The 279,959-nt window shown below is 39.1% G+C and overlaps 30 protein-coding genes and 2 long non-coding RNA genes across 62 annotated transcripts; 10 read left to right on the top strand and 22 right to left on the bottom strand.

The window, feature by feature from the left end:
- Nucleotides 1–44: 44 nt before the first annotated feature.
- On the bottom strand, nucleotides 45–6,177 carry LOC112561371 (receptor-binding cancer antigen expressed on SiSo cells-like). Of its 4 annotated transcripts, none has more exons than XM_025233825.1 (5): nucleotides 6,098–6,177; nucleotides 4,760–4,944; nucleotides 3,444–3,653; nucleotides 2,296–2,379; nucleotides 45–1,123 (listed from the first exon to the last, which is right to left on the bottom strand). In XM_025233825.1, the coding sequence occupies exons 2-5, from the start codon at nucleotides 4,940–4,942 to the stop codon at nucleotides 914–916; spliced, it is 687 nt and encodes a 228-aa protein (XP_025089610.1). In that variant the 5' UTR covers nucleotides 4,943–4,944; nucleotides 6,098–6,177; the 3' UTR covers nucleotides 45–913. The 4 variants fall into 4 exon arrangements, with proteins under 4 accessions (XP_025089610.1, XP_025089609.1, XP_025089607.1 ...); XM_025233824.1 differs by lacking the exon at nucleotides 6,098–6,177 and adding an exon at nucleotides 5,881–5,948; XM_025233822.1 differs by lacking the exon at nucleotides 6,098–6,177 and adding an exon at nucleotides 5,445–5,873.
- Nucleotides 5,894–25,832, top strand: LOC112561369 (trafficking protein particle complex subunit 9-like). Its single transcript, XM_025233820.1, has 26 exons — nucleotides 5,894–5,976; nucleotides 7,020–7,525; nucleotides 8,096–8,707; nucleotides 9,453–9,586; nucleotides 9,891–10,036; nucleotides 10,322–10,453; nucleotides 10,761–10,897; nucleotides 11,187–11,255; nucleotides 11,615–11,686; nucleotides 13,228–13,426; nucleotides 14,061–14,154; nucleotides 14,314–14,490; nucleotides 14,882–15,021; nucleotides 15,218–15,303; nucleotides 15,679–15,805; nucleotides 16,338–16,557; nucleotides 16,885–16,973; nucleotides 17,748–17,885; nucleotides 18,451–18,506; nucleotides 18,916–19,067; nucleotides 19,360–19,485; nucleotides 19,937–20,087; nucleotides 20,357–20,450; nucleotides 20,916–21,020; nucleotides 21,445–21,575; nucleotides 21,763–25,832. The coding sequence occupies exons 2-26, from the start codon at nucleotides 7,220–7,222 to the stop codon at nucleotides 21,937–21,939; spliced, it is 3,870 nt and encodes a 1,289-aa protein (XP_025089605.1). The 5' UTR covers nucleotides 5,894–5,976; nucleotides 7,020–7,219; the 3' UTR covers nucleotides 21,940–25,832.
- Nucleotides 25,833–27,295: 1,463 nt separating this feature from the next.
- On the bottom strand, nucleotides 27,296–35,116 carry LOC112561370 (dolichyl-diphosphooligosaccharide--protein glycosyltransferase subunit STT3A). The gene is made up of 15 exons (XM_025233821.1): nucleotides 34,987–35,116; nucleotides 34,197–34,336; nucleotides 33,628–33,810; nucleotides 33,086–33,231; nucleotides 32,502–32,699; nucleotides 32,138–32,248; nucleotides 31,733–31,813; nucleotides 31,361–31,517; nucleotides 30,728–30,963; nucleotides 30,367–30,528; nucleotides 29,885–30,073; nucleotides 29,550–29,666; nucleotides 28,742–28,844; nucleotides 28,405–28,593; nucleotides 27,296–28,101 (listed from the first exon to the last, which is right to left on the bottom strand). The coding sequence occupies exons 2-15, from the start codon at nucleotides 34,303–34,305 to the stop codon at nucleotides 27,956–27,958; spliced, it is 2,127 nt and encodes a 708-aa protein (XP_025089606.1). The 5' UTR covers nucleotides 34,306–34,336; nucleotides 34,987–35,116; the 3' UTR covers nucleotides 27,296–27,955.
- A 1,121-nt stretch (nucleotides 35,117–36,237) lies between these two features.
- Nucleotides 36,238–39,961, bottom strand: LOC112562315 (kelch domain-containing protein 9-like). 5 transcript variants are annotated; one of them, XM_025235498.1, is made up of 6 exons: nucleotides 39,886–39,961; nucleotides 39,004–39,085; nucleotides 38,286–38,495; nucleotides 37,695–37,913; nucleotides 37,190–37,390; nucleotides 36,238–36,721 (listed from the first exon to the last, which is right to left on the bottom strand). In XM_025235498.1, exons 2-6 carry the CDS (start codon nucleotides 39,016–39,018, stop codon nucleotides 36,344–36,346), a joined length of 1,023 nt encoding a protein of 340 aa, XP_025091283.1. In that variant the 5' UTR covers nucleotides 39,019–39,085; nucleotides 39,886–39,961; the 3' UTR covers nucleotides 36,238–36,343. The 5 variants fall into 5 exon arrangements, with proteins under 5 accessions (XP_025091283.1, XP_025091287.1, XP_025091286.1 ...); XM_025235502.1 differs by having other exon boundaries at nucleotides 38,286–38,500; nucleotides 39,009–39,085; XM_025235501.1 differs by having other exon boundaries at nucleotides 38,286–38,500; nucleotides 39,009–39,085; nucleotides 39,638–39,930.
- Nucleotides 39,962–39,976: 15 nt separating this feature from the next.
- Nucleotides 39,977–53,267, top strand: LOC112562314. The gene is made up of 8 exons (XM_025235497.1): nucleotides 39,977–40,092; nucleotides 42,580–42,737; nucleotides 42,924–44,345; nucleotides 44,512–47,188; nucleotides 47,635–47,915; nucleotides 48,488–48,636; nucleotides 49,875–50,137; nucleotides 50,704–53,267. Exons 2-8 carry the CDS (start codon nucleotides 42,588–42,590, stop codon nucleotides 51,396–51,398), a joined length of 5,637 nt encoding a protein of 1,878 aa, XP_025091282.1. The 5' UTR covers nucleotides 39,977–40,092; nucleotides 42,580–42,587; the 3' UTR covers nucleotides 51,399–53,267.
- Nucleotides 53,268–54,077: 810 nt separating this feature from the next.
- On the bottom strand, nucleotides 54,078–67,978 carry LOC112561988 (myotubularin-related protein 9-like). The gene is made up of 15 exons (XM_025234880.1): nucleotides 67,810–67,978; nucleotides 63,471–63,772; nucleotides 62,823–62,982; nucleotides 62,363–62,514; nucleotides 61,679–61,807; nucleotides 60,961–61,117; nucleotides 60,436–60,540; nucleotides 59,942–60,067; nucleotides 59,473–59,575; nucleotides 58,950–59,088; nucleotides 58,510–58,594; nucleotides 58,169–58,238; nucleotides 57,749–57,848; nucleotides 57,105–57,232; nucleotides 54,078–56,010 (listed from the first exon to the last, which is right to left on the bottom strand). The coding sequence occupies exons 2-15, from the start codon at nucleotides 63,612–63,614 to the stop codon at nucleotides 55,917–55,919; spliced, it is 1,692 nt and encodes a 563-aa protein (XP_025090665.1). The 5' UTR covers nucleotides 63,615–63,772; nucleotides 67,810–67,978; the 3' UTR covers nucleotides 54,078–55,916.
- Nucleotides 67,979–68,014: 36 nt separating this feature from the next.
- Nucleotides 68,015–80,309, top strand: LOC112561989 (zinc finger C2HC domain-containing protein 1A-like). Of its 2 annotated transcripts, none has more exons than XM_025234882.1 (9): nucleotides 68,015–68,175; nucleotides 68,639–68,694; nucleotides 69,310–69,432; nucleotides 70,890–71,028; nucleotides 72,028–72,176; nucleotides 72,777–72,918; nucleotides 73,240–73,286; nucleotides 74,684–74,907; nucleotides 76,894–80,309. In XM_025234882.1, the coding sequence occupies exons 1-9, from the start codon at nucleotides 68,163–68,165 to the stop codon at nucleotides 77,339–77,341; spliced, it is 1,341 nt and encodes a 446-aa protein (XP_025090667.1). In that variant the 5' UTR covers nucleotides 68,015–68,162; the 3' UTR covers nucleotides 77,342–80,309. The 2 variants fall into 2 exon arrangements, with proteins under 2 accessions (XP_025090667.1, XP_025090666.1); XM_025234881.1 differs by having other exon boundaries at nucleotides 73,237–73,286.
- Nucleotides 80,310–80,962: 653 nt separating this feature from the next.
- Nucleotides 80,963–83,968, top strand: LOC112563278. 2 transcript variants are annotated; one of them, XM_025237122.1, is made up of 5 exons: nucleotides 80,963–81,103; nucleotides 81,485–81,563; nucleotides 82,640–82,741; nucleotides 83,199–83,396; nucleotides 83,695–83,968. In XM_025237122.1, exons 2-5 carry the CDS (start codon nucleotides 81,503–81,505, stop codon nucleotides 83,829–83,831), a joined length of 498 nt encoding a protein of 165 aa, XP_025092907.1. In that variant the 5' UTR covers nucleotides 80,963–81,103; nucleotides 81,485–81,502; the 3' UTR covers nucleotides 83,832–83,968. The 2 variants fall into 2 exon arrangements, with proteins under 2 accessions (XP_025092907.1, XP_025092906.1); XM_025237121.1 differs by lacking the exon at nucleotides 80,963–81,103 and adding an exon at nucleotides 81,224–81,346.
- Nucleotides 83,969–85,469: 1,501 nt separating this feature from the next.
- LOC112562286 lies at nucleotides 85,470–88,835 on the top strand. The gene is made up of 6 exons (XM_025235436.1): nucleotides 85,470–85,698; nucleotides 85,917–86,057; nucleotides 86,497–86,670; nucleotides 87,464–87,655; nucleotides 88,170–88,290; nucleotides 88,738–88,835. Coding segments are annotated over exons 1-6 (693 nt in total). The 5' UTR covers nucleotides 85,470–85,634; the 3' UTR covers nucleotides 88,739–88,835.
- Nucleotides 88,836–90,321: 1,486 nt separating this feature from the next.
- Nucleotides 90,322–93,623, top strand: LOC112563201. Of its 4 annotated transcripts, none has more exons than XM_025237000.1 (4): nucleotides 90,322–90,655; nucleotides 91,383–91,643; nucleotides 92,223–92,564; nucleotides 92,983–93,623. In XM_025237000.1, the coding sequence occupies exons 1-4, from the start codon at nucleotides 90,634–90,636 to the stop codon at nucleotides 93,225–93,227; spliced, it is 870 nt and encodes a 289-aa protein (XP_025092785.1). In that variant the 5' UTR covers nucleotides 90,322–90,633; the 3' UTR covers nucleotides 93,228–93,623. The 4 variants fall into 4 exon arrangements, with proteins under 4 accessions (XP_025092785.1, XP_025092782.1, XP_025092784.1 ...); XM_025236997.1 differs by having other exon boundaries at nucleotides 90,324–90,655; nucleotides 91,355–91,643; XM_025236999.1 differs by having other exon boundaries at nucleotides 90,324–90,655; nucleotides 91,274–91,643.
- A 703-nt stretch (nucleotides 93,624–94,326) lies between these two features.
- LOC112561706 (nmrA-like family domain-containing protein 1) lies at nucleotides 94,327–99,382 on the top strand. Of its 2 annotated transcripts, XM_025234329.1 has the most exons (7): nucleotides 94,327–94,685; nucleotides 95,494–95,738; nucleotides 96,313–96,440; nucleotides 96,829–96,973; nucleotides 97,243–97,338; nucleotides 98,245–98,438; nucleotides 98,640–99,382. In XM_025234329.1, exons 2-7 carry the CDS (start codon nucleotides 95,558–95,560, stop codon nucleotides 98,829–98,831), a joined length of 936 nt encoding a protein of 311 aa, XP_025090114.1. In that variant the 5' UTR covers nucleotides 94,327–94,685; nucleotides 95,494–95,557; the 3' UTR covers nucleotides 98,832–99,382. The 2 variants fall into 2 exon arrangements, with proteins under 2 accessions (XP_025090114.1, XP_025090113.1); XM_025234328.1 differs by lacking the exon at nucleotides 94,327–94,685 and having other exon boundaries at nucleotides 94,700–95,738.
- A 407-nt stretch (nucleotides 99,383–99,789) lies between these two features.
- On the bottom strand, nucleotides 99,790–103,342 carry LOC112561704 (lipoyltransferase 1, mitochondrial-like). The gene is made up of 6 exons (XM_025234321.1): nucleotides 103,223–103,342; nucleotides 102,317–102,705; nucleotides 101,977–102,125; nucleotides 101,162–101,269; nucleotides 100,636–100,770; nucleotides 99,790–100,399 (listed from the first exon to the last, which is right to left on the bottom strand). The coding sequence occupies exons 2-6, from the start codon at nucleotides 102,651–102,653 to the stop codon at nucleotides 99,884–99,886; spliced, it is 1,245 nt and encodes a 414-aa protein (XP_025090106.1). The 5' UTR covers nucleotides 102,654–102,705; nucleotides 103,223–103,342; the 3' UTR covers nucleotides 99,790–99,883.
- Nucleotides 103,343–103,500: 158 nt separating this feature from the next.
- LOC112561707 (coiled-coil domain-containing protein 43-like) lies at nucleotides 103,501–108,986 on the top strand. Its single transcript, XM_025234330.1, has 6 exons — nucleotides 103,501–103,695; nucleotides 103,929–104,022; nucleotides 105,772–105,907; nucleotides 107,046–107,131; nucleotides 107,501–107,541; nucleotides 108,168–108,986. The coding sequence occupies exons 1-6, from the start codon at nucleotides 103,525–103,527 to the stop codon at nucleotides 108,315–108,317; spliced, it is 678 nt and encodes a 225-aa protein (XP_025090115.1). The 5' UTR covers nucleotides 103,501–103,524; the 3' UTR covers nucleotides 108,318–108,986.
- Nucleotides 108,987–115,735: 6,749 nt separating this feature from the next.
- On the top strand, nucleotides 115,736–129,508 carry LOC112561705. 5 transcript variants are annotated; one of them, XM_025234322.1, is made up of 2 exons: nucleotides 115,736–115,872; nucleotides 125,832–129,508. In XM_025234322.1, the coding sequence occupies exons 1-2, from the start codon at nucleotides 115,859–115,861 to the stop codon at nucleotides 127,018–127,020; spliced, it is 1,203 nt and encodes a 400-aa protein (XP_025090107.1). In that variant the 5' UTR covers nucleotides 115,736–115,858; the 3' UTR covers nucleotides 127,021–129,508. The 5 variants fall into 5 exon arrangements, with proteins under 5 accessions (XP_025090107.1, XP_025090108.1, XP_025090112.1 ...); XM_025234323.1 differs by lacking the exon at nucleotides 115,736–115,872 and adding an exon at nucleotides 116,638–118,256; XM_025234327.1 differs by lacking the exon at nucleotides 115,736–115,872 and adding an exon at nucleotides 121,419–121,916.
- On the bottom strand, nucleotides 128,825–132,769 carry LOC112561708. Of its 2 annotated transcripts, none has more exons than XR_003098703.1 (2): nucleotides 131,007–132,769; nucleotides 128,825–129,938 (listed from the first exon to the last, which is right to left on the bottom strand). It is a non-coding gene; the product is annotated as an uncharacterized LOC112561708 (long non-coding RNA). The 2 variants fall into 2 exon arrangements; XR_003098704.1 differs by having other exon boundaries at nucleotides 131,612–132,763.
- A 16,003-nt stretch (nucleotides 132,770–148,772) lies between these two features.
- On the bottom strand, nucleotides 148,773–151,277 carry LOC112563176. Its single transcript, XM_025236948.1, has 2 exons — nucleotides 151,234–151,277; nucleotides 148,773–150,808 (listed from the first exon to the last, which is right to left on the bottom strand). The coding sequence occupies exon 2, from the start codon at nucleotides 150,796–150,798 to the stop codon at nucleotides 149,626–149,628; it is 1,173 nt and encodes a 390-aa protein (XP_025092733.1). The 5' UTR covers nucleotides 150,799–150,808; nucleotides 151,234–151,277; the 3' UTR covers nucleotides 148,773–149,625.
- A 4,294-nt stretch (nucleotides 151,278–155,571) lies between these two features.
- Nucleotides 155,572–157,118, bottom strand: LOC112562322. Its single transcript, XM_025235514.1, has 2 exons — nucleotides 157,041–157,118; nucleotides 155,572–156,619 (listed from the first exon to the last, which is right to left on the bottom strand). Exon 2 carries the CDS (start codon nucleotides 156,607–156,609, stop codon nucleotides 155,587–155,589), a length of 1,023 nt encoding a protein of 340 aa, XP_025091299.1. The 5' UTR covers nucleotides 156,610–156,619; nucleotides 157,041–157,118; the 3' UTR covers nucleotides 155,572–155,586.
- Nucleotides 157,119–160,814: 3,696 nt separating this feature from the next.
- On the bottom strand, nucleotides 160,815–163,290 carry LOC112562977. Its single transcript, XM_025236628.1, has 2 exons — nucleotides 163,238–163,290; nucleotides 160,815–162,816 (listed from the first exon to the last, which is right to left on the bottom strand). The coding sequence occupies exon 2, from the start codon at nucleotides 162,804–162,806 to the stop codon at nucleotides 161,634–161,636; it is 1,173 nt and encodes a 390-aa protein (XP_025092413.1). The 5' UTR covers nucleotides 162,807–162,816; nucleotides 163,238–163,290; the 3' UTR covers nucleotides 160,815–161,633.
- A 3,421-nt stretch (nucleotides 163,291–166,711) lies between these two features.
- LOC112562976 lies at nucleotides 166,712–169,283 on the bottom strand. 2 transcript variants are annotated; one of them, XM_025236626.1, is made up of 3 exons: nucleotides 169,211–169,283; nucleotides 167,732–168,789; nucleotides 166,712–167,507 (listed from the first exon to the last, which is right to left on the bottom strand). In XM_025236626.1, the coding sequence occupies exons 2-3, from the start codon at nucleotides 168,777–168,779 to the stop codon at nucleotides 167,368–167,370; spliced, it is 1,188 nt and encodes a 395-aa protein (XP_025092411.1). In that variant the 5' UTR covers nucleotides 168,780–168,789; nucleotides 169,211–169,283; the 3' UTR covers nucleotides 166,712–167,367. The 2 variants fall into 2 exon arrangements, with proteins under 2 accessions (XP_025092411.1, XP_025092412.1); XM_025236627.1 differs by lacking the exon at nucleotides 169,211–169,283 and adding an exon at nucleotides 169,104–169,194.
- Nucleotides 169,284–169,968: 685 nt separating this feature from the next.
- Nucleotides 169,969–171,906, bottom strand: LOC112562978. Its single transcript, XM_025236630.1, has 2 exons — nucleotides 171,840–171,906; nucleotides 169,969–171,303 (listed from the first exon to the last, which is right to left on the bottom strand). Exon 2 carries the CDS (start codon nucleotides 171,291–171,293, stop codon nucleotides 170,121–170,123), a length of 1,173 nt encoding a protein of 390 aa, XP_025092415.1. The 5' UTR covers nucleotides 171,294–171,303; nucleotides 171,840–171,906; the 3' UTR covers nucleotides 169,969–170,120.
- Nucleotides 171,907–177,905: 5,999 nt separating this feature from the next.
- Nucleotides 177,906–203,791, bottom strand: LOC112562545 (probable glycosyltransferase STELLO2). 4 transcript variants are annotated; one of them, XM_025235838.1, is made up of 3 exons: nucleotides 192,450–193,707; nucleotides 190,982–191,355; nucleotides 177,906–179,724 (listed from the first exon to the last, which is right to left on the bottom strand). In XM_025235838.1, the coding sequence occupies exon 3, from the start codon at nucleotides 179,708–179,710 to the stop codon at nucleotides 178,562–178,564; it is 1,149 nt and encodes a 382-aa protein (XP_025091623.1). In that variant the 5' UTR covers nucleotides 179,711–179,724; nucleotides 190,982–191,355; nucleotides 192,450–193,707; the 3' UTR covers nucleotides 177,906–178,561. The 4 variants fall into 4 exon arrangements, with proteins under 4 accessions (XP_025091623.1, XP_025091624.1, XP_025091622.1 ...); XM_025235839.1 differs by lacking the exons at nucleotides 190,982–191,355; nucleotides 192,450–193,707 and adding an exon at nucleotides 202,987–203,697; XM_025235837.1 differs by lacking the exons at nucleotides 190,982–191,355; nucleotides 192,450–193,707 and adding an exon at nucleotides 179,990–180,040.
- LOC112562547 lies at nucleotides 180,317–186,982 on the top strand. Of its 3 annotated transcripts, none has more exons than XR_003098878.1 (3): nucleotides 180,317–183,025; nucleotides 183,400–183,673; nucleotides 184,147–186,982. It is a non-coding gene; the product is annotated as an uncharacterized LOC112562547 (long non-coding RNA). The 3 variants fall into 3 exon arrangements; XR_003098876.1 differs by having other exon boundaries at nucleotides 180,317–183,673; nucleotides 184,147–184,879; nucleotides 186,622–186,982; XR_003098877.1 differs by having other exon boundaries at nucleotides 180,369–180,488; nucleotides 182,951–183,673.
- Nucleotides 187,102–190,917, bottom strand: LOC112562546. Its single transcript, XM_025235840.1, has 2 exons — nucleotides 190,384–190,917; nucleotides 187,102–189,732 (listed from the first exon to the last, which is right to left on the bottom strand). Exon 2 carries the CDS (start codon nucleotides 189,720–189,722, stop codon nucleotides 188,550–188,552), a length of 1,173 nt encoding a protein of 390 aa, XP_025091625.1. The 5' UTR covers nucleotides 189,723–189,732; nucleotides 190,384–190,917; the 3' UTR covers nucleotides 187,102–188,549.
- Nucleotides 203,792–209,688: 5,897 nt separating the features above from the next.
- Nucleotides 209,689–212,027, bottom strand: LOC112563255. The gene is made up of 2 exons (XM_025237090.1): nucleotides 211,955–212,027; nucleotides 209,689–211,363 (listed from the first exon to the last, which is right to left on the bottom strand). Exon 2 carries the CDS (start codon nucleotides 211,351–211,353, stop codon nucleotides 210,181–210,183), a length of 1,173 nt encoding a protein of 390 aa, XP_025092875.1. The 5' UTR covers nucleotides 211,354–211,363; nucleotides 211,955–212,027; the 3' UTR covers nucleotides 209,689–210,180.
- Nucleotides 212,028–215,342: 3,315 nt separating this feature from the next.
- LOC112563109 lies at nucleotides 215,343–217,563 on the bottom strand. Its single transcript, XM_025236854.1, has 2 exons — nucleotides 217,524–217,563; nucleotides 215,343–216,997 (listed from the first exon to the last, which is right to left on the bottom strand). The coding sequence occupies exon 2, from the start codon at nucleotides 216,985–216,987 to the stop codon at nucleotides 215,839–215,841; it is 1,149 nt and encodes a 382-aa protein (XP_025092639.1). The 5' UTR covers nucleotides 216,988–216,997; nucleotides 217,524–217,563; the 3' UTR covers nucleotides 215,343–215,838.
- Nucleotides 217,564–220,424: 2,861 nt separating this feature from the next.
- Nucleotides 220,425–222,402, bottom strand: LOC112563108. The gene is made up of 2 exons (XM_025236853.1): nucleotides 222,343–222,402; nucleotides 220,425–221,773 (listed from the first exon to the last, which is right to left on the bottom strand). Exon 2 carries the CDS (start codon nucleotides 221,761–221,763, stop codon nucleotides 220,591–220,593), a length of 1,173 nt encoding a protein of 390 aa, XP_025092638.1. The 5' UTR covers nucleotides 221,764–221,773; nucleotides 222,343–222,402; the 3' UTR covers nucleotides 220,425–220,590.
- A 9,068-nt stretch (nucleotides 222,403–231,470) lies between these two features.
- On the bottom strand, nucleotides 231,471–248,830 carry LOC112562303 (4-coumarate--CoA ligase 1-like). Of its 6 annotated transcripts, none has more exons than XM_025235474.1 (11): nucleotides 248,579–248,830; nucleotides 246,939–247,146; nucleotides 236,681–236,781; nucleotides 235,873–236,081; nucleotides 235,425–235,593; nucleotides 234,748–234,919; nucleotides 233,390–233,487; nucleotides 233,086–233,230; nucleotides 232,677–232,759; nucleotides 232,132–232,297; nucleotides 231,471–231,898 (listed from the first exon to the last, which is right to left on the bottom strand). In XM_025235474.1, exons 1-11 carry the CDS (start codon nucleotides 248,699–248,701, stop codon nucleotides 231,765–231,767), a joined length of 1,608 nt encoding a protein of 535 aa, XP_025091259.1. In that variant the 5' UTR covers nucleotides 248,702–248,830; the 3' UTR covers nucleotides 231,471–231,764. The 6 variants fall into 6 exon arrangements, with proteins under 6 accessions (XP_025091259.1, XP_025091257.1, XP_025091256.1 ...); XM_025235472.1 differs by lacking the exons at nucleotides 233,390–233,487; nucleotides 234,748–234,919; nucleotides 235,425–235,593; nucleotides 235,873–236,081; nucleotides 236,681–236,781 and adding exons at nucleotides 243,821–243,918; nucleotides 244,631–244,802; nucleotides 245,344–245,512; nucleotides 245,803–246,011; nucleotides 246,462–246,562 and having other exon boundaries at nucleotides 248,579–248,815; XM_025235471.1 differs by lacking the exons at nucleotides 232,677–232,759; nucleotides 233,086–233,230; nucleotides 233,390–233,487; ... (2 more) ...; nucleotides 235,873–236,081; nucleotides 236,681–236,781 and adding exons at nucleotides 242,906–242,988; nucleotides 243,361–243,505; nucleotides 243,821–243,918; ... (2 more) ...; nucleotides 245,803–246,011; nucleotides 246,462–246,562 and having other exon boundaries at nucleotides 248,579–248,811.
- A 1,114-nt stretch (nucleotides 248,831–249,944) lies between these two features.
- On the bottom strand, nucleotides 249,945–252,799 carry LOC112562305 (lectin-like). Of its 2 annotated transcripts, none has more exons than XM_025235475.1 (5): nucleotides 252,654–252,799; nucleotides 252,008–252,150; nucleotides 251,569–251,676; nucleotides 251,088–251,198; nucleotides 249,945–250,500 (listed from the first exon to the last, which is right to left on the bottom strand). In XM_025235475.1, exons 2-5 carry the CDS (start codon nucleotides 252,137–252,139, stop codon nucleotides 250,357–250,359), a joined length of 495 nt encoding a protein of 164 aa, XP_025091260.1. In that variant the 5' UTR covers nucleotides 252,140–252,150; nucleotides 252,654–252,799; the 3' UTR covers nucleotides 249,945–250,356. The 2 variants fall into 2 exon arrangements, with proteins under 2 accessions (XP_025091260.1, XP_025091261.1); XM_025235476.1 differs by lacking the exon at nucleotides 252,654–252,799 and adding an exon at nucleotides 252,468–252,622.
- Nucleotides 252,800–254,496: 1,697 nt separating this feature from the next.
- Nucleotides 254,497–255,698, bottom strand: LOC112562935. Its single transcript, XM_025236557.1, has 2 exons — nucleotides 255,193–255,698; nucleotides 254,497–254,804 (listed from the first exon to the last, which is right to left on the bottom strand). The coding sequence occupies exons 1-2, from the start codon at nucleotides 255,464–255,466 to the stop codon at nucleotides 254,581–254,583; spliced, it is 498 nt and encodes a 165-aa protein (XP_025092342.1). The 5' UTR covers nucleotides 255,467–255,698; the 3' UTR covers nucleotides 254,497–254,580.
- Nucleotides 255,699–258,856: 3,158 nt separating this feature from the next.
- Nucleotides 258,857–260,601, bottom strand: LOC112561554 (natural killer cells antigen CD94-like). Its single transcript, XM_025234112.1, has 3 exons — nucleotides 260,356–260,601; nucleotides 259,862–260,079; nucleotides 258,857–259,086 (listed from the first exon to the last, which is right to left on the bottom strand). The coding sequence occupies exons 1-3, from the start codon at nucleotides 260,538–260,540 to the stop codon at nucleotides 258,857–258,859; spliced, it is 633 nt and encodes a 210-aa protein (XP_025089897.1). The 5' UTR covers nucleotides 260,541–260,601.
- Nucleotides 260,602–268,797: 8,196 nt separating this feature from the next.
- On the bottom strand, nucleotides 268,798–271,717 carry LOC112562787. The gene is made up of 4 exons (XM_025236271.1): nucleotides 271,541–271,717; nucleotides 270,932–271,121; nucleotides 270,080–270,318; nucleotides 268,798–269,393 (listed from the first exon to the last, which is right to left on the bottom strand). Exons 1-4 carry the CDS (start codon nucleotides 271,608–271,610, stop codon nucleotides 269,161–269,163), a joined length of 732 nt encoding a protein of 243 aa, XP_025092056.1. The 5' UTR covers nucleotides 271,611–271,717; the 3' UTR covers nucleotides 268,798–269,160.
- Nucleotides 271,718–273,800: 2,083 nt separating this feature from the next.
- On the bottom strand, nucleotides 273,801–278,362 carry LOC112562967. Its single transcript, XM_025236611.1, has 4 exons — nucleotides 278,256–278,362; nucleotides 277,274–277,448; nucleotides 275,828–276,057; nucleotides 273,801–274,905 (listed from the first exon to the last, which is right to left on the bottom strand). Exons 1-4 carry the CDS (start codon nucleotides 278,323–278,325, stop codon nucleotides 274,673–274,675), a joined length of 708 nt encoding a protein of 235 aa, XP_025092396.1. The 5' UTR covers nucleotides 278,326–278,362; the 3' UTR covers nucleotides 273,801–274,672.
- Between the last annotated feature and the right edge of the window lie 1,597 nt (nucleotides 278,363–279,959).

Here is a 279,959-nt window from a genome sequence, read left to right as displayed (position 1 = left end):
TTCAAAACCACACAACATGAAAAAAATCAACAGTACATAACCGCTCCTGATTCCAAGTTTATAATTTTTCAAATGATGATAGTGACTTCTTTCTTTAAATGCAGCACAAACAAAACATGCACCTGACACCAAAATATTTAACTACTATTTAAAAGCGTCCATTTTCCATGCTTCAAAGACAAGAAGGGAGGTAATTAAATAACAATGTACTTCTTTATTTAGATTATGCAAATATGTACATACAAAGTACACTCACACAGACACACCTCTCCCTTTATAGTTATATCCATAAAAGAGATAATTATTACTTCCTAAACAAAATTCTGCACATATATACATATTTCACAAGATGAAAAGCAGCCCTCTATAAGATAACCCTCTGCATTTATTACCTCTCATGTCAAAGATAAAATTTCTTTGACCTAAATAGAGCATTGATAGAAAAATCTGCTGCAGCACTGACTAGCTAAATTGCAAGTATATTTTAACAATGCTGGCTAAATACCGTACTACCCATGCTGAAGCCTAAGGGGGAGGTGGGGAATCAGCTACACAAATTAAATTTAAAGAATTCATTGAAGAAACAAATAGGCTTTTTAAGTGTACAAATTCAAACAAGTTATCGACATCTTCATTCTCTAAGGCCTCTACCATCTAAGGTAAACACATTTTTATTTAAAAAAGCAAAGTTATTTGCACCAACTGCAATAAACATTACATAATACACGAAGTATAACTATTATTGACTTAAATGTGTCCTTTTTTCCTCCACTGTGGTAAGGATGTGTCAGTATTTTCATTGTAAGAGGAGCTGCCCAAGACTGATAATATGGCTGGTCTAGCATCAACACAACAATCTCTTGTTAAAGAATGCAAAATATGTACCCAGATGCTCTATCACCTTTGTTTTTGATCAGGAAATTTTCACAGCTATGTGTGAATCTTTCTTTGTGGTTCGAATGGCATTACGTTGCTGTTTTTTCATTTGCTGTTCTATTGTCCGTTCCTGCCGGTCAACTCTACGCTTCTCCCTGATTGCTGCCTCTGCCTCCCAGGATAAGTCCTCGCCAATTTCCTCATTCCATGCCTGCTCATTGTCATCCCATGTTTCAAGTTCAGAACCCTGATAAAAGAGGGGAAAAAATTTTTTTTTTCATTTAACAGAATTTCCCTCTGATATTTGTGTTAATTTCCCCACCTTCCTGGCAACCTGGGTTAGCTATACCAGGCTGGGTGAATATGCTAAAAGAGGTAGCAGCTAAAATCTCATAGTCCTGGCTCATATCTAGGCCTAAGCATTCTTCCAAATGTGTCATTAATTGGATGATTAAGAAAAGGTCTCATGACCAAATGGTCACTGGGGAGAGAAGTGTTTGAGCCCCCTTACTTGCTAACCTCAGGGCCAGTTTTTTTATGTGGGTAGTGCCTGTCTCATCTTTCATGCTGCCTTACTTTTCCCTTCTCTTTATTGAGTCAGGTACCACATTCCACAACTGAGTAAACTAGGAGGTAGTACACCTTCAGGTTTGGCTGCTCTAATCATTAAGTTTTCTGCTTCCAGGTAAATATTCCAGATCACTTGTTATATTAATGCAAGATTTTTGGGAGAAAAGTTTAAGGGCAGGAATCTCATTTGGATTAAATTAAATTTTTCTCCCAAAAATCTTGCATTAATATGACAATTGATCTAATTTATATTCAGGAAGAAAACAGACTATTTCAATACTTTATAAACAGCGTGACAATTAGTTGATTTTGTAATCTGAGGACTAACCAGCGACAGTAAAAGATTAAGCTTAACAACTTAATGCCATTTCTTTTTCCTACTGTTGAGTTATTGGAAAAGAACAGTAAAAAGCAAGGCAAAGGACGTTGGAACCACATGGGCCCATCTGAGGGGGCTGCTCAAAACCAGGTCTGCTGGGGAGGTGTTGTTGTGAGAAGCAAGGAATAAAGTAATTAAACTAAAAAACTGTTGAGTTAGATTCATGCCCTTTGGTTGTCTTCCCATTGATTTGCAAATGAAAACAGATTGATATTTTATTGAGAAATAGTTTATCTGACAGTCTCATTTTACCCATTGATTCCCCAATTTACCCATATGAAAATAAATGTCATGAAGATAGGCCCTGGCTCTTACCTCTCACAGTTAAATTACAGTAAAAGATTTCAACTAGCCATGAAAAATTGTGACTATAAGTACATCAATTAGGCAAATTATAATTAGAGACCTTGGATCTTGAAAGCACATATGTGCACACAGATGCACACACCATTCATTGTAAGAACACCTACCACTGGAGGGGAATCAGCTATTGCTGCAAGCCGACTTGAGATAATGTCCATGTTGACTTTGTTTTCCTTCTTCTTGATCAAAATCTGCATAAGAACACTTATTATTTGACAAAGGTTTTTTTCTTAAGTGCCTACCAAACTACACTAGTATATCATAAAATGTGCCTTATTTCAAGTCTATGTTCTTGAACAAACTTTTAAGCAGCTGACGTCTGTTCTTAAATAAAAGATGTTTAAAAAAAAAAAAAAAAGAAGCCACAGGTGCCTTATATGGCTAGGCAATGGCATGCAGAATTTCTGAGAGCAGTCCTTTCGCTTTATTTATTTTAACTTACTGTATCCTAACTTCTACTGCCTAGTAGATGCTGTGATGGCCATAGCATGCCATGTTCACTTCATGCAACATGCTGTCATGTTTACTGAAAGATTACATTAACCTGGAAGATCAGGTACCCATTCACTTGCTGAGGCGGATAAAGGGGGTTTATACAGTTATTGGCTCAAAACAGCCTAAGTCTCTGTTCCAAAATCAAGCAACACAAGGTATGTGACACTGCAAGGCTCTCTTATTTTGAGCTTACAGAACATTTATGAATAATGTCTATATTACCCATGCACATTCTATACAAATAACTATGATGTTTAGTTTCCATCTGCTCCACAGGAAATCCTTTTTCTTCTCTAACATGCAGTCACTTTTTACAGTCTATAAACAATTGTTTACAGTCCATTACAGTCTATTACAGTCTATAAACAATTGTTTATAGACAATGCTTTTAATAATAGTAGTAGTAATAATATTAATACAGTGCCTTTCCCCAGCACCAAAGCCAGGCTCAAAGTGCTTTACATACAGACACACGAGCTTACGCCTTTTCATTGCAGCCATTAAATGTGCATTCAAGACATGCACAAAACAAGCACACATCTGCCCACCCACCCACATAAAAGAGTTGAGGAAACTGGATTACCCAGGGAAAGCCACCAACAGCCAGCCCTGTAAACAGCTATCACATCAAGAGAGAGGTATGTCAGAACCAAGATCTGAACCCACAACACTTGATTCTTATAGTTGTGGTGACAAGCACTTTCGCCACTGCATCATTAAACAACCTAACCGATATCCCTTCCAAAATCTGTTACTTAACCTTTGCAGGTCTTCTAAAATCAGGCTCCATATCTTGAAAGTAATCTGGTTCTGGCTCAGGTTCTGTGTCTGAATCTAGCCGCCTGCCACGAACACTGTGATTGGTTGTCTGTAATCCCATCAATCCAGTTCTGGTGTTTGACTGGCTATTCTGAACCACTTGGGGCTGAGTAGAGTCCCAGATGTCCCATGACTCCATTACAATATCAGGCTGTTGAAATTTCATTTAACACAATAATCATTCAATTTTGATATTCCCCTCCAAAAAAAAATATGGGATAGGTGCAGGAATCAATGAAAAGCATTATTTTTGCAATGCAACAGGCTTGTATTTAGGGCATATTAACTGTCATTTTAAGTTTAAATAGTTTCTTCATGATGGAACAATCAGATTATGTCTAGCAGTTAAATGTGTCTAGAGAATGCATGGTTGCTTTAGGTAAAAAACAATTGTGTTGAATAATGTCTAGAATACAACAGGATACACAAAACACTTAAGCACAGAACTCTGCTAAAAATGTGCTTAAACAAGGATAAAATATTACAGAGTACCATAAATAGGCAGTTTTCTGAGCAACATGTAAAACAAATAATAGCTTATCTCTATTTATAAAACTACACTAATACATTTATATATGGATTTAAATATTCATGATGACACTTAAGCAGTCATTCACAATTCTGGTAATGAAAGATTTTGGTATTGTTTATGGAAAATGGCTTACAGGACGCAGGTATGTAGGAACAAGGTAAGAATTATTCCCATAATAATTATGGAAATATGGCTTCTGTTATCAGAATGTTTGTTATCAAAATGATTATATGGAAGAAGTAAATTGTGATGCTAAGGTTCTCCTGCATTTAATTTTCACTTCTACTTTAGAGATTTGCATGCAACAAAAATAAAATCTAGCTGAAAATTTAGCAAGCATAATCAGAACATCAATACCTGTTTCTTGTACTTTCACTTAGCACAAATGAATTCTCCATTTTTATCTAGCTGAGACACAGAAGTATAAAAGTGGGTTGACTTTGTTCACATATGCTAATTTCAGACCAAGGCAAATCATCACTGATGACAATATATCTAAGTGGTGATTCAAAGTCAATTTCCATCCCACTACTATTGTTTTCCTCTTCAATATTTAATCCTGTTTAGTTCTCCTGTTTAACCCTATTCAACGAGGCTTCTTAATTTAAAGTTGGAAAAACCCATATTGGTATATACATCATTATCAAGAAGGACTATTTGTTTTGATTACTTTTTATGTATACATGCTAGTAAAATACCACAAAAATAAAACAACAAATACACACCTCTTCCCCACTTGGGAAAGACTGCGGTATGTCAATGGTCATAGATTGACTTGTTGCCATTGGGATACCCTTGTCCATTTCTGAGGATCGAATTCTCCGACACCATAATCGATGCAAAGGTCGAAAAATACTCAATATAAGACTGAAGATGGACCTCACAATATTGAAAAATATCTGAATCATGGCTGACAGAGAAACAAGTATTTATATATTAGCAAAAATGGATAAATATGTTCAAGTCTTTTAAATTTAATTAATATAATAATCATAAGTTTCAAATGAATATACAACAATATAAACTTAGTGTGAATTAACATTTTCATTATATAAAGATCCGACTGCAAGTTATATATATATATCAATTTTATCAGATGTCATTGCTTAGTATTATGGGCTATATTGCTTAGTATTATGGGCTATACAGAATTAACCCTAACTAGAAGCATGTTAATGGTAGTGTTAGAATTTCTGTCGAGATTCTGTATCAACCTTCAGCTTTGCAACCTATTCTACAGCGTTTGGAACGGCATCTGTTACCAGCGGTGATTGCTATCTTGAAGTGTGAAAAAAAGAAATAAGCTTTTGTTGTATTAATTTTAACAACTTGTTTGTTAAAGTATATTTTTTATGAAATACTACAGTTTTCATTACATTAAAAAATCAGAGTTATTATCATTGCACCAACCTAGCGTGGCTTCAACTTAAAGACTATAATAATCTCATGCTGCAGTCAGACTATACATGTCTATCCGACATTTGAGTACTCTCCCCTAAAAAATGGTTATGTACAAACTCACCTTTTGATGATCTGATCTATCGAGTACTTTTAAATCAATCTTTCTATACTTATAAACTAATAAACTACAAACAATAACCTTTACATTGTTAAAACTTGAAAACGAATGTATTTGACAGCCGATGCAACGATGCAAAGCTAGATATAACTGTAACTTGCAGTCGTGCAGTCGGCTAGCTTACGCCTATGAATAACGTTTCACAAACTCTTAGGCTTTAAAAACTAGGTGAACATAATAAATTTCCCGCTTTAAAAAATCAGACTAAAGTATAAGGCCTGAAATGTCATTTGAATTCACTGAATACGGTTGTCAATAAACAAATGCCTTTTGGGTGATGGACTGAAGCTCTCGCGTGAAGGAGCGTACTTTTTTACATCTTAAGATGGCTGCCTTGGTAATCATAGTCTGGTTTCTTGATAGGTACATCCATTTATTTTAAGCGACTTGCTCATTACCAGTTATAATTTTCTTTTTCGCGTATGTTTTCACAGAAATTTTTCTGAAGACGTTACTTAGATTAATGCATAAGAGGTAGGCTTACTGTATGTAGCTCTTCTTTTGCAACCATAATCGTTCAGCGATGTGGGGCGGGTGCGTATAGTCGTAAAACCGATTAAATTCGTTTTATGCAGGTATTATCGTCAGATAACAGATTTGTATGAATTCGTTTCGTAGATTTTGTATTCATAAACTTTCTGTGGTTGAGATGTTTCAAGAAAGTTGGTTGTTGTTTTGTTCTCATTGGTTAACATAAATCATTTTGAGTATCGACTTCGTCTGCTTCGATGTTCAATCTGTGATGCTGACGCATCTGACGACGACAGCTTATATCATCACCCGCCCCCAGAGAGATTTATTCTTAATGTTATTGCATAATCTAAACAGAAGCTTGTAAACTCGTGGTGATTGGTTCTTAGTCGGACAAATAAAGTTTAACAACTTGATTTGATATTCTCTTGTGTGAAGTCAATCATCAGCTTCTAATATTTTTTTCATTATTCATAAAATCTTTAAGCATATGATATGTTATTAAAGTAATGCCATAGAGTAATTTCAAAATACATTAAACCATAATATTAAAAAAATTTAAATAATATCATAGCCATGGTATGTGTTAGTTGTCAACAGCAACAGCTTTTGGTCTAAAAGAATGTGCAGTCAAGTTACAAGAATAGACTATAACACTAGAACAAGATTTTGGTGGGAGCATGATACATTATAATATCTAACAAAAAAGACATAATACAGCTACAAGACATTATTTTTTTCCTAAATATTCTGATGTCATATTCTCTGCTGAGACCTCATAAAATTTATTTATGTGATGGGGTTTGATTTTATAGTCTTTGGTGCTAAAGAAGTAATATATTTAATGTTAAATACTCTTTGGTGCCAGAGCAGTAATATACTTATTGTTAAATATTTATTGCAGATTCTAACATTGTTTTGTTTTGTTTTTTCAGATACTACATTGCAGAAAGAACAGATTTGGTGAAACTTTGTTGGTTATCTTTGGGATAAGACAAAAAAAGAAGATAAACTGGCAAGAAAAGTTGGCAAGCATTATGGTCAGATACTTTACTTTTCTGTTGAGGGTGGAATGACATTATTGATTCAGGTAGGGGAAAAAATCCAATATGTTAAAAAATAGACAGCTGCCAAGATGAGTTTTGTAGACTACGGTCAGACTGTGGAGGACCATCAGTCTTTACTTGTACTGGTTCGCCACACAGGCTCCAGTCTTCCTGCACACTTATTCCGACGTGTTTGGGAGCGAATCAGAAGTCTGAATTCAGTGCATGTTCAAGGCCAGAACCGAAATGTTATCGTCAGGTACAAGCGCACCTATCCTACAGAGAACAATGAATGGGGAGATTTCCAGGCACACAGAAAAGTATTGGGACTCATTTCAGTTGGAAAATGTGTCGACCATAAGGAATTTGAAGATCTATTTGAAAACTACAAAAAGGTAGGTTTTAAGATTATTGTTTACTTCCTGTTCCTTTTTTTGTGGAAGAGAAAGTGGGTTCTCAGTTTTCTTTAATATTAAGATGATTCTATCAATCGCTGTACTGTTGTATTTATAGTGTATATGTATGGAGATAGCAATTAATTTAGCAGAAATCCCATTGTCATTTAAATTTTACAATTATTTAATCTTGATTGTTACAAGGTGCTTGTTGCAAAGTTCCTTATTTAAAAGCAGATCAAGATTTCTTTTTACAAAATTTTTTAAACAAAATAATGCTGGAAAGGTAATTAATGGTGATTATTTAACCAGATGGCAGGACTTAATTTCAGCTGAGGTTGGATTGGATTATTTTGCAGGACAGCTTAGCTGAATCTATATTTTATTATAAAATAATAAATCAAAACTAGCATCAGCAGATTTGTGTATTTTATTTAAAAATGTCATAATGTGAAGACTAAAATAGAAATTTGCTTCTCTTCCATCTTGCAATTACCTCTGCTCAAATTACTTATTTCCTGATAGTAATACAGATGTCCTCAAAAAGCATGAAATTTATTGCTGTTGCAGGTAAAGGAGGAATATGCCAGTACCATCATTAACTCCCGTCTTATCATCTATGGGATGAACACAGATGGATCACCTCTTGATGAAGAGCAGGGACAGTCACCATCATCAGAGACTTCCGGTTCTGAGATTGGAGATTTAGGGGTTAAAAGTCAGACTGGGCTCTCATATGAACCTTGCCTATCTTCGTCCGAGTTCTGTGATACAGATTCCTGTGGTAACCCTACAGACATTACAGCGGAAGTTAAAGCACTGTCTGAAAAAGCTAAAGCTAGTCAAGTTGGAAGGGATATCCCACTAAGTGACCATGATTCTGGACTGGGAATAATAATGGAAGGTAGTGAGACCAGCAGTATGAAAAGCTCTAGTTTATCTGGAAATGACAGTGACAGCATTAGCATAGGCTTACAGAACTTAGAGAAAGACAGTGCTACAGGAAAAGAAGGAACAGTTAAAGCCATAAAAGAGACAAATGGGACAGTTTCCGATTCCAATGGAAAGGTGGTGGAAGTCAGACGACCACACAGCAAAAGCTTGACTAAAGAAAGCACAGGGTCAGAAGTCGTCTTCTACCCAAACATCGACCAGTGTGCAGATCTGGAGGAGAGACTCAGGGTTTGTAAAACTCTTGCAGATGTTAAAACATGTAGTTTTCATATCATTCTCTTTAATAAATCTAACTTAATTGTCATAGTGAACTACTAACAGCCAAAAAGAAAAAAAATGATAATGTTTTTAAAATATAATTACTTCTGCATGAAAAAATTTACTTTAACTACAACTTACAGAAAGATACGAAGATAAAGAGCGTTTAATAAAAGATTCTTTTTTCTCTACCTGTATCAGGGCTGAATTGTATAACACATGGATAAACCTTAAAACTGTTTTGTATAAGTGTTTTATAAAATTGTTTTTAACCTGCTTAGAAGCATTTTAAAATAACTGTTAGAAAAAAAAATACCTCAGTGTGTTTAAAATTCAAAATGTATTAAACATCTGATCCCAGATCTTTTTCAAATGCTTGTTAATATTAATATATTTATTTATGATAGATTTTTTTCTAGACTCTTACTCTTTCCTTTGCAACTCTTAGTCCATTTGTTTGTGAAATTGTTGTCCTGTGTTTTAGGTCTGAAGTTTCAATATGATTCTCTTATAACATTAGAAATATAATTTTTATAAGTTTTATAAAAGATTTAGTAATAGCACTTTTTGGAAATGAGTTAAGCATTTCTCTTACATTTTCAAGATTCCTGTATTTTCATATCTTGCACTTGATTTTATTAAGTTTAAAGACTTTATAGAGCCATTACATACATTTTTTTGAAAGACTTTAATAATTTGCTGTGTTTCATCCCAGGAATTTGTGACATCGCTTTTCTTTGTACTGGAAGGAAAGAGGTTGGAGCGATCATTTGAGCGCAATGACCGCCTTGTGCTGCTTTGTGCTCCATTCGAAAAGAAAGACTATGTTGGAGTGGACACGGATACAAAGTAATGTATTTCAATGTAATTTGTAATGCAGGGGACATTACGATGGTGAATATAATATGTTGTTTGCTGCAGATGTAGATGCTTGTCCCGGATGGACATTGGTCAGTTTGATGTTTGCATTTGTCTTCTATGAGATATGCCCTTATGTTCAGCAATCAGTATTTTTTAACACAAATTTTACTTAAGCGCTTTGATTACTTAAACATGCATCAAACATGGTATGTTTTATCCCAAGGAACATAGTCTTAACATGCACAATTGCTTAAATGATGTAGATGATAATATAGATGCCTTTCTTAAATAGGACTTTCAGAAAGAGGTGTTTGGGTCGTCTACGGAAGCACTTAGGTGACCTGTGCCTACAGGCCAGCTTGCCAGGGGAGGCGATTCTTCACTATCAGACTTCGCTTGATTGGCTACGATCTGTTAATGATTTTTTGTGGATGGGAGGTGATTAACTTTGACTTCTGAATACATAAATCTTTCTTTCACATTGGCAATGTATAGGGTAAACTTGTAATCATCTGCATTTCTTATTTGTATCCAAACCCATAAATACACAGTCATTCTAACCTAAGAGGACCAGATAGATCTGCTAGCCCTACCTAAAGCATTCTATAACATTGCTTTAGGTATCTGTGCTTTGATAGTATGTATATGTGTGTGTGTGTGTGTGTGTGTGTGCACGTGCTTTCCTCATTTTTTATGTGAAGTTTTTCGTCATTGTTTTCTTAGGTTGCTATGAGGGTCTCTGTGCTTCCTCTGTCATTATGACATGTCCAAAGAGCAACTCTGCACCTCTCAAAAGAAATTTATCTTTCTCAGTCAAACGTGGTGCCTCAACACCAGATCTCAAACAGAGGCCAGGTGAGTCATTTTGCACCTTTGTGTCTCTGTTTCCATTGTCACATTTTCATTGATATATCACAACAGGTAAAAGAAGTGAAAGTTCAGTGAGATAAAAGAGTAAGAGCATGGAGAGAGCATTGATTAAATATATACTTATAAAGCAGCAGTCATGAATCTGGATGCTTTCATGCTTACCATGTGTGCGGAGGTGGATGCACACATGCAATTACATTTAGACTCATATCAGAAGATATGATGTGGGCAGAATAGTTTGTGTTACTGTTGTGTTAATGAGAAAAAAATGCATACATTTTTTTTTCTAAAGCCTCATTAAAAACTCAGACCTCACATGGAAGCACCATAGCCAATGGACTTGATCACTTAGAAGGACCTTCTCTTCACTGCCTTAACCCAGACGATATTATTGAAAAATACAAGGAAGCCATAATAAATTACAGCAAGGTAAAGCTTTCTATTTATTTATTTGTTTATTTCCTTCCAGAAAGGTCCCATAGATGTGCTTCCAAAGCATGTAGGCCACTTTTTAAACTCCCTTGCCTTTATTTTATCTCTTTAAAGACAGCTGTGTGTACAAGCCTAAATGTCAACAAGCAAATAATTGCACAGTGCAAAATTAACATAGGTTAAAGAAATGAAGAATTACAAAATTTCTAAATCTTTTATCTACGGATTCATTTCTATGATATTTCATGTGCAAAACATTATGTGGTTTTTGTGTACATCTTTGCAGTACAAGAATGCAGGTATGATAGAGATGGAGGCATCCCTGAAGGCTTGTCGAGTTCTCATTTCCCAGGGGGTAAACTTACCTTTGTAAAGCTTTTAGCAGTGAAATTGACAGTTTTAGCCATTCATTTGCACATGGCTTTATATATAATGCAGAAAATATTAGTACTATATTTTCATAAGATTCTAGCTATGCTGTTATGCATCATGCATGTTCAGCAAGCTCAATTGTCTCTTAGCAACAGTTAAGCTGTAGAATCATCTGTGGATTTTGTAATTAGTATTAGCAGCTACTGAGACACTAATAGTAAATGTGTGGGCTAGTGAATGAAGAAAATGTGTGTGCTTCCACCAAAAAAGTATTCATTTTAGTGCATGCATCTAGCTTGCATGCCAGCTGGTTTGAACATGGCTGTACATTTGTCTTTGTAGAAATATCTGCAGGCTTCAGATTTCCTGCAGAATGTGGTCTACATCAATTTTCCGACGTCAGAGGAAGAGAAGGTCAGTAGCTTTTGCCAGAAAAGGAAAAAGAGCAGCTTCTGTTTTTTTCAATTTCTTCGTGTAGCTTTTTGAGGACTTGGGTGTGATTTGGATGATGATCGTCACTGATATTTCAAGGCCACCATAGTGTATTTCTTCAGACTAGTAAGACACCCTTATCTACATGGAGGTCATCTTCTTTGGCATCTTTCTAGCTGTCCACCAGTGAGATGAGTGCTAGCAAAACAACCAATTCTCTCCACCCATCCATTCCCAGCAGACCTGACTACTGAGCTTTTTTCACCAGTCTTTACCCACATTTTGCAGTAGACAGATGCATTGGCTGTTACACCTTGCTAAGAAAAGAAAAGGCAGTAAAGCATAGATGGCAATGACAATCTAATAGCAACACATCCCCCTTGATGCATTCTTATTCACACAGTAAACATCTGGAATGCAAGCCCTGAGCTGGTGTCATCTTTGTTACTTAGGTATCTCTGTGTCTTATTTTTTTTCTTGACATCTTGACATCTTAACATTTTCACTCCCTCCACTTGTTCACTATTCTCTGTGTTGTTCAGGTTGTCTTGTTTGAAGGTCATTCTTATGATAAAATTCCTTTCTTCAAGATACTTACCAGATGACCTGATCACTTAGTCCCTAACTAATGGGATTTCTACCAGTGGGGAGTAGGCTCTTTATGCTTTGCTAAATTACAATATTGTGGGTATCCAGCAGTACAGTATGCTTAATGAGGGTATTTCATGTGTGCTTAATGTGTACAGTATGCTTAATGAGGGTATTTCATATAAATGTGTGACTCATGGATGAGTTACTGTGCATGCTTGGTTAAAATGAATGAAAACGATCTTCCACCTCTTCTGTATTGTACTCCTCACTTGGAAAGAAAAGTGTTGATAGTAGCAGCTGACTAATGTTCTCTACATAGCTAACGATGGAAGAGTCAGACACAGGCAGACCATGCAGGAATCTTTCATGCATTAAGCAGACTAAATCACACTTCGTTTTCATCAGTTTGCTTTGTTTCCTCTACTCCATAGCTAAAAGAGCAAGAGCAGGAAATCATGAAAGTGGCTAAGAACTTCTCTTTGATTTAAATGGCTCTTTCTCCATGTTAAGGATGCTGAAATCGTGAAGCTTGTAGAAGATGCCCACTCTGAAAGAACACTACAAACCAAGCCATTTATATAGGCTGATCTTTCAACTTCCGGCTAGCACTTTGCTGTAAGAATCCTGCTAAATGCTGATTGGATGTCGTCATAGGTCTCCGAGCTTGATGAAATACCCTCTCTAAAGAAATTTTCTATTTCATGTTTCAGATCATCTCTCGTGAAGCACTTCTTTTTTCAGATTTTATTAAATTTGATGTCTGTTTATGTGTTTCTGGGTTGACTATTCCTAGTGTGATTGTTACATTGGTAATTATTGTCAGTAATAATTATTATTTTGATTATATGCAGTCACTTTGTCTATATACGCACAGATCTTTGCTTGGGAAATGTATGTTTGATGCTCTTTTTTTTAACCTTGGTAAATCGCAGGTTCAGAAGTTTATCACTTTGTCATCATTATATGGTCAAATTGGTTTCATGCGAAAAGAAGCATTCTTTAAGAGGGTGGCAGCCATGCAGTGTGTTTCTCAGTCGGCATCATCACCGGCATGGCACCAGTGTTACCAACTGCTTCTCCAGGCACTCACTGGCTACAACATTGCCCTGGACCCTCGAGAAATGCCCCAAGGTAAGTTGAAAAGGACTTTTGCGTCAGAAGCAGAAGAGAATTTTTAAAGCTAAGTAGATTTTTACATAGTGAGGAGAGCTAACCTTTGCTTAACACAGGAGAGGGAAACATCTAGACTGTGGGTCTTGGGCCTGCAATGTCATTTGGTCTGGCCCTGAAAAGGCAGCAAGACTACAGCTTGACCAACATAGCAGGCTAATGTTTCAGTTAATAATTTTGTATGGCCCAGGATTGATCTTAAAAATATCCTAATGGCCCTCAGAGAAGAAAAAAAAAGAAAGGTTTCTACCCTGGCTTAACACACGAACATAATATTAATTTTCATCTTTGCAGGTCTCGGTTGAGTTACATATACATTCTGTGCAGGAACATTCTTGAACTTGTGGGGTATAAGATATAATCTCACTAGAATTCCTCCATGAAAATGCTGAAAATTAGTGCACGTCTGGTTTCGACTGGAAAGTCAAGGTCATGTTAAAAGTGAATTCCATGCCGAAGTACACAGTTACTTCACAACACTAACTTGTTGGGAGCTAAATTGCAGGATCTGCTGACAAGCGAACACTGTCTTAGTTTAATGTAAAGTACCTGTACACACAGAACAAACTCTGACAAAGATTTTGGTTTTGTTCAGGTAGTCTGTCTGGCTGGCCGGTTATTCAGTATCAAGTGCTACACGAGCTTGTCTGTTCAGCCCGCAGAATTGGAAATCCTCAACTAGCTGTTAGGTAAGGCTGACTGTCTTCTCTGTTGATGGCGGTGGTGATAAATTGTTTTAGTTTTATTAGGTTATAAAGCTCATTTCTGCCCAGATTGCTTTTTGATTAAGAAAGAAATTGTATAATAAAAGCTTCCTTTTAAATAATGATGTTTTTTTAAACATTCAGACATATGACCCTGTTGGTGCACACTATGCTTCCGCATATGACGCCAAAAGAGCAACAAGAAGTGGTGGAAGCACTGAAGACACTGTCAGACCGCTGTCAGGGTACTCCTCAACCCTTGTCCACCAATACCGGCTTGATTCTGCCACCAGTCAACCTCACAACATTGCCAACTGTCAAGTAAAGCACCTTGAAAACAAATTCTATAAAGTTTTTAAAAACTCTTCTTTAACTAGGAATCAGATATTTAAAATGGTTTTTTTTTCATCTTCCTTTTCATTGGTCTTTCATCTGACTTTGTCTCTGTCTGTGTCTTAAGAGTAAAACCTCTGTTCATGAATACAAAGTTGCACATTGTGATGTTTGATACAGAATTTGTTACTGAAATTTATGGAGAAACGAATTCAAGTATGTAAATTTCATGAAAGTTTTGGGTGGCACATTCAACTACTTGAGTACGAAAAGTAAAAAAGTAAATGAAAATTTCATGCACCATGCCATTAGAAGTGTAGATAAACTTTGAACAAGGCTTGCCTAAGAAGAATAAGGTTGTTGTACACGTTTGTCCCAGATTATTTCAGCCTTTAAGTGCAACACCACATCTTCGTCCTGTCAAGATTGCAGTAAATGATGACAGCACCGGGAGTATCTTCATATACACACCTCTCTCATTAGGACAGGCTGATAAGAAAGTCGACTCATGTTCCGTCGGTCAGTTCCTGACCATTGTACTTTTGACTTTTTTAATTTCTTCCTACTAATTATTTTAAATCCCTTCATGACCCCTTTTATGAATTTTTTTGTGAGTTTTTCTTTTCTTTTGAACATTAACATTTAGTACAACTTAATTTTGCTATTTCCAAGAGCAAAGATTATTATTGCATACAAAGGCAACCTTTCTCTCCAGATTTTCAATGGGTGGCTGAAGATATGTGTGAGGTGCAGCTGCAGGTCATTAACCCTTTCTCAGTGGAGCTGCAGTTGCTGTATCTGGTGAATATATGTTCCCTTTTGTTTTTTTTTTAAGTCACTGCATTATTTTAACAGAGAGAGTCAGTGATAATTATCATAACCAGGGCTTGAGAATTACAATGAATTGAATGAGTGAAATTCACTTAACATTGTTTTAAAGAAGTATACACAGATGCTTAACACTTTTTTCATGTCATGAAACTTTTTTATCCTTATCACATTTTCATACTTTATTATTTTATTTTCTCATTCTTGCTCAGTCTTTTTCTTACCTTCTGACCAACTCTCCATTCTCTCAGTTCCTTCCAAAGCTCTCACCCTCTCTCAGTTTCATTCACAGATTTAAAGAAAATAAATAAGGTGAAATTCTAAATGCCACCAAAATAATTTTTTCAGGCTTTACTGACAGAAGCTTTAGATGTGGAGTTGTTTCCTGTTAGCCCTACCATTCCACCAGACTCGGACCCTATAACCATCAAGCTCACTGCCAAACCTAAGAAGCCTGGACAACTGAAGATACTTGGTAGGTGATCACAAAAGGGATATTCTATGGCATTTTAGTTGCTTGGTTTAAAGTCTAAACAAAAGCAAATTCCTTCATCCCCCTCCCCTTTTATACTTTTGAGGTAGGGATTACAAAGTTATTAGTGCAGTAATGCAGGATGACTTCAATTGGTCATGCTATTTGGTAAATAATGGTGACTTAACCATCTGTAGTTGGTTTGATATTTTCTTTTGGATTTACATTCAGGTAAGTACAGTCTATCAATAAAACCCTTACAAAGCAGGGAAACTTTCAACCATCTTTGTTTCTTCTCTTTTCCTCTCTTACTTTCTTCCTTTCATGTTGGTCTTTCTCAGACTTTTCCCAAACTAGTCCACTATGGGAATGTGTAAGCCACTCATACATTTGTCAGCTGCTGAAGCTGTAGATAAAACAAGAGAAAAATATGTTAGCTTCCAGTACATTCTACGCATAAACGTAAGCACACCAGGAAGATTATAATTTCAAATGTGTGAGTGACGCACTACATAATTTTTGTATTTTATTTCAGGCTATGCCACACAGGTGTTTGGTGTAAAAAGCCATTGCAAACTCCGAGACCTGACATCTATTGCTGTGCCACCATATTATGTTGTTGAGGTGATCCCTGCCCTCTCCCAGGTGACATTGTCGTGCTCACTCCCCAAGGCAGTCACATTTGCATCCTCCTCCTCATCAGAAGGTGCTACTGTTGTAGCCAACACTTCAACTATTTTATATGCTGGTCAGAGGTAGGTGATGGCTACAAGGAGGCAAGCAGAACAAGAATTGTGTAGTTGACACTGATTCAGATAGATCCCAAGTACAGTCCTACACATGTGTACATGTATACGCACAGGTGAAGGTGCACACAGATTACAGAGAAAAGCTGTGAGAGACATGTTTAAATAGTCATTTAGATGTGGCTTTTTTTCTTGATGATAATACAGTTATAAACTGACTTGAAGTAGTGGACAAGAAACCCATCATTTGTATTCTTGCTTGCATGATTAGTAGCAGTAGTGGTTAGTTAAGACTGGTCGATGGAAAGCCTAATGGTTGTTGACTTCTCTTTGCAGTCAAGACTGTGTTGTGACGCTGGACAATGTCAGTTTATATTCCGTCACTTCCCTGGGTGTAAAGCTGGGCATGCGCACTGATGCTAGAGGTTTGACCATTGTTTTTCTCATGTAGCAGGTGGAAGTAAGGAACAACTAAAAAACTTGTGCCATTATCTCTGCATGCATCACCTTACCATTCTGTTGCTTTAAAAAAAAAAATTCTATTTCTTTCTCTGCCTCTTCACACATATACTCTATCTATATTATATGTGTCTGCACCAGCTTTGTATGAACACCAAGAATCTGTATCTGCATTATTTCCAACAGACAAAACCATGATTCATGATAATTTAGAAAGAGCTTTTTCTGAAATGTGAGGCAGCTCCAAGTGCATAAAGTGTTTTAATTATTTTCTCAAGGTAATCAACATTCAGCAACTAAAGTAAAAAAAAACAAAAAACGTAAGAAGTCTAAAAACAGCAGCACTAATTTTTAAAAAGTTCTTCTAACATCAACAGTCCATAAATGTACAATGATCAAATAGTTTATAAGGTATAAGATATATTTTATATTTTCCACATTGCCAAAATGTTCTATAGATTTATTAAGAAACACAACACTGCATTTAATCTATGCAACCAGAATTCATTAAAAGGACATTGTGAAATTCACCAATTCAGTTTGACATGCTGAAGCTCTTCTAAATTTTTAACTCATAAAAGCTTATACTTGCACAGGAAGCAAATTATATTCTGTACATTACAGTTGTTTGAATGAAGTCCTCAGTTTTTCAGAATGAATTCTTCTGTGCAAAACAAACTCACATATCATTAGACAAAAAATAAATTTTGTCATGGAAATATTACCGCATTCTCTTACAGAGTGTGTCAACAAAATGTTTGCATGGAGTGATGAAAACATTCAGTCCCAGCTGCCCCTGCAACCAGGAAATCAGCTGTGCATGACCCTTGCACTTTATGGCTACAGTGATTTTCTCCTGCCACCAGTTACGTCCCCTGGTGAGGTTCCTGTACATTTTTTTTTTGTCCGTGGTATTAAAGAAGTAATGTAACTGAAGATGAGATTTTACTTATTTATTTATTTTGTTGATTGGAATGGTGATGGAGATTGAGACAATATCGTTTAATTCCTCAGCAATTGTTTTTATCTTATAGTGTTTTTTTACAGATTTTTCATTCCCTTATCATACAATTGCTGATGCCAAAATTACAATACTGAGGAAAAATCCCCTATTCAATTAGACATAGTATACTATAGCATTCACTGGCCATAAACAATTACTCCTACTTGAACTGCATGTGAGTAAACATGCAAGCGTAAGAATGCAACATCTGCTTTCTCCCATAGTTGTTTCCATTCTTCAGGGTCCATATCATTGTCTATCTCCAGAAGATTTAATCATAAGTTTACTGATGTAGTTTTCTTCCCAGTTAAATATTGTGCTTTTGACAGTTAAATGCATGTATCTAATCTGGTTAAACCTATTTGACCTTGTGGCAAGGTGAGTTATTGAGAAATGTTTGATAAAGAGCACCGAAACATGAAATATTTCTGACATTTCAGAGCTGTCTTCCTCTTCAGTGTCAAGTCACTCGCGAACAGAAAACCTAGATATAAAGGTAAGAAACATTCCAGTTTGATCCCTTAATTAGATTGTATAAAATATTTGTGAAGGGTTGTGATAAGGGAGGGAAAGGATTAATGTATTATCACTGGTTAATCTTTGTGTGTTCCTGTAATCTGCAACACCAGGGTACAATGCCTGTAATCTGTAGCACCATAGTATAGTTCCTGTAATAAGAGATTATGTGTCCAAGGTATTCCAACAGTAGATGCACTGTTTGCTTCAATAGAAAAATATGTATTTGTCTAGGGTACTTAGACACTAAAAGCACTGTTGGCTATGATTGGAAAGTATATCTGTCCATGGTACCAAGACAGAAGAGCCACTGCTAGTGATGAGAGGAAAGTGTCCAGTGTACCCAGACAGTAGTTTGGCAATGATAGGAGGGTTATATATGTGCCCAGGGTACCCAGACAGTAGAAGCATTGCTGGCTGTGCAGTACAGTGGAGGGCCAGGGCATGAAGCAGGTTACTGCCGCCGATGTTCTCTGGCAGTGACTGTGGATATTCTGCCGTCCATCTACATCACAAACTGGGATGCTGTACCCCTTAGCAGGTTAATTTACCTAGGATGTAGTTTTTTATTTATTTTGTGGATAGTCTATACAGGAAAGAATAAACTAACACTGAATCATCAAGTCATGAAGTTATTTGGCTACACACACATTTGAGAAGTTGTTAAGTGTTTGATCAAGTCATTTTTCTTTTAAATCACACATGCTATCAATTTATCTATTTGTCATTTTTCTTAATAATAGTTTTTTTTAAATTTTAACTTTCATTCTGTTTTTAATGCAAAGCCAAAGCATATTATCCCTCATGAATTACATTAAAATTGTTACAATTAGTGGTCAGGAGGTGGCACTAGTCCTGGATCTGCTGAATGCCTCTAGTCATCAAATCGATGTCCAGTGTGGGAGTGGTACAGGAGATGGTGCTGTGCCAGTTATTATTGAGTCACAGCAGTGTCGCAGGTAAGTTTTACAAAAGACCTTTAACTCACTACCTCTTACCAAGGGCTTTTTATGGATTCCTTTTCTGTATCTTAAATGGATGGTAAAGCTATTTTCAGAAATATTTCAAATGCCTCCTGAGGCACTTTTTTAATACTTGTTCATTCCTGGAGCCAAAAATTGTTGTGATAAAAATTATTATGCCTTATGATGTACACCATATATATGTATACATCACCTGCTGAGTCTATATCAGAAATTTGATATATAAAAAATCAATTCAAAATGGATAACAACAAAAGATTTTTGTATTTATCTAGTTGTTTTGGTGCTAGTGGTTGCTAGAATCCTCTTTCATTCTTTCTGATAGTAAATCTGTCTTCTGCATTCATGGTAAATGTGTTGGGGTTGTCTGCTTTTTTTCTTCATCTCATGAGAAGAGTGCAAAATACCCTAATTGCTATGTTCTTAGAATCGTAGTAACAGTTCCCAGGGTGTTGTTCCCTGAACAAGAGAAATCGCAGACTTTTGAGTCCCAAGTGCCATCGAAGTATCGGACATGGCGTGTGCCTGACTTCTACAGCCAGTATCTTTCACAGTTTGTGGATGTTCGCTGGAGCATGGTAACTTAATTCTTTCATCGCCTTTTTTTTCAAATTTAAAAGCTACTCTTATTTTATGCCTTATCCAGAAAAAAATGTGCTGTTTGGTGATAGCATTCTGGACAAAAGGAGCTAAAGATCAACTTTTAAAGCTAAAATCACTGGGCATTCAGGAATAAAAGCCCTTCTTGAAGAGAATATTTCATGGTCTATAAAAGAATTTAAATATTAAAAAAAAATTGCTATCATGCATAAAGACTTAGTATGACACAGTAACGTCCCTTTTACAGTCAGCTGCCAAGGTGAGTGGCAAGGTGAGCATTGATCACCTGAAATGGAGTTCCCCTCAACTGGAAGTCATTCGAGTTCCTGCTGTTTCTTGGGGTTAGTTTCTTCAAACTTTTTTGTTAGACTGCTGAAGTCTTCAAGTAGCGAAAAGAGGAGGTGGTGGGGTGGACAGGTAGAACAAGTGTGCATGTGTGCAGTTTGTATAAATATCTGTCTGCATCTGTTGTCATGTTCGTGAATGCATGAATAGGATATTATATTGCAATGTTCCTTGGTAGAAGGAACATAAAATCTTTACACTCAAAGAAGAAGTAGCACTCACTAGAGTTTTTGACATGTATCCACATAGCTTCTTCAGCAAGTAAATGTTGCATGACTAGTGTGTTGAGTGCACACCATCACAAGTGTTAAAACTACCTTTCCATCAATGCTTCTTATTAAGAATAAAAAGCTTGGAACACTTTTTTTTTCACTCAGTACATCATCTAACACTGTTACCTTTGTTATCTTAATTTTCATGTCTATGATATTTTATGCTTGCTGTGCTATTGTCATATCTAGAAGTGAGTCTAAATGGACGTCACTATGTAAACATGGCACCAGATCTAATGCATTTTGCTGTGGAGCAGCCCATCACTGTCAACATAACCGTGAGTGCCTCACAAGGTGAGTTTAGGGTTATTGCCATGGTAAGCATCTGAGAGGTTTGTGTATCAGAAAAACAAGTGCAAGTAGCTGGGAATAGTTTGCATACAGACTTCTGTCATTATCTCTGGTGTCTTTGAAGCCTTTTGCTCACAACATAGATAAAATGGTTGCAGAGCAACCCATGTTCAGAAAAAGACTTCTTGTATTGTTGACTGTGCAGGTACTTTATTTTTATTTTTTAGCACCAGTTATCCTATTCTCTGCTTATTACTAAGACATAGCAATATTTGGTAGGATTAGGTACAAATGTACACACTTCATAAAGAGAAAACTCAAATATCACTCTCTTTGTTTGAGGGGTTCTCCCACACACATCCCCTTGGTTTTGGGGTTTTTTTCTTTGTCATGTGATGAACAGTCAGAGTTGGACTTAATGTGACAGGGGCGGAGACTGTGCAGGATGTTCGGCTCGGCATCCAGCCCATGCAGGAGGGGGGTCAAGGTGAACTTCAGCACCCAGTGGAGCCAAGTGCCTTCATTTGTCTGGGATGTCAAACACGACTGTCGCCAAAGGTACTGGCCCTGCTTTTTTTTTTTTTTTTAAGGCTCTTCCCCTTTCTCTTAGAATTATTATTATTCATACCTGCTGACGCATTAAATTAAACCTTCTAACTAAATGATCTAGTTTAGTGCTGCACATATACACATATGAAACAACATATTTACATTATCATGAATATTTTTTTCTGTCTGGCGCCAGCTTGGACCAGGATCCAGCTTAAGTCATAACTGCACTCTTGTGTTCCTGTGTGCTGGCCACTACCGTCTTCATATATCCTGCTGTGGCATGGACAGTTCCTCCGGCACAGAGTTGTCGTGGCGCTGTCTCCCAGTTCCAGAACTGACTGTCGTAGAAAATGCTGCTGCTGTTGTCTAGTCACTAGGAAATATTGCTCAGCAGATGTTTTTGATTTTGTCAAGTATACATGTTCCGTGCTAAAAGACGCGGAACATTTATCTGAACCTCAACTGTAATCAGTACATGTTTTAAAACCATACAATAGAGAATTTTGTCCAAGAACTGCCTTGGGTTTTCTTTAAAATATAAAGTCTTTTTAGGTGTTCTGCCAATGTTCTGCCTTGCTGCCAGAGCAGAAGTGTTTTCAGGAGCCTGATTGGTAATAAAGGACGAGCCATTCCATGGCTGTTGTTACTTAGGTGGCAAATACCAAGAGTGTTTTTGGTTTTTTTTAATGACACAAATTAATATTCTTACACAAAAGTTTTGGGATGGACATAACTTACAAGCATGTGTGGTCATTGTTTCCATAAAGAATTGCACACTCAGGGTCCTGGAAACAAATTATTTCCACCTTTCATCCCTGCCTCTTACCCTTGCCCTGAGAAGAAAGGGGTGGAATACTTGCATCAAGTCATCATATTCATTTACCCTTCACCTGGTTATAACATGACATGTCTTACAGACATTGGGGGGAAGGGATGCATATGTGGTACAAGAATCTTTGAAGTTTCAGGTTAGAGGTTAGCAGTACAAGCTGTTATACAGGTCAGATCTGATTTTAAAAAAAAATTACACTGGTGAGAGGTGTATATGTAGGTAGTGGTTGGTACACAGCTTTGGAGCAGGTTGGCAGTTCAAGGTTTTCCTGAATCTGTGATCAAAAACTACCCATTCCACCCATTGTATTGCTGCCTGATTTATTATGGGTGGGGGGGTTATGGAGGGAGGTAGCAGAAAGAGGAGGTTGCATTCTGCTCTAGGCACAGTCAGCAACTTACACTTTACTTCTTTTGTGACCACTGTGGACTCACTTTCTTAGCACAGGTTATGCATCTTCTGATGTGAAATTTCCTCCGATTTGTAATGTTTCAAATCTACCATTAGAAGTGTCAAAGTAGGCAGCTGAAGATGTTGGTAAGTACAATGCAGGATGCCTTGCTGCTTGTTAGGCAGTTTGTGACTGCACATATTGCTCAGGTGTAAGTGTCCAAGGTGAAAATGATGCCATCAAACCAGTTTGCTAGACCACATTTCCAAATGTTGCTAAACATTGACCTTACATCATCTGTGGCATTCTACTACATACTTGTGCAAATCATACGCTAAGGTTTTTTTACTTTATCTTAGGTCCTGGGAGAGTTGTGGCAACTTTTGTGAACTTGTCTGTGACTTATGCCACTTTTTACACACAGTTGTTCTTGATCACAATAAATTCCTTTTGATCTAGGATGATTTTACTTCTGCACAACATATAGCCATGTTTGTTCTGTTGTCTTTGTTTCATTTTCTGCCTCAACTTCCAACTCAGCTTCTGCAGTTTATCATGAGGACTAAATGATAATTTGAGCATGATGCCCAGGTCCAATCACCAAGCATTCTGGTTTTAATGTTTCAAAAACAAAAAAAAAAGTGTTGTCATGTGACATTCCTCTATCAGATTGCCATATGCTTATGCATCAGGGAGGGATTAACAGATAGGTGAAATCTGACAAGAGGATTTTAAAACCCATAAAGTAGTTATCACTTATGTATTTTAATTGTTTATAAAATACAAGGAACATGAAAATAATTCTGCTGAGAAATGCTGTTACATTGTTAAACCCTTTTTTCTTCACTGACTGGAGGTCTGGGTGTAACTGTATAGCTGTTGGTTTTTTTGTTGTTTTTTTTTTTTTTTTTGGATCAGTACAGAAGTTTGGATTTGGCTAAGAAAGAGGTAGATATGCATTTTGCAGTTGCTTTGAGACCTCTGTGTTCTGTTCATTAACTTGTGCATGCTCCATGCCCTCATCATTGGATTCCAGTGATTCTTCCCCCCCACCCACCTCTTTTTACTCCCTTCAGCATATTTTTATCCTCCATGAGTTTCTGTTCTCTGAATGTGTTTATCGGCTTATATGTGATTATATATATACTGAACCTTATATCCAACCAAAAAAAAATCTCTGCCTTTCATCCCCTAAAGTAACATTGAAAAAGAATTTTTGGCATTGTTTTTAAGAGGTAGATTCATGATATAAAGTGCATCACATTAGGTGTTACTAAGAAGTGTTAATGAAGTAAATCTTCAGGTTCACCTAAAAAGTCAAGGTTCACCTAAAAACAAAAACAAACTGGAAATCAAACTATTTTTTTAAAATTCTCAGGTGTGAGAATGTTCCGGTTCTTGTGCAGCTGCAGTAGTTATTTTTAATTTTTTTTTTTACTGCACATTGTCAACAAATATGTGCTAGATTGCCGGTCAGCTGGCTTGTTCATTAATTTATAAATCTGATGGTTCTTCGAAGAAAGAAAAATATGCATTACTGCTGCCAAGAATTTAGCTTGCAGCAGTGCTTGTCTCAATCTGTTGATCTCGCATGAATACTCTCACTTCCTTCAAATATTCTCTTGATGAATCAATAGAACTTTACTGATATTTTAATTCTGTTTGAAACCGGAAAAAAGTACCCGTACTTGAGAAATACTGTTGTTTTCAGGTTTTACCCACTCCACACCTGACTTTCACTTGTCCCAAATCTAATGCAACTTTTCCATGAGTTGTCAAGCATTGAGCCCCTATCTCCTCAATCAGGCTTCTTTAAACATGACCAGACTTCCTCCATCAGATACTTTTTCTTTTCTTTTTGTTAGTGTTATATTCTCTGCAACATTCATCACTCGCATCAAAATCTGATCACAATTATCGGAAGATGTCTTCCATGTCACAAGCCTACATGGTTCGTCTTGATGTCATAATGTTAACAGGTCTGTGCTCTGCTTCTCTAGCCTGCCTTAGCAGTGCCTCTTGGGAGAAGCAGTTTGCAACTGAAAATCCTAAGTGGTTACTGATTTTGTTTTTCTTCACAGTTTCAGTTTGTGTATCAGACAGAATTTATTACTCTCTATAGCAGATGAATAGCTGTTGTTATCATGTCAAGGTTTTGTGTGCAAAGAATTGGAGAATGTAGCAATATTTTATCTAAGCATGTATAAAGGGTTTTTTTTCCAATAATTCTTTGGTGTGTGGTATTTTTTGTAAGACATAGTGGGAATGGGATATTTGTATGCTGTTACTGACAGTACTAGAAACAAACTTGTGCACAGAATGTATTTGCTGGGAAACTATGTATTATATGCTCACCAGGACGTAATAGTATTCTTTACACGAACGGAAGCAAATTATGTAAAGACTGTTTGCTGAATAACAGGTCTATGTGTCATATGCTCAACAGGTTGTCATATTTAAATGGAGAAACGCCTTCTAATGATTTTTTTTTTTTTTAGGTATATGCATTTGCAGCAAACTTGCAAATTACCAGGCATGAACAAGTACCTTTCCTTTAATTAGAAATTTGAACATAAATTTTGGGATGTAAATATTAAATGTATCATACATTCCACATTGCTTTGTAGCCATGCTTTCTTATAAGAATATAGTAGTTTTTACCTTTCTGTGCAAATGCATGAACGACAGTGTGCCAATGACTGTGATAAGGGGTATTTAGGAATAATTCCATGAACTTTAAAAAACTAAATTTGAGGTGCCTTTTGTTGGGAGACCATCTTCTTGTGATAGTGCCATCGATTTTGGCAAATGTACAGTGTGTATTTTAGCATGACCTTTAACAACCCAGGAGACTGCAGGGGCCAATAAAAATTGCAAATGTTGCCATATTAGAATCCTGCTATTGCATGCATATTTGATCAAGACAATTGGCTAAGATGCTTAGTGTTAGCAAATGCCGCTGGTTGTGTGAAAAATAAATTTGTTCACCAATTAAGTCATTTCAGCTATTTAACTCACATTAAAAAGTTATCCAAGGAAAGAGATGTGCAAGTTTTGCTGATGGAGTGTTTGCACAATGTTATTGGTAATGCATGGTGACAACCCTGTGCTCAGAGGGATTTTTTGTTGTTGTAGGAGTTTGATTGTGATGTAAATGCCCAAGATCTTGTCTTGGATAGCATTGTAGGGTGAACTCACTAGTGTGAGAATTTCACTTTGTGAAATATTTTTTGGTTTTTTCATTCCTGTGATGGAAAGATATACACTGTAAAATATGGAAGCATTTTCCGACTTAACTCTGCAAGAGGCCAATTAGATGACCTTATTTGTCATTGAAGATGTAACATTAGTTTCAAGCTAATTTGTCTGGAGAATGTTGACACAATGGCTCTGGCTATCAACTGTCATTAGTTTGACTTTCAGTCACTGCCCATTTACGTCAGTATTATGCAGTAAATACTTGGAGTGTGATGAGGCTTCATCTTGGCAACAAATGGTTACCATTTTTTTTTTTGGCTGATTCCCCTCCCCCCACCTTGAGAAGGGGTAAAAGCAAGAATTGTGGTGTGTGTACATTCTTCACTTCTAACAGAAAACCTGTACATTGTTAGCAACTTACAATAATCATACAATTAAGACTGTACTTCACTTTCTACATGCTACACTGCACACTTGGGGCCTGACATGACACTGCACCATGGCTGCTGGATCACAGCAAACTACCCGAAGGTTCCAAAAAATGTTTTAAAGCCATGTTTAGCTAATGATGTGTGTAAAGGACCAGTCTTATCAACATTACAAAAACGTGTTTTTCAAGACAAATTCCTTCTAGAGGACTTGGGAGTTAAGCACGCTGATTCTTGGTGGTTTTCAGTCTTGGCTCCAGAGCTCAGTCACATAAAACAGCAGTTATAAGCAGAAAAAAGGAGCAGTAGATGATCTTGCAGTTACTGAATATTTCACATGCACAATTCTTGTGCACTGTCTCCCGATTTTTAATCTAGGATGAAATGTTAAGCGGTCAAGTTTCTGTTGGTGTGAGGGCAAAAATCATAGAATTGTTAGCAATGGAGGAAGTTGTAAAGAACTAAGTGACAACTGCTGAACAAATGTTGCCAACATCCAAGTTTGGGTAGGTCTTGTTTTGGTCATAAATTGTTTACAAATCGAGGACAAAATAGAACTTGCATGTAAACATGACCTTTGTAAAAGGACACCGGGAAGGTATTTTACAAAGTACTTTATCCATTGCATATATTGATACGTTTTAAGAGGGTTTTTTTTTTTTATCTATTGCTTTTGTCTTATTTTTGTGTTTTATTTGATGGTGCCCCGTGCGCTGTTTTTCCTCTTGTGAGTATTAAGTTATGAATGGAGTAGAAGAATAAAATGCCAAGATATGCCAGTTTTTGTCAGAGCAAATGAAAGTTTCTGCAGGTGTGCATTCCAAGCAACTCTGATACCGTCAAAACAAAAATGCACAAAACAATATATTAACAATTGTAAAATATATAACTTATTTAATCATGAACGCCAGTGTATAAGGATGATGTTGAACTGTTAGCCATAAACACTGTTCTTCATACCATAATTATGATTAGCCTTGGAAAGTTGGATGTGTCAAAAACCTAAGGGCATAATATGTTTAAAGGGCACTGAAAATATTGCAAGCATACAGCCACTGAATGTATTCTAGCTACTTAGGCAACAAGCATACAGGCAAAAGTAAAGCTGTATTTTGCATACAGTCTACAACATCTGGCTGTTGTGCACACAGTCTATACATATTCACCCTTTTAACATAGATGATACTGATGATTATCAAAAGGAGAAACAAGTTCAGATGATGGAATAATCCTTCGTCCTTTTAAGTGTGTGTGTATATATACATATAAGGTGCATATTTGCATCTATCATTTGAGAATAATAAAGCATTTATTTCAGCCAAGAAAATATTGTCTATATCCATCTTTAGCACTTCTTTTTGACAGGGAGTTGTGCAAATTTATCAGGAAGACAGGCGTTTCATTCATGGATTCTAGAAAAAGCCATGTCATCAAAGGATCAACAACAGAGTTTGAGATAAGAATCCTAACACCCTGACAGCCCAAGACCCATGTGTAGGTGTATTACTAAAAGATTCTAGGAAATATGTACAGCTGTTTAAACACCCCTGTTTTCCAAGTCCTTTACTTTATAGATGCGCACCAGCCAGTGTTCAGTGGTGTATGCTTCCTCTAACACATCCAGTTCAAAGTCCTTGTTGCCTATTTCTGCATTGCGGACACGATCGTAACCAGTGGGCTTACCTGCATGAGAGAAAAATAAGCCTGGTGAGATGCTACTTGCAAGATTTGTCAAAAGAGTATCGTTTTATATTTAAGTTTAATATTTTACTGAACACATTTCAATAAGCAAAAGGATCAATGAGCTCTAAAGGTTATCAGAGATTTTTCTCCTCCGTTTTCATTTAACACCACCTCCCACTCCCAGGAGCAAGTGTATGCACCTACCATTAAATTTCATCACATGCACACAGCTATAACAACACTCCCTCCAAAAAAAAAAGGCATGTAGGGTAGAAAAGTCTTTCTTTCTCCGACAGCACTTACCACTCTCAGTGTACACAGCACCAAAGCGGTAATAACACATTTTGTACATCAAGCAGTTCAAAAGAACTGGCGAGCCTTCACGGTCCACACGGAACTCCCCTTGTGGCGTGTAATAATCCATCTCATTTATGTGACGGCCCTTCTCTGTGCTTCCACCAATGCGGACCATCCACAGAAACTTGTTAATGTCTAACACAAACAAAATCACCATTAAATTTGACATTGGTACAAAATATTTATTCCTGTTATAATAAACAAATCTTCAAAACTGTAGACCCAAGTTTTCATCAGTTCTATTTTACCAATTAAACAGAAAACAAGATCTAATTCTTCTCACCATCAGAAGAATATCCAGTAAGGCCTCCAAATATGACCAACACATAGTTTACATCCAGCTCTCGCATTATTTCATAGGCCTTCTCTTCTGTCGATGCCATAGCCTATCACAAGAAAAATTAACGAAAACACTGTTACTAAATTATTTTAACAACAATAGCAACCACAGAAATGAACAGAATATAAAAACCTTATGAGCAAGACCAGTAAGCCTGACATTTAAGTCACTTCAGCATTAACAAAATGAGTAGTGTACAGCACTGTCATAATCGGTCATTACTGGCTCTTTGACGTTCACTTTGCCAAGTCTGATGTGACATATTTGACAAGTCTAGAGGCATGATGAACATGACCAGCACAGCTGGTGTGACAGGTTTAACTGTAGAAAAATGCTAAATTTGCCAAGCCCACACGAATACCTGATTTATGAGGCAAGGTTCCTGGGTTTCTAGCTTGAGTAGCTGTGTGGGAGCACCTCAATCCTTAAATTAGGCACATAATAAGTACTTCTTAATATGAAAGACAACAAAAAGGGGCAGCTGAGCTCTCCTTTACAGAGAGAGTCCCTGATGGGGTGGTCCACTGCTCCTGTGGCTATGGGACTCTTACTTTTACCCTATGGCTCAGCTGATACAACTGCTACCAAGGCACGCTTGCCACAGTGCATAAGTAACCACAAGACTTCAGGGTTTACACCATCCATAAGAGTATGCTAACATTATTTCACAGGAAACCCATTTCAGCAGGATGAAATCAACAGACTGTTTACATTTAAATCACCTACAGAAAAAACACAAAGACCATCTCACCTGTCCAACTCTGGATATATGAGTGTTGTTCCATGTATTGTTGTCAACTAAAATGGTTCTGTTGGCCATTGCTGTGATCTGATAGCCATAATCCCACCACGACATAACTTTTGCATCCTGAAGCAAGCAAGCAATGACCTTATGACCAACAAAGTGAACAGAAAAGGCAAACTGCACCCCATACATACATGACAGGCTGAATACAGATAAGAATCAGTGTACAGACAACTGAAAAAAAAATACCAAGTTTTGCTGTACTACTATAGATGGTATTTTACTTTCCCACATATATAAATATAAACACGCACACATAGGGAGAAAAAAGTCAAACTTGCCTCTGGAGTATTATGTCGCAGCCAGTAATATGCTTCACGAAAATCATCAAAGATAATGCGGCTACCATCACCTCCCCTGGCAGAGAGGACGATAGAAGGACTGGAGTAAGCTTCGGACGTCACCCATGTACAATGGAAAGTGTACATGATAAGGAATGCAGTGACAATGAGCACCAGGCCACTTGCAATCTGAGCAAGAAAGATGTTTGCCACATTAAGCCATAATCTCTTAACCCTGATTTTTTTTTAAATCCTTTTTTAATTCACATTACCTGAGATTTTTATCAGATTTTATACAAATGTGCATTAAAGTTCCTATGCACACCTATTTTTCTGCACCTTTCTTTAATTCATTTAACTATTCTCTTAGTCCCAATCAAACCGCTAAAGGATAAACAAAATACTTGGCAGTAATAAGGGTTGGAATGTCCTACGGTGTGGAGGTTTGGGGGTAGGGTTAGAGGGAAAGCATGATAGCATACCTCATTTTTAAGTGGATAAGTAGAGTCTATTTTCTTAGCTTTCTTGTCACGGCGCCCTGAGTCAAGGTTGCGCATGTAGGCAGACAGGATAGCAGAGACACCAATGCCAGAGAGAATGCACATAACTGGTGCCAGTACCAGCATAAGACGCACCATCACACCCTGTCCAGGTATATACACCAAAACATGTTACACATATTTTGGCTAACAATTTGAACTCAATTCCATACTACTTGCATGTGCATGTATTTTTGCACTCTCCAAACACTTCTCCCTTTCCTCCAAACACATTTACTTTTCCCCTTAACACAAAATGGTAAGACTAATATTAATATTGATATTAATGCTTTCAAGAACTCACTGCAAAGTAGATGCTGGTGACCCCATACATGATGATAAAGATGTTGGCATCAGTCAGCTTAGTGAAACAGAAGTACAGACCCACTGGGAACATGAAGACAAGAAGCTGAAGGTCGAAGTAGAAGGAGGACCAGGTTGTTGGCTGATGCTCTGAAACTGAGGCGATGATGGGAATGTTGTTTTTGGCATATGAAGGATCCAGAAGGGAATAGAAACGCCCCGTCCATGGTGAGATTTCTGGAGTAGAGGGTTGAGGAAACCAACTACTAAGCAAGTTTCCATAACTGCCACTTACACTTGTTCAATAACACCATGTCCATCTGCTGAGCTTTACTCTCAAACTTCTCTCTCCAACATTCAAATCTTGAAAAATCAAAAACACTAGTAAAAATGTCACAAGCAAACTTTAAGAGGCCAGACTCACACATAAGCAAAAGCAAATGATTTCATAACATTTACTTAGACTGTAAACACGCATAGGCACTCGTGCACACAGATGGGTAATAGTCCATAAAAGAAACTATGCAGTCTGCTAGTTTTTGAAATGCAAAATCTTGTGCATCTTTATATGATGATTTTGTCAGTGTTTTTAACAGATCTCCCATCTCTCTATAACCAACCGAACAAAGGATACTGCCCAGAGCAGTGGCCACGGCTGCTGCCCCAAAAGCCAGCACGCTAGTGATGAGAACAAGGCTGCGGAACAGGATGCCAAACTGCTCTCGAGAGAGACGAGAACGTAGGTATTCAACAAAGGCATAGATCTGACACAGTCCAAAGACTCCTAGAGCCTGAAAAACATGACACATACAAGCCATCATTTAAGGACTTGCCCTGAGATGAACTACTGAGACACTTGTTATCTCTTTATGCAAAGTCTACATTCAACATTAAACAATTCCAGAAAATTAACCCTCAAATAAATGCTGCTTACACAGTAAATATTTCCATGCATAAATGCTTTCATAATATATACAACACGCATCTCATCTGCCATTTGACTTACAGCCATATGTTCTGATGACTGAACAGGCTGGAAGCCCACAAAGGAGATTTGCATAGAGAGGAGGGTACCAAGGCAATACACCTGCAAAAAACAGGGATGGATAAAGTCAGTAAACAAACTTGTATTAACATTAAATCCCGAATACACTTCCTTCAGAACAGTCAAGCTTTACAGCTTTACATAGCACATGCATATCTACATGCATGCACATGCTTACAGAATCAGTCTTTAGAATTGTCCACATGCTCATGATCATGAGAACTTATACACACAAGCACACTCCAGCAACCATTTTCAACTCATTTTGTTTTCCCCATTTTCTGCCATCTTCTCTAACCCAAACATGCACTGTACGATGCTCCTGTAAACTGGGTCATGCAAGTCCCCATAAAGAATATATCTTACAGTAGAATATGCCACATAAATTTTGTGAGAGAAGCGACCAGTGATCATCAAGGCAAGCACGTGTAGAGGTATCAAGTTGATGAGAAAGACGTAGCCTCCCCATGAGGATACCTGCAAAGGAAAAGCAGGCATCACACAATCTGCATCCACAGATTCTTCAAGCTTATAGTGAACATTTTAGCCATTGGATACAGAGACTCATCATTTTGCCCTTAGAATCTATTGCTATCATCAAAGTGATGGGCCCTTTCTACTTTAGCCCTGTATTACTTGATTAGCGTAAAGTTATAAAAACTATACTGAAACAAAGTCCTATACTCTTTCTCTCTCACTCACATATGTACATGAACACACGTCTTCTTACCATGTAAAAATAGGCCAAAGCACACAGGGCACTCCAGTAGAGTGACCCAGTTTTGACAGACTTGATCCACATGTAGTAAGTCAATAACATGCAGAAGATGGCAATGCCTTCATTATCATATGAGCCTGCCACTGAGCGGGAGATGTAACCTGGCACAATGGCTAGCATGGATGCTGCCACAAGTCCTGCTCCTGCATCCTAAAAGAGGGGGTGGGTCGAGAAAGTGGAGGGTTCTTTAGAGGGGCAATCAATATCCGAAAATCTCAAAATACCTTTATAGCTGCTGAAATGACTTTATTATCTTCCTGTCAGACTGGTGTTAAGCCTCTTTCACTTTAAAGTAAATAATTTTATATACATATAATGATGATACTGCCATTATTACTTGCCATTGCCAAATGACAAGTCGGCAGTTTATGAGTCAAAAGAAACAGAATGATCAAGATAATTTACAATGTATGGTGTGAATGTGCAGGTGTTCTATCCAGTGAACTTAAAAGTACCACTCATATGTCAATAACAATATATCACTGCACTACCACTCAATGCATATTCAGCACAAACAATATAGACAGCCTACTCACCTTCAACTCTTTCGTGAGAAAGAATGTGACAAGAGTGGTAAAACTGGAGAAAAGAGGAGCTAGGAAGACACAAACATTGCGCACATCAATTGTGACATGGAAGAAGTTGAGGAAGTGGTAGATTGCCGCTGAAGTCACCATCAAACCTACACCAGCATAAATAAGTAAAATAATGACTTATATGCTGCATTTTTTTTCTTGAAGATGATGAAAGATATTTGAAATGATTGAGATTAAATGAATAAACTGAAGATTTCCATGATAAAAGACTGCGAGAGAAAGAAGGAAAGAGCAAAATTTTAAAAGCACTATCAATAAAAACAAATGGTCTTTTCATATTCTTCAGAAATGCTCGCTTTCCCTTCAGGTTGAAGTAACCAAAACATTTTCTAATAACTGGTATCAAATCAATTTGCCACAGTTATATAAACAAACAATTACTTCCATTTAACCCTACTTATTAATTATTAAATTCATTTTCATTTAAAATCAGAATGACAGTCCCATTTTTAATTTATGACCAAGTTTAAGACTGCATTTACCTGGGTATATTGTGCCACCAATAATACGTCCCAGTGGGTACCAAGCTCTATCATCAAACCAGTTGTGAAAGTTGTAAAAACCCTCTTCAGCCAGAAAACGTGTGGTTCGGTAGTTGAAGTAAGGATCAAATTCGTGAATGACACTCTCAAAACGCAGCACAGAAAAAAGACGTGTGGAAAATGCTGCAAATGAATGATAAAAGTAAGTGATGTTCACAATGGCCTCACTCCATTTCTCTTATCTCCAACCACTTATGCATGTGTACTTATGCATGTGTACAAATAGTTTCATTTATAAATTATACATGTGATATATAAAACTGACTGAAGCAAGTTTCCTGAAGCAAACAAAGAGAAAAGCAAGGTAGTATGTCAACAAATTCATGTAGCATAATATGAATGACATGAAAAGGCAGTATTAATCCCTGTCCTTTGATATAACCAGTCTATGTTACATTCTTTACCAAATACATATTGTGTATCTTGACTCTTTAAAGCCAAAGTGGATGCCTGTTTCAGTGAGTTAGTACACATTTACAAATATAACTGCTACATCAATAATAACTTACATAAGATGGCAGCAATTGCCAACACCATCATTTTCAATAAAGTATCCTGCTTGTCTGGAGACATTCGCAGCAGCCATTGTGGCCCCCAAGATCCAGTAGCTGATTTCATCCTTCAAAATAAATCTGTCTTTCTACTCTTCCTGAAAAACCCGAAAAAAATGTTTTAAAAGCAAATCTAAAATGTTATGTCACAAAAATACTACAGAAACGCATGGCAACAATGCACAAGCAATAATAGTAATTTATGTCTCTTTTGATGCTTTTTCATTGCAACATCATTGAAACACTGACATATATGCCCTATCAAAATTTATTTTCTTCGGTTATAATGCCAGAATACAAAATATTGAATCGCTGATATAATAACAGTAGTTGGTCCAACAACGGGGTGTGTCAAGTATGTGGTTGGACTAGGAATTGGATTAAGAACTATAAATTTAAAGTACACAATTCTTCGACCTGGTAGATACTTAAATTAACATTCTAATTTATGGATAGGTTTTAAATAACGTGGACACCTGTCACTAAAACAGCGTTAATGTGCTACCCTAATACTAATGAATAATCGGTACCCGAGTATCGCTCTACACAGACCACTGCCACGTCTTCCGAAGTCAAGTAACGGAATCGTGGACTCTTGCAACATAGCGAGAACAGTCTTTGCTTAAATTGTATTGTCCCTACGAATATAACTACCGAAGCTAAACAAAAAACACAATTTATTTTGTATAAACATATTTGCATGTGTACGTAATTGTACGTCGTTTGCATCTAACAGCATGCCTCTTACCCGGTGAGTATGGCGACGATCCAGACAACTTTAGTGCCTTTGCAAGCTTTCATTTGATTGGTTCACTAATCGGCGTCCTAACCTTTCGGTACATTTACTATGGATCAGACCCGTGTACCTTGATAAATATGAAAACAAAATATTCAGCAGTGGATTACGGAAACAAAACAGCAAAACAAAAGCAAAATGATGTGCATATATAAAGTATTACAAATACTTAACTATCTGTTGAGACTTCGCTAGAGGAACACACGAGGAAAATAATCTTTCTTTGTCATAGACAAATCCATTTTCCATTACGCAGGAATTTTTTTTATTATCTTTCTGTTATTGTCCAAAAACCCGTTTAGGATACTAAAGTACAAAATGGTTAATGATTTATAAATTCTTCCCTTTTTCCCCAAATTTCACCAGCCTAATCCATGGCTGCATGCTATTCTTGGCATCAGTAGAAACACTAAGATCGCAGCCAAGTACTTGAGTATTTGGAGCTTTTTAATGCTATGTAGCGTATGACATGGATTAGTGCTGCTCAATACGTTAATTTGTTTTATATAGTGGTTTGTATTTAACAAGTACACGCCCTGATGTCTGGGACTGAATAACCGTTTGACGACAAGACTTCAGTTTGACATGCTTACGTTTTAAGCGCAAAAAAAGTTTACATGCAAGATGCGTTTTGAAAAGCACCAATTAAGAATGCATACGGGTTGTGTTGCAGATAAGTTTTAAATAATCAAAGCAAGATCGGGTGTTTAGATGTATATGCTAGATGCTGCAAGTCAATTCCAGGAGTTTGTTGTAGTAATGTTGTGAATCGGTGATGCTTGGCATTTTTATGCTTTTTGATTTTAATCTTGGCTTTGACTTTCAGTTCACACAGCTTAAAAATATCCCACTAGGTTATACTTCATTTTTCAAAGCCCATGTTTTAACATGAGACTTGTTCAAATTTCATTATAGATTGTGTTGTGCATTGATTGGTTGTTAGGGTGGTCAGATTATGGTGTTGATCGAAGTGTGATAAATTTTTATGTCAGTCCTACTAATTTGGAATATCTACAACTTCCAATTTCTCCCCCTAGCCACTACCCCTACAAATCTTTTCTTTCATTATGATGATCTTGATCACCATTGAGAGGGAAGGTATACACATCCTACCTGCTGTTTATAATTATTAATACATAAATTGGCAATCACCAAGCACTCAAAGTGTAGCTAGACCATTCCATTACAAACATCAGTCACAGATTATTGTTTTTTGAATAATTTTATTGCTTATCCTTCAGAAAATTTATCCTTTTTCAAAACCACAGAAAATGGCAGCATATAAAAAGTCCCATCAAAGCTTTGAGTATCATGTGTGCACAAAAAGTTGGTAAGCATCTCCATGTACACTCGATTTTCCGCTCAGACCTCCATGCATGACAATGGCATCTTCTGTGTGACAGCAGACATGTCCAGCACGGCCCAACCTGGATATGCCCAGATCATAAAACTGGGTAAGAGGAGTAAATGCTAATAACATCATCTGCCCCACTGGCTCCCGGATTCGTCCATCAAATGTTTCACCTCCATGGATAAACAAAACACCTGATCCTGATACTGCACTGTGATTTTTACGTCCACATGGCATTTTGGTTAAACTCCGGAAGCATTTGGCTTTAACTGCCTCTGCTAAAGCAGACATAACCTTACAAGTGGATTCTGGAGGACTTTTGAAGCCTTGCATCACCTGTAGCATGTTCAAACAGAGGAGACAGACACATTTTACAATCTTGCTAAACATTCAGGTTTTCTTGCTGTGAAAAATTGATATTTCATATAACAATAGTAACTATAGTTGTCTTGCACTGAGACTTGAATGCAGAAATGTCATATTAAGGACAAAAAGTAGACCTATCCACATACAAAGTACACTGTTTATAGAAAAATAGACCAATAAATCTAGGCCCATGCGTGTTTTTATTGTCAGCAAAAGCCTACCCACTCCCTCTCTCTCAATATATATACACCAGCAACAAAGTGAACTGAGGACAATTATTTAGCTGAATTTTTACATTTCAGTCAAAAGCCATGGTAATGAACAATTCAATAGGCGTGTCTATTAACATACAATTTTTTGGGAGCTCCCCGACCATTTAAACCTTAAAAAAAAACAGACAAAATACATTGATGTTAACGAAGGGGAAAAAACAATCACCTCTAATAGATTGTCACTGCGTCCACCAATAATGCACAGCTTGGATCCAACAAATGATGCAGAATGCCCTGAGCGAGATGAAACTGCAGAGCTGTATTCAGTGTAGCAAAACTTTCCTGATGATATTTTGCCAGAAAGGAGATATACATTGCCGTGGCGACGCTGGGTTCGCAAGCTTCCTTCACGACCAATCACTAATATCTGTCACAAGAACAATAAGCGAAAGTATAGGTTCATTCCTTGTTACTCCTTGAGAAGCATAGGACTGCAACAACACCTCGCCAGCAGACCTGGATTTGGGCAGCCCCCCTCAGTTGGGCCCATGCATAGCAAAGTATAAGATAGGTCTAACTCTGGCTCTTACTTTTATTTATGACAGCAGCACACTAGTCATAATCCCTGATAATTACTTAAAAATCAAAACAATTATGGGTGTATGACACTTAAATTTAAATAGTAATTAAACCTACTTCAGGTGTTTGGTCATGTTGATAGCAATACTTACATCTCCTGAACTGAGGCAAGAAGCAGTGTGTGAACTTAGGCCTGCACCGTCTGGAAATCCTACTGTTGTTACATGCACCCACTGATTTTCTTTAACATCATAGACATGGACCTCTGGTGTGCGCACTCGGCCATTCCAGCCACCAATCAGAATAATATATCTCTCTTCCAATGGAACAGCTGTATGGTGGCTTAATGTTGGGCTACCTGGAGCTCGAAGCTAACCAAAAGAAATTTGCTGCTACATTTGATCTACAAATCTGTGAATTTGTATGTCCTGAAATCATACACTTTATCATTCAGTTAAATTTATGTATTCATGCAAACAGGAAGCTTTTGCCTCAAATCAGATATATTCTGATTTTATAATGCCGTAAATTTTATTTTGTTATCCTGTTTACAGATAAGCCTCCATTATAACAAATCATTGACATTTATCCTGCCAACTTTTTAAAATCATGATCTTTTAGGAGTATCCAACTTGAAACTGAGTTCTAATAAAATTTCAAACAAACAAAATTGCAAGAGGAACTACTGCAAGCCAAACAAAATGTTTGTAATCTGGTCAATGAAATAAAACAATGAAAAAGACCTCGGTCCATTGGCACGTCTTTAAGTCAAGTTTGTGCAGCCCACTGCTTGGTAGCTTGGAGTCTTTTTCTGTCACTCCACCATGGATGAACAGTGACCCCCTGATTATGCAGGCTGCATGAAATGCTACACATGGTCCAGCAGGAGCCAGTGGTTCCCATTCAACAGTAACAGACTTGCCTTCCTGAACTTTTTCCTTGATGAACTGAGTCTGTGCTTCACGCATAACAACAATATTATAGCACATGAAAATGTGAAGCCAAGGCAAACAAAAATAACAAAGAATTTAAATATCACATATTTTGTAGTTGTGAATTAAGCTAGTGCTCTAAATAATTAACTGTTTGTTTAAGATATTTGGCAAAAGCTGTCACCCTGTATGGAGATCATCTTGTAAGTGATGACTGTATTTCAATGAACTCACAAAAGGAACATAAATACTGACTAGTGCATATCACTGAAGCACAAACACAAATAATGCTTATAAAATAATAATATAAGATTGAGAGACAAAAAAAAAAAAGGTCTCTGTTACCATTTATCAGTGATAGGTTTCAAAGCAATAAACTACAGTTCTCTATCCATTCTACAATTTGCTTAATTAATAATCCTGATATGGCAACTAATCTATAATATTTTTGCCTATTTATATAAAATTAGTTTCATAAAAATGTAAAGTCTATGCTCAATTTTAAGAGTGTTTTAAAAGGAGGCTTTACCTTACTTTGTTGCATTTTAGGTGTACTACAGATGTTTATAAATAGCCATGCCACCTGCTTTCTTCTCAAATCTCAAGTTTTCCTGTAAATCCATGGAAAAAAGTTACTACTGTAAATAATGCCACTCTTAACTACTTAAGTACTTATTATCTACAGTTTAAAATTTCGAGAAAAGAGATTTTTAAGAAAATTCTGTAACTTCACGATTACTTAACAACACAAACAACAAAAGACTGATCTAAGGTATATATATTCTTTATATAGCTTACACTGTGTCAGTGATCGATAGGCACACACATGTGCACGTCCAGACTGGTAAAGATAAGAAAACTCACTGTGACAAGCCACAAGATAATTAAGTTTATCACAAGGAACAGGACAAACGGTATTATTCAAAATTGAAAACTACCATTACTGCAATGCACCAACTATCAAAATATTGCTTGATAAATATCACACTTTATTTATCCCAGTGGGCAATTCAGGGCAGCTAGATAAGGAAGCACAAAAAATACCACAACATTTACATCCCCCTAAAAAACATCCATGGTTCAGACAGCTCCATTATAATTCAGCCTCAGTCTGTTGTCCTGCATGCAGATACACAGAATCGGGAGTGGAAAAATTAACTCACGAAGGATTTCAGACACTTTCAGAAGTATCTGCCTGTTACATGTATATATAGTGTCTGAAGAGCACTCAATAGAGTTGTCCATTGACTTTGGAGAAGTGGATAAAACATGATGTATAAGCAGCTCTTGTCTTTCACCGATAAACTGTTGTAAAAATAAATAAACGAGAAGGACAGCACGCTCTCTCTGTGTGATCTATAAAAGAGCTGAAGAAAATGTACAGTGAGTTCACATGGTCGCCGTTGCCTACCAAGCTGTCGTCGTTTCTACACAGCCAGACATTTTCTCCAGCTTCCCCGGATGTAGAGAGTCAGGGAAGGGGGAGGAAAAAAAATACTCCCGTCAAGGCTACCCACAATGCCTCGCGACGGGTTTCACGGTTAGCCCTTTTGGCTCATGAGCTCATCGTTGTCAAAATTTATTTGAAAGAGCATAAGAAATCATACTTCATGAATCGGTAAGCATAGAAGTCAAAACTTTATACACCTTTTTCACTCATTTGTGCCGGATAGAGCTGAAACTAGTTTCAAGCACTATAAAATAGTCGTTGAAAGGTCGGTTAGATTGTGCAAGCTCACCCATTTTCATAAGCAAGGTGTAGCGCGGGGCTGTGGAAAGGAGTTTCTTTGTGATGCCTTGTTAGAGAAAAAAGCTGTACGGATTTTACATGATAATAAAGTAACCATACTATAGGAAACTGTGGTGGTATTCCATTAATCGTTGTGCAGTAAGTAAATTATGAAAAGCACGTGTGACTCAATGAATTTTTTTCAGATCTGCATGTACATAGATCCATCAAATCTATCTACAGAAAACTAACCTTCCTATCAGTGCTAGCAGAAAATGACTATTACAGCATTTTACACTTTATGGTTGGATTCTGATACCAGGATGTGATAAATTTTTAAGGCATGATTCAGATGATGAATAAAAGCAAAATGAATTTAATCTTATAAAGAAATGTAAGCTAGTGTACCTCTAAAAAATAAGTTTTGGGTGACGCATGAAAGTATATTAACATGTGAATATACAGATATTTACATGGTGAGTAGTTAGTACCACAAGTTCTATGTGGCATATTGTATGTTTACTTCCCAATGAAGAAATGTTGACTGGTGTTCTAAAAGAGAGTGAAGCCCACCATGAAGATTGCCCTATAATATGTTTTTTGCTGTTACTTCTTCATGATGTGTTATTTCACTTGTTTTTCCACACAATAACTCAGTAGCTAACCAGATATTTTAAAACACGTGTTAGTTTACTTTGTACTACTGAATACTCTATTTAGAGTTCATTACATAATAAGAAATGCAAAATTTGTAACACGCATTTTCACACTGCTAAGGAGCATGCTCTTAGCACTTAAGAACAAGAACAAAACATGGACAGCATACGAGGGACATGAAAACAGATAATAGCATGTGAACTATAAAAGAATCAACAACAATACTAAACGGCGAATAATATCAAATACAGAAAAAAAAGAGGTGCGTTTTAAGTGCACGCTTAAAGGATTCAATAGTGGATAGGTGGCAGATATGGAAAGGGAGAGAGTTCTATTGCTTGCTGCACAATAACCAAAAATTCTGTGGCCATATGTTGTTGCTTTGGTGACAAGAAGAGTAAGGAGACGATCATCAGACGAGGAGTGGAGTTATCGAGCTAGGATGGAAGGGAAGAGCAGTTCAGAGAAATAATCAGGGCAGGTGCCATCAAAGAAAATAAGACACAGCACAGACATTTTGTACTGGATTGCAGAACGGATGGGAAGCCAGTGTAGAAAACGGAGAGGTGTGGCGTGGTCCCGTTTCCTAGCTCTAAGCACCATACCTGCAGCAGAGTTCTTTACTTTCTGGAGTTTGTGAAGAAGGTTTTCAGGGCAGCCAGCAAGCAAGGAGTTGCAGTCATTAATTCTGGATAAAACAAACACAGACAAGAGTGTTGGTATCGCAAGTAGACAGAATGTGATGGATGGCGCTGATCTTGCTTAGTTCATATTAGGCAGACAGACAGCTGTAACTTGTTTAGCAAAAGTCATGTCTGCAGTGACAATGAATCCCAGATTATTGATGAAGGACACAAAGGTGATGTTGGTTTCGCCCATCTTGATGTGACTTGGTGGACAGACGAGTGAAGGTGGATGTCTTCTTGAACATAGGAGGGCTTCCGTTTTATCATCATTGAGTTTAAGTTTGTTTGAGACCATCCAGTCTTTGACTTAATTAATGCAGACTTCTATGGTGGTAGTAGCAGAATGAGACTCAGCTGGTGGAGTGGAGCAGTACAGCTGCATATCATCAGTATATGATTGATGAGAAATGTGAGACTGGATGCAAGATGAAAGTAACTTCATATACAGAATAAACAGAACTGGGCCGATTACTGATCCTTGAGGAATGCAACAAGAAAGTGGAGCAGGGCAAGATGTTTGACCATCAACAAACACAGTCTGCGTCCTATCTGTGAGATAGGAGTTGAACCACACTAGTGCAGTTCCAGAAATCCCATAGAGGGTGTGTAGTCTATAAAGGAGCAGAGAGTGGTCGATTACATAAGTTTTTTTTACTAAGGTCATATAGACTTATGTTAATGCGTTTAAAAACTAAAGCAAAATTAAAGAAATGCTAAACAATTCTTAAACTTTCTAAATTTTAATGTATAAAGTTGCATTCCATTTTAAGTACACAAAAATTTGAACACCCACGTCAGGTTTTATACTTGATATATAATCATATGAAAAAGACTCTTTTCCATAATCACTCAATGCTATCAGTTGCAGACTATCCTTTGTGAGTTTCTAATATAACAAGTGCACAATGCACAAGTGTTAACTTACATTTTGTTTCCTTCATCACTTTGCTTCATTTCCTTCGTGTCTTTGATCACCTTCACATCTTTGATCACCTTCACATATTTCATGCCTTTTATTACTACTGTTATTTAGGAACCAACATGGCCAACCGGGACAAAAACAAATCAAAGATGTCCACCAGAAATGATGATGTGACCGATATAGATTTCTCTGTCATTCGCACAGCAATTCAGACTGGTGGCAAGATGGTTGACCAGATTATCAATGGAATACACTATGGCAGTCCTGAGGTACAACATTACTTTCCCAAAATTAATTAATATATTTTGTTAGAATGTTACATCTTATTTTGTGTGCATGTGTTTGTAATGTATAGGACAGTAAGCCATGAACCTATTAATTCTTTTGCAAATTAAAACCACCTTAGATATTATTTCCTTACAATCAACTTAAAAACTGTTCGTTTCTTTCTCCAGGTGAGACTTTTGCTTCAGGATGAGTGTGATATCATTCTTGAGTGTCGTGTGTGCCGCGCCCTTTTTCGGGGCCTGCCAAATTTTATTGCCCACAAGCGAGTCTACTGCTGCCAGGCCTATGCCTCCCACAGTTCACAATCTATTGTGCCTCTTCCTAGCAGTAGCACAGTGGAGGAAGTAGTTATTGTTGAACCAAGTGAACCAGGAGAGCTGCACACATCTAAAGTAGACAAGCAAACAGGAAACAAAGGCAAGAGCAGCAAAGAAATAAAGAAAGCAGGAAAACAAAGTGCAGATCGGACCAAGCCGGTGACAGCAGCTACAAGAGCTTATCGCAAGAACTGTGAGAAAATTCCCAGCGAGAGGTCTTCACAGCTGTCAGATGTGCCAGAGAAAGACTTGAGCTCCTCTCTTTCTTCCAATTGTCAAGTCATCAGTAAAAGCTCAGAAGGAGCAGTCAGTGAAGGTGATGCTGCAAGTTCTGTAGAGCAAAGGTCAGATACCAGTGTTTCTGGAAAATCACAAGCTTCAATCCTTTATAATGCAGCAATTGCTAAGGTTGAAAGAGAAAAAGCCCAGCAAGAAGTCACAGCCTTGCAGCTGACTCAAATTCCCTCCAACCCTAATGCCGTGTTTGTTTCACATGCAGAAAATTCTGAAACTGTAACTCCTACACTTGCAGTTGATGGGAAGGAAACTTTAACTTCAGAATCTTCATCAACTTGTGCAAGTGATTTGGTGTTAGAAGGATTACTTCCTCATGCTAGAGAGAGTTTAGCAAAGGTTGATTCTGCACAGCCTTCAGATAGTGCACAAGGAGAGCCTAGAAAACAAACTTCAGAAACTAATCACAGTTCTGGACCATCTGACAATGTCACCACTGGAAGATATTTTGTGGAAAAGACCACATTAAAGAATGTGACACAGGTTGTCAGGGAACTGCGACAAAAGAAAGTGGAGAGATTAAGAGATGACCATATTACACTTACCCAGGATGCAAAATCATCCACTAAAATCCCACCATCTTTCAGGCAGCCCACATTGCCTGTTTCAAGAAGCAGTGCCTCGGAGTCAGTGTATGGATCATTAGAAGAGAAGGCAAATGGAGAGCAGTTTGTTTCTGGTTCTCGGTCGTGTTTTTCTACCAGCAAAGAGACAAACTCCATAACCATATTGTCACAAGGAGGTTCTGATGGACTTTATGCCAAAGCTGTGGTGAAACGCTGCTTGACAGGACAGCTTGGGGCAGTTCGAACATCACCCCTCAAACTGGATATGGACGGTAGCAATGATGACTACACTAGCAGCAGCTGTAGTGAAGATGTAGATGTCCACCCTTTGTGTCGCTTGCGAAAACGGGAAGGAAAATCCCGATACGAGTCAGCAATGGACTTGGACAACTTGCGATGCCGTTTGTGTGAAGTAAGTGGACAACTGAACTACTGATCTGTGAGTGAGAAAGTTGTGTGTGCATGTATGTAAAATGGGGGTGGGTGGGAAACGCTTGAGAGCTGTATGTCTTTGTTATGTGTTTGATAATATTAGTAATAGGCATGATGTTCACATCTCTTTGTATATTTCCTAACAGATAGATTTCTCAAGGCGTCGATCCCTAATTTATCATTGCCAGGCTCGCCATTCTGGGCATCGAACCATATTTCCTTGCCCCTACTGTCCAGGGGTCTTCTACTACTTTTGGGGCCTGACAAGACATCTTAACACAAATCACAAAAAGTCACATTCTGAAATAGATCGCATGAGAAAAAGCTTGCGGGAGAAAGCTTATAAACAAGACGTGACTTCATCTAAATCAGCAACCTCACCAAAAAAACATGCTTCAAAGAAATTACCTATCAGTTCTTCTGAAGATAAAATGACTAGTGGAAATGAAAAGGCTATCCAAAGAGCTCGACCTAGTCTTCCAGCTAAAAAACTTGTGTCAGCTGTAAAGACTGTCCCTGACTCAACAACGCAAAGCAGTGTGGATGATGATGTTGGCACATTAGAGAGTAAATCATCATCTCTTCCAAATACTACTACAGCACGAGTTTGTAGAATTAGTCAGGCTGCTGACAGATCCAGCAAAGAAGAGTCAGAAAACATCTATCGAAAGGTATACAATAGTGTTCCTAGACGGAGATCACCAACATTTGGAAACAAAATAACCAGACATTACAATAAGTATACATCATCCCCTGCCGGTAAGGCATATTTTGTAACCACTGTTAAAGAGCAGGAAAGCACACACATGACAGCAAAGGTTCTGGAAGGAAGTGGAAAAAAAGAGAGGCTCGAGACCTGTAAGTCTGTAACATCAGAAGTCACAGTGATTGCTGTCCCTTCAGCATCTGTACAATCAGAGTCTGCAGCAGGCAAAGAGAAAAATGACCAGTCACCTGACAAAGAAGAACATGACAAATCAGCTGACAAAGAAGAACATGACAAATCAACCGACAAAGAAGGACATGACATGCTAGATAAAAATGCTACTTCAGTGAGCATCACTCTGCAGTCTCAACCAGAACAGTGCTTGTCAGAGATGAGAACTGAGGAAAAAGGTTTAGTTACAAACAAAAAGGCACAGACATCTTTGGCCCAGCCTGAACTTGTTCCATCGCAGAAAAAAAAACAAGGTCTAGAGGTTGATGTGATGGATTTGGGAACAGAGCCATGTTCAAGGGGCAGTTTGCCAGAGATGGTTGATCGTTCTGTGCCCACAAAGCCTGAAGAGCACAACCCTGTTCCTAACCTTCTGCATATTTGCCCACACTGCCAGCGAGCGTTTGGTCGTAAAATAAGTTTAATGTCTCATGCCAAAATCTGCAAAAAAGTCTCTTCTGTTGCATCTACAGGTTCCAGGGCCACAGCTCAAAATGAAACCCAAGTACAGACACGAAATTCAAAAGGTGTGAATCTGCGTAGTACTCGAAACATGCATGTACAAGGTCATCTTACTGCTCAGCACAACACTGTGCTGATCGGTGGGAGTAAAAAGAAAGCTGGAATACCAAGCAACACAAAAGAAAGAAAAGAATCTCAAAGCAGACAAGCTCTTGAAGAAAACAGCACTATAGACAAGACAGCTGTGGTATCACAATCTCTGGCAACTCCTAGGGTCAAAGCTTCTCGAAATAACAGCTTTGTAGGAGCAAGGCCAAGTCAAGAATCTGAAAGTAAGCGAACTTTAAGAGGAACAACACAGAGCACCATCCATCAAATAGTAATGCAGCCATGTGCACATGGAATGCCCAGCACTGAAAGTGTTTCCAGTAACATAGAGCTCACTCTTAATTCTGGGTCTTCTCAACCTTACACCCCAGTTGGAAGAAAAACATCCAGACCAGCAAGCACAAGCCTCAGCAATCCTAGATCTAGCAGGGAAAGTTCTGTTGATAGCAGAAACAGTGATGTGAGGCCAGACTCTGCTCGAAGAATGTCCAGAAGGACCCAGGAGGATGGCAGTTCAAGGACAGGATCCAGCAGAGAGAGTTCTGTTGAGAGCACAAGCAGGTACCCAAGTGTGGGCGTCAGAGACGAAGCACCCAGAGGACGGGGCCGACAAGTGTCGTACACAGACAGCAGCTCCAAGGCCAGCTCAAGTCGAGAGAGCTCAGTGGAAAGCAGAGCTGGTAACATGAGCCGCGAATATTTTAAGAAAGATAAGAATGAGAAAGTTTTAGCACCCACTGATTTGTGCAACTCTTCCTGGACAAAGACCAATAATGTTGAAAACAAGCAGGTGCTTGGTGAAACAAAATTTGCTATCACTCCGTCAGAAAACAAAACAAAGCAGATAAGCTCTCTAGAAGCTAGTTCATCACCAGACTTTTCACTGCAGTCCTCAACAGCCTTAAACACAGGCATGGAGGAAATGTCATCTAGCAGTGTGGTTGAGGAAATACGCCAGAACTCTGCATCAGCTGACTCATCGAGCAGAAATTCCCTTAAACCACTGCCACAAACCAGCCTATCACTGCCACAGAACAAGCCACCACGACCACAGGGCTCTGCCATCAAAAGACCAACAGGGCTTGATCAACATGTGGAATCTTTGTCAAAACATCTGTGGGGAGAGAAAGATCCATCAGTAAATACCTTGCCTGTCTCCATTTCCAAAGTGATGAGAGCAGCACATGGCAAGAATATAGAAGGACATTTAAGTCTAAATCAGCAGGCATGCTTGACAGGTGGATGCACCCTTCAGCGACCTCAGAGAAAACGAAGAGCACCTTCCAGAATAGCTGACAGCTTGGAATATAGTTCAGGTGAGCATGCTTTGGTAAAATGTCTTAGCAGAAGGAGGTAATTAGCAAACAATCTTAGGCTTTTACAATAGCTTATTTTTGTGGATAAAAGAGCTTAAGTGGTTAGAGCACTGGCATCCAAACCAAGAGGTGCACCAGTTCAATACTCATAACAACAGACACCTGACTCTACAGAGGGTTGGAGAAAGTAAAGCAAAAAGGAGATGAGCACCACCCATAAAGCTGACCTTAATGAAAGCAAGGTCTATCACCTTTCCCCATCGATCTAAAAAGTGATTAGGGAATGACCTTTACCTTATTCCAGTAAAATACTGTACCCTGTAATGTATGTTTATTTAAAATACAATTTTATGGTGTCATTGGCAGATGGTAGAGACTTTAGCTTACAAAATGCTTCTCTGTGTGTGTATATATAGTTGTATTTTTGGTGGTGTTTTTTTTTAAAGGAAAAGATTCTGCTAAAAAAGGCAACCTGATTGTCAATCAAGACCTTGAAGAAGGCAGCTCTATGTCAGGGCTAAGCACAAGGACACTAGAGAAGAGCAAGGGAGAGGCTGATGGCCAGAGTTTTGAGGAAATGGAGAGTGATGAGAAGACAGTGCGGCTGGTGGAAGAAATCTGGGTAGACAAAAAGCCAGGCCGCCCCTCAGAGCGCATCCGTTCAAATCGTATTTATGTGGTGGAGCCTGCGAGAGCAGGCCGCTTAACCTGTCAAGACACGCGCAAGGTGAGACTCACTCCTCAAACATCTAAATCTTTATTTAATGTCCAATTAGAATGATGCGGAATTATTTATTTATTTATTTTTATTTTTTTTTTTGTGTAATTTAATGAGCTCAGAATGCACTTTCACTCAACAGTCCAGCTTATGAAAACTGTTCAGATATTAAAGTTTTTGAAAAAGAAAATGCCTGCTGGCTCTGTTTACCTGTTCAGAATTTCTTTTTTTTAATTTCAGGTTTAATTCATGAATGTTTATAAGTATTTCTCGATCTCGGCTATACTGAAAAGGTCTATGTATTGTGTGTGTGGGGGTGGGTGGGTTGTTGTTTGGTTGGCTATTTAAAATTACCTTAAAAGGTACTGGCCTGTTATTGTCACATTTCATAGAGAGATGGGTTGGGTTTTTTTTTTAGCACAGCTGTACAGTTAAGTTCCTACCATCTGGGTTTGACATAATATTAATCCTATAAGGAAAGGTCTTAATACACCTTGGAGTTCAATGAGTTAATATTTGATATCTCAGTCTGGTAAAACTGGAAGTAATCTAAGTTTATTGTGTATGTTTATAACCCACAGGTGGGTCAGATTGTGGATGAAGCTGGTCTGTACTGCATGCAGTGTCTGCAGAAATTCACCAGCATCTCCAACTTGCGCAGGCATGCCATCAGACACCTTGGCTGGCGCCGCTTCAAGTGCCGCCTTTGCCGATTTTGTTCATACAACCGGTGAGTTGGAATTTTCCTACAACTAGTAAGTCTGAGTCAGCATTCGTGTCATTTCTTGTCAAGCAGGTGGAAGAAGAAAAAAAAATATTTAAGGGCAATCTGTGAGTTTCCTGCAACAAAGAATTTAGTTTGTTTTTCTTCTATGGCAAAGAAGATTTGTGAATGTATGCTGTATGCTCACAAATGCCTCAAAACAAAGCAGCTAGTTCCGTCAGGTTCTGAAATAATTTCTTTCTGCAATGCTGCATATGGTGGAAAATAACAATAAAAGCACATTTATAGTGCATTTACCCTACTTTGAAAGAAGCCTCAATGCTTACAAAAGTATATGTACAGATATTGCAAAGATTAAAATTAAAAATGAACAGAGCATATATATCCATAGATCAAACCATAACACAATTAAATACACAAAGACACAACAACATTAGAGAGTAGGAGCAAGATCTCATATTTAAGGCAAGGTGGAGAAAAGCTAGTTTGAAGACTTCGTTTGATGTTGCATTTTGAAGTACCAATTCCTGGCACTGTGGATGCATTAGTGGACATAATAGAAGTATGTGGAGCAGTATAGCAAACAAAACACTTCATGCAACACCATTGATATGCACAGTTCCAAAATCTAATCAGCAAAAATGTAGAGAGCAAGTGTATTGCCTGTAGATTTAAACAAAGTAAAAACTACATGGTCCATAGATCAGACAATAAATTTACAGTGAAATGTAGACAATCCCACAAAGTGAGAAACGTCAGACAAGATGGCCAGGTTGAAGAATAGACTGCAGAGACCATTAGTGGATGTCTTTAGATGGTCATGACTTGACACAGAGGAACAATTCAGAACAGAGGTGCATAATAAAATCACACATATCAGCAGGAAATACCAAACATCAGTGTAGATTACACCCTGTTAAGACTGCTTTATATGTATCCGTAAGCTGAATACAGTATTCTTGTACATGTATCTGTTAATAAATGTGGTCTTCTGATTTCTGTATCACGTGTCCTCTGTTAAGTCTGTGAGAATCTTATGTTAGGCAATTTTTGTGGTGATTCAGTATGCATTTCCATTTCACAAGAAACTAAGTTTCACATCACTTAGCACTAAACAAGAAAGTAAAGAATCAAGCGATAATGTACCCATGATGTTAAAGTATTGCTAATAACTGAAAAAGAAGCATTAGAAAAGGTGTGGAACTAAATATATATATAAAATCAAAATTTTATTCCTTTTTTAGGTCAGAGTGCAACACTCACATTCTGCGATCTCACCCTGAACGGTTACGATCATGCAACAGCAATGCCAGGGTTGAGTCTTTTATCACAGATCTTAACCGCCAGGCTGCCAGCGTCCGAAGCAACAAGAAACGGCGTACCCTTATTGTTCGCCAAGGGGAGGAAGTCTTCCAGAATGCATATGCACGACCAAAGTCTAGGAAAAAGATGACACCAATACCAGTAGACAAAGAGAGGGAAAAGGAAACTAACCCCATCTCAAAAAGTAAGAACATTCAAACACATACTAGCCATCAAGATTCCTGCCAGAAGACTGAAGCAAAATACTTTACATGATTCCTAAGCACATTTTGTAAGCATAAAATTCCCAAGCTTTGCTTGTCATGTACATGTTAAAATGCATGTCATTTAAGTCAGAAATCAGTGATATGCATTCACACACACACAAAAAAAATGTCAGCTTTAATATGGTTATTAATCCTTTGAACTCTGGTTACTCCTCCACCTCCACTCCCCACCTCCCAGTCCTCAGAAGCATAAGCTGGTGCTTGGTGGCAATGTTTGACTAGCCTGGGAAACTGATTATTTTTTAATTTGAAAGCTAAAACAAAAATGTAATCTCTAGCACAGAACCATATTTTACAGGGTCACAATGTTGCTTGCTTTATCATGAGCACTGCTACTTGTCACACTAAAAAGATATGCTTTTGACCTCTATTCTCTCACTGTTTACAGGTCAACTAGTTTTATGTTTCATTTTTCATTTGCCAATTCAGTTGTGTTAAATTTTGTGGATTGCCATTGTTTAATATTTCTTTTGTCTTTTAAAAGGTATATCAAAGTCAACAGAAGCATCCCTATGTACACCAGCTGGATATTCAGAAAATCTGCAGAAATCATCCTCATCTCGGGATGAACAAAAGCGTTTGAGAGCATCTTCAACTTATTTCAACATATCCACTCGTAGTTCACCTCGAAAATTTGACACTCGTCCCTATAAGGAGACTGACGCTATGTCCCATCTGTACACTCGTAACAAATTTTATCCAAAGCCTACTGTTGCCACTTCTACAGCAACTCATCCTGGACACTCCTCCGGGAAAGAAACTGCTAGTGGAAGCCAAGAGAATGATGTGAACCTGGCAACTTTAGATCACGTTAGTCTGTGCAAGAAACCAAAAGACCAATGCCTTGATAAAAAGGATCCAAAGACAGCTAGCTCAGGAAAGAATAAGTCCAGCAGCTCCAATGTTAAACTAATTCAAGAATCAGATGAAGAGGATTATCTGTGTGGAGACAAATGTGAACCATTGATAACTCTTGCCAACATTGAGACCTCTGAGCAAGCTATGCCTCACATAGCACTGACAGAAGGTATAATTATAGTTGATGAGGATGCAGGTGTGCTCACTGAAATTGTAACCACAACAGATTTTCCAGTGGTAACCGGTCTAGCTCTTGCAGAAAGAGTTCCTTCTCCTGTGCAGACTTTTGATATTATTTCAGAAACATCCTGTGATGTGTGATTCAGTTAGCATTTGACATTGCAAAACTGATTATTTTGCTCCAGATGGTTGAAAATCTCCACTTGATTTTCAGTAAGGTAGATGTGAAAACATTTCTGTGGGTTGTTCATTTGGAAATAACTTTTTTGTGTTTATTTCAATAGTAAGACGTTTCCTTTGTTGTACATAAACAGGTTACTGTAACTATTAAGAGATAGTTACTTTGGAGATAAGAATGGAAATCAACATTCTTTTGTTAGCTTTAAAATGCTGCTGGGGAAGTGCTTAATATCCACTGGATAAGCATCAATGTTTTTTTTTTTCATTTGCTTCTTGGCTCTCTGCATGCATTCAGTGGTTGTACTTCTCCAAGGCTACTTTGGCTGTAATAAGAAAAAAATCTGTAAAGCCACCCACCGTTGAATGTTTTGTGGTCTGTACTTAAGACAGATTCAGTGTTATTCTGATCTTGCTTGAGTAATCTTTAAATGGCAATGGCGCCATTGTGCTGGTGTATTGTTACTGAGAAGCTCAAGGTTTGAGTACAGCCTTGTTTTTCCAAGCGTGAAAGTTTTCCCCACATAAAGTGTGCTTTCAAAATCTTAGTGGAATTACAGTTAAATGTTGCAAATCTGTATTCCTGCACAATATAAGTTATCTCTCCACACACACATGTATGCAAGAGGAGAGAATGTGCAGAGACAATGCATGCTTATGTGCTTCCACCAGAAGGCTTACTAGGTCGTGATAATAGCACAAATTGAAGGAGTAAGTAGCTGTTTATTTTGAAGTTTGAAATGTTATTCTGCCTGTGCTGTGTGGTCTGATGGTGCAGTTGTTAGCATCTGTTACCAATATAGTGAGGACTGGCTCTCCATCATTCATGTCTCGTCTTCGGCATGCTTTCTTTTTTTTTTTACTTGTGGCACCTATTTACAGGACTGACTGCCTTGCTGCGGTGTAGCCTTAGTCCTGACTCAGTATCAACCACAATTCTTTTTGCTGTGCTGTACAACTGAGAAAAAAAAAAAGCTTAATCTATCTTGCCATAAAAATTGAAAAAGCGTTTTACAAATGTTATTGATTCTATATGTGCTGTACATCTAAGAAAAAACAATCCCAATTTATCCATCTTTAGATTACAGAGGTCATTTAAGTGGTTTTGTAATTATTAGATTTCAAGACATCTTCAATAAAATACTAGCTTGAACTAATGTTTAATTATCACTCAATTTACTAAAGACATCCATATTTGAGAGAAAAAGAGAAATTACAATTTGCTATTTCTAAAGTACTAAGCTTCAGATAACCTTTGGAGAAAGAAAACATATTTTACAATATTTAATTTCTGCGTCCCAATGGTTAGGTAAGCAAAAATATACAGCCTTTGAACTTGTTCCAAATCTTGCTATTTAGATGAACTTGTGGTTATCATAGTAGATAACAAGTTGATGTAGAGAGGAAAGTAACTTAATGCTGCTTTATTTTAGATGTAGACAGGGGAGTGACATAAAATAGAGGCATATTTTACATGTCATTTAGGCAACCTTTTTTGTGAAATAGGTTTAATCAGAGGAATAATGTTACAAATGTGTCTAAAAATGCTGACTCTTAAAGTCCCAAGTCTCTAACCTTATGTTTCCCTTTTTTATCTTTACTTTGTGGGGGGTGGGGGACAGCATTTGTGTTGCTGCTCTTCATTGTTTATGATCTTCAGAATTTTGCAATAAATGCCTCTTCAATTATTACTTTGCATTGTTTAGGTTCATTTTATTTGCAGTGATGCTGGAACTTCCATAATTAGATCTCACATTATGTCCTCAGGAAATCTGAGTTTTGTATGAGTAGCTTTAAGGCTACATGGATTAAACTGTTGGGTCTTTCTTTGCATCCATAGTGTGGCCTTGTGCATGTGTGGATTTGTGTGTACGTGCATACATGCTCAAGCACATATAACATGTTACATTTAACTTGCTCTGTGGTTTACAAAGCAATAGGTGGTTTGATCATTGAGCCTGTATCCAATGTAGCTTTCGCCCATCTCCCCTCCCTTCATTACATTATTGGTTCACCATTCTCAAATTTTTTTTTCTTTAAATATTAAGTGCAAGCTACCTACAATTTTAGTGCTTTTTTGTAGGGGAAAGCTTCAGGTTTTGCTATATAAGTAGTTAGTGTGCTACTTGTGAAGATGCTAATTTTACATCCCAGCCAGACCACTCTATGCTCTTCATCAATGTGTCCTATTTTTGTTACAAGTGCAAAAATGTGTATGGTCACAGGATTTTTAGTTACTATGCAGCAAAACAATGGACCCCCTTCCATATCTGCCACTTACCTACCCACAATTGTTGAATCTCTTAAACGTGCACTCAAGACACACCCCTTGAGCAAATCATGATACAATCAGTTCTCATTATCTGATTCCTCTTTGCATTTTCTTTGTCATTTATAGGTTATCTTTTCTCAAGTCATTAGTACTGTAGTTAGAGCACAAGTAAACACTGTATAAATCATGCGTTTATTATTATTTTAAAAGCTCTCAGTTTTATAAAGCTTTTCGTGTTAGGTAGGTTTAACATCTGTGTAATCAATAAGCAGTTCATGCCCAAGACCCATTCCAATCCTCAGCACAGTACATTTACAAAGTAAAACAGAAATTTTTGTTCGCCTTCATAAAAGGAATCTATTGCACACTGCATAAAACGACAATTTATGACAACTGTTAAGACTGGAACAGAGCCTTTTATTACAGTACAAGTCACAAATACGTTACGTGCAACAAGTCTGGTGCTAGGGCAAACAGGTACTTTCAGTGCATATGTATCCCTTTTTCCTTTTATTAACCCACATTAGTTTGATACTGGTGGGAAGATTTTTTTTGTATCACAGAAAGGATATAAATGTTGGAAAAAAGAAAAAAACTTCTCAAAACCAAAATAATTGAACATTAAGTTTCACACTTCATTATCTATGAGCAATTTTAGTTTTAAAAATTGAGCTATCTGTCTAGATCTTTAATGCTTTACATACCTTCATCAATACACTGTATACTAAAAATTTATGGACTCCTTACTTCTGCATGAAAAATGACAGAATGACAAAAAATCCATTTCTTTTGTAGATTTCTGTGCCCTAGTTAGCTGAATATGGCGATGAGATTCGTTGTTCCTCTAATGAAATCTTTTCATTTAATTGCTACATTAATCAGTATTTTTTTTCTAGGATGCTAAGGGTGACCACTAGAGATCTAAAATTATTTTATTATATTGTCTCATAGTTGTCTCACCTCTCCACCACACACTGGATTTGCCTCTAAAAGTTATCCCAGGTCATACTACTTTATATCACTGACCTCACCCAACAATGCATTTTGGTCACAGAGTTAAGATTGTACATAAATGCAATAAACATTATAAGCCAATTTCAAAAAGGAAAATTTGAAGTGCTTGTCACAAATTGAAAACAACTCCCCACCACATACATTTCCAGTCGTGCATGCAAGGAAAGATCCAGCATATTCACAATTGTGGCTTTTTTTTCCCCAAGAGAAGACATCTTTTAAGTGACAGCAGTAAGCAAACTGCCCATCTCTGACATCGGAAGTTTGTGCACTGCTTATCTGCTCTTTCCCTGCTTGCCTCATTGTTTTCTGAATAAAAAGTAGTAGCCTTCAAATTGGAATAGAAGAACCGCATTTTTGTAAGCTGTTTTTTTTTTGTTTTCAAAGTTTTTATATCTTATGACAGTTCCCTCTAATATTAGCGATATCAACAATCTGTACACCTTCTGCAAGTACTGCAGACAAATAACAGTGAATATTACAGCCTCTGCATCACCTTTGCAAAGTCTCAGTAAAGCTTTCATTCTTTTTTTTATGTAATGTACACACGCACACATCCCATATACATGAAAAAAAAAAAGACATGACCCTGAAGCAGTTTATAGTCACAAAGCAACATCTGCCAAATAAATACTGAGCTCGCTTTCAGTGTGCACCTGCCAACATAATATCATGCAGTAAACTCTGTGGCACAACTTGGAATGACATTTTTGAGCTCACATTGAAAAGGAGGAATTTTCAAAACTGCACCATACGCAGTGCAAAGTAAAAATTACTTTTAATTACATCTTAGGTGGACTATGAAGCAGAATGGTTTAGCTTAATACTTGTATTCATTTTGTTTTATTGGGATCCCCCACTAATCCTTTGAAAATGTGCATGATACACTGTTAAAAAGAGGATATCTCCACATTTTACAACACAAAGAACACATGCACAGGCTGAAACAGCTAATAGTTTTGAGAGGTCTGACTAGTGCATATGCATTTCAGAATACACAAACCAGCTTCTCCCATATTCTTGACCGTTCCCAGAACCCTCCCAAGACAACATAAGAGCTCGTTAAAAAAAAAAAAAAGAAAGTCATTTGGTGCTTATCTTTTAGTGAGCCATAATACACAACAGTATAAGGAATAGTCTGCGTAAGACTCCTTGTTGAACTTGTTGAATCTTTGACTTTTACAGACACAGTAAGATCACTTCAGCTGAAGACTCTCAACACCATCAGTGAGAGCAGATGGCAAAATCACTCCAGCAGCAAGTGCTTCTCGCTTGAGTGCTTCAAGCTGTCTGGAAAAATACAAACAGATTATCGACATTATTTCTTTTGATTACCTAACCTTTAGCTCACAAGCATCAGCCAACTAAGGTACATCAGCATAAAAAAATTGAAAATCATAAAAATAAATTATACATAACGATGAATACTAGAAAATTCTAAATTTAATCTGAATCTTCACAAAAAAAAAGGAAGGACGTCAAGTTAAGTCCAGATGAGGCAGATAACTGTAGGCATTTTGTCTGATTAATGCTAGCACTTCTGATGTCACCGCTGGCACATGGCCAATAAGGCTTCTCTTCCTGTACAATTCGCACCCTCAGATGCTAATGTCTTTATAGCTATAGTTAAACTGCATTGATTCATCTGAATTGAATGAGTTAAAGAATGGGGTACAGGATAGCATAGACAAAACCTTTTGCTTTTTGGTAGCTTCATCGACATCTTATGATGACCCCTTTTGGAAGATTGGAGGTAGAGGGGATGTAAGAAGATGAGTGTAATACCTTAAACTGGCTTCCTTTAGCTAAATTTCCAACTGATCATGAAATATATAATTTTAAAAGTTTAAATCATTTTAATTTCTCTGCTGGCAATACAAAGGCTTCAAAGACATTAAAACGAGTTTATTGCTCCAATCCTGGATCAAAGCTATGGCTTTAAACTATGTGAACCATATTCCAAAAGACTCAATGAAATTTAAACGGTGCTAAATTTATTCATTGTGTTAAAACAATAATGAAGAAAACAAAGATGATATGCACAACCACCATCATAAAGTGCTGATGACATAAAGCACAACGATCACTACATTCCCACCATGTCAACAGCAAATATCAAAGACTGTTTATGTCATTTATGACCACATTAAAATCATGTTAAACAAAATAATAAATAAAATTTATCTGTGCACACAATGTTCTTCACCTTTAACCAAAAATATTATGTTAAAAGTAACAAAGCAAAAGAGACTATAGGAAGATAAAAGCATTTTGGAAACTTGAACTTCGAACAAAACCAATTCCAATCCTGATCCATATTTCATGAGAGTGAGCAACAGAAGATCAACTTCATCCCATCTTTATTTTATTAACCCTTATCTTACCTTCGCAGTCTGATGGCTTTGGATGTAACCTCCTTGTCATGTTCACGTATCCGTTTCATCTCTTCCCAGGCTTCCTGCACTGGTGTTTGATCAATGTAAGTTCTCAGGTACAGGCCATTCCATAGAGACTGCACCCCAAGACAGAAGAGATTGAAGTGTTACAGCAGTATTTCAAACCAAAGAGTTTCAAGTTATTCTATCACACTCAGTACAGGCCTTCCCAAAGACACTATTATGCCAGGAGATGTATTACAGAAGTATGTCCATGGAACAGCACATGGCTGTAAGACAGCTTATCACATGAGATGAGATGGTGGGATGCAATAGCATATAGAGGCCATAGAGCAGAAAACATGTCTAGGGATAACGCATACCTAAAAGGAACCAGTGCTGGCGAAATCTCCAGATGTTAGTATGACTTGTGCAGTCCTCCTTCCATTATAACTTAAAATCATAATTCCCAAAATTGTACTGATCTTACAGATTTTCCATTCCTCACTTTTCACATCTCCATCAATACATAGCATCACTTTGTTATGTTGTCTATTAATTTACTAACATCAAACAAAACAATCACTGCAGATCCACATCACACCTCAAAGGTATAAACAAGAAAACAAAACCTTTAAAAAAAATCTCCTTACTAGACTTTGAGGGGCCACAGAAGGCCATATAACGGCAGGGTTTGGTTCATACATTGGGTTCAAATAGTCTTTGATTATCTCTGGCCGATTTAGGTATGACCTGCAAATGAACAAGTTAACAGATAAACACCATATTTTCTGCAGACTACATTTATCTGCAAAAAGAACAGTCAAAATCAAAAACACGCATGTAAATACAATTGTTCCAGAAATCAAGAATCCACACAGCCACTAGGTCTGACTATTTTTCAACAAACTTTTTACATTTGTTCAAAGTCATGTGTTAGCATTGTCCTAAAAACTGATTTCTACTTTCCCCTATATACATTTCCCAAACCAAGGTCGTACAGTTTGTTGCCATGTATTACGCATGTATTAAGCCTTGACTAATGTACATATGCATACAGAGACATGCCATACCAGAGGGAGACAGTCCTCTGCTTGAGTTTGTGCTGGTGCCTTTCAGCTTCATTGTTGCAAAGGAATGTGCCTAAAAACATAAACAGCATGGAAAAAAACTATATCCCTCTTGCCATACTTCCTACACTTTCTGTAATATTGGTCATACTTCCTTCATAATTTAGATGATGTAGTTAGGTTATAGAAAAACACTTGTTGCATAAACTAAGTACTTAAAATCAGCACATTTTACACAAGGACTTGCACAAAGATGCACTCATTCATGCATGAATGCCCCCAGGTATGAAACTTTGTGGTTTCACAGCAGAGTTTCTTCTGAGCTGCAAACATGAGATACATACCAAACTGTGAGTAATAGGCATGTTGAACCAGCATGATCAGAAAATCCTCATTGAATTCAAATGAACATGGAAACTGGCTCCAGATCTAAAAGAAGACGAAAATGTATCAGGTGATTTCAAACAGCAAGTGTAGATAATTCCACAAGTTAACTGTGAAGGAGATGGAACGAATATGTCTAAATATTGGACTAATGAGTAAAAACATACTTTTTGATCTTGAAAGATTATTGACCCAGTTCTCTATTATTTATCACTATCACCATCTTCTTTGTTATCTTTATATATGGCAATATTAATTACCAACAGCAAAAACAAGACAAATCCTTGATATAAACTTGAACTGGTAAGAGGGCATCAGTACTTGAAAAATCTTACGAGGTGTTTCTCCATTTCCCTCAGGTTATCTCTTAATATTATGTATTCATTTTTAAACAGCCCACCTGCCACACGCAGTCAACAAAGAGAAGGAAAACAGGTGACTCATGCCGCTGTTTGCTAATGGCATATGCAGACTTTGCACAGCGATGTCGAAAGGGATGCCCTGCCTGAATCCACTCACGTTCTATGAGGGCTTCAAATCTGAAACATGAGACACCATGGGGCACAGCACCAGACATGAGATACCATGAGGCATAGAACAAGTCATGAGACATGAGGAATAGCACAAGACATAGGACACCATGAAGAACAGCACAAACCATGAGACACAAAGCACAACACAAGACATGAGACACAAGGCATTTGCAAAGATATAATATACCTTGAAACATAGCAAAAGACATGAGACAGCATAGGGAATGACAAAAGCAGAATAAGAATAGAAAATAATGTAGACACAAGGTGTTGATGAGCTGAATACATCCTTATAAAAGATTACAGGAACATAAAGCAAGACTTTAAGTCACAATGACAACACAAGACAGGAGAAACAATAAAGCCAACAGGCCATCAGGGACCACTCACCCATTGACAGTACGGCAGTCCTTATCCAGAATAAGTTGAGCCAAAGAAGTCACCAGCAAAGTTGTGTCCATTCCCTCAGCACCATGAACCAAGACATGAGTACCTATGTAACAGTTTTACACGTTATCAACATCTTGAATCACAAATTCAACTTTATTTCCATACCAATCTGCCGCAAACTGCCATCAGCAGCAAGCATTACATATAAGACTCTCATGACTGTCTGAGCAAACAGCTATGTCATGTCATTAGTTTAGCTCTTGTTACTTCTCGAGGACCATAGGGTCATAACTGTAGTGTCATTAACAGGCTACAAATACCTGGCCTGAACAGGCTGTGAACTATTGTCAAACTTATCATTATAATGGATTTCCATGTGGTACAGACCTCCTTCACTGATCACAGGTTGATGTTTCAATAAATAAATAGAGTACAGAAGGAAGGAATGATTAAAGAGAAATATGCTCACCTTGTTTGTCCATTGTCTGTGCAACAACACATGCTGTAGTCAAAATGTCTTTGATATGAGTCATCCAGGCACTAGAATCCAGCTTGGAAAGCCACTTGTCCATGTTTGAATTGCTATCACTGCTAGCTGTACAAATACACCATCCCTACTTGATTATACACATTTTTTCACTCCAAAATTTTCTCGGATCATCAACCACAAATCTGTCAACGTACTAATCATTACATCTACACTGACATTCACACTCACACCTGACGAGATTACTTGCAAGTTAAATCAGCAAAATTGTACGATTTTCCTCATCTGACAAAACCCAAACAAGTCTGTCATCACCAGTGATCAAGGAACTACCAAGAACCTTAAAAAGCCTGGTACATAGCCTGTCTGATGATGACCATACATTATTACAATTATTATCCTAGAATTATTTTAATGTGGCCTACAATTTGCTGTAAAACACATCCATAAAAAAAACCTTGCATTTGTCTACACACCCTCAATCATCTTTATCAGTGAATCATGGAAAGCCTGACGTCTTTCGATGGGTTGGTGTATGCGCCACCACTGGGGGTAGTTAGACTCCAGTTCATATCCTCCTCCTGCACATACATCACAAAAACATGTTTAATTTATATTCTAATGCAGAAAAGCCAATACAAGTACAAACAACAAGCTGTTGCACCTGCCACCAAGGATTATTTTACTTTTCTTCCTATGTTTCTCACATACAAATGCCTGTACACAAACATCAACTTTTACAAGTAGATATAAGGCCTATTATTTTTTTAAAGTTATTCTGACATGGTAGACTGACCGAATAATTAGAAATGCTGGCTGAAGGAAATCAAGCCATATACCCTCTTGTATGTTACATCACAACTGTTGATGTATCAATTCTGTAGCTACTAAATAATATTTCTACTACCATTTTAGTATTTATTCCAGTAGCTTATCGCAAAAAACTTTACTTTGTACATAAAAAAATTCAAAGCTCAATCACCCAACAACTTAGTCTGTACCTTTGCTCTGAGCTACCTTTGCCACATTCTGAGCACGTGTGTCCAAGATGTATCCCCGCCGACCATTGCCCAGAATGGAATTTACAAGTTTTTCATCTTCTTTGCATCGGCGTCCTGAGGTGCCTGCTAATGGCTGACTGCTTCGCATAAGCACTGCCTGTAAGTAAACGAGATTATGGTTGCAATCGGCAGCATGCTGGTCTTTATAAACAAGTTATCTGTCACACTTGATCTTGAGCTTTAATGGCCAAGTATATTACAAGTTTTTTGTCTGCTTGTGATCCTCTTCATTCAGCAAAGGTTCTTAAAAATTATGTTATTATTTATTATGCTTGTTTATGATCGCACCATGCAAATTATCTTTGCTTAAAACTGGAAGTAGATAAAGCTTGGTAATGGTTGTTTAGTACAATTGATAGTGCTTATTTTGAGAACTTTTGTCACTTGACATTCAGAATAGTAACTGGTTGTAGTAAGCCATTATATCAACAGTTTTCATCGGACATATCATTCTGCCACATGTAATTCTAAACAATGCTGCTCCTAGAACTGAGTCGCTAGGTATCCACAAGTTTCACACTCCATATGATATGTGCAGAAAAACAGAAGCAAATGTGTACATGCTCACAGCCATTATTTTCAGCCATTCTCAAGTTGAGGTTTGTGTATATAATGACAGTATTTATTCTGGCTCCTCTATGCTCGTGCATGCACTCACCTTGCTGTCCTTGTGAAAGTAGCTGAAGACAGGAAATCGCCCACCCATGCGAAAGGCCGCTGCCTTAATAAGAGTCTCATCATCAATGCTCTTAGGTACAATTACTGCATGAGGGTAAGTTGAGCACACCTGACAAAAATGGTTAGATTGAAACCTCATAGCACTGGCAACAGGAGCTAGGATGCGCAATGAAACATCACTGAGGTTTCTTATAACGGTCAATTCAAAATTTGCACATAAATTCTAATCTGGTCAAATAACTCTGCAGTTTTTTTAACTTTTGTCTTTTACAGAATGAGCCACTAGGTTTGTAAGTTTGTGTGGTATTCTGCTTATTATTTTGTATATATCATCTAAACGAGGAAGATAAATGGGATTTTTAAAGATAATTTTTTATCCTCATTTTTATTATTCTTCTTGTTATGTTAGGGTCCTTCTGGGTGCTACATGCATCTCTAATTTTACGTCTATTACTTCACTGTGATTTTGTGAAATGCCTACCACTGTAATATAGGAAATGTGCTAAATAAATACACTTTGTTATTATATTTAAAACATAATGCATGAAGATATGCCTGAAATTTACAAGAAATTACAAACACATATTAAATAAAATAGCTTCACTTAATGTAATCTGAATGTTCACATTTGAAAAACTAATGGGTGCAAAGAGGTATGTCTCACAGAAAAATCTTTGTTAACATAGCTAAGGCGCCAGTCTTCCGATATTTCTTTAAACCGATTGAACTCCATTTCTGGCTGGAAAGCACCCCATCCATTCTCCAGAACCTCAAATGTTGGCCGGAAGAAAAATGGAAATTTTAGAGTTATGTCATCTGCAGAAAAAAAAAATCACATTCAATTATGAAAACAAAAAGAACTGAAGCGCAATAGTTGTGCAAAATCTCTCTGAAATAAATAGTTTGCCAAGGATTTGTACTTCATGTTTAGGAAGAAGCAATATGTTGACAGGGAGATTAACAGGCTGGGTGGTTGTTTGGTTAAGCACTTTGATGAGCATGTGCTGACACTGAGTAGTGCTGAGATTTTAATTTTATTGACGTGGTCATGCATGAAAATACATTTTCAAATAAGGTGGCCTATCCACTCCTGCAGAATACAAAGTCACTAAAAAAGCGAATACCTATATTAGACAGCTGTTCGATGGAGCTCGCAACATTAATGCAATCCTCAGCAGATGGAATATCCAGTTGCAGCAATACAAAGTCTTTGCACTTGAGGGTTAGCACATTGCCAGTTGCGTTCAGCCGCTTTTCCACACTGTCCACTCGGCTATGCAAAAGCTGGTTCCACCAACCAGAAAAAAAATAGTTTAAATGACAGATCCATAAGCACCTTTCAACCTCTTAACCAAACAGTCCAACATGAACGGAAATGGTGCACATATCGAAAAATAAATTTCTTCAAAATCCAATTTTTAAGCTTACTGTAGATGGTTGGGACACAAATGATGATAATAAAGCCTGAAAAATGAAACTCAGCTGCATTACTCCTCACCTCAGAATACTGTGACTAAGAAATGACCCTATTATTGGATATAAAGAAATAATTGGTACACTACATATCCCAACTATAAGAAGCGTTGGGTTCATGATCTGTGATCATTATGACTACATTTCATATATACTAGTCTCTAGAACCCCCACCACTTATAATGATACTTTGTGCTAAAAGGGGAAAACTTTCAAACACACACTGCACAACTGCATTACCAAGTAAATAACAAACAAAAAATGAACAATGGCATGCACAGAAAGCAATGTTAACTCACCCAGATCTCATTGTCATCTTTCCGTGAGGACAGAAGAAGATGGTGCCCTGTGACACACAGGGTCCCCTCAAGTGGGCTGCAAAAGGGTCGTCGTAAGGTCACACCATCCACCTTTGGTGTCTTTATGAACTCGGAAAACTCCATTTTGTTATCTGATGAGTCAGATATTCTTCCCACTGCAGTATGCTCCTCTCTCCTGAACTTGGTACTTTCACGTATAGTAGAAAGATTAATGAGTCCACTGTCACAACTCTTACAGCTGGCATAGGCTGGTGAGCTTGGAATTTTCAGATATCCCTGCTCTGAAAAGGAAATACTACCTGAATTAACTTATGTTGTACAACACCACCTTAGTGTTCACCTATTCATATTCATCAGATGGACTGACAAATGCCTCAGATACACCACAGTATGCAAGAAACTTTAACAGCATATTTAAAACTGAACACATAAAACTGTACCAGTTCGAATAATAAACTTTGTACAGAAATTTCCAGAATACACAAAAACCCCCACAAGATAAATTTATCATCTCCAGAACTGGACTAAAGATAACATGATCTGCCGTGGCATTAGGAAAAACCAAAGTAAACAAGTGAAGACATGAAAGCCCTTTCATCTATGTTCAGAGATCATGTATGAGCCCTGATTTTTTTATACATATAAACTCCATTTTAATTTCTTTCTGGGGTGGTGGTGCGAGAAGAGATGGCACTGCTCCTACTTAAAAAGGATTTTACCTTTTTAAGAATATAAATATTTGTTGCATGTCTGAAGATGACCCCATCCTAGGCTCATACATCATCGACGGCTAAAAACTTTACCAAAGTTACCTTTTCTTCTTTGAGACAAACAAAAGATTCCATATTTGAAACACATGACTGAGCAATAAAGTGCGAACTGACGCGCGCGCCGATGCTGACGACTAAACAAGTGGCTGCCCTAGTATTAACTGTGCGAAGCCGTGGCCAACACTGCTCAGCGCTGAAGCGAGCTCAAGTAGTGCCTGACGTCGAAGGGAGATAAGCTAAACGCAGTTATCGTTATCGTCAGCGAGGGGCTGCCTGGAACCCAGTCATATGGACGCAAAACTTTTGACCGAGCCAGGCTCAGTATTGCAAAACTCGAATAAAATCGGTCTTTGCTGTGATATGCACGTGCGTCACTGAACAGTTACGAGGTCCTAGTTAACGAGTAGAAAAGTTGCTCGCAGAAATGCATACTGAAGATGAGCATGTCGGGATGATTACCTCCCCTTAATGCCCCACCCCACCTCGGCGTGACGTCCGTGCCGTACACACCTAAATGTCTCCATCCTTCCCAGATTTCACCCTGACTCGTCAGTTGGTTGTCTGGAATTTCTTTAGATTGACCTTTACGAAAGCAGGCGAACTTTGCTCAAACTGCGTCGCTAAAGTTAGTGTCTGGGCAACAGCGGATTTGAGCACTATTCTGTTAAGCTTAACTGTACAATTGGCCATTACGCTCACCAGAGGCTCAGACCTCAAGAGTCGCCAATTCAGTCCTACGGTACCCTCGTTTGTGTAATCTTCCGCCCATCGTTTGCAACCCATTGTTTGCCCCTCGTGGGCAGGTATGGTAAAAGCCGATAGCTCATGCAACTGCCTGCCAGCATCCATTACTTGTAAAGCGTCATCATCAGCAACAGGGTGAAAGGACAACTCAAAGCAACACAGTAGCATTTCTTGCAAACGCTTAGCAGTTGAATTTTATCAAAAGCCCGCAGTCCTTAAGTGGGGGAGTAAAAAAAAAGGTAAGTTGCTGATTTGCTGCATCCTCCTCAGACAAATCCAGCTGCGGCACCTTCACATTACAGGTGTGACAAATATCACTCTGGGTACACAATGAAACAGACTCAGTTGTATTGACTGGTCTATGTTAACCGCTTTGATATGAACCAGGAGAGAGAAAGAACCCAAGCATTTCTATTAAGAGATTTTCACAATTGAGACACGCTGGATACAACTTAACGATGCTATTAAAACTGCGTATACTGTATGTAATTTACTGTACGTCATCACTAGAGCAAGTTGTCGCCTGCACAGATGATGATAGTAAAATATGCACACAGGTGCATGGTAATGAGAAACTAAACAGTCTACCCAACATAATGTGCATGACTAGACAACGGAAGTAGATTGAAATCAAGATTTATGTTTCTCCAGGTTTTTAGCTCAGCAATAGTTGAAGAGTTGGAACTGGAATAAAAACCTGATATTATCCATTTTCTTAACATGCTTACTTTTTTGGTTTAGTTTACAAATTTTTTCTGACATTTTTGTCTAAAGAAATAATGAGCTAGGACTGCATAATGAAATATGCCTAGTTAAAGTGTCATTACCTACAAATATGCTTGAGTTTAAGATTTTACATCACTATTACTTTGCTGAATCTAGTTATTTAGCCCAAATATGCTCAACAATATTTTGTTGGTAGAAGTTCTTTTAAATAATAAGTTTGCTAGAATGCTAGTTACTGTTATTAAAAGGACTGCTATTAATAATAGTAAAGAACGGAAATAAGTTACCCAAGTCACAGAAATTGAAACTGAAGTAGGCAGTAGTAAGTATGTAGTAATAACTACAAGTATCTAAAAAAAATTCAAAAGCTGATACTACTGCAAAAGTATAAGATATAAATAATCACACATTATTATTTCTTTGCTTCTTAAATTGGCTCAACAAATATAGCAAAGTGATGGCTTGTCTAGTGCTAAAAGATGTTACATAGCTATATTTAAAGGGATCCATGTGTTCCAAAAATAATGAATTCAGATCATCAAGATTCATTCTGCATGAGAACAAAACAATCCATAATCCTTTTTAATGCAACATTTGAACCATATAGATAACTACATCCAACCTTAGATGTTCGAAGAAATGGGTCCTATTCTTTGGCTCAGCAGTTTGAAATGAGGAGAGTAATAATATAAATGGCTGCAGGAAGGATTAACTCATTACTGTATTAGGGTCCAGCTCAGTCCTTTTCCAGCTTGACCCAGCTGACTTTATCACCACCAAGAGCTTATGAAATTAGGACAAAAACTCAATGTCTGTGCTATTAGTGTGTGCGGTAGTGTGTGATTTATATGAATCCACACTATTTGTCTGACCTTGACCAAAGTTTGCAGTACTCATCTGGTCTAAATAGGTGTTTTATGAGTGAATGTTAATGGAAAGTTCTTAGATTATCCCATGAATAGTATATATGCACTGAGGGTAGCTGAGTAGACAAGAAAGAGGATCGGTTGGTTGGTTGATTGTGTTTTGCCCTGTGCCAGCAACTAAGAAAGAGTGTTCGATGAGATGCACAAAAAAAGGTTAGTGTCTTTCCTTCTATAGTTAGGACAGGGAGAGACATGTTTCCATATTATCAACATCCTTGTCATTTCATAGGGTTCTCTATGAAGAAAGAACAGAAACCAGCAGCAGCATTTATCCATGTCATATAATGTGTGTCTGTAATTTATTTTGTGCATGAGTGTATGTTGTAGAAGTTAGCGTGTCTGTTATATGCAAATATGGGTGCATGGTTGTCAATGATTTAGTCTATCATTTATGTAAAGCGCAATGAGCAAATCTTTGGAAAGGTGCTATATAAATCATCATTATTATTATGTCATTTTTCTTGGAACAAATGTTCCATTATTTCATAATACTGATCTAAATGTTAATAAAATAAGAATGAAAGATGCAAAGCTGACAATAAAATCACAGCTGCAAGAGTTTATGGGAGAAATCAATCCAAAGACCATTTGTGCAGAAACCTCCCAAGGTTATCCTTGGTTGGTGGGTACCTCTGTTAAATAATTTAAAAAAATAGATATGCTTAAGGCTTAGTACCCTACTCGACTAGTACCAACACTAAGTCTGCTAAGCAGAAAATTGTGAAGGAGAACAAGCGATCTTGGGTTTGGGCTTTAAATTTTACTAATGCTCCGCCCCCTCTCATCAAACTTTTGTTCCGTTAAAAGCGAAAGAGGGTGGAGAAAAAATACTTTTTAGACTGTTCTATTTATCACATTTTCTTATAATTGTCAGTGGTCGAATCGTTTCTTTCACAGCAGTGTTTGGTGGCTGTCAACTTGACTAGTGATCAAAGTGTACACAGAAAGTGTTCATTAATTTTATAACCCTCTCATGGCCACTTCTCTGTTCTTTATAATATCTCAGTCAAATATCTATTTATATTTAATTTTCTGCAACCGCTATAACTGTATGAGCACCGTGCAACAATACCAGTACTAATGCTAGCGGACTGCTAAATAAATGGTGTTAAACTAAAATTAATTATCGTCAACAGTGAAATAAAGAGGTACCTGTATTTTATGTAGATTTCTTCTGCTCCTTTTAACTTAAATTAGTAAATACAACATGGACGCTATAATGCAGCTCGGCATTATCATGTGGCATTACTTTAAAATGGGTTTTAAAAAAAATAAAACCCACAATTACCAATCACATCAACATAACGTGATGGGGAGGGCCGTCACTAGTAAACTTCCGTTAATCCGCAGAGGGAAATTCTCAAAATCATTGAAAGATAGGTGACAGTGGTATTTGTGTAAATGAATTATATTATGCTCATATTGGATTTTAAATTTATTGTTTATTTACAATAAATTTTCTGTATTAACTCCGTATTACAGTTCCATTACGACAGGTATGCAAGATGTCGGACTCAGGTAAACAAGAATGATAGTCGTTAGATACGATTGTAAGACCGTCGATATTTTGCATTTGATGGGCGTTCGTAAAGCCATGATTTTAAGTGCTCTTCTAGGGAATAGTTCTTTATATATGTGGGATGAAAAATAGCATCTCAGTTTTACTTGTCGACTTAGCAGCACTTCGATTAGCATAGGCGAGTGATATTTATAGAGCGGAGCAAAGCAGTCACTTAGAAACAAACAAACAAGGTGATATAGCTGAAATCAAAGCACAGATAATGGAAATGATTGATAAAGAATGCGTGTTAGGTATGAAGCGCTTAGTTGAGGTGTCACTTTGCTTACGGGTTGGGTCATAAATTTGTGTGTTTGTGTGGTGGGTGGGAAAGGTAGAAGGTGGTCGACAGGCTCTTCTGCACATTCTTTTGAAGAAAGATCACAAAATCTTCCAATAATTTGTCTAATTTCTTATCTCCAGGGGAACCACGATTTCCATGTAAAATTTGTGGTCGACAATTTGTGAAACAGTCTTTGGTGAGTTTTTAAGTATACTGTGGATCTGTGTAAATAAACCTTTGCAAACTGATTCGATCCTTAAAGTTCTTAAACTATATTGAACGGTTTGCTTTTGAAGGCAGCACTTGATTCTGCTAAGTTAGTTTACTTTATTGCATCAAAAAACATGGTGGGGTACACTTTTATATACATTTGTCCTGAGACCATATGCCCCACAGATTGTCTCAGCTATGTCCATATCATCCTAAGTAAGACCACCTTGTAGAGCACATATTGTCCATCTTTTGAGTGTAGATAAAACTTAGGGACTTGAGATTGCTGATAGTTATTAAACAAGTACATGGTAACTAAATAAGCGCTGCTTTCTTTGTGTATTTTGGTCAAATAATAAGCCAGATCTTCTGGTAAGCACAATTTTATTTCCAGGTTTCTGTGCTCTTTAGTGTGCATGACTAGGTTATCTTCACAAGCTGTTTTCCATTACAAATTCTTTAAGTAGGTTCCTTATTCATGTATTTCATATAAAATTCTTAACACTTTATGATTTCTGTTATTTTATGTCCTACTTAAAATTAAGTTTATTTTGCTTTGTATCGTTTTTGTTTAAATTGAGCATATCTGTTATGTGTGCAGTCAGTGCATGAACGTGTGTGCACCAAAAGTGTATCAAAAAAGCGCAAGGTTTTTGACTCTGCCAAGCAGCGGGCAGATGGAACAGATGTCACCTATCGTCAGATTAAGCAGGCACAGAAAAAGGTTTGGACTGCTGAAAAAAAGTTCCCTCATGTAACTTTTTTTTTTCAAAGAGAAATCAGAAAAGGGGAGAAAGTGAATGACATTATGTAGGGTGAGAGGTAGTAAAAGTTTATATGGTTAGACAACACGTAGCAGCCTATATTATGTTCTAGACTGTGAAAACCAAGTTATCTTCCTAAGCTGTTTTCTGTGACAAATTGTTCAAACAAGCTGCATATATTCATGCACAGCACTGAAACTATATGGGGTTTCATAGGTTTTTACTATCACCGCTTTTCTGTAGTTGTCATACCATTTACTGTAAAAGCCATAATAATGTTGCTTGTTTACAATGATGCTTTTCTATTACTCTTGTCACAAGTCTGTTTTGATCATATATATTTAATCATATATATTTAATCATATTTACTGTTGGGTTGGAAAATTCATGACACATTTTTGCAATAGATGGCACTAGTTCATTTTTGAAAGTGCTAGAGTCATCCGCATCTATGTTATTCTATATCATCTGACAGCTGTCAGTAATTCTAGCTTCATTAAAAAAAAGTGAGTGATTTGGTAGAGTTTTGGAGATTTTACAAGCTGAAGATGGAAGACCAAGCTGTGCATTTTCACCATATTTCACCAAGCTTGATATTTAGGTTCCTCATAAAATCAGATATTCATGTGTATATACATCTGTGATATGCTCGTTGAACGCAAGGAAAATGATCCTTGAAAAAACCAATTATCAGTCACTTCAAAAGATAACAGGTGATGAGAAGTGGATTGTTTACAACAATGTGGTTCACAAGTGATCTTGGTCCCGACGTGATAATTTGCTTCAAACAATATTAAAAGAAGAGATTCCTCAGAAAAAGGTTATTTTCTCAGTGTGGTTAGATTTTAAAGATGCTATGGGGTTTTTTTTGTTTTTTGGGGGGGTTTTGTGTGTGTGTTTTGGGGTTTTTTTTTAAGATCTTACCAAGGAGGCATGCGATCAATTTGAATTCATACTGTCAGCAATTTGACAGTTTGAATGAATCTATCATTCAGAAACGTCCAGTGCTCATTAATCGTAAAGGAATCATGTTCTTTCACGACACTGTGAGACCACGAACAAGTTTGATCACCTGTCAAGAGTTATTTGAGCTTGGATGGGATGTGTTGCCACACCCACCATACTCACCTGACATTTTGCCATCAGACTTGTTTCACTCTCTTCAAAACTCATTGCAGGGTATTACGTTCAATTTAGATGAGGCTGTGAATCAACAGTTTTTTTAGCTGATAAAGATGTCCTATTATCGAGAAATTATGAAGCTCTGCCAAAAAATGGCAGAATGTAGTTGAACAAAACAGTCAATATATCATTGATTGATCTTTGTTCTTCATTTAAATAAATGCCCTTGGAGAAATATAGAAAAATATGTCATGACTTTTCTGACAAACCAATGTTATGTGTTGTCGATGAATAGGAAATAGCACCACCAAAGTCTAACTGGCGTGCGAAGCATGAAGACTTCATCAATTCAGTCCGTGCTGCTCGTGGGACCACCAAAGCCTTGCAAGAAGGAGGGCCTTTGCCTCCTCCTCCCCCACCCAGCATAAACCCAGGTGAGTGGTTTTAATTTTCTTTCTAGCATGTCCGTCAACAAATTGAAAATGAGGACAAAACTAAGGTCCTTCCAATAGCCTCTGAAAATAAAGAAAAGTATGTGCCTTTCTCCACTAACTTTACTCGGGGGCTAACATTTTTTTCTTGTAGACTGCTAGAAATACTGTTGATACCTTTGAGACATCATTATCTTTTGAATCTTACATCACATCATTGACTTGGTGTAAAACACTAATTCCCCCACCACCACCACCACCTGCTTCCTCCTTAGTTTTTCTTCCATGCATTTAATACATGTTTTTGTTGTGGTGTCATCTTTTTCCTGATGATTATGTTTCTTGTACATGCTGTTGACTTGTTTGTGAGCCTTTATATGTAGCACGCAACATTCACATCCACACAGGGGATTGTGTTTTATCAATTCAATTATCATTATTGTCTATTTATTTTCGTGTGTTTGTCTTGCCACATACACATGAAAGATCACCAATAAATGAAATGTATGTTTATGCATGCTCATCGATGAAAGGGAGACAAGCAGATGGAAGTGGTGTCCTAATTATTGTACACAATTATGGGTATTCTTAACACCAGTTTCTGTAGCCTTGGATGCTGGAAATTGATGACAAATATTCACAATCAAGGTGGACATTCCTCTTGAGTGACTCATTTTCTTTGCATTTGCATTAGCCTGAAGACTTTACTGGTTAGACTTGAAAAAATGATTAACAAAAGTTTATAATATGCACTGTCACAAAAACAGTTACAGAATATGTGTCATCACAGGTGTAAAATGATGAATACTGAGTCAATGGCTACAGTATTGCTTCATTGTAGACAAAGGAGAATGCAGATTTCTTTTTAAGGTGCATACATTCCCAGTAGTAGTAAGCAGTTAATTATTTGGAGAGTGGAGGGTACCATTCAGCATTTCTTTTTTTCTAAATGTTAAAGAGATATCATTTAAAAGCAATTTTTGAACTTCTATCTGTCAACAGATTATATCCAGTGTCCATACTGTTCCCGTCGCTTTAGCAAGACGGCAGCAGATCGTCATATTAACTTCTGCAAGGAGCAGTCACAGCGTCTTGGTGCTCGGCAACCCCCAAACCCTTCGTCAAAAGCTAAACAAGCAACTCGTACCCAGGTACTGATGCCTCTAGGTTTAGGGTAGTCCATCCCATGTTCATCTCCTTTTTCATAGTCTTGTAGGACTTATACATATAGTGATCATTTTTATTGTAAACTTTAGTACCAGAACTGCTAGGGAAGGATTTTCAGAAATTTTTGTGGCATTGATATTCTGTTGGCTGGCTTGTGTGATAAGTTTGGCTTGTAGCAGTGATTGCTAGCACTATCATGGCCTTTTATAAAAAGTAAATTTCAAGGTATGCAACTCTGTAAAGAACTAATTCTGCTTTTGGATGCAGTGATTCCTTGCCTAGGATAGGAGACAGTTGCAGAGTAGAAAATTTTAAAAATAACTGTTGCAAGTTCAGCTGTTGGTCGACAGCAAACATTCATGCCTTTTAAAATCAACTTTTAAGTACATCAGGATTGAGTAATATGCTAACACTAGCAACCCACCGAAGTCAGCGTAAGGTCTCTGATACTGCACTTACTTTATGCTTAAACTTTGTATTTGATTGAAAGAGAAAAATCATGTGTGTGTGTGTGTTTGGAGAGGAGTACTTATGATCAAGAAGTAATTGAAGGTCTTTTTCTTTGTTTTCATTTTGTTTTAAAGTACCAGCCCCCAAAGCCCAAAGTGAAAAACTCTCCTGGTGCTACTGCAAGCCCTAGCGGCCTCTCTAATGTTGGTGCAGGCAGTCGCATCCCAGCTGCTGGAGGCAGTCGCATACCAGCCCCAGGTTCAGCTGGTAGAACTGGTGAGTTGCAGTTACAACATCTTCCTTCCATCATTGGTATGGGAGTTTATTAAAATCAGCAAATTATTGTGCAATCATTTTTTAAGTCTTACACCACCTGCTAGTGTTGTTTTAATCAGTCACTATTTTTAGATAAATTATGAGTGCATTCATCAATCTTTTGAGGTCTGTCTGTCCTCCGCTTCCTGTCTTCTCCTCAGATGTGAGCTTTGCTTTATTTTTTCCCCTCTCTAGCTTGTTCTCATTCTACCCAGATAGCTTCTATCATTATCTAGGCATTTTCTAGTTGTTCACCTGTGCAAGCATTTTTCTTTTTAGCAGGTGGAGGTCCACCTGCTGGAAGGGGCCGAAGTTCTGGATCCGGTCAGGTATGCCAAGCAAGAACAGTTTTGTTTCGGCACTTAAGCTCTTTATTTTTTTTTTTTAATTCTTCTTCTGGGCATAGGTTTAGTTTGTAATTTTTGTTCTGTCATTTATTAACTGAATACATTTACACAGGAGCTACACATTTTACATAGCATTTTTACAGGAGATAAACATTTTACATAGCATTGATATAGGTTAGTTTAGTATAGTTTAGTCATTGTTACTCCTCGAGGAGCATAAGGCCACAACAACACCTCGCCAGTGGACCCGGTTTTGGGAATCCCCCTTCAGTTGGGCCCATGTATTGATATAGGAGCTACTCACTTTACATAACATTCAAAGAACCTTCCACTCTGGACACATGCCTTCAGTGAACATGGAGAAGCAAGAGAGGCTGAAGGAAAGGAAGTAAAAGGAAGAGGAGAGGGTGAAACTGAGGGAGGATTAGAGGAGTTTCCATCTTCTGCTCTGTGTTCATATCAATATCTCAGTGTATGGCTTCCACAGTCACATAAATAGGTATAATTTTAGTTTTTGAAGACACATGTATGGGGATGTACGTTCTGCTGGTGTACTTATGCCTTTAACACATGCACATGCATTAATATAGAGTTGCATGCATGTGTGCATGTTTGCACTCCCACAGAAGCACAGAGATATACACACAGGCACACAATGACCAACTTTATTTGTCTCAGTGGGCAATTTGAACAAGGGAAGGTGCTCTAGTCACAAAAGTAAAAGTTAAAAATAGAAATAGAAACAAATATATGTGAATATTTTCCAAATTGCAAATGAGGGTACACTTTCCTACTTATACTTTACCTTGGCTCATCCTCAAGACATAATGGCTCAAGGAATGTGGAGAAATTCACTCCCTAAAGGTTTTTTAAAAGTGAGGAAATATGTAACATGACTCTTGCGGGCATATGGTATCTTTGAGCTTTAACATGTCACCCAGCTATTCCTTGAACAAAATCAGGGTTAATTATTCAGCTTTATTGGTTGATGCCAGCATTCTCATCAGCTTAATTGATGTTTTGGTGCTCAGTTAATCTGGCTTCTGACCTGTCCTCTGAAAGCTCACAACAATTTTTAACATTTTATTTTGGTTTGGGTGATTGAGATTTGAGGATGAATCTGATTCTCTTATCTGTGCTCTCTTCTTGTCTGGAGATTTTGTTGTGCTGATTCACTTGACAATGTATCAACAACTCTTTCTAGCTTATCTTCGTAAGCTGTATTCCTTTTAACTGTTGTTTGATTACTGGTTGTGAGATTTTGATTTTGCATACCTTCCTACATATACATGAGCCAAATTGCAGTTTAATGTATTTCCATTTAACCCAGTCATGACTACAAAATGCAGTCTACCCTCATTTGCATTTAACCCGCCCAGGAAGAAGATGAGCAACAGGTGCAGAATGTGTATCCTGGGCGTGGGATGCTCACTGGCAGAGACCTTACAAACTACCAGCAGGCTAAGAAAGAGGCATTGCAGATGCAGCTAGGTAGCAAAGTCAGTTCTTCTGCCATTCCCAAGTCTGGCAGGGATGTAAGCTGTCAGCACCAAAGCAGGGGTAGAAAGGGGCAGGCATCAGCACTTGGTACCCCACTTGGCAGGTATACTCAAACTGGCATGCTTATATATGGTTGAATGCATTCCAGTTCTCCCCTTAATGCATGCAGAGCAGGAGGAACTCATTTTTCCTCATTTCCAGGAGGAAAATGCATGCAGAGGATAGTGATTTTATGCATGCATTTAAATAGCCACGTACAAAGATGTTCTGGAACAGTTCTGTGCACGATGGTACTCAAAGGGATGTTACTTTAAGATCCTCTCTTTGGGTATACTTTGTGTCCTCTAGTCAAATGTTCCTGGTTCAGCTGGTAGTGAGATGCGGCTGCAATGTCTGATAAAATAGTGTTTTTACAAGAATAATGTGACTGATAATCCACATTAACAAGTTTGAATATTAAGCTGCAGACTGACTTGGTGTAAAACTTTGTTTATATGAATCAGGAATATGATTCCAGCTGACCGCTTTCTTGTTTTCAGTTCAGTTTGTTCAGCTTAAATCGTCATTCTCAGATTGTGAACTATCTTTTTCATTTAGAACAATTCTTCTGTTTATATTGCTTTCATTTGTGGTTTATTTTTTTTTTTTGGTTGTTGTTTATTGTTTTTCACTTGATGAAAGCCAGGATAATTACAACTGCACTTCATGTTTAGTTTACTGGCAGGGTTTGTCTGTATGCATACACATTGTGAGTTAATTTCCTTTACTGCATGTTTGGAACTTCTATGCAACTTTATTTATAAATCTCACATCATAAAATGCTGTTCAGACTTAGCACCCTCATAATATTTATATCCATGCTAACAGAAATACTTTCATTTTATATATTTTTTTATGTTGATGATGTGTATATGGCCACATTGGTTGAGTTATTCTTTTATATTCTTTTCTGTACCCAGCCTATTTGAGAGTTACATCATTAGCTGTTCCTTAATCTTTAAAAGCTTTAGTCATTTTGAGGATTGCCTAAATTATGGTAACATCTCTTTGGATATCTCTGGTTATTTATGGTGTCTTATGTGAGGACAGGTTTTTTTTAAATAGTTATTTTAATATTTTCATGTGTAAAATGGATGAATAGTCTCAGTTCATCTTTCCATCACCTTTAAGTGACTTTTTAAAAAATCACATAGTTTTGTAGTTTTTGTAAGTTTTTGAATAATGATCTCCCTGTGATTATGTTTGATAGTTATATATTCATTTCTGTGTTCATTATTTCATGTATTTTATGGTTTTCCTTTTTAGTGAAACCTGCTATAGACTTTGTTAGGGGTTTCTTTATTAGGCAACAATATGTGGGTGACAACTTCAATAGTTTAAAATGTATTCTTTAGACTTATCTCATAAGAGTATTGGAGAGATTTAAGGCTTGGTTTATTGAATGTTTGAAGTTAATGATAGTGATGCTATGTGGCTTTTTTGCACGTGTTTATGGTCACATGCTTGTGTGCATGAGAGTGTGTCTACCAAAGAGTCTGCCTTTATAAGGCAGGCTGAAGGCAATTTTGTGATGGCTAGCAGCTGTATTGCATGACATCGGAAAAATTAAAGCATCACTCATATTTTTAGGCACAGATTTTGTTTTGAATATTTGTTAAGATAGTGTCGAACAATATATGATTTATGTTTGAGTAATGTTGATAGCTGGGTGGAAGTTAGAAAACAGTATACACTTAAATTTCTAGTCTTTGAGAAAGGGGAATCAATTCTTCATTCATCATTGGTTGTTGTTACCATTCACAGCATTAAAAGCAACGTGTAATTAGAGAGATGATGATGGGGTGGATGGTTTTTGTTTGTCAATAATATATAATTGCAGGAATTGAAAAGCAGCTCTGGAACAATTACTTAATAAAATATTTTAAAAGTTGTGGAAATACATCATCATTTTCTATAAGTGCAGAAACAGAAAAGAAACAGATTTTTTAAAAATCTTTATAACATGATGGTGTTCGATGTAGAAGAGATAAATAACAAAGAATATTTCTTCTTATTCTTCTTTATCTGCTTTGTTATTTTCTTTTTGCAGATTCGGCGTTAAAGCAGGTATGTCCAGCCCCTCATTGCTTCTCACATCACACTCACATCAAGCAGTTGAAACCAACACTGATTTTTCACCTGGCAGCAAAAACAGATCACAGCAAGAAATTCCAGAAGACAAAGCTTTGTCCAGAAGACATCAACATGCCACTGGCAACAATTGGCAACAAGGTCACCTTGAGGGTCAGACTTCTAACGGCGAACCCTTTGTCATGAGGAGTCCAAACAAACTGTACTCAGATGGCGCTAGACGCAGCAGTAGTAGCAGTAACACCAACAAAGTTGTTTCTACCACTGGAGCAAAGAAATTGATGTCCACCACTCTCAATGAACCAACATTATTGCCCAAGTTTTGCCATGAGTGCGGCTCTCGCTACCCCATTTCATCTGCTAAATTCTGCTGCGAATGTGGTGTTCGGAGGATGGAGTCAACATGACATCTAGCTGAAATGCCAGCTGGAACTTAATATCTTCTTGCCTTGGTTTTCTTAGAGTTTATTACATGACAGAAGAATGGTTTCCCTATGTTCTGTATGAAATGATAGTTAAAAGAAACTAAACAAAGATATATGTTCATTATTCTAATGAATAGAGTTGATTTATGCTGCTTTGTTATCCTTTTTAATATGACACTGTTTTAAGAAGTAATAGGGATAAAACTGTCTTTTGACAATTTGCTTGTTAATGGATGGTCATTTTTTTTTTATTTGTTTTGTTTCCAAGAGGAAGAAACAATCTGGGAAACTAAATTCTTGCTGAAATGCTTCTTGTCTTTTTATATTTATTTCTGCACAAACACATTAAACAATTACCAGACAGTTATACGTTTATTTTACTTTGTTCTTACATTTTCCACAACAGCTCTAACTGGCAAGGAGATATTATGTTTTGTTTTTATTTTTGTGGAGAAAGCTTTTGTTTATAGTAAATGGGTTAAAGAATGTAGGCATCATGGCTGCAAGCAAGTTTGCTTAGTCTTAGAAAAACTGAAGCATTTCTCAGCAAAAATCCTTGAGTAACAGTTTGTTTTCTTAGGAAATAATAGATGCAGCAAGGAATTATTTATATCATCATAAAGTGTTATCAGAAATTAGGTTACCGTTTTGCAATAAAAGGTGTCAAAAACAATCTAAGGAGTTGTACTAAACTGTCAACTGTTTTTTTCCTAGCCTGAAGATATAACTTTAGCATTAAAAAAAAAAGTTGCATGATGCATGGAAAATCTGTTTGGTATTTTGTGGGAAAGCTTTTTTTTCTTGTTTACAGACATGTAGTTAAAGCTTGTAATCAGTCTTTTTTTTCTGTACATTTTTGTCCTTGCTTCAAACCTTATGATTCATTGTATACTCTAATAGAATTGGCTGTACAGTCTAATATGACTCACTGTCTGTGTGATTGATCTCGTAGCCATACACCAGAATTATGTTCACAATATTTTTAAGTTGATCATTCTAGCAGCACTACTTAACCTGTGATATAACTTTTTTAAACCAATTTTTATATGGTCCATAATCACATTTCTAATGTTATAGTAGTTTTAAAGTTAACTCAGGCCGCAAGAGTATAGTTCAACAAGATAGGCAAACCATTAAGTGCATCTGTTTAAGCAGAAAGCCAATGCTGCCTGCTCCCTCAACTTTTCCCATCCACATGCAAGATTCCTCATTATGAATAATAGAGTGACTAATAATTTATGGGAATAGCAAGTAGAATCTAAGATGGTGATTTCACTTTTGATGTGTGTATTAAAAAAATATATCGAAAGACTAGATTATTGTAAGAAAAGTTGCAGATGTAGAAGCAAATGTAATTCATTAGGTTATAGGTTATATTAACCAAAATAGATAACAGATTAATTTGGTGTAGAAAGTTAAAACCTGTGCCTGCAAAATTTAATTTATTCTGGGAAACTTTTCTTTATGGTAGTATATAGTTGTCATAAATTTCTATTTATCACTTCTTGCACAGATGTTTGAACAAATTTTTGTCATAGAGGAAATGTCTTAGCATTTTTTATATGTACAAATATATATATACAATTTGCCGGAGTGCTTCATGTTGTGATATTGCAAAGCATTTCCTTTTTCAAATATTCTTTTATGGAGGCAACAGTTCATTCATTATTCATGCAACTGTTTTGCTTTTTTTTAAAAATCTGTCAGGTATCAATGATCTGTTCTTTTCACTTCTGTAAATGACATCTAGTCTTTGCCATGTGTATATTTTTGTTAAGTGTTCTGTGTTCTGTCAGATGCTTTACAGATATAAGCAATAATCCGTCCAATCAGTGACAAAAAGCCGTTTCATGCAAGTATTTGTCACCAGGTTACCTGTGATAGATCGTGATCCGAGTGACTAGGTTCAAGGTTACAAGTAATGCTTGTTCTGCGGGAAGCACAAAGGTTCTGCTGCCGCGCAGGTATGCGTTTCAAGACACTTCCACAGAACCAGTAAACCGGCCTCTGAACACCCATCTCACTGCTTCAAAGAAAAGATTGAGGTTTCTGGGCCTCCGCAGAACTTATGTCTGGTGAGAGAACTGCAGTGCTAAGCACGTGACATCCAGTCACAGACACGTTGCGTTGTTGTGGGTCTTGCTGCTTCCGTCACGACGACCTACCGGACCTGTGGCGTTATCTAGGTGACTCGGCTAAGTCACTTATAGGTTTCCTGAATAAATTATATTGTGTGTCGTTTGAATGAGTTGTAAAAAAACTCAGACTGATCAAATGATGTGGGATCCGTGTATAAGAAAAACAGAAACAGCTGATAGCCGATTTGTTCAAACACTGAGCGTCCCAGGATTTGAGACTCGATAGTCAGCCGATTGGATTTCCGTGTAGCGCTGAATACATCCTTCAGTTTTCAAACGTTTAATGGATATTCTTGAGTAGAAAAGGCAGAGGGGAGGGTCGCCGGGCTCCGAGAACAGTATGGTCTCTAAACATCCCACTCATCGTCGACCGAAAATATCACGGACCTACCATTATCCTTTTTATGGGGAAGAATTTATCTTTTTTGGCTCTTCGTAGTTTTGGTGAGCACGGACATTACAATGCTGAATCTCGTGCGGTATAGCTCAGCTGATGATAGCTACACGCCCCTGCCCCGACAGAGACAACGGGACGGCGGCAGTGATCGGTGAATTCTACATGATGAGGTCATGGAAGAAGTGGGGGGAGGGTATGTTGTTTTACGCCGAGCCAGCAACAAAGGCTATATTACGGCAAGGCAGCCACCCCAGTGAATAGATGCCGCAGAGAAAGAACAGCATTTGTGTCAAATGTAAAATAAGGATTTTAATTTTTGTTTGTTTCATTTTGTTAAATGTTTGTATGTTAAGCAGAAATTATTCAGTCGTTATGCCTCTACAAACAAATCGTAAATAAAAAGTTTTCCGACACAGAGAGACGTTGAGTACTGGGTGGAGACTAGCTTCTTGAATGTGCTGCTTGCTGCCTCATTGACTTCTCAGCCCTAACATCTTCAATAGTTCGTGTGGGGGCTAGTTACTGGAAATGTGCACCTTGCGCAGGTGTGCTCTCCACATGTGCTGATAATAAAAGTACGCTTTCTGGAAATGCTTGATGCATCCATAAAGATCTAATGAGATCCCTTTTTTTCTAATGATTGGATAAAGCTCGCTACAAGATACTATTAAGTCCACAAATCTGGATGAATGATCCCCACCTTTCTGTTCTTGAGTTACACGCTTACAAACTTCACCATGCACAGAAAGAGATCAAACTCCTGACGTCACAATTGTACATAGACACGCCTAATTAACGTATGATTCCAGTTCTCTCATTGGCTGAGGGCTTGACAACGTAAACATACATCCATTACATCCATACATAGTCATAACTTCTCTGTTTTGGCCTTCAATGATGTCAGTAGAGTTTAGGTCAATCTCAAGTATTTTCACAAAGTATTTTGGTACTCAGTGTCGGCGCTACATTTCGGTAAGGTGAAACTTTCGAACTTAATTTGACGTTTGTCTCGGGTTCGTCTTTAAGTGCCTTCTTACCACGGTACAAATATGTGTCAAATATGTAAATATTACACAAAGGTCACATATTCAACAAGAAACCGATCCAGAAGGAATCCTTTTAAGGAAGTTTGGCTAGAGAAACACAACAATACATTTATTTTCTCCTGTGTGCTTGTGTCGTTGTGCAAGGTTCCACGCTGGCCAAGTGGTAAGTGGAATTTGAATCTATGGTGAAAAGTTCATCATTGTTTAAAAGAAAGATGGGGGCTACTCCGATAACTTTTCGCCACACCCTTGCCTCATGTCTGAAAGGAACTGTCACTGGCACATCTTTCGTCGTTGCCCTTGTTTTTCAAACGACATGTTCTGGGGACATAAAAATCTGCGAAAGAAGATAAGAATCATCTAACCTCGTGTCTTGCGTCGGTGTGCTGTGACTGATAAAAGTCAGGTACTGTTTGGCTTTTAAAAAAAATTTTAGTTGCAAAAAAAACAAAAGAAAATACAGTGCCATTTGATCTTTTGATCAGCAAGAAATTGGTAGACTGCTGACAGTCACAACGAAACTCTTTTTTTAATTCTTTTGCAGTGGCCACAGCTCTGAAAGATGACGAGAACGTTGATGACAGTACTGTTAGTGGCAGTACTCCTGTTTGCAAGATGTCACGGTGAGAACGCGCACTCTATGTTCCTCCATATTCGACGAACCATTGTCTTTTTTACTGGTAGTACCGAGATGTATTCACATGCTATTCTTGTATCATAGTGTCTGATGTAATATTTTCTCAACCTGTATATTTATATACTTGGTTAAAGCAAAGACATTAGTAGTAAAGTGCAGGTTCAGGACATGCGTGTGCGCGCGGGCTGAAAGAAAGATGTATCTATATTTGAAATACGAAATACTTTTGCCGGCGAGAAAACCGATTTTTTTTTTTTTTTTTGTAATATTAATTAACCCCATTAATTTCATTTGTTATATAGCTCTCTACGTATGAACAATGCGTTTGGGTAAAACTTTTATAAATGTAACGTTTTATTATAGAAGAATGTGCATTTATTTAACGGCACAGAAAGAACTAATTACAGTGCTCAACTGCGTGCAAAATCTATGGCAGAGAAAAACAACCAAAAAAAACTTTAAAAGGAAGACACAAAAAAATTACTCTTTTTAAAATGATTTTTTTCAGACCATTTAAAACAGATGTTTATATGGGAGGGTTGAAGGAATGCATGGACTCCCGCCATTCCCACCTCCGTGTCACTTTGTTCTCCTCCTCATCCCTCTGCTAAATTGTAATCAATGGAGTGTCTTTGTCAGTTAGTCACTACGAAAGGACACTGAACGATTGACAGGGTTGTCCATGGGACATATTTTTCTATCCCGTCCCATCCCATCCCATGGCAATTTATGCCTGTCCCATCCCGTCCCATCCCACGGGATGTTTCCCATGGGATTCCCATGGTATTAACAATCCTATGGACAACACTGAAAACCACTTTTCGGCTTTTGTTCTATAATTCCTGCTACTTCACATACAATAGATGATTCAGAGGAAAGATTTAAATCCTTGATGAATGAAATAACAGTAAATTTATTTTGCAATATCAAGTATCGACTACCATGGGAAATACAAATGTGTGCTGTCCCATCCCATCCCATCCCATGGGACGTTTCCCATGGGATTCCCATGGGATTCCCATTCCTATGGACAACACTGACGATTGAGCTTTGTACTTACAGGAGACTGCAATCTGCCAGACGGTAGCGTTTGCGCACGAGATTTATGCCACAATTCCCACCTGTCGTCTCTCATATGTCCCCACATGTGTGGACACTGCATTCGTGAGTGCATAACTATTTATTTATTTGTAGCTATTTATTTATTCATTCAATCTCTTTTTTTTCTTCATACATACCTACCTTTTCTTCCTGTCAGTACTATAATGGGAACTATTTCCCTAAACCTAGGCGAATATCCCTCTTCCTCTCTTTATCCCCACCATTGACGTCACGGTATACCTAATTAACATGTGTTCCCATCTCTTTCATTGGCTGAGGCGTTCACAATTAAAATTTATTCATGATCTCTGTAATGTTGACCTCTTTTAGTACATGATAATTTTATACCGAGAGCGGAAGCTAGTCACCTAGAAGAAATATAGCGTCTTGCATTGTTTAACCCGATCATTACCAAAAACACAAAACAAAAAATGTACCTCACTAGTCTTTTAAAAATGTCCACATTTTCCAACTTGATCACATTTTGTTGTGGCTGTAGTTTTTGTTTTATATTCTGTAGCTAGAACACAGGCAACAGCAACAACAACAGTACCTAGCACGACGAGGACGACAAGCCACGTTACAACACACTTCTCAACCACCTCCTTCGCCGACGGCAGCTGCGAGGACAGGTTAGAGGACAACTTGTGCACCTCGATCCCACACTTCTGCACGGACACATATGCCAATCTGCTCTGTCCCAAGACGTGCGGCTTTTGTGAGTACAACAAGGGTTAATGAATGTCGACCGTGGTTTCCCACCGCTGGAAATAGGAGTTTCAGTAAAAAAAAAAAAAAATAAATATAAAAAAAATTATAAATGAATGTCACTGACGTTTGTTTACATCTGACATTAACTGTTTATTGCGACAAACGAAACATGGATGAATTAATGGATTGGTTGATAGATCGCTCAAAAGTACAAAAGTCAACATAGTTACGTATAATTACGGATAGCTAGGAAAAGAATATTAACAATTCTCTTACACGTGTGTGTGTGTGTGTTTGACCTGCAGGCTGTGAAGATCGTGTTCGCGAGGGCGTCACCTGTGAGCAGCTGGAGGAACTATCAAAGAATGTGACCTCTCTATGCGAAGACCCTCTGGGGTCAGTCGCCTGCAAGAAATTCTGTGGCTTTTGCACGTCCACGTAAAGGGCTGGCTGCATGACGACTCCTTAATTCGTTTGACATAAGTACGGCACATCAACTGGGTCCTCGGCATCAGCTCCTACCGTGAACTTTCCATAAGAAAAGTTGATATAATAAAATATGTGGACTAAGTATTTTAAGGATTTCCTTGAGCTCATCTCTTTCTAAGCTGTATCTTACGGCACATTCAACGCTGGACCGACAAACAATCATTTATGTCCTGGATTTAAAAAACACAGCAATGATTGGTATAAATAAGTGACAACAAATAATCTGGTGCATTTTTTAAATTCGGTTATTTGACAGAAGTAAACTGTATTCCCTTCCTCCTCTTCCTCCTCCTCCTCGCAGTTAAAGACTTTCTTAACCGGACACATTGTAGAAAATGTGTCTTACATCTGTCACAGTCTTACACGATGGTCATGCAGCATATTTGGCAAGATGGCCAGATGTTCTCAATATGTGTCCCCTCAACAGGTTTTTAAATAACTTTCTTTTCATAAAACGCTCTGTCCATGCATTATTTATAAAATAACATTACTGTCTCTGCAGGAAAGAAAGATAATATAAATCTCTTCAAAGAAGCTGAAATAATACAGGAATAAAGTGTTCGAAAAATGTGGGCGAGGATCGAAGACTAAGACTTTAATGGGAACTTGAAAATATACATGTGTGCGTGCGTGCGTGCGTGCATGTGTGTGTGTGTGTGCGCGCCACATACACGTACGCTAACCATTACTTCTTACTATGTAAAATGTCTTCACGTCGAGAGCAAAGGTTAACAAAATGTAGGCACACAGTCTTATCTTCAGCTGACAATCCAGTCAGAGCTTATCAGTTACAGACCTGAACACCATGACTTCTATAAATAAATGCACAAGTTAGATAAACCATAGTTTCAGACCAAATGGAACCATCAAAGACCTTATTGTGTACTGACAAATATTTAGTGTCAGTGACATTAGCACTGGCCATGTCATTGTCAAACTGTATGCTCTTCATCTGTGATCGGCAAAGTCAAACGATCCCTTTCAATTTGTCTTTATTTTTTAAATTAACGATCAGATAATACTAATGCGTCAGGTTACCATAAGTTAAAACTTTAAAAGTTTTTACATTTTTCAAAAGTTTTAATATGCACATCAAAGAAAAATAACAAGAAATAAAATTTTGGAGGGGTTTAATTGAAAGTATTACAAAAAGTGTAGTTATTATTTTTGCATAGCACTGGCGTTTAGCCAGAAGATGAAATATATGAAATGTAAATGTGTTTAGATATATCACGTTTGTTGTCTACTTCTTGTGATGTATGAATGAGATACTTTGCTCATATGGAGCTACTCTAAAGGATAGGAAAATGTGTTGTTCGTTCTTGGCAAGAAAGAATAGCTTTACCATATTTTTTAATTGAGATTATTTATAGCATGTTGTAAATGGACATTAATACACTTGCTAGACATTTTTAAGTAAGAATCGATTGAACTTTTAATTGGGATGAAAAGTATTTGGAAAATCTGGACGACCATGTATCACAGGGATAACAAAATGTAGCCAACAGTCTTATCTTCACCTTGCACGCAATGGTTTGTTTTTTTTAACTGAAAAGAGATGTCATTGATGTCAGGGCTTATCAGGGTAAGACTCTGAACAAGGAAGACATTATCTACATAAATGAGTGAATCAGTTCAGAAAGGTAGTTTTTGTCAAAGTGGAATTAGTCTTTACGGGACGGACAACGGTGGGCTGGACAGGATCCAGTTTGTAACTTTATAACGCAAGGAATCTAATATTAAGTTTTTTGTATCCATGGCAACATCGCTGCTGGCTATTGTGCTTCCCTGTTCTATTCTCTTCTTCTATGGCTGGCAAGGTCAGGAGAATTTTTATAATTCCTTTGTCACTTTTTTCTGCAAGTTACTTACTAGATAACATTCATAGGTTCAAAGTACAACAGGCTAGTATGAGCGATGAAATCGCAGAAATCTGAAATAAAACTTGGATGAAACAAGGGCAGATTACGCTCGCAGAAGACGTTAACCATAAGTTCTGGAAGACTTTCCCGCTTGTTCTATGCTTTTCATGTCACAGAAAACACAGTCGTTGCTTTGCCAGTCGTGGAGGACGACTGCCAGGACCACGTGGGCTTGGGCATGACGTGCGAGGAAATGCCAAACTTCTGCAACAACACCTATGCTCATAGAGTTTGTCCACGCAAATGCGGTTTTTGCGGTGAGCAGAGGGTTTTAGGTTGATTTTCAGTAAGAACCTTCTACTAGCGGTTTGCTAAATCACACAGGATTCAAAATCTTGTTTCCACTGAACTATGCATGTTCTTTTGTTCTATATATATATTTATACTCGGGGTGGGAATGTAAAAATAATTGATAAAAAAACTAAGGCAAAGAGTCAATGAAGCAATAAGGTGCGAGGTAGAAGCGTTGACGAGTGTCATTCGCAACTGGTTGATCGGCCTATACAAATATAAAAACTCGACATGAAAACCAATCTACATATACTTGAACATATATGCCAGCTTTGAGCACAAATAAGCAAAAGTAGAAACCATAACGGCAAGTGCAAAGAAATCCTAAAGTAATATCAAACATACAGTGCAGACATATTCAGACAAAGCACAAATCTAAGCCCTTGTATTATCCCATCTCATCAGTTCCAGGGTCGACAGTGGAGTCAGTTGTAATTTCTACACACTCCACCACTGACGGTGACTGCTTTGACAAGATTGTCAACCGCCTGACCTGCGACGACCTATATAATTTCTGCGGCGACCCCTACTCCGTGTCGCTCTGCCCTTCGACCTGCAATATCTGCACTCGGATAGAACGTACGTCACTCTCAATCCGGCGACAGGTTGTTTGGGCGTTTGTAAGTCCTTCGCAGACATAAAAAGTTACTCCTGATTTTTACAGGCAAACTGACCATTGTATATACACACATCTACAAGCAAAGAAATGAATCCTTAACATAGACGAAAAGGAGATTAAAACGCTATTTGCAACTCACGTAAATTTCAAAAAAAGCTTTTAATCATTCTAGGTCAGGGATGCCCAACCTACGGCCCGCGGGCCATATCCGGCCCGCGATGCGGTGCCATCCGGCCCGCGAAACTTCTGCCCACAGTGCAGGAAGTCGGCATGTTAGTAAAAAAAAAAAACCGAAAAAAAAACCGAAAAAAGGGAAGAAGAAGTATTTATCCCTACGTAGGGGCGTTTCCCAATCTTTTTTTCGATGGACGAACATTTCGATTCAGTTCTCTGACTTGGTGTCTCTACGATGCAGCCGGACATTCAGAAGTTGGTTTCGGGAAAACAACTTGAAATATTCCACTAATTACTACATAATTAATAGTAAGTATAACTTGTTTTTAATAAAAAAAAATGTTATCGGCTCTATTTTGTTTTTCTTTTTTGTATTTTTGCGGTGAAGTGGCCCGCGACACGGCTGTCCGAAATGGATATGGCCCGCAGGCCCAAAAAGGTTGGGCATCACTGTTCTAGGTTTTTTTCTAAATAGCACATATAATTAATTGATTATGAGGAGGAGGACGACGACGACAAAAATATTTTGTCTACTATCACAGCATTGCCAACAAATTTTATTTGAAACGTCTTTGGTAGCACCTTCATCACCAGAAACCTTCCAGTCCCCAACCACGGTGAGCGCACCTTCGACGACCTCATCGACTGCTTTCATATCCCCAAGTCCACATGAGTGCAAAGATGATGTACAGGATCCCGCTGTATGCAATTATCCACACATTTGCTCGAATGCTTACGTCCAGAAGGTGTGTCGGAAATCCTGCGGGCTCTGTAAGTTTCTCTTCGTTTTTCTCCCTTTGATAATCATCATAAGTTCTTCCTCCCTGCCATGTCTCTCCAGTGTTCGTGCAGCGATATGTCGTCGGCAGCTTTGTGCTAAGATGTCTGTACAAGCACTTTGCTAATATCTTTTATCAGTTTACATAAATATTTTAAACTTACAGGAAAGCAACACGCAAACTGCTCAAAACTGTATATTTCATCAGGAAAAAACGACGGCAAGTTCTAGATTCTGAATACCACCTGCCAATTAGAATTTTTCAGACCACCTTTGTAGCACCATCTTTCTCAAGGTGCTACCCACGTTTCAAAGCATAGTTGCGCTCATAAAACTGATTTGTCGGTAAAATATTTCAGTAATAACTGTAGATACGTCATTGACTTTTTCCTGTGATCAATCCAATATCCCCAAATCGTAAGAATCGTAGGAAAGCTCGACCTGTCCTCTAGTTTGTAGGCTTACACATACAGAGATGAACTGGACATACAGCTGTGTTCTGTGCAGGTTGCGCAGACCATCTTCGCAATTTGAGTTGTCAAGACTTCCTAAGCAAGTACAGCAAAAATCCTTGCGAGGACGAGCTGGGCCAAGCCGCCTGTCCCAAGTTCTGCCAAGAATGCGTGTAGTAAGTAGGATTGGTCTCCCTTTCCTACATGCTATTTACATGCTGATACCTATAACCATGGACGTGTATAGGTGGATTGCTGTCTGTCTGCCAAGACCAACACTTAGCTTCTTGCGAAGTTCTCCACTGTTAGTCTCGGCGAGCCTAAACACAGAATGTGAATAAACCGGAAGCTTTGTAGTAGCATGCCTCGTTTTAGTAGTTAACTGGGAAAAAATCGTCTGCCAGCAGTCCAGTAATACAAGTTCGTGCTATTTCAGCTTTAGAAGTGTCGCTTTATTTGTCTTGTTACTTAACCGTCTATAAACCTATTCATCCGCACACCTTACTCCTGTATCTTTCTCCATAAACAGCGAACTTAGATCTCGGTCTTTAAATATAAGGTTGGGAACAGTTATACCATTGAAATAGAATTTTTCAGAAACCCACATTTCATTTTTCTTCCAGGTGCTGTCAGCTTTGCTTCTCAATCACCCACGAAGAACACGGACATTTTTTACTGTGCAACGGACTACAAAACGTGAATAAAAATCATCTTACGCTTGTTTCTGTGAGTGAGATAGTGAGCCGATGAAGAACCATCAACATGAAGGTGGTTGACAAAGTTTGAATTAAGGAAATGACAAATTTTAATTTAAACTTTTCGAGTTAGCGGAAGTCTCCTTTTTCAGCACTGCTCTCAGTAGTTACATTCTTTCATCTGTTAATCCATATTGTACTGAGAAATAAAAAACTGTAGGTTTTTTTGGGGGGGAGGGTTTATTGCAAAGACAGCTTCTAAAATGAAAATAAACATCAAAATGCTTGAAGCGTGCATGGGAGTGAAAGGGTACATGTAAGCATTCTATGAACGCTCTTAGCATATATGGTCTTGAGAGAATGCATCTTTCCTTCTCAAGTGCTGTAGACAAACACTCCGTTTAGATTGTAAACTTTAACAAATTAGCAGTGAAACGAACATTTGGTGTTACTAACAGTGTACTTCGTCTAGTTGGTACACCACTGGCAACATTTCCAGCTTTCAACACCAATCAGAACGACAGTTCGGGATATTCTGACGTTGAAAGTCTGTATTTCTCGTGCTAAAGCAGTTTTTCAGAAAAAACGAGAAATTCAGACTGTCAGAGTCCGAATATTCCAAACTGTCGCTCACTCTCGCTCCCTATGATTGGTGTTGACTGCAGGCAATGTTGTGAATAGTGTACCAACATGACGCCGTAGACTTTTATCAGTGCTAGTTGATTTCAGGTGCGAATCGTAGCGGATAATTAATTAACGGATGAGTTTAGGACGCTGAAACAGGTTAGCTTTATATCACCTATATATACTGATATCTGGAAACAACGCAAACCGCTCTAGTTGGTCTTTAAACGAATCAATTCACGAATGAAGCGTGCGTATTAGAAAATGGGCGAAGGCATCATTCTGGAATGTTAAAGCTTTAATCACATTTATCTGCTTTTCATTAAGAATGTAAGAGAAGAAATAAGAAGAAAGAATAACACTATACATTAAACGATAATACATTTACATTCACAATATGCAACAAATAAAAACTGTAAAAAAATAAAAAAATAAAAATAATAATAATAATAATAAGAAAAATAATAATAATAAAAAATGCAAAATGTGTAAAGCGCATACTCACACTCCTAAGGAGCATGTTCTCATTGCTTAAGGACAAGAACGAAACATGGACAGCATACGAGGGACAGGAACACAAACAAAAAACATGAGTTATAAAAGAATAAAAAAAGTACTAAACGAAGAATAAAATCAACTACACAAAACACAAAGATGAACCAAATAACAAGAACAAGAACTGAGAGTAACTTGATATTGCAAAAGAAAGGGTGTGAAAAAGGACAAGCATTATGGGAAAGGTTGTAAGTAGTAATGTTTACGGAAGAGATGTGGTCAGAAAGAGTTCAACGAAAGCTCGATATCTGCAGATGATTTATATCTGTGATGATTTATCTCTGTATCAAGCAAGATGGCGTGACATCATTTTAACACGTCATTAATCTATGTTGATGTAAGCTGCTCAGAAGACATTTGAAATAGATCTGGATCAACGTGTCAGAACATTTTAGGAGAGTGGGAAAGATGACAGAAACAGTTGTCACTTGTGTCTTCCTGAGTAAAAGAGCAACATTTTCTGACTGACCAGATTTTTTTTTGGGGGGAAGAGAACATTTTTGAGGGGTATGCATTGACCTGCTCCGACATACCATACGACGATAACTAAGGGACACAATTCAAAGAACCGTAACTCGCTGGCCCTTCAACCGCAGGCAGGCTGATCGGTGGGTGCACAAAGTCTCGGGAGCCCCCGATCTTCACATGGACCGAAATGATCCGAAAGGTAAAAAGTTGACTTTATGTAGGCTTTTTTTCTTTTCGGTGTTTCTTTGTGTATGAAAAACCCTTTGATGATAACTTGATTACTCATTACAGGTCGTTTGAAGTATAGCACTAAAATGCAGTGATAAAATGGCGGCATGGCGGTCTGCAACTTTTCAGCTAAGCGGAAATTCTTTGCCATCTCTAGTTTATAATGTACTCTGCCAGTACTAATAGGTCACCAGAATCTTGTTTCTTGTCACTACGACTATCTCGAAATAGTCTCTCTGTGTGTGTGTTCATTTTCTTTCCTCACTTGACTCTTAAGAGGGTTATTCGGAGAGATAAGATTTTTTGACCTGTAATTTTTCGCTGATAGATCATTAAGATATCTCGATTAACTGTTTTATACACTGAGCAGTAAAGTAAAAACAAAATGTGTAAATGGTAAACTAAGTAGTACAGAAATCGTTCACGATCTAATCTGCATTTTCAGCAAATGTCAGCACGAACTGAATTTGCATTGTTAGTGTAATCAGGACGTAACTCCTTTAAAGCAAGTGTAAGCACGAAGTAACTGCTGTAAAGTAGATGTAAACATGACGTCACTGTTCCAATCAAGCACTTACAGATGTTTCAGTTTGGAGGACGCATGGACATGTACCCTACATTTAGACTCACAATTCCCAAGGTGCAGTGAACGCAACTTTATGCTTCGCAGAGGATGATCGAGACAGGTGAATGCTCAGGGTTGCAGTCGGCCAGTGGCAGCTGTTCGTGCGACGCAAGGGATCAAGAGTTGGGGGAGCTGGAGGACATGGAGCAAGAGAGGATGGAGCGGCAGACAAGGAAGCAGGAGGTTTACCATCAGTGGAACAACTACAACAACGTTCTGCTTTTCTGGCGATGTCAGGAAGCGCGGCAAAGGAGTGCACAGCCTCCCACACCACAAGCATCAACCGACGGCTTCCTTGTCGCCAAGAATTCTGTCTCCATCCTGCGCGTGAACAGTAAAGTTTACCTCAGAATGTTTTTTTCTTCCTATGTCTGTGACTTCCTACCTGTATCTACCCGAGATCCGTATTCACGAAGCGAAGGTAAGTCGTTGTTTAGGGCACAAAAGGGAGAAAGCAACTGTGTAGACCCCGCGGATATTGCTTTATGTTACTTTACCTCAGGGGATCATTGCCACGGCTTTATGAATATGGTCCCAAGGTCCGCAAAGTCTGGACATCGCTTCCGAACTACGGAGACAAGACGGTTGCCCTTGACAACGACTTACCCTCGTAAATACCGCCTTTGGGGTGGTACTCGGGTCATTACCTAATTTGTTACCTTACCCTAGACGGGTAGATCGGCTCAAACATCATATTAATGGACTCGTGGAAGACCTTCCCAAATAGTTTTACCTGTCAATGTGGAGGTGATCCCCTTTTGATCACCAGCTAGGGTAAATAATTATTGATTTAGTTCAACCAAAGCTAACAATAATTTTTCTTGACCTAACAAAGCGTGAGCATGTCTGGTATACGCAATGGTATGATACATGATGCTCAGTGATGAGGTTAAAAAATACATCGCCTTTTCAGAAAAACGTGGTATCTTTACCAAGTCATCAGCACATTCTCCATGGAACCCTACAGAAACTAGAAGCCAACTATCTGATCCTTGCAAGTATACCTTTACCAAGTCATCAGCACATTCTCCATGGAACCCCACAGAACTTAGAAGCCAACTATCTGATCCTTGCAAGTATACCTTTACCAAGTCATCAGCACATTATCCATGGAACCCCACAGAAACTAGAAGCGAACTATCTGATCATCGCCCCGAAACTGGTCAACACGAAGATACCAGTTCTTTTTTTGAGGCCCTAGAATCTTCGGGCGACCACCTGATGCCCGATGAGAAAGAAGGCGGCCTGTTGACAGGTACACTAAAACATTCTCGATATTTTAAGCATACCCATTCTCGATATTTTAAGCATATCCTTTCACGTTTCACAAGATGTTACAGCAATCGCTGTGTCTACTGTCTACAATGATACAAGAAAACACTGGTGACCAGCAAATCCACTGACCAGGAATACAGTACATGCTCTGCAAACATGCATGAGTGCTTGCTTGTGTGCACCTTTGGTTGCTGTTGCAAGAGTGGGCGCTTTTTAAACACTGTAATTATAATGGAAGAGGGAGAGAAAAAATTTAGAAAGCAGACGATGGATCATAAATGAGATCATTGCCCCTGCAAACTAAAAGTCTATGTTATCTCCAAATGAAGTCCGAGAGGTCCTCGATGTAATTGTGACATTCTCTTCTTTTTTTTTTCTCTCTCTCTCTCAAATTACAGCAAAGCAGTCCTGGTTTCTACGACTTCGACCGCTGTGGTTGTTGATGGCGCTGGCTTGCATCGTCTATGTCATGGTCTCTGCCGTCAATGTGTATCTAGCCCCACCATCGTCGAAACCGGAAGAGCTTCCGTTACCGATTTTGACAAATCGCAACAAGGAAGATAATTTGAAAGAAGAGCTTGGGAAGCCATCGGAATCTGAAAAGCATTGTGACTGGGACTGTTTTTGCTCTTTGTGGAACTAACCTCAAACATTTCAACTGTATTAGGTTGGTGACGAGACAGAATTGTGAAGAATCTTTTAAAATGTAGTTTAGCGGAACATTTCTATTAAAAGCTGCGTCACTTCCCAGGATGCATCGGAACATTGCGTCATTCTGCTTTCTTTAGCAGCGATGGGCAACGGGATGCACCCCCGACTGCAGCTGCAAGTCGCATATTTTTTCTACAAAGGACTAACTAATGTCCACCCTGTCTGGGTTTGCACGGCATGACAGTGTTGTCTTTATTTATGTCTGTATTTATCTGACACAGTGTTACGCGGGTCAGAGAGAATAAAGGTGTGTTATTCCTCTGGTGCTAGACAATATTTTTTCGCAACTGCACAAATCTTCGTCAACGTTATTAAAACTTTAACTAACCTGGCGGGTTAAAAATTGTTTTAAAATATCAGTGACTTTTGTGATATATATTATTTATTTTGTATTTGGTCCTTATTTCTGTAAGAGTTCTGGTCCAGTGGAGTCTCTCTGATGTAGTGTATGTGAATGCAGGTGTACTTTGTGTGTGTGTGAGAGAGAGAGACTTAAAGGCGTGAAACAACAATGATGGAGAGAGCAGTCATACTCGCTTAAAAGAATCACGTTAGTGGGAAGCTCACATACCTGGTATAACAATTTATTTCATCTGTACGACAATTTGTTACTTGTTCTCATTTCTAGGACAGAAATTGAGTCAAAAGTAGGAAAGAAGGAATTTTTACGTGAGCTTGTGTGTGCCTGCGTGATGAGTGCGCACTCGCTCTTGATTTTTGCTTTCTGAGAAATCACACCCTGCAATTATACACCTAAAATAATATAATTCAGTGCAATACAAAACACCTTTTTTCTTCAGTCAGAACTGTTCACACATCACTCAGCATTAAAAAACCCCACAACTTTACCAGCATTTTATAGTATTCAACCTTAAACATTCATACGATCACAAAATAAGTCAGCACCTCCACAACGCTCACACCCACATCCCCTTCACCATTTACCTCCCGCCACCCTCCCCACCATAAAGAGAGACAGAAAGGTCAATGAAGCAATGATTAGTAAACTTAATGATGACATCAGCGTTTCTAGCAGCACACGCCGCTTTTTTACTGTCCCGCGCTGTCAAAGTTCATCTGCTCTAAAGTCGCACAAGACATTCCATTCGTCGAGCAGGTACGTCGTCTTGACACACTGCACCGCTTGCGAGTCTACTGACGCAGACGAGAGCACTTGACGAAATGCTAGGCACGTAGTCTGTGCCCAAGATCTTTAAAGAGACGGGTTCACAGGAAACCGGACTGTTTCTGAGTTTCAGAACAGAGTTTAAAAGTGTTGTCGACATCCCAAACCCAGAAATGTGATTGGTGTTGGGTGTAATAAAGATATACAGGTGAGCGGCGATCTTTCGACTGTTCTGGCAATCCCGCATGTGGACTTCAGGTTGGGGTAGGTGACGTTTGTACTATTTTAGTCGGACACATCTGTGAGCAAGTGGGACTAGGTTATTAACGTCCTCCAAAGTTAGAATATAAGGATAATATTTACTAAATCGTAGGTAAGTGTAGGTGCTTTGATTTACTATGTTTTATCTAGATCGCATCGATTCCACCTGTATGTGTGTTTTTTCACTTATTCATTCATCCTTTGATACTAGCTGAAGACTAGTTATTTATGTATTCATCCTCCGACTGATCCCAGCTAAAGAGAAGTTATGCTGGTTCACCATTATATGGAGAGGGGGTAGTTTGTGTGTGTGTGGGTGCGTCCTAGTCAGCTGAAGATTTCAAATGAAGCCACGATGGGACACAAACTGGACCAATTGAACTTACAATGCAATACAAGGGGTGGCCTGCGTGAAAGAATTCTGCCGCAAGGCCCGTACGTGTACAGAAAGACGCCGCTCTGCCCCGTGGCCGTGCGTACAAAAGCTTATTGAGGAGCTGCATTCTCAATACAACCATTACCTTCATTCTGACTGCATGCAAGTCTCTGACGACGTCTACAGCGACACCTGTCTATTCACACATGCTAATAAAGAGAATAAACTGCAACTCCTTGCTTCTAATGGAAGTGCGTGCTGTAAAATCATAATTTACATTCTTTTCGTCAAGATTATCAAAACAATTCCAAATCAAAGGTCAACATTAATTTCGCAGGTACAAAATGACCTGATTTTTAATTTGTAATTATAAATAGATTTAAGAAGCCATTAGGTAATTATCCTGGACGTGTTCCTGTCCTCACTTTCCACTAGTTTCTTGCCAGTCCGTCTGACATTCTGCAGAAGAGCGTGCATGTGATAACCGGACTTTGCCAGGATGGGATGCGGCGCCAGTCTGGATGCCAGGTACGATGATCCCATGCCTGTGCTCGTGTTCGGGGCAACGGGACTTGTGGGCGGGGCTGTTGCCATGGCGTTGCTACGCGACAGACGCTTTCAAGTCAAGGCCGTCACCAGAACGCCGACGGCGAACGCTGCTCGTCACCTGGCTGAACATGGCAAGTGGCTATCTTGATGAGTATATCCACGACTGCAACATTATGTTAGAAACCTGCATATTTTAAATAAATCTAAAATTTGGACTTTTTTGGTTTTTGCTTTTAGAAGGGAAGGTGCTTCTACCTGAAGGTAGTTTTTCCTTGTAGAGAAATGGGAATATGAGGGAATGGAGGATGGAAGAAGGCAAGAAGGGAAGGTGTCAGAAGTGTTAAAATGAGGGTTGCTTCCTATGTTGTTTACTGTTTTATGGTGCCTTCTTTTTCTGCGTGGTCTCAAAAAATGAAACAACAACAAAAAAACAAAAACAAAAAACAAACAAACAAACAAACACACTGTTTCCAATGGTTTAATTTTTTTTTTTAAACGAATTTAAAATTTATTGTTGGGTTATGCTAGGTTGTAAGTTTTATTGATTCATTATGGCAAAGTCCATGAGCTGTTTGTTTTGTTTTTATTGCTGTTCCGAATGTTATCATGTTTGTACTCTTTTCTTGTTTATGTGAATTTTGAAATAGGATGGCTTGTTACTATTGTTATCACTAATGACAGTATAATCTATTCTTTGACTTCCAGGTGCAATTATAGTGACTGCTGACCTCAATGACCCGCACAGTCTCGAGCGAGTAATGTCGGGGGCTCACGCGGTTTTTCTGACTACACACTACTGGGAGCACATGAACACAGACAAGGAAACTCGACAGGTATGTGCGTTTCTAAAGTGATGAAATCAAAGTCGAAAACTCACTTTATGGGAACCCAGCTTATCAAACAGACATAGAAACATTTTTAAAAATTTGTTAAGCGTCACAATCAACTTTCTGGACCAGTAGATTGTACAGAATGCCTGTTGTCTCCATCACAAATAAAGCAAGAGCATACGCATTTTATAAAGTCAACTGATTGATTGATTGATTGATTGATTGACTGATTGATTGATGTCACAATAGTTATATTTTAGTTACAATATATGTCACAATGCTTGAAAAAATATGACGATTCTTTTCGGTATCACAAATATCAACCAATGGGCTAATGATTCAAACATCTGAATTCTGTTTAATCTTTTATTTATTTATTGCTCGTCTTTAGGGTAAGAATGCTGTGGAGGCAGCAGTGCATGCTGGAGTCGCGCACTTCGTATTTTGTTCTTCCGAAAGTCCGAAAGAAATTATCGGGAGAGCCTGTGGTCACATGGATGCCAAAGCATCGATAGAAAAAGCCGTTGTGGAAACAAGTAAATACACGTACTTTAAAATATAATATACCTTCAGATGTGATTCGAAACACCTCCCATCCTCTTTGTGTTGTTCTAATTTTGTTCCTTTATGGAGTACATATGAATAATGCATTTTTAACGAAGACTATTTTGTCGGTTTACATAGCAGCCACCGACTTCTATTAGAAGTCATTGACATCAGCCCTTAACCATGCAGTCGAGTCATGTATGTGCTTTGTAAGCAAAACATATTTCACATCACTATTGTGAAAATTATTGTTTTTCAGATCTTCCGTACACAGCTCTGCGGCTGCCATTTTTATATGAAAACTTTTTGACCGTCTTCAGACCTCACAAGGTCTCCCCAGGCGTCTATGCTATAGGTGAGTAAGGAACTGCATATAGGACGAGAGTGAGGGGGTTGGGATGTAGGTAGATGGAGAGGAGATGGGTAATGACGGGTAGTTGTGTATGGAGGACTGGTCAAAATGTCATCTTCTATCATAATGTTTAAGCACTTTTCTCACTCACGATTGACATATAAAATAGATTTCGAAGCTTTTGTTTTAAAGGCAGTACTTCACCGACCGGCAGGAAAGAATGGATTCGATTCAGCGGAGGGAGCTGAAGGTACTTTTCGGGCCAGATGGAAGCAGTTAGCGAAGAATGACTACAAGAGTAGAAGAATAACTATTATAGGGTTGCCAGCACTGCACGTACTCCTTATCCCTGTCTGTTGGGTGGAATCTTTCCCAACCATGTACTAAATGTTCCGTTGTAAGAGCGGTGGCCAGGCAGTTGTGACGTCACTATCAGTCGGAGGGACGCACGTAGAAGACCAATTACACGTACTGGGCGTCACACGCATAACATCAAAATAATCTCCCTTTTTTTTAAAAAAGACTAAAGAATAATTAAGAGTATCATTATTTTTTTTACAAATAATAAACCTGTGATTTACATAGCGCATGATCATGAACATGAAGAGCATGCTCTCAGCGCTTGAGGCAAAAAAGAGACATGGACAGCAGATAAAGGACGGAAGGAGAAACAACCATAAATAACATGCAGACAAGTAATAAAAGACAAACAGAAAGATCAAGGTACAAACAATAAGGATTAAGTGTAGCGGAAATATGCAGAGGAAGACGAGCAGTCTGACTAGTCAATAGACGAAAAAAGTGAAAGAATGTGTTAGAAAAGTGAATATATTATGTGGACTGAGTTATGAACAACGCTGGTTTTTAAATTAGCAATGGTCCGAGGGTAGTGACATAATTCTGTCCTAGCACTGCCCATGGAAGACCAGCTGATGGACTGCATGTCCGTAGTCGACGTGGCAGCGTGTGTTGTAAACATTTTGCTGAGGCCCAGCGCCTACCTGTGCCGCGACCTGGCCCTGACTGCGGACAAGCTGAGCGTGCGGCAAATCACGGATGTTCTCAACAAGCACTTCAGTGACCGCAAGTTCACCTGCCCTAAGGTTCAGAACTTCATTCTCATGCTGCAGATCTTACATAAATTTATTGTTTTGAAACAGCGGATCCATCTATTTTGTCTGTGCTTTGTTCGTTATCGGGGTAGACGCGTAGCCTAGTGTTGCAGTGTACTACCCCTTAAGATGACCTAGCTGCACTTGTTGAATCTTGCTATCGAATCTTCTACATGCCTTCTTCTATTTCAGATTCAAGTGAAAGATTACGAATCTTTTGGGTTTGTCGGCGCCTCGGACATCGCCGCCATGTTTGAGTTTTATCAGACAGGGCTTGAGTCACGTGACATAAAGACCACGCGGAAAATCCAGAAGTCGCTGCTATCGTTTGAGCGCTGGGTATCCAAAAACAAGGACAAACTTGGAGAGGCAATGAAGGAGTAGTTTGTTTCATGAGCAAAGATGATTTTGCCTGGCTGATATCATGTAGGGTGGAGTCTGAAATGGTTTGCAATGCGTCATTCAAGGACCTTTAAAGAAGTCAGACACGCCAGCTCTTGATCGTGACTGTGACCTGTTTACAAAAATGGAAATACGTTCGATGCAATATAACTATTTACCACACCCCTTTTATTGGACAGTAACGAAAAAATGGTTAGAAGTATGGTTTTCGCTTGTTGAATAAAATTTACCGAAAAGATGACGATAAAATCCCATTTTGTTCCTCGAGATTGTCGCCAGAAACACTTCATTAGCAGCATATAAAAGCTAATATAGAGAGAAAAATTATAGAATTTGACATTCTTCTCCAGCTGTTAGAAATGCTGATAGTTATGTTCCTAGCGGTACATAATATAATAAAAAAAATTGCCATTTCTAAACAGATCTGCATATATACTGATTTGTCATCAAAATCTGCTCACCCTTTTTCTGCTCTTTTCAAAAGTTGCAAGGAAGTCACGTTCTGGGTGCAAAGCCAATAGGCATGTTCCATTGTGATGTGTACATACACAACAGTGAATCTGCCTTCAATACATATAGAATCTTATTTACATATACATTTTACATGTCAGAAATCTCTAGAACATTACTTCTTTAGGATGCTGCTAAAGCATGAATACCTTTGAGTCTAAGTGATATGTAAGACTGGTTTTATTAGACACTAATAAATGCTGCGCAAGAAAATAAATCACTGAAAATAAACTCAAAGAAAATTAGATCAGTAAAACTCCGATGCCATAAAACTTCACATTCCTAACAATATTATAGATTACACAGTCTGTTTGTTTTCAGTCAATAAATGTTTATAGCAATCAAAGAAAAAAACGATTGTAAATGAAAAGCTCATGAAATGAACAAATTAAAATGCAAATAATATGAAAAGAGGGACAAATAGAAAAAACAAAATGATAAAGCCACTATTTATTCAGAAGTAGATTCACTTTCACTGTCACAGCAATATGAATTATGGAACATTTTACCAATCTTTGAACTAATCAAGCAACAGTGTTTACGTTTTTGCTTTTCAGTATATGCTGATCTATTTCACTCTGCTGTGACCTCAGAGGTAATACTGATATTCCTGGGATACACTGCACCAGGCAGCTTAACCCCCATACCAAAATAGCATAGTCTTCTTCACCTTGTAAGTCCATTATTTTTTGCCTAGATGCTTCCCAGAGTCTTTCAATTTCTTGTTTCTCAACAGGATGCCCAACTAAGTTCACAAACTGCAGCAATCGAAGTGGCAAATCTACTACTTTTTGCTGTCTGTGGTATTCCTTGCTTAGTTTGCAGTCTATTTTGTCAATTCTTCCTTTGCTAATTGTTAGGTTTATTCTGAGTGAAAAGTGTGCATCTGACTCAACATGTTTGAACACGTTCACAAAAGTTCTAGATATAGTAAATGGTGGAGTTTTTCCATACACCCATTCCCAGCTCTTGAGATGATGCTCAATTTTTGCCACACCAGGAAATTTATTTTCATCAGTTGGGTCGACTGTGCGCAGTACCTAAAAATAAAGATAAGGAAATGAAACCTGTTCACATATGATGACTTTTAGATAAACTGATTAAAAAATTTTAATCCTACTTGTTTTCATTTCCTACCAAAATCTTTTATCTCTTTTTACACACACCATTTACGAGTATGTGTGTGTAAAATTTCAAAATACTCAGAATAAACTAACCCCTCATGCAATCATTAAAAAGCCTATCCTTAGAGATAAATCAAAGAATATAATTTTACCTTCTCTTTGTCTTCTTTCAAAAATTCTTCCCCTACAACACAAACCAGGTTATCAAAGGAGATGTCTGGAGCCTCTTCTTTTAAATTTTTCACCAGTGATGGGATACTCCTTGTTGCTTTACAGTCAACCCCAATCTGCACAATGTTCATTTCATTACCATGTCTCATTATGAACCATACTGTTAATGCATCTGACTTAGTTCATAACATTATTTCTTTTATGCAAAGAAAAATGCCTTTAATTACAATAAATCTGACTTGAAAATATGTGGGAATATGGAAATTTCATATCCTATATAAACACTGTGAATTAAAATGTTTGTAACCGTTTTATACCAAGATTCTTTGTGATTTGTTTTCATTCAAACCTTGTAAAGACAATCAAATGTAATCATATTGACCTATCTGCCAAATACTGAAAATATTTAGGTATAGGTGGTAAGGACATGTTGTAAATAGATCCTATTTTATTTCTCAGCATAATTATACATGTGAATTGATATACATAAAACTAAAGATTACCAACCAATGAACTCTGAAGAATACTGCACAGAATATCCTTGTCCACATCAAACAACAGTGTGAAGTGGTGGTAGGTTCGGTCACCTCCCAACTTTGAAGCTGTTCCTGACACCTGCAAAGTGTTCAACATCAGAAGCCAGTAGACAGTGGCAAACAGGCCTGTGCTTAGGGGCAGGCAGACGAGGCATCTACCTAGGGCCCTGCGCTTTTGGTTATCATCAGGGGCTATGCGCTTTTGATTAAGACTGTGGCAATCACTCCCTCAAGGGCCCCACACATGCCATATATCTCAGGCCTTGCAGGGGCTAAGAAAGGGCCTGGTGGCAAATGTGGGAAAACAAAGCATTGAAAAAATGCCAACTTTATAATAAGATGTTTGATAACTTACAGTATTATTGATGGAGAAACTATGAATCTCTCAAAGTTCATACATACAATTCTTATTTATGTTTTTTATATTTCCTTTGTAACAGATAACAAATCTAAACACTTTTAGGATGACAGATGCAACAAACACAGACATGTTATAGTTGCAACTATATTTTTTATCCTTATTTGATTTCTTCATCCCTCATGAATATGTAAGCTTCTCAACTACAAGAGTGATATTCCAAAAATTGATGTGAGTGATAATCCAAAAATTATTCTGAGGGAAAATATTGTCTTAATGACATTTTATCATAATTTACCTTTGTTTCTCTTTAATGTGCATGTGCAACACTCTTCAAAATTGAAACTTGCCAGAATCAAAGCATAATTCAGTTTGAAATTTGTGGATGCAAGCATGTTATGATATAAACTTAAGTAAATGAAGCATACCTTGTAAATGCCATCTAAAAGAATATCATCTCGGTTGCTGATTTTGAGATTCAAATCCCATCGAGACACCAATGCCTGTACAACCTCCTCCAGATTTTTCTTACGATTGTAGCGGCCTCTTCTCATGAGGTATGACAAGTTAAGATTACCTAAAACAAGAGGTTACCTAGTTTTCAAGGAGGAAAATATTTACAACTGTCACAGACAAAATAGGGCTGTTCAGTGTTATCACCCTTTAACTTGACTGCATGTCTGAAATTGAAGAGTATACTGTTTGTATCTTTTATATCTTCTTCCCATAGCTTGACTCCACAATGAAGGAAAGATTTTTAATTGTTACCTTGATCGTGGAAAACTGTCCCTCCTCCGCTTTTTCTTCGCACTACTGGTATGCTCTTTCTTTCTGCTTCAATCACATTACATTCCAACCATGGATTCTGGTGCCGTCCTATAACAATAGCTGGTTCATTCCGCCACATTAGAAGGTAGTCAGTGTTTGCAAGGTCTGCATTTTCATACAGCCAGTCTTCTAGAGCAAGGTTTTGATATATGTCCTTTGAACTTGAAATGTAAACTTGCTTTCGAATATTTTGACAGATGGACTGAGTGGATATCAGAACATGGGTGATTTTCGACAACGACCTCATTTGCTGTTTTATGTGTTTAAGTGACTGCATTATTATATTATGGGTATACAGAGGCTGTGGGACTACTGAGTGACGCTGCCACCTTCAAAAAAAAAATTTAAAACATTCAGTATCACTTCTGTAAATTCAAAATAAAACTTTTTTTTTCAACATATCGTCTTAAAGTTTTATTTTATATAGTTTTAATGCAGTAAGAAACAAATTTTCTTCATTCCCATAACAAAGTGACCCATCAAGAAACGAACATTCCAGTTCATGTCCATTCCTTAACGCCTTCCGTTATGCACATATGTAACATTCTCAAACATTGCATTTGCTTATCATTGCATCGAATCCGGAATAACCTATTTAAACCTTTATAATTGTTTCTTAATTGATTTTAACAGCATATGCTATACAACATTTGGACATTTTTCTACTTATTCACGAGTAGTCCAAGAAAAATGAAATGACTTGATCAAAGCAGTCGAAGTCTATTACACTACATTCAAGTAGATATAACACAGCTAATCAGAAGATAAAATCGAACTTAATATATAATTTACTCTTTACATTAATCTTTGATCAGTTTTATTACGTAAAAGGTAACATCAACAAACTTAAATGCCGTGTTGCGAAAATATTCTTGTTCCTTAGACCACAACCACTAACTTCCGTAGCTTCGTCCTCATCAACAACGAAATTGTCCTTCGTATGTAAGAGTGATTTCCCTTAAAATAGGGAGGGTGGACATTGAGTGAAAAAAAATCAAATAAATAAAAATTAAATAAAACAGCTGACCCTAAATATTTAAATAGCTATAATAAATGTATTTCTAAAATAATTGATGTAGCTTCTTTTTTGGCGAGAAATTATCATTACAGCTCTTCTTCGATCGTTATTTTATACTGACTTCCTTAAAATGGCGACCTCCATGGAATCGTTCGATATTTGGCTGACAGAAAAATTAACGTCTCTCAGCCCTGATTTTGACACTGATGTATTTGTGTCGTATATTGTAAGCATACTAGACACGGAGACACCCACAGAGGAGACAGCTGAAAATATAAAAGAGATTCTTGCTCAAGTTTTGGTAAAGATAGAAGAGGAATTTTAATTTTCATTTATTTCTTATGTTACTTTAGAGCTTTTTTTCCCAACAAATTCTTGTAGCTTAACATTTTATTGATGTATTAGTTGCTCGTTTAGCATTCGAGTTAGTATCATATATGTGTATTGATCTTTCAGAGAGAGATTCACCACCATACACTGTTAGTGTAAAATAGTGGGCATTATTATCATATTCCATCATGGAATATGTTGCAGGATGAGTCTCAATGCAAAGGAGCCTGCCAGGAAATAATCGATCAATGGATAAAAGAGAAGGGTGCAAAGGACATGCGAAAGAAAAATGAGAAAGGTAAACTTCTAACACTTAATTTTTTAAAATTATACGGATCACAAGTCAACATTAAAGTACATAAGCCTTAATATTCTGGGATATACAGGAACAGGTTCTTTAGCCAGTGTCTGTGCAATGTTAAACTATAAGTGGTTTACTGGGGGCCAGTTGATTAGACCATTTGTCAATCTGACCATTCAAAGGGTAATGTCCATTTGTATAGAGCACAGTATGTCCAGGATTTTCATTATGCAGTCTGTCAGGAAATAACAGGAGGTTATATCTTCACAGATCACAGTGAAGTAGATTTCAATTCATCCAAGCAAGTTTTCAAGAGCTTCATACACAGTTGATTTTACCAACATATATGCCTTGTAGTTTTATAAACCATTCAAAGTTGCACTAAACAGGCCCACATTGTGACCAGCAGCCGTACTTACTCGTACATAGGTATGGATGCAGTATATCAACCAGCATTCATTTTTCGTTTGATAGCAATTGTGGCTGACTTATATGATTAAATTGAAAACAGGTGTAGATTCTTTTTATTTACATACAGTGAGCAACAAATGAGCAATTACACATCTTCCATAAACATTACTCCAAACACCCTTTTCCACCATGCTAGTCCTTTTTTACACCCTTTGTTGCTCATCTTCCTTTTGCAATATCATGTTACTCTCAACTCTTGCTCTTGTTATTTGATTCCTCTGCGTTTTATGTATTTGATTTTATTCTTCGTTTGTACTGTTGTTTATTCTTTTATGGTTCATATGTTATTTGTTTGTGTCCCTTATATGTTGTCCATGTTTCGTTCTTGTTCTTAGGTGCTAAGACCATGCTCATTAGAGTATAAGTATGTGCTTTACAAAATTTGCATTAATTATTATTATTAATAATAGTAACTTTTGTACTTGTAGGCCAAATTGACTAAGGGCAATGGTCAAATTTATTTGTGGACAAATCAACTGATGATCATGATCAAATTGATTCATGCATAGTCAAATCAGTAAATGGTTAAATCAGACAGTAACTAGCTTTCTATATTGATAATAGATAATGTGGACGATGGAGCCGAACTTCATCCTGCTGCTCCATTTTGTCTATATGTAAAATATAAAAAAATATATAAAATCTCATATTCACCACAAAATATGGTTTTATTGTGTAAAAGTGGGCAGTAGAAACAGTGATAAAGACAATTTTTAAAGCACTTAAGTGAAATTTCATTTGTGTAAGTCTCAAAATCTTTTTGTGTTCTGTGTTTGTAGTCACATGACTGAGCATAGAAAGATCATGTCGCTTTACTATATCTTGTGAAAAAGATTTTAAATAAGTAATGTTTGTGCTTGTCACAGAGGGGTGACATGAAACTAAACAGCGACCACAGCAAAGTTTGTCTGTTGTAACAGTCTTTGAACACTTGAATGGTCATGACCAATTCTGGACTGAACGTGATATAGAATGTGGGGCATTTTAGAACTAAAGTTTGTAGTGTGAACTCTAGGGTAATGACTTATGCAACTTATTCAACTTACAAAGGTCAGTTTTACTGAAAACTTGTATCGCTGGATATTCTTTTACTTTGATTGTTAATTTTACAAAGCACTCAAAGAAGACTAATCTGTGAGACATATTACATAACATAGATATTATATCTCTTTTATTAGTCTCCAGAAAAACGTTTTCACCATGAATATATATTCTTTTATTAATTTAATATACATCTTTTTTTATATTTAAATATATATATATCTTAATCCACAGATATAGGAGAAAAGCTTGCAGAGCTCATGGGAAAACAGAGCCTGGCAACAGTTAAAGGGAAGAAACTAACAGATGAAGAAAGAGCCCGCAAAGAGGCTATTTTAGCACAATACAGTCAAGTGTCAGATGGAGAAGCGTATCCTTTCAATAGAATTTTCTTTCTCATCATGTTGTGAATGGATAATGAAACTTGAATGAATTTTATCAGCAGGCCTGTTATTGCATGCTTATTTAGTCCTCTTCGTTCGTGGGTGGTACATGTAAAGCAACCACTTGAGACCCCATATTTGTCTGTCAACACCAAGTCTAGCTATGTTGTCTCTTTCTGGTCCTTTAGGTATCTCTCTACTGACCTTCGCCGTGTTTCTCCTGGCCAGTCATGTTTTCTCTTACCATCAGCAGTCCAACAAAGGGCTATATTTGGCGGTGTCTTTGGTTATATTCATGCACACATGCCACAGCCTTCTCTGTCGTCTTTTTTTAAATTTTTTTTTTGCTTCTGGTTGTTATATTTTTGCATCTAGCTCTTATAATGACTTCTTCATTAGAAATTGTGTTGGGACAGAATATCTTGATAAATTTTCCTCAGACATTTGGTTTGAAAGGTCTTTAGTTTCTGCTTGATTTTACTGATTTCACAGTGACACTTGATAGCTGTTTTATTGCTGTCTTGCTGCTTCTGTTAGCTTTTACGTAATTTAGGATTTATGATTAGTGATATCGGTGTGAACTCCAGTAAACCATGCCATCTTTCTTTGGCAACATCCGAATATGTTAATGGCCCGGGTGACACTCACTCGCACCAGACAAATGCGCGTTATTTCAACATACAACAAAACGATTGCCTGAGGCTGCCAAACTCATGTTCATTTCGCTGTCGAGTGGCTCTGGACTTTACAGACTACAAGACAAATACTGCTTCGTAACAATTCGCATCAACACCTCGTTCTAAAGGCGAGGAAAATCTAAAAGATATATGCCATGGTTACATCCTTTACATTCAGGGCACTCCCCCGATCAATCTCAGCATAGTCCAATCTTACAATCCAAGTATGAAAATTACACTTCTCGCACTCTTTTCTGTTTAGCAACAAAGTTCCAGTTCTATTATCTAACTTATGACCACTTTAGCAATCGTCGAGTACGTTACTCACAGTTCATCGTCCCTCTTAGGGTTGGCGCTCTCCACATCTCCAGCGAAATATTATTTCTTTGTGTGTGTGTGAGAGAGAGCTTGTATGGTTAAACTGCTGATCTGTTTCCTTAACGACAAGAACCGATGAAGAGCCTGACGACCCAGGAGGAGCGTCAAGCCAAACCAGCAGCGGAGGTCACAAGGGTAAAGGTGAACCAGGTGATCGTATCCTTGTGGGCTGGCACTATAAGATAATAATAATATCATTGTTGTTATTATTATTATTATTAGTAGTAGTATTGAATTCTGAGTTCTGCTGACTTAACTGCACGAAATTTCGTGTGATGGAGGTTGAGAGATAAGCATGCATTGTCATGCATGTGTGTTCACTTGTGGACTACTGCTTGTACTTGTCTCTCTCTCACACACATACACATACAGACAGGCACAGGATTCCGTACTTGCATATTAAACCTTTTCACGACGACTTCAGTTTTAAATAGTTGACCTGTCTATAAAATTAAGTAAGAAGTGTCGGTAAATCAAGATTATTTGCACAAACAAGTTTCTTTTTTCAATCCTTAACTTGAAAAGCTTTGCTTACTCGGAATCTCAACTCAGCACTTGTGATGCAGGTAAGCAATGCACGATACACTGTGAATTGATAAAATTTTTCCTGTCGATTTTTTGGACGTTTCTGCTTGTGTGTACTTTGTGTGGTTATTATAGTGTAGCTATGAGGATATTATTTATCGAACTGTTTAAAATGTTTACACTAACGGGAAGAGAAGGAGAACGTAGTGATTGGAAATGTCGAGGATGGGTTTGAGGAGGAAAAAAGACCTAAAGAGAGAAAAAGACTTTCGGGAAGTGGATCAGAAAAATCTTTGCATGCAATGAGAGGGCGGGGGCTCAGTAAGGGGCTTAGTTAGAATTCTAGATGACTTGATCGGAGCAGTCAGCTACTGAGTGATCGTCAAACGTAAATATTGCTGGCTGCTTCCCGTTGACCACCAAGGTAGCACCCTACTGTGCACCAGGCTCGTCATAGTTGTGCCCTTCGCGTAATCTTGATTTTTTTTCCCCTTTGCAAGTAACGCCATTACAAGATGTTGAGCGTGCAGAGCCTGTAATCTTTTCACATGGTAGATTCTTCTGAAGCACTTGGTTGTGTTGACACGTAGAAGGTTGTGTTAGTGTCGGTGGTACGTGTTTTGACGTAATCGTCGGTGTTTGGCGGGCTGTCCGCCGTTGGTGGCAGGCGGAGCGGGACCAGCGGGAGAAGTCGAAACAGGAGCACGAGAAGAAGAAAGAGAAGGACCGACAGGACCGCGATGCCCAGCGTCAGAAGCAGCAGGAGCGCAAGGAGGCGGAAAAGAAGAGGACACAGAAAGGGGAGCGCCGCAGATAGCGTCAGCACCCGTTCCTAGCTCTCTTTTGTACACCTGGACAGCAGATGTGATGACGGCGACAGTGACCGCGATAGCGACGAGGACTGTTGTGACGATGGTGACGATGATAGTGACAACTAACATACTTTTATCCAGTTTCGCTGTAAAAGACTTTTTACAAAATGTGTAATGGTTTCGGACCCCTTTTTAAAATTTTTAAAGCACTTTGCAACCTCTGGCTTAAATGGTTCAGAACAGCATCAACTCAGAATATTTCAGCGCGCTTTGATTGGTTTGTTTTTCTTTCCCTATGATAAAACAAACGAAGCTCGCCTGCAAAGTGGAGTGCATGCCAGCTGAGACCTATTTAGTACGCATGACAAAGATGGTCTCATAGAAACTAGTTCGAGGGCTCCTGGGGATTTGGGCGTTTCGGTGTAGAAAGCGATTTGTCTGTCATCGCTGATAATGGGAAGAATTTTTAAAATCTTAAAAATCGTTTGTTTTTGAAAGATGCCTAACTAGGTTGTTATGTAACTGATCGCTGCCTACTCCCTGATCTTTGAGTGTTGAGTTTTGGTTATACTGTGTTAACGGTCGCAGTATTGTGTATGCGCTTATTATGGGTGTTCTGCAATGAAGATTTTGACTTTGGTATTGATGAAATAAAATCGGATGTACATTTAAAAGGCGTCTGTTGTGAAGAATGCTGCGTCGGCCACTCGGTTTGCACGCTGCCATATCTTTGAGGATAAAACCTGGGGCAAATTGAGAGAACGCGGTTAAATAGAGATGGTGAAGGTGGAAGGTAGTAGGTGGTTGGTGGATTTAAACGCACACCGCTATATGTAGATATAAGGTAGCAACGAAGATAAACATTACAGTAGTGGAAGAGGACGTACATATGTTCTACCTTGTGGATGATATTTAATGTGACAAACTCTTCAGCCATTGATGAAACGCTTCTGATTTAAGGTGAAGAAGGGAACTATGAGTAAAGTTCATCGCGTTCAATTATTTAATGCATCCTAAAAGTCTTCTGTACAGCAAGGTAAATATACTGGCTCTTATTTTTAAGAGCACGCTAACAGATGGTACGATACACTCTGCACTTCAAAACCACAGGTGCACGCGAGCCATGTGATCCTTGTTCAATTATTGTCAGTCATACTTTGCACTCGTATAAGTTCATTACAGTATTTCCACGATTCTTTACGAAGGCACACACTTCGAGTGGTCCACGCGTAAATACCTTTGTTTGAATGGTTATATCTAATAATAATAATAACAACATAATTTATAAAGCAGATCTCCCATTTGACAAATAGCTTTATGAGATATACAATTCTGTGGCACAGTATTATCCCAACGGTACGTTCAACAGAGCTTTTATAGAAAATGTACAAAACTTCACCAAAAAAAAAAAAAAATAAACAAAAACAAAAAACAAGACATAAATAAAAGTGACCACAGGATCTCAATGTCCTCTTCATGAAATATGCCATGCTGCACGATCATCGACAGTGTGTGTGTCTGCATGTCTACTCAATCCCTATTTAGTATGCAGTTCACTGTAGAAAGTTTCTCAGGTATGATGGGAGTAGTTTCATTGTAGTTGTAGATCCGGGACGGCGGAGTTGAGGACAGAAGCAGTTAAACTAGTATCATTATCCTGTACAACAGTTCAGTTTGTATTTAAAATAACTGCCCACTAACATATGATCCAGTGAGAGGTAAATGTTTCTATACTCGGATCGCAGAAGCTTTAAAATATGGCTGATGGTGGCAACGCTCGAATAAAAAGGTTGCCGCCAACATAAAGGTGACAATTATTGGCTGGGGTAAGGCCTCTGTGCCTCTCTTTATAGCTAAACGCTGACGGGGTGGGTTTATCATGTTCAGACAAATCACAGTTTAATCCGCATCAACTGTTTATATAACTGTCACAGATAGGCATCACTAAATCACTCGCTCACGACATCTGCACATTTTGTCAACAACATCACCTTTTGGGCTCTGCCGCCGTCATGTATTATTAGTTTCCTGGACAATGGACTTTGGGCAGGACAATGTGGAAAACACACTTTAAGATTTGAAGCATACATCAAACTCATAGCATTGAAATTCAGGCGGGAAGATGGACAATCAGTGGCGAGGGTGAAACATAAACACCGGAAAACGAAAGTTCAACTTGATAGGAGTGAAGCGATATTATAAATACCCTAGGTTTCAACTTGAAAATATCTTCATTCTAACGGCCCATTAAATTAAATATCATTTACACTCAAATAAAGTTTAAACACCCTTCATTCACTTCCTTGAACTACGATCACCGCAATATGAAGAACATGGGCCTGATCCGAGCTTCCACAACCTTTTAATAATGGTTGATATGTAAGCGTGTAGAGCAAAGGTCAGGATTGGGCCTGAATATCATTTACATCTACATTTGTTTAATTGCCTTCTATAATCTTGTATATTTGTGATCTCTCCGTATACATTATGTATATAACTATCAATCTGTCAAATCTTTAAACTTAAAGACCCGGTCTGGTGACCAAAGTTTTACACTCATTGAGGTAGTCGAAGAAAAAGTATACTCAGTATTTTAGTACTGATAATTTGCACGAGTACATTTTACTAGCTAACAATTGTTTTTATTCTTTCTCTGAAAAAGTAAAACCCTAGAAGAAATTTAAAGCAAACACACCCAAGTATTTGAAATTATGTTCTGCCATCAAGCACAGAGAGGGATTGCAGTCAGTAGTCAAAATGATGGATGAAAAGGTAAGTGCGAATATTAGTCAAAGGGATAAAATGCCTTGAGTAAGAAAATAACAGATTCATACCCTCTGGTTTCAGCTAGTGCCAAAGATCTCCCAGTGTAAACAACTTGTAAAGAGGACAAGAGTATATGTTTGGGGGGCGGCGGGTAGGGGGGTCCTGACAAGCGATGGCATTGCAAACTCATTCGCTGGGTCATTATATATTTTCCTTTCCTTTAGCCCAGAACTGAACACCGGAAAGACAGATCTAAAGATGTAATCGGAGAGAAACCTGGGGCACAGAAAGTTTAGAAAGCGCTGTCAAGATGAAGAGAGGGTGCAGGTGGCAGGTTGTGTGTTTGTAGAGAATGGTGACGGATTTTAAGCACACCGCTCTTTACAAAGACAAACTATAAGCAGTGCAGCAGGGCGTACAATCTTCTGCCTAATGGACATTTAATGTGACATAGTCTACGTGCTTTGAAGATTTAAGGTGCAAAAAACCAAACATTTCTTCGTTCATCGAGCATTTTTAATGCGACTTTAAAGTCCAGTGTACATAAAAGCAAAGACCGGCCTTCGTTTTAGAGCTTGGTAACAGATGGTATGATAAAATACTGCACGTGCTTAAACTTGTAGATCATAGGTGTAGGCAGGCCATCTCATCCCTTGCTCTTTAATATTTAACACTCATAAATGTGTCATTTTTACGAATCTTGACAAAGAGACACATCGATAGATTTGTAACCTTTGACTGCGCATATGACTCTTTGTAAATGCAACAGATTTAAACATACTAATTAATAATTATATTAAAAATGTCGGAACTTAACAATCTATGAAAAACGTGTGAAATGTGTTTATATTTTATTAACAATAGTACATCTGGAAAAGTTAACTCAAATGCGTCCACCTGGTAACAGAATCAAAAGTATTACAACATAGACTGCAATGACCATCATTGTTGCCCATTAAATTTTAATCCGGAGACTTACTTACCAGTCTGTCGAGTGAATTGGGTTTTGACCTTTTTATTATTTTTTTTAACTTCAAAGTTTCTAAATAAAGTTCAAATCTGCAGGCCTCTATTTCAAAATCAGCCGTTTCATTTTATGGGCAGGACAATCTCTTCTTGAACACGACAACCGAAGGCCCTAAGCGATGTTTCTTCATTTGACTGCAAGACATGCACACATTTGCTGAACTGAGCCACGTTCACTGCATTATTATGAACATTATTTTGGGAATTATTATTTTAAAAAGATGTTAACCCGATCATAAAACAAAAATGTCGCACTTGTGTTGGCATTTAATTCATGGCCAAACAGACACGAAGACAAGCAGATACATAGTTGTCCATATTTGGCATGCACACGGAAGAGGCACAGGTAAACAGTTGACATCACAATCAACGGCAATAATAAAGATAAAGGATAAGATCAAAGGCAGCGAGCAATCACCCTCGAGTAGAACATACATCACTCTACGTCTGTACAGGAGTGAAACTGTTGATTGAACTGCACTTGCTGGGTTCCTGAACAGGTGGTGGCAGTTTACAGTTATTGAGATTGTGCAGCTTTTTGCGAGAAAGCCTTTGGAAGGAAAAAGAAATGGTGAAGGTTTTGTGTGTGTGTGTGTAAGGAGTGTTGGGGGTGAATTTAAAAGCACACCACTGTGTACAAAAGGTCGCAACCAAAGCAAAACATACAATAGCGGAACAGGACATACAAGTTTTGCCAGAGAAAAGAAGAGAAGGTGAAAACCCATTCAAACTGACAAGAAAAAGGCTTTAGCACTTCATCTCCCAACGACGAAGAGGTTAGGAGAAGATTTTTACCTTTTACGGGATTTTTTTTTATGATAGCTGCATAAAATCTGTTGATGACCTGTTTGCACATCTAAACGTAGAGTCGTTAAAATTATGCAGACGGACCTTATAACGGGCACCTTGCACCGTCTAATCAACAGTGTGGTGTGTTCAAAAGCACATTCCTATTAATTTCCAATAAAACAAATCTTTCAAATCCTTTTTCAATAATATGAAATACTTTATTGCTAAGTATACCATCAGGATAGATATCAGATATATATCATAACGATGTTCATTTCTCCCCCATTTCTTTTTCTTTCTCTCTCTCTCTTCCGGGTATTTACCTTCCTTTCCTTTTTCCGTGGGTTCAGAAAAATTGTGTTTGGTGTTCAGAGAGAACGGTGTGGTATGAGTGACGGATCTTTTTCCAAATTATACAAATGGTTGTCTTGCATAAGGTTTCTAAAAACAACAATGCGTAAATATTGAAACACAATTTTTTTCTGTTTTTTTGTGACAATTATAGGCTGGAGCGATATGAGTGATGTCCATTTTCCTTACCTGCTTAAAGGACTAGCTCACCCTGTTCTTTCTTTTTCTTTTTTTTCCCCTTGTAGTGCCTTAAGGTTTTCATCCTGTTTGGTGTCTGCTAAATACTGTTGATATATAATTTTTGTTGAGTTCACTATCATTAGTATTGACTGTTTTTTTTTTTAGTTTGAGCCACGTTGCTGTCTTCTTTATCGTCTAACGGTGTCAAATGTCATATCCGCTCCATCTCGACTCTGGTGTCTAGCTTGCTGGATTGATTTCCACTTCCCTGCGGGTGATTTATGCTTCCTGCTCTACGGTCTATTTGCCTCGCAACATTTTACCTGCTGTGTGAATCAATGTGTCAACAAGCGTGACTTGATCCTCTGATATCTTATCTACAATCCTGCCTGCTGCTTCGTTCATTTTTTTCACTACCTTTGTGTTGATGCGACCTCCGTGACAGTCACATGTGCGCCCCAAACAGTAGAGACCTGGACATTTGAGCTTTCTTTTCTTCATAAATCATCTCTGCCTCTTTTGCAGGCCTGTATTAATTAATGATATTAACTAAATTTAACTAATAAAAATGCACGATAAATGTTGAAAAAGGACACATCAGCTACCTTTTTTGACAACTGACAATCCCAATAAATATTCTGTTATTCTACGATAATATCAGTCTTGACTCTGGTCTTGGCTTGACTCTCGACAAACGCAGTTTTTTTTTAATTCTATGTACTCTTCTCAATAAAATAATAATGTATAGCTAACGGTCCAGGCAAAGAAGTGAAATCTCCTATTGTCACCTGCACTCTACAGTGCCTTTCAGACGAGGAAGATAAATAAATCAAAACACAGACAACGATTTAAATTTTAAAAAATAATATAATTTGAAATTAAAAGAAAACACAAAACAAATCCAAATTTCCCAACCCACAGTCCGAACACTTCCACTGTCACAAAACATTTAATGTTCCTTCCCACTATTCAATTCCCCACAAAGTCTCTACCTGAAACAGCACAAAATCCACACTTGAAGTAGCACAAAGTATCCTCTGGTATTTAATACGAAGTTTCCACTGGCGAACCCCAGGTGGATACAAAGAAGAAGAGTAAAAAAACAAAAACAAAAGAGAAAACACAAAAACACAAAAACCTCAACAGGTTCAATGTTACATAAAGTATTAAAGATACAAATCTGTCAGGACTACACCACCAAGTCCGTTCAAGACTTGTTTACAATAGAAAAACGTCCGCTCCGGACGCACTGACAACACAGAGGAGACTGTTCCTTCTCCCCGCTCCCGTCAAGGAAGTAAAACCCCACTCACACCACAAACATCAAAAACACTACAATACTCTTTCCTTTGTTCGAACACAACCCTATCAACACCAACTTAATTAATACAAAGACCGGCCGACCATCCCATCATGGCGCGGCACGCCTCAGGCTGTTGACACTGACAGCCGCGGTAATTGGTGTCTTTCAACCTCCCCTTTCAATTACTTTTCCCTATCCCCTTCCTAGATGATAAAAAAAAAAAAAAAAATTAAATATACCGCAGCAGGTTTGTGACACCTATCCTTTTATATCTACCAAAACCCATTATTCAACTTTTAAATGTGTAGTAAAACGATCTCTCATTAGCATTACTCCAGCCAGGGTCGCTGTAGCACAGTTCACTACTCACTTTTCTCTCTCTCTCTTCCCCCCCCCATTCTCCTCGTTTTATTTCTCTTTGTCCTGCCAAGATCCCTTTGTTGATTATTAGTTTTAGCTATCTCTTTATTGTTGCTGTCTGTTATTTTTGTGTCGTTACTATCTTTTGTACTTCCTCCTCATCGTTGGCTATCGTTCTGTTCATTCATGTGCTAGCTTTTGTATCAAGCGCTTAGAGCATGCTTCCGTGTGAGAGTGATTCTGCGCTATGTAAATTGCACATCATCATCAATCATCATCATCATCATCAGCAGCAGCAGCAGCAGCATTCTCAGACGGAATTTATGAACGCAACAGTCAACTGGTGATTTTCTTTTTCATCTATTCTAATCCATCGAGCTGAACAAATTATATAAGAAGAGCATTTCAACATCTAGCTTCCTTTTTTTCCCTCCACAAGATGTGTCAACATCTATTCATCTATTGCTAGATAAAACTGTAGACGATACAAAGACTTCCTCAGCTTTAGATGTTAAGGCAATGGCACCATCAAATTTTACTCCTACTGCGTGTGATGTGTCAAAGGGAGATCGTCCAGTGTCCGTGGTGACTAAGCCATTTTTTTGAATAAGTGTTTGGCTACAATCAGCTCATCACACATATCCGGACACTTGTTTTATCAGATATGGACATTCGAAGCTGCAACCTGACTGCATGTTGTGTGAGAACGATTCATGCACAATGTCACACTAGCCTGCCGACGTGTCTCTGTTGGTTCTCCGGTCAAGACTGATGTTCTGTAACAGGTCAGTCTAACCAATTTTGTTGATTGTGTGTTGCGCACATTTTTCCAAGTAGTGAGTTATCGTTTCAAAGAAGAGAATACACTGATGCATCTAGAAAACAAGAAGAAGCTCATTCTTATTGGGATGGCGTTGTACGTGTGTTTGCTGTCCCGTTTGTTGCAGACAGTATGTATGTATGCAAACACCTTCTTTTCTAAACCCACAACACTGCCTAATGATGACTTTATGTGGACAGTATGTTCTAATACATAAATAACAACCTTAAGACTGTAATTTAAAAAAAATGAGCAGTATTATTGACATCATTACAAAATATCATTAATTTAAAAACAAAATTATGCGAGGAAACAGATGGGAAACAATTTTCAGTCATGATCCAAATCTTTGTTTACAGTTAATAAAATGTTTCACTCTTTTTTAGACTGTTCTTAAATGGCATTTTTTGTCAAAGTTTTACATTTAAATTTATTTAAATTGATTGCATTTGAAACCCACTACAGAAAAATATTTATTTGTCTGGTCGCTTGGGTAGTGAGTTGTGACAGGTCTTGTATTGTTTCTTTTATGAATGGTGTCTTGCATCAAAGATGTCATTTTAGACAAAAGACTTTATTTAAAGAAACAATTCGGTTAAACGACTTAGTTGACCAGTCCAGTTGAAAGCTGTTACTGACTTAATTAAATACGACAGGATTTGATTAAAATTAAGAACACGTCCGCACACAAAAGGAGGTTCAGTGGAGCACCAGCAGCACGAACGTTTGTGAAGGGACATTTCGTGGTTGTCTGACAGCCGCCGAACCTGTAAAAAATTTGTCTCTGTGTAACTGGGGATACCGTCCACCCTGGCTCGCCACTTGGGTATGCCACTGAGCTAACATTCAACCCTCTCCCACAGTTTGTGCACCTCTCTCCGTGTCAACACTCATCGTCTGACGAGCGGACTGTAACGGCTGTTTCTTCTTCTTGCCTACCCCGGGTAGCGCTAAGGACTTGCTACACTCACACCCAGAACGAACCACAGGGGACATCAAGTGGACTGATATGAGTATTCGGGGTACTTTGGCCTTCAAGTAACGCATGTTCTTTCCACGACAACGACTCGCGGTATCTGGTGAATGATTTACAGCTGTTACTTTTTTTTCTGTAATTTGTGACAATGGCGATATGCAAATAGAGAGGCGGCTGCAGATTATAGCGTCGTAAGTGTCCTTAACATGCCTTTTTATGAGACAAACAAAACAGCCCAGATCAGACAAGCAAGACCTCACACAGATAACATGCCATAAAAAAAACAAAAAACAAAAAACAAAACGAAACACCTGTTCTCGAAGTTTTTGTGCGCTATGTGGCGAGTGGTCTCCGGTAAACTTCCACCCCTATCCCTGGCGACATAGTCCTCCACATTTAAAAAAATTCTTATTTCCTGTCGGTAATCACATAGTCATTAGCTTCCAAGCGAACTCCACTGAGTGAACACGTTAAATGCTTCTTGTGGAGCCTCGCAAGATTCGTTTCAAGCAAAATATTCAAAGAACCAACGGTTATATTAGGTTAATTGCCTAGTTGAATGCGAGGTCGTCGTTTGGCCTTCCTGTTTACCTGCCAAACCTGGTCTGAAGTCACCGGTCTTACATGGAAAGTCGGCCGTTCAGACTAAACTGTCTCCGAAGTTGACCTGCATTTGAGATCGAGTTCAAGATTTCCCATGCATGCCGGCCCAGGCTAATTTGTGTCCACTTAGTACAGGTATTGTCTGTAAGAGAGATAAAACACGGCAATGTGTGTTTATGAAAGGATCAAGCAACATTTTTGGATTTCTACGCCTGAAAATCAGGTGTTTCAGCCTCTCAAGGGTCAGTGTCAGGTTATCCAAACACCAGGGGACACTATAGACCACCAATATTGAATAGTCAACACCAGGGGCCACCAAGGACCACCAGAGTCCAATATCACACACAAAAGTTCACTCAGTGATTGCTCAGGTTGTTGTAGGATAACTGGATTTCCCTTCAGCACCAGGTTACTGTGAACAGCCTGCTACTTCTGTGCACTAAAGAATAGTTTTCCCCTAACATGATAGCTGATGATCCTCAGTATTTTGCGATACTACAACGTTTTATGACCCTAACTGGTTGCTCGAAAGGTTTATGACTGGCATTTAGAAACCTTTCAATGTTGAAACTAGCAGCTGTCACCATTCACAACTTCAAGAACTCGCCGCCTGCACTCTGTGAAGTCTAACGGCTGTTACTTGGGCACAACCGTACCTTGACCGTGTAACTTCAAGACATATCAACAGGCTGGCTCAGTGTAATGATCAACATCGTCACACAACGGTGTGGGACTTGGGACCTACCGCAGGCAAAACCGACAGAAGAGTGGTAACTTGTCAGCTTTTTCTTAGAATATTATTTTGTCAGTGAGAAGCATGTGTAAATTTGAAAAAAATATTTTTAAGCTTGTTGATAATATCTTCATGGCAGTGATTTGTAAATCAATGATGCCATTGTTAGTGTTTTATATTTCATTTTCTTGTTTTTTATTATTTGTTGAACCGTGCAGAAAGTGCAACCTGTTTGGTGTAGGTATGGGGAGTGGTACAAATGTTTAATTTAACTTTATTTAGAAAAGCTGGTGTTTGTTAAATATGATTCTCCTGCTATGTATTTAATACATGACTGCACTTTTTCGTCATATCATAATGAAGTTTCTGCATAAGCATATTTGTCTACTGAGATAAAATAAATAAACCGGACAAACTGCTGACAGGTTCTCGCATCTTTCGCGCGCTCTAGGGTCTGCTGGCAGCAATTTCTATACAAAATTCTCTCACTTTTTGATAATACAGTACTCTGAATTATCATTATCATTGGATGCCTTGATTGATATAAGTACTTAATTTTTTTTTAAATGTGTCGGTTGTAGTCTGCTGAAGTAAAGGAAATGAACGTACAGAACAACTCTTATTTAGACTTGACCCATGTCAGCACATGGAAAGATATCTATTTCACTAATCTTTCATGTCACTTACTTTAAACATAAAAATGCAAACATAAAGATTTCCTAAAAAAAAAAAAATTAAAAGTTTTCGCCTTACTTCTGACAGAAGAAAGATATGCTTGCGGCTGAATTTTTCTTTCTTTTTTATTATTTTCTGCTTGAGTTTTGTTATCTAAAGCAGACGATTCATTTTAACAACCGTCATGATGGCTGCACGATAGCATCATGCAATAAATTGCAACAGATCCACAGATACATTTGGGGTTTTGTACAACCAGCTAAGCTGTTTAAAAAAAATGTTTAGCAAAGAAATCTGCAATTAGCAGAACACCTGCTTTTTTCTGCCCCCTTAAATGCAAAAATCATATTTTTTTTAAACTAAATGTTTTCTTGTGTGTTAAAAGTTCTATATTTAATAAGTGCAAGAGAAGATGAGTTTCTGATAATATTTGCACAGTCAGACAATATAAACAGTACAGGCACCGGTTTTCATTTCTAGTCACGTGGTAAACGAAAACCTTGCTTAGTGTGAAATGACGGCTCAAAGTCTCTTGATTTGATGACAGCTCGACTGTAACTATCCTTTGCATCCATCTCATAGACTGATTTTGATGCCTTACTCGCCCTGACACAAGCGTTCGACTCCCTGAGATTGATGGCCAGTAAGTCTTGCAACCTTCGAGCATAGTTTGGGAGGTCGACATTTTCTGACTTTTTGTTGAGACCCACCAGCTGCTTGGCGAGTGGTCTTTATTATGTCCACTGCTGCCTTTCTATTGACTTCATCGTCATCTCCAAGCATCAACAGAACACTTTCCCGATGGGCCCAGCATGCGTTCCGTTACACTACGGGCCATGTTATATTCCTGCAGGCCGATGATAACAAACTCTGTTGCTTTAATTTGTTGAAGCAAATGCTTTGGTCCATCAGTGCATCTAGGGCGACACTTGATGTTAAACCATGTAGGTCTATAGCAAACAGACAATAAAGTTTTTCAGGGAATACAGTTCGTCAGTTGGTTACACTGTTGCCACATACAGCCGACATATCCTGCAAGCAGTTGTGAGTCATCTGGCCATCGACATGGGTCCAGGCTTTTCCTGCAGTCAATCGTCACTGATACTTCCCCTTGTAATAGCTGCGATCATTGTGTACAGGAAGGATTGGTCATTATTAAAGTTCGCTGACTTCATTTTACGGAAAAGGATCATTGTCGGCAATGAGTCGAAGTCCATCTGCAGAAAGTGGGAATGATGCACAAATAGCTCATTCATTTCCAATAGGACATTAAATAAACCCGTTTAAAGGGCGACCAGTGTGAAGCTCTGTCTAACAGATGTATTGCCCAGTGTTCATAGCTGTGTTGTCGTTCTATTCGTCTACTATATGTGTATCTCACTGTCCTATTCAGTTACTTTATGTCACTTCATGCCTCACTACAACGACTGTATAGCTGTATAGTCACTACAACGACTGTATCGCTAGTCACTACAACGACTGTATCGCTAGTCACTACTAGGACTGTATCGCTAGTCACTAGCAAGACTGTATCGCTGTATAGTCACTAGCACGACTGTATCGCTAGTCACTACTAGGACTGTATCGCTATAGTCACTACTAGGACTGTATCGCTAGTCACTAGCATGACTATCGCTGTATAGTCACTAGCACGACTGTATCGCTAGTCCCTACAACGACTGTATCGCTAGTCACTACAACGACTGTATCGCTAGTCACTACAACGACTGTATCGCTAGTCACTAGCATGACTGTATCGCTATATAGTCACTAGCACGACTGTATCGCTAGTCACTACAACGACTGTATCGCTAGTCACTAGCATGACTGTATCGCTGTATAGTCACTAGCACGACTGTATCGCTAGTCACTACAACGACTGTATCGCTATAGTCACTACTAGGACTGTATCGCTAGTCACTAGCATGACTATCGCTGTATAGTCACTAGCACGACTGTATCGCTATATAGTCACAAGCCCGACTGTATCGCTAGTCACTACTATGACTGTATCGCTGTATAGTCACTAGCACGACTGTATCGCTAGTCACTACTATGACTGTATCGCTGTATAGTCATTAGCACGACTGTATCGCTAGTCACTACTATGACTGTATCGCTGTATAGTCACTAGCACGACTGTATCGCTAGTCACTACAACGACTGTATCGCTATATAGTCACTAGCACGACTGTATCGTTAGTCACTGCTACAACTGTATCGTTAGTACGAACCTCACTGTCACACAAGACTTCTATACTAGGCGCACAGTTAAGTAGAAGGTTCCAGCAGGAAGTAGACGTAACTCCAATGTTCTAGAACAGTCTAGACCAGACCTGGGCAAAGGCCGGCCCGCGGGCCGGATCCGGCCCGCCTCCTGTCTCTGACCGGCCCGCCCGCTGGCGAAGGATAGTATATATACTATACATACAGTACTGGGTAAAACTGAGTTAACTATATTAGTCCGGCCCTCTAAAACCACCCCAATTTCTCATGCGGCCCCTTGGGAAAATTAATTGCCCACCCCTGGTCTAGACAGTCGCAGCAATGACGTAATAATTTCTAATTTTGTTTACATAGCAACGTCCTCACACCGACACCTGACGTCTCTCGCTCCTTGTTGCTATGTGTGACGTCACATTATTAATTTATAGTGCGCTGAGCTGAATGGTAATAACATATCATTTCGTCAATAAACACAACAAAGTACTATTCATAAATAAAAAAAAACAAACAGAAAAAAAAACTATCGGTCACGCAGAAAATAATGATTTTCAGTACAAAACATTTCAAGTAAACACAGCAGATCACCATTGCGACTCGATGACATTTCTTGTGGGATTACGCAAGTGCTCAGCGTATCACACAGCAACATCTTTTCAGTATTTGAATGAGGAAAATAAAGTGCACAAAAGCTGCAATGTGTGTCATGTGACATCACGACACACTATAGCATAGGTGTCCTTGCAAGCGTGACACTGATCTCAGTCGAACGCCGACAGTGTCGAGGGCCATAATGACGGTGGGTTGTTTTCAATATACTTGCTCTCAATCATTTTGTTTCCGTGTTATGATTTTATTTACTATTCTATGTAAATTTGGATGTGGTATCTGTGAATAAGATCAAGAAAAAATGATGAAAAGACTGATAAAATTCAAATTGCCTCTGAAAACAGAGATGTATAGATCTTTTCAGGTCTCTAGTATGGAACAATTTCTCCGATGGAGGAATCTTTCGTTCGATATCACAAACTCTAGTTTTTTCCACTGACAGATAACCTTTATCGGTCCATCATGTCAGTGCAGTTGTACCTCCATCTTCACTGAGTTTTTAAAAAGAAAAAGGCCGTTCCCTTAATTTGTTTAATTTTGTTATTGAGGGAGAAGTGTTTTCGAGAACAATTTTCTCAGGGCCAACATTTATGTGTTGTGTGGTCGGAGCCCGTCTCCTGTCCCCCACTAACCTTCTGGGGACTGGGGAAAGTTTCATTAAGTTGCAACAGTGATACTCCTACCGATGTCATCTTCCGTGAGGACAGGCAGTTAAACTTCTGAGCCTTCGGGTTCGAATGTCAATTGTTAAGCCACTTCCCCAGAGTTGGAAGATTAGCCACATGACAGGTTGGTTGGTTTTGTTAAAAGCTTACATCTCTGCGTGTATAAGTAATCTTAGCTCGACCTGGCAGCCTGCTGAGATGCGATGTAACCTGTCAGGTCTTCCTAACAAATCGAGGTCAATAATAGGCCGTTGGTACGAGACAAACAACTGAGAAAACAAAGACTAAATGACGAGGCAGTAGTTCTATAGGGTAAGTAAGAAAACTGTATTGTGTAGCCTTTGAGTGAACAGATTTATTGTTACTAACTTTTCGCTTTATAGAAATCCTGCCAACTATAGGGTGTAAAGAAAGCTTTGGGTGTCACTTGTTTTATTTTGTGGGCCATCATTTGTGTTCTTTGTCTTTGTATTCAAGGTTTATGTCAACTTGCCCGCCGCCAGACTCTGATAATTGGTATTTGTTGCAGCATGTTCTTATTTTTTGACCCCTCTCTCTGACTCTTTGTGATTGTGTTTCTTTTCCGTTCCTTTTTTTTTTTTTTTGAGAAGTTGAATAACAGGAAGTATTTATTTTGATACTGTTTACGACCTCTGGTGAAGCTTAGTAGAGCAAAAGTTCAAGGCTAGGGCATCCGTAATATCTAGTAAATATCGGGTAGCCGTGATGACTAGAACAATTTGTGTTTCAATATTCCAATAAAGGGTTCTAGCTGGGAGATGGCTTTTTTAAAATCTACAAGAATATCAGTATGTTTTTTGCGAGCAGTAAAATTAAATCAAGTACAACATCTGTCTCAAAGTTATTAATGCATCCTAATAGGACAGGATGTTCACTAATAGTTATCTTTGGAGCTTTTATACATTTGTCTAATATGCAATTTTGTAAGTTTCTACCAAAATCATTAACATATTTACAATTCCAAAATATATGCTAAATATTTTTTTCATCGCTGCAGAGATCATCATCTTTTAGTCCCATATGGACTAAATATTACTTTTGTCCCCAGAATTAAATGTAGCACTCTGATTTGAAGCCATTTTAATTTAATATCTTTTATATTAGCCATTGCTTTAAATATAACATGCCAATCAACATGTCTGTTTATCGTTTCATCCTATTTTAAACAACAGTTTGGCATACAAGCGTTATATCTCATGTTATCACAATATAGTCTTGCTCCTTTCTGTAGTGATCGAATTATTCTTAGTTTTGTTTGTGTCATATGTAGAAGAAGATAAATCTGTTTTATTCATTCTATTTAAGTTTGTATATGTTTTTATGGTCTTTAGCAAGCATTAAAAGAGACAAAGTTAGTGTTAACATCATATTTATTTTTAACAGCTTGATATAGCAAAAAGTTTCCTCTTTCATCTAATAAGTGTTTAAACTAAGTATACATCTGCTCTCCCATCTCCTATATAGAACTGGCTTATTCCCAATCGTAATTCTGTCATTACAAAAGATAGGTTCTGACAAAATTTCTTCTGTAAGCTTTTAATACATCCGCCCGGAAGCTGTTTGCATTTATAAAGTGGCAAACTGCAGGGTCAAGTTTACCGAAATAATCTATTATTTTCAATTTCATATCTGATTTCATATCAACCTAATTTTTGCTTTCCTTGTTTTAATAATAATTGTATACGTTGTACAACTGTCTTGTCTGTTGTGTTTGCACACGCGGGTGAGTGTGATTGTCAGTGCGTACGCGTGTGGACGTGCGAATAGGCGGGTGAGTGGGTGCCAGAGGGCTAAAGTCGGATGGAGCGAGCCAGCAGGTGTCCCCTTTCCCTCGGGCGAGTTAGGCCCACCCTTCTCCCCGCCTCGTTCATCACACTTTGTATTATCATTACTGTAGACTAATAAGGATTTTAGTAAAATTAGTAAAACAGTGATTGGAACTATAAGCCACAATGACATGAGTAAACCTACATTTTAACACAATCAGAATGCTGTCGAATTCATCTTGCATTTGACTTACGGGAGATGAGCGTGACATCGGCCTCATCCTCCTGCCCCTGACCTCACGGGTCACCTTGCAAGCCATCGGCTCAGTCGGTAGGACGGTTACAGGGGTTGTACGATATTTTATGTCTTATTGTGTCGTGCCCTTTGCCCGACCCCACTACTCACTGCTGGGGTATCTTCCTCCAGTCACATGAAAAGTCTAAAGTTAGCTCAGTGTTTTGGGAGAGGGCATCGGTGGGGCGGGGCGGGGCGGGCATGTGTTCCGGTTGAAAGAGTGCTCCAACGAGACCCTTGCTAAGCTGAAAAATAGAAGTAGCACAAATTATATGTAAACAGATTAGACTGCGCAAATAGCTTTGGGCTTTGTGTAACATTCTTTCTAAAAATCACAAAGGAAATATGTTCAGGTTATTTTATTTTTACGATGCCTGACATTTTGAGTGTTGTCGCCAGTCTGTTATAATCGACTTCGGAACAAGCTTTAACATAGTTGCCTAGAGATTCATTTGCCCATTATACACCTGCGCACATGTATGTGCAGCGACTGACGGATGTGCTCACAAGTAAACACTTAAGACTGATGAACAGTACACAGCCCTGGCAACGAGAGCCGAACATCTTCTCACCTTGTGGCGATCAGGTTTCTTCATGGATTGAAAATCCCACTACAATTGCAAAAATAACCTTTTCTTCTATTTTTTTGAAATGATTGTACTAAGCTAAATAATAACTGCCGCTTTTTTAAAGCAAATATAACCCTCCGTTTTCAAACATGCAAGCACAGAAGGATTAAAGGAAGTAAATGAAATTACAGAAATATGTCCGAAACAAAGACAAACAAAAGTTAAAATAGAGTGTGTACAACGCATGTGCATTGACTAAGGATGCAAACACACACAAAAACAAATGTACACACACAGAGAACTAATTGTTTGTATGTATGCTTGTCACTATCACTGTCTTATCTGATTTGCGGAATCTGACGGATCGATTACATTGCCTTGATTACAACAGGAATCTGACACCATTTTCATTAGCTTATTTAAATAGACTGCTGACGTCGCGATCATATTTTTTTTTTCTTTATATCGAGAACATTTTGAGACGGTTGCATCTGTTTACTCAGTGTCCAGACCCACTGACTGAACTCATTCTCTATGCAACATCCGGCTACCAACAAAGTGCCTGTGGTGTTGTTACAATCTGTTGCACTCTCGGGCAGAGCCAACCACGGCAGCTAGTGATCGTGTGTGCGTTTAGGAGTTGTTGACAAAATTCTTTATAGCACAGCTGCAGTTGTTATCGCACTTGCTGTTGTTCTTCTACCTCTACTCGGCATATCGGGGACACGCCTGACGCCACTATTAAAGCAAACACGGATTTGACTTTTCTTTCTGTGTTTGTTTTCCCAGATTGAGAGCTCTTCGGATGGGGCACAAAAAAGCCTTGGTGGTCTACCTTGTCCTGTGCTGTGCGACGGTTCTCACCATACTGCTGTCAGTCTGGACCACTACTGGAATGTTTTTCACAGTCCATCGCTCCGAGGAGCAAACGATAAACCCTGTCGGTGACCCTTTCGTGTGCCTTCCAGTGCGCAGGCATCCATGGCACGGGAAAGTGCAGCCCGAGGTTCCCGGCTTGTTCATCAACTCAACCGTCTACTCGTCCTGGACAAAAGAAGGAAACGCAATGGACGTGGTTGGCCATCTGCACAGCAAGATGTGTCCAGAATCATCTGCCCTGCCCAAGGTTCCGCTAACTTTTCCGGACATCTTGCTGATAGTTGATTTCAACTCGCCAAATTTGTACCGAGTTATACCCTACCTGGAGCTTCTCTATAGGCGGCACTTCGCCGACATCCTGTACTGCGGAGACGATCCGGAGACTCTCAAAGACATCATTGTCCAGAAGAACATCACTTTTCCCGTGTATTTTCTCTACATCCCCGACTACGCCTGGCAGATGAAGTACCGGTGTCTGGAGTACGCCATGAAGATGTGCGGCGACTACAAGGGCTACCTCCTGATCGGCGACGACACGCTGGTCAACGTCAAGACCCTGAAGGCTCTCGGCAAGGACAGGGTCCTGGTAGGCAAGGATTTCTTGCGCTGGGTCGTCAACACCACGCATTTCAATGAAGACTGGATGTGGTGGGAGCTGGAAGGCGGAAGAAACGCCATGCTGGGCGTGCTGAACGAGCTGGTGTACCGGGCGCTGCACGAGCATGACGTCTTCGCGAAGCAGTTTTTGCACCGCTACTACACCTTCGTCAACTCCAGCACCATCTTCTACCGCGTGGCCACAGACTTCGTGTACGTGCCCACCAGGCTGGCCCCCTTCTTTCTCTACATGACGTCACTGTTCCGGAAGTATGGGACCAACATCGAACTGGCCATGCCCTTCTTCGCGTGCGGCCTCGCGCATCCAAAAGACGTCATCCTGGCCAAGGTGCAGGATCTGTGGGGCAACAGGGACAAGGCTGTGCAGTTGTTCACATCAGACATCTTGTACCTGCATCCTTTTAAGTATGGTACAGATTTTAAGACACCTGCGGGGCAAGAGTTTATATGTGAGACTTACCTGCGTGACGCGTCATTGTGAAAAAAGCAAACGTGAGTGTTAAGGCATGTGTGAAGTGTTGCTGGTCAAGGTGCCCAGAAATTCCAGTATGTCTGCAACTCTTAATCATTGGTGTTAAAGTCAACGTATCTTCCATTTGTGTGCAGCAAAAAATCATGCGAACCCCTTCATTTTTTACTAGTTGTGATGGAATTTATTTCAAATGAAGTTTTTCTCTAAGGTTATGTGTAACTGTATGGTTTGTCTACCTCCATAGATATTAGGTTTACTAAATTTGGTTTTCTGTAGGTTATAACGATGTTGCTGTATTGTTTTTGAATGTTACCTAAGACAATTCAATCTCGTGCAACGGGTGAGGTCATCCTGGCCAAGGTGCAAGATCTGTGCGTGTGTGTTAAGGGGAGGCAACAGGGGCAAGGCTGTGCAGTTGTCCACGTCAGACATCCTGTACCTGCAACCTTTTAAATATAGCTCAGATTTGAAGACACCTGTAGGGTAGACATTTATATATAAGATTTACCTGCGTGACGTAAGTGTGAGTAGAGCAATCGTTGAGCGTCAGTCAAGTGTACTGCTAGTCGAGGTGCACATTATTCCGGCAATGTTGGCAACACTACATAATTGCCGTACAAATCAGCACCCATCCATTCTTAGGGAAAACCACAGGGGCTCCTGTAGATGACTTTTATATCTACTTTTTAAAAATGTGTCACGTAATCCTTTTATTTGAATACTTATTTTTCCCTCTGCGTTTTTTCTCTAAGGTTGTATGGTAAGTATGTAATTTATTTATTTCCGGTAAATTGAGGTTTTGCAATTTGAGGTAGATAGCAGACTTATACAATACAGGGTGTCAGTGTGCTGTTTTAGGAGCTGTCTGAAACAGCTTAATTTTATGAAACATTGAAGATAATGTGTACACATCACGGATTAAAATTATGATTGTTTAATAAATTGTTTTTTGAATATATTTTCATAACCTATTTTCTATGTATTAACACCATGTAATAACGTGAGGCAAATGTAGACCTATTTGTGCTCGGTGATGTTTTAGCAGCTGTGTTTGAAAACTAGTTTCATTTAATTTTATATTAAATAGAGATGCTGTATATATCTTGCACAGTCATACTCGTGTAGAGGCGTTCGGCGAATGCATGAGATATAAAGAAGAGGTTGGAAAAATAGAAGGATTTTCCATTATATCGACGAAACACTTAAGATGTGAGATAATACATTAGAGATAACAGGTAAAAAATAACGTTTGCATGGGTTCAAATGTTTCAGTAACAGCTGCTCGTTCGCAAATATATCTACCTTACAGAAAAATTCAGATCTTATCAGCCTTTGATATTTATATATCTCCTCTATAACCTTCTATAATATATACAGGTTCATCGACATATAGGTTTACATGACCTATACACGCAGGTTTTTGCAGTCACTCGTTCGGCACGTGCGCCCCGCCCTGTTCGTAACGTGGTGACGTATCCACACAACTCGCACCAACCCACATACACTGTGTCACCTGACCGTGATAGACTTCAACGTCGTTTAATGAGGTAAATAGTACCTTCAACTGTTTTAGGAGTCCAAATAACAAAATGGGAAGCAAAGGGACATAACCAGGAGACTGAGTGGCGCAAAGTTTCAGATAAAAGTTGAGGCCCTGAGATCTGAGGTCAACTGAGTGCAAAACAGGTGAAGGTAGCGGCGATGTTCAGGAGTGTGAATGTGATATGATTGACATTTTTGACATATATATTTTTGACATTATAACGGAGCACTCTATCGCAAACACGTGGCAGAGTTGACTAATACATGCTAGGAACTTTCTTAAACTTTATTAATGTCAAAAAGTGTCACATAACAACAGAGACATAGATGGGATATGCTATTTTAAACGAAATTGCTGATATAACTTTTGACAGTTGCAGAGTAATCTAAGTAAGGAACAAAACTCCAGTTTTTATTATCATCATCATCATCATCATCATCATTTTTTAATTTTAAAATTAATCTGATTTCAGGAACACTTCTATCGATCCATCCAGCCCTCCTCCCAACACACACGCACTCATTCTTTCTCTCTCTCACACGGAGGTAACTTACGTCGTGTGACAGTGTCAGTGTTTGCATGGGTGTGTATAATTATGTTGAAAAAACAAATTTAATTAATTACCATGATAAATACTGTAAAATTAAATGTTCTGTGAAAAACCCGACACTTAGAATACATTTTTTTCTAATTTGGAGAGCTGGATGTGCAATAGTTGTAAGTATAATTACTTCACCATATTTGTGATATTATAGGCCATATATATATATCCTTGATTTTTGAAGCTAATTATGCAGACATTAATGTTGACATTTTATCAACCTATTAACCATTGAAGCCATATGCTGCACTGGGGATGATTAGAAAGAAGAAAAAGAATTAACCATTGAAAGGCCAGTTCACGTGTCTGAAAATAAATTGTCACACAACTCAAAAAGTTTGTGACCAACTTGCTTATAGATTCGCTCTATTTACTGTACGAATGAAATATTTTACCTGTCGCAAAACCTGTACATTGTATACACTTGCAGTTTCTTTGGCTCTTTTGATGAAACCACTTTAACCACAGCTTCGTGGTTTATATTTGTACGACATAGTCTCACAGTGCATGTATTTCAAGATGAACATTACAATCGCAAAATTTGCTATATACAATGGACGCCGACCTTAGAGGTGACTAATACCACAGGCCTGGTTTACATGCTAGGTCCTAAGTCTGACTTAGTTTTGTCTTAACTTCTATTAAGGTCCTAAGTGGCAATCCGGATGTTCAGGTGAAAAGTCCGCTAAAGTCGATTAGCGCTGAGACCGGTGAACTAAAATTTTATGTCTACCACTTCATCTGAATACCAACACAGTCTTTTTGTATCAATGTAAGTAGTACCTGAAAGAGATAAAATGAATGTACAGCTCAGTAACTTTGAAAATTAGGCACACATCACGCAGCATTATGGGAAACGAAATTGTGTTTTTTTTTCTAGGGTTTCAAATTAATTAGAGGATCGAGTAATATTTCCATATGTTGGAGATTGAAAATGGAGCGTGTTTCAGCCTCTTAAAGACATTGGTGTCAGATATCCCGCAATAAGAGACATCAGCGGTCATTAATACGAGATGACTGGTCATCAACACCCGAAAACAGCAGTGTATAATACATAAAAGTTCCACCCGCAGTTATGACAATATTTTTAGAGTATTTTCCTTTCAATATTGGCAAACTATAAAAAGAACAGTGCATTCTCTGAAAACCTGCTGCATTTGCGTGACAAACAAATTTATTTCCACGTAACTCACACCTCGGCATAATTTAGATAAAGCTGAGTGTTTGTTTGCGTTCAACACTCAGAATAACGGCTGCTGCATTTCACAGCTTGAAACACTTGCTACCTGTGCGTTGATGGGTTCAGCGGTTGCTACGCTAGCAAAGCAATACACAAATAATGGGAGCATAAATCTTTTCAATAAAACTCTCTGCGTGGTGTCAAGATGCAAGCCTTTGATTCGAGCGAAAAAAAAATCCAAACTTCAAAGTGGTGAGTACACTAAACTGTCTGATTGGCTGCTGACGCAGCGAGCAAGTAAATAGCTTCCAATGATCAATACCTTGTGGTCTACAGGCAACAGGTTGAAAATGTCTTTTTGTCGACAAAGAAGTCACACAATGTGTCCTAAAAAGTCAAAATCAAGTTTAATGTCATTCTGACTCATATTTTTATGCAGAAAACATAATGGATACGATTTTCTCTTCTTGGCTACAGATCATGGAGAAAGTTGAGACTATCTTTGATTAGGTGTTTTCATGTACATTTGTGACGTCACTATGGTGCTGCTTCTAGGGTTAGGGTTATCATCAGTCTTGCCAACTACTCGTGGATGAAAGGAGGGATAAGACCTGTCGTCTGCACAGTGAGATAAGTCCAGACTCATCTGATATACCCAAAGCTCCGCTCACCTTTCTGGACATCCTGCTCATAATCGACTTCAACTCTCCCAATTTGTACTGAGTGACCCCCTAGCTCGAGTTGCTCTATCGGCGGCACTTCGTTGACATCCTGCGGAAAGGGTCCAGAAACGCTGGTCTATCTTCGCCACTTCCTCTGTATCTCCAGTTATGCCTGGCAGATGAAGTACCACTTAGTGCATAGTCAAAGCCCGAATTGTACGACAAGAAGCTTTTCGTATTACTTGGAAGTATGTCCGCCACGACATTTATGACGCCGCAACTGCCATTGCTTCTCTGTACGATGCTGCAGTATTTGCTTAATCGAAAGCCATCATCAATTTCGTGCGCTAGTTCAAGTGAGTCGTAAATATTATTCTCATCGGATCGATTACTGAGTCCGGGTGGTCATTTTAGTGAAAGCGCACACGCTAGACGACAAAATACACCGGCGAGACGACAGGTGAAGTTAACCTTACACGGGGAATAATGAATAAAAGACGCTCCGTCGCCTACTTTAACCCTTTTGCGGTTATACACACGATAACTTTTTGTGTTTGTCTTACCTGCCTAAGTCATATCAAGAAGCCTGTTAACATGCTGGAAATTCCTCTCACCTTGCTAATCATCGACGTCATCTCGCCCAGTCTGTACCACGTGACCACCTATTTCGACCTCCTCTATGAGCGGCACTTCGCCTTCATGCTGTACTGCGGAGATGTTACAGTATGAAAGGACACAATAAGCTTCAGTACGTTTAAGTTTCAGAGAAACTGAAAAAATATCCTTACATGTTATGGTTTGACTAGGAGAAGAATAAATTACTGATGCGATGTGAAGGTGCTCACTGAGGCTGACCCCATCCACGATTCGCTCTCTTTCTCCTCTCCCATGTCTAGCGAGGCACCTGCCTGAACCTTTCTTTCCTTCCTCCTCCAAATAATCCGAGGCCATATTCATAAAACATTTACAATTTTAGCCCCATTTAGATCTTTAGTATATTAAGTAAAAACAATATTATAGAATGTTCTTAAACGTAGTGCAGAACAGTTTTACAGCTTTTTAAACTTAAAAAAAACCAAAAACGAACCAATCCAAGCCCCTGTGTAAACCTGTTTTGACAACGTCAATGAGAAATTCCTGTCCACAGCAGAAGAGGAACTAAGGTCCCCGAAAACAAACAGACCTCGGTCACAAATGAGTTTCTCGACTTTTGTGACCACAGGTGGGGTATAACGAATGAGAGGAAGACCCCGCAGGGCCCGGTCAGTATCGAGAGGTCAACAGCAACATCAGAACAGGGATGAAGGCAGGAAAACAGGAACTGAAGCGAGATGCCATAAGACAGAGGAAAGAGGGGCTTAGGGGGGAACAGTGAGGCCTTTCACTTCCTCAAAACCGTCGCAAACGAGGGTCAGCAGGAAACATCTGTCATGGAAGATAGCGCTGTACTAAGCGGATCGTCTGGATATTACTATGTCCTGTACATTTTCCGCTGGCAACAGAGCTATAACACTTATAAGAATTTGTGCACTTGAAAAGCTAAATATGGAGGATCTACTCACATGAGGCACTCTGATGTAGGTTTTGGGGGACATTTAGTAGGAAACGCTTTTCATCTGTCATTATTGTATAAAGTGAATAATATCCAAAATTGTGGTGGTAATTACTTGTATACAAAAACAAACTGATGTTAGCTGTTGTGGGAACTCAGCGGTAAAATATATAGAACACAACAGGAAATCAAAAGCTGTGGTTGGCTTTCAGAGACACACATCCAGCCGCGCATCCCATCTAACAACATAGTCCCTTATAAAGGTACTATTTTAATTTATTGTTTCTCAATTCTGCATACATATGGTACACATGGACTACATATTTTTTCTGAAAGAAATAACATAATTAGATTCCAGTGGTATCGTTTGAGGGCGAATTATTCATTGTCACAATCTACCCTGCCTCTCCCTGTGTAACCTAGACAATTTTGTAGTTGTCGCTCTAGTATTGTCTGTACAACGACCTGCATTTCTCAAAATGCTAATGCTAAGGACCACAGATTCACAATGTGAAATAATAAAACACCCGTAATTAGTCTTATATTTGATCTTACATTGTTTTAAATAAATCAATGAAAGATATAGTGGTAAGAATTCAATTATCATCTTTTTTATCGCAAATGGAACTCAAAGAACCATCAATACCATCTAAAACAATAAAATAGTAATAGAAGTCATAGCTGTAACCCGGTACGAAAAAGTACACAACGCGCCGCTGTACTGAGCCAATCGGGGGCTGGGATACAGCGCCGTACTCTGATTGGTCTCTTCTCTAGCAACCAACCAATCGGGTGTTTACGACTGTGAGTAGGCGCGTGGCGTCTCAGGCAAGCGATCCTGGTTCTCGTTTCTCGAGTAAATCCACGCGCTGTTTACTGTAATTCGTATTAATTTTATTATTTATTAGTTTAGTTTATTCCTTGTTGCTCCTCTGAGGAGCATAGGGCCGCTTTATTATTTATAATATTTCTTTATTGTTAGAATTAATATAAGTAATATATTTTTATACACTTTGGGCTTTTTTCGTCACTGGAGCACAAATTATTTAAGTGGAAGTCGACCTTGAGTAATTCAAAATTCTCCCTAACTCAAATTTTAAACATTAGCTGGATGGTTTCTAAATAAAACAAAGTATATTCAATCGGAGTGTAATAAATTCCATTACAAATAGAAAAAAAAAAGCCAAATAAAGGTGTTCGCATGATTTTTACTACACTGTCCACCCGTGCACACAAATGGCGGTACGTTGACTTTAACACCAATGATTAAGAACATACTGGAATTTATGTGCACCTTCACCAACATCTCACACATGCCTTAACACTCACGTTTGCTCTTTTCACACTTACACGTCACGCAGGTATGTCTCACATATAAACGCTTGCCCCACAGGTGTCTTAAAATCTGAACCATACTTAAAAGAATGTAGGTACAGGATGTCTGATGTGAACAACTCCACAGCCTCTTGAGAATTATGAGTTCACTTTGATTGAACTTTGAACTTTGGCAGTAAGCACAAAAGGCAAGCGTAACATAAACTTTTTTTTTTTGCGGGGGGGACTATACTCCATCAAAGCCTTCATGAGTTGATGGACAAAAAAATCAAGAGAACAGACAAGGAAAACGCAAGCACACAGAATATGATAACAACATCAATAGCAAAAGCAACAACACAATTTTTAATCATTTTGCTGTCAACCGAGAACACGTCATCGGAAAGCAAAAGATAATATCCTACCGTGATTGACTTCTAGTATAAACACCTCCATAACTGTCATGGACCATCCACAGACACGCGCATTCTTCCCACAAACCAAAATATCCTGATCGCTTGACGGTGGGCGTACCTTCTTAGAGGCACGAATAATTATTCAATTCAAATACAATGTCAAATGAAACAAAGGCAAAGTATCAACACTCATAGATTCACTCCTTCATTCGCCACACAAGATATATTACCAATATATTATCATTCATCCAACGTACTACTAAAGTTAACAATAAAATCGACTCTCATAAATATTGTCACTGATGAAGAATAAAACAAAATGTTCGTTCTTAATGAAACATTAACCTTTTTATATTAAAGTCTTTGAGACCCTCCCAAGTCCTCTATTCTAATTAGTCCCACTGATCTTCTTTCCACGAAGTCTATTTATTATTAAAAATAAATGGTTTTTTTACGGTACCAACAGTTTACAAGCAGAATGTCTCGGTCTTGCGCATGCGGCCGCCTCCTAGGTGTTTGGCAGGATGATGTTAGATTAGCTGAAGGCCGGGAGGAAACCTTTCCTCCACCGGCGCTTACTCTCAGGCTGTTAAGAACTGTCCCTTCCAGGCGACAGATGGAGGTCGGTGCACCAGTCTTGCACCAAGTTTTCCGTTCTGGGACCGTTGTTTTCTCGCTTACGCCAGTGTGTGGTTTCTTGGCCCCACCAAGAAACTGTACTGCGGGATGCCCAAGCCACAGAGCTCCCCCACGGTGCGGACACGGACTACAGTGACTCACGACCTGTGAAGTACATCCACCTGTAGTTTAACCACGGTATTACTTTCCGTAATACTTATTCCGCTGTCGCAGCAGTAGCGAGAAAGTCCCGAGAAAATCCACCAGCTCTCACTTCGGTTCCGCCGTTAGCTCTCTGCCCACCGTTTTCTTTCTCTAACGTTATTTTCCTCTATCTTTTTCGTCACCTAGTTTTGACATCACAGTTTACGTCATTTGCTCAAGGGCAAACAACTTCCAGCCCACTACGCTAGATCAGATCAACCACGGTTGTCGATCTTCCCTCCTAACCCCCTCTACTAAGTACTTGTCCGTTACATTCCTCCCCCCCTGAAATAAAGAATGAAAAAAAAATCAATTTAAGAGTTTATCTTTCTTTCACTTCTACGGGATAAATTGGTCCCACTCGACCCGGGATAGATTGTCAGCGAGAAGATTCTCTGTTCCCTTAATCGTCTCAACTGAAAACTGAAACTCTTGAAGAGCTAGCATCCATCTCATAATTCGAGAATTATGATATACAGATGTTTTTAAAAACACAAGGGGTTTGTGATCTGTCTGTAAAATGAACTTTCTTCCGTAGAGATAACGAGAGAGTTTCGAAATTCCCCATATTATTGCCAGGCACTCTCGTTCTATGGTGCTGTATCGTGTTTCAGGACCTGTCAGTTTGCGGCTGACGTAGGCCACTGGAAAACGATCTCCTCCGTATTCCTGCAAGAGTACTGCTCCTAATCCCACCCCACTCGCGTCAGTTTGAACTATGAACGGCTTGTCAAACTTGGGCAGCGCTAGTATGGGTTGGGATGACAGAACGGTTTGGATGTGAGTTAATGCTTGGACACATTCATTCGACCATTGAATATGTTTTGGGCTGTTTCCTTTTGTCAACTCAGTAATGGGTGCAACCACCGTAGCAAAGTTAGGAACATAGCGTCGGTAGTAGCTGATCAGACCTAAGAGTGCTCTCACTTGCTTTTTACTGCTAGGAGTAGGAAGTCTTAGAATTTTCTGTACTTTATCAGGACTGGGACGCAGATGCCCCTCCCCCACTATGTGTCCTAAGAATTCTAAGCTCCGAAATCCCATCTGAATTTTCGAAGGCCTTACAGTGAGTTGATAATGGGCTAAGGTTCTTAACACCCCTTCTACATGAGTCAGATGCTCGTCCCACGTTTCGCTAGCAACCAGTAAATCATCAAAGAAGGTATGTGCTGAAAACCTTTCCATATTGAGCGCTCTCATAGCTCTCGCAAACGTTGCAGGAGCTGTAGCCAATCCAAATGGCATTCGGGTCCATTGAAATAAGCCTTTGGTTGTTTGAAAGGCTGTTTTTGGCCTATCTTCTTCTTTAACTCTGATTTGTCAATATCCTTTGGCCAAATCTATTTTAGTGAAAAATTGGGCTCGGCCCAATTGACTATATACAGTTTCGGGATCCGGAATGGGTTCTGAGTCGAACTCTGTTATTTTATTTAGGCCTCGGTAGTCGATACAAAAGCGTACTGAACCGTCCTTCTTTCTGACCAACAACGCTGGTGATGCATAAGGTGAGGATGATGGTTCAATCACTCCCATTTGTAACATTTTAATCACTTCCTTTTCCATGGTTTGCTGTAGAGCAAAAGGAAGTGGATAGGGCCTTAAGCGCACTACCTCTGGAGAAGTCAGTCTAATTCGGTGCTCAATTTCACCGTTAAACTGTCCTGGCATCACAGTCAGTATGTGTTGATAATTCTTTAGAATATTCCTCGATTGTGTGGTCCGGGGTTCAGTCAAGTCGGCCCCCATTTTAATGCTGTTTATGTCCTCTTCCATCTCCCCAGGAAGGACTGGTATTTCCACGGAATCATCATCGGTATCGGCTATCAATAAGGTCACATTTGCCAGGTGTCCATTTGATTTCTTCTCGGATACTCCTGACGGCATGATAAATCTTTGGGGGCACATCTCTTCCGAGATAAGATCCGAAAAAGCCATGGATTTATCGTCAGTGGTCTGTCCACAGTTAGCCATTTTGGTGGTGTCTAAGGCTGCTTTTGGTTTTGTCACCAACCCTCCCTCTACCCCGTCTATATTACCCAAAATTAAATCTGTTATTGGTTCGTCTATTACGCAACAGCGTAGTTTACCCGCATAGAAAGGGGTCTCTACCTGTACCCCAGCGACTGGAAAGACTTCCGTATTACCCCCAAACGTAATACAGGACTGGGACTGTCCAGTGTATTCTGACTGCCTAACCAGGGAAGCTCTTATGCCCGCTGTTGTGGCTCCCGTATCTCTTAACACAGTTATAGGTTTATCTATAATATAACCTGGATAGAGAGGAAGTCGATCCATCTCTTCACTATTAAGAGTACTACACAGGATGGAAACGCTGGTTACCACCGGAGTGGATACTTCTGTGTTATCTCTCCATCTAACATAAGGGCATTCACGGGCAAAATGTCCAATTTCGTTACAAGCGAAGCAAGTGAGCTCTCTCTTAGTTCTTCGCAGTACCTCATCTCCTTGCTTTCTCGGCCCGCTACTTCCATTGGGATAGGTTTTGTTAGGGCTTGATTTCCGGGGACTAGTTGGTCTATTGGGTAGCCTAAATTTGGGTGACCGAGGACGCCAATTCACCCCGGTGTTGGCAACCCGATACAACTCGGTTCTTCTTGCCATACTTTTGTTGGCATGCGCCTGCCGGTACTTCTCCGCGCTTGCTATCATCTCGGTTGCGGACTTAAAATCTCGTTCTTGCAAAAAGACAGCTAATTCCTTTGACACGCTCTGGAGAATCTGTTCCTGAAACATGAGGTCCAGAAGACCCTCATACGTTTTGTCCGCCTCGGCTAAAGTTATCCAACGGTTTGCTAAACCGGACAACCTAGAGAAAAATGCCGCCATAGATTCATGCGGTTCGGGTCGGACGGATCGAAATCGTTCCCGAAATCCCTCCGCTGTACACTGGTACTTTTGAAGTAATTCCCTCTTGAGTGTTTCATAGTCAACTATCCCCCTTGCACAAAGTGCATGGTACAGGGTTAAAGCTTCACCTTGTAAAAGAGCTGATAGATGTAAAGGCCGTCGCTTCTCCTCCCACCTGAGAGCAACTGCATGCGCTTCGAATCTATAAATGAAAGAATCTATATCATCTTTATCTTCTCTAAAAATGGGAATTTTAGGAAGGTTACCACCACGCGTACCTCCCGCGGCCTGAATTTCTTCCCCTTCAGTCCTGCGTCCTGCTTGGAGCCTAAGTTTTTCTAACTCAAACTCCCTTTCTATCTCTCTTTCTTGTCTTTCTCTTTCTTGTCTTTCTCTTTCTTGTCTTTCTCTTTCTTGTCTTTCTCGTTCTCTTTCTCTTTCTATCTCTCTTTCTCTTTCTTGTCTTTCTCTTTCTTGTCTTTCTCGTTCTCTTTCTTTATATCTATCAAAACGTTCTATGCACTGTTGGACGTACTTTTCCAGGGCACTATCAGTATAGCCCATTTTCAGTCCCTGGGCTATAAAGCTATCTATATCCGGGAATTCCATGTCTCTCAAGAACAATTTAAAGAAATGTACCCTACGATGGCAAAACAAGAGTAGTCAAAATAATCCACCAGATACAGTACTAATAATACCTTTTGTACAATGTATGTAAACCTGCCTCGCCTAGTATCGCCTCACCCTAAAGCGATCACGTTGGGGGTCACCAAATGTCATGGACCATCCACAGACACGCGCATTCTTTCCACAAACCAAAATATCCTGATCGCTTGACGGTGGGCGTACCTTCTTAGAGGCACGAATAATTATTCAATTCAAATACAATGTCAAATGAAACAAAGGCAAAGTATCAACACTCATAGATTCACTCCTTCATTCGCCACACAAGATATATTACCAATATATTATCGTTCATCCAACGTACTACTAAAGTTAACAATAAAATCGACTCTCATAAATATTGTCACTGATGAAGAATAAAAAAAAAGAAATGTTCGTTCTTAATGAAACATTAACCTTTTATATTAAAGTCTCTGAGACCCTCCCAAGTCCTCTATTCTAATTAGTCCCACTGATCTTCTTTCCACGAAGTCTATTTATTATTAAAAATAAATGGTTTTTACGGTACCAACAGTTTACAAGCAGACGTCTCGGTCTTGCGCATGCGGCCGCCTCCTAGGTGTTTGGCAGGATGATGTTAGATTAGCTGAAGGCCGGGAGGAAACCTTTCCTCCACCGGCGCTTACTCTCAGGCTGTTAAGAACTGTCCCTTCCAGGCGACAGATGGAGGTCGGTGCACCAGTCTTGCACCAAGTTTTCCGTTCTGGGACCGTTGTTTTCTCGCTTACGCCAGTGTGTGGTTTCTTGGCCCCACCAAGAAACTGTACTGCGGGATGCCCAAGCCACAGAGCTCCCCCACGGTGCGGACACGGACTACAGTGACTCACGACCTGTGAAGTACATCCACCTGTAGTTTAACCACGGTATTACTTTCCGTAATACTTATTCCGCTGTCGCAGCAGTAGCGAGAAAGTCCCGAGAAAAATCCACCAGCTCTCACTTCGGTTCCGCCGTTAGCTCTCTGCCCACCGTTTTCTTTCTCTAACGTTATTTTCCTCTATCTTTTTCGTCACCTAGTTTTGACATCACAGTTTACGTCATTTGCTCAAGGGCAAACAACTTCCAGCCCACTACGCTAGATCAGATCAACCACGGTTGTCGATCTTCCCTCCTAACCCCCTCTACTAAGTACTTGTCCGTTACAATAACACAATAAAGTGAGAAATGGTTTGGTAGTCACAAGATAGTGCAGTCCGAGGTGCATATCGTTATTGTTGTGGAACAATACAGTCCATTATTCGAAACAACGCTAATGGGTGATTCCAGGAGACATGATTGAAACTACACAATATCTGCTTAATTTATTTAAGTTTGTTCTTCCAAGAACAACTAAAAGTTTTGTGAAGGGAAGCAAAGAGGCTTAGAAAAAGGATTGAACTGTGAAGTTACTTCGGAAAAACTCTGAATGTAAAACCTTTATGTACGTCAAAGAATTTTTTGTTGTTGGTGTTGTTGTTGTTGTTGTTGTTGTTGTTGTTTCCTCTGATTAGATTCCAAATATTAAAGAGCCCTGGCGTTCACTTCTTATTGTTTTACTTCAATCTGTACACGTTGCTCTACCCTGACGTCTGCTTCAAAACAGAGGATGTGGAGTTTATTTGCACAGACTTTTGAAAGTCAATATATCTTAATCTTTTAGCCTAATCAGTGAACGGAAAAGAAAAAAACAGGAATTCGTAGCTGAGGAAAAAAAAAACTTAACGGGAAAAAGAACGGCAGCGTGTGCCTTTTAGTTCTCTACCTGGCGCCAAGAAAGATCATCATCCAAGTGTAAAATATTTCTACGTTTGTTTGTTGTTGTTTTTTTCACCACTCGAGTTTCTTATTCTCTCATAGCGGACCTGCTTGCTGCTCAGCCGGGGGGGGGGGGGAAGGGGGGGTGAGGTCGATCTAAGGTGACATGTGTCAGATCATATAGTTGATAACACAGCATGAGTGGTTTTATTCATCACAGCATGTGATGTTACTGTCTGTGGTTTAGAAGGGTGGAGCCGGGTAGCGGCTCTTAACTCAGCCATGCATGTCGAGTGTCAGTCATTTTTCTGTCTGCGTTTTTCTTAGTGCAAGCACGAACGTCTATCGACGAAAAGTCCAAGTGATGTTCAAACCAACGATGACATTTCGAGAAAGCAACGTGAGCAGACAAATGGTTGTTCCAGAGCCCCTAAGGTGCAGGTAGTTGCAGCTTCAGGCGAGTACGTAGGGTCACGGAAGACGTGCAGCAAGGTGTGTTCGGGTATTACTGACCTGGCACGTGCGGAAGCATCCGGGTATTGCAGGGCATGCAATGAGTGCCTAGGGAAGGGTCGTGGTTCTCCGTCTCAGAAGGAGCGGGGTGGCGGCATATGGGTATACGCGCATGTGTGTGTGTCTCTTGATTTTTGCTATGCTTTAACCAGGCTGTGTTCTGGCAATAGGGGGTGTTCATTCTGTGCCCCATCCTCGTTCGCATCTTTGGCGCGGAAAAAGTCTTTCGGGTGTTGTGGTCGCGGCCGTTGGTTCCAGCCCATGGAAGACAATGTGGCGAACCTCAGAGCGTAGAGTCCCACCGGGCATATTCCTCAGACCCTGAGTGAAGACAGTTGTCTTTGAAGGTGGTGAGAGACCGGGAAGACAAGGTGCCGTGTGTTTACACAGCAGCCAAGAACGACTACAAGCTAGGGGAGGACTGGAAGGCTGGTACTGTGAGCATCCAGTGGAGACCACGTGACATAGTGGGAAGCTGCTGGGCTGGTGCATGGAACTGGATTCATTACCTGGTTGGTCTGTGTTAAGATGTGAGTGAGCTAACGGTGCTTTTTCGGGTAACTGCCGGACACTTCACTTGGAACACTCATTGACATTGACATTGTTCTTGTCCTTGTTGTCGTCGTTGCTGTTCTTCTAGGTCTCCATCTTTTTCTTCCGATTCTTCTTCGCACCTTTACGCCCCCGTGTGTGCTGAGTCACGGCTTTTCTACATTTCGTCCACCCTTTCGTTTCTTCTATCCGTCGCCTTCGTCCTCCTCCCTTTCATCGCATAGCGTGTGGAGCGCGCAAGCTTGCGTGTGTGATCAACGAGGCATGTCGGACTGTGGACCAGTAGAGGGTCTGTGTGTGCGCCGATGGACCAGGTAATGGTGGTCAGATGGAGAGCGTCGTGCAAGGCCACAGAAACTGAAGGTGTGTGTGTGTGTTTATACATTTGTTTTAGTATTTTATTTAGCTGAGATTAAAGTTGTAATTTATACCGTTCATTTTGTCTTGTTGTGGTTTACGTTCATCAAAGGTTCGATTGGTAGGTCGTGTCCAGCCTCTGGGTGAGGGATTGGGTGTGTGTTCGTGCCGGCTGTGTCAGCGGTTGTGAGCGTGCATCCGGCAACGCTGGGGTCACGCTGGGGTCACGCTGGGGGCGATCCGCGACGCTGCATAATACAGGGGAGATTATGAACTCGGTGATGAATTGATAAATTGATCTTAAAGAAGGCTTAGGGAAGGATTTCAACGGATCTGATGCAGTTAAGAGTACACATACGTGACAAACAAGTTTAAGAGTAAACAAATCTGGTCGGCCACCTCGACGCTAATCTTTGAACTTGTTCTTTTCCAAAAATGGCGCCAATGTACTTTCACACTTCAAATTGCAATTGGGAAAGACAAAAGATGGGAAAAATGAGGAAGAAATAAGATAAGACTTTGTACACATTAACGATTCGTTTTTCTCTTTGTGCCTCCTACTGCCCGACCTATCCGACCGAATCATGCCAGCGACTTGACTTAACTGCTTGCTATCACCCCCTCTGCGACTGAATTTGTTTCTTGTAATTTTCATAGGCATCACCTTGGATCAAACATATTAAGCAACATTAAATCTCGGTATCTTCCCTTATGAACGTTGTTCTGTTTAGTATTTCATCTTGGTTCACGTCCTTGATTTTTTCATCTATGAATTATAACAAAGCATCTAACCTCAAATAGTCTTATCAATGTGTTAATTAAATGTTTTATTGAATTCTTTTAGGATTCTGGCAAACATCATAATGCGTATTCTCATAGGCAGTAGGTGTGGCTCCTTTTGCTTTAGTTTTGATGTCTATCATGAGATAACAGTCCTGTGGGCTCTTATCTTTTTACACTAACCTTTGATTGTGTCCCAGCAAGGGAGTACCCGTAGACATGCGGCACTACAGACGATCAAATGTGACCCTGTCCTTTATGAGTCAGCAGTCACACAGTGTCAAAAGTACCAAGCAAATGACCAACAAATAAACTAATATTCGCTTGCCAGACATTTTTTTTTCTATTTTGCATCTTCTCACCTCAGATTCCTTCGATGGACGAGCAGAGACAAGAAAGGCAGCGCATAGCAGACGACAGTTCACGTCATTTGTCTAAGAGTATTCTCAGCCGGCTTGCGAGAGATAGAACCCTTTCTCGCACTTTGCTCAACTTTCTGGCTCGAAGCCGACGGCGCTTGACGTCATTCCTCTTTTACGTCACGCGTCGTCTGTTCACAGAACATATTCTGTGATATTTTATGACGTAGAGGCACTAAAAATATTGTAATTGTCAAGAAAACAGGAAGTGACGAAAGGATAGTATTTCTAAAAATAGCGTCTTCTGCATGAGCTGAATTAGAAAAGGAAAGATGCCATTCTTGGAAAAAGAATCAACGGATCAAGACACAATGAAGATGAGAGTTGTGTCCCTTTAACAGGCTGAAGGGATCGGCTCCACTCGCTTCGGCAGTGACGTGGAGCTGCATTGAATAAACTGAAAAGATGATCATCCTTTTGCAGTTTCAGATGATAACATTTCCTATTATTATTATTATTATTATTATTATTATTATTATTATTATTATTATTATTATTATTATTATTATTATTATTATTATTATTACAACAACAACAACAACGTGCTGTTGATGAACGATCTTTTGGACACTCAGATGGAGTTGTTTGTATTTATTTAGGAGATCCTAAAAATAACGGCTACAAACGCTAGTGAATTAACTTTGTTCAGAGATGTGTATTATACAGATCACCGCTTTGTACAAACGTTCCGTGCGAACTTCGTCCCCACACTGCACTCAAGAATTTGCTCAAAACATTTCAAAATGGATTGTTGTCTAGTCACTTATACAGAGCAAGCAAGTCTTCTAACAGCAGTACCAACTATACAAAAGCAAGAGCTGTTAAAACCAACTACGACTGCTGGTAAAGAGCTTAATCAAAGATCAAACATCAGATATGCAGCATCGACACTTTCTACACCTTCTGGTCTACAAGTAACATCCGGTGGCAGTCACAATTGAGTTTGTATCTCATTAACACACGGGACTCAGTTTCTCCGAGTTAACAATTTTTAATATTCTATTGAGCAGAATGCAGTCGTCTAAAAGTAAAATAAAAATACAGCAAAAAAGAATGTACCTGTTCTTGATTAAAAGTTAAACATGTTCAGTTTAGTTCCTAGCTTTTATGACTTTATTAGCCCTCTTCCAATAGATGTGTGACATTCTACATGTATGTTATGTAATATCATTTCAATGCAAGCCATATAAACATGTTACTTTACCAAAAAATTCAAACGATAGATGCCCGTAGATAGGTGTCACAGATGAAGGAGTGTCCGGTGGGCTTCTTAAAATTAAATCCATATTTAAAAGGATGCAAGTAAAGGTCGTCGGGGTGGAAAAACTTCTCAGGGTTGTTCCTGTCATCGTTCCACAGGCTATGCATCTTGACAAGCAGCACGTCACTTGGGTGCTCCAGACCACTCACAAAGAAAGGCATGGCCACCTCCACGTTAGCATTGTACTTCAGGAAGAGCTCCACCATGTAGAGGAAGTTGGCTGTCAGTCTCTTGGGAACGTACATGAAGTCCGTTGCCATGTGGAAGATCAAGGTACTAGAGTTGATGTAGGCGTAGTAACTGCGAAGGAAGCTGTCGGAGAATGGGTCGTGTTGCTGCTTGGCCCTGAAGATCAACTCATTCAGCATGCCCAACATGGCGGGACGACCGCCATCTGTGTTCCACCAGTACCAGCCAGTTTTAAGCGAGGTGTTGATCCTGCCGAAGTTGTCTCCAAACAACAGCTTCTCCCGCGGCAGGGACCGCAGGACCTTGATGTTGATGAGCGTGTCATCGCCGATGAGAGCGTATCCGGCCACTTTGTCGCACATCTTCATGGCCAGCTCCACGCAGCGGTACTTCTGAGTCCAGGAGTGGTGCGGGATGTCCACGAAGTAGATAGAACTTATGACACTTACGTTCTCCATGAGCTGCTTTAAAGTCTCCGGCTGGGCGCCGCAGTACAGGATATCCGCAAAGTGTCTGCGGTAAAGAAGCTCCAGGTAGGGGATCACGTGGTACATTTCGGGAGTGTTAAAATCAACAATCAACAAGATTTCTGGAAAGGTGACCTCGATTTCCGGTAAGTCAGGGAACTTGGGGCACATGATTCTAAGAAGTCTATTGACCATTTCCGTCCTGTTGGTTAGTTTGGAGGAGTTGTGTTGTTTTACGAGCAGTCCCGGAATGCCCTTCGGTACTTCCTTATTCCAGGGATGAGTTGCAACCGGGAGGCAGGTTGGAGCGTCATCGCGGAAGGACAGAAGCGATGCAGTGGAGGCTAACAGGACAGGTGTGACATCGTAGTGTCTCCAGAGCATGTACAGCACTATCAGCACAGACATGCAGCACACGCTTATGAAACCGAGGACATGAGGTCTGGTAGCCATGGCAGCTACGGTATTTCATTAATTAATAATATTGTTCACAGCGGCAACTGTCTTGGAACAAAGGTGTGCGAATGATGCCAACTTAATGGTCTGAGTTCATATGAATGAGGTTAACAGATCTTTTTCCTGGTTCAACAGCTCCCCCCGCTCAGGATCAATATCAGCAACGTAATGTTCAGTCACCCTCCAGGGTTGCTGGCTGTGATTTTAAATCGGTTACTTCTTTGTTTAATATCCCTTCACAAAAAAAGCTGGTAAGACGGTTCATGACCTCCACACTCATCCAACGATCTTTTTCCGCTTCTGTTGTCAGGGAACTGTGACACATGAAGCCAAAATACTTGAAAAATAAATTCACATAACTTATTTAAAGTAATGCCATTTTTCTGTCTAGTTCAGGTTAATACTTTTCAATATGCTTTTTCCTTCCCTCGGCTGATATTGCCGAATCATGAAAGAAAACTTGTTTGTTGATTTATTTTTATAAAATATTCCTATGCATTGATTGTTTAGGGCTTTTTATGTGTGTTTTTTTATTTTTTATAATGCTGACGATTTTGCTGTGTTTCCCGGGGCAGAGACTGCAGCAGCTGCTTAGCTTCTCACTTTACTTACTCACTGACTGACTGAACAAGTATTCCTTACTCAATCAATGAACACTATTCTGCACCTCATACATTTCCTTTATCAAACAATACATTTACAAACTTAATGCCACTGAAAATTTTTCTTTGAAAGGATGTTTGCTTCCACTATTTGTTGTTTGCCCTCCCCTGGCCTTTAGAAATCAACAGACGCCTGTAGTTTCTGTGGTACCCCTACATTCACATCTAGCTGGAATTCATATTTTATGATTTAATCCGACCACACCTCAACAGCTACTTTAACACGTTAATCGTACTCAAAAGAAAATACAAAAGTTACTTCTGGTGCTTTTCTCCTTTTATTAGTTGAAGAATAAATTTTCTCAAAACTATACCCAGTCCCTTTAAAACCACGAGTTGCAAAAATTAAAATTATTAATCACACAGAATTATTATGTTCTTTTTAGAGAATTATTATCACCCTACAGTTCTGATCCTGAGCCCTCAACCAGTCACGATTCACCATTAAGATCTCAACAATTTCATCGTCAATGAAAAGTGACAATTAGCAATTGATTATTTTGTTCACGTTGGGATTATATGTCTGTGATACATTCTTCTCACAACTAATTAAATATTATCACTATTTTATGCAAAAGATACTCTCATTTTTGGTGTCGATTATAGCGACGACAACAACAATGATTAGAATAGCAGTGAAATATGAATCTTCTAGCTTAGATAAAACCTGTTACATAGAAAATAAGTCGTCAACCAGCTTCTGAGTAAAATCCCATTGTAGTTAAAACTTCAGAAAACATAAAAAGTGATGTTACACAGCGTACAAAATCATGTTCATCCACATTGTTATTTAGAATGTTATCAAGTTCATAAAATTAAAAAAATCATGATTTCGCTTGATACTCTTATGGTTGTCTCTGTGTTTTCCAATTAATGTAAGTGTATTTTTACCTTATGTGCATGTCGGTGCCCAAGCCCAATCGTCATTTGTTGACATGGGAAAAATAAAAGATGCGACTGTATGTTGTAACAGCCTTACCTGTACGAACCAGTTTCTTGGAAGGTGTGAAAGAAATGTTCATCAGACGGTAAAATAACTTCTCAAGTTTTTAGAGAGACATCGGTGACCCTCGTCGCAAGGACAAATTTGCCGAAGGTGAAGCTGGTGTCACATCCATGTTGAGACTTTATCGCTCGCTGATTGGCCAGCTCTTCTTCTTGTCGTCCATTAACACGAACACCTAAGGCGGCTTGATTCATAAAAAATCATTTCAACAACCAAACGGGCGTCACATGATCATCAAAAACTGAATTGGATCAATCCGCATGACTTACTGTTTTTATCAGCGTTATCCCCAGGCATCAAGGTAACATGACCCAAAAGTATTTTTCCAACTGAACACGTCACGTCTTACCGATCGGTAAGGGGAAGAGAGAACAGGTAGAAGTGTCCAGGTGTGTTCTGAACGAGGAAAGCCTGTGAAATCCATGAAATCCATGACGACAAGAGAGAGAAGCATTAGAGGAAATACGAGGTGGAGGTGACAATGAGAAAGGTGAATACAAAATTCCGCTCCTGCCCCTCCACAACAGGCTTTAATTCAATGCACCTTTTCCTTTAGAAAAAAATAACTGGTGCAATTTTCTTTTCACGTTCTACTCCATGAGACAGCAGCGCCGCACAGACTGATAAGTTCTCCTTCTCTGGCTGCTGACCTCAGAAGGACGTACCCAGACGATGACATGGGTAGCGACCCTGATCTTGTTCTAACAACCTCAAGCTGAAGCTGAAAGACCCAAATGTTGAAGAAGTCTTCAAGCCATTCTCTTCTGTTCTGAAGTAGGATGAGTGTGACATTTATTGTTATTATTGTACCCGAGTAGAGTTATACCCATTTTTTCCAATATATAAAAACTAAGTTATTGTTACGATGTTTGGTGACGAAAATCATCAATGCTTACCACGTGGAATTGTGAAGTCGTTCTTCGCCGTCTGCTGCCTGAAAATATTGTGTTTGTTGTTTGTAACCTTCACAATCCTCAGGTTCAAACGTGTGAGGCTTCATACTTTCAAGCAAGAAAAAAAACAGTGTTACACATTTGCTACTAACGGAAATTAAATAAGGATCGTCTGCTAAGCCAAATAAACTTCTTTCCATTAAAGCTTACCATCGCATGCTACTCTGATGATCAAAATTGTCAGGAAGTATTCTTCAATACTGGCGGTGACAGAACATGTGCATAGGAAGGAGACAGAATTTCTTGTCGGTATAATAAAATTATCATAATAAAACATCCACAAGTTGTAATCTGTTGTCACATGTTTGAACTCCTGCCTTTCTGACCCCTTTGGACATTATTTTTCAAGGTGATCAATCGAACCCTCGGAAGCACTTTCCTTGCATTGCCACAAAAAGAACCTCTGTTGCGACAGACATTCACTTACATACCTGAGACCTGAACAAGCTTCAGGAGAATACGTCTTTGTATCTGGTCGGGACTTCCGGTGTCCCCGCAGGAGTGCGAATGCGCACAGAAAATAAATAGTCTGGTAAACAATTCGGCTGGAGGTCCTACAGTGTAGTGGGTGAGTGAGTGGGAGAGGCTTTGAGTGGGTGAGTGAGTGTGATAACTTATTAACTCGTCTGTTTGTTAAGTGCGGTGTGTTTTATTCGTGTCACTATTGTCAAAATATTTCCTAAAACCTTCACCTGAATTTTATAAAGTAATTAGATTTGCGATGTACATTGTAATTGTTAATTGAACTTCAGTCAGACCATACAGGTGAAGAGAAAACAATGGTGATTAAGTGGGTACTTTAAATTTTTATTCTAATTTATCATTCGGTTGATAAAGGATTCACTACACGACAGAACATATGCACAACATAGTTGCTTACCACGTGGTATTGTGAAGTCGTTCTTTGTCGTTTCTTACCTAAAGATTTTGTCTTTGGTGATTCTAACCTGAGTATTGTGAAACTCAGACTCAAACACGTGAGTTTTAATACTTTCAATGTCGGAAGACAACCTTTTAAACTCGTCTTCGCTACTAGAGCAAAATAAATAAAGATCATCTGACAAGCCTGATGTAACCCTTCACCTTTAGGTCATTACACGCCTACAGTGACAGGGTGGACACCACCCACTGTGACGTCACACGTTATTCGCGGGTAGGGGCGAGATTTTGCAAGACTTGCTGACTATGGGTGCAAATCGCCAACCTTGAAATTAGATAATAGATAAACTGTTGTGTTAAAGTCGCTGAAACTTACAGAATATATTTCTGCTATATTACCAGAATCTACTTAAATTCGGAACAGTCGGAGGAGGTCTTTAAAGCCCGTAGGTGTTAGACTGTGAAGGGAAATAATTATTGGAACGGAGGCAGAAAGATTAGAAGTACACGCAGATTGGCAGCCATCGAGATCATTCTTGATTGCTTCCATCTGGCCCGTCAAGTCCCCCAATTTTCTGCACAGGTTTAAACTCCTTTTTTTCTGCTGTATGGTGTAAGCGCGGCTCATCACAGATACCCTTTGTCAAATGCAAAGATAAAGATAAAAGGGAGATAAGAGTCTTAGACGTTGAGTACTAGTTGTTTCACAGATGTTAACCAAGAAATGGTCATGCATGCCGATAATTACTTACTTCGTAAATACTTCTGACAGATAAAGTCCTTCCCTTGAGGTGTGCTCTTAAAATTGGCATAGTACTTAAAAGGGTGCAGGTACACGAGGTCCTTATCAAAACGTTTCTGTGAATTATCTCTGTCGTTGCCCCATAGACTGAGCATTCTAACAAAGTACACGTCCCCTGGGTGTTCCAGACCACACACAAAAAACGGAATCGCCACTTCCACGTTGGCCTTGTATTTCAGAAACAATGACGTCATGTAGAGGAAAATGGACGACAGCCGTTTGGGGACGTACAGGAAGTCGGTCGGCATAAAGTGAAAGATGGTGCTGTGGTTGACAAAGGAATAATAATTTCGAAGGAATTCTTGTGCAAGATGATCATTGTCACGGTTCGCTTTAAAGGCGAGCTCGTTAAGCACACCTAGCAAGGCACTCCTCCCGCCTTCCGCACCCCACCACGGCCACGAATACTTGAACTGAGTGGTGTTCATGTGTTCTCCGGTTCTGACAAACTCATCACCCACCATCACTTTATTTTTCGGAGTTCTTTCAAAGTTCGTCATGTTGATGAGAGTGTCGTCGCCGATCAGCAGGTAGCCGATGTAGCTGTCACACATTTTCATGGCATGCTGAATACACTCGTACTTTGTTTGCCAGTTGTCCTTCAGAGCATACAAATAGTAGATAGGGAACCAGAGTTTCTTAGCCACAATCTGTTTCTTGAGAGTTTCAGGTTCCAGACCGCAATAGAGAATATTAGGAAAATATCTCCTGTACAGAAGTTCAAGGTAGGGAATGGCATTGTAGTGTGCAGGTTCTGTAAATTCGACAATGAGCAGTACGTCTGGGAAAGTGAATTGTACGTTAGGCAGGGTCTGGTGACCGTGACACATGTTGTTGTAGATCCTGTTGACGATGTCTGTGGTGCTCCCTCTCAACACGTGAGAGTCTTTTGAAGGGTTTATCAGCAGCCCTGGCCGCCCGTATTTTACATTGTATTTCCAAGAGTGCTTACCCAATGTCAGACACTGATTAGTGCCGCGTAGTTCATCCTGGACATCGAGTGGATCGGGCTGAACTAGGATGACAGCGTCACGTGACTGGCTGACATACAGCATCGTCAGCAGGGTTGCGGTGCACAGAGTTAGAAAGATTCTTGTTAGCAGGCTGAGCGCCATCAGAGTGGATCTGAAAGACGAAGCAATCCATAGACTTACACAATAGAAACAGATCAGAGACCAACCATGGTAAATGAATCAACACTGTAAATACAGAAAATCCGTAGCAGTTCAATCAGTCTTTCTAAGAAGGCAAAATAAATAAACATTGCTACTTGTCGCGTGCAACAACAAATCCAATCTCTCTCCAGTGCAGAACAAACGACAAGCACACGCGAGAACGCTACAAATACACGTTTAATAAAAACAAACAAACAAATGAAATAAAAGGAGCAAGGTAGGAAACACAAAACAAAACAATGGGTCTGGGACAGAAGGGGACACATACATATACCAAGCGCCACTCCCTCACTTCTCCTTTTGGACCCTACAATATCCCCACAGACAGATGTTACTCCGATGTACTCAGAACAGATTCCTTTTCCAGCTACTCACCCTGATGGCCGCTCTCTACTTTCCTTTCCTTCTCCCACCGTGCCAATGACGTCAAAAACAACAAAAACAAAATTGCGTCAGATTACAGTGACGCAGCAACCCCCTCCTCCCCTCTACAACCCAGGCTCGCGCTGAGCCAGCATGTGACACTGCTCACCTGTTAACACTGATGTCGGCAATGCATGAGTAAAGTTAATTCTGTGAAAAGAACTGTGAAAATGTCAAGATATTTCTGAAATAAACCCTGCTATGCTGGGCAGTAAAAAAGTAAATAAATAAATAAACTCGTTTTGGACAGAATAGACAAGATCCGACCACAGTTATGCTTTCTATTAACATTTAAAATCACTTACATGTAAAACAAGCTTGAACGCATTTTTTATTTGCTTACATTTATAGGTAGTTGATATATGTTCACATGTAGATGGTCTACAGATGAGGCGAGCAACATTATTCTGAATCCTTTAAAGTCTGTCAAGAAGATACCAGCTAAAAGAGAATTACAATAGTCCATCCTCGACAGCACAAAGGCGCAGATGAGAGTTTTAGTGTCATTGGTGGTGAGATAATGACAATAGTTACTGATCCTGCGAAGTTGAAGGTAAGCACCTCTGTAGACATGAGAAATATGCTGATGAACCTCAATGGAGTAGATTGTTTACAACTTTTAGAAGTACCGATTCCGTACCGTGGCCTTTTCTATAAGTCAACTGGAATGAATGGCAGAAATGTGTCTGCTTCTAGAAAACCGATTACTGGTGATCCTAAGGGGTGTGTTCTTTCTCCTATTTTGTTTTACTTCAGGAACTTCAGGATCTGTCCATCAAAGCATTGTCTAAAAATAGACTCCAGTCTTAGAAAAATCTCAAGCACAGTAGGTTTCAATTTTGTAAGGTCCCCTCTGTGCAGAATTTGAGTCAATGATCTATCAGAAGGTTCAGAACCTGTGTCATGTTCAGGTATTAGTTCTTTTATGCATAATAAAATGTCTTTTTTCTCAGTATGAGAATTGTAAGTCCTGAAGAAGTGATGGTCCTGAAAAAGTACCAATATACAATGTGATCTCATTTGACATAAATTCAGAACAGTTTACTGCAACCGCATTAGTAATATATGAAGAGTGCATTTAAAAGACAAAAATAAAGTTGAACTAAGCATAACTGAATTCACATCATATATCATTTTCTAGATAAAAATGCACTATGGCGATACATAAGAAAAATATTGCTCCCGCACACATTTAGTATTTGCTTCAAACTGCTGATATTTTCTAAATATATATATGTTAATACTGTACTCAAAAGAGTGTAACACTTTACAGCCTGTACTTACCATCTATATTACGGATTATCTCCTTTACGCTATCAGATATGAAGTCATCTGACCGCAAAGCATTGCAGGACTCTTGCAAGGTCTCCAAGCAGACCTTACGAAACAAATTATATTTACTCAAAATTTGTCTCCAAGTGTAAGTCAAAAAAAAAACAAAAAAAAAAAAAAAACAAAGCATCGCCTAATAGATAAGGGAAGACAATAGCCACTTTTCTAACTCCAAACTCTGTTTTTACAATACGAAGACAGATGCAGACTTTGTCCTTCGATTTATATTATACTAATTGTTGCCAAGCAAAGTCAGTTAGGACTTGCTTATATGATCTAATGTATAGCATCTTAGCATCACAGAAATTAAAAGAGAATATTTTATTTCTGATTGTTAAATCCTATTCTATGGTTCGGGCACACCACAAGTGCAAGAAGTTTATGGAAAATTTTAAACTGTCAAGACATACTTCAACCAAAAAACTAAAGGGACTTAAAAAGGTTTGAAGGCAACTAGTTCAAATGTGTAACTGGGGTGTAATTTTCAGAATATTGGTCAATGATCTCTACACTATTTTTAAATGAGGTCACTTTAATAGTTTTTTGCAAAGACATCAACTGATTACTGATTTATGTTATTGACTGCCCATGTTTTTTATGTGCTACTTCCTTTTCATACTACTTTGCTTGGATTGGAAAATGGCATTTGCAAGCATATTTGGTATAATGGGAATTAAAGGTATGAAGATGGTAATTTTATTGTCCCCCTAAGCACCTGGCTTGCCAATCTAACATTCACGATAGAAGTAGGTGTCAGATATACATGATCATAAGTTTAGTTCTGTACAGCTGACTAGATGTATCTCTGTTAAAGATATCAATGACACTTGCCTAAAGCAGATGTTGACCATTTAACCAAAGATAGCGCGTCTGCCGACCTGATCCAGAATTATATAAATTGCTTTCTCACTGTTTTGAGTAAGTGAGGAACGTCAGAAAAAAATATATATCTCACTGGCAGACAGATTATTGTTTTATAACAAATATCTGCACCACTGCCATGCATTTCATAGAGCCTTTTATTTGGTGAGGCCTTATCACTTGTGGATCATACCACTTTAAACCCTGCTTCCTCAACAAGACCAAAGGCTGCGAGAAAAGTGTAAACAAAGCATCTGCAGTAACTGATTGTGTGCCAAAGAAACCAATGCTTCTGCTGATATTGTAGTTAAGCCTACAATGTAAAAAACTAATGCATGGTGGCAGGGGTTGATGCCTGTTCATCCTGACTACCAACAAACCCAACAAGTTCCCAGAAAGTTTATCAAAAACTAAGTCACATGTAACTGTCATTTCGTCATGCCACAAGACGACAAAGCGTTGATGATGTAATACACTCTCTGCTTTTTTCTTCAAATCATCCAGCGAGTTCTTTTGTAGTGGATGGGTGGTGAGTAAGTGAATAGGTGAGTGAGTGGGAGGGCTTTCAGTGGTGGGTGGGAGTGGTGAGTGTGATAGCTTATTAACTCGACAAGTGGACATATTGTTGGACATAATGATGATTTGTTTGAGGAAGGTGATGATAAATATTCTGGATGTTTACTGATGTTGTGCGGCACATTGATTAGACAGACGGAAGATGGGAGGATTCATTTCCATAGCATCATCCTGTATTGGTTGCGCCAGACGATCAAGTGATCCCGTTGTCATTGTCAACATTGTTTAATTTTGAGCTTTTTAATACGGTCCTGGATTTGTGCGCCTTTAAGGTAAGCATATAACTTTTAAGGCGGTATTGATCAATTCAAGAAAACTACTAAATATTCTCATATTAATTGAAAAAGCACAGGCCATCTCATGAAACTTGTAAAATAAGTGACTGCCGAGCAGTTTTTTTTGTGTCATTCGTCTGTTAGTTAAGTGGGGTGTGTTTATACGTGTCACTATTGTCGAAATATTTCCTAAAATCCTCACCTGAATTTTATAAAAATGATTAGATTTGCGATGAACATTGTAATTTTCACTTTGAACTTCAGTCAGACCTACAGGTGAAGAGAAAACAATGGTGAATAAGTTCGTACTTTAAATTTTTATTCTAATTTATCATTCGGTTGATACATGGATTCGCTACACGACAGAACATATGCACAACATAATTGCTTACCACATGGTATTTGTGAAGTCGTTCTTTGTCGTTTTCTTACCTAAAGATTGTGTCTTTGGTGATTCTAACCTGAGTATTGTGAAACTCAGACTCAAACACGTGAGTTTTAATACTTTCAATGTCGGAAGACAACCTGTTAAACTCGTCTTCGCTACTAGAGCAAAATAAATAAAGATCATCTGACAAGCCTGATGTAACCCGTCACCTTTAGGTCATTACACGCCTACATGACAGGGTGGACACCACCGGCTTGACGTCACACGTTAATCGCGGGTAGGGGCGAGATTTTGCTATGGGTGCAAATCGCCAACCTTGAAATTAGATAGTAGATAAACTGTTGTGTTAAAGTCGCTGAAACTTACAGAATATATTTCTACTATATTACCAGAATCTACTTAAATTCGGACCAGTCGAGGGCAGGTCTTTAAAGCCAGTAGGTGTTAGACTGTGAAGGGAAATAATTACTGGAACGTAGGCAGAAAGATTAGAAGTACACGCAGATTGGCAGCCATCGAGATCATTCTTGATTGCTTCCATCTGGCCCGTCAAGTCACCCAATTTTCTGCACAGGTTTAAACTCCTTTTTTTCTGCTGTATGGTGTAAGCGCGGCTCATCACAGATGTCCCTTTGTCAAATGCAAAAATAAAGGGAGATAAGAGTCTTAGACGTTGAGTACTATTTGCTTCACAGATGTTGACCAAGAATTCATCCATGCGATAGTTACTTACTTCGTAAATACTTCTGACAGATAAAGTCCTTCCCTTGTGGTGCGCTCTTAAAATTGGCATGGTACTTAAAGGGTGCAGGTACACGAGGTCCTTCTCAAAACGTTTCTGCGAATTATCTCTGTCGTTGCCCCATAGACTGATCATTCTAACAAAGTGCACGTCCTCTGGGTGTTGCAGGCACACACAAAAAACGGAATCGCCACTTCCACGCTGGCCTTGTATTTCAGAAACAATGACGTCATGTAGAGGAAAATGGACGACAGCCGTTTGGGGACGTACAGGAAGTCGATCGCCATAAAGTAAAAGATGTTGCTGTGGTTGACAAAGGAATAATAATTTCTAAGGAATTGTTGTGCAAGATGATCATTGTCACGGTTCGCTTTAAAGGCGAGCTCGTTAAGCACACCCAGCATGGCACTCCTCCCGCCTTCCAAACCCCAGCACGGCCACGAGTACTGGAAGTGAGTAGTGATCACGAATAGTCTGGATCTGACAAACTCATCACCCACCATCGCTTTATATTTCGGAGTTCTTTCAAAGTTTGTCATGTTGATGAGAGTGTCGTCGCCGATCAGCAGGTAGCCGGTGAAGTTGTCGCACATTTTCATGGCGTGCTGAATACACTCGTACTTTGTTTGCCAGGTGTCATTCAGAGCTTGCAAATAGTAGATAGGGAACCCCAGTTTCTCAGCCACAATCTGTTCCTTTAGAGTTTCAGGTTCGAGACCGCAATAGAGAATATTAGGAAAATATCTCCTGTACAGAAGTTCAAGGTAGGGAATGGCATTGTAGTATGCAGGTTCTGTAAATTCGACAATGAGCAGTATGTCTGGGAAAGTGAATTGTACGTTAGGCAGGGTCTGGTGACCAGGACACATGTTGTGGTAGATCCTGTTGACGATGTCTGTGGTGCTCCCTCTCAACACGTCAGAGTCTTTTGAAGGGTTTATCAGCAGCCCTGGCCGCCCGTATTTTACATTATATTTCCAAGAGTGCTTACCCAATGTCAGACACTGATTAGTGCTGCGTAGTTCATCCTGGACATCGAGTGGATCGGGCTGAACTAGGATGACAGCGTCACGTGACTGGCTGACATACAGCATCGTCAGCAGGGTTGCGGTGCACAGGGTTAGAAAGATTGTTGTTAGCAGCCTGAGCGCCATCAGAGTGGATCTGAAAGACCAAGCAGTCCATAGACTCACACAATAGAAACAGATCAGAGTCCAACCATGGTAAATGAATCAACACTGTAAATACAGACAATCCGTAGCAGTTCAATCAGTCTTTCTAAGAAGACAAAGTAAATAAACATTGCTACTTGTCGCGTGTAGCAACGAATCCAATCTCTCTCCAGTGCAGAACAAACGACAAGCACACGCGAGAACGCTACAAATACACGTTTAATAAAAACAAACAAATGAAATAAAAGGAACAAGGTAGGAAACACAAAACAAAACAATGGGTCTGGGACAGAAGGGGACACATACATATACCAAGCGCCACTCTCTCACTTCTCCGTTTGTACCCTGAAATATCCCGACAGACAGATGTTACTCCGATGTACTCAGAACAGATTCCTTTTCCAGCTACTCACCCTGATGGCCGCTCTCTACTTTCCTTTCCTTCTCCCACCGTGCCAATGACGTCAAAAACAACAAAAACAAAATTGCGTCAGATTACAGTGACGCAGCAACCCCCTCCTCCCCTCTAGAACCCAGGCTCGCGCTGAACCAGCATGCGACACGTGACACTGCTCACCTGTTAACACTGTTTTCGGCAATGCATGAGTAATCAAAAATCAAAAATCAAAACAGACTTTATTGTCTGCCCAGGAGGACAGAAATTTGTCTTTGCTCACATACCCATACAGACATTTAACACACAGTTAGAAGTAAAAGTGAGGAGTAAAATAGTGTTGATTGCACCAGTCCATCAAAGCAGTGTATGTTTATCCTAACAACAAACCTTGGGTGACCAAGGGCCTAAAAGCACTGCTTAACAAAAAGAAACATTTGTTCATCACGGGCAGAAGCCCACGACAGAAGATTAGTACATAGAGAAGAAGATTAGTACATAGAGAAAAGAGTAAAGTTAATTCTGTGAAAAGAACTGTGAAAATGTTAAGATTTCTAAAATAAACCCTGGTATGCTGGGCAGTAAAAAATAAATAAATAAAATAAATTAACTCGTTTTGGACAGAATAGACAAGGTCCGACTTCTTCTTTTGTCCTATTCGCCCCCAGTGGAGCATAGGGCCGCAACTACCCGCCGCCATCGGACCCGGTCCTGTGCATCCCTTTCTAAGGTCCGACTACAGTTATGCTTTTTATTAACATTTAAAATCACTTACATCTAAAACAAGCTTGAACGCATTTTTTATTTGCTTACATTTATAGGTAGTTGATATATGTTCACATGTAGATGGTCTACAGATGAGGCGAGCAGCATTACTCTGGATCCTGTAAAGTCTGTCAAGAAGATACCAGCAAAAAGAGAATTGCGATAGTCCATCCTCGACAGCACAAAGGCGCAGATGAGAGTTTTAGTTGAATCGGTGGTGAGATGATGACAATAGTTACTGATCCTATGAAGTTGAAGGTAAGCACCTCTGTAGACATGAGAAATATGCTGATGAACCTCAATGGAGTAGATCGTTTACAACTTTTAGAAGTACCGATTCCGTACCGTGGCCTTTTCTAAAAGTCAACTGGAATGAATGGCAGAAATGTGTCTGTTTCTAGAAAACCGATTACTGGTGATCCTAATGGGTGTGTTCTTTCTCGTCTTTTGTTTTACTTCAGGAACTTCAGGATCTGTCCATCAAAGCATTGTCTAAATATAGACTCCAGTCTTAGAAAAATCTCAAGTACAGTAGGTTTTAAATTTGTAAGGCCCCCTCTGTGCAGAATTTGAGTCAATGATCTATCAGAAGGTTCAGAAGCTGTGTCATGTTCAGGTATTAGTTCTTTTATGCATAATAAAATGTCTTTTTTCTCAGTATGAGAATTGTAAGTCCTGAAGAAGTGATGGTCCTGAAAAAGTAGCAATATACAATGTGATCTCATTTGACATAAATTCAGAACAAAATTCAGAACAGTTTACTGCAACCGCATGAGTAATATATGAAGAGTGCATTTAAAAGACAAAAATAAATTTGAACTAAGCTTAGCTGAATTCACATCATATATCATTTTCTAGATAAAAAAGCACTATGACGATACATAAGAAAAATATTGCTCCCGCACACATTTAGTATTTGCTTCAAACTGCTGATATTTTCTAAATATAAATATATGTTAATACAGTACTCAAAAGAGTGTAGCACTTTACTGCCTGTACTTACCATCTATATTACGGATATGAAGTCATCTGACCGCAAAGCATTGCAGGACTCTTGCAAGGTCTCCAAGCAGACCTTACTAAACAAATTATATTTACACAAAATTTGTCTCCAAGTGTAAGTCAAAAAAAAAAAGCATCGCCTAATAGATAAGGGAAGACAATAGCCGCTTTTCTAACTCCAAACTCTGTTTTTACAATACGAAGACTGATGCATACTTTGTCCTTCGATTTATATTATGCTAATTGTTGCTAAGCAGAGTCAGTTAGGACTTGCTTACATGATCAAATGTATAGCATCTTAGCATCACAGAAAATAAAAGAGAATATTTTATTTCGGATCGTTAAATCCTATTCTATTGTTCGGGCACACCACAAGTGCAAGAAGTTTATGGAAAATTTTAAACTGTCAAGACATACTTCAACCAAAAAACTAAAGGGACTTAGAAACGATTTGAAGGCAACTAGTTCAAATGTGTAAATGGGGTGTAATTTTCAGAATATTATTCAATAATCTCTACACTATTTTTAAATGAGGTCACTTTAATAGTTTTTTGCAAAGACATCAACTGATTATTGATTTATGTTATTGACTGCCCATGTATTTTATGTGCTACTTTCTTTTCATACTACTTTGCTTGGATTGGAAAATGGCATTCGCAAGCATATTTGGTATAATGGGAATTAAAGGTATGAAGATGGTAATTTTATTGTCCCCCTAAACACCTGGCTTGCCAATCTAACATTCACGATAGAAGTAGGTGTCAGATATACATGATCGTAAGTTTAGTTCTGTACAGCTGACTAGATGTATCTCTGTTAAAGATATCAATGACACTTGCCTAAAGCAGATGTTGGCCATTTAACCAAAGATAGCGCGTCTGCCGACCTGATCCAGAATTATATAAATTGTTTCTCACTGTTTTGAGTAAGTGAGGAACGTCAGAAAAAAATATATATCTCACTGGCAGACAGATTTATTGTTTTATAACAAATATCTGCACCACTGCTATGCATTTCATAGAGCCTTTTATTTGGTGAGGCCTTATCACTTGTGGATCATACCACTTTAAACCCTGCTTCCTCAACAAGACCAAAGGCTGCGAGAAAAGTGTAAACAAAGCATCTGCAGTAACTGATTGTGTGCCAAAGAAACCAATGCTTCTGCTGATATTTGTAGTTAAGCCTACAATGTAAAAAAACTAATGCATGGGTGGCAGGGGTTGATGCCTGTTCATCCTGACTACCAACAAACCCAACAAGTTCCCCAGAAAGTTTATCAAAAACTAAGTCACATGTAACTGTCATTTCGTAATGCCACAAGATGACAAAGCGTTGATGATCTAATACACTCTCTGCTTTTTTCTTCAAATCATCCAGCGAGTTCTTTTGTAGTGGATGGGTGGGTGAGTAAGTGAATAGTTGAGTGAGTGGGAGGGGCTTTCAGTGGGTGGGTGGGAGTGGGTGAGTGTGATAGCTTATTAACTCGACAAGTGGACATATTGTTGGACATAATGATGATTTGTTTGAGGAAGGTGATGATAAATATTCTGGATGTTTACTGATGTTGTGCGGCACATTGATTAGACAGACGGAAGATGGGAGGATTCATTTCCATAGCATCATCCTGTATTGGTTGCGCCAGACGATCAAGTGATCCCGTTGTCATTGTCAACATTGTTTAATTTTGAGCTTTTTAATACGGTCCTGGATTTGTGCGCCTTTAAGGTAAGCATATAACTTTCAAGGTGGTATTGATCAATTCAAGAAAACTGCTAAATATTCTCATATTAATTGAAAAAGCACAGGCCATCTCATGAAACTTGTAAAATAAGTGACTGCCGAGCAGTTTTTTTTGTGTCATTCGTCTGTTAGTTAAGTGGGGTGTGTTTTATACGTGTCACTATTGTCGAAATATTTCCTAAAATCCTCACCTGAATTTTATAAAATGATTAGATTTGCGATGAACATTGTAATTTTCACTTGAACTTCAGTCAGACCATACAGGTGAAGAGAAAACAATGGTGAATAAGTTCGTACTTTAAATTTTTATTCTAATTTATCATTCGGTTGATACATGGATTCGCTACACGACAGAACATATGCACAACATAATTGCTTACCACATGGTATTTGTGAAGTCGTTCTTTGTCGTTTCTTACCTAAAGATTGTGTCTTTGGTGATTCTAACCTGAGTATTGTGAAACTCAGACTCAAACACGTGAGTTTTAATACTTTCAATGTCGGAAGACAACCTGTTAAACTCGTCTTCGCTACTAGAGCAAAATAAATAAAGATCATCTGACAAGCCTGATGTAACCCGTCACCTTTAGGTCATTACACGCCTACAGTGACAGGGTGGACACCACCGGCTGTGACGTCACACGTTAATCGCGGGTAGGGGCGAGATTTTGCTATGGGTGCAAATCGCCAACCTTGAAATTAGATAGTAGATAAACTGTTGTGTTAAAGTCGCTGAAACTTACAGAATATATTTCTACTATATTACCAGAATCTACTTAAATTCGGACCAGTCGGAGGAGGTCTTTAAAGCCAGTAGGTGTTAGACTGTGAAGGGAAATAATTACTGGAACGTAGGCAGAAAGATTAGAAGTACACGCAGATTGGCAGACATCGAGATCATTCTTGATTGCTTCCATCTGGCCCGTCAAGTCCCCCAATTTTCTGCACAGGTTTAAACTCCTTTTTTTCTGCTGTATGGTGTAAGCCCGGCTCATCACAGATGTCCCTTTGTCAAATGCAAAAATAAAGGGAGATAAGAGTCTTAGACGTTGAGTACTAGTTGCTTCACAGATGTTGACCAAGAAATGTACATCCATGCCGATAGTTACTTACTTCGTAAATACTTCTGACAGATAAAGTCCTTCCCTTGAGGTGTGCTCTTAAAATTGGCATGGTACTTAAAAGGGTGCAGGTACACGAGGTCCTTCTCAAAACGTTTCTGCGAATTATCTCTGTCGTTGCCCCATAGACTGAGCATTCTAACAAAGTGCACGTCCTCTGGGTGTTGCAGGCCACACACAAAAAACGGAATCGCCACTTCCACGCTGGCCTTGTATTTCCGAAACAATGACGTCATGTAGAGGAAAATGGACGACAGCCGTTTGGGGACGTACAGGAAGTCGATCGCCATAAAGTAAAAGATGTTGCTGTGGTTGACAAAGGAATAATAATTTCTAAGGAATTGTTGTGCAAGATGATCATTGTCACGGTTCGCTTTAAAGGCGAGCTCGTTAAGCACACCCAGCATGGCACTCCTCCCGCCTTCCAAACCCCAGCACGGCCACGAGTACTGGAAGTGAGTAGTGATCACGAATAGTCTGGATCTGACAAACTCATCACCCACCATCGCTTTATATTTCGGAGTTCTTTCAAAGTTTGTCATGTTGATGAGAGTGTCGTCGCCGATCAGCAGGTAGCCGGTGAAGTTGTCGCACATTTTCATGGCATGCTGAATACACTCGTACTTTGTTTGCCAGGTGTCATTCAGAGCTTGCAAATAGTAGATAGGGAACCCCAGTTTCTCAGCCACAATCTGTTCCTTTAGAGTTTCAGGTTCGAGACCGCAATAGAGAATATTAGGAAAATATCTCCTGTACAGAAGTTCAAGGTAGGGAATGGCATTGTAGTATGCAGGTTCTGTAAATTCGACAATCAGCAGTATGTATGGGAAAGTGAATTGTACGTTAGGCAGGGTCTGGTGACCAGGACACATGTTGTTGTAGATCCTGTTGACGATGTCTGTGGTACTCCCTCTCAACACGTCAGAGTCTTTTGAAGGGTTTATCAGCAGCCCTGGTCGCCCGTATTTTACATTATTTTTCCAAGAGTGAGTACCCAATGTCAGACACTGATTAGTGCTGCGTAGTTCATCCTGGACATCGAGTGGATCGGGCTGAACTAGGATGACAGCGTCACGTGACTGGCTGACATACAGCATCGTCAGCAGGGTTGCGGTGCACAGGGTTAGAAAGATTGTTGTTAGCAGCCTGAGCGCCATCAGAGTGGATCTGAAAGACCAAGCAGTCCATAGACTCACACAATAGAAACAGATCAGAGTCCAACCATGGTAAATGAATCAACACTGTAAATACAGACAATCCGTAGCAGTTCAATCAGTCTTTCTAAGAAGGCAAAGTAAATAGACATTGCTACTTGTCGCGTGTAACAACGAATCCAATCTCTCTCCAGTGCAGAACAAACGACAAGCACACGCGAGAACGCTACAAATACACGTTTAATAAAAACAAACAAATGAAATAAAAGGAACAAGGTAGGAAACACAAAACAAAACAATGGGTCTGGGACAGAAGGGGACACCTACATATACCAAGCGCCACTCCCTCACTTCTCCTTTTGGACTCTAAAATATCCCGACAGACAGATGTTACTCCGATGTACTCAGAACAGATTCCTTTTCCAGCTACTCACCCTGATGGCCGCTCTCTACTTTCCTTTCCTTCTCCCACCGTGCCAATGACGTCAAAAACAACAAAAACAAAATTGCGTCAGATGACAGTGACGCAGCAACCCCCTCCTCCCATCTAGAACCCCGGCTCGCGCTGAACCAGCATGCGACACGTGACACTGCTCACCTGTTAACACTGTTTTCGGCAATGCATGAGTAAAGTTAATTCTGTGAAAAGAACTGTGAAAATGTTAAGATTTCTAAAATAAACCCTGGTATGCTGGGCAGTAAAAAATAAATAAATAAAATAAATTAACTCGTTTTGGACAGAATAGACAAGGTCCGACTTCTTCTTTTGTCCTATTCGCCCCCAGTGGAGCATAGGGCCGCAACCACCCGCCGCCATCGGATCCGGTCCTGTGCATCCCTTTCTAAGGTCCGACTACAGTTATGCTTTTTATTAACATTTAAAATCACTTACATCTAAAACAAGCTTGAACGCATTTTTTATTTGCTTACATTTATAGGTAGTTGATATATGTTCACATGTAGATGGTCTACAGATGAGGCGAGCAGCATTACTCTGGATCCTTTAAAGTCTGTCAAGAAGATACCAGCAAAAAGAGAATTGCGATAGTCCATCCTCGACAGCACAAAGGCGCAGATGAGAGTTTTAGTTGAATCGGTGGTGAGATGATGACAATAGTTACTGATCCTATGAAGTTGAAGGTAAGCACCTCTGTAGACATGAGAAATATGCTGATGAACCTCAATGGAGTAGATCGTTTACAACTTTTAGAAGTACCGATTCCGTACCGTGGCCTTTTCTATAAGTCAACTGGAATGAATGGCAGAAATGTGTCTGTTTCTAGAAAACCGATTACTGGTGATCCTAATGGGTGTGTTCTTTCTCGTCTTTTGTTTTACTTCAGGAACTTCAGGATCTGTCCATCAAAGCATTGTCTAAATATAGACTCCAGTCTTAGAAAAATCTCAAGTACAGTAGGTTTCAATTTTATAAGGTCCCCTCTGTGCAGAATTTGAGTCAATGATCTATCAGAAGGTTCAGAAGCTGTGTCATGTTCAGGTATTAGTTCTTTTATGCATAATAAAATGTCTTTTTTCTCAGTATGAGAATTGTAAGTCCTGAAGAAGTGATGGTCCTGAAAAAGTAGCAATATACAATGTGATCTCATTTGACATAAATTCAGAACAAAATTCAGAACAGTTTACTGCAACCGCATGAGTAATATATGAAGAGTGCATTTAAAAGACAAAAATAAATTGGAACTAAGCTTAGCTGAATTCACATCATATATCATTTTCTAGATAAAAAAGCACTATGACGATACATAAGAAAAATATTGCTCCCGCACACATTTAGTATTTGCTTCAAACTGCTGATATTTTCTAAATATAAATATATGTTAATACTGTACGCAAAAGAGTGTAGCACTTTACTGCCTGTACTTACCATCTATATTACGGATATGAAGTCATCTGACCGCAAAACATTGCAGGACTCTTGCAAGGTCTCCAAGCAGACCTTACGAAACAAATTATATTTACTCAAAATTTGTCTCCAAGTGTAAGTCAAAAAAAAAAGCATCGCCTAATAGATAAGGGAAGACAATAGCCGCTTTTCTTACTCCAAACTCTGTTTTTACAATACGAAGACTGATGCATACTTTGTCCTTCGATTTATATTATGCTAATTGTTGCCAAGCATAGTCAGGTAGGACTTGCTTATATGATCAAATGTATAGCATCTTAGCATCACAGAAAATAAAAGAAAATATTTTATTTCTGATTGTTAAATCCTATTCTATGGTTCGGGCACACCACAAGTGCAAGAAGTTTATGGAAAATTTTAAACTGTCAAGACATACTTCAACCAAAAAACTAAAGGGACTTAGAAAAGGTTTGAAGGCAACTAGTTCAAATGTGTAAATGGGGTGTAATTTTCAGAATATTGGTCAATAATCTCTACACTATTTTTAAATGAGGTCACTTTAATAGTTTTTTGCAAAGACATCAACTGATTACTGATTTATGTTATTGACTGCCCATGTTTTTTATGTGCTACTTCCTTTTCATACTACTTTGCTTGGATTGGAAAATGGCATTCGCAAGCATATTTGGTATAATGGGAATTAAAGGTATGAAGATGGTAATTTTATTGTCCCCCTAAACACCTGGCTTGCCAATCTAACATTCACGATAGAAGTAGGTGTCAGATATACATGATCGTAAGTTTAGTTCTGTACAGCTGACTAGATGCATCTCTGTTAAAGATATCAATGACACTTGCCTAAAGCAGATGTTGGCCATTTAACCAAAGATAGCGCGTCTGCCGACCTAATCCAGAATTATATAAATTGTTTCTCACTGTTTTGAGTAAGTGAGGAACGTCAGAAAAAAATATATATCTCACTGGCAGACAGATTTATTGTTTTATAACAAATATCTGCACCACTGCCATGCATTTCATAGAGCCTTTTATTTGGTGAGGCCTTATCACTTGTGGATCATACCATTTTAAACCCTGCTTCCTCAACAAGACCAAAGGCTGTGAGAAAAGTGTAAACAAAGCATCTGCAGTAACTGATTGTGTGCCAAAGAAACCAATGCTTCTGCTGATATTTGTAGTTAAGCCTACAATGTAAAAAACTAATGCATGGGTGGCAGGGGTTGATGCCTGTTCATCCTGACTACCAACAAACCCAACAAGTTCCCCAGAAAGTTTATCAAAAACTAAGTCACATGTAACTGTCATTTGGTCATGCCACAAGACGACAAAGCGTTGATGATGTAATACACTCTCTGCTTTTTTCTTCAAATCATCCAGCGAGTTCTTTTGTAGTGGATGGGTGGGTGAGTAAGTGAATAGTTGAGTGAGTGGGAGGGGCTTTCAGTGGGTGGGTGGGAGTGGGTGAGTGTGATAGCTTATTAACTCGACAAGTGGACATATTGTTGGACATAATGATGATTTGTTTGAGGAAGGTGATGATAAATATTCTGGATGTTTACTGATGTTGTGCGGCACATTGATTAGACAGACGGAAGATTTGAGTATTCATTTCCATAGCATCATCCTGTATTGGTTGCGCCAGACGATCAAGTGATCCCGTTGTCATTGTCAACATTGTTTAATTTTGAGCTTTTTAATACGGTCCTGGATTTGTGCGCCTTTAAGGTAAGCATATAACTTTTAAGGCGGTATTGATCAATTCAAGAAAACTACTAAATATTCTCATATTAATTGAAAAAGCACAGGCCATCTCATGAAACTTGTAAAATAAGTGACTGCCGAGCAGTTTTTTTTGTGTCATTCGTCTGTTAGTTAAGTGGGGTGTGTTTTATACGTGTCACTATTGTCGAAATATTTCCTAAAATCCTCACCTGAATTTTATAAAATGATTAGATTTGCGATGAACATTGTAATTTTCACTTGAACTTCAGTCAGACCATACAGGTGAAGAGAAAACAATGGTGAATAAGTTCGTACTTTAAATTTTTATTCTAATTTATCATTCGGTTGATACATGGATTCGCTACACGACAGAACATATGCACAACATAATTGCTTACCACATGGTATTTGTGAAGTCGTTCTTTGTCGTTTCTTACCTAAAGATTGTGTCTTTGGTGATTCTAACCTGAGTATTGTGAAACTCAGACTCAAACACGTGAGTTTTAATACTTTCAATGTCGGAATACAACCTGTTAAACTCGTCTTCGCTACTAGAGCAAAATAAATAAAGATCATCTGACAAGCCTGATGTAACCCTTCACCTTTAGGTCATTACACGCCTACAGTGACAATTTGCACCCATAGTTAGCAAGTCCTGCAAAATCTCGCCCCTACCCGCGAATAACGTGTGACGTCACAGCCGGTGGTGTCCAGTGACGTCACACGTTATTCGCGGGTAGGGGCGAGATTTTGCAGGACTTGCTAACTATGGGTGCAAATTACCAACTTTGAAATTAGATAATAGATAAACTGTTGTGTTAAAGTCGTTGAAAATTACAGAATATATTTCTGCTATATTACCACAATCGACTTAAATTCGGACCAGTCGAGGGCAGGTCTTTAAAGCCCGTAGGTGTTAGACTGTGAAGGGAAATAATTATTGAAACGGAGGCAGAAAGATTAGAAGTACGCAGATTGGCAGCCATCGAGATCATTCTTGATTGCTTCCATCTGGCCCGTCAAGTCCCCCAATTTTCTGCACAGGTTTAAACTCCTTTTTTTCTGCTGTATGGTGTAAGCGCGGCTCATCACAGATGTCCCTTTGTCAAATGCAAAAATAAAGGGAGATAAGAGTCTTAGACGTTGAGTACTATTTGCTTCACAGATGTTGACCAAGAAATGTTCATGCATGCCGATAGTTACTTACTTCGTAAATACTTCTGACAGATAAAGTCCTTCGCTTGAGGTGTGCTCTTAAAATTGGCATGGTACTTAAAAGGGTGCAGGTACACGAGGTCCTTCTCAAAACGTTTCTGCGAAATATCTCTGTCGTTGCCCCATAGACTGAGCATTCTAACAAAGTGCACGTCCACTTGGTTTTGCAGGCCACACACAAAAAACGGAATCGCCACTTCCACGTTGGCCTTGTATTTCCGAAACAATGACGTCATGTAGAGGAAAATGGACGACAGCCGTTTGGGGACGTACAGGAAGTCGATCGGCATAAAGTAAAAGATGTTTCTGTATTTGACAAAGGAATAATAATTTCTAAGGAATTCTTGTGCAAGATGGTCATTGTCACGGTTCGCTTTAAAGGCGAGCTCGTTAAGCACACCCAACATGGCACTTCTCCCGCCTTCCACACCCCACCATTGCCACGAGTACTGGAAGTAAGTAGTGGTCACGAATTGTCCGGATTTGACAAACTCATCACCCACCATCGCTTTATATTTCGGAGTTCTTTGAAAGTTCGTCATGTTGATGAGAGTGTCGTCACCGATCAGTAGGTAGCCGCTGAAGCTGTCGCACATTTTCATGGCATGCTGAATACACTCGTACTTTGTTTGCCAGTTGTCTTTCAGTGCTTGCAAATAGTAGATAGGGAACCCCAGTTTCTCAGCCACAATCTGTTCCTTTAGAGTTTCAGGTTCCAGACCACAATAGAGAATATTAGGAAAATATCTCCTGTACAGAAGTTCAAGGTAGGGAATGACATTGTAGTATGCAGGATGGTTAAAGTCGACAATCAGCAGTATGTCTGGGAAAGTGAATTGTACGTTAGGCAGGGTCTGGTAACCAGGACACATGTTGTTGTAGATCCTGTTGACGATGTCTGTGGTGCTCCCTCTCAACACGTCAGAGTCTTTTGAAGGGTTTATCAGCAGCCCTGGCCGCCCGTATTTTACATTATATTTCCAAGAGTGTTTACCCAATGTCAGACACTGATTAGTGCCGCGTAGTTCATCCTGGACATCGAGTGGATCGGGCTGAACTAGGATGACAGGGTCACGTGACTTGCTGACATACAGCATCGTCAGCAGGGTTGCGGTGCACAGGGTTAGAAAGATTGTTGCTAGCAGCCTGAGCGCCATCAGAGTGGATCTGAAAAACCAAGCAGTCCATAGACTTACACAATAGAAACAGATCAGACACCCACCATGGTAAATGAATCAACACTGTAAATACAGACAATCCGTAGCAGTTCAATCAGTCTTTCTAAGAAGACAAAGTAAATAAACATTGCTACTTGTCGCGTGTAGCAACGAATCCAATCTCTCTCCAGTGCAGAACAAACGACACGGACACGCAAGAACGCTACAAATACACGTTTAATAAAAACAAACAAATGAAATAAAAGGAACAAGGTAGGAAACACAAAACAAAACAATGGGTCTGGGACAGAAGGGGACACCTACATTTACCAAGCGCCACTCTCTCACTTCTCCTTTTGGACTCTAAAATATCCCCACAGACAGATGTTACTCCGATGTACTCAGAACAGATTCCTTTTCCAGCTACTCACCCTGATGGCCGCTCTCTACTTTCCTTTCCTTCTCCACCGTGCCAATGACGTCAAAAACAACAAAAACAAAATTGCGTCAGATTACAGTGACGCAGCAACCCCCTCCTCCCCTCTAGAACCCAGGCTCGCGCTGAGCTAGCATGCGACAGGTGACACTGCTCACCTGTTAACACTGTTTTCGGCAATGCATGAGTAAAGTTAATTCTGTGAAAAGAACTGCGAAAATGTTAAGATATTTCTAAAATAAACCCTGGTATGCTGGGCAGTAAAAAATAAATAAATAAAATAAATAAACTCGTTTTGGACAGAATAGACAAGATCCGACTTCTTCTTTTGTCCTATTCGTCCCCAGTGGAGCATAGGGCCGCAACCACACGCAGCCATCGGACCCGGTCCTGGTTGTCATTGTCAACATTGTTTAATTTTGAGCTTTTTAATACGGTTCTGGATTTGTGCCCATTTAAGGTAAGCATATAACTTTCAAGGCGGTATTTTTCAATTCAAGAAAACTTCTAAATATTGCTTGAAAAAGCACAGGCCATCTTATGAAACTCCTAAACTAAGTTACTGCAGAACAGTCTTTTTTATGTTATTCGTCTGTTAGTTAGGTGCGGTGTGTTTTATTCGTGTCACTATTGTCAAAATATTTCCTAACATCTTCACCTGAATTTTATAAAATAACTAGATTTGGGATGTAAATTGTAATTTTTAATTAAACATCAGACCATACAGGTGAAGAGAAAACAATGGCGATTAAGTGCGTACTTTAAATTTTTATTCTAATTTATCATTCGGTTAATAAAGGATTCACTACACGACAGAAAATATGCACAACATACTTGCAAAATGTAGTAGGGATATCAGTATTACTGTGCAGACGTTGTTGTAAAATGCTCACGCATGCCGATAGTTACTTGTTTAATAAATAGTTCTGACAGATAAAGTCCTTCCCTTGAGTTTTGCTCTTAAAATTGGCATAGTACTTAAAAGGGTGCAGGTACACGAGGTCCTTATCAAAACGTATCTGTGAATTATCTCTGTCCTTGCCTCTTACACTGCACATTCTAACAAAGTACACGTCCCCGGGGTGTTCCAGGCCACACACAAAAAACGGAATCGCCAGTTCTACGATGGCCTTGTATTTCCGAAACAATGACGTCATGTAGAGGAAAATGGACGACAGCCGTTTGGGGACGTACAGGAAGTCGATCGGCATAATGTGAAAGATAGTGCTGTTGTTGACAAAGGAATAATAATTTCTAAGGAATTGTTGTGCAAGATGATCATTGTCACGGTTCGCTTTAAAGGCGAGCTCGTTAAGCACACCCAGCATGGCACTTCTCCCGCCTTCCAGACCCCAAAATGGCCACGAGTACTTGTGAAGTGTGGTGTTCACGTGTTGTCCGGTTTTGACAAACTGATCACCCACCATCGCTTTATGTTTCGGAGTTCTTTGAAAGTTCGTCATGTTGATGAGAGTGTCGTCGCCGATCAGCAGGTAGCCGGTGTAGTTGTCACACATTTTCATGGCGTGCTGAATACACTCGTACTTTGTTTGCCAGGTGTCCCTCAGAGCATGCAAATAGTAGATAGGGAACCCCAGTTTCTCAGCCACAATCTGTTTCTTTAGAGTTTCAGGTTCCAGACCACAATAGAGAATATTAGGAAAATATCTCCTGTACAGAAGTTCAAGGTAGGTAATGATATTGTATTGTGAAGGATAGTTAAAGTCGACAATCAGCAGTATGTCTGGGAAAGTGAATTGTACGTTAGACAGGGTCTGGTTACCAGGACACATGTTGTTGTAGATCCTGTTGACGATGTCTGTGGTGCTCCCTCTCAACACGTCAGAGCCGTTTGAAGGGTTTATCAGCAGCCCTGGCCGCCCGTATGGTATATTATCACTCCAAGAGTGAGTACCCAATGTCAGACACGGATTAGTGCTGCGTTGTTTAACCTGGACATCGACTGGACCTGGATGAACTAGAATGACAGGGTCACGTGACTGGCTGACATAAAGCATCGTCAGCAGGGTTGCGGTGCACAGGGTTACAAAGATTGTTGCTAGCAGCCTGCGAGCCATCAGAGAGGATCTGAAAGAAGAAGCAATCAACAATCACCCGTACCTATCCATAGACTTACACAATACAAACAGATCAGACACCCACCATGGTAAATGAATCAACACTGTAAATACAGACAATCCGTACCAGCTCAATCAGTCTTTCTAAGAAGGCAAAATAAATAAACATTGCTACTTGTCACGTGTAGCAACGAATCCAATCACTCTCTAGTGCAGAACAAACGACACGGACACGTGAGAACGCTACAAATACACGTTTGATACTACTACTACTACTACTACTACTACTACTACTACTACTACTACTACTACTACTACTACTACTAATAATAATAATAATAATAATAATAATAATAACAACAACAATAAATGAAATAAAAGGAACAAGGGAATAAACACAAAAGAAAACAATGGCTCGGGGACAGAAAGGGACACCTACATCCACTAAGCGCCCCTTTCTCCCTACTCCGTTCGTATCCCGCAATATCCCCACAGATAGATGTTACTCCGATGTACTCACAACAGATTCCCTTTTCAGCTACTCACCTTGATGACCGCTCTTTTCTTCCTTTTCTTTCTCCCACCGTGCCAAAAACGTCAAAAACAAAACAAAAACAAAATTGCGTCAGATTACAGTGACGCAGCAACCCCCTCCTCTCCTCTAGAACCCAGGCTCGCGCTGAGCCAGCATGCGACACGTGACACTGCTCACCTGTTAACACTGATGTCGGCAATGCGTGAGTAAAGTTAATTCTGTGAAAAGAACTGTGAAAATGTCAAGATATTTCTGAAATAAAACCTGCTATGCTGGGCCGTAAAAAACAAATAAAATAAAATAAATAAACTCGTTTTGGACAGAATAGACAAGGTCTGACCACAGTTATGCTTTTTATTAACATTTAAAATCACTTACATCTAAAACAAGCTTGAACGCATTTTTTATTTGCTTACATTTATAGGTAGTTGATATATGTTCACATGTAGATGGTCTACAGATGAGGCGAGCAGCATTATTCTGAATCCTTTAAAGTCTGTCAAGAAGATACCAGCTAAAAGAGAATTACAATAGTCCATCCTCGACAGCACAAAGACGCAGATTAGAGTTTAATTTGCATTAGTGGTGAGATAATGACAAATATTTCTGATCCTACGAAGTTGAAGGTAAGCACCTCTGTAGACATGAAAAATATGCTGATGAACCTCAATGGAGTAGATTGTTTACAACTTTTAGAAATACCGATTCCGTACCGTAGTCTTTTCTATAAGTCAACTGGAATGAATGGTAGAAAGGTGTCTGCCTCTAGAAACCCGATTACTAGTGCTTCTAAGGGGTGTGTTCTTTCTCCTACTTCGGTAGATCCGTCGGTTCAAATATTCTACAGATATTCTATTCACAGATACTTACTGTCTTCGTTTGTTGACCAAAATGGCTCAAAGGGGTTAGTCAATTAAATACTAATAAAAAAATTTCCATTCCTTCCTCTCGTCATCAATAATGAGTCTGTGAAACATGTCTCCTCCAAAATTTTACGAATGGCAATCCCAAATGATCTGAGCTGATACATGAGCCCGTCATCAGTCGTGAAGAAATGTCAACGGTAACTGTGCTGTTGGGACTTGGAGAATTTGAATCATTCTGTCATTTGTGTCTCCCTCATTACCTGGTGTAACAGCGACACCACTGAGGACAAATACCAGCTCTAACATGATGTTTAATCACCTCCAGGGTTGCTGGCTGTGATTTACAATCTGTTACTCCTTTGGAATGTGTCACGTGTCAGACAGGAGGCTGTTCAGGACCCTCACACCCGCACAATGAATTTTTTTCCATCTAATGTTGTCGGGTAACTGTGACCCGGATAATTTTTTGCTTGTCCATTAGTCGGGTAGTGTGACCGTATATCAACTGTTCTAGTATCTCTGTGTGTATGTGTGTGTGTATGTGTGTGTGTGTGCAGACGCCACCCTACGTATGAACGAGTTACGTTCCTAAAAGCGGTCATAACGTGAATTGTTCCTAAGTCGTTAATTTGCCATTTGCCTTTTTTATTCATTGACCCTATGAGGGGTGTCAAGGACGGATACACAAGGTCACAAGGTTACTGACTGCACTGTCACACACTCCGTCCCACACGTGTCCTTTCGTACCACATACCACAAAGATTTGACGTGGGCTTACTCCTCTATTAGGTGGGAGCTTGTATTTATTGTCAGGGGTAGGGAAAGGTAACTTAATTTATACAACTCAACATTTATACATACACAATTTTATGAACCATACATATCACATTAATGTCACGAATAACTTCCTACCTTTCTGAAGTTCCTTTTAATTAGACCCAAGCTTCTCCAACTGTTTAACAAAATAGTTCAACTCCCTGTTTGGATGATGTCGCTGAGACGTTCACTATCAAACACACTACTACTATTCCTTGGATAATCATCAGCACATAATCATCCACACATAATCCTCCTCCAATAATCTTCCTCGAATATCTTACACTTTCCAAGTCCCCGTACAGCAAATGCTGATTCGGCCTAAACACCCGGTTGGTGAAGAGACCACTTCAATAATCACAATATCCACAATATCCACACACAGCTGGTGTTGAGTAGAGATATATACCCCAACTGCTCACGATCCTACTCCAAACGTCTTCCTTCTTCGATAGTTTCTAAAGTATTCTCCTTCTCCGAGGGGATTCCACTCTGAGTAATTCCTCTTCTAGTTACTTCCTCTCCTGGGTAATTCCTGCAATGCTTAGGTAAGCAAGGAATTAAACCGATTCCCCAACCTCTTCTGCTCAAAATTCTCTAGTCTCTCTCCGTTGAAGACTGGCGGGGGAATAATCAAACTCAGTATTTTTCATATACCTGAGATTTTGTGAACCTTTCGCTCCCTCACTTACACGTTTATTTTTTCTTGACATCTTCACTTCCATGCATTCTATCTAATGCACGTGTAAGGGCGATAATGCCTGCCTAACAACAGACAGGGGCAACAATATCCCCACAACAAGGGGTATGAAGAAATTTTAATTATACACAATCAACATCTCACCCATTCAAAGCTTGAATACGAATACACAGATGACAGATAAATAAAAATAAATTCAAGTAAATACAAAACTTTTATGCAAGATTAATATTGATCATGATGTTATAGTGTTTAAACCACACTCCCAACCTCAGGTTGATGATGCTTTCTGCTTTAAGAGAGACATTATACTTAATGTGTCAATGTCAAAGTTATAAAAGTAAAGCATTCAAAAGTATAGGTTTATGTAGGAAATGTTTATCATCATACATGTAATACATTTGTATAAAAGCTGAGTGGACATTTTGGCAAGCCTAATTATCCGAAAAGCATTGTAATCTTAAACATTATATAAGTAGACGATCTTTCCTTAATATATAAATGCACATAATAAAAATTGATGTTAAATATTTATTCCATGGCTTTTAATCACTTTGGCACTTACATTTATGCACACTCAATTCAATAAAGATAACTGCCTAAGTAACTGTATTTTTTTATTGTTCTGCTGTATTTCAGTCAAGGTCTGAAACAAGAGAAAACAAGAGACAGGAGTCTGTTATAAAGGAACATAGTACCTCATTATTAGCCACTAATTGATACAATTGGGGAGGTAACTTATAATTTTTATGTAACATGCAGTGCACAATCACAACTTTTTATCGGGAGTTAATAAAAGATGTGTCAAGTGTAAATCTGCTGCAGTCAAGGGTCTTAAAATGTAAACAAAGGTTATAATAAACCTCTTGTTATTGAAGCAACAATTAGGTCTACTCTTAACATGAATGCTTTAGCTTAGCTACTGCAGATGTTTTTAACCAGTTGACATGAAATATATGAGTATCTTACCATGCAAGGATGTAAAGTCATCAAGAGGCAGAATGTTGAAGCTAGACGCATTAAGAACATTAAATTGGAAGACATAATGTCAACAGTTTCACATAAAACACATTTAGTAATCATGTATTACTCTGACAGTGACCATGTTGTATCATAGTAATGAATAATTAATGTTCACTGATGGCTTCCTAACTTATGGCTTAGGAGTTTCGATGGTTTTTTTTGGCATTAACTCTGTGGGTTGACTTACTGGGATAAGGTGATGACAAATGCCTTTACCTAAAAGTGAACAAATAGGTAGAGATATACAGGCAGATAAAAAGTAGCAAATTATTTCAATAGATTAATGTGAGGCAGATGAACATGTATCTGATCTTTTGACCAGTTGTCATAAAAAGCTAATTATATTGTGTACAGAATTATCTCACTGGTTTTTGATTCCCTTTACCTACCCCATTTGAGTAAAGTTAGGCCAAGTGAACCAAATATAAAAGTCATGAAGTTAACACTAATTTGCTGATTTAATCCAGCCTCAGCAAAGAATTATTTGAGCTTTTGAAGAAGGAACACTAAGTGTTCTGATTTATTTTTAAATGATTTATTGGGGTTGAATTTAAATAGTTTTCAACCTGCTCTTCTTCACTATACGTAGGTTAAGAAACTGTAAATCATGACGAAGTGCAGGTCCTGAAAAAGTAGAGACATACAATGTTATCTCATTTGAAATAATTTAAGAACAGTTTAATTACTGGTACCGCATTATTAATACACTGTATAAGAAAAGCGCATTTAAAAAACAAAAACAAAGTCGAACTTAAAATAACTGAATGTAGTATCAATCATTTCACATCATATCATTGTCTAGAAGAAAACGCACTATTAATATACATAAGAACAAAAAAATTGCTACTGCATACACTCAGTATTCGCTTCGAACTGCTGGTATTTTCTATATATTGTTAATAATGTACTCAAAACAGTGCAAAACTTTTCAGCCTGTATAATTGTAACTTGCCACCAACATTAGGGATTATTTCCTTTACATTGTCTGAAATGTCATCTGACCTCAAGTCCCACAAGACTCTTCCAAGACCTCCAGGCAGACCTGATCAAACCAATTATGATTAAACAAACTTTACAAATTTAAGTAAAAAAGCAAATATTTAGATAATGGAAGAAAATAGCTAATTTTCTAACTCTAAGCTATATTTTTATCCAGGTATGAAACTAAACTAAACAGTCACTAAACGATTTGCCGTCTTGTGCATATTTATTTCACGGGAATCAGACACATAAATATCAGGGATAGATCAAGGAACATCCAATGTTTCTTCGTCACCCATTTCAAGTACACTATCGTCCTGATAACACAGCGCGTGATGCGAATGTGTTCAAAACAACATTGTTACAAAAATCAAGAAGGATTTAAATGGAATTTAAGGCACGTTTCTTAGAGCCTTAGTCTGAATTCAGAAGCGATAAACTTACTACAAACTAACCTCTGTAACCACTCAGAAAAACAATGAGCTGGAGAGCGAGAACTTGCTGACAAAAACATTTTGACTCTTAACATAATTACAAATACTACAATACAACGCTGTGTGTGAGTGTAGATTGTTTTACATTATCATTCACATATTAATAAATATATATCAAAACATACTTGCTAAGATGATTTCTTCAATAGCAAAGAATTGAAAGATACTCGCGGATACAAAACAAAGCGACCTGTACCCCACCTACTCTTCCACCCCGCGGACACGAGTTGGATCAACTTCCCACTGCGAGCGCCTGGAGTTGGCTGTCCATAGGGTACAAGGTCTGTGATTCCTCTGAATTTTGTTAAAATAGTTCATACATGTCAAGGTTGGGGCGTTGACAGGCATTTGCAACTTCACTTTACTTGCAACAAATGTTTCATTGTACAAGTAGTGTTGGCTTCCTATGTTTCACATGTCAATAAAAATGTCAAACATTTTTAAAGGAAAAGCTTGGCTGTTCACACCCTTTCCTGTTCTTTGCTTCCCGTTCGTGCAAACAGATTTGCAAGTACTTGGCCAGCTATGTTTACACTTGTTGTTTTTAAGACGGTTCGTACCATCTACCCTCTCTCTGAACTTTTCATTCATTCATTCTTTCTTTCTTAAGAAATAAAAGCTAAGATTTTCAATAAGAAATAGAACAAGATTAAAAAAACCCTATAAGTTTGATAGCAACCAAGCATTATGATTCTACAACAGTTTTGAGACCAAGATCCATTATTATTATGTTTGTATGTTGTTAATATTAATTTTGATATCAGTCTCTCTTATTTGCAACTAGTATCACATTTGCCCAGTTCCTCCAAGACAGACAGACAGACAGACAGACAGACAGACAGACAGACAGACAGCAAAGATGCTGTGAACACAAACATGAAATTTTCCCCCTTTGTTTATCTGTTTCTCTTTTTTTTTTCTTACCTGTTCATTTTCTTGTTTGTTTAATCCTTTTCTTTCTTCGTCCTCTCATTCATTCTTTCATTAAATTTTTCTGTACTTCTGACTTTTTTGTAACTTCACATTATTTCTTGCGTTTCTTGCTTATTTATGTGATTGTTTACTTTTGGATACTTTTTATGCCATGGAAATAAACGTTGTATATAAACAGGAAAATTGATTACTGTAGCAGTTTTCTGTGCAGATGTTGCAAATAATGAAGCGGTTGATATGTCATTCATACGTCTTCCTTGAAAATATTTTTCTGCACCTTTATTGACTGTTCATTGGTGAGTACGAATAGTAATTAAAACACAAAACACAAGTCTGTGGCTTTGAGACCAGTGATGGTACTACATCACAAGAGTTTATTAAGTCGAGTATTCAGATATTGCAGTCCTGACAAATGAACCAGACAGACACTCAAGAGCAATTAAATACAGAAGATATTGACAAAACACTTTTCAACGAACACTCCTTTAGGTTACGAGTATTTGTTTTTTTGTGATGTTTACGTAACATTGACAACCAAATGTCTATAAGTTCACACTGTGTACATAAAATGGCTACCGGGATAAATAAATAATGCCCGAACCTGACTCATTTCTCTAAATTTAGCTTCTGTTGTTGTGCATCAGTAAATCAATACTTTTTCTAAACTCCAAGGCTCACACATTGAGACATGTTTCCAAAAAAGTCGTTTCCAAATTGCTTAAACATGTCTTAACTATCTGACAGTGAAATGAACAATACTGGAAACAGAAGAACAATAACATCTTTGAATAGAGAGAGAGAAGGGGTGTACAATAATGTTACTGCTATTCCAACAATTGTTGATTATTAATTCCAACGCAAGACAACTCAGTTGTGTGTCTTCATACATTCCACAAGGTGAAGTTACTAGTCGCTAGAACCTACCTTTCACGCAGGTATTTCTTGCATATAAACTCTTGCCCCGCAGGTGTCTTAAAATCTGTACCATACTTAAAAGGATGCAGGTACAAGATGTCTGATGTGAACAACTGCACAGCCTTGCCCCTGTTGCCCCCCCACAGATCTTGTTCGTTGGCCAGGACGATGTCATTTGGATGCGCGAGGCCGCACGCGAAGAAGGGCATGGCCAGTTCGATGTTGGCCCCATACTTCCGGAACAGTGACGTCATGTAGATAAAGAAGGGGGCCAGCCTGGTGGGCACGTACACGAAGTCTGTGGCCACGCGGTAGAAGATGGTGCTGGAGTTGATGAAGGTGTAGTAGCGGTGCAGAAACTGCTTCGCGAAGACGTCATGCTCGTGCACCGCCCGGTACACCAGCTCGTTCAGCACGCCCAGCATGGCGTTTCTTCCACCCTCATTCCCCCACCACATCCAGCTGGACTTGAATTGCGTGGTGTTGACGACCCAGCGCAGAAAATCCTTACCCAGCAGGACCCTGTCCTCGCCGAGAGCCCTCAGGGTCTTGACGTTGACCAGCGTGTCGTCGCCGATCAAGAGGTAGCCCTTGTAGTCGCCGCACATCTTCATGGCGTACTCCAGACACCGGTACTTCATCTGCCAGGCGTGATTGGAGATGTGTAGGAAGTTCACGGGAAACGTGATGTTCTTCTGGACAATGATGTCTTTGAGGGTCTCGAGACCGTCTCCGCAGTACAGGATGTCGGCGAAGTGCCGCCTGTAGAGAAGCTCGAGGTAGGGGATCACACTGTACAAGTTGGGCGAGTTGAAATCCACGATCAACAGAACGTCTGGGAAGGTGAGAGGAATTTCCAGCAGGTCAGGTGAATCAGGACACATGTCTCTGTGCAGACGGCTGACCCAGTCCGTCACGTTTGCTGTCTCGTTCCGGGAGAGGTTGATGAGCACGGCAGGAATCCCGAGCTGCACCTGACCATCCCAGGAACGATTCATCCGACACGCCTCGGGGCCAACGACAAGATTCGCCTCGTTTTCTACATGGAGAAGTATTGTGGAGACCATTTTAGGAGTAGTCCAGACAAACATTAGCGTTGTTAGCCCCACGACACAGCAAAAAACAAAGAAGACCAGTTTCAATTTGTTTCTCATTGGAAGCACTGTCTCTTGCAAGAAAACAAAAACAAGAATCACAGCCGAAAACGAATCACCACAGCTTGGCGCTTACAGAAGTTCGCGTTCACTTCTCGCATCAAGGTTAGTATGACACTAGCAAAAGAAACGCAGGATATTATCTCTAACACACAGGATCTCAGAACGATAGCTTCAACAGATATCGAGCTTTTGATTGTTTTGAGGTTTCCACGTCGACAGAAGGCATAAACATAATTTACCTTCCACAACACCAATCCTTCTGTATTGAGTGTTCACCTGTATTGACAGCCGTGCCGAGCTCATGAAGTTGTGTCCAACCATCTGCCTTGTTATTCAAGGTACTGTACAACAGCCGAAGAGGTGGGATAGACTTAAATAAAAGACGAAACACATTGACCAATCATAAAACTCACGACGAAGGAAGTTGTAACTGGTTAGTTATCTGCTAAAAACAAAACTATTCAAACTGATGTAGACTGCGTTTCCATGGTGACTATCAGTCCCAACTGCGTTTGCGTCGAGCAGATAAAAATTCGATAATAGGGAAGGGCTGCAATCTGTTTGGAGTGGAGGTGGTGGTAAAAATCTGAGGTGGTGCCAGCGAAGACTGCAGTTAGGGGGTAGCCGTACCCACATGGAGACATAGTTCTTGCGTGTGACGATGGAAGGACCAGAGGGCGAGACCTGTCACGAGACGTCAGAGGGCTTACCTTCCGTCTCTCTCACTGATTGACAAGCGAATGGTGGAAGGGTGGGGACTCGGATGACTATGAAGGTATGAAAGACTGTTTGCTGTGTTTTCTCTCAATATCTGATTTACATGTGCATGCGTGCGTGCGCGAGCGCGTGTGTGTCTGTGTGTGAGTTCGAAGTGAGCATTGGCTCCAGGATTATAGTAGACAAAGTTTGTAGCACTAACAGTGGCTTACAGACGTCCAAGAATGGCTAGTCGTCCTGTGGAGGACCTGCTGACCATCGTTAAAAAAAGGCTTTAATTTGTTTACAAAAAATACTCTGAATACCAAGGTTGCCGCACTGATCACCTGTAGGCAATCCCACACTTCCCTGTTGCTGACCTTTTCAACACAAAATTTATGTCCGGAAAATCCCATAGCACGTCAGAAAATTTCAAGAGTCAACGCCCATAAATTAAAAAGGCAGATTGAGTATTTAGTTTTACTACACGTTAGACACAGTTCTCTTATCATTGACCTCTGACCATGATTAACCCCTGAGTCATATAAAGGGTGCAGCAAAACAGTTATCTCAACATTGGCTTCAGTTACAAAACAGTTGGTCTGCTTGAGAATATGTTGTTTCTCTTTCTGAAATGTGGGATATGAAATAAAGAAATAGCACATAAATAGAAAAATGGAGACAGAGATATTGCATTACGCACAACAGCTGTGTACACGAGTGAAGGCATTTTGTGTGTCTAATGCATGCAAACATGTAACACGAAAAGTTATCCTCAGCTAGTGATTTGATGATATGGTGTTCGTCCAGATGTATTTTTGAAACAATATAAATATTACAGACACAGAGAAGGTTTTTACAACACACCAATAAACCTAGATATATCCCATAAGTCATCTGAAGCAATAAATTAGATTGTCTGTTGGGACTATATGATTATGATCCTGCAAAAGTTGTTGGGTTAGTTTTATTTTACAATTGAAAGTAACATGGTGTTCTTGGTAGTCTTTTCTTCTCTAGATATTGAAAGAATGACAATCACGAGTTAATATCAGAATTGATAGGAAGGACACTGTACATAAAGCAGTATGTAGTTCAGATTTGTTACTATTGCCCCCATCTCTGTAGAAGAAAGAAAATTTAATTAGAGGGGTCTGAATAATTTTGTAGGTAATATGACATTTTTCTCCCCGCAGTTGCTGCCAGCTCGTCCTGTTTGATCCTATGTTGAAACATACTTCATGTAGACACTTCTCTTTTGCTGCTTTGTATTTTATACTATTGATCTTCCTCTCCACATTTGTTTGCTGATGTTTACTCAGGTGTCTGAAGGTGTGGTGTGTGCATTTTGTGTCTGTATGCAAAGGCATTTTTGCATTTATTTGTTCAAAGCGGATCAATTGCAAAGTGGGAACATGTGTTACATAAATCATTTTTGTTATTAACATAAGACTCACACCATTGAAAAGACCGCTACTATACAAACTTCATGCACACAAAATACAATAAAGTTCACACATTCTTTAATGTCTCAAAAGTGTCCACAAAGCACACAATGGGTTACTGCACAACAGCTGTAGGTGGGTATAGATTTTAAACATATTTATTTTGAAGATACCAAACCTTGGTAGTATGAGTATAGAATTACTCATAAAACTAAGGAACATCGCTTTACTACCCCAATAAAATGTAATTACCCACATAAAAGACTTTACCCCCACTACAGACGACACCGAAACATTTTACAGGTTTATTAACACGAAGAAATATTAATATGATAACTTTTAGAATTGATATTAAGTAGAAGAGGAATAGATGATGGCACACAATTGGTAGGAGTTACTAGAAATGTGTAGGATTCGATCTTTCAACTCACTGCATGTCTTTTTTAGTTACAATGGTATAAAGTTAAGTACTCGCGATTTTCTTTGACTTCTTCATCTTCAAACACGAGCAGACACAACCGATTGTTTTTAGATGACTCTGAAGCATGGATTCTAAAATACTGAATTTGTGTAACAATGTCACAGCTTTGCTAAGTTAAGAAGTTCATAACAAAAGTGTAGTTGGGAGTTACAGATTAAATATTCAAACTAGGATTAGATACCAGTTTCCTTCTCAAATATAGACTGGGGAGAACCCATATACACTGTACAGGAAGTTTTAGTAACTTATATCAATAAGTGTTAACCAGTAAGCTAGTAATCGGATTCGACTGGGTGACGAACTTTATGTCCGACTTGGGAAGTTCCATGCAAGTGTATCCCAAACTAGTGACAGTTGATTCTCGTCATCGCTAGACATTGCTTGTCACAACAGTCCCAGCTGCAGCAACCTCAAGGGCCGATGGTCGTGGCAGGAGTGCGGCAGATAAGTGACAGTGGAGTGGCCATGTCCTTCATCCGGGTCACTCACCACGGGGACACTGATGCAGAATTCTCATCTTCATTTATCATCCGTTACTAGAACAGTTCTCGTTTCTAACATTTTAAATATTAAATGTAATAACTGTCGTTCGGTTCTTTTTTTTATTGAGAAAAGAAGAGGAGAACAGCACGGCGTGGTCACGCATGCATCGCAAGGAGTTACCTAAGAATTCCTTACTAAACCTTACAGGTAACCTCTTTCACGTATTGGAGAGATCCCTACTTGCCCTCTGCCCTGGGCAAACCGAGCTTTTAAAATGCTCACTGCACGCACTGACAGGAGAAAATTGAACTAATGTATTTTAATTGAAAGAAAGCCCCACCCCCAATAAAAAAAAACCAACCCCATGATGCATGTTAAATGTCATCTACTGACTGACGTGCACAAAATTAATTAAAACCCACTGCCATCAAGTATGTGAGTTTTTCCTAAGTTTATTATAGCTCTTAACTTTTTTATGTTTATTCCTGTCGGTTACCGCCAGAGCTGTGTGTGACATATTTGTTCATAGCTTTGTTACCAGGAAAAGAAACAGTAAAAAATAACATATGTGACAACTTTAGACTTTCTCTGCGGCAATTCCTCCGTCACCGTCTCTCCGTCCACCTAGAAGGAGGAGTTGGTGGGGGTTGATGACTACACTGGGAATCTCATGCTGCTCATTTCCGACCCCGGAATGTGAGTGGTAAGACACGTCATCAGGTCACCGACAGGGTTCATCGTGTTCTCAGCATAGAGAAGTATTGTTGAGCCAACGGCAATGGTCGTCCGGGTATACAGCACCATTTCTACCACCCCGCCACGACATACAACAACGAAGACTGGCAACACTGTTCGGTTTGTTTCTAATTTCAAACTCTCACCACAACTTGACACTTACAAAAGTTTGTGCTCGCTTCTTGCATGAAGGTTATCGTTTATTTAGTAGGTTATCGGGTGCGTGTGAGGACACCCGTTATTTCCGTGTGTGTGTGTGTGTGTGCGCGCGCTAGTAAATTTGTAACACGCAAGGTAACTCACAATGAGCGATTTCAGGAACTATTAGCCGCGTGAGGGAGCTGTCGTTCATGCAGATTTTCTGTAAAATTATCTAGCCCTAAGCTTGACCAGATCCTTAGAGACCTTCTGAACAAAGAGAATAAAGGTGGGAATAACAGGTCACCCTGCGAGCGAAGGCAGTGTGTCTGTGTTTCCTCTTGCATGTTCTACGAACCTGCAAATGAATAAAATACCTGGACCCCCGATATGTGTTGAGTTATCGAGAGGGGAGCGAGACTGTGCAGACGACACTCTTACCTTCCTTGTTACAGGTGTGAGACGAATAAACTACTCAAGAGGACAGGAGACGGTTTTCAATACCCTCTTCAACAAGCTGTTGCCAACCTAAAATATTTGTTACATAGAGGCAGTGATATAAAAGAAATTTATGCTCTATTGAAATACAAAAATGAAATTCATCTTTATTAAGAGAAAGAAAGACAGGAAAGAAGGAAGGAAAACAAAGCCTTTTTTAAAATCTCGTTGAAACGCACGCTCAACGTATCTAAATAACCCTCGTGCGATGCTTTACAGATTCTAAATTTGATTTCTTTGAACTGCTGTTAGTGTTAAAAACATATTAAACTGACTTTAGGCTGGTCAAGCCGTGAAGTGACTGTTATCTAACACCAACATGCACGTTGCATCGCATCCTTGCACATCGCAGTCGGGTGAGTAACGCGGATGTTTTATTCTACAAAGAGGATTGGTTTTCTCACACTTCACTTTCAGATAACAGCCAGGTCCAAAAAGTTAAAAAAAAATGTAATGCACACTGGATTTCAACAAAAAATATTCTTCCTTCTTTCGTTGTAGTTTTAAGAGCATTTTAGCTGTCACTGCCAAGAGTATTGAAAATTGTTTTTAACGGCAGGTTTGTTACAGTTGCTGACCCTTTGCACTATGAAGAGATAACGTGACGCAGTTGCAGCAGTGCAGTGACCTTTGACATCAGTGCCTCCTGCGGACTAGGAGATTGTGCGCAGCAAGATAGCATACTGTTTGGTTTGTTTTTTGTCTTGTTTTTTGTTTGTTTGTTTGATTTTGCTTTCTTGAGTTATTTCTTGTTTGTCTGGTTCCTTCCCACCTACATTGTTTCCTTTTGTTTGTGCGTTTATTTATTAACTAGATAACTTCTTCTTCTTTTTTCCTTTATAAGCACCTTTATCTGGATTGCTACAAATAACTCTTAAACTGCGAGAGACATTTACTTACACATTTAGACCTAAACAACCTTCGGGTATATATTTCTTTAGTGGATAATATAATGTACTATAGCACAACAGATTCTGTCCCTCTCCCAGACCATTGCCCTTAGCAACACGCTGATAAACAACATCCCCCTCCATCGTCTTCCCCACCACCACAACACCCTTGCAGCCCGCAGCAGTCCGTCCATGCGACGACCTGACAGCGCTCAGCTGACAGTTCACTGACGATTCCACGTTTGGACGACGATGAAAATGCGACGACTATATAGAAGCAATTTGACGACGGACAGTCGGACGGTTGGACACAATCTGGTGGTTTGTGAGTAATGACGGTGGAACACAATCTGGCAGTTGATGACGATTTGACAATTTGAAGGTTGACAACAATCCGGCCACAAACTTATAGTTGAAAACGATCCGACCACAATCAGGAGAGCAATACTGGTTGCTAGGATCGGTCTCGTGCACCAAGCTAGGAACCGCACTATGCAAAAATCCTGAGCACACCAGTTTCTCTCCGTAACCAAAGCTCCTCTAATTCCGAATCGTTTCAACTCGTTAAGATCAGCAATAAAAGACCCTGTCAGGTGTGCACGCACCCACTGCCCCAGCGCCCTTACTTTACGAGGCTCTACAGAGCGGGTCACTTATCTACTAAAAGGTCTCTGCCGACTTATGGGCGACGATCCAGCCCTTCCCCCAAACAGAAAAAATAACTAGCTACACTAACCGCCGGGCTTCCCCTACCTGGCCCCCGAACCTCGACCACCCCTGCAGCACGCGACATGCGACACTCAGGTCAAGAATCAAAATGTAGAACTTCAAATAAATTGTCTGGTTAACTATTCGGTTGGAGGTCCTACAGCGAAGTGAGTGTAATACAGCGTTAATGTTTAAGTTAAGGTTTGGAGTAGAAATACAGCTTTAATGCAGAGCTTTAGGACAAAGCATAGGTGCAGGTTGTACAATAATTTAGCTGAAAACACTCGGCTGAAGTTCTGCAACTTCGTTGGGAGCACGTGAAATGCATGCATATAGTCATCTCCATGCTGCTGTGTAATTTCTAGTTGATCTCTCAACTAGCGAAATTTATAGAATGGGGTCGAAAGTTCTACTAATTTTTATTTTTCTTATTTTATTTTATTTATTTTATTTATTTATTTATTTATTTTTGTTGTTGCTGTTGTAATATTCGTGAGCAGCGTTGATGGGGTACAGGGCCAGTAAGACTGTCGGAAAGAGTCTATGTGCCATCAGAGAGGATTTGGAAGAAAGACCATTTCAGTATTTCACATAGAAAAGTCCTTCGAAAATGGTGGTAGTGGCTTTGTCTCTCTCTCTCTCAATCATTGTCATGACGCTGCATAGTTCCCAACTTTCCCCCCTGTTGTAGTAGGCAGGAGGGGTGGGTGTGGGTGAAGGTGTAGGCACTTTAAGGAGGAATAACTCTTGCATGAGTTTTGACTAATCGGATCTAGTTTGTCTCCCTTGATCATTGCCGGTGACTAAAGTTTGACTTCTTGTGTTCACTTTCAGTTGTGCGACCGGGCGTTTATTGGAAAGATTTTTCCTGTCCTGCAACATAATTTGACATGTGTGTGTGTGTTTATAAAGGATATAGGGAATTGTTTGTACTTTGTGTTAAGAACTCGCGAATGACTCTGTGTGTGTGTGTGTGCGCACGACATCACCAGTAACCCTAACAGTAGAAAAAAGGTGATACGAGCAGGTGTGAGAACTGTTTACGTTAACATTTCTATTCCTCGCAATGGCTGGCAAGTCTTCATGTTGGATTCCGTATTGTAACATACTTCATGTGCATTCTTCTCTTTTTATACCTTGTTTGAGGACTGTTGATCTTTCTCTTTATATTTGTTTTTGTTTAGTGCTGTCAATTTTTCTCTACATATTTGTTTGGTCTGTGTCTGAATGTGTGCTATATATATATATACATAAATATAGTATTAAACATGCATACAAACCTCACCAACCTAACAAACAAACAGCAAATTAGAGTTAGATACAAATTTTATATATTTAATTCCACTTTAGAAAGAACTCATCTACATTCCACAAAGCAGCGCTTAATAATTCAGATCAACAAGTATTAACGGTAACTAAAACATCTAACTGATGACAAAGCTGTATTGACATAATTCACTCATAAGCAATGTGAATGAAATTACCAAAATAAAAAATGTGTTTTTCAAGGTAAAGTGGTGATGGTGTGTGTGTGTGTGTGTGTGTGGTTTTTTTTATAGTAATTTAGAATGTCCTCTGCTTAACTAGCAACTCATCTTTAAATTTAAGTGTAATAAAATACTACATATGTTTTATTATTATGCAGTTGCTAGTGTGTTGATGTTTGCTTGAACACCTGACCTCCACATTCATGCATTTAATGTGTACCTTAAGATGCAAATATCCTTCTTAGCATTGAGAGCATAAAACTAAGCAGTTTACTTTGTCGCATACAGTTGTGCAGTTACTTTACTCTTCATCTAAACAATAAATATAACATTAGCAAACTATTCCACAAATACAATGATTAATCTATTACACAGACTTGCACTAAGACACACTAAAACAGTATTTCGTCCTTTACGATAAAAGTTTTTAGTTACAGTCATTTGTGTAGAAAGTCCTCTTTCCTCAAGTTTTGAGCTCCAACGAGAAAGAACACCGATACCAGAGTCATTCCCCGGTTACCGCCATTTTTGAAGTTCAGCAGACACATGTTAACAGGTGCTTATGTAGTTAATAATAATAATAATAGAATATAAATATCATAATAAAATACCCCAACTTATGACGATGATGGTGATGATTAATGATGAAAACAATTAAAACGACAGTTCATCGGTTTCGAGTTATTGTTTCCAAAATGTCAAAAATCTCGAAAACTATTCACCGATAAAAGTGATACGCGTAAGTTCTGATCGGATATTTGGACTAATTTATGTGGGCGAAAATTTCTTCTTTTTTTTTTTTGAACCATATGAACAACTATGTCCATATAAACCTGCAAACTCAGTCTCAAAGATAAATTTTCACACTTGATGACTTTGTGACAGTAGGTAAGTAAAGGCAAAAACATAAACTGTATTAATATCTTTATATTATCTCTACATACCAGAATCTGCCCATAGCGTAGGCCCGTGGAATGGATCTTTATAGACCGAGATATAGTGCTTCTGAAGGGCAATAAGTATTCAAATGGAGGCAAGGAGTTTATGGCAACCATTGTAGTCATTCGTGATTGCTTCCATTTGGCTCGACAAGTACCCCTACCTCCCTCCACTGTATCAAACTCATTCATTCCAGCTCGATGGTGAAAGCTAGGTTCATCAGAGATGTCCCTTTGTCAAATGCAAGATAAAGGGAGGTAACAGTCTTAGCCGTTGAGTACTAGTTATTTCACAGATGTTAACCAAGAAATGTTCATGCATGCCAATACAGTGTAGTTACTTACTTCGTAAATAGTTCTGACACATAAAGTCCTTCCCTTGAGGTGCGTTCTTAAAATGTGCATGGTACTTAAAAGGGTGCAGGTACACGAGGTCATTCTCAAAACGTTTCTGCGAATTATCTCTGTCGTTCGCCCACAGACTGATCATTCTAACAAAGTGCACGTCCCCTGGGTGTTGCAGGCCACACACAAAAAACGGAATCGCCACTTCCACGTTGGTCTTGTATTTCAAAAACAATGACGTCATGTAGAGGAAAATGGACGACAGCCGTTTGGGGACGTACAGGAAGTCGATCGCCATCATGTGAAAGATAGTGCTGTCGTTGACAAAGGAATAATAATTTCTAAGGAATTCTTGTGCAAGGTGGTCATTGTCACGGTTCGCTCTAAACGAGAGCTCGTTAAGCACACCCAGCATGGCACTTCTCCCGCCTTCAGCACCCCACCACTCCCATGAATACTTGAACTGAGTGGTGTTCATGTGTTCTCCGGTTCTGACAAACTCATCACCCACCATCGCTTTATATTTCGGAGTTCTTTCAAAGTTCGTCATGTTGATGAGAGTGTCGTCGCCGATCAGCAGGTAGCCGGTGAAGTTGTCGCACATTTTCATGGCATGCTGAATACACTCGTACTTTGTTTGCCAGTTGTCTTTCAGAGCGTGCAAATAGTAGATAGGGAACCCCAGTTTCTCAGCCACAATCTGTTTCTTTAGAGTTTCAGGTTGGAGACCGCAATAGAGAATATTCGGAAAATATCTCCTGTACAGTAGTTCAAGGTAGGAAATAATATTGTAGTGTGCAGGATGGTTAAAGTCGACAATCAGCAGTATGTCTGGGAAAGTGAATTGTACGTTAGGCAGGGTCTGGTGACCAGGACACATGTTGTTGTAGATCCTGTTGACGATGTCTGTGGTGCTCCCTCTTAACACGTCAGAGGCGTTTGAAGGGTTTATCAGCAGCCCTGGCCACCCGTATGGTACACTATCACTCCAAGAGTGAGTACCCAATGCCAGACACGGATTAGTGTTGTGTAGTTCATTATGGACATCGACTGGGCCTGGATGAACTAGAACGACAGCGTCACGTGACTGGCTGACATACAGCATCGTCAGCAGGGTTGCGGCGCACAGGACCAGCAAGACTGTCGGAAGCAGTTTGTATGCCATTGGCGAAGATCTGAAATAAACAGCAATTGTCTTATCTCTCAACACCTACACATAAAAAAGATAACCAACAATGCCTTTGTTAAACACAACGGACAACATAGGTGGAATGGTTGTGTGATGGTGGTGGTGGTGGTGTTAGTTGAGTGTATTTTTTTTTTATAGAAAGTGATTAAGTGAACAAAACTATATCTTTTTCATGAATTAAATCTTTATTAAGAGGTCACTGGCCTATACCGACAGGATTATACAACAGAAAAAGATCAGAGGTCAAACAGGCACGGCGTCGGACTCTCAAAAGCTGATTACTGGTGATCCCCAGTGATGTGTTCTTTATCCTCTTATTTTATTTTATGAAGAAATACACTTCGGTACACTCTTCTGTTTAAATTCTTTGATGACACCACTATTTACAAGTTTCGTTTGTTGAACTAAAATGTCTCACAAGGGGAAGGAACTGGCGAAGGATTTTACTCATTTCTGTTTCTTGTCATCAATGATCAGTCTGTGAAACAAGCCTCCTCCAAAATTTTAGGAACGACAACCCCAAATGATCTGAGCTTGTACATGAACCCTTCATCAATCGTGAAGAAAGGTCAACGGTAACTGTGTTATTGGGACTTGAGCGTTTGACTCATTCTGTCCTTTGTGTCTCTCAAATTACCTGGTGTAACAGCGCCAAAATTCAGGACAAATACCAGCTCTAACAGAATGTTTAGTCCCATCCAAGGTTGCTGGTTGTGATTACCATTCTATTACTCCTTGTCACGACACCGCTAGTGTCCTCGTTCACACTCTGTTGAGCACACCAGCGGGGTCGGACAATTGCGCGTTCTTTCTATCAAATAAAACAAAATGATTTGCCTGTAGAATCTCCCTAAGTTTATTAATAAATAAAGTAAAGAAAATCCTAACTATGAAAAACATAGTCACAAAACTGTCAAAGTGAAGTTAGGACACATAAGACACATTTGAACTATGTACATCGGATAGTATCTGGTACAAAAAAAAAAAATTAATAAAATCATCAGCCAGCTTCCGAATAAAAACAAATTGTAGTAAGCATAAAAATAGTTTTACACAGCATTGTTATTTAAAAGGTTACCCGGAAACAAATGTACAAAATAGTTTTGTTGGTTGTCGCTGTGTTTTTCAAAAAGGTGCAAGCCATTTTTATCTTATTTGCATGTCGGTACCCGAGTCCGGTACCCGTTTGAAAACATGATGGCATAATGCGAGATGCGACTGTGTAAGAGTCTTACCTTTACGAACACGTTTCTGGAAGGTGTAGAAGAAATTCCGCTCTCGTCAGATGGTAAAATAATTTCTTTACTTGTAAATTTTGAGCACAGACGCCGGAGACCTCTGTCGCAATGTCACGCTCACCGTAGGTGAACCTGCTTTCTCATCCATGTTGAGGCTGTATCGCTCGCTGATTGGCCAGCTCCGTCTCTTGCCGCCTCGGCCATGGAACATGTTTTGAACACGACCGCGGGTTGTTACATAACAGACGTGTGAACACCCAGACTGACGACACTTGCATATCGACAGGTGAAGTGAATCAATCGGCAAGACTTTCTGTTTCTATCATCATTTTTCCCAGGTAGTGTCCAGGTGTGTTCTGAGCGAGGGAGGCCTGAGAAATCCATGACGACAAGAGAGAGTCGATCATTGGCGCGACAGTATTCAAGTATTCATACGCACTCCCCATATTGCCGAAATGAAATTTTGAAGACTTGTGAGATGTAAGCTGAAAGATTTGATTATACGATGCATGTTTGCATCTTGTTCTTTGACACTGGAATAAGTAAGCACTAGTAAGCATGCGCACATGCATAATTAGAACTAGAAAACTGTAAACTGTAACAGAAATAATTAGTTATCCGCTAAAACACGATACACCCGAAACTGCTCGATTAATCACTTCCTTTTATTTCTTTAAGTTCTAAAGCTCTTTCGCATTGTAAATATTAATTAATTCTGAGACAAGGAGCTTTTACTCAAAACAATTATTTGTTTCTGTTTCATGAAGTTGTTTTTTATTTTTTAGATTGTTTCTTTTTGTTTGTGCTTGCATTTATTTATTATTTTACTTCTTTGCATTTTTTTTTATTTGCTTTTCATGGCTTCTTTTTTATTTTTTATATTTTTTGGTTTTTTTTTATCTTTTTTTTACTTACTTTATTCCAGAAGTCTATAACTCAATGTATTGTTTTGTGTATTAAAGATAGAAATATTTATTACTTATTACTAAAAATAATATAAATATATTACTATTTAATACTATATTTATTTTCTGATCGTCTACGAGCTCTGATGGTCCTGGAGATGGGAAGATACTGTAGATGACGAAACTGTTCTATCTTTAACATATTTTTTCTGTAGTGGTAGAAACTTTTATTGAGTGCTGATTGGTCAGTACGGATAAAAACCACACATTGGAGTGAAAAATAGAGATTAGAGAGAGTACAGTTCTTGTCTGCTTCATATCCCACAGTTTGTATTACTTACTGTAAGTTGGTAAAAAAGAGTGATCGGAAATTTTACTTCTACTGAAAGGTGATTGTCAAGAAGTTTATAAAATATAGTATGTCTGTAACATCACTTCGTGCTCATGTATTTGAAGCCGGATAATATGAGGACTCTACGGGGTAAATAGTTTTATGAGCAACACAGAAATGAAGAGCAGCAAACTACTATTAACTCCTCGCCACGACAAGCCACACACACCTTACACTACGTGGTGTTGACGACCCTGCGTGTAAAGTCCTTGACCACCAGGACCCTGTCCTTACCGAGGGCTTTCACAGTCTTGACGGGATCAGTATGGTTGCCGAGGAAGAGATTCCCGTTGAAGTAGCGTACTTTGTACACCAGCACACGCACAGGGTTAGAAAGATTGTTGTTAGCAGCCTGCGCGCCATCAAAGTGGATCTGAAAGAAAGAGAAATCAGAATCACCAGAACCTATCCATAGACTCACACAATAGAAACAGATCAGAGACCCACCATGAGACCAACTTGCAAGCAAAGGCAGTGTGTGAAAGAAATAGGGTGAGGTCCACTGACCTTATTGACTACTTGTTGTGAGGAAGAGATATAAACAGCTGCAGGGATGACAGTGAAGACTTTAGTGAAAAGCAGTAGGATGACTTAAAAAGGACTGAAGGCTACCTGATAATGTCCGGTTTTCTAATACAGTATAATGTACTATAACATAACATAATATAATACAATATAATGTACTATATTGTATTGTACTATAGCACAACAGATGCTATCCTCCTCCAAGACCACTGCACTGGGAAACACGCTGATAAACAACATCTCCTCCATCGTACTCCCCACCACCACCACAACACCCTAGCAACCCGCAGCAGTCCGTCCATGCGACGGTGTCAGGTGTGCGCCCAACCACTCTCCCAGCGCCCTTTATTTACGAGGCTCATCATAGCTAGATAACAAGCCTTCGTTTAGTGATCTAACAATGAAAGGCCCAAGCTGTTTCCAAAAAAATTAAAAAACTCCACAGTAAATCCGTTGCTCCCTGGGCTTTTCCCATTAGACATATTTTTTATGGCCTGACCTGCTTCACTTCAGGTAATAGTTCCCTCTAGTAAATTAAGTTCTAGTTCGGTAATTTTTGGTATGTTTTCATGGATGTCATCAAAGTTGAATTCTTGAACTGTTCGTTCTGAATAGAGATTAGAGAAAAAAGCTCTGGGAAAGGAATCTGCTGTGAGAACAGTTGAGTAACATTTATCTGAGAGGAATCTGTTCTGAGTACATGGGAGTAACATCTATCTGTGGGGATTTTTCAGCGTACGAACGAAGAAATGAAGGAGTGGCGCTTGGTAGATGTAATTTTAGAAATTCAGCAGACACATGTTACAACCTATGCTGTTTCTATAATGTCAGCTGGTCCTTTCATAGGCTAAGGTATGACGAGGTGGAGGAAAGTTTTCATTGTCAGTGATATGTTTGTTGATCTATTTATGTAAATTGATGTATGCGGTAGTTTTTTTAATGTTTTGTGTATATATTGTTTAATTTTAAAAAAAGGGAGAAAAGGTAAAAAAAAAAAAATAATAATAATTTACGAGGCTCTACAGAGTTGGTCACTTATCTACTAAAAAGTCTCTGCCGACTTATGCGCGACAGTCCAGCCCTTCCCCCAAACAGAAAAAATAACTAGCTACACTAACCGCCGGGCTACCCCTACCTGGCCCCTGCACCTCGACCACCCCTGCAGCACACCTGAGAGCTTAGATATAGAGAGGGTGCACTCCTTCTGTATTTTTACTTGTTAAGAAAAGTATTGACGGAGTTGCGTCCCTTCGAAACGTGATGCTACGCCCGGTTGCTACTATCAACCACTACTAAACGAAGTCGTCGCTAGCAGTGTTTATCTTTGGAGTAAATGTCTAGGTGTTTGCGATATGAAATGACTTTTATCTAAGAACAGATTTTTGTGTCTTTTATTCATGAGAATTGCTTAGATGAGGGTAGTTTGGGAGAGTTTTAATACATGTCTGACAGCTGACTATATTTAAAAAGCATGACAATGCAAGCTATGATCATTAGCCTTTTGTGCCAATTAGAGTGATCTCTCATAATAAATATTAATAAAAAAAAAATAAAACAAAGGTCCATGATGGTAAAATATGGCTTTGTAATATATATTGGAATATATTATTATATAATAATCATAAGTTATCAATATTGCATGGTGGATTTGGAATGGAGAAAAACTGTGGGTACAACATTCCAGACAAGACATTTTTTGGGGGTTGGACAGTTGTACTGACTTTCCTCGAAATGATCAGAACAAAGACAATATAGCCTTTTCCATACACATCAGATGGTGTAAGATGGTCAAAATCTTTTCTTGTAAAATTCATCCATATTTTGCACCTGTGGTAATATTTTTTCAATATATTAATAACAAATATTTTTATGACACCTCCCCCCAGTGACGAATGCCTTAAATGATAATACTATAACAAATTTAAATAGGTTTGTAATCAGAGAAGTGAGAATTCATCACACAGTTTCACAGTATAATCAGTAAAGTCGTTTTAATAATCACAGAGATCAAGCAAACGCATTGTAGTAGACTGCTCTCAACTACAGTACACTTATGGTTCGTAATTTGAGAATAAATTCGTAGCTGACCTCTCTTCGTCCTTTTTTCTTTTGAGGTTAATTTAAACCTGGCGTTCTGACAGTTAATTGCAGAACAAAGTTGTCCACCTTGCCTCAAACGATCACCTTCGCTTGCTTGTGCCATGTCGTTTCTTAGCATCACGTTACGAAAGATAACTCTAGCTGAAGAGTTTCCTTTGCGGTCGCGAGTGGTCCTCTCTTCTGGTTTAGCGTCGTAAGTCGAACTGTACGTGCGCCTCATTCCTCGTGCTGCGGAAGTCAGAGAGTCCAGTACAGTACTGTACACTGTACCCGGTTACACGAAGAAAACGAGTCTCCTGCACGCCATAGCCCCCTTCATTAAGGCTCCCAAACGAAAGGTAGACTTATCTGATAACAGTGCATCAAAGAAAAGGAAGGCCATCACCATGGAGGTGAAAGTGGATATCATAAGGCAATAAGTGGCTTTGTCTCTTTTTCTCCCTGCAATCATTCTAATGACTCTCCATAGTTCGCAACTCTTTACCCCATGTTGTAGTAGGGAGGAGTGTGAGTGGGGTGGATGAAGGCGTAGGCTGTTTGTAACGGATAAGTACTTAGTAGAGGGGGTAAGGCGGGAAGGTCGACAACCATGATTGATCTGATCTAGGGTAGTGGGCTGGGTGTTGTTTGCCCTTGAGCAAATGACGTAAATTGTGATGTCAAAATAAGGTGACGAAAAAAGAGAGAGGAAAATAACGTTAGGAGAAAACGGTAAGCGGAGAGCTAACGGCGGAACTGAAGTTGGAATTGGTGGTTTTTCTCTGCACTTTCTCGTTACTGCTGCGACCGCGGAATACGTATTACCGGGGAAGTAATACTGTGTTTATAGTACAGGGGATATACTTCACAGATCGTGATTTACTGTAGTCCGTGTCCGCGCCGTGGAGAGCTCTGTGGCTTGGGCATCCCGCAGTACAGTTTCTTGGTGGGGCCAAGAAACCACACACTGGTGTGAGCGAGTAACCGAGGGATCCAGAGCAGAAAACTTGGTGCAAAATTGGCGCACCGACCACCATCCGTCGCCCGGAAAGGACAGTTCCAAACAGCCTGAGATTAAACCGCCGGTTTTCTCCCGGCCTCCAACTCACCTATCCTCATCCTGCTAACCACCTAGGAGACAACCGCATGCGCAAGTCCATGATGTTCTGCCTGTAAACTGTCGGTATCGTAAAAGCACTTTTTTTAAATGATAAATCGACTTATAGGAAAGAAGATTAGTGTTACTCATTAGAAAAGAGGACTTGGGAGGGTTGCAATGACTTTAATATAAAAAGTTTGGGTTTCGTTAAGAACGTAGATTTTATACTATAATACAGTGGATATTAACATTGGTAATTCATCAAGAAAGGACAGCACCGGAGACAGCGGCATACTTTATCAGTGACAGGATTTGTGTGAATCAACTTTATTGTTAACTCTAATAGTACGTTGGATGAATGATATAATATAATGGTAATATATCTTGTGTGGCGAAAGAAGGAGGGGATCTCTGATTGTTGATACTTTGTCCTTTTTCATTTAAAATTGTGTTTGAATTCAATAATTATTGGTACCTCTAAGGAGGGACGCCCACCCTCAAGCGATCTGATTATACTGGTTTATGGACAGAATGCGAGTCTGCGGACGGTCCGTGACACTGTTCAAGGAGGAATAACTCTTGCATGAGTCTTGATTAATCGGATCTAGATTGTCTCCCTTGATCATTGCCGCCGTCTAAAGTTTGACTTCTTGTGTTCACTTTCAGTTATGCAACCGGGCGTTTATTGAAAAAAAAATTTCTGTCCTGATCTATAATTTACCACGTGTGTGTGTAATTAAAAAGTATATAGGGAATTGTTTGTGCTTGTGTTAAGAACTCGCGAATGACTCTGTGTGTGTGTGAGCACGACACCACCAGTAACCCTAACAGTAGAAAAAGGTAAGACGAGCAGGTGTGAGAATTGTTTATGTTAACGTTTCTATTCCTTGTGTACGGTTAACTTCCCCTGTTGTGTCTCTAGTGCCTTTTGTCATTTGTGTCTGCGCTTTCATTAAATTGCTTTCCCTGACTGAGCAATCGGTCCGATAAGTACATTATTTACGACTGTAACAAGACACGAAATGCCGCGCATGAAAAGGTTTGTGCTTTGTGATTGAAGAAATACTCCAGCATAGTGAAGACAAGAACATCATCATAATTTTCATAGACAGGTACACTCTTCCCTCTGCAGTAAAATTCAGCCTTTGACTCTGCACTGAATTGTTGTCTGTCTTTAAAGTTGTATGTACAAGTTAGGACTTTAACTTCCCCACAAATAGTCCTCTGAATACCGAGGGTTCCCCACTGATCACCTGTAGTAATGTACACACTCCCATGTTTATAAACTGAAGTTTTTAACGCAAAACACTTCTCTGGAAAATCTGAAAGGACGTTTAGAAAATTTCTAGATTCCTCCTCGGAATTGCTGGCAAGTCTTCATGTTGGATTCCGTATTGTAACATACTTCATGTGCATTCTTCTCTTTTTTATACCTTGTTTGAGGACTGTTGATCTTTCTCTTTATATTTGTTTTTGTTTATTGCTGTTGATTTTTCTCTACATATTTGTTTGGTCTGTGTCTGAATGTGTGCTATATATATATATACATAAATATAGTATTAAACATGCATACAAAACTAACCAACCTAACAAACAAACAGCAAATTAGAGTTAGATACCAGTTTTTAATTCAATTCCACTTTAAGAAGAACTCATCTACACTCCACAAAGCAGCGATTAATAATTCAGATCAACAAGTATTAACAGTAACTAAAATATCTAACTGATGACAAAGTTGTATTGACATAATTCACTCATAAGCAATGTGAATGAAATTACAAAAATCAAAAAGTGTGTTTTTCAAGGTAAAGTGGTGGTGTTTTATTTTATAGTAATTTCGAATGTCTTCTGCTTAACTAGCAACTCATTTTTAAATTTAAGTGTAGGTTAGACAAAAGAAAGGATAATAATTGATTTCAGCTCAAAAAATAGCAATACAACACGTTACCATTAACGATGAACCAGTTGTGATTGTTATACTTAGTGGTGTCAGGTGGTAAAATGAGGAGGTCCGATGATTCTAATACTGTATATAACAAGATTCAGTCCAGACTACTCCTTAAGAAACTACTCTTTAAGAAACTGAGATCCTGAGATTAATGTGTGTAATAAATACTAGATATGTTTTATTATTGTGTAGTTGCTAGTGTGTTGATGTTTGCTTGAACACCTGACCTCCACATTCATGCATTTAATGTGTACCTTAAGTTGCAAATATCCTTCTTAGCATTGAGAGCATAAAACTAAGCAGTGTACACTGTCGCATGCAGTTTTAAAATTACTTAATCTAAACAATAAATATAACATCAGCAAACTATTCAACAAATAAAGTGATTAATCTATTACACAGACTTGCACTAAGACACATTAAAACAGTATTTCGTCCTTTACGATAAAAGTCTTTCGTTACAGTCATTTGTGTAGAAAGTCCTCTTTCCTCAGGTTTTGAGATCCAGCGATAAAAAAACACCGATACCAGAGTCATTCCCCGGTTACCGCCATTTTTGAAGTTCAGCAGAGACAACTCAACATCTGCTTATGTGGTTAATAAAAATAATATTAAAATGTAAATACTAGAACAAACGCCCCAGCTGCTGCTTTTGCTGCTGATGATGATGATGAATGATTAAAACAAAACGACAGTTCATCGCTTTCGTGATATTGTTTCCAAAATTTCAAAAATCTCGAAAACTATTCACCGATAAAAGTGATATGCATATGTTATGATCGGATATTGGACTTCGTTTCGGTATCAAGCAGTTTTAAAATGCTAAATAACTGAATCTCCTTGCAGTGCGGCATGTACCCCTGACAGTGCTTTGTTCCCTCCACCCTGTACCCCATTCCCTTCCATTGCCTTTGTCAGCCGCGTGCGAGAGTGGAGTGACCCGTCTGCTACCAGGGTGCTGTGTTTACACAACGGGCAAAATACAGTGGGTACACCATGGGGTCATCCTTCTTTTGATTATTTCGAATAAGCACGTATTATATTCGTGTGCGTGTTCTGGTCCAAGTACCTCGAAATCCTTTTTTTTTTTTTTTTTTTTTTTTTGGGAGGTTCCCCATAGTTACACATTAGTAAATTCGCAAAGTAAGTAGAATTAGGCATTAGAAGAAGTAGGTGTTAGGTATTGGCCCTGTGAGAGTAAGATATGTGTACAGTAGGATGAGTTTGGTTTGCATGTGTAACTAATGTAAATAAATCCATTTTATTAAATTCACAAATCTCTTTGTATGTGTGACAGTACATGTTGTATATCTGTTCTAATCCTATCAACCATAAATCTGTATCCCATGGATGGCTCAGACAAAAGTTTCAATCCATTGAGAGCCAAGATTTGTTCAAGGCACTTTGAAGAATGCATAAACATAAAGATCATTGTTTTTTCATGTACTATACTTAATATATATATATTATTTCTAACAACACTTGGTAACTGCCTGGACATTTTAAGTTATCTCGTTAAAAGTACTTCAAATTCAAATTTTCAAGCCACAGTACAGTATTATATCTTTGACCGAAGGAACAACATGTTAGTCACGTGCACACTGTAATAAAGAATTTCTGTGCAGTGTTCCATAAAAATATCTCTGCTTTTTTTACACCCTATGATCAACTGTGTCCATATAATGGTTCAACTCAGTCTCAAAGGTAAATTTTCACACCTGATGCTTCTGTGACATGTGGTAAGTGAAGGCAAAAATATTAACTATAATGAAAAAATTTGACGAACATCATCAATGCTTACCACGTGGTATTGTGAAGTCGTTCTTCGTCGTCTGCTGCCTGAAAATATTGTGTTTGGTGTTTGTAACCTTCATAATCCTCAGCTTCAGACATGTTTTCAAGGTAAAAAAAAACCAAACAAACAGTGTTTCACATTTGTCTTCTCTACTAAAGCAAATTAAATAAAGATCGTCTGCTAAACCAAATAACCTTTCCATTAAAGTTTACCATCGCATGCTACATTTGCCCTCGGGAGCGAGACTATGCAGAACTTGTTGACTCTAGATGAAAACTGTTAACACTTAAAATAAATAATAAATAAGCTGGTGTGTTTCAGGCGCTGAAATTTACAGAATATCTTTATATTATCTCTACATATCAGAATCTGACCATAACTGAAGCCAGTAGAAAGATCTTTATAGACTGACATATATAGCTAATAAAGGGAGATAATTATTCAAAGGGGGGCAGAAAGTTTATGCCAAACATTGTAGTCATTCTTGATTGCTTCCATCTGGCTCGACAAGTACCCCTACCTCCCTCCACTGTATCAAATCATTCATTCCTGCTCGATGATGAAAGCTCGGCTCATCAGAGATGTCCCTCTGTCAAATGCAAGATAAAGGGAGGTAAGAGTCATTGATGTTGAGTACTAGTTTTTTCACAGATGTTAACAAAAAAAAATGTTTATCCATGCCGATAGTTACTTACTTCTTAAATAGTTTTGACACATAAAGTCCTTCCCTTGAGGTGCGTTCTTGAAATGTGCATAGTACTTAAAAGGGTGCAGGTAGACGAGGTCCTTATCAAAACGTGTCTGCGAATTATCTCTGTCTTTCGCCCATAGACTGATCATTTTAACAAAGTGCACGTCCTCTGGGTGTTCCAGGCCACACACAAAAAACGGAATCGCCACTTCCACGTTGGTCTTGTATTTCAAAAACAATGACGTCATGTAGAGGAAAATGGACGACAGCCGTTTGGGGACGTACAGGAAGTCGATCGCCATAAAGTGAAAGATGGTGCTGTGGTTGACAAAGGAATAATAATTTCTAAGGAATTCTTGTGCAAGGTGGTCATTGTTGCGGTTCACTTTAAATGCGAGCTCGTTAAGTACACCCAGCATGGCACTTCTCCCGCCTTCCGCACCCCACCACTCCCATGAATACTTGAACTGAGTGGTGTTCATTTGTTCTCTGGTTCTGACAAACTCATCACCCACCATAGCTTTAGTTTTCGGAGTTCTTTCAAAGTTGGTCATGTTGATAAGAGTGTCGTCGCCGATCAGCAGGTAGCCGGTGAAGCTGTCGCACATTTTCATGGCATGCTGAATACACTCGTACTTTGTTTGCCAGTTGTCTTTCAGAGCGTGCAAATAGTAGATAGGGAACCCCAGTTTCTCAGCCACAATCTGTTTCTTTAGAGTTTCAGGTTCGAGACCGCAATAGAGAATATTCGGAAAATATCTCCTGTACAGAAGTTCAAGGTAGGAAATGATATTGTAGTGTGCAGGATGGTTAAAGTCGACAATCAGCAGTATGTCTGGGAAAGTGAATTGAACGTTAGGCAGGGTCTGGTGACCAGGACACATGTTGTTGTAGATCCTGTTGACGATGTCTGTGGTGCTCCCTCTCAACACGTCAGAGCCGTTTGAAGGGTTTATCAGCAGCCCTGGCAGCCCGTATGGTACACTATCCTTCCAGGAGTGAGTAACCAATGTCAGACACTGATTAGTGCTGCGTAGTTCATCCTGGACATCGACTGGACCGGGCTGAACTAGGATGACAGCGTCACGTGACTGGCTGACATACAGCATCGTCAGCAGGGTTGCTGCGCACAGGACCAGCAAGACTGTCGGAAGCGCTCTGTATGCCATGGGCGAGGATCTGAAATAAACAGCAATTGTCTTACCTCTCAACACCTACACATAAAAAAAATAACAAACAATGCTTTTGTTAAACAAAATGGAGAAACCTAGGTGGTGGTGGTTGTGTGGTTGTGGTGGTGTGTATTTTTGTTATTGAATGTGATTAAGTTATTTTTTTTAGTGAATTAAATTTTTATTACGAGGTCACTGGCCTATACTGAAACAGAGCAAAGGTCAAACATGGTAAATAAATCAGCACTGTATACGAGGGATGTTTCACTGTCGCATGGACTTGGCAATAAAACTAACCGGAAGAATTTTGAAACATTTTTCTCTTGTTTTTCCCCTGTTTTTACACCATTGAAACATAATTTGCGGTAATTGCAACACACAGTTTGGCCTCATGGATCCATTTTTGAAAACTCTCTAGAAACGCAAATTTTGGCATTCATTTTAACTGTTCCCTTATTTCCAGTGTTGTCCATAGGAATGTTGTTACCATTGTAATCCCATTGGAAACGTCCCATGTAATGGGATGGGATGGGATGGGATGGGATGGGACAGCACACATTTGTATTTCCCATGGTAGTCGATACTTGATATTGTAAAATAAATTTACGCTGAAATTTGCAGTTCCGTAAGTGCAACAAAATAGAATTCATTCATCATCTGCATGGTGCTATGAGAAGGATTTCGAGTCTAAAGAATAATTTAGGTTTTCTTAGGTTTTTTTTAAAGGCTCTGTCTAGGTTTTCTCAATTTAACGAGCGGTAACACTGCCAGACTGGCACATTGCGCATGAGCTCGGCTTGGAGATGTGTAAATACAAAGCTAGTTTTGGTGTAATCTGTCTCGTTGCTGAATTTCATTCTGACTTGCTAATTTCAAATAATTTGTGAAGGCAGGAAGGCAGTCACAACAAATCAATAAAATCACAGTCACAAATAGCAACTAATTATCTGTTAACGGTGGGTTATATGCCTGTGAAAATACATCGTTGTCACAAGTAAACAAATTTCATGACAATTTTGTAGACAAAAATACTTTCATGCTTGGTGTCAATTATTTGAACATAACTGACCAGAGCTTTCCTGATGAGCATAACAGTGCTCCCTGAAATTTGAACTATGTAGCTTGGATAATATATTGTACATAAGAAATGATAAAGTCAACAGCCAGCCTCTGAATAAAACTTTTTGTAGTAAGAAAAAAATGGTCATACACAGCATTGTTATTTAAAAGGTTACCCGGGCAGAAATATAAAAAATAGTTTTTAAGATATCGCTTAATATTTCTCTGGTTGTCGCTGTGTTTTCCATTTTTATCTTATTTGCATGTCGGTACCCGAGTCCGGTACCCGTTTGAAATATGGTGACATAATGCGCGATGCGACTGTGTAGCAGTCTTACCTTTACGAACACGTTTCTGGAAGGTGTAGAAGAAATTCCACTCTCGTCAGATGGTAAAATAATTTCTTTACTTCTAAATTTTGAGCACAGACGCCGGAGACCTCTGTCGCAATGTCACGCTCACCGAAGGTGAACCTGCTTTCTCATCCATGTCGAGACTGTATCGCTCGCTGATTGGCCAGCTCCGTCTCTTGCCGCCTGTGCCATGGAACATGTTTTGAACACGACAGCGGGTTCTTACATAACAGACGTGTGAACACCCAGACTGACGACACATGCACATCGACAGGTGAAGTGAATCAGTCGGCAAGACTTTCTGTTTCTATCATCATTTTTCCCAGGGAGTGTCCAGGTGTGTTCTGAGTGAGGAAAGCCTGTCAAGTCCATGACGACAAGAGAGAATAAGTGGAGCGAATCCGAGGTGGAGGTGACAATGAGGAAGGTGAACAATGTCAATTTATGTTGATGTGATGGCTGTTTGGACTGCGTGCGCAGACTTTCTGTGAATGTCTACCTTGTCCGTGATGACATGGCCATTCGTTGTGTACATATCGTTCAACAGTATTAAAGTGTTCATACGCCCTCCACATATTGCCGAAATTTTGAAGACTTGTGAAAATAAAGCTGAGAGATTTGATTATACGATGAGGTGTGCATCTTGTTCTTTGACACAGGAATAAGGAAGCACAAGTAAGCATGCGCACATGCGTAATTAGAACTAGAAAACTGTAAACTGTAACAGGAACATAAGTATTCATAGGAACATAGAGTTATCCGCTAAAACATGATACACCCGAAACTGCTCGATTAACCACTTTCTTTTATTTATTTAAGTTCCAAAGCTCTTTCGAATTGTAAATATTAATTAATTCAGAGGACAAGGAGCTTTTACTCCAAAAGAGCTTGTACTTAAAATTTGTTTCTTTTTTTTATTTGTTTGTTTCTGTTTCATGAAGTTGTTTCTTGTTTTCTACATGTTTCTTTTTTGTTTCTGCGTTCATTTATTTATTATTTTACTTCTTTACATTTTTTTCTCATTTGCTTTTCATGGCTTTTTTATTTCTTATATTTTTTGTTTGTTTAATCTCTATTTTTCTTACTTTATTCCAGAGGTCAATAACTCAATGTATTGTTTTATATATTAAAAATAGAAATATTTATTACTTATTACTATAAATAATAGAAATATATTACAAGTTATTACCATATTTATTTTCTGATCGTCTACGAGCTCTGATGGTCCTGGAGATGGGAAGATACTGTAGATGACGAAGCTGTTTTATCTTTAACATATTTTTTCTGCAGTGCTAGAAACTTTTATTGAGTGTTGATTGGTCAGCACGGATAAAAACCACACTTTGGAGGAAAAATAAAGACTAGAGAGAGTACAGTTCTTGTCTGCTTCATATCCCACAATTTGTATTACTTGCTGTAAGTTGGTTAAAGAGAGTGATCGACACCAGTACTTCATCTTCCAGGCATACTTAGAAATATAGGCGAAGTATTTGGGAATCACAATGATCTTCCTGACAATTGTGGTCATCAGAGTGTCCAGACCATCTTAGCTGTCAAGGTTCTAAGAGAAGTTAGGGCGAAAGAGGAGCTCAGGATAGAGGATCATGTAGTAAAAGCCGGGCACGTTAAAATCAATGTCCACCAGAATGTCTGGGAACGTGAACAGAGCTTTTGGCAGGTGGGACGAGTTGGGACACACCTGTCTGTGCAGACGACCGACCCTGCCTATTGCTCATTGGATGATCTTGCAGAATGTTGTCGTCAATGCGTAACCTCTCGATGACACCATCGAAATTAATATTCAGTATTCTTCAATAGTGGCGGTGACAGAACATGTGCATAGAAAGGAGACGGAATTTCTTGTCAGTATAATAAAATTATCATAATAAAACATTCACAAGTTGTAATCTGTTGTCACCTGTTTGAACTCCTGCCTTTCTGACCCGTTTGGACATTATTTTTCAATCGAATTCTCGAAAGCGCTTTCCTTGAATTGCCACAAAAGACCCTCTATTGCGACAGACATTCACTTACATACCTGAGACCTGAACAAGCTTCAGGAGAATACGTCTTTGTATCTGGTCGGGACTTCTGGTGTCCCCGCGGGAGTGTGAATGCGCACAGAAAATAAATAGTCTGGTAAACAAGTCGGCTGGAGGTCCTGCAGTGTAGTGGGTGGGTGGGTGATTTAGTGGGTGTGGGTGCAGGGATGGGGAGTAGCTGTAGCCTAGCTACAAATTTTGTAGCTTGTAGCTTAGCCGGCTACAAATTAAAAAAAGTAGCTTGTAGCCGTAGCTACATTTTAGAAAGTAGCCGTAGCTTGGCTACATGTTGGCTACTTTCACGACCATTCGTCGACAGCGTGTCAGCAAGACGATGACAGCCACTGCTCTCACTGCTCGGTGTTGTGACAGCCAGACACCCACGTGTCTCGCACGCTCAGTAACCGCAAGTACTGGATCGTCCATGTGGCGGGAGCGATTTGCCAGGTATTTTGTTTCATTTGAAAAACGAAGATGGACGTACCCATCAATTTTGAGCCTTACTTGAAATTCTTTACATTTTGTGAAGCAACAGAAAGTGGGTATACTTTCAAATGCAAGAATGGGTGCGGCAGCACGAAGTACTCAACGAACAAGACGTCGGCGTTTAATTTGAGAACGCACTTGCAGGTAAGTTCATTGAGATTTTCATCGATCTTCATTCTTCATCTTCTTGCTTTTCTGCTTTTGGAATAGAGGAGTGTACATGTTGTAAAGATTGTGGAAAGGTAAGCGGTTGCATCAACGTGATTACCGCTGGGGCGACGACTCATCAAACTGCTGTCTTTACCGTTTCTGTACTATCTATTTAGTCTTTGTCATAAAGTGTGTGTGTGTGTTTTGGTTCGTTTGTATGAAAAGAGCATGGAGGACGTTTGAACAGTATGGTGGCTTGCAGGATTTTATATTTAATGCTAGTAATTTAATATGACAATTAGCTTGGTAGAAACTTGCTGTGATTGTGAATGGACTTCTAAAATTTTGTTTCATTTTCATGTGTTTATTTTAGAGGAAACATCCACTGCTTGCCAGGCAGTTGACTCAAGACTTGGAAACGTCACGAAAGCGGAAAAGGGAAGACGACGACCAACCCTCTGTCTCGAAGCTCTTCAAAGTGGAACACAAGAGTACCGTCAGCTAAGCAGACGTCAATTCCGCCGTCCTTGATTACCTGTTGGAGAACGAGAAGTTTTCAAAGTTCGTGTCCCGACTCATTGGCCAGGAAACGCAGTTAATGAGCAGGAAAACGGCGAACCAAATGTTGGAGGTAAGTTTTACTATTTTTTTTTTCTTCCTTTTTGTTAGTTTTACTAGTTTTATTTTAAGTAGGGTGATGTATCCACAATTAATATCTTTTGTTCTTGGTCACAGAACTCAAATTTCATGTGCCTCGACTACTTGCAGGGCGAGAAGTGCGTGGGCTTGGGACACCTCCTGCCTCAGCTCAACACCCTCAAGATCCGCATTGAGCAACAGAAGTCCAAGCTAGAAATCTGTGGTCCCCTAGCTACTGCTGTCCTGAATGGGTTGGAGACCAGATTTGCTGATGCCTATAGGGGCCAAGACACCCTGCTTGCAACTGTGTCGAACCCAAGGTGAGGGAGAGTTTTCGTTATTTCAGTGTATTTTTTCTTCATTTATAAGCTACTCTCTGTCACTGTTCTTTTGAGAATGAGAAGAATGTGAAGCGCTTAGAGCTCAGATTACACGAGAATAAGCGCTATACAAATATCCGTAAATAAATAAATAAAAAAATAAACTTTTGACAGGGGGGGAAGGGTTGATTAAAAAAACAAAACATAATATTCACTGTCACTGGTCTTTTGACACTTGCCTACAAATCAAAATAAGTACATAAAAACCAGTACATTTTATAAAATTAATTAAAAAACAACAATAAGAAAAAAAATTTAACGAAATTAAACAAAGCATTAATTATTGTGCATATTATTGTTTCAGGTGCAAGTTGATGTGGACTGGGGACCAAACCCTGCGTGAGAAATGCAGATCCCTCTTGACTGCAGAGGCAGCATTGATGGACACGCCAGTCCAGTCCCCAACCAAGTGCTCAGCTCAACAGGCAGACTTCATCATTTATGAAGAAGTTACAGGCACCCCTGAGACAACTACCTTCCTGATGTCTGGATTGTCGCAGAATGTCAATGAACTGGACAAATATCCCACGGTCAAACAAATTTATTTGCGCACCAACACCGTCTTGCCAAGCAGTGCTGCGGTTGAGAGATAGTTCAGTCTGGCAGGACTTATCATGACAAAGCTGTGCACTAGGGTAACGGACGGCAACTTCGAGGCCAAAGTTCTGGTCAAGTTCAATTCCATGGAGGACTGAAAGCATGTAGATTTGTTTTAACAGTATTCACAAATTATCAGCACTAAGTCAAAAGTTTGTTTTATACCTTTGCATTTTGTTGTTAATATGGAGTTTTTGGTGGTCTCAGATCAGAATAAAGTCAATGTATATAAAAACCAGTTCTTGTGTTAGCAAGTAATATAGTGTTTTGTGTGTATGTTTGATGTTTGTGTATGTTGCTACAGCTAACTTTTTATAACATCACGCTTTTAAAAGTAGCCAAAAGAAGCTGGCTACATTTTAAAAGTAGCCCAAAGTAGCTGGCTACGTTTTGGAAATTTGTAGCTGTAGTGTAGCTGGCTACGTTTTGAAAAAAAGTAGCTGTAGCGTAGCTGGCTACAAATTAAAAGTAGCTTGCCCATCCCTGTGTGGGTGTGAGTGTGAGTGAGTGAGTGTGATAGCTTATTAACTCGACAAGTGGACATATTGTTGGACATAATTATGATTTGTGTGAGGAAGGTGATGATAAATATTCTGGATGTTTACGGATGTTGTGCAGCACATTGATTAGACAGACGGAAGATGGGAGGATTCATTTCCATAACCTCATCCTGTATTGGTTGCGCCGGACGACCAAGTGTCCCATTGTTATTGTCAACATTGTTTAATTTTGAGCTTTTTAATACGGTCAATGAATTATGCGCCTTTAAGGTAAGCATATAACTTTCAAGTCGGTATTTTTCAATTCAAGAAAACTGCTAAATATTCTCATATTGCTTGAAAAAGCACAGGCCATCTTATGAAACTTCTGAACTAAGTGACCGCAGAACAGTCTTTTTTGTGTTATTCGTCTGTTAGTTAAGTGCGGTGTGTTTTATTCGTGTCGCTATTGTCGAAATATTTCCTAAAATCTTCACCTGAATTTTATAAAATAATTAGATTTGCGATGTACATTGCAATTTTTAATTGAACTTCAGTCAGACCATACAGGTGAAAAGAAAACAATGGTGATTAAATGCGTACTTTATATTTTTTTCTAATTTATCAATCAGTTGATACAAGGATTCACTACATGACAGAACATCTGCACACCATATTTGCAATATGTAGTAGGGATATCAGTATTATGTGCAGGCGTGGTTGAAAAATGCTCACGCATGCCGATAGTTACTTGTTCAATAAATAGTTCTGACAGATAAAGTCCTTCCCTTGAGGTTTGCTCTTAAAATTGGCATAGTACTTAACAGGGTGCAGGCAGACGAGGTCCTTATCAAAACGTTTCTGCGAATTATCTCTGTCGTTGTCCCAAAGACTGAGAATTTTAACAAAGTGCACGTCCTCTGACAATCTATTACACAGACTTGCACTAAGACACATTAAAACAGTATTTCGTCTTTTACGATAAAAGTCTTCCGTTACAGTCATTTGTGTAGAAAGTCCTCTTTCCTCAGGTTTTGAGCTCCAACGAGAAAGAACACCGATACCAGAGTCATTCCTCGGTTACCGCCATTTTTGAAGACACACCTCTATAGGTGTTTATGTGGTTAATAATAATAATAATAATAATAATAATAATAATAAATGCAAATACTATAACAAATACCCCAGTTGATGATGATGACGATGATGATGACGACGACGATGATGATGATGATTTCGTTTCATTATCAAGCAGTTTTAAAATACTAAATAACTGAATCTTCTTGCAGTCCAGCGCTGTGTAATGCTGTGTAACCCACTCAATCCAGGAGTGCATCAGTAGGAGAAACACTTGTTCAGGGCGGCATGTACCCCTGACAGAGCTTTGTTCCCTCCACCCTGTACCCCATTCCCTTCTCTTGCCTTTGTCAGCCGCGTGTGCGAGGGGCCTGTGACCCTTCTGCACCCAACTTGTTGTGTTTACATAAAGGGCAAAATACAGTGGGTACACCCTGGGGTCATCCTTCTTTTGATTATTTCGAGTTATTATTATTATTATTATTATTATTATTATTATTATTATTTCTATGCACAGTGTGAGTGTACTGCTCCAAGTACCTCGAAATCCTTTTTTTTTACCTCCCCATAATTACTAGTAAATTCGAAAAGTAAGTAGAATTAGGAATTAGAAGAAGTAGGTGTTAGGTATTGGCCCTGTGAGAGTAAGATATGTGTACAGTAGGATGAGTTTGGTTTGCATGTGTAAATAATGTAAATAAATATATTTTATTAAATTCACAAATCTCTTTGTATGTGTGACAGTACATGTTGTATGTCTGTCCCCGTCCTATGAACCATCAATCTGTATCCTATAGATGGCTCAGACAAAAGTTTCAATCCATTGAGAGCCAAGAATGCATAAAAAGATTTTATTGTTTGCCCATCTACTATACTAAATATATATTTTTTTCTAACAACACAGGGTAACTGCCTGGACATTTTAAGTTATCTCGATTAAGATTAGTACTTCAAATTCAAATTTTCAAGCCACAGTATTGTAGCTTTGACCGGCGACACAATATGTTGTTAGTCACGTGCACACAGTAATAAGGAATATCTGCAACAGTGTTCCCAAAAAATATCTCTGCTTTTCCCTTTTTTTAATTTCTGTGGGCGAAAATTTCTGCTTTTTTCTATACACCCTATGAGCAACTATCTCCATATCAACGTGCAACTCAGTCTCAAAGGTAAATTTTCACACCGGATGCTTCCGTGACATTAGGTAATAAAGGAAAAAACATAAACTGTAATGATAAAATTTGACGAGCACCAGAGGTGAGAGACTTAGATGTTGAGTACTCGTTTTTTCACAGATGATAACCAAGCAATGTTCATACATACCGATAGTTAATCACTTCGTAAATAGTTCTGACAGATAAAGTCCTTCCCTTGAGGTGTATTGTTAAAATTGGCATGGTACTTAAAAGGGTGCAGGTACACGAGGTCCTTCTCAAAACGTGTCTGCGATTTATCTCTGTCCTCGCCTTTTACTCTGCACATTCTAACAAAGTGCACGTCCTCTGGGTGTTCCAGGCCACACACAAAAAACGGAATCGCCAGTTCCACGTTGTCCTTGTATTTCAGAAACAATGACGTCATGTAGAGGAAAATGGAGGACAGCCGTTTGGGGACGTACAGGAAGTCGATCGGCATAAAGTAAAAGATGTTGCTGTGGTCGACAAAGGAATAATAATTTCTAAGGAATTCTTGTGCAAGGTGGTCATTGTGACGGTTCGCTTTAAAGGCGAGCTCGTTAAGCACACCCAGCATGGCACTCCTCCCGCCTTCCACACCCCACCACGGCCACAACTGCTTGAACTGAGTGGTGTTCACGTGTTGTCCGATTCTGACAAACTCATCACCCACCATCGCTTTATATTTCGGAGTTCTTTCAAAGTTCGTCATGTTGATGAGAGTGTCGTCGCCGATCAGCAGGTAGCCGGTGAAGTTGTCGCACATTTTCATGGCATGCTGAATACACTCGTACTTTGTTTGCCAGATGTCCCTCAGAGCATGCAAATAGTAGATAGGGAACCCCAGTTTCTCAGCCACAATCTGTTTCTTTAGAGTTTCAGGTTGGAGACCGCAATAGAGAATATTAGGAAAATATCTCCTGTACAGAAGTTCAAGGTATGGAATGACATTGTAGTGTGAAGGATAGTTAAAGTCGACAATCAGCAGTATGTCTGGGAAAGTGAATTGTACGTTAGGCAGGGTCTGGTGACCATGACACATGTTGTTGTAGATCCTGTTGACGATGTCTGTGGTGCTCCCTCTCAACACGTCAGAGCCGTTTGAAGGGTTTATCAGCAGCCCTGGCCGCCCGTATGCTACATTATAATTCCAGGAGTGAGTACCCAATGTCAGACACCGATTAGGGCTGCGTAGTTGATCCTGGACATCCACTGAACCTGGCTGAACTACGACGATAGCGTCACGTGACAGGCTGACATACAGCATCGTCAGCAGGGTTGCGGCGCACAGGGTTAGAAAGATTGTTCTTTGTAGCCTAAGCGCCATCAGAGTGGATCTGAAAGAAGAAGCAATTCACAGACTCACACAATAGAAACAGATCAGAGACCCGCCATGGTAAATGAATCAACACTGTAAATACAGACAATCCGTAGCAGTTCAGTCAGTCTCTGTAAGAAGCCAAAATAAATAAACATTGCTGCTTGTCGCGTGTAGAAACGAATCCAATCGCACTCTATTGCAGAACAAACGACCAGCACACGTGAGAACGCTACAAATACACGTTTAATAAATATAATAATAATAATAATAATAATAATAATAATAATAATAATAATAATAATAATAATAATAATAATAATAATAATAATAATAATAATAATAATAATAACAAATGAAAACAAGTAACAAGGGAGGAAACACAAAACAAAACAGTGGGTCGGGGACAGAAGGGGACACCTACATCTACCAAGCGGCGCTCTCTCCCTTCTCCGTTTGTACCCTACAATACCCCACAGACAGATGTTACTCCGATGTACTCACAACAGATTCCTCTCCGATAAATGCTACTCCGTTCTCACTACGGATTTTCGCACAGATAAATGTTACTCGAATGTTCTCAGAACAGATTCCCTTTCCAGCTACTCACCTTGTTGACCGCTCTCTACTTTCCTTTCATTCTCCCATCTTGCCAAAGACGTCAAAAACAACAAAAACAAAATTGCGTCAGATTACAGTGACGCAGCAACCGACTTCTCCCCTCTAGAACCCAGGCTCGCGCTGAGCCAGAATGCGACACGTGACACTGCTCACCTTTTAACACTGATGTCGGCAATGCATGACTAAAGTTCATTCTGTGAAAAGAACTGTGAAAATGTCAAGATATTTCTGAAATAAACCCTGGTATACTGGGCAGTAAAAAAATAAAATAAAATAAATAAACTCGTTTTGGACAGAATAGACAAGGTCTGACTACAGTTATGCTTTTTATTAACATTTAAAATCACTTACATGTAAAACAAGCTTGAACGCATTTTTTATTTGCTTACATTTATAGGTAGTTGATACATGTTCACATCTAGATTGTCTACAAATGAGGCGAGAAGCATTATTCTGGATTCTTTAAAGTCTGTCAAGAAGATACCAGCAAAAAGAGAATTACAATAGTCCATCCTCGACAGCACAAAGACGCAGAGAAGAGTTTAATTTGCATTAGTGGTGAGATAATGACAAATGTTACTGATCCTACGCAGCTCTGTAGACATGAGAAATACGCTGATGAACCTCAATGGAGTAGATCGTTTACAAATCAAAATCAAAATGAAATAAAATCAGACTTTATTGTCTGTCGAGGATACCCATGACAGAAATTTTTCTTCGCTCACAAGGGCAGGCATACATACTCATACAGACATTTAACATACTGTTAGGAGTAAAGATACAAGTAGTTTGGATCTCCGGCAAATAGTAATGAAATTCCAATACTTTAACTTTCTGTCTATACATTAAATAAATAAGTTGGCATTGCAGATTGCAACGAAATGATTGAACTCCATTTTCTTCATCCTCCTGGTACTAGTTTCTATGTCAAGGCTGTGGTGAATGTACTGACTGGGATCACTTTAGAAGCATGTCCTAATCTGAACGACTTAGTAAACACCATCTCTTCATATATCTCCTTCTTTCAGAAGTACCGATTCCGTACCGTGGTCTTTGCTATAAGTCAACTGGAATGAATGGTAGAAAGGTGTCTGCCTCTAGAAAACCGATTACTGGTGATCCTAATGGGTGTGTTCTTTCTCCTCTTTTGTTTTACTTATGGAACTTCGGTAGATCCGTCGGTTCAAATACTCTAATGACACAAAATGTTGACCAAAATGGCTTAAAATTGGGAGTCCAGAGGGTAACTGACTGGTGTGTTAATGACGAAGTCAATTAAATACTAATAAAAAATGAAATGTATCGGAGAATGATTTTACGCTAAGGAAATTTCCATTTCTGCCTCTCGTCATCAATAAAAAGTCTGTGAAACAAGTCTCTTCCAAAATTTTAATAACGACCTGGATATTTTGCTTCTTGTCAATTAGTCCGGTAGTGTGACCGCATGTCAACTGTTTCTGTGGTACATTTGCATTCGACTCTAACAGGACATGTATATTCTATGATTTAATCCGACTACACAACAACAACTACTTCAACACATAAAACAAACTCAAGGTGCTATTTCCAACGTACCAGTTGAAAAAAACCTCTGCAAAGCCCTGCTTAGTTAGTCCATTTCAAGGCAATAGTTGAAATATTGAAATATTTAAAGAAGATTTATATTCAAAATTATTAATAATTCAGAACTGATTTTCCTTCTACAGCATTTATATTACTAAGATATTACCAGGACCCTGCTGATCTGATCCTGCGGTCCTCGCAAATCACGATTCACTATTCAGGTCACAAATAGCAACTAATTGTCTGTTAACGGTGGGTTATATATGCCTGTGAAAATACATCGTTGTCACAAGTAAACAAATCTCATGACAATTTTGTAGACAAAAATACTTTCATGCTTGGTGTCAATTATTTTAACATAACTGACCAGAACATTCCTGATGAGCATAAGAGTGCTCCCTGAAATTTGAACTATGTAGCTTGGATAATATATGGTACATAAAAAAATAATCAAGTCAACAGCCAGCTTCCGAAGAAAACCTTTTGTAGTAAGCATAAAAATAGTTTTACACAGCATTGTTATTTAGAAGGTTACCTGGACACAAATGTACAAAACTAGTTTTGAAGATATCGCTTAATATTTCTCTGGTTGTCGCTGTGTTTTCCAGAAAGGTGCATGCCATTTTTATCTTATTTGCATGTCGGTACCCGAGTCCGGTACCCGTTTGAAAACATGGTGACACAATGCGAGATGCGACTGTGTAACAGACTTACCTTTACGAACACGTTTCTGGAAGGTGTAGAAGAAATTCCACTCTCGTCAGATGGTAAAATAATTTCTTTACTTCTAAATTTTGAGCATAGACGCCGGTGACCTCTGTCGCAATGTCACGCTCACCGAAGATGAACCTGCTTTCTCATCCATGTCGAGACTGTATCGCTCGCTGATTGGCCAGCTCCGTCTCTTGCCGCCTCGGCCATGGAACATGTTTTGAACACGACTGCGGGTTGTTACATAACAGACGTGTGAACACCCAGACTGACGACACATGCACATCGACAGGTGAAGTGAATCAGTCGGCACTTTCTGTTTCTATCATCATTTTTCTCAAGTAGTGTCCAGGTGTGTTCTGAGCGTGGAAATCCTGTGAAATCCATGATGCCAAGAGAGAATCATTGGAACAAATCCGAGGTGGAGGTGACAATGAGAAAGGTGAACAATGTCAATTTATGTTGATGTGATGGCTGTTTGGACTGCGTGCGCAGCCTGTCTGTGAATGTCTACCTTGTCCGTGATGACATGGCCATTCGTTGTGTACATATCTTTCAACAGTATTAAAATGTTCATAGGGCGGCATGTACCCCTGACAGAGCGTTGTTCCCTCCACCCTGTACCCCATTCCCTTCCCTTGCCTTTGTCAGCCGCGTGCGAGAGGGGAGTGACCCGTCTGATACCAGGGTGTTGTGTTTACATAAAGTACAGTGGGTACACCCTGGGGTCATTCTTCTTTTGATTATTTCGAGTTATTATTATTATTACTATTTCTATGCACAGTGTGAGTGTACTGGTCCACGTACCTCGAAATCCTTTTTTTTTTACCTCCCCATAATTACTAGTAAATTCGAAAAGTAGGTAGAATTAGGTATTAGAAGAAGTAGGTGTTAGGTATTGGCCCTGTAAGAGTAAGATATGTGTACAGTAGGATGAGTTTGGTTTGCATGTGTAAATAATGTAAATAAATCCATTTTATTAAATTCACAAACTTCTTTGTATGAGTGACAGTACATGTTGTATATCTGTCCCCGTCCTATGAACCATAAATCTGTATCCCATGGATGGCTCAGACAAAAGTTTCAATCCTTTGAGAGCCAGGAATGCATAAAAAGATTTTATTGTTTGCTCATCTACTATACTGAATATATATTTTTTCTAACAACACAGGGTAACTGCCTGGGCATTTTAAGTTATCTCGATTAAGATTAGTACTTCAAATTCAAATTTTCAAGCCACAGTATTGTAGCTTTGACCGGCGACACAATATGTTGTTTGTCACGTGCACACAGTAATAAGTAATATCTGCAACAGTGTTCCCTAAATATATCTTTGCTTTTCCCTTTTTTTTTAATGTCTGTGGGCGAAAATTTCTGCTTTTTTCTATACAACATATGAGCAACTATCTCCATATCAACCTGCAACTCAGTCTCAAAAGTAAATTTTCACACCTGATGCTTCCGTGACATTAGGTAAGTAAAGGGAAAAACATAAACTGTAATGATAAAATTTGACGAACATCAGAGGTGAGAGACTTAGATGTTGAGTACTAGTTTTTTCACAGATATTAACCAAGCAATGTTCATACATGCCGATAGTTAATCACTTTGTAAATAGTTCTGACAGATAAAGTCCTTCCCTTGAGGTGTATTGTTAAAATTGGCATGGTACTTAAAAGGGTGCAGGTACACGAGGTCCTTATCAAAACGTTTCTGTGAATTATCTCTGTCGTTGCCCAATAGACTGATCATTTTAACAAAGTGCACGTCCCCTGGGTGTTCCAGGCCACACACAAAAAACGGAATCGCCAGTTCCACGTTGGCCTTGTATTTCAGAAACAATGACGTCATGTAGAGGAAAATGGACGACAGCCGTTTGGGGACGTACAGGAAGTCGATCGCCATAAAGTAAAAGATAGTGCTGTGGTTGACAAAGGAATAATAATTTCTAAGGAATTCTTGTGCACGGTGGTCATTGTCACGGTTCGCTTTAAAGATTAGCTCGTTAAGCACACCCAGCATGGCACTTCTCCCGCCTTCCACACCCCACCACGACCACGAATACTTGAACTGAGTTGTGTTCACGTGTTGTCCGGTTCTCACAAACTCATCACCCACCATCGCTTTAGTTTTCGGAGTTTTTTCAAAGTTCGTCATGTTGATGAGAGTGTCGTCGCCGATCAGCAGGTAGCCGGTGAAGTTGTCGCACATTTTCATGGCATGCTGAATACACTCGTACTTTGTTTGCCAGGTGTCATTCAGTGCTTGCAAATAGTAGATAGGGAACCCCAGTTTCTCAGCCACAATCTGTTTCTTTAGAGTTTGAGGATGGAGTCCGCAATAAAAAATATTAGGAAAATATCTCCTGTAGAGAAGTTCAAGGTAGGAAATGACATTGTAGTGTGGAGGTTCTGTAAATTCGACAATGAGCAGTATGTCTGGGAAAGTGAATTGTACGTTAGACAGGGTCTGGTGACCAGGACACATGTTGTGGTAGATCCTGTTGACGATGTCTGTGGTGCTCCCTCTCAACACGTCAGAGTCTTTTGAAGGGTTTATCAGCAGCCCTGGCCGACCGTATTTTACATTATATTTCCACGAGTGAGTACCCAATGTCAGAGACTGGACATCCACTGGACCTGGCTGAACTAGGACGATAGCGTCACGTGACTGGCTGACATACAGCATCGTCAGCAGGGTTGCGGCGCACAGGGTTAGAAAGATTGTTGCTAGCAGCCTGCGCGCCATCAGAGTGGATCTGAAAGAAGACACAATCAGAATCACCAGAAGCAATCCACAGACTCTTACAATACAAACAGATCAGACACCCACCATGGTAAATGAATCAACACTGTGAATACAGACAATCCGTACCAGTTCAATAAGACTTTCTAAGAAGGAAAAATAAATAAACATTGCTAGTTTTAGCGTGTAGCAACGAATCCAATCGTTCTCCAGTGCAGAACAAACGACAAGCACACGTACGAACGATACAAATAAACATTTTTTATAATAATAATAAATAGAAATGAAATAAAAGAAACAAGGGAGGAAACACAAAACTAAGCAATTGGTCGGGGACAGAAAGGGACACCTACATCTACCAAGAGCCGCTCCCTCACTTCTCCGTTTGTACCCTACAATACCCCACAGATAGATGTTACTCCGATGTACTCACAACAGATACCTCTCAGATAAATGATCCTCCTTTCTCACAACGGATTTTCGCACAGATAAATATTACACGAATGTACCCGCAACAAATTCCTTTTCCAGCTACTCACCCTGATGGCCGCTCTCTACTTTCTTTTCCTTCTCCCACCGTGCAAAAGACGTCAAAAACAACAAAAACAAAATTGCGTCAGATGACAGTGACGCAGCAACCCCCTCCTCCCATCTAGAACCCAGGCACGCGACACGTGACACTGCTCACCTGTTAACACTGATGTCGGTAATGCATGAGTAAAGTTTATTCTGTGAAAAGAACTGTGAAAATGTCAATATATTTGTGAAAAAACCCTGGTATGCTGTGCGTAAAAAAGAAATAAAATAAAATAAATAAACTCGTTTTGTACAGACTAGACAAGGTCCGACTACAGTTATGCTTTTTATTAACATTTAAAATCACTTACATGTAAAACAAGCTTGAACGCATTTTTTATTTGCTTACATTTATAGGTAGTTGATATATGTTCACATGTAGATGGTCTACAGATGAGGCGAGCAGCATTACTCTGGATCCTTTAAAGTCTGTGAAGAAGATACCAGCTAAAAGAGAATTGCAATAGTCCATCCTCGACAGCACAAAGGCGCAGATGAGAGTTTAAGTTGCATCGGTGGTGAGATGATGACAATAGTTACTGATCCTACGAAGTTCAAGGTAGGCACCTCTGTAGACATGAGAAATATGCTGATGAACCTCAATGGAGTAGATCGTTTACATCTGTTAGAAATACCGATTCCGTACCGTGGCCTTTTCTATAAGTCAACTGGAATGAATGGCAGAAATGTGTCTGCCTCTAGAAACCCGATTACTGGTGATCCTGAGGGGTGTTCTTTCTCCTATTTTGTTTTACTTCAGGAACTTTGGTAGATCCGTCCCTTCAAATACTCTAATGACACAGATACTTTCTGTCCTCCTTTGTTGACCAAAATTGCTTAAAGTTTTGAGTCCAGAGGGTAACTGACTGGTGTGTTAATGACGATGTCAATTAAATACTAATAAAAAAAATGAAATGTATCGGAGAATGATTTTACGCTAAGGAAATTTCCATTTCTGCCTCTCGTCATCAATAATGAGTCTGTGAAACATGTCTCCTCCAAAATTTTAGTAACGACAATCCCAAATGATCTGATTTGGTACATGAACCCGTCATCAGTCGTGAAGAAATGTCAACGACAACTGTGCTGTTGGGACTTGGAGAGTTTGAATCATTCCATCCTTTGTGTCTCCCTCATTACCTGGTGTAACAGCGCCACCACTCAGGACAAATACCAGCTCTAACATGATGTTTAGTCACCTCCATGGTTGCTGGCTATGATTTACAATCTGTTACTCCTCTGGGATGTGTCACGTGTCAGACAGGAGGCTGGTAAGATTGTTCAGGACCTCCACACCCGCACAATGACTTTTTTCTCCCTTCTAATGTTGCCGGGTAGCTGTGACCTGGATATTTTGCTGCTTGTCCATTAGTCGGGTAGTGTGACCGTATATCAGCTGTTCTAGTACCTCTGTGTGTATGTGTGTGTGTATGTGTGTGTGTGTGCAGACGCCACCCTACGTACGAACGAGTTACGTTCCTAAAAACGGTCATAAGGTGAATTGTTCCTAAGTCATTAATTTGCCATTTGCCTTTTTTTATTTATTCATTGACCCTATGAGGAGTGTCAGGGACGGATACACGACAAGGTCACAAGGTTACTGACTGTTCTGTCACACACTCCGTCCCACACGTGTCCTTGCGTACCACATACCACAAACATTTGACGTGGGCTTACTCCTCTATTAGGTGGGAGCTTGTATTTATTGTAATGGGGGGGGGGGTGTGAAGGTAACTTAATTTACACAACTCAACATTTATACAGACACAAGATTATGAACCATAAATATCACATTAATGTCATGAATAACTTCCAACTGTCGCGTACCACCCCAAGCGTCGCCGCTCGCGTCCACTGTCACAGCCGGCGCGAACACACACCCAATCGCTCAGCCAGAGGGGGGACGCGACTTACCCGTCGAACCTTTGATAAACGAAGATTACATCAAAGACGAATAGAACGATACAAATAAGAAATTTAATCCAAAAGTAAAAACAACGAAACAAAACACGAATACACCTAATAAAAACGGAGAATATACACCTACGAACATTCGCAAAAAAAAAACAAAACGGGGTAGTAGCAGGTAAACATCAGCGCACACCACTGCACAGTACAGTAGGTAAGTGTAGTTGCCACTGAGTCTTTAATACTTCACAAAGATCAGGAGCATGGGCGCCCTGGTGCTGGTTCACGTGGCAATGTTCACAGTTCAGTTCCCCAGCTGACTGCAGACCCAGGCCCAGTAGACGAAGACGACGAAACGAAGAAGCGTAGAAACAGGCACACAAGGTACACAAGGTACACAATGAACACACACCCAGGACGCACACAAAGCCTGTCACTAGGAGACTACAGGAGACAACAACAAAACTTCCCCCTCCATGACCCACCTAGAACTAAGACCTGAAGTAGTCCTAATTTCTCCTTCCAAACAGGTGGGAACTTATATTTAAGTCGCGAATTTCAGATTTTTAAAAAATAGAGGTTCTGACCTTTCTTTTGATACAAAAGTGATTTTTCTAGCCTTAAAATTGAGGGAGTTAAAAAACGTTTGAAGTGTGAAATACAGTGGCGGCCATTTTGAGAAAGCGGGTTCAAAGATTAGCGTCAAGATGGCCGACCGGGTCTGTTTATTCCTAAACGTTTGCACACAAATCTTTTGATCAGTTAATATTTGAATAGTTCTTTGAGGAAGTGGAACATAAAGACTCCGCGTCTTCTGTCAACTCGATGGGATTTTGACAGGGAAACAGTATCGAAACAGCGTTTGAATTTCGTCTGAAAGCAGTACGGATTGCAGTAGGGCAACTCGGTTAAAACGTATTTTAAGTCGATTTCTAACTTTTATTTTAACATAGCAGTGTATTTTCATGATAGTTTAATATCCAAGGAATCCATTTTTAAAGAAAAATCAAACTACACAAAACTGACCCCTATCACATTTCGGGGTCTGTATCACAAAACTGTTCCGCGCGACTTAAGACTCATTTCGTCGTCGAGGGTCACAAATATTCACGTAACCGATAGTCACTCACTTTGTAAATACTTCTGACAGATAAAGTCCTTCCCTTGAGGTGTGCTCTTAAAATTGGCATGGTACTTAAAAGGGTGCAGGTACACGAGGTCCTTATCAAAACGTTTCTGCGAATTATCTCTGTCGTTGCCCCATAGACTGAGCATTTTAACAAAGTGCACGTCCTCTGGATGTTCCAGGCCACACACAAAAAACGGAATCGCCACTTCCACGTTGGCCTTGTATTTCCGAAACAATGACGTCATGTAGAGGAAAATGGACGACAGCCGTTTGGGGACGTACAGGAAGTCAGTCGCCATATTGTGAAAGATAGTGCTGTGGTTGACAAAGGAATAATAATTTCTAAGGAATTCTTGTGCAAGGTGGTCATTGTCACGGTTCGCTTTAAAGGCGAGCTCGTTAAGCACACCCAGCATGGCACTTCTCCCGCCTTCCAAACCCCACCACGGCCACCTTTGCTGGAACTGAGTGGTGTTCATGTGTTGTCCGGTTCTCACAAACTTATCACCCACCATCGCTTTATATTTCGGAGTTCTTTGAAAGTTCGTCATGTTGATGAGAGTGTCGTCGCCAATCAGCAGGTAGCCGGTGAAGCTGTCGCACATTTTCATGGCATGCTGAATACACTCGTACTTTCTTTGCCAGGTATGATTCAGTGCTTGCAAATAGTAGATAGGGAACCCCAGTTTCTCAGCCACAATCTGTTTCTTTAGAGTTTCAGGTTGGAGACCGCAATAGAGAATATTAGGAAAATATCTCCTGTACAGAAGTTCAAGGTAGGGAATGACATTGTAGTATGCAGGTGCGGTAAAGTCGACAATCAGCAGTATGTCTGGGAAAGTGAATTGTACGTTAGACAGGGTTTGGTGACCATGACACATGTTGTTGTAGATCCTGTTGACGATGTCTGTGGTGCTCCCTCTCAACACGTCAGAGTCTTTTGAAGGGTTTATCAGCAGCCCTGGCCGCCCGTATGGTACAGTATCACTCCAGGAGTGAGTAACCAATGTCAGACACTGATTAATGCTGCGTAGTTTATCCTGGACATCGACTGGACCTGGCCGAACTAGGATGACAGCGTCACGTGACTGGCTGACATACAGCATCGTCAGCAGGGTTGCGGCGCACAGGGTTAGAAAGATTGTTCTTTGTAGCCTGAGCGCCATCACGGTGGATCTGAAAGAAGACACAATCAGAATCACCAGAACCAATCCATAGACTCACACAATAGAAACAGATCAGACACCCACCATGGTAAATGAATCAACACTGTAAATACAGACAATCCGTGCCAGTTCAGTCAGTCTTTCTAAGAAGGCAAAATAAATAAACATTGCTACTTGTCGCGTGTAACAACGAATCCAATCTTTTTCCAGTGCAGAACAAACGACAGGTACACGTGAGAACGCTACAAATACACGTTTAATAATAATTTTAAGAAAAACCAAATGAAATAAAAGGAACACTGAAGGAAGTACAAAAGAAAAGAATGGGTCGTGGACAGAAGAGGACACCTACATCTACCAAGCGCCGCTCCCTCACTTCTCCGTTTGTACCCTACAATACCCCACAGACAGATGTTACTCCGATGTACTCAGAACAGATTCCTCTCAGATAAATGCTGCTCCTTTCTCACAACGGATTTTTGCACAGATAAATATTACACGAATGTACTCACAACAGATACCTCCCAGATGAATGTTACCCAAATGTTTTCGCAACAAATTCCCTTTCCAGCTACTCACCTTGTTGACCGCTCTCTACTTTCTTTTCCATCTCCCACCGTGCCAAAGACGTAAAAAACAACAAAAACAAAATTGCGTCAGATGACAGTGACGCAGCAACCCCCTCCTCTCCTGTGGAACCCAGGCTCGTGCTGAGCCAGCATGGGACACGCGACACGCGACACTGCTGACTACCGCCCACACCACTTGAGTAGCGGGACTTGTCCGATGCCGCCTCTATCCATGTGCTCCTCCCAACTCTCATCGCCTGGAATTATTCAAGGGATGAATGAGTGAATGATTTTAGCCGTCTTCAAAAACTCATCTTTTATGCTCTCTCAATGCAACCTGCAACGCCATTTCGCCATTCCTTTTTGTTTACTTACTTTGTGTTTGTTGACTGTTTGGGCTGATTGACGACAAATGTACATTTTTGGTAAACGTGAACATTTGGAGACTGAACGAGCTGATGGATGGAATGAAGTGCTTGAATGTATTTTCTCTCAATGGTGGAATTGTTGTGAATGTTTGAATGAATGCAAGACAAATTGGATTACACAAAGATTTGAATTTTATATTTTCCTGTCTTTGCACTTAAGCTTCCTAATCTGGTTACATAAAAGGAAGTTTGCGTGTAATTTGTAAGTGTCATAAGGGGAGCATGTGGCGCGTATACATCTAATTTATTTATCTTTAAAACAAATTCAAGGATTTACAAGGGTTTAGAATGAACATGTTCAGGAATTAAACACTGTTTGTATAGTGAAAAACTTTACTTATCGATAATTACCGTTATCTTGCTGCTTCTACGGAACACAAAGAAAGACAGCGGGTAATAAAAGTCTTGTGACTACATTAGCTTGTGTTTTTGTAGACGGTTTGTATACAATTGTTACAATGGTGCCATTAGACTGGCATTGAGTCACTAGAGGCGTGAGCCACAACTCCGTGAAACCTGAGAAATTTCCGTCACTGACATTGAAACGATTTCATTTAGTCCCAGTGAAAAATATTTCTTGCATCTAGTACTTTTGTTTCCTCTACAATACTTTAAAGAAAGTTTCTCCTTGATTAAGTAATAAAAGTCTTTTAGCTACTAAAAATATTCTACAGAGAAAAATAAGAAAAATAGTACAAAATGAAAATCATCTGACGTGAGTTAAAAAGAAATAGTCGGGGAACTGTATTAGAAAGCACTCAACGGTACTAATGCAAAAAATGATTTTTGTTTCTTCCGATGTAGTTTTCCCTTTTATATGAAAAAAAAAATATATTTTCTCTCAAGAAACTAATCAGTTTATTTTTTTTTTTAATTTTATGTTGACGTGAATAAGACAATTCGTGAGAGGGGAAGAGATGAGGAGAAAGTATAAAATGTTACAGATTCTCAGCCTTCCATTTGTCGTTCAGACAAAGGTTTCTCTGTGCGTGGTGTTTAGAAGTTGAACAGGTGTCACACAGTTTGTAGAGTTGACCTCTTGATGTCTAGGATGTGTTGTGAATGTTGCAGACTATCATTCTTGATAAACTGCGTGTTGTTTACATCACAGGGATCGAGTGATACCTCCGATGTTTAGACCTAGCGGACACAGTGACCTGCAAAATATTAATTTCGTTTTATCTTTTTTGAACCACAGTCTAGGCTTGGAAACAGATTATTCTTACACGTGTAGGTGTGAAATAGCAGACTGACTAGAAATTAAATACAAAGCTGACAACAATAATCCATACTACAGAAAGATATTCACAAATGACCACTTTGAAATGTTTTCACGTAGAACAAAGAAAGTAATAATAAAAAAATTCTGAAATGTCTTTGGTGACACCTAACAGTTAAAGTCCGCTTTCAGCAGCTTTGCTTTCGTTTTCTGGAGATCAATCAGACCAGAAGCTGAAAAGGTCCGAGGAAGTATTCACACCACCGGGAAACAGATTTTGTCAGAAAAGACAGTCTGCGTGTTAAGTGAGAGAAAAGTTAAACTCGTTGAAATAGTTCTTACCTTAGGTGTATCATCTACAATAGAAAGGTGACGTATACAGACGTTAAGAAACAATGTTAGAAGAAGAAAACAGTTCTCTTTACATGAATGAAACTATATATGTATATGTACTTTCTGACGAAGACATTCAAGCATATATTAACTACCTACATCTCTTGAGAAAATTTTCTCTCGCTGTTAATGTGCTTAGTGTAGTATGTCTTGTTGCTGGAATGTTCAACAACATCATGGTAGTGGTTTTATTTTGTCGTCTGCGTCAGAGACGATCATCAATCGACATTTTCTTACTATCTGTTGCTTTGTTTGATATCATAATTGTCGGCGGGCGCTGCTTGTTTACATTCTTACTCGTCAGGAAACTCGGTGATGAGAATTTGAAATGCAAGCTTCCTAAGTTTACAATGTTAGTCTGTGACACATACTGTTTATGGACAATAACTTTTATTGCCTGTCATCGTGCTCTAGCCATCGTCTGGCCACATCGTGTTAACTCGGTGATCACTCGACACAAAACTTTTAAGATTATTTTAGTGATAATTGTAGTCAGCCTTGTGTATCACTCACACACATTGTATGGGGATAACTCAGTAGCTTTCACCTATGAAAATATACCAACGGGGACTTCAGGCTGTGGCTTTACTGACCAGATGTACATTAAGGTATTTCAGAACTTCCTGCGCTATTTACATCCAGTAACTCATTTCGCGATACCTATGACAGTCATCGTCATCAGCAATGTGATTATGTTACGACACATGTTAAGTTCTGCTAAACGATCGCAAAATGTTGTGTTATCGGGTGAAGACATAAACTTGGCGATACGCAAAGACCAGACGAGAAAAGTTCAAAAAACAGTCATCGCCATATCCTTGTGTTTGGTCATCGCTATTTTACCAAACATGTGTATGTCCTTTCTGTTTTATAAGCCACAATTAAGGCAAGGACTATTGATGGAACATTTTTATTTCACTATGGCTGGTGTTATAGTTTCCTTTATTGGTGAGCTTCGTTCACAAGTGAATTTTTTAATTTTATGCCTCACGGGATCCAAGTACAGGCAGGAGGCCAAGAAAATACTGTTGTGGTTTTGTGGTTGGTGTCGGCTTTGCTCCTCGTCGCATTGACATCGTGGATGCTAGACAGGGGGGAACCTTACAGAGCAAAAACAGACTTTGTTTTATCTAGAAGTAGAGGAGGTTTTCCTTGGATAAGTACTTGTGACTATGTTTATGACGGTTTAGTCACAAAATTTTGCTAAATATAACACACTTATTTGTAGGTAAATGGCTGCAGATCACGAAAAATAAGTTAACAAAAAGAATATAAAGTCTTCTGTTGGATATAAAAATAAGTTAAGCTGTGATAGTCTGTCCTTCAAAAGAAAGATAGCAAAAGATGCTGTGTTCAAAGAGATATGTACATCGCCGTGTGCATACAGTTTACACAGTCTACCAAGAAACTGAGCTACAAGTCTTCAAACCTTTCCTTAACATTAGTAGCTTGACCTTCATCAGAATTTGCTCTTTTATACTTGCAGTTGCGTCTGTCTGTAGGTTTGCTTACATTTATTAATTTTTAACAAGAATAAGTAACTTTACTTTTCAAACACATCCTCTGTACAATACTAGTGCAATCTGGACAGTTGTTCATTCGATCTTCGTTTTCCCGCTTATTCCACTCTTTCCTGTTTAAAGTGTGACAAGTCCATTGGTCAAAGCCAGCATATCTATCAATTTTCACATGGAGAATTTACTAGTATAAATTGTTTTACTCGCAGATAGACCTATTAAATTTGATAAAATGTTTAATAATATTTGACCATTGACTCTATCAAGAGTAAGGTGGCAAGGACCACGCCATTCTAAATTGATGAGTTTCTACCTTTTTACAGATTGAGCACTTACCTTAAATGAGCTATTGGATTTTGATTTGTAGTATTTATTTTTTCTCTCCCAACGTTCTACACAGAAATACTAATATTACATTGTTGTCACTTTTTTCAGTTTCCTTCTCATTATATTTTTCCGTCAAATTAAGAAATATCGCTTAGGTTGGGATGCTTAAAGAAGCGATTTCTTGCCTAGAAAAGGAAACGGCAGATTTTTAATAGAGCCCTGCTGATTTGAACTTTATTTAGAAGCTTCGACTGGAGTTTAACAAAAATTAAAAGATCCAAACCGAATTCACTCGACAGACTGGTAAGTAAATCTCTGCATCCACATTCAATGAGAAAAAATCACGGTCATTATAGTAGGCGTTGTACTGATGTTGATTCTCTTTTATTAAGTGTGAACATCTGAATTATCTTTTCCAAGTGTAGTATTATTAATAAAATATGAACACATTTCAAATGTGCGACTATCTAAAATAAACTCGTGTAATTGATTCATTTATAAATTGTCTCAGCATTGCATGTTTATATTATAGTTCGAACAGACATGTGTTAATTACTTTTTACCGTTAAATTATAATGTAACAAAAATTTGATAAATATTTATCGATGCGACGTAAGAACTTATTTCTTACTGATTTAGCTGCAAGTAAAATTTATATACTTACTGTTTATTATTTACTTATTTATTACTTACTGTTTTTGTCACCCTCAGTTCTTTGTTAGCTGTTGCGAGCCCTGACACTGTCAGTTGTTGTCATCATTGAGTGGATAAGGACACGACTGATGTTGTGTTTGTGACTGTGTCACGATGTTACTTGTAGATCACCACAGTGTAGAAAGTTTTGATGTTGCATGTCTGGTGATGATCTTTTGTTTTAGCTTTTTACCAGTAGTCATAGTCGGTTTTCACAGGTCTTGTTTTTATGTAGGTGGCACTGCTGTAGGAGGGATCTTTCTTTATAACTTATTTGTAGGTGCTATAAATAACTGTATAAGTAACTAACTCTAGAAGCAAAAACTAGTAGGAGAAGTCGTAAAGACTCCGTCAAACGAGCGAACTTCCATGGATTCACTATTGCGAGCCCAAGAGTCGACATGACAGAGAGGAGAGGGTGAGGTCGTCCGTCTACAACAGACAGCGCCGGAGGTCAACGTCTGTCCCCTAGAGGCGGCGTGTGTTCTTAGATATTCGTGGGCTATAAATATATAGTGTTTTATATATATATCCCGAGAACTTCAGTCCCCAGTGTCTGCTACAAAGCGTAGCACATTATACATATGTGAAAAGGTTATGTAATTATAAAGAGGGAAACAAAGCCAACGATTGTAACGGGTTTTCTGGAACATGTTGATACACAGCGTTAGTGACAACAATAATTAATTGCTCGCTTGGCTTACATTGGAAAGTATTGATTAGCTTCAGTAACTTTAGCTCTCCCACACACGCCAGATGCTCTACACCATTTATACCAGACTTCTGCATACTTACAATCACCTGGCTTTCTCAGTCCTACGATTTCGCCTTGACTTCCTTATGGTAATTGTCTAGATATAAGTCAAATAATTAAAAGAAACTGCAAAATTTTACGATACCGTCTTTGGTTTTTAAGATTTGATTATAAATATCGACGTGTTCCAAAATCTCTGTCTCAATAAAACAAAAAGGAAATTAAGAAAGTTTGGTTGTTTCCTGCCTGTCTTTATCGAACAACCACGACAACTGAGTGGCGCCCTCTTGTGGTCCTGAAGATTTTAACATTCACTTACCAGTGTTTGTTGTCCCACATGTTAAATTTAGTTCTATGTCTCTCTTGTAAATTAAGAAATATAAGAATTTGTCATGAGACAGAGGTCATGACAGAATCGGCCTTTGAGCGGGTGGAAAACATCCACCACAATCTTGCTCCCTGCAGAGTCTACACTGGATGTAGATTATATCCACAGGGGGTTAGTTCACAGCCTTTACATCTCTAGATGTCCCTACCATCCAGCCGAGTAGGACTTTCTGTTTTAGGGTTGTACTGCCATACGGGAGGGAGACAGAAAATGTCAGTACACTCTCGCCATGTAATACTGAACCACAGCGGCAAATATTAATTAGGATGAACACACCTGATGTAAAGAATGTAGGTAAATCTACCTCATTAGCCACTTTTACTTCAGTTACATAAAATAAGTAAGCAGATTAATTGCTCACAACAAATTTCGATTCTCGTAACAGTTGCTCATCTGTTTTTTTTATATAAAAAAAACAAAAACGTGCACTGAAAGTGAAGTACCCACAAACTGCCTGTTTACGAAGGGTGCTGCCGCTTTAACGTCCAACAAATCACGGCAGGACATTGGAATTTGTACGACAACTTGTGTTATTTGAAAATATTCCATCTCTTTGAATGACTTGATAAACAGAAATCTTTATTTAGTTGACGCCAAACCGCTTAAGATACCGAGTGTTTTTTTCGTGAAGAGTCAGAAGAAAGACATTTATTTAGAAAGGCCATATAATTATTTTTAAAAAGCTTGACACTTGCTAAAATAATTACAATTTGCTAAGTACAAATGAAATTTCGTGGAAATACGTAATGTTCGTAATAACAGACGATATATTGTGGGACATCTATTTGTCCTCACTGACAATGGAGAGACAATAACAAAGGATTGGAAAACTGTAAAAGACTTTCGGAAAGCTCTTTAATTGTTTCTGTGTCCTAACGAGAAAGACGTGCACCACGATTAAGTCGCAAAACGAGTAAAAACCTGTTGACTGACCGTGTCTTCACATGATCTGTGTGCTAGGGAATGAGTACAGACAAGAGTGAACAATGTCCTCGGAGGGCAGGGTAGTCGATAACAATGACGACGATGTGCACGACAAGCCTGCAGGTTGCTGCAGCAGTAGTCACGTGACTAACACAGCTGAGACGTGTTTACCCGGCAGCCACCTCCTGTTGTGAGGTCAGGAGCAAACAAAGGACAAGTTTGTAAAGTTTTTGTGTGACGGGCCGTTAAGCAGCGTGGGGTGACGTCAGTAAAAGCTTGCTTGGAGAAGTCGTTGTCGTAGTACCTGGCGAATGATCGATCAGTTGCGAGCAAGAACTACCTCTAGATGGCGCTTGCTTTCGTTGATTTAACAGTTCGGGCACTTGACATATACTGAGCACATACATATCACAGCTACAAACTATTTCACAGCTACAAACTTTTTAATAATTATCACTAACTGCTGGAACCTAAAAACACCTGCCACAACCTACAATCATTGTAGTTGTTGGCATAATTTCAATAGTCATGACTAAACATGGACATAATATTCTTTGTAAAACATTTAATCACCAGAAGACCTCTCAAGAAAGCGGACAACGGCAGAACATGGCAATGAAATGTGTACAACCTGATCATTGTCGTATATGTATTTTGGGCAATAATAGCCGGAAAGCTACTGAAAATAAAGAGCATGACTCTCACTCAGCCTCGAGAATATCTTAGCATCGCTTACTGCTTTAAAAGGAGCGAGGAAACCTGATCGAGTGGAATGGACGGAAGCATGCAAACGAATATTTAAGGCGCGTAACGGACATCTCACTTCCGACACTGTCATCAAACTACCCGACCCTTCTAAACAGTTCAACCTACGAACAGACGCCAGCAAACGGGGTCTGGTGCTGTGCTACTGCAGGAATGTGATGCTACCTTACACCCAGTAGCGTACGTTAGTAGGAGCTGAGGCTGAGGGAGCGTATGCTCCATGTGGAAAAAAAAATGTTTGGCTGTGATTTTCGGAATTCAGAAATTTAACCAGAATCTCCATGGATGAGAATTTGTGCTAGAAGGTAATCACAGGCCCCTGGTATTCTTAGCCTAAGCCAAACACTCTAACCAGAGAATAATGAGATGGCCACTTTCTTCAGGAGCACCATCCCTACACTAAATACATAAAGGGACGGAAGGTGTTGAGGCCGACTACCAAAGCCGTAGCGAATGTCCGGGTACATTTAGAAGCAGGGGACGTAATGAACATGTAAATATAATGGGAGCTGACTCTGCCGTTCTTGAAAGTTGAAGTTCTTTTTATTTGTTAGTCTTGAATACTTTGTTGTTTCGAAGAGCAGAAAGAGTAGCCAGAAGGAAGAGTTTTTGATTAGGTGCGATTTAAAAAAAAAAGATATTTCGCGTTGCGGAGTTTACCGAAACAACATAGCGAACTGGTGGAAGAAACCTGAGGGAGGGGAGTTTATTTTTAGAAAGCGGGGGAGTGAAGTGAGCTGTGGTAGGTCTTGTATTGTTTGGTGTATGAATGGTGTCTTGTGTCTGACGTCTTGTGTGCGTCATTTATTCCACGTCACTTGAAGCACAAAAATACGTCACATATAAGGGAGAAGGAGTTGCTATAAAAATAGCCAAGTGAACGTAGGGGGGGGGGGGAGGAGAACACAATGGTCTTCTCCGCCATCTTCTTCATGACTGTCAGTGACATTCACCTGAACGTGTGCCTCTTCGATTCAGTTCACTTACAATTTTAAGTTTGCAATTTACAGTTGCAGTTTAAACTCTATTAGCAAAAATGGTTTATGAAAATTAGGTACCGAAGATATAAGTACCCAAAAGCGTTTTGGAACATTCTAAAAAAGAGTAATAGTAATAAAAGAAAGAATGAAATCCAAAGTTGCAAATAATTCTTAGAGAACTTTCAGGAGATAAACCAGTCCTGTAAGGATACTTTCAAACAACAGAGTACAGTACCTGATTGATTGACATTTTCCCCCAGCGGTTAAAGGGAAGTAATCAATGCTAGAACAAATCCTGAATGTACCATGAGTTGTCTCGCTTTTGCAATTATTCATATAAGCACAGCGCGATGTGTTGTACGACACTACCCTAGTAGAACACCTGCACACTACAGCGAGCTACGCGGAGAGAGTGAGTTCAGGTATTAGCTGGCTAATTAACACAGTATGCAGTATGCAGTATGCCTGTCCGTATGAAACTTGTGATGCATACTTAATTTTGATGTATTTATTTGTTCCCTTGAAATAGGCGGAAGGCCTACTATAAAATTTAAATTCAACTCTTGCTCAGTCGACCTTCAGTAAATAACAAGTAAATGATCCTGCATCTATCCTAATCTGTCCGCAATAGACGCAATGGATGTAACTTCGAACAAAGTAAATTTAAAATTGGACGTTTTTGATATTTTTGCAACTTTGCCTGATTGTGAGTTATTCGAAAATACGTTTTATTTTCTCTTATAAAAATACTGTAAAATACAATTTCATAAATTTTATTTTGAAAAATAGCATGTCTTTCATATTGCTTTATATCCATAATCTTTTACCTTATAATATTGGTAAGAGGAACTGTTTAAAATGTTTAGTGCAGATAGCACGTGACCAAATGTTAAAAATGTAGGTTTTTGCTTGACTGGATTGGGCTGCACAGTAAAGAGATCACAGTCTTGGTTTCTATAAAATCTCAGTATCCACCCCTGTATTATTTAAAAAGTGAAACCGTAAAAATCTCTAAACAGTTTTTAGGCATAAAAATTGAAATTTTTATAGGCGAGATTTTAGACGCTCGGTTAGTTCATCTCGAAGCAGACGACGTAGAATTTTTCCACTCGGGCTTTTGGGAATGTGGTCCCGGAATTCCACTCCGCCACGCAAATGCATGTATGAAGGTGTGTTTTCTGAAAAAAATAAAGCATGATTAAAAATTGGATAAATAAGCTATGAAAACATAACCAAACTAATAAAAAGAGTACCCCTAGAAATATTTGTCAATATGTTCTTGTCTTCATTACACGGGTCAACAAATTCCGTGACGAGGATGACTGTAAAGTTCTACACAACTCTTTAGTTAAAAAAAACAACAACAATAACAAGAAAAACTAAACAACATAAAAAAGAAGAATTTACTTACTGGCGACAAAGTCTTGCACCTCTCGTTCCGTGACTTTGACCCCAGACATAGGCACGACATAGGCACGTGGAAGCTCCCCGGCGACAGGGTCCGGCATCCCTATCACGCATGCGTCAGCAATGGCTAGGTGGCCGAGCAGAAGATCCTCCAACACTGCTGGCGCCACCTGGTGGCACAGTTATTCCAGATGTTATTTCTCGATTAACCAGATGAACAACAGCATGTTGATAACATTCAAAATACCACAATGCTTTAAATACTGTTATATAAAACATAAGCTAAAAGCTCTTTTTAAAAACAAAATAAAGATTGTAAAATATAAAAATATTGACCAAGAAACTAATTACATGACCGCGACAATAAAGCATATCTCAGGTCTCCGATATACTTAGTCTACACACTTCCGAAACAGGCATCTCAAAGATATATACTAAATGAGCAACATAGTCAGTAAGTACCCAGATGATGATAATTAGTTTTATGTTCTATTTTACAGTACAGAACTACAGTTAATAAAGTGAGTACGGTGTAAACAGAATACGTACCTGTTCACCTTTATACTTGATGAGTTCTTTCAGTCTGTCCACGATGTATATAAAACCATCAGAATCTATAATAGCTACATCGCCTGTGAGATAAAATACGAATTTATTGTCAATGGAATAAAATAATATATGTATTTATATATTCTATGAGGGACGTCAGTGTCGTGCCGTCTGTTGATCAGAGTATCATTCCATAATGAAACCTTTTCTGCTTTCTATTATAGAGAGCATCTAGCAGAGGCGATCTCCATGAAGCCTACTTTTGCAGAGCATTTGAGTAAACCTATACGCAGGCATCGGTATTTAAACTTTTTTTTAAAAAAAAGAGAGAGAAGCAAGGGAATGTCTCGCGCGATGTGAAGAGATGAAAAGAGATAGTCAATGAGAGAGTAGAGAAAGCAGTTGTCACCTGTGTGGAGCCATCCCTGGTCGTCAATGAGCTGACGAGTGGCTTCAGGGTTCTTGAGGTAGCCCCTCGTCATCTGTGGCCCATGGAGGTACAACTCCCCTCGCTGGTTCACACCCAGTGATCTGCCGGTCTCCGGGTCAACGATCTACACCACCCAGGTGAGAATACGGTTAGTCGTCCCAAATGGCACACAAGAGAATTAAAAACAAAATAATGACCTATCTAAAGACCAAAACTTCTGTGTGACCTACTACTTCAGATGTTTTGCTGAGGATACACGGAAAAGAGACTATAAAACCCACACCTTGGCCTTTGTGTTGGGTAGCAGACGACCTACGGAGCCTGGCCGGGTGTCATTTTGTTTACTTATCACTGCCACCATGCACTCCGTCAAGCCGTAACCTGCAGATCGAAGAGTACATGATGAAGTTCGATATCTCTAGACTGCTGAGTAAGCTTTGTAGTCACCTTCCTTTCCACTGAAACACATGCAGATCCTTTACTCTCACATTCCTGTTTATGCTATTGGTTCTCTCGCGCAACCTTACCCCCCTCCTCTCTCTCTCTCTCACACACACACACAAGCACACACAGTGTCAAATTATAGCAAGACAGAAACAATTCCTTAAATAAGCTCCCGGCCGCCCGACTGGAAGTGAACACAACACAAAAAGTCAAACATTAGTCGCTACCAGTTATCAAGGGAGACAAACTAGGTCAGAACAATAAAGAGTAATTAAAGAGTTGTTTCCCTTTTAAGAGCCCCCCCCCCTCTCTATATATATATACCGCAACGGGAGAAAGTTGCTAATAATAGCACTTCATCATATAGGATTACCACAGTCAAATGTAAGACACTGGCAAAACCTCTTGAGTTAGTTCATGGTTGATGTGTAATGTCTGTTCAACCTCGAACTGCTCCTTGCTCATTCATTTGAATCCTCGACTAATATTTTCGTGAGATATCGGTTTCAGTTCTCAACCGCTTACTTGATTCTCGACTATCGTGCTCAGACCTGCATGAGACGCCCCGCTTCGGAGTAAAATAAAAGGAAAAGAACCTTGCCGTGGAGTGATACACAGGACGATCATGGGTCTATCGGTCCCCCACCCTTGTGTTATCTCCCTATCGCACTGACAATCATCAAATCATGGCGGATCTGAGCTTGCTAAGGTGCGCTGTATCACGCCTGAACGCAGTTTTCAGGACAGGAATCACCATTAGACCGTTAGGATGATGTGGAACTCTACAAGAAGTTCAGATTTAGGACACAGAACATTTTAGAACTGACGGGTTCGAATCGTCAGGGAGTGGGTGGTGGTGCTTTCTTCAGTCTTGCGGACATAGAATTCGAGAATTCTTAAGCTGATAAGTTGATAAAGTTCATTCAGCTGCATTCGTAACCCTGTCATGGTTTTTTTTAAATTTTATTTTTTTAATTTTTTTTTTTAGTATGTAACTAATCATACCAATCATGTGGATACACTTACGTTATTACAATAAAAAAAATTTCTTGTCACTGGAACTGATCGGCACTTGACTATAGCCTTCCAGAACGAATTGTGATCGAGTATGTAACCGACTAAGTGCTCCCTATTGGTCTTCCATTGATCTGCGTGCGTGCGTGCGTACGTGAGAATGAGTGGATGAGTTTACTGTACCTTGTATTAGTGCCTTCAGATGTAGTTTCTTGCAGAATTGTTCTTCTGTTTCTTTCCCGAGCGGAGCAGCACCTGATACCACTATTTGCACGCTGGACAGGTCGTACTGACTCAAGTTAGGAAAGCTGACCATTCCAACTATAATAGGCGGCACCAAAAACAAGCGGGTGACCTACAACCGAAACACATTGGGTTTCTTCAACGCTTACTCTTGCGGACTCTGTCGTCCCTAACCCATCTTGGCTGTCACGTGATCAGCTTTATGTTTACTACCAACACGAGTTGTTGCGGCAACTGTTTAGACACTAACAAAATCGTATTAAGATTGATACCTGGTCAAGTGTCTGTGTTGCATATTGCACATGACTTGATAGAAAAAGAACACTTGTGATGACAATTTACCGCAGGAGTTGCAAGATGTCAGCGTTTCGTGTACTAGGTGTCAGCATTTTTATCCAAATATTTACTTCTTTTTTATGTTAAGTATACTGTATATTATATTACTGCTTTGTCAATGAAGCTTTGTCTATGAAGTTTTTCCTTGCGCCTGAAAAATCTTGGGAAACTTGCGTTGCGTTTGATGAATAAGAAGGTCACCGTTGCAAAGCTAGTTACCGAATCAGCGTTGAGCCCAAACACCTTCAGCAACACCTGCAGAGCGAGACCTGACCTCTCACCTTGTACCTGCCGATGAATGTCAAAAATGGCACCATTTCGAACTTGTTCATGATGACCTGGCGACAGCCATAAGCCAGAGCCGTCATCAGCAACACCACCTGGCCGTACACGTGGAAGAGGGGCAGCAACAGTAGTATTGTGTCATTCTGTGTCAGGATGTCTTCATCACTGAAACCATATCCAAGGCTCTTCATTCATTTCGTATGTTTCACTTCGGGTTTTTTTTTTTTTTTTGCTTTTTTTTTTTGCTTTTTTTTTTTTTTTTTTTTTTTTTCTTTGCTTCATTTAAAAAAAATTGTTTTGTTTTATTTGTTTCGTTTCATTGCTGGATGGGGTAAGCGAGTGTCCTAGTACTGAGCGATCGTGCGTGCATGAATGTCAGACAGTTCCTCTGCTGTAGCAAGTTATCCTCCTTCATACCATCTCTATCTTTGTTGTTCAACTTACTGATACTTGGAGAAGTGTATAAACGCCATAATGTTTCGCTGTGTGATCTCCACTCCCTTGGGCAGGCCTGTCGTTCCGCTTGAGAAAAGAAGGGAGGCTAATGTCGTTGCCGGATCGCGAGGTGGTGACAGACTTACGTCCCCTGTTCCCAGGTCTAGAACATCGAGGAAGTTGAGGTTTCCGTCTCTGGGGCCAATTATAATCACAGGCTGAAAAAAAAGAAGATGCGTTAGGAGTCGGTGTCTACATGTGTCCAATGCACAGACAAGTTACGATCTTATTTAATACATAGTCTAATAATATATGCGTATGTATGCCCTTACACAGACATACAGCAGGCATATCGTGCAAACCACTAACCTACTAAAACAAGACTGAAAGCGACACCACACCAGTCATGCACATCCATGTCTCGAACCGTTTGTTTCCTTACAGCTCTAGCTATTACTACTGAACACTAAGCCTAGCAGACGATTTACAAAAGGAAATGTAGAAGAAAAAAATGAAAAGAGAGATCTGCTGAACATGACGACGACGTTGAAGTAGTCTGACAAAATTTAGTTGCATGCTTCATGGAGCATAACGCAGAAACTAGGTTAGACAACAGTTTGATAATACAGTGTGGATAAGACATTACCACATGAACCAAAGGTCACGTAAGTACAACAAAAGACGATAGAAAAACATTGCAACGAAGGCAACTTGAAGTCTTTTGCTTAATGAATTTTGTTTTCAATGCATGTATATTTGATTCTCATGGACCTAGGTAATTTTTCAATATTTCCAACTTTGTTTTTAACATTCTTACAATATTAAGTTCGGCAACAGCCTCCTTTACTGCAGTAAGCAGTTCCGGCACAGTCAGCACCAGGCAAGTGTCACAGAGAACCATCTGGCGCCGCAGTTCTCCTGCAACAGCAAAGTCGGATCACTCATTTGAGGAAGTCAACGTTGCCAGACATCCTACTTTGCGAATCCTACTACACATAATAACTACCTGAGAGATATTTGAGTCAATCGCAATTATAAGTGACTGACAGTTTGACTTAATATACTGTCAGCATTGATATGACTGAACCAGAAGACGGTTGGTCGATGGAGGCACATATGTGTCAATAAAGAAAACGGGAGAGGGAATATTGGACATAAGGTGAAAAAAGCAGTTTGAACACAATAATTGGAGACTGTAATAGCGGCACACGTCTTTCTTACCTGCGACTGCAGTATAGGGTGGGCGTGACTTTCTCACCTGGCAAGGAGGCGGGGTTTGGAGCATGAACCACGGCGCCGACGGCGATGGTCGCCACGATGGCCATGGCGTTCTCTACGTTGTTCGGCGACACGATGGTCAGCGTGCGGCCTTGACCCAGACCCAGTTTGAACAGTCCCCGCGCTAGTCTCTCGACCTTGATTACGAGGTCTCGGAAACTGATCTCCTCCTGGTTGTAAGGGTTCACCTGTAGAAAAAAACATCGCGGATTGCTGACAGACCAAACGCCATCGTCAAATATGAGGCCACGTGTTGCAAACGTGAAGATGACGAAGCTACAAGATCTTCCCAGGAGGGCGTTCCGACATGATGGCAGGGTCACCGAGAGCCAGCTGGGCCCCTTGTAATTGAAATCGTAAATCATTTTTCCCAGTGTAAAATAACATATGCTTATATAATTAGATTGTCAATATCTACACTTCATTCAGTAACGTAATATAGCCTGCAAACATTAGGACAAGTGGACAAGGATCTACATCGCTACATGAACATAGTTGCTTACATCTGAGTGTTTGGTAAATGAGGAAAAATGACGTTAAAAGGATCAAAGTTGTTTGACCCCATAGGAAAATTCCCCAGAGTGAGAAATATTGCGTTAACCATTTTTTTTAAAGTAAAGAAGAAAGAAAAAAATCCACTGACCAAGGCCGGGCCCCTTTCACAGCCGCGGGCCCGGTTAGAGCATCCCCCCTGCTCAAGCCCACCTCCACTCTCGTCAAGACTGAACGATGATGGGAGGGAGCGAGATAAAGAGAGAAACGATTAAAAAATGTAATGAATAAATAATGAGGAGTAGCATCAGCCTTGACCCTTTGACGATAGGAGGAGAACCGCTGTAACCATCGAATGATTGATTTATTGAAAAGGCCTTCGGCTCATTTCAAATGGGAATTCAAACAGCACAAAATACAATATAAAACAATGCATTAGAACACACATCTTACATCATAAGTTATACACACCGTATAAATGTTAAATAATCAACTATGTTAAATTCCGCACTTCGAATGCATCACAGATGTACTTTGCAACATTTCTATCTATATCCTTGCTAGTATTTGCTATTAGCTCAGATAAACGGAAAGCAGGTGGAGAGACACGAAAACTGTGGACATTGTGCCCTGTAATGATATGTGCATTCATCGACATAAAGGACAAACAAAGGTGACTGTCATCTATCAGCCGAACACCGGCATCTACAGTTCAAACAGCAGATAACCTGACAGAAGGTGAATAGTACATTTTGCTGCCGAACTTAAAGATTACACTAAGTGCACGTCTGCACCGAGAAGAGAAGTGCAGAATAAAAATAATGTAGACATTAGTACTTGAGATTACATGAACTTTGTACTTTAGGCGACCTGGTTTTTTGGGGTTTTTTTTTTTTAATCAATGCGAGAAAGAGTAGTTGCGCAGACCGCTCCTGAAATAGAATGTAGAGCAAACTCCAGTCACAACTTGATCCCCTCAAAAGGAGACAAAAGGGCGGAGGGTTTTGCTAAATGAAAAGTAAGACAGTTTTGTAAGATAATCACCTTGCATGTCGATGGAAACTTGATGCTAATGTCAGAATATTCTACATTTTATGAATATTGTATGATTACCAGATTAATCTTCACGAAGGGTTCTGATTTGTTGTCATGTCACTTTTTAACTGTAAAACATTAAAACTGAAATCCCAAGATTGTTCTGCATATAACAAAAGAAGTGCGAAGTACATACACCGTGTAACCCATTACACACAGTTTGCGCATTACACACGCATTAACACGGCACAGTCGTTACACATTGCACACGCATTACATTAGGAGACTGCGTAAAAAAAAAGGGCGAAATACATACAAGATGTTGCTCATTACCACACATCACACATTATACACGAATTACACATGACTCACGCCTCAACACACGACTCACGCGCTACACACACACACATATAAACACACGCTTCACGCGCCACACATTGCAGACGTATTATATTAGAAAGAGTCCGTACAACGGTGGAGTCAAGTCTTTTATTCCCGGCCTGCTCGACCCTCAGTCTGAAAAAAGCCTTCCCCGACCATTCTCAACACCTGCCCACCGTTACCTGGTTAATCATGAAGGTAAAGTAGCGGTATGGAGAAGGGATATTCCTTCCATAAACGCGGCCCAAACACAGTGGATCACTTACATCCTTTACGGTACACGTCACTTGTTTACTTCTCTTTTACTGGTTTACATCAAAGCAGGGGTGCGGCTCTGTCCTCGTGGCGACCCTGGGCATTTCGCCCGCCGATCTCAATAAAACCAAGTGACGGCCCATAATATGCTCATTACAGCAGAACTTCGTAATACTACATAGAATTACTGCTCCGACTCTAGCAACCTTAATAAATACAGCGAACTAATAAACAAGAAATGTTTTCCCGCCACGTTGCCGTCAGCTGTGTCGTTATTTTCTCTTTCTGTTTCATATTTAATATATATATTAGCATGCCGGACCCTGGGATTTGGCGTGTATGTACAGGTGCACAGCTTGCACATATCTAAGCCGCCCCTGACTGTCCCCACAGTGAACCCAGTAACAGTTCTCCACAACAATCAGGTCAACGAAAAGATTATATAATGATCGATGACAGAAATGCGATAAACTCAACTGATAACCCCTCACAGTTTAAATTGTGTTGCTGTTGTTGTTGAGAGAGAGAGAGACTGCTGCTGTGGGCAAGTCCTGAGAACATCGAAAAATGTTTGACGTTTATACCCAGCATTAAGTTTATAAGACCTCCCATAAATCCCCCACCTCCTCCCCCTGGCACGTGACATGCTAACAAAGCAAAGGTCACAGCCACCGAGCAGTGGGAGGGGCCGCGAAGCTACGCACAGCCAGCATGGCTACAGTAGTACACACGATGTGATGTAGACTGATATACAGACTTACCAGCGCTGTGCTGTCCCCGAAGCTCTCCATGTTCCTCTTCAGAAAAGACCACAGCGGCTCTTCGTACGGCGTGCTGTCAATCTTGGGGCCGCTGAAGATGATTTCCTCGCCAGTCTTCTCCATGATGCCACTTTCGCCTCGATGATCCCACGACTACCCACCGCACGTAACCTTTGCACCGGCCGTGACCCCAGCATTGCGGTTAGTGGAGTACAGCATGTCGCGCATGCGCGTTAGGTCTAACCGCCCGCTCCAGGGGTCGCAGCTCGCATGGCGCCCTACTTCTTGTAATGCGGAACAACTGGCGGCATCCAGGATCCCTCACTAGAATGTTTTTCGGGGTTAGTCATGTCTGGAGTTGTTGCTCCTGCCTGCTGACCACTTGGGTGTACACAGCTGTAAGATGCTCATCGCGGGCAGGGGTGTAGATATTTGTTGTTTATGTCAATATTATGTTACTGTAAGTAATGCACATTTTGCCAGTCTACTTATAACTTGTAAACAATACAGTACAGAACTACAGTTAATAAAGTGAGTATGGCGTAAGCATAATACGTACGTACTACTAAATACTGGGAAAATAATTCCCAATTACAGTTAATGATTAATGCAAGGGGCCTGGAAAGGTCAGTGTGCCCCTGGGCCGTGCTGGCTCGTGGCGGCCCTACATACGAGGACTGGCAAAAAATGATAAAACTGATCAGACGGTTGTCCCCGTGTATCACTGTAAAGATAACTAACGAAAAGTCATTGACACGGACTTTAGTGTACATGTACCAATGAAAAGCATCCTGGACTGGAATATCCATAGTATAAAGATAAGAAATATATATATGAACTGTAAACCTTTTCTTTTTGTTACTTCAGTTTTCCTTCATACTCGTCATAGATACTGTAATGGGTATGCGTCACTAAGCTATACTGTCTTGGTAAATAAACCTTGCTCTTATCATTGCTATCGAGAGTTTTTTCCTCCATGATAAAACCTGTAGTTCATTCCAATGTATTAGTTTAGCACGCACATTTTTGGAAATAAATTTTATTATCTTTTGCAAAAATACTACAAAATATAATCTGCAACGCATTAAAATATAACACAGCTCTCGAAATCACTATGTCCATAATATTTTCATTTGAATTACTTAGTATCTTAGACTGCATTTTTATCACACCATCCATTAGTTTACTGATTACATTTTTTCTTAAATGGAGGATAAAATATTCAGACATCGCTATGAAAGTGATAAAAGTTCTCCTGGATATAAGCATTAAAAAAAACTAAATGCATTAAAGATACTAAAAGAATTGTTGGCAGATAGAATTGATTGTTGTTAGAAATTTTTTATTCTGCACTCATGCAAATGTAAGACCTGCCTCTTAAAATTATTTAATAACTCTCTCCATCATTAATAAGATTTCCTTATAAGCGGGATTTCACTCGCTCCATCAGTTCATCTCGCAGCAGACGACGTAGAATTTTTCCACTCGGGCTTTTGGGGATGTGGTCCCGGAATTCCACTCCGCCTCGCAAATGCATGTAAGAAGGTGTGCTTTCTGGACAAAGTGGACAAATATATTAATAAACAATCCGACAAGGTCTAAACTCGAAAGAGATTCAAACTGCATCATGCACGTTTCAACATAGTGTCATGGAATAAAATAAGCCGGTGAAAATAAATTAATAATGAAATAAATAAATATTACTTGTGACGTTGAGAGGTGTCGTACTTAAATAATGCCACAAGAAGGCAACTCCAATTTACGGTGCTTTAGTTTATGTCCATTAAAAGATATTTCTTACATAAATGTTCTGAATACATCAGATGCAAGACAAAAGAACAGGAGGACCAGAACTAAGCATCAGTGAAGAGATTCCCTCACTTCCATCTAAGAAAAACATTCACATGCAGTGAGAAAGGTGAAAAAAAGAAGAATTTACTTACTGGCCACAAAGTCTTGCACCTCTTGTTCCGTGACTTTGACCCCAGACATAGGCACGACATAGGCACGTGGAAGCTCCCCGGCTACAGGGTCCGGCATCCCTATCACGCATGCGTCAGCAATGGCTGGGTGGCCGAGCAGAAGATCTTCCAACACTGCTGGCGCCACCTGGTGGCGCAGTTATTCCAGATATTATTAATTGTGGCATATTGACCACACTTATCGAATAACGGCAAAAATCTCTCATCAAAAATATTATCAGTTTCTTCAAATACCGCTGCAGAAGAAAACACGAAACTTATGTAAATTATCCTACGTTTCTTTTGTTTTATATAGTATTACTAGAATGAGGAAGTGACAATAAGAAACAATAGATTACATCGCCTGTTTTCTTCAAACAATTGTTGATAAAAGGTGCTAGTGCTGGAATCAGAACACGACAAATAATTTTTTTTAAAATAGGGTTCAAGAAGCGATTATCTTTTGACTTTTGTTCGTTAGAAAACCTATGTTAGAGTCTACTTTAAATGCTTTTCAAATTTTTTAAAAGTGTTGTCGATGTGGCAGACGGCAAAGAAAATATTATTGTTATACCACTGAACAGTTGGAATTCTTCGGGGGCTTCAACAGACTATCTCTACGCCATGTTTTAATCAGCATTGTGTAGTTCTGTGGTGACTACGTATGGTGTTAAAATTATGCTTTTAAACTATCATTTAGCTGAAGGCACTCTTTCCCTACACGATTGACAGTATGGTCAGTTGACATTTGATTTTAGATGACATTTAAAAAGACATTGGATTCACATGCATGAATACTGTAGCAACACGAGAGCCTATCGTCAAATAAAAAAATATATCAAGCAGTGTACAGGCAAGGTGAACCGAACTCAGTCATACCTGTTCCCCTTTAAACTTGATGAGCTCTTTTAGTCTGTCGACTATGTACAAGAAACCTTCAGAGTCTATGAACGCTACGTCACCTGCAAGGAACAAAGATGGCGCCACCTTAGAGCAGTTAGTGTTGCATTCTGGGTCTTAACGTCAACAGTGATGAATGAAGATGAGGTCATATGCGAGCTTGTTGGTATTGTTTACCTAAGTTGATACATGGTAACAACCAAATATAAATCCCATCTCATGTATCTGTCTTCCATTCCAGACAATGTCCCTTTAAAATTCTCATAAAGTGTAGTGTGTTTGTTGGTCATTTTATCCAGTAAGCAGATTACGGTTAGGAATTTTAATATTGTACAGTTGTCGACATGCCATGTATTAACATTAGGACCAGGCATATTTTTTTCTGGAAGGTGATGAGAGAAAAAAAATTGGAGTGTCTAGAAAGAAGTTGTTACCTGTGTGGAACCATCCCTGCTCGTCAATGAGCTGACGAGTGGCTTCGGGGTTCTTGAGGTAGCCCCTCGACTTCTGTGGACCGCGGAGGCACAGCTCCCCCCGCTGGTTCACGCCCAGTGATCTGCCGGTCTCCAGGTCAACGATCTACCCCACCCAGCCAGGAAAGAGAGAAAGAAAAAGTTAAAACCGTTGGAGTTTAAAGCGTCATTTTTTAAACGAATTAAAAAATAAATTACTGAACCTTTAATCTGAAAATAATCAAACATGAAGGTAACTCCATTAACGATTTTATCGAATGCAAAAGTGTAGGTCTCTATAAAAGTTAACTGGTAAAGCAAAATGTCTGTGATCCATCGCTAATTCTTGCTAAAGAGAAACATTTTTTGTATCCTCCTCATTATAAAAATATCTGGCCGTTCCTGATAAAGATAGAATGAAAAGAGAGATGATAAATAAAACCTTGCATTGCGTGTTGGCCAGCAGACGACCCACAGCTCCATGCGGTGCCTCGTTCTCTTTGCTCATAAATGACCCCATGAACTCGGTCATCCCGTAAGCTGCAAACCAAAGTCCAAGTCTCTAACCTGATCGCCAGACACTTCATAACTCGCGAGGGTGCGTTCTGGATTTCCTGGCGGTTTTACAATATTTTTCTTGTATGTGAAGGCCTTGATTAGAGGGTGAGAGGCTATATATATATATGGGAGTCTTTGTTTGCTCTGTAAAAGGGTTAAAACTGCTAGTCTAAGAGTGGGACTGTTTACATTGTGTTTATTGAAGGATGTGATTTTTTTTTTTTAATTTTTATATACATGTGATTAATACACGTTCTTCATGGAGTGGAGCGCTAAAAGGGTGAACGATGAAGGGACGCAACCCAGTAAGCGTGAATAGAGACAGATAAAAGAGTTTTTTCCCTTCCTTCAACAGCTGTATTTTTCAACACCCAATTTTGTTTTAATAGAGACAACAAGAAAGTATCAGCACCCGATGTCAAATACAATGGGCAGATGGTCTCGTGATATTAGACACAATCCTCGGTATTTTCTGTTTTATACATTTAATAAAATATGTGTCGGACTATGTGCTGTGTCGAACTGTTTCTTGTGAGGCGTACTTTTACCTGTATGAAAATTATTGTTGAGTATTAATTAAGCAAAAGTCATTTTTACTTTGCATCATGGAGGCGAATCTATTTTTTTAATTCATTTCCTCTTTAAAAAGGACTTGTAGTTAGATATCTATACAGTGAGTGAGCGAGCACTATACCTTGGATTAGTCCCGGAAGACGCAATTTCTTGCTAAACTGTTCTATTGTTTCTCTCCCCAGTGGAGCAGCCCCTGTCATCACTCTGGTCACGCTGGACAAGTCGTACTGACTAAGGTCTGGATGGCTGACCATTGCTACTATTATCGGCGGAACTAGAGTCAAGCGTGTGACCTATGACAACGGACAAACAGCAAAACAATTCACGTCTAGTCCAGCTATGCGGATGGATTCTTCGAATCGTTGACGAGGGCTACTCATTATCAACTACAATAAAATGACAGTGAAAAAAAGCACAATGTGTAATTTATTTAGCATAAAGGTAGATATCACAATCACTAAGGGAGGCAGCAGGTGTCAAACGTAATTCCAAACATTCATTCTTCTATCCCGTGGCTCTATCCTTTTCATTTTCCTCAGTATGCAAGCAATAAGTCTCACCTAATAAATAAGTCACGCTTTTCGTCTGACGACCGTCTAACTATTCCTGTCACCAGGACAACAAAAGATCTTTGGGGTTTTAGTTATTGTGCAGTGAAAAATGGCTCTCTTCCTTTCTATATTCCCCATCTACCCACTATTGAATCCTTTAAATGATTCCGCCATCACGCAAGACTTAGTAGAGGACGCCCACTGTCATTGAATCAGTTGAATGAAACACCTGATCACTCCCCGACAATGCAACACTAATTACTGTTATGATCTGAACACCCACCTTGTACCTGCTGATGAATGTCAAGAACGGTTTCATTTCAAACTTAGACATGACAACCTGGCGAGTGCCCACGGTGAGGCCCAGTAAGAGCACTGTTACCTGGCCGAACACGTGAAACAGAGGCAACAGCAGCAGCGTCGTGTCGTCCTTTGTGAGGAAGTCGTTATCACTGAAACAACGAAGACATGTTACAAGCTTTTATTTAACTTTGTTGTGTTTCCCTCTGCTTTTTCCCTTATTGTTTAACTTCATGAGCCGGAATTGGGATCTATAGCTTGACATGAGAAGCATCTTTACTTCTGACAGTGCGCAGGCGCGGGGGTCAACAGATGACGCATGCGCACAGAGTGTAAAAAGCAAAATTGTTATGTGCAATGTTGAGTATGTCTTTATTGTCAACTATGGAAGACTCGCCAGTCCCGGAGTTCCTATTGCCTCACTCGCATTTTCTCAACTTACAAAGCTATGCTCAAATGTATGATCGCCATAATGCCTTGATGTGTCATCTCAACTGCTTTTGGTAAACCTGTTGTTCCGCTTGAAAACAAAAGCGAGGCTACTGTGTTCCTCGGGTCGGAAGGTGGCGGCAGGCTTACGTCCCCTGTTCCCGGGTCTAGAAGATCGAGGAAGTTGAGGTTTCCGTCTCTAGGTCCAATTATAATTATAGGCTGTGTAGGAAGGAAAAAATAGCAAATTAAATTGTAAAATTAATATATTCATGCGTACAGAGCGTTTTGAAAAGTTTTTTGGTTACTTTTATTAAACTTCCATTTAAATAAATTGTTGGTACAGGTCACGTGAGAAGCTGTTCCTCTTCGTTTAGGGTTCGCTGTAGACAGTCTGTCGAATCTTTAAAGATTTGAAGCTGTAAGTTCAGTGATGTTAACGATAAAGACAGGATTGTATCATAAAATTGCTATGTACTCTTGTGAGGACTACTTTTTTCTTGAGTGAAAAGGCTGAGTTTTCCCTTCCACCTTACTACTTACGTTTCCAGGTTAAGACGTACGGTATTCAAGTCTTATTTTATACTAAATGCTTCTTGTGTCCAGTTAGTGTATATCTATAGGTTGAGAACACAAGTACTATTTTCGAACTACTTCTTCAAGCATTCTCACGAGTGTGAGTCCTGCCGTGGCCTGCTGTATGGGTGCAAGGAGTTCCGGCACGGTCAGAACGAGGCAGGTGTCGCACAGCTCCATCTGCCGGCGTAGTTCTCCTGGAATAGCAGAGAGGGTGAGAGAAAATGGTGAAGGGTGAATAGGCGAAGATGAAGACTTCATCTCAATATTACTGTATGTGTGAGAAATCACGTGGCCACACTTTAAGTTTAGGCTCATCTTAAAAATCATACTCGAGACAGACCTATATTCAAAACAATTTATTGTTTTCCGTTATAACTTATTGTTTTCCGTTATGACGATGTCCACACAAAAAAACCCCACCACGAAGAAAACAGTGGCAAAATGTCCTAGAGTATATGGAAGAATAAAATGAAAATCCTGAACGTGAGGGCTATTTAAAAAATAAACTAATCAACTAATCCAAGCTGGCACTGCGCCAGGTGTTGGAGTGACGTGGCCTGACTTTCTCACCTGGCACGGAGGCGGGGTTCGGAGCGTGAACCACTGCACCGATGGCGATGGTCGCCACTACAGCCATGGCGTTCTCTACGTTGTTCGGCGACACGATGGTCAGCGTGCGGCCTTGACCCAGACCCAGTTTCAACAGTCCCCGCGCTAGTCTCTCCACCTTGACTACGAGGTCTCGGAAGCTGATCTCCTCTCGGGTGTAAGGGTTCACCTGCAGCAAAAACATCACAAAACTTTGACAGACAATTTATCATCATCGCCGTCGTCGTCGTCGTCGTCACCGTCGTCGTCGTCATCACCACCCTCGTCGTCGTCGTCGTAGTCGTCCTCGTCTTGGAGTTCGTTGAACAGGGGTATATTGTTGAACACGTGACTATGGAAAATGTGTACACAACCATACTAAAAGGCGTTTGTCACGAAGGTCAGGCTATAAGACTGTTATGAGTGAGATATATTGAGCAGAGAAGAAAGACAGTGTGAAGAAAAGGAGTATTGTGGAGGAGGGAATGGTGGCAACAGTAGCACGGGAGATGTCATTACCTACCCATGTCCCTGTCACTGGTTTCCATATATAAATAATCTTTACAAAGACATGCACGAAGTCTAGTTAGGTGTGGTGGTGGGGGGCAGCTTTTAAATGAGAGCCAACAGTACTCATTATTGTTTCACGCAGACGTGCTTTTAATGAGAATATATTATCCACGGGGTTAGAAATGCTGCATATTAAAAAAAAAAGTATCAAGCAAGTGGGTTATCATGCACTTCTTACTACTACCGTGCTTCCTCGAAAATAAGCCCTAATTTATTTTTAAGAATGATCGGGATATAGGCCCTACCTTAATAAGCCCTAGTTAAGATCGTCAGCCAGTCAAACGGATTTCGTTCATTTAATGAAACAAACAATGGGCTATATTGATTACAAAGTATTTGTATTGATACATAAATAAATAACGTTATGATCTATGACGAAGTTCCAGAAGAAGATGACCTGAGTGCATTAGAATAAATGTAGATTCTAGTTCATGAAAAATAAGACATCCACTATAAATAAGTCCTAATACCCTCTTTGAAGCAAAAACATAAGACCCGGCCTTATTTAGGGTAGCACGGTACCTGGCGGTGGATTTGCTTTATCGCAAGACATAGAGGACTGATTTCACGGGCATTGACACTGCAATGAGTGTCAAGGTGACGACACACTGACCTGCTTTGCCGTGTACCCGACATGGAATAAAGTGTAAAAAAGGAAAGCAGGAACCTTTTTTATTATTATTTTAGGCCATTTAGTAAGTGAGGTGTCATATACTACATTTTTCTTGAGACCAGGCAGTTGTGAAGGTGCAACCCATTTCTCTTATTTACCTTTTCTCAAAAGGTTATCATTCTCTTTACATTTACACCTGGTTTCTTTATTTTATGTTTTAGACGAGTAGCAGATGATTACACAGTGTCTGACATTCGTAAATATCTGTGCTAGCCTAATTTTTTTTATCATATTAAATAATCCTAGATGGAAATGCGCATAGTATACAATATCTCCCTAAACGATCATAAATATAGAATCGAAGCAATATTCAGGTTTATGCGAGGGTTAGAGAGGTGTTCCAGCTACACACGATGTGCTTAGTTTTTGTTTCACTTACCAGCGCTGTGCTGTCCCCGTAGCTCTCCATCTTCCGTTTGAGGAAAGGCCAGAACGGTTGTTCGTATGGCGAACTGTCAATCGCTGGGCCACTAAAAATTATTTCTTGGTCTGACTTCTCCATGATGCTTAAGTGATCTCGGTTACCTCTCGACTAACACACTCACCGAGCAGCACAGGCTTCCTTAGTCATGAGTCTGACCTGTCGTAATTAGGTGCGCGAAAGATATGCGCAGAAAGTTCTAGTGTCGGGGTCTCATCTGGAGTTGATGAAGTTAAAAATTGTCTCTTGAATATTTCCTTCAGGAAGACGGAGCAAGCTATTTTCTGATGAAGGCTGGTGCGAATGTGAGCCTGGGTTATGATTATTTAATCATAAAAAATAAGCTTGTTTTGGTTACAAACTGTCACGAGAGTGGTCCCAGTACAGCGAGTCAAGATATAAAATAAAAACCAAAGCAATTAACAGATTTTAAAGGTGCATAAAGTATCAGGGTTTTTTTTTTAAACAGGCAACAAAGTCTTCTGCTGCTGTTCACTTTCACTGTTCATGTTGTACAACAGACAGACTGACTTGACAATTTTTTCTGTTTTACAATATACTGGCTAAAATCTTTCCATTTTAGTAGTCTGACGGTTGATGTGAATGTGTTTATCAATTTTGGCTGCAAAATTGGCGAATTGTGTGTGAATTTATACTGTCTAGAAAATTATCAAAATTATTTTGGAAAAATTCATAGTTTTTTTCACTTTTATTTAGCTTGCTCTATTGAGAAACTCCCGAAAAACATGGCTGATCATTTAACAATACCCTGCTTGGAATGAAGCTAGAGTAAGATGTTTCGATGATTATTTATTTTGTAGTAAGTACAAACGTTGTCCAGATACTGCACAAATAGCGATACACAAAAAGGCCAAACACATTATTTGACATAAAGGTCACATGCATGTATAGTTCTCCAAAATCGTATAGTTACTACTAACCTTGACCCGGGGCCAACTTTCTACCCCTACTTTCCCTGTAAAGGATCCTAGACATGTTCATATATGTGTGTGCGTGAAAGAGAGGGAGAGGGCAAGGAGAATGGGACACATCAATTAAATAGAAAGAGGAAGGAGTTCGGGTGCAATTGCTACCCTAACTATCATCAATATGCTTTGTTCGAGTATTTATTCGTCTTTTTGTTTTGGTTTATTTCACGTATATTTAGGACAGACCAATTTGATTGAAAAGTCGATATGTGTACAGTTTGTACGATCATCCGTTAGTACTGAAATGCTCATACTTCTGCACCAACAGAAATCCCATATAAACACAAACTTTCTTAAACATGACATGTTTTTAAGGAACAAAGTTATCGAATATAACAAAGTTTTGTTTTGTTTAATTTCTTGTAGAACGTCCCAATTTAGAAACAGAATCGGTGTTTACAGATGTCAGTAAGGAAAAGGCTTTGCAAAAAACTATTTTGATAAGCTATAAACTTTCATTTCTTCTAACGATTTGTCTCTGTTTCTTTATGGTCTCTGTAACCCTCCTCCCAACATACACACACAACTACCGCCATACACAAAATCATTCCTACCTTTATAAGGCACATTCACAACCGTAATCACCATGCAAGTGTTAAGATATGCAAGCACCAGAACAATGGATAAAGACATTTCTCTTTTTTGTCTTTTTTTTCCATTTTGTGTTCACAGATTTCTCGACAGACACAAGACATTTATTACAAGGGCTCTAAAGATGATGTGTATACGGTTAATTGTCCCATTTGCTTATCGCTCTTTCTTGTCTGTGGAATTAGTTGAAGATTCCTTGTCGATGGCGTGGGACTGACAATAACCACCTGTGGAGCAGTAGCTGCTGCAGCAGTGGTTGACACCATTGCGAATACACGGCTGGCCGTCTGGTAAACACATCTGCAAAGTGGATGAGGACAGCTCCAGCAAAAATACATCTCGTGAAAATTAAAGACAAGCTAGAGTACAAACTTGTTCGTTTGGTTTGTAACTGATACGGCCTACTGATTTATGAGATAATGGTTCTCAAAATCTGAGAAAATGATTTCTGATGACAAGTTACATTTTCTTGAACTTTCTCATTTTGGTAAGCAGCCAAGATATTTTTTCTAACTTCTTAGCAAACATTGGCATAGAAACCCTTGAATGAGTTTAAAGCTCTCGCATTAGATGTGCCCAGTATAATATGTAACGGCGTGGAACGCGGGTTTCACAGAGATTTGACCGAGAATAGTAAGTCACAGAGTTTATAAAAGAAGTACGATGAGATTTTGTTTGCAGTCACACCATGAAAATGTACTCGCGATTTATCTCCTTTGGTCCATTTGTAACCTTCACCAGTCCACATTCTCTCTCGCTCTCTCCATTTTATTCCCCTCTTGCTCCTTCCTCTTTTATTCGCCTAATCCCCTCTTCGTAGAATCTCTTTGTCATCCAGTGTCAATGCAGGATCTACCATTCATCTACCCCTTGTGGTATTTACATACCCCCTCGCCTTCGTTGTTTCTGCACTCCTGAGTTAACTGATCGCAGTAACCATAGCAACATCTCCGCATCTGGTTCAACGGGTTACACTGCATTCCAATTTGGATGCAATTCTGAAAATAGAGATTAAAGACATCGCACATTCTTTGTACTACAGAGAAAGTTTGCTACTGAATGTTATGAATCATACAGCTTGGAAACTGAGAAGAGACAAGCTTTGTTTAATGGGTGAGCATCATCGGAAATGCAAGCAGCATCTCTAACCACTAGGCAACCAAGTTCCCCTAAAACTACAACGCCGTTGATTAACATTAACCAAGAAAAAAATACTTCACCTTAAGCATAGTTGTCTAAAGGGTTCATATTTATGTTTATTTCTAAATAGACCAGATAGGAAAAACAGACGACTGAAGAAATTGTCTGACAAACGCAGACAGGAGAAAAGCCCCAGTATCAGTTGTGACGTCACTCTCAGGTACATACCCCGACTCCACCATTGTTCTTACATCGCTGTGTTATTTGGTCGCAATAACCATGGCAACATATCATCTGGATCAGAAATATGCAGCGCATGCCGGTCTGGATGCAGTTCTACAAATGAAATTATAGGAAGTCAACATATTAACATACTACCGTTCACGTTGCTTAATAACAGGTACATCAAATCAGTGTACAAATCTGGTCATCAAATCGGTGTTACATGCAGATTTCATACATCGTACTCAGGTTTCTATTTCTATATTTAGACTAATACGGATGGATTTTCATGTTAAAATATTCAGCCTGCTAATGGGAGTAAATTTTTGTGTCACGAAGTGTTTATTTAAAAAAAAAACTTTGAAATTTTTTCTCTACCCAGTCAGTTTATTCTCTCCAGACTGTGTTGACCAAGAACAACAGTGACTAACTGCCATCAACTTACGTTCTGCCCCTGTGGCAAGGAGTTTTGCTCTGAAACATTGGCGCCTGGTGTTCCATCGGTAGCCATCGTGCTTGTGGTAGGCAGCGCCACCATGCCCGGAATAAGGGAGAGAATAACCAGATGTCGATGCATAGTGAATGTTCCTGTAAAAAAAATGTTAAAAAAAAGACTGTCAAACATTGGGTGTGTATAGGGGGCGTGCTGTCTGTCTGCCAAGACCAACGCTTAGCCTCTTGCGAAGGTCTCTGCTGTTAGTCTCGGCGAGCCTAAACAATGAACGTGACTAAACCGGAAGCTTTGTACATCTGCCTCGTTTTAGTTGTTAATCTGAAATGTGAATTTCCGGTTGGAAGCTTTGAACATTTGCTCGTTTTAGTAGTTAACTGAAAAAAAATCATCTGCTAGAAGTCCAGTAATACAAGTTCATGATCAAACTACAAACTACATCACAGCCAAGTACCCGTCCATCAATCCAAACGTGACATCCACAAGAAAATAAATCTACGGATCCCGTCAACAGTAACTTAAAGAAACGAGAATGTCAATAAACAAATAAGTTATACGATACAGAAGTGCAACTATTCTAACAGAGTCTCCGAGGCACGACAACAGTGTCATTCCTAAAACAAATCTCAGCTTTGCTAACCTTTTGGAAGAGGTCGTGTGAGAAGCGTGTCACCATAGAGATTGTCCCACAGAACAACTTCTCGTGCTGACGCAATTTCATGACGTAGGAAGATACGTAATATTTCATCGTCAGAGGCATGGCATCACGCACACGTGTTCTTCAGAGAGTGCACAAAGGTCATTAAGCCTTTTCAGCCTCGCATTCCGTGTAAAATACTGATATAATTTCAGATATTTCTGTGTCTTTTTTATGTTATTTCTGCTCGAGAGGATACTGATGTGTCACAGTAAACAAGAGATGTGGAAGTAGCTGCTTTTAGTACTTTTATTTTTGTTTCTTGTGGTTGTTTTGTGTTTTTGACTAACAGATTCAACTCACACTCGAAACCAACACTCGCATATTGACAAAGAGGTTTTATTTTTCTCAAAATTTCTTAAAATTTTTTCTAAAAAATTTCAAAATAAATTGTTACATACAGAAATGGAGCAACAAGCCTATGTAAACATGGATGTAAGTGTGCGTATGTACCTGAAAGACGGTAGAGTTTTCGGCTTGCCCTTATTACAATGAGTATTACAAATTATATGTGCTTGTATATCTAAGTTGTTTGTGACTATGGAATTATTTACGCGTGTGTGTTGACAGGCCCAGAAATTTACTTTAGTTCGCTATTTGGTGTTGAAGAATACATTGACAGTTCAAAACGTCGGTTGCTACACGGTGGAGAGCTGAGTGGCCTGTGTGTGAACAGAAGGTTCGGTGGTGTTACACGAACCCTACACATTATGCTAATCAGGTGAACAGTAAGTGTTGGAAATGCTCCCCTTCTCTCTTTCCTTCTATCTCTTTTTCTATCACACATACACACACAAAACAATCTTTTTTGTAATATCTCTCACCCTCTTCACCCACACTTCCTTGCAACCTCCGAGCATGGCTATCTGCTTTTTAGAGACTGCAGTGGCATTATTCTTTTCTCGTACAGTTTCAGAGTTTGAAGGATCCTTGAAGATGAAAGCCTATAATGTCTTCAATCTTGACTCTAGTATAACCTTCGTCTCCTGTCACACTACCTGCAAAGCCGGTTATTGAACCAAACCCCTGAGACGATAACCTGTCTTCAGTCCTGTGCATGCAGTCACCCGTAAAATCCACTCGTACCCGAGTCACATCGTGAACACGCAGTAAACCTAGCCCCCTCCCTCTTCCTCCCCCTGCCCATTCTCTACCAGTCGCCTTGACTAATTGTTGGGCGTGTCGACGCAGCAGTCTAGAATAGTTAACAGTGACATCTGAACTGAGGAATGACGTCACCACGCACGCACACCACACAACCGGATAACGGGGGAAAAAAACACACCGCGTAGTCGCATTTTACAGCACTAGACATTAGACGTAACCAGGTGTTCATTTTAAAAAAATTGAAAAAGAAAAAAAAAATCTCGTTTTTTTTTTTTACGCTGGGATGCGTTCACTTGATCCTTTTTGCTTATGTAACGCGTCCCCGACACCGAACTCCCGCAAAAAGTGTCTGTGTGTGAGAGAGAGAATTATCTTCAGCTCTTCCTCAACTCCGTCTCCCACTGACCACTACGAATATCCACGGGAAAGCAAACACAAGGACGAAGACTGTTTTCGCACAACTAGAGACCAAAACACCAATCATCTTAATTAGTAACCACCTCCTTTATAAGACTTTCTTTCCAGAAAAATCAAACCATCACTTACTAACTGCAATCTTTATTCTCAAAATTGTATTACCTCCCCTTATAAATCAGTCACCCATTTCTGCTGGGCAGCTGCTGGATGGGATGGGGAGGAAGTATTGTACACCGAAATTAGCGAACTCCTGTGCGTTTATCAGAAAACAGAGTTTTTCACCCAGGCTACACATATATAAAATACAATTCCAGCTTCGAGGAGAAATTAAGGTTTTCGTTTCCCGTTATTCGAGCAGGAAGTACATTTTGGGGATGGATGTCACGGTGAGGTTGCGACCAGCCTGTGGGAAATGCAGCTGGCACGTGACTCCATCGTGACTTATCGCCACGCAGGTCAACTCGCGACGACATGTGCGCACGCAGCTCAACACAGACTCAGCTGCCCTCGGCTGACCGGGACCGACGTCCTTAGCCACCTGACCAGAAGGTCTGACTTTATAAACACTCGCTGTAAACAACAGAAAGGGTTGTAGTGCGTAGTTTTCTTTTATTAATGTTTTATTTTATTATTAAAGTTTTCTGAGCTACCAAAAAAAGTTATCAATTCCAAGCTAACAATAACTAAACACAAACGTGGAGACTTAGAGATACCGTGATGATACATACGTAGATAAACATTCTCTTTAGAGTCTCTGATAGATATCTCGTCAAAAAAATTCGACTCGCTGCTATCCAACGGCTTGTTGATAAAAGTGGAAACCTTGCTGGGGTATTAAAAGAAGAGAAGAAAGGAAGAAGAAGTAAAAAAAAGGAGAAATAAAGAAGTAATGTAAGTCAGTTGAAAAGAAAACGGAAGAACCAGAGTAAATAAAAGAAGAAGAATACTGAATGATTACTTTTCACAGTTTCGCAGATCCTGTCGTAGTAGTCAGAGCAGACTGCATTGGCGAGGGCGCTTTGGGCATTTCTGTCAGCAACAGAACACAGTTTGCCGTTGTCGAGACCTGCCCGGCTGACGTTGAGAACAATGCCGGGATACAAGTTTGGGACAAAGTTCCCCCCGTTGGTCCACTTGTCCGGCTGACCATCAGCTGCTCTTTGCAGACCGACCCAGACGCGAGCATACCTGTTTGAAAAAAAAACAGTGCAATTGATGAGAATCACCACCATCCACTAACAGTGCAGACCACAGATAGTCACGTGAGCCATATCTACAGCACGTCTCGTTGTCCTTCTCTCACCGGATGTTGTCGTTGATGAATTGAAGCAGTCTTCCGTTTTCTATCGATGGCAGCCGTTGTCCTGTAGCCTGACATGCCTTTGAGGATGAACTCCAAGACTGCTGGCGATCCCAGTAGAGTTGATAGCATCTTCTCTTGTCGAATGGAGGAGTCCTGCAGGTGCCAGATGTACCTGTTTGGAACGGTCATAGGGTCATATAGGGTCATTGCCCTCCTTGGTAGTCTAACTTAAAATCACATATTTACGACTGATCAGGCATTTGAAATCCTTACTGACTGAAGATCATGTGCCGAAATAGTGAATTTAGTATTGAATAGTTAGCGGCTACAAATTCTGTATCGTACCTGTATGTGATTGTGGGATAGATTAACTGGACCCTCAATCAAGGTTGAAGAAAAAGCTATAGACTATTTCAAAATATTGTATCATTGCCTAGACCACTTAAACCATCCATTAAGGTTGTAGAAAAAATAAAAAAAATATTTTAATATTTTTCCCCAATGGTTACAAAGACAAAATAGAAGCTGAAAAAAAACTGCTGATGGACTTCTTTGAATAAATCCTTTTAGATAGAAACATCTGATTGGTTTTGTTTGGTTCCTGGTCTTTGCCTTATTGTTGTTGAAGTTTCATTATTACTCTTACAATAAAATTATTTGTCTTTATTACATTCATCATTCGCCGACGATGCCATCAAATGAAATATAAAAATTCCAAACTACACCAGGATGTTTTTTTTCTGTGTTGTCACAATAGGCACAGTGTGACAACAACTATACATAGAAACATTGTCCTTCATTTGACAAAGATTTATTGCACACATCACTGCGTTGGTCTGTCCTATACACTGAGAACCGGGTGCAGCGGGGTTAATTTACCGTATTTCTTCTTATTTTTTAAAATGATGTTTCTCATTACTATTTATTCATGAAGATTGTAAAATCATTTCGAAGTAGACTGAAATTACCAAGTTTATCAATTGATATTATTAATATCTAAATAGGATCATATGATAAGTAATTCAGCCATATATTTATCTCTAGTAGAAAATAAAACTGTTTAAAAGTATTTGGATAACTACTTTAGTCTATATTTCAAAACAAATGAATCCTAATAGACGACAACAAAACCTATTCTACAAACTCAGTTTGTCAACAAACCTGCATCTGTCGGTAAGCAAAGTGCCAGACAGAGAGCACACAGGGACAACAAGCTGACAAGGTGCATGGCAAGACGTCTGAGAGAAGTGACAATATGCAAACTTGCTTCTCCGGTATTATTTACCCAAGTTGCTAAGGAACAGACAATCCAACGGTCAGTGCCGACACACACAAAGAAAAAGGTCAGGTAGGGTACACGCTTCGTCAGCTAACCACCACCACCACCATCTTTTCTGGAGACATAAAATTATATTTTTAAAAAATATACTTCTTTCTAAAAGCTTTTAGTGAGCCAGGTTCCTTGGCCTTACCTTTGTTCTGTCAAATGGGATCAATAGGATGGAAGCGGTTTATTCAGAATACAAGCCAAAAAGAAGTACACATCCTTGAGATGATGACAAAGTCGGCTGGCCTAACCTATCTAAAGGCCCTCCGATACAGTTCTCAGCTTTCGTTCTTTCTTTTTCACACTCCCTGTCGCCCTCGGAGTGGTTCAACAAGAGAAAACATTTCTGTAGATCGATCTCTACTAAAGCATCGCAAAGGTCAAGACTCCAAGAACCGTTTTCAAGAAGTAGTTTTTCATTGTGTCCGAAGGATGTGTCTGAGTATGGTGTATGGTTCCTGCAAGTCTGTTCCAGAGACAGAGCCTACTTGACCGCAAAATTTCTTCAAGAAACGATTTTTTCGAAATTAAACAGAGCCAAATGGAACCATTGGCTTAACGAGGTTTGTTCCACCAATGCCTTCAGAAGTAATGATTAAAGATGTTTGCCAGGTTGTTAATTCTCATGATGACTAACTGAACGTGGACAGGGATGGTATCACAACCTGTCCTCTACCTCTCCGACGACCTGCAGTGTCCGATGTGCTGGTGGTAAGTAACACTTCGATATATGGCGCAAGCGCAGCACCATTGCCTTGCATTTCGATAGGTCTTTGTGAAAAGGAAACCTCTTCCGTAAAGAAAATCTATTTGTGTTGGTACTTTGCCATTGTTGTGTTACATCCTATTGTTTGGTGGCTTCTGCTGTAGCTCCCTTCTCTAGGTCTTCCTCACCTGCTCTTGCTGATGAACGCACGGGGATTTGGAATATGTATAGAATGGATGTGTGTACAACTGCAGTGTGTTAATAATGAATATTTCTGAAACCTACTTGAGGTGGTAAAACTAAGACAATGAAAATTGCAGTGCTGATGTCTGGTGTTTCTTTCTTCTCTCTTTTTGTTGTGGTTAAGGGTAAACACAGTCCTATTCTCAGACGGGCAGCAGCGTGTAAGAGGGAGGCCAGAGGAAGTTGTAATCATCAAGATGTGAGAGACAAATAGAGACAACCAGTTTGATGGCATGAGTAGTCATATGTGGTCTAGGGGAAATGTGTGGGGAAGTAAAATTGTATCCACACTGCGCATGTTTCCTCGAAATACGAAGGAAGTTTGTGTAAAGTGCTTTACAGAACTTACATACACGTGTCTTAGTGTAACACGGTAACTCACAAAACTATGGCATCATGACTATCCTGACAATTACAGTACTTTGATTATAAAAAAATTCAACAAACACTGTGGTTACAACTTTGAAGCAGAATTCATGTTCTATAAATGATACAGAGCTCAGATGTATCGAGACACACATGTCATATAAATTCTTGGTTGCATCGTGCCATAGCTGATAATGCCATAAGTAGCTGTTAAAAGCAGAAAATTATATACAACATGTAACCAAACAGACTTCCATCGAATTTTCAATACAAAAATAACAATAGATGGCATGTAAGCATGTCATAAACGTATACACTTGTCTTTGCCAAAACTCTCTACGGAGCAAAGTATGTAAGTAGTTCTCCGGCCATTTCTATACTTGACAAAGAACGACGAAAGACTAAGATTAAAAATAAAAAAAGTAAAAAGTACAAACTTTTAATTTGTTAATTACATGTTGAAAAAGTAATGAATAATCCACACAAAGGAAAACAGCACTTCATGATGTTATAAAATACCTTAAACTGCTGGATAAACACAAAGACTGGGCTGATGACCGACAGACATGTTCATACAACTGTCCAATCTGCTATTAATAGCTGAGAGAAAGAACTAGTCGTTGCTGTGTTCGTTTTAATATTCGAAGCTGGTGACAGTCTACTTTCTTATTTTCATTTCAACTCATCCGTACATATGTAACTTCACTGGATGTCACGGTGATGTTGTGACCCGCCTGCTGGACATGCAGTTTGCACGTGACGCCATCGTGACTGACCGCATCGCACGACAAGTCGCTTTTACAGTTGCGCACGCACTCGATGATGGAGATGACTTTCGAAGCCATTGGCTGACCATTGCTGACGTCATTCACCATGTGACCAACGGGCTTACGTTGAAAAATATTAGCTGTGAAAAAAATTTTTAATAAAAAGCTAACTTTGGAAAGCGTGTGAGTACAGAAATATTTACAGCATTGAAGTGTAAATCAGAAAATCAAAAATCAAAATAAGAAAATCAGTATATGTTGTTCTAAATCATAATATCTCGGCAAAAATTAAGTCAAATGAGGGATTGAGCTCAGTCAGGAGGACTGTGTCGGATTATGACATAAACAAAAACAATATTTGCAATATTCTGTCCCAAATTTGTTTATAAGTTCTCGAAACTATATCTATTTTAAAATTTGATATATTACCTGCTAAGAAGGAAGTTGAGGGAGCTAACCCAGAAGACATGAATACTGAATTCCAGTTGGATAAAAGACATTTAAATTGAGCGATTTCTAAATAAACATATTTTGATTTTATTTTTTACATAGTGAAAAATTCAGAACTGATAATAATCACAACCAGGATCCACTTTATCGGGAACCAAAAGCCTTAAAATTCTTACATCAGACTAATAACTTTCAAATACATGTACAGACATTGGTTGATGAACAGACAAAATAAAATAAAAGAAAGAAAGAAATGAATGAATGAATGAATATTAGGAAGGAGATGAAAGGAATACAATACTAAAAGATAATGACATAATTTTCAAGGAAGGTAAAATAGCAGAAGATGACTCTAGAGAAGAAACAAACTAACCGAGAACAGGAAGAGAGCAGCTGGAAGGCAGAAGGAAGAACTCGAAGAAGTATACTTGAAGCAATGATTCTGAACACTAGTCACTTTCTTACATTTGTACGTTTCACAGATCCTGTAGTACGTGTAGTCGCACTTCATGTTCATCACCACATTGAGTCCGTTGAATGTGGAGCACGACAGTCCGGTAACCATGTTGGCATCGACAAAAACTTTTGGGTAGAGCTTGGTGGCCAGCTGCTGACCATTCGTCCACATCAACGGCTGTCCACTGCTCGTCCGATAAAGACCCACCCAGGTGTAGCCGAGGAATCTGCATTTAATTGACAAGAGATGAGAAAAACATCTGAAGCTTGGTAATACTATACTAAACATATTTTTAAATTCTTTTAAATCTATGTCTGTTGGTTTTAATCCCTATAACTCAACAAGTATTTTAAAGTATTGGGTACACGCCACAAAAAATACATCATGAAGTTAAGAGTAAACTAGGGTAGACAATAAATTGGATGAATAAATTCCTGAAAAAAAAATCCTAAAGGGAGGATAAGTAGATTAGGACATACAGATGACAGAATATTTCTCTTACCCGACACTGTCGTTGACAAACTTCAGAAGTTTCTCGTTTTCCAAGGAAGCCAGGCGCTGTCCTGTGGTGCTGCAGGCTGCAGACGACTCGTTCCAAGACAGTTGAGAACTGGTGTACATCTGGTAGCAGCGTCTAGTGTCAAACGGGGGAGTCTTGCACAGGTACCCGGTGGCTGGACAAGACATGCGCAGACACAAGTTTGGTGGCTGTGACAATAATCCATTAATAAAAATAGGCAAACATGACAATAGCTTTTTTTTTCTCTTGATGACAGACTTTTGTGGAACATTCTATTTCCAAAAGAACAAAAACATGCATGACAACAAAGAAGGTCATAGAGAAAGATTAGTCTGAGCTAAAGTTTTGGCAAGAAAACTAAAATTCTAATGAAAGGATTTGAAAGTATATTTTTTACACTTTTTTTAAAACTCTAAAATTTAGTTGTACACAAACCTGTATGTTCTGACCCACACATCAGGCACAAAAAACAAATACCGAGTAAAGTGGACCATTCCATGATGATCAGTCTGATGGAAATGTCCCAGCTTCTTCTGGAACTTATTTTACAGAGATCGTGGTACAGACTGCTTTTAAATGGTGAAAAATGGAGCAAACAATATTTTCATAAGAGTTCAAGCATTTAAAACTTCGATTATCAATTGCTGTCTGTGAATAAAATATTTGAAAAGTAAAACAAAATCATTTACCTTACCTGTGCAAATATCTCTTTTATTTCAATTTGGATGTTGCATTCACTAAGTACAATCGACGACAGTGTCTTTGTACTGATGTACGCACCAATGAAGAAAAGACGAGAAAAATTGATGGCATAGAAATAATAATTCAGCCATGCGTTCTCTGTCCTTTCTTATTTGATGAACAGGTCACACACTCCATCTTCTTCGACCTTTCAGAAAGACTGAAGAAATGTTCAGGTAGAAAAGTTCTGTGTCTTTGATCATCTTGCGAGAGACCGATGACAAAGGCCATTTAGCTCCACAACCACCATTGCCGCCAGTGTGAACAGCGCAGCTCATGAAATACCAGACATTCATTACAGTGCAGAACACTTATTATTATACATAAAAGTGGTGGCTGTCTATGCCTATTTGAAATGGTTTGGGGCTTGTTCAATAAATGCAAATTTACATTCTTTTTATCAGTAAGCCTTTCAGCTGATGATTAGACGCGTGACACACGGCTCTTGAAAAAATAATAAAGAGAGCTATTAATTTATCAACGACTAAACAAATGATGGAAAGCGGTTTCAAAAAAACTGTTTTTAACTGTCTACGTAAAAAAGGCAAAGTGTTAAATGATGTCCTGCACTTATTGAAATGAAAACTTTATTAATTTTATTATTCCAACCTTATGCGGGTGAGTGTGATTGTCAGTGCGTACTCGTGCGGACGTGCGAAGGAGCGGGTGGGTGGATGTAAGAGGGTGAAAGTCGGGTGAGCGAACCAGCTTTCCCCTTTCCCCTCGGGGGAGTTAGGCTCACCCTTCTCCTCGCCTCATTCGTCACACGCAGCAATGGCAGAATAAGTAATTATGACCGAGACAAAGACAAGTATCGTACCATGGCTTAACATTGTTGTTTTCAACATTTAAATAATTAAACATCAATTTATAGATGCTGGTCATGCTTCAAGGAATGAAAGTGATGGTCAGTTTCCCCACTGACCTCACTCACAATGTGCTTTTGGTGGATTATAGTGAGGCTTCATAGGAAAGTCTTGCCTCACCAGTCCACCTTCATCTTGAAACTATTACGATAATCAGCAGAGTCCTTAATCAAACTATCCGTTTGAAATTATATAGTAAATCATGTTCTTGAACCTTGAAGGAAGAAATAATAAACACAAACTAATATTTTATTGTATAATAATATTTGGATATCACAAGTTTATCACCTCTAGTTTGAGCAAATAACAAAAAAAAAGTGAGTGAAAAAGCAGACCGAAACACATTCAACCAACAATGTCAGTCTCATATTTTAAAAGACATGTTATTGTGATTTAATATTTTATTCAGTTTGATTGACTTTCGACAATGAAAGTTTAGTATAGATTCTGACTTCATTATGCTTTCTCGCTATAAATCTGCTTCTTATCTGTTGTGATACTTATGATTTCATTTATGTTTCTTTTATTACTTTCCAATGTTTATTTGTTGTTTAAGTGACACTGATGTGATAAACTATTTCCCTATGGTGACATCATTCCAAAGACACACAATTTTAGTGGCACCTGACTGTTTTACTGTTAAAGAAAATTGAGTACTGTTGAAAAAAAGTGGGTGGGGACAAAAAATCAGCCCACAAATGGCTTCAAGTGGAAAAAGCGATAACCAACATTAACAGCAAAAGCCTTATTCAAATCTCTTCAACCAGCTACAAAAGAAAACAACTTGAGATAACTCATGCTTTCAAAAAATTACTCATGGTTGTAGTAAGCTATTGTTTCCAGCAACTTCAGAAGAACAAAAGCCATGGTTAGTGGTCAATTGTGGGTAAAACAATCAAAGACACTTGAAACAAAGATAATCTTGGGAGCCTCTCCTACTCAAGCGCTACTTCACTGAATTTGTAATAATCTAAGGTAACATGTGATCAACTCGCTTTTCAGGACGAGTACAATGCCATTTGGAACATCAATGAACTGTCCAAGCATGACACTTTGAAAGACAACTGTTTTGTAGTTGTAAGCAAAAAGATGGTTACTCTAATGTGCTTATAGAAAAAAAACTGTGAACAGTCCATTCGACTCTATTAGTGTCTGTGTCCTGACAGCCAAAGCCACGAGGACCGGACAAGTCAGAAGACCAACCATGCAGCCAGTCTCTCTGTTTTCTGTGTGCATTCTCTGTTTGATAGTTTGTCTGCGAGAAATTGCAGGTTTGTATTCACACTTATCTTGATCTCATTTTAAATCATACTATTATGTTTATAAACATCCTGTGTTTTTCTAACCATAGCTTTGATTTAATATGCAAATCTTTACTACAGAAATACTTTTTAAGATGTCTTTAAACGCATTCTGTAAGAGTTTCACTCGAAAGTAGATATCGTGTATCGTTAACAGTGTTTAACTGTTTATGAACAATTATGCTTACATGTTCCGACCTAATAAAATATTGAATGACCTATATGCGATATGATTTTGTCATATTTGAAATAGTTTATCTCCCTGAAGTAAAACTTCAAGAGGTGCTATTGCCGCGGTAAAGATAGCAAGAATAAAACATATCAAAATTATTAATAAACATATCAAACAGTCGCATGCTGCAATGTGTATTGTATGCAGGCTACAACTGTGTGACTCCGCCATTTGACAAGCGACGATGCTATCAGCTCTACAGCGACTACATGATGTCTTGGGACGGGGCCTCAACGGCCTGTAGGTCCAGTGGACAAAGGCTGGCGTCGGCAGAAGACGGAAAGCTTCTGAAGTTTATCAACGACAACATCGGGTAAGAGACAACAACACGAGTATCTTGCTGAGAAATAAACCGGAATGACTGGACGTTTAATCTTGTTTATTTTGTTAACTAGGTGATGAGTGACGAGTTCAATCCACAGGTGGTATTATCTTTTTCTAAAGGTGTATAAGGATCAAGCTGTGTCTCTCGACTGTATTTGTCAACATTAACCATATTTATTTTGTCTTTTGTGTGTTGCTCGTTAAACAGGTATTACCGCGTCTGGATAGGTCTAAGAAGAGCAGCCGATGGCCAGGTGAACCGATGGACCAGCGGTCAGGAACTCATCGCAGGTCTGTATCCTGATGTGGTTCTCAACATCAGTCGAGCAGGTCTCGACGACGGAAAGCTGTGTTCTATTACCTGGAATACTCCCACCAAGGCACTGACAAATGAAGACTGCGGTACAACTTGCCACAGGATCTGCGAAACAGTAAAAGGTCATTATTTTTACCAAATAATAATAATCATCATCGTCGTCGTCGTCGTCGTCGTTGTCGCCATCATCATGGGAATGAATTTACTGATGAGAACATCTATTTACTATATAAATTGATTTATCAATTTTTTTTAAAAAATATATCAATAACAAACTTGTTATAATATAAACAAATGCTATCTCTCGCCACATTTTTTAATTTAGGATTTATTTTCAGTCTTTTGCGTTGTTTGTAGACATTAAAGAAAACATGAATGTAGTTACCAGTTGAGAGAATGACTTGTAAATAAATTGTGTTCACATGAAAACGTTTCAGTGCTCAAAACTAACATCTGTTCCCTCCTCAGGAAAGATATACGAAGTCAGGAATGTTGGTGACGTGGTTAAAGATGTCAGCGCGGGGCAACCAGTGTCTTACAATGTCCCGTCCATCTTGGACTGTGCCCGCAAGTGCAATGGCGAGCCCACGTGCCAAGCAGTCAGTCACGATGGAGTCACGTGCCAGCTGCATTTACTGCAGACTGGTCACAACATCATCGTGACATCCAATCCAGCGGTGTACACACTGCTGGCTTACTTACCGTAAACTTACAAACCGAAGTCAAATTCGAGACATTACATATGAGCTTTGTGGGAATCGACAAACGATGTGGCATCCTTTCTTTGTAAGCATCCGGGGTTGTTTGTTGTTTTTGTGTGTGTGTGTTTTTTTGTTTTGTTTTTTTTTTTTTTGTTGCTGTTGTTGTTTTCTTGTTGTATTTTTTGTGTGTGTGTTTTGGAGTTTTACGCCCAAAGACGATCAGGTGAAAAGAAACCCGTGCTTATTGATCGACAGAAGGAATAACAAAACAGTAAATTCACGACGCACGTGAAACAAAAGTGACTCTGTTTAATTCTAAGTGTACAAAGGATTTCACACTCTGCCATGAACTAAGACCACATCCCTGCAAAATAGCCCACAATGTAAAAATGTATTCTGAAACCAGTGCTGCAAATGTTAGGCCACTGAATAGGATTTCTGTCCGACCACGAACTTGTATTAACGGACTGCCTACAGACAATATTTTTTTCAGTTAACTACTAGAACGAGGCTGGTGGGCACAAAGCTTCCGGTTTAGTCACATTCGTGGTTTAAGCTCTCCGAGACTAACAGAGGAGAGCTTCGCAAGAGACATCAGTCATCAGTCCACTTAGGTAGGTAGGATGCAACAGCCATTCGCGGGAATCAGATTAATCAGTTTACAATTTACAAACGAGAAAACAACAGATTTTTCTAAAGTATGTGAATGTCAAAGCTGTTCCAATAGTATGCAGCTTCCTTTCTGTAGCATTGTATAGCAAGTGGCTATAACATTGTATATCACGTGGCTGTAACATTGTATATCACGTGGCTATAACATTGTATATCACGTGGCTGTAACATTGTATATCACGTGGCTATAACATTGTATATCACGTGGCCATAACATTGTATATCACGTGGCTGTAACATTGTATATCACGTGGCGGCATTGCTTTTTTTTATTCGCTGTGTGTGTGTGTGTGTGTGTGTCCAAAATGACTAATTTTTGTAATTACTATTTTTATGACTTAGAATCTGTAAGACTCCTCATTCGACAAACGACAAGCACAGTTTTTTAATATCTACTTACCGTCTCGTTCCTGTCTGCATTGATGCAACTTCATGTATTTTTCGCTCTAGTCACTATGCTTGTCATATCGACACACGCTTGCACGAGTTTTCTTTGACATAATGAGAATGTTTCTTCTTTTTTACGAAAAAGAAACTCTCTAGTACATCTGCTGATGAAACTTTTCCCTCTTGATGTTATTTTGATGTAGTCGCCATTTCTACGCCAACCTATAGTATTATTCAATTGTTAAGCAATTTTATATTGGTTAATGTTAAAAATATGCCACAAGCAAGGTTGCTAGTTATATTCGAACAATCCTGGTACCTAGACGACTATGTTACCTCAGAGGTCAGAGGGCATAAAATCGTCATGACAACCACTAGTAAAATCTAGTAATCTTATAAGTTTTATTTCTCCTAATACTGGAGATTTTGTAAAGCTATTTGTAAACTAACATTTGTTGATTCTTTAGTATTAAGAAGTAAAAGCACTACACCTGAATGTTTACAAGTCATCATGGTTTCATTAACCCGATGTGTGTGTGAACATACTTCCTACAGAAAATGTGTTCTAATTAGTGAAAGTTGATAATCAAACGAAGATGCTATACTCTTCATGCTGATTATTTGAAAACTTGGGACGGTACCTCACAGGCTCGTAAAGCTACAGAGCAAAGGTCAGCTTCAGCGGAAACTGGAAGGCTGCTGAGATGTATCTACGACAGCATCTGGTATGAGAGGAAAAAGTGATTAACATGTTGAGAATATCTTTGTCTTGAGTACAGATAGTTCAGATGGATGTAGGCTTTTGCATCTAGGTCAGTTGTGTATCTCGGTTACCATACACGTTTAGCAGTTAATATACATCGATCCTCTGAGAAAACAATCGCATAAAGAGTATAAATATGCTTATCTCTCTCGACATTTTACTTGCATTTTGTGCACATGCCTGTACATTTTAAAACAAGACTACGATATTACTGAAGGGTTCGAAAAGTTCAAAAAGAAACACTATTCGTTAAACCTAATCTTATTTGCTTCTGGCTTTATTAAATCTAACAGGGTCTTAGATATTTAGGTTTCTATCCTTTCACAGACATCTTACTGCAGGCGTCTAAATTTTTTTCACACACGTTTTTGACATTTTGACAAACATGCTTTTGTCTGACTTAGCATTTAAAGACATGTTTCCTTGTTTTGAGCAGAATAAATGTTTATTTTGGTCGTGCAAATTGATTTGAAGAAGGATTAGTAAAAAAAAATGAAATCAGTTAAATAATAACCAGAAGTGACTAGCCCCACAAGTGAAACAAGTTCACCGAACAAATGAAAAAGCGATGTAAGAAATAATCACGAAGTAAACCATGTTTCTATTGTTGCTGCAAACAAATATTCTGTTTCCAGCAGACACTCGTCCAGTAATCTCCAGTGGAAAGATAAAAAAACCTGGCATGTCAACAAGAGATTTTTGTTTTAACATGAGGTAAGTCTAATAACCTTCGTGCTTTAAGCCATTGACTTTATTCTAAGTGTTCTGGATCACATTTTTAAAAAAAACCACAACGGGTTGTTTTTCAGCAGAATGAGACAATACAAAAGATTACATTTTTAAGTTGATATCAATTGTTTTGTGTTTGTGTGCAAGAACAGCTTGCTGTACTTTGTCAGGCTAATGAAGAGCTGGCTGATCAAAGGGACAATAGTCTGTTTCCAGGGTAACCCAGTGTTAATAACAGCAAAGGGTGCGGGAAGACGGGTGGAGTTTCGCCATTCGATTGCTGTCTTACCATGCAGTTACCATGTGTTTTCTGTGTGCTTTCTCTAAGCCGCATTTTGCTTACGAAATCAAGATCGAAGCTTAGAACCATTTTGCCACTTTTTGTTATTTTTACATCCATTCTCTCAGCATTACAAGGGAACTAACTATATAAGTGTCATAAGACTCGAACTTTTCATAGTGAGCTCCCTTTAATTTGCAGCGTGCTATATTGCAGATATTTTATTAACTGTGTAAACGGCTACTTATTATAATCCTTACAAAAAGAAATAATAATAATTAGAAGAAGAACAACAACAAAAAAGTAAACAATAAATTTCACCAAATTATATTCTATCTAGACATCTAATAAGAAAGAAAACAAAACAAATTATACTAAATTTCAACAAGACTGTAATATGTCCTACGCATACTTACCCCGCATACGTACGACGAATTACAAACAGACTTTGACGAGACGATATTACAAATGAAAGTGAAGGAAAGTGGAGAACCTTTATCTTCATTTTTTGCGAAGATGAACAATGGAGACATTTATCAGCTGAAGTCACAGAGATGGAGAGTGAAGACAGTTGGAGTTAGCGGTAAGAGAGTTGGAAGTCCGGAGAAGGTTCACTGGTTAAGGAGCTGCACCAAGACAACTCGTCGATCGGATGGCAGAATCAGAAATTATTCTTTCTTTGTTCACAGCTAATGTCGACCACGAATCGTTCTTATCGCTAGTTGTATTCAAGGAAGCTGTTACATATGCTGCTGTGTATAGCTTTGTGGTGGCTGCTACATTTGTTTTTCGAATAATCACGTGCTTATATTTGAATGTCGTTTTTTAAGGAGCTTCGTGTGATGTATATTTGTTTCAAGATGAAGAAGGGAGGAGGATGGATGGATGCTGGGAGTATTTGGACCACAAAAAGCTTGGACGGTTGGACTTTAGAGATAGCTACATACACTAAGTTTAACATCTTTTCACACCACAAAAGTTGTCAGACAGAAACTTCATTTCTCGTTTGCCGCAGGTACAGCCAATTATACAAAAAAAGTAAAGAACCAAACAGAAGCAAGAATACAAATAAATCGCATACACAGTTCGCATAAATATCGATAAAACAGTGTTTCAATTTTTTATTTATCCGCAAAATATCTTATCACTGACAATATTATTATGAAAGTTAAAAATATCTAAAATGACAATAAAATGTTATTAAAATTATTAGACGGTGATCACAGTTTCTGAGTTATTAGATGTATAGAATATTAGTAATCGTGATTTAATAGTTATCTTTAAAGCAAACTGTCTTCGTAGCGTCATAGACGAGCCATAAACTGTTAATTAATCACAAAAACCAAATTTATGCCTGATCGGTCCGGTCCAATCACACCTAATCTCCTCATTTGGACAGAATGATTTGTTGATTAATTAATGAGTTGTTGCATTAGCTGAAGTTGCTGTGATAACTAATTAGTTATTTTTCACATTTAGTTTATCCGTGTGTACACAACCACATTGCGCGTGACGGTGATGTTGTGACCCGCCTGCTGGACATGCAGCTGGCACGTGACTCCATCGTGACTTATCGCTAGGCAGGTCTCATCGCCCTTGCATCGGCGCACGCAGTCGATGACGGAAACGACGACGTCAGAAGCTACCTGTTGACCACTGCTGACGTCACTCACCACGTAACCAACGGATCTCGCGTGAAAACTCAATGCTGCGAACAGAAAATAAAGAAGTGCTTGCTACTTAAGGCTACAACACAACCTTATATTCCGCGAAAAGCCAAAGTTTTTTTAAATGTTTAATTTATCTGGAATCACGAAAAAGACTCAAATATCTGCAATTTTCGTCCGAGGTCCTGTTCTGTCATTCACGTGCAATGGCGATAATACAATTTTTAGGAGGTTGAATTTATTGAATGAAAAGAAACTTTTACACAGACCTGCTTTTACATAGTAGCTGATAACTGATGTGTTTGTGACTTCTAGACAGCGTTATCTTGCATGAGTGACATAATCGTTAGTCAATGCAAACAGTTGTTTTGGGGTTTTTTTTTTTAAACTGTGTTTGACCTTATTTAGACCAACAAAAGAGGTAATAAGATGAAAGAAAGAAATAGACTTTTTTCTAGATGACGACAACATTAGAAGAAGGTAGAAAGTTAGTGAATAGTGGATGGGAAAAAGGTTGTAAAAAAAATAAAAGGATAAGGATAAGGACATGATAAGGATAAAGGAAACTCAAGGAAAAGTGACACAATTCGCAACTTCATTTGCCCATGGGCAAAGTTTCATCTCGCATTATTACTATGCCTTCATGGTAACGGGAAGATGGGAGGAAAAAGAAAAAAGCGGTGGCAGAAAGAGTTTGAGTTGATAAACCAACAACATTTTCATTTACATCTGACAGTTTCGCAGATCCTGTAGCTTGGATAGCTGCAGTTAGTGGCGAATATTCCAAGGGGCCAGTAGAAGGCTCCACACAGATTTCCGTAGACTGAGCTTGTAAGGGTGGAGCTGAAAAGTATGTTTGTGTACAGACTCCTATCCAGCCGTTGACCGCTTGTCCACGTGTACTGCTGTCCATCGCTTGTCGGAGAGAGTCCGATCCAGAAGATTCTTAGAAGTTGAATTCTAAAACTTCACACATACGAGAGGTAACTATAGAAAATAATCAAGACAAGTGACGATTTAGTCACTTGAAGTGAGGCTGTATTCTGAAAAACTTGATTCAGAGGCACATGTTAAAAATTCTTTCGTACTACTTAACAACAAAAACAACAAAAATTAAAAAAACAGACAAGAATATTAATAAACGTACACTTCGTCCTCTTGTTCTCTCCTTCTTTCATTCATTCATTATTTCTCGCTCTCACCATCTGTAGACGAGGAAGAGGGGATAATCCATGGTTAAGACAACGACATAACCCCTTCTTCTCGCACTGCTACTACAGCTTATCTCCAGTGTACAAATTTCTCGACTGATTGCTGATCGTCAACTGATTATATTTCCTAGTTGCGTGTATCAATGACCTCTGACGACCTCCTGATGTAAAGTCCCTGAACTCGTCGTCTGCTTCCTCCTCCTCCTCCTCCCCCCTCCCCCCTCCTCCCTCCTCCCTCTTCCCTCCTCCCTCCTCCCTCCTCCCTCCTCCCTCATCATCATCATCATCATCATCATCATCATCATCATCATCAGGAATAGACAATGGCTAGAATAACTCAAAGGTGTACAGACTAGACTGGTTCATACCCAAGTAGATTCAGTTCAGGATAAAAGTTGTCGATGACAAACTTCAACAAGTTTCCATTTTCTAAAGTAGCCAGGCGCTGTCCACTACCTCTACAGGCCGCGGCCGCATCGCCCCAGGACAGAAGATCCGTGTACACCTGGTAACAACGGCTGGTGTCAAACGACGGAATCTTGCAGTCGTCACTGCTGGCTGAAAGTGTTGATCAACAAATACAACAAAACAGGTGAAAATTAGTAATTATTTGAAAATACGTCAAAGACAGTGAATAAGACTTTATAATTCTTACATTTTTATGACTGCGTGAATCAGTCAACTGTCAGGGGTAAATACATATAAACACACGCACATACATGTACATACATTCATACATACATGCAAGAACTTTGAATCTGTAATGATTTATCACATTTTCCCATTTTATTGCAACGTTAAAATTTATTTACACGAGTCATCTGGTTCTAAAGTCAAACAAAAACAAACCGTCTACTAACAGCTAAGGTAGATGATGGGTGTCAAATTACCAAGAAAGTTGAAAATATCTGAAAATTATGTTAAAAATATAATTTAATACACAAAATATATTTAAAAGGATTTTTTCTGAAACAGACCTGTCAGTCGTGATACGCCCATGATGAATAACAAACAACCGAGGATTAAAGTGGACCGTTGCATGATCATTTCATCGATGCGACTGGCGATGATTTCGTCTCTCCAGGTACTGGCAGAAATCTGGCTCCGCTCTTCACTTGGCAGACTCACCCCACGGAATGTGCTGTTTGATGGTGCATGCCAGTTAATGAATGAGGAGTATCGAGTTCTCTAACCTCAACCGACCCGAACAGACTCAAAATCAATTATCTTTCATATGAAATTCGTTTCGTTTCGTAGCTGCTCGGATCGATGACAAGCTGGCTGCATTCAATTTTTTTTCCAGGCTCTTCGATCGTCGAGGTCTACTGAAACAGTGCGAGGTGGTCGTCATTAAATGATTTCACAGAGAACATTGCTGAAGGCGATGGCACTAACGAGACCACCAGGCTTTGTCTAGGAATTAACAAGAAATCGTACTTAGTGTTGATGTTAGTGCCCTTTAGCCAAATACCGAAACTGCCATAAAATTAGTCATCGCTCAACTGCCTACTAAATAATTGACATTTTTTAAACAACTGAGAGTCACACAATACTGACTGTATTACTGTACGCCTGACATCTTGTTCTCTTAGTGTTTATAATGAACGGTAATCTTGTCAAAGAACTCACAATCTAATAATTACTTTCTGGATTTAAGAGTCTTTTCCTCAACCCTCCCATCTGACCTTAAAAGCATTCGTCTTTCATTCTGACTTTTCCCAGAAGGTCTGTTGTGGAGAGTCGAAGACTTGTAGGAGAGTAGTTAGAGTGCCGGAGTCTGACCCTAACCGGTTCGGTACCCGTATGACGCAGATTACTTTTCCCAGTGGACTCAACTGTTAAACAGGGGCAATTGAACGCGTTTGCAATCCAGCACACTAATTATTCCTTGAATGGTAATAAATTATAGAAAAAAATGTAATAGCTTATTTTTACTCGTCCCTAATTTGTTAAGAGCTTGAAACAAGTTTCGTTTCGACAAATCGCTTTGTCGCTATTTTCGTACATCCTGTCCAAAACTCCAGCTGAAGATTTCTTTTGAGTAGGTGAGATATAAACCTAAAACACTTTGTAGAATGACATTCCCTTAGCTGGGTGAATCCTGCATCTTTATTATTCACCCGCTGCCTGAGACGACCTGTGTGAAACATGCTCTGTTTTTATTTCATTCATCACTGACACCAAACGCCATCCTGAAAACATTTAGTTTCTGATGGCCATTCAAAGTTTCTTTCTGGTCGCAACTAACCCGAGGCAGTCCAACGGGCTTTCAGTTGCCGGCCAATCAATGCGCCATTTTCTAAACCCCTTCGAAAAGACAAACAAAAAATAGTTTACAGGCAACTCAGTGACAGCTGAGGCATGGCCAGCGATGTGAGCTAGTTCTAAGTGTAGTTTGCTGGTGTGAAATACTGTTCTTTGTCTCCAACATTGTTTTGGTCTCTAACCATGGTGACGTCAGAAACGGTGACAACAGCTCGTGGTGCGTGATGGCCTTCACAGCAAATATTCTGGGGCCCTGGCCATGAAATAGATGTTAAGTTATCCTAGTGTTAGCTGTGGACCCCAAGTTTTGCTGGGTTCTGGAACTATAGAACGTGGGGTGGTAACCCAGCGCTCTGCAAGGTACTGAGCACGAGAAAAGCGAATCGGTGGGGTAGGTCCTGTTTATACCGACAGTCCCTGATTTATATATATATAATATTAATATTTTATAATATTACTGAACATCCTTTAGTCCTTATTTATCTTCCTCGTAGAATTCAAACTATTGTTGTCGTTGTTTCTTGACTTCGATGCTGTTTCTTGTAATTTTTATTATGTGGTGTGTCTGCCTGTCACCATGGCGATCAGTACTAACGCTCACGAAACATAGCTTTAGAGTGTAGATAATAGAAGATAAGGGAATGGAAAACATAATAAAAGTGATCTCCATGGCCTGGTGGCTCTGATGGTTGTTGATTTAGACTTGTTCAGTAGACAATAAGAATTAAAAGAAATTTAAAAACAGGTGGAAAATATTTTCTCTCTGAGTTAAATAAGCAACAGCGACTTTATGCTGAGAATCAAAGTGAAGAAAATACTACTTTCAATATTATTGCAAAATTAAGCATGCTCAATGAATTTGGACACAGGACAGAACTACAGTTAAAACAGTTAGAAATATTGTTTATTAGAAAGTAGAAATGATTCTCACCTAAAACAAAGAATAACACCAACCAATCAAAAACACTGAAATAACATGCACAGTATAGGTATAGACACTTAAAACTTTGTATCTACATTTTAATTGTGATTTATTTGGTAAATTAGTTCCCAAAATAAAATTTTGTTATGAGCTGAGTGCATGGAAATCCGCAAAAGAAAAGAAGAAAGATAATAAGAAAAAAATTTATTAGAACTAATATAAATTTGAATGACTAGAAAGACTGCTACAACACTGAAGAAATGAAGCAACAGAAAAAGAAGACAATTGATGAAAAGATGATGCAGTAAGAAAGATGGATTAATAGTACATGTATACATACCACAGGATTTTACCGAAGAGGTTGACAGCAAGAGAAGATAGCCGGCAACTGATTATATCCACATACGAGTGAAGCCATAAAGGAAAGCATCAGAGGATGTTTCAGTACTAGACTGTATGTCAATGCTGATATCAAGATGAACATAGGGATGTAAACATGGAGTGAGAAGTCTAGAGTGAGAGAGACTTGGAACTAAACAGACAGAGGGAATAAAGACAGGGATGAATAGAGAAAGGAAGTCGTGGATGTAGTGATTGGTACAAGATAGTTTTGACTGTAAAAGATAATAAAATGTGCTACAAAATACTGGACACAAAAAACACTAACCTTCACTAACTAATTTTTGTGTCACACGGCGGCGATGATTCAGAGGCGCTAATAAAAATTCTAACGACAAGCACGTGACAGTGGTAGTAAAATAACGGTTTACACATGACAGCTAACGGTTCCTCCTAAAATTTTAGGATCGTATAAGAAAACGTCCTTCGAAACTGTAAACGAGCACCGGAACTCGTTCATTAAATGTCAGCTTCTGTCCGATACAATTTCGCTCTCTTCCTTTTCATCGCAGGACTGATGGATTCACTTCATCCGTGTGTACACCACTCTGGCGGACGTCACGTTGACCTTGTGACCTGCCTGTTGGAAGTGCAGCAGACACGTGACTCCATCGTGACCAATCGCTTCGCAGGTCCAGTTCTCCCAGCACTTGCGGATGCAGTCGAAGATGGAGATGGGGATGTCAGAATTAACCAGTTGACCTTCGCTGACGTCATTCACCACGTGACCAATCGGCCTGACCTGGAAAACATTTGCTGTAGGATCGGGAGGTAGGGACAATAAATCGTGGTGAGGAGCAAACGTGTACCAAAATGTTACATTTGTTTCGAATGCTTATTCTTCGAGACCACAAATACAAAAAAATGCGGAAAAATATTCTAAAAATGTAGTGACTGCACGCAAAGTATGTTAACATGTTCTCTATGCCTTGCTACTTGATTACTTCTACTTCAATTCTCGTTCAAGTTTTCCAAAATTAATGCTTACGTAAACAGGTTATTAAATGTTTGTCATTATTTACTTCTTCCCCGAAAAAGAAGTCCGTAGTAGTACTTATCTTCAAGTATCACAAGTGTGTTATTACTTAATTGTTTATCTTGGAATGCATTTTACTCGAGCACGTGCCAAACCCTCAAGAAGAAAACACGTTGACAGTTAACGATTTTATTTAAAAAGCTTTGGTTTTCGTGAGTAGCTGATACAATGTTTACTTGTCAGCAAACCAACAATTTATACTAGATGATTAAAAAAAAATGAATACTTTCAATCATTTTTCCTAGCACAATACATTCTGTCACTTGTTTTTTAAGGTGGAATGATGGTGACTGTCGCTCCTCGACCACATAACAACCCGAACATTTTTATGAGCAAAATATAGAAGTAAAGCTCTAAATATTATGCTCTTATGAATGTGAGTAATTATTGAGCAACAAAGCTTAATATTTTGTTATACAAGGAGAGAAAAACGGGTAAACAAAGACAGAAGGTAGCAAAAGAAGAAATAAAAAATTCAGAAATAAACATAAAAGTAATAAGAGGTAGAGAGAAACAATAACGAAGGGAGATGAAGAGATAGATAAGTGGAGAATAAGGAGAAGCTACAGATAAGAAAGAGGAGTTGAAAAGGGATGAGTTCGAAGCTTGCTGTAGAATTACAAAGTATTTGAGATCATTTACATCTGAAAGTTTCACACAGCCTGTCCGCCGTCCCGCTGCACAATGTGTTGATGAATGTGACTGTAGAGCCATTTAGGATTAGTGAGCACAGCTTCCCGACATCTTGGCTTCCTCTGTTAACACTGAGGGTCACGGATGGGTAGAGACTAGCCTGTAGCTGCTTCCCACTCGTCCACACGTCCGGTTGTCCATCGCTTGTCCGAGAGAGGCCGATCCAGATCAACTGGAATCTGTGTAAAAATTCGCTAATGAAATAGTAAAAGAATGCTACAGGAATTAAATATAAACACAATCGTGAAGATTTTCAATAGGGTTTCCGCTTGAAAATGTCTTTAGTGGTAGATTCTATCCGAAGAGGTGTGCTTAGTGACAGACTGTGAGGGTTGCAGGCTGTAAATATAGGAAATTTTAAATACGTATATGTAAATAAGTGTGCTGGAAGTCCACAGACGTTTCATTTACTCTTTTATTCTTTCATCTTTTTATTGGTTGACTCGTCAGTCCTGGTCGTCGAGGGCTGGTGGATAGAGCAACTAGACAGACGCAACGGTTGACAAGACTCCCTATTTGCTTCTGCGTGGGATGACCTGCCCACTCCTTCATGCTATCTCTTCCTCTCTCCTACATGGCATCATGAACAACTTTCTTAGAGAGCGTGTCTTTCCGGGTCACAGGGTCAAACAACCAGCTTGTGCCGCTCGTGTTTTGCGTGGAGAAACTCCTAGTGTCCAGCGAGAGTCACAACTGTCGTTGGTTTGGTGTTCCATGGTGGAGATGTCCAGATTTCCATCCTGGCCACTGACGCTGCTACTGGCAGGTCTGCAGATTATATGGTTGTAGTCTGATTGCTTTGTAAAACAATGGTTCCGTTCTCAACTGGAAGTTGTGCAGGTCTTTGAAATATTTAGTCCATCGGTCTAGTAAAGCAGTGCTTTCTTCGAGAAGGTGGCCTTTGTTGTCTTCGATGACTAAAGTCTTATGTTTTCTTGACGAGGTTCTTCCCCACCTCCTCCCCCCACCCCACCACAATTTTTTTTAGTTGCTTGGGGACAACTTTTTCTTCTTTTCTTCTAAAATATCGAGAATATTATTCGTGACACGGGCTTTTTTTTTTTTTTACCTGAAACTCTTCAAGCGTTTCCACTGTTTCATATACACATATACAAGACATAAAACAGTTTAAAGAAACTTTTTCTCTTTTTCGTCTTTATTTTTATTGGTGCAAGACAATAAGCTTAAGTAGTTTGTAATGTCTAGTGTCTAACACGACTCCGTCCTCTATATACCTGTTAACATTGCAAATGTTGTCAGAAATACCGGATAAACTTGGGTTTGAGTTTTGTGGTCGCTTTACAGTGCGTGCAATTCTTCATGCCACGTGCAAAGTGAGTGATAAACACGGAAATGTTTACACGATGTTAGTGCTGACAAAAGTGTCCATCTTACTGGATATTGGCTTTGACGAACATCACCAGTTGTTCAGTTTCCATGGAAGCCAGTCGTTGCTGTGTAGCTCTACAGGCCGTAGAGGCGTCGCTGTAATTCAAATGTGGATTACTAGTATACACTTGATAACATCTTCTTCTGTCGAATGGCGGAATTTTGCAGTTGATGTTGCCAGCTGAAATACACGTCAGGAGCCACGGAGTGAGTCTACATTCTAATTACAACAAGATACATTCTAATCTACAACCAGATTTTTATCAAACAGCATGCTGATTGCAAACTAAGAAGAAAAACATACAATTTACACAGCATAACGAATACTGCAAAAAGAACAAGTACAAAGTCGAATTTCACGGATCTTCTGGGAACTGCGACCCAAGCTATACCCTGCGACATTAGAAACCCTTAAAATAGCTTTCAACAAAACTTTTGCAGACTTGATAAAATGTTCATCATTATTTGGACAGCTAAGAACAGCTTTTCGGCAGTTTTTATTTATTTATTATTATTATTATTATTATTATTATATTATTATTATTATTATTATTATTATTATTATTATTATTATTATTATTATTATTATTATTATTATTATTATTATTATTATTATTATTATTATTATTATTATTATTGCCTTTACCCAGCTCCAGCCAGTTGCAAAGCATTTTACGTACAGTTACACAAACGAGCACACGCCTTTGTAGGGTAGATATCATATGATCGCTCGCATGCACACACACACACACATTCATTTAGTGACTGTATGGAAAGGCTGTACCTAGAACTGCTGGCAGCATGAATTGATACTGCCATACTAGACTATACCGCTGGAACAAGACATGATAGCTCTATACATTGTGAGACATGAAAGCGATAAGCGCCGCCTCATTATTTAACTTTTCATGTTCAGGCTTTGCAAGCTGAAGCCAAGCACATCGTTGCTTTGATATTTTAAACATTTGAAATTATTTGTATCACAGACCTGAGTAGATTGACTCACAGCCAACCATAAGGAGCAGCAGAAACACACGGAGTGAAGCAGACCACTGCATCTTGGGTAACCTCAGTGACGATGTCGGACCTCACCTGTGTCCTACCTGTCTCTGTCTGACAACTTTAGCTTCCAGACGAGCAGGGGCGAAACACAAAACATGTTATATTGATGTATACATATTGATAAGTCTCTTTCAAACCAACACTCTTTTTTAAAAATAAAAAACTTTATGGCCATTCGAGAGACCAGGAGACTCCATAAATCTCAAAAACCTTTTGTGAAAAGTCCTTGTCCTTTCTACGAAAAACTGTGAATACAACAATGCCTTGGACAAAGTGGCGATGTTTACCTATTTTTGAGTCCTTGGAAGCTCGATACAATAAAGCAAGAGACTCGTCAACTTCCATCAATCCTGCATTGTCTTATTTCTATGGTCTAGTCGCTACCTGCGAATATTCTTTCAAGCTTTACCCTGTATGATCGGTATCCGTTGTCACTCTGAAAATCATTTGTCGATCTAGTTTTCAAACTACGATTTCATTGTTAACACGATAACAGAATGAATGTCCCATGATGATCTTAAGAGTAGTCAGTTGGGAGTTGACAAGACAACAAATGTGTCAAAACAATTAAAAATACTATTTCCAAACTAACAAGTAAAAAATAAAAAGCAAAAAAATAATCAGGAAAATGAATATTTTTTCCTTTCATAATTTATCGATCTAAAGCAGAAGACAAATAAATAAGTAGTTGAGGAACAGAAGCAATGACAAAGACAGTAAACATAAAATTATATCAATAACATTGCAAACATAAAGATGATAATGCAAGAATCAGAACACAGAGATGCGAAGCATTTTAATCAATGCTGCAAGAGTAAAGATAGATGCATTGTTGGTAGAAAAAGCTATTCGAGCTCAACTCTCATTAAAATACTGAGTATGTTTGTGTTACCAACGCGGTATCGACAGGACTGTCTCCTGAGTTCTTTCATCGTCCTGGTGCTGTTGGCTCAAGATCGTGCAGACGACTTCTGGAAAGTGGTAGAAGCTCTTTGTCCTTTGTTTGACTATCACTTGTGTTGATGACAACGGCTTGGTGTCAGTGTAAGAAGGGGGATGTTTCCAACGAATATGAATGTTGAATGTGATGTTATGTGATTGTTTTCGAAGGAAAACCCGTCTAACCAAGAGCAGTTGCCGTAATAGGGAAATTCAAGAATAGCAGGTGTAGGTGTCCTGTCAAAATAAGACAATCCAGATGTATATGTGTCTGATTATTTTTACCGAATTAAAAAAATCACACACAGACTGCTGAAAAATTACGGATCATAACTAAAGATTATTTTTGAGGGAATTCTTCATATACTCAATTTTTTACCTGCATGTATAAGAGATTCTTAATTTTAAATGAAACGAGTTTCTGTCAAAGGATCCCTGTTCCCAGCCCAACCACCACGTGCACTGACTAACTAACTAAATACCTTCACTGTTCGTTGAAAAGACTGACTTGCTGTTCCTTTCAATTGTTGCTCAGCAAAGAAGTGAAAAGGCAAGAAGAGCGCTCACACAAAAAAGTGAAAAACTATGAAACAACTCTTACTACGAAAGTAAAATAAGCAGCAGACAAAAAAAAAACCCACTGAAATTCGGAAAACAAAGGGTGAAAAGAGACAGTGTACTGAAACAATGC

The sequence above is a fragment of the Pomacea canaliculata genome, linkage group LG4 (assembly GCF_003073045.1).
Source record: "Pomacea canaliculata isolate SZHN2017 linkage group LG4, ASM307304v1, whole genome shotgun sequence".
Taxonomy (NCBI): Eukaryota; Metazoa; Mollusca; class Gastropoda; order Architaenioglossa; family Ampullariidae; genus Pomacea; species Pomacea canaliculata.
The sequence above is the reverse complement of the archived record's forward strand: the minus strand, read 5'-3'. Positions and strand labels throughout refer to the sequence as shown.

Excerpts from the sequence above, each read along its gene's own strand:
- LOC112561371 (XM_025233825.1), bottom strand. The coding sequence starts at position 4,942 with ATGATTCAGATATTTTTCAATATTGTGAGGTCCATCTTCAGTCTTATA. Across the intron at positions 2,380-3,443 it reads ATTTTAGAAGACCTGCAAAG|ATTTTGATCAAGAAGAAGGA; the intron begins GTTAAGTAACAG and ends GTTCTTATGCAG. Across the intron at positions 1,124-2,295 it reads TAGCTGATTCCCCTCCAGTG|GGTTCTGAACTTGAAACATG; the intron begins GTAGGTGTTCTT and ends CTCTTTTATCAG.
- LOC112561369 (XM_025233820.1), top strand. The coding sequence starts at position 7,220 with ATGAGTTTTGTAGACTACGGTCAGACTGTGGAGGACCATCAGTCTTTA. Across the intron at positions 11,687-13,227 it reads CGACGTCAGAGGAAGAGAAG|GTTCAGAAGTTTATCACTTT; the intron begins GTCAGTAGCTTT and ends GGTAAATCGCAG. Across the intron at positions 14,155-14,313 it reads AATCCTCAACTAGCTGTTAG|ACATATGACCCTGTTGGTGC; the intron begins GTAAGGCTGACT and ends TTAAACATTCAG.
- LOC112561370 (XM_025233821.1), bottom strand. The coding sequence starts at position 34,305 with ATGAAATCAGCTACTGGATCTTGGGGGCCACAATGGCTGCTGCGAATG. Across the intron at positions 31,518-31,732 it reads AGTCATCAGAACATATGGCT|GCTCTAGGAGTCTTTGGACT; the intron begins GTAAGTCAAATG and ends CATGTTTTTCAG. Across the intron at positions 28,102-28,404 it reads TGCTGTGTACACTGAGAGTG|GTAAGCCCACTGGTTACGAT; the intron begins GTAAGTGCTGTC and ends TCTCTCATGCAG.
- LOC112562315 (XM_025235498.1), bottom strand. Across the intron at positions 37,914-38,285 it reads AGACGTGCCAATGGACCGAG|CTTCGAGCTCCAGGTAGCCC; the intron begins GTCTTTTTCATT and ends TCTTTTGGTTAG. Across the intron at positions 36,722-37,189 it reads GCAGTGACAATCTATTAGAG|GTGATGCAAGGCTTCAAAAG; the intron begins GTGATTGTTTTT and ends AACATGCTACAG.
- LOC112562314 (XM_025235497.1), top strand. The coding sequence starts at position 42,588 with ATGGCCAACCGGGACAAAAACAAATCAAAGATGTCCACCAGAAATGAT. Across the intron at positions 44,346-44,511 it reads TGCGATGCCGTTTGTGTGAA|ATAGATTTCTCAAGGCGTCG; the intron begins GTAAGTGGACAA and ends ATTTCCTAACAG. Across the intron at positions 47,189-47,634 it reads CAGCTTGGAATATAGTTCAG|GAAAAGATTCTGCTAAAAAA; the intron begins GTGAGCATGCTT and ends TTTTTTTTAAAG.
- LOC112561988 (XM_025234880.1), bottom strand. The coding sequence starts at position 63,614 with ATGGAGTTTTCCGAGTTCATAAAGACACCAAAGGTGGATGGTGTGACC. Across the intron at positions 62,983-63,470 it reads AAGATGACAATGAGATCTGG|CTTTTGCATAGCCGAGTGGA; the intron begins GTGAGTTAACAT and ends TGGTGGAACCAG. Across the intron at positions 62,515-62,822 it reads CGAACAGCTGTCTAATATAG|ATGACATAACTCTAAAATTT; the intron begins GTATTCGCTTTT and ends TTTTTTCTGCAG.
- LOC112561989 (XM_025234881.1), top strand. Across the intron at positions 71,029-72,027 it reads CCCACCCAGCATAAACCCAG|ATTATATCCAGTGTCCATAC; the intron begins GTGAGTGGTTTT and ends ATCTGTCAACAG. Across the intron at positions 72,919-73,236 it reads AGGTTCAGCTGGTAGAACTG|CAGGTGGAGGTCCACCTGCT; the intron begins GTGAGTTGCAGT and ends TTTTCTTTTTAG.
- LOC112563278 (XM_025237122.1), top strand. The coding sequence starts at position 81,503 with ATGACGAGAACGTTGATGACAGTACTGTTAGTGGCAGTACTCCTGTTT. Across the intron at positions 81,564-82,639 it reads CCTGTTTGCAAGATGTCACG|GAGACTGCAATCTGCCAGAC; the intron begins GTGAGAACGCGC and ends TTGTACTTACAG. Across the intron at positions 82,742-83,198 it reads CATGTGTGGACACTGCATTC|CTAGAACACAGGCAACAGCA; the intron begins GTGAGTGCATAA and ends TATATTCTGTAG.
- LOC112562286 (XM_025235436.1), top strand. The coding sequence starts at position 85,635 with ATGGCAACATCGCTGCTGGCTATTGTGCTTCCCTGTTCTATTCTCTTC. Across the intron at positions 86,058-86,496 it reads ACGCAAATGCGGTTTTTGCG|TTCCAGGGTCGACAGTGGAG; the intron begins GTGAGCAGAGGG and ends CCATCTCATCAG. Across the intron at positions 86,671-87,463 it reads TATCTGCACTCGGATAGAAC|CACCTTCATCACCAGAAACC; the intron begins GTACGTCACTCT and ends CGTCTTTGGTAG.
- LOC112563201 (XM_025236997.1), top strand. Across the intron at positions 91,644-92,222 it reads CTCCATCCTGCGCGTGAACA|AAAAACGTGGTATCTTTACC; the intron begins GTAAAGTTTACC and ends TCGCCTTTTCAG. Across the intron at positions 92,565-92,982 it reads AGAAGGCGGCCTGTTGACAG|CAAAGCAGTCCTGGTTTCTA; the intron begins GTACACTAAAAC and ends CTCAAATTACAG.
- LOC112561706 (XM_025234329.1), top strand. The coding sequence starts at position 95,558 with ATGGGATGCGGCGCCAGTCTGGATGCCAGGTACGATGATCCCATGCCT. Across the intron at positions 95,739-96,312 it reads TCGTCACCTGGCTGAACATG|GTGCAATTATAGTGACTGCT; the intron begins GCAAGTGGCTAT and ends TTTGACTTCCAG. Across the intron at positions 98,439-98,639 it reads GCAAGTTCACCTGCCCTAAG|ATTCAAGTGAAAGATTACGA; the intron begins GTTCAGAACTTC and ends CTTCTATTTCAG.
- LOC112561704 (XM_025234321.1), bottom strand. The coding sequence starts at position 102,653 with ATGCAGTCACTTAAACACATAAAACAGCAAATGAGGTCGTTGTCGAAA. Across the intron at positions 101,270-101,976 it reads TTTTAGATGGCATTTACAAG|GTGTCAGGAACAGCTTCAAA; the intron begins GTATGCTTCATT and ends AACACTTTGCAG. Across the intron at positions 100,400-100,635 it reads TGAAAGAAGACAAAGAGAAG|GTACTGCGCACAGTCGACCC; the intron begins GTAAAATTATAT and ends CTTTATTTTTAG.
- LOC112561707 (XM_025234330.1), top strand. The coding sequence starts at position 103,525 with ATGGCGACCTCCATGGAATCGTTCGATATTTGGCTGACAGAAAAATTA. Across the intron at positions 103,696-103,928 it reads AGATTCTTGCTCAAGTTTTG|GATGAGTCTCAATGCAAAGG; the intron begins GTAAAGATAGAA and ends AATATGTTGCAG. Across the intron at positions 104,023-105,771 it reads GCGAAAGAAAAATGAGAAAG|ATATAGGAGAAAAGCTTGCA; the intron begins GTAAACTTCTAA and ends CTTAATCCACAG.
- LOC112563176 (XM_025236948.1), bottom strand. The coding sequence starts at position 150,798 with ATGGCGCTCAGCCTGCTAACAAGAATCTTTCTAACTCTGTGCACCGCA.
- LOC112562322 (XM_025235514.1), bottom strand. The coding sequence starts at position 156,609 with ATGGCGCTCAGGCTGCTAACAACAATCTTTCTAACCCTGTGCACCGCA.
- LOC112562977 (XM_025236628.1), bottom strand. The coding sequence starts at position 162,806 with ATGGCGCTCAGGCTGCTAACAACAATCTTTCTAACCCTGTGCACCGCA.
- LOC112562976 (XM_025236626.1), bottom strand. The coding sequence starts at position 168,779 with ATGGCGCTCAGGCTGCTAGCAACAATCTTTCTAACCCTGTGCACCGCA. Across the intron at positions 167,508-167,731 it reads TCTATGGGGCAACGACAGAG|GGACATCTGTGATGAGCCGC; the intron begins ATATTTCGCAGA and ends CATTTGACAAAG.
- LOC112562978 (XM_025236630.1), bottom strand. The coding sequence starts at position 171,293 with ATGGCTCGCAGGCTGCTAGCAACAATCTTTGTAACCCTGTGCACCGCA.
- LOC112562546 (XM_025235840.1), bottom strand. The coding sequence starts at position 189,722 with ATGGCATACAAACTGCTTCCGACAGTCTTGCTGGTCCTGTGCGCCGCA.
- LOC112562545 (XM_025235836.1), bottom strand. The coding sequence starts at position 201,586 with ATGGCATACAGAGCGCTTCCGACAGTCTTGCTGGTCCTGTGCGCAGCA.
- LOC112563255 (XM_025237090.1), bottom strand. The coding sequence starts at position 211,353 with ATGGCGCTTAGGCTACAAAGAACAATCTTTCTAACCCTGTGCGCCGCA.
- LOC112563109 (XM_025236854.1), bottom strand. The coding sequence starts at position 216,987 with ATGGCGCGCAGGCTGCTAGCAACAATCTTTCTAACCCTGTGCGCCGCA.
- LOC112563108 (XM_025236853.1), bottom strand. The coding sequence starts at position 221,763 with ATGGCGCTCAGGCTACAAAGAACAATCTTTCTAACCCTGTGCGCCGCA.
- LOC112562303 (XM_025235474.1), bottom strand. The coding sequence starts at position 248,701 with ATGGAGAAGTCAGACCAAGAAATAATTTTTAGTGGCCCAGCGATTGAC. Across the intron at positions 234,920-235,424 it reads CATTCATCGGCAGGTACAAG|GTCACCCGCTTGTTTTTGGT; the intron begins GTGAGAGGTCAG and ends TTTCGGTTGTAG. Across the intron at positions 233,488-234,747 it reads TCTGAAGGCACTAATACAAG|GTTACGGCTTGACGGAGTGC; the intron begins GTACAGTAAACT and ends TTCGATCTGCAG.
- LOC112562305 (XM_025235475.1), bottom strand. The coding sequence starts at position 252,139 with ATGCATCGACATCTGGTTATTCTCTCCCTTATTCCGGGCATGGTGGCG. Across the intron at positions 251,199-251,568 it reads AGAACAATGGTGGAGTCGGG|AATTGCATCCAAATTGGAAT; the intron begins GTATGTACCTGA and ends CTCTATTTTCAG. Across the intron at positions 250,501-251,087 it reads GAAACAACGAAGGCGAGGGG|ATGTGTTTACCAGACGGCCA; the intron begins GTATGTAAATAC and ends TCCACTTTGCAG.
- LOC112562935 (XM_025236557.1), bottom strand. The coding sequence starts at position 255,466 with ATGGTGGTGATTCTCATCAATTGCACTGTTTTTTTTTCAAACAGGTAT. Across the intron at positions 254,805-255,192 it reads GATCTGCGAAACTGTGAAAA|CGAGTGTTTATAAAGTCAGA; the intron begins GTAATCATTCAG and ends TGTTGTTTACAG.
- LOC112561554 (XM_025234112.1), bottom strand. The coding sequence starts at position 260,540 with ATGTCTTGTCCAGCCACCGGGTACCTGTGCAAGACTCCCCCGTTTGAC. Across the intron at positions 260,080-260,355 it reads TTTGTCAACGACAGTGTCGG|ATTCCTCGGCTACACCTGGG; the intron begins GTAAGAGAAATA and ends AATTAAATGCAG. Across the intron at positions 259,087-259,861 it reads GATCTGTGAAACGTACAAAT|CTAATATTTTTCAACGTAAG; the intron begins GTAAGAAAGTGA and ends TTTTTTTCACAG.
- LOC112562787 (XM_025236271.1), bottom strand. The coding sequence starts at position 271,610 with ATGATCATGCAACGGTCCACTTTAATCCTCGGTTGTTTGTTATTCATC. Across the intron at positions 271,122-271,540 it reads GGGCGTATCACGACTGACAG|CCAGCAGTGACGACTGCAAG; the intron begins GTCTGTTTCAGA and ends CAACACTTTCAG. Across the intron at positions 270,319-270,931 it reads CCTGAACTGAATCTACTTGG|TTTTAGAATTCAACTTCTAA; the intron begins GTATGAACCAGT and ends GTATGTGTGAAG.
- LOC112562967 (XM_025236611.1), bottom strand. The coding sequence starts at position 278,325 with ATGCAGTGGTCTGCTTCACTCCGTGTGTTTCTGCTGCTCCTTATGGTT. Across the intron at positions 277,449-278,255 it reads CTGTGAGTCAATCTACTCAG|CTGGCAACATCAACTGCAAA; the intron begins GTCTGTGATACA and ends CGTGTATTTCAG. Across the intron at positions 276,058-277,273 it reads TTCGTCAAAGCCAATATCCA|ATTCCAGTTGATCTGGATCG; the intron begins GTAAGATGGACA and ends ATTTTTACACAG.